The sequence below is a fragment of the Callorhinus ursinus genome, unplaced genomic scaffold, assembly GCF_003265705.2.
Source record: "Callorhinus ursinus isolate GAN/ISIS: 27379988/994484 unplaced genomic scaffold, GSC_fseal_2.0 scaffold40, whole genome shotgun sequence".
NCBI classification, from domain to species: domain Eukaryota; kingdom Metazoa; phylum Chordata; class Mammalia; order Carnivora; family Otariidae; genus Callorhinus; species Callorhinus ursinus.
Genome location: NW_027397102.1, coordinates 969,341 through 1,220,625, shown reverse-complemented (window position 1 = coordinate 1,220,625; position 251,285 = coordinate 969,341). Strand labels below are relative to the sequence as shown.

The following is a 251,285-nucleotide window of genomic DNA, read 5'->3' as shown; positions in this document are numbered from 1 at the left end:
TTGTTAAAATGTTTATGCTTCCCAGAGCAATCTAGACCTTCAATGCCATCCCGATCAAAATTCCAATGACATTTTTCAAAGTGCTGGAACAAACAATCCTAAAATTTGTATGGCATCAGAAAAAACCCCGAATCACCAAGGAAATGTTGAAAAAGAAAAACAAAGCTGGGGGCATCACGTTGCCCGATTTCAAGCTATATTACAAAGCTGTGATCACCAAGACAGCATGATACTGGCACAAAAACAGACATATAGACCAATGGAACAGAATAGAGAGCCCAGATATGGACCCTCAACTCTATGGTCAAATAATCTTTGACAAAGCGGGAAAAAACATGCAATGGAAAAAAGACAGTCTCTTCAATAAATGGTGCTGGGAAAATTGGACAGCCACATGCAGAAGAATGAAACTCGACCATTCTCTAATACCATTCTTTGTATTTTTAAAATAAATATATATAATTATAAATAAATTTATACATATATAAATATATATAAACACATATATATTTAAAGATTTTATTTATTTATTTGTGGGGGGAACAGAGAGAGCACACAAGCAGGGGGAGCAGCAGGCAGAGGGAGAAGCAGGCGCCCCACTGAGCAAGGAGCCCAATGAGGAACTCAATCCCAGGACCTTGGGATCATGACCTGTTCTGAAGGCAGACACTTAAGCGACTGAGCCACACAGATGTCCCAAATATATTTTAAAAATAGTTTTCTCAGTGATTTTTCTGAGGATTACAAGTTGCATCCTAACTTAAAATACTGTACTTTGAATTGATACTAATTTAATTACAATAATACATAGAAATTTTGTTCCACTATAGTTCATTTCCATCTCTTCTCCCTGATAACATGATTTTCTTAAAAATTGCATCTTTGTATATTATAAGCTCAAAAATACAGTTTTAAAATTTTTGTCTTAATCGGGGTTTTAAAAATCAGTTAAGAGAAAATAGGAATAAGATATATATTTATTCTCTCTAGTATATTTACCTCTGTAATTACCTTACCTGTACTCTTTATATATGTTTCATACAGATTTAATTTACTATCTGATATCATGACTTTCAGCCTGAGGACTTCCTTTAGAATTTCTTGTAAGGCAGATCTGCTAGCAATTAATTCTCTCAGTCTTTGGGTAGAAATGCCTTTTTTAAAATTTAATTTTTGAAAGATAGAATTCTTGGTTGACAGGTGTTTTGTTTTTTTTTTCTTTTTGGAACTTTAAATATGTCATCTCACTGACTTCTGGCTTCCACTGTTTCTGATGAGAGGTCAACTGCTATTCTTATTGAGATTCCTTTGTGAGTCATTTTCTCTTGTTGCTTTCCAGATTTTCTCCTTTTCGTTGTCTTTCAACTGTTTCTTTATGGTATGTCTTGGTCTGGGTCTCTTTGGGTTTATCCTAATTAAAGTTTGTTTGGCTTCTTGAAAGTGTAGGTTAATGGTTTTGTCATACTTGGGTAGTTTTCAGCCATTATTTGTCCTATGATGCATGTTAGTGTGTTTAATGGTGTGTCAGACTTCTCTGAGTCACTGTTCATTTTTCTTTATTCCTGTGTCCTTAAAATTGCATACCTCTATTGATCTCTCTTCCAGGTCACTGATTCTTTCTTCTTTCAGACTAAATTTGCTGCTGTGCCAGTCTAGTGAATTTCTTTATTCAGTTATTGTACTTTTCAACTCTAGAATTTCCATTTGGTTCTTTTTAAAAATAATTTCCATCCATCTCTTTATTGATATTCTCTATTTGGTGAGTGATTGTTGTCATACTGTCCCTTATTTTAAACATGGTTTCCTCTACTTCTCTGAATGTATTTGTTGTAGGAGATTTCTAAGAGTCTCTCCTGGGTCAACAGTGCTTATTGGTCAACCAATGTTTAGTCACAAGTGCTTAAGGACCTTGATCTTTGAACCTGGTAAATCTTCCACACTTTGCTTAGGCATTTTTTGGGTTAGGGCATGCATTCAAATTTCAGGCAGTTAATTGTTCTGCTTTGGCTTTTAATTTCTGTTTATACAGAGCCTCACCATCAGCTGGAAATAAATAGATAATTGGGGCCCTCTCTGGTCTTAATTTTAGTATAATCTTAGTTCTATACATGTACATCAATTTCCAGATCCCCAAGAATATGTCAGTCTTTTCAAAACCTTCTACAGTTGTCTTATTCCCCTGATTTTTGTTTTAAAAAAATTGGCTGGTCTCTTGCTTGTTCAACCATTATCACAGGCTCAGGCAGCTATAATATTGGCCTTTGATTTTTTGACACTGCTTACTATTTTCTTCAACAATGTCATATGGGCATGTGGGTTCTAAATCAGGTCTGCCTCTTTCAACAAGCAGCTAGGCTGATGGTCTTTGGAGGACCACTGTAATCATAGAGTTAGGCAGATTGCAGAAGAGGGAATAAGAGCAGCCTGAAGTTAACAGATAACACCATTTTACTGATGTTCAGTAGTTTTTCTTGAATATGTGCTTTTCAGTTTGTTATATGCTTCTGGTTGATGTCCAGAATTCTGAAATTGTTGTTTAAAAAACTTTACCCAGTTATCATTACTTTTAGGAGAATAAATTTTGCCAACATTCTCACTGTGCCTGAATTATACATATTGTTTTATTTTTTTAATATTTTATGCCATGAGTAGTTCCTTAAACTTATTTAATATTTCTCACATTGCCTGGTACAGTGCTGAACAGATCAGACATGCTTGAAAGGCTTTTGATCTTTTGAAAGTCATCATCTATTACACTGTTTAGTGAGGAATTGATACATATCACTGCACAAATAACTGCACAGTAGTGAAAAAATAATGTCTGAGTACTTCTGCATATTCTTCTCAATACTTTACATTATAAATTTGAAAAAGGTCTATAGGCCGTTCAATGCACAGCTTGGATTCATTGCACAGGTTTGTATGCTATGTTTGTGTCCTACTTTAGAGTTGCCAATGCACTTTCTTATCCACAGTCCCCCTGATCCTTAAGACAACTCAGTTAGTTATTCAGGCATATATCATTGTTTTATACTTGAGGAAATTTTAGACAGTTCAGTTACATAAAATTAGTGCTGGAACCAGGACTTGAAATCAGATTTTCACTAATTACAGAACTGCTAGGACAGATACACGAATTCAGTCAAGTCACAGGATACAAAATCAATGTATAGAAATCTGTTGCATTTCTATACACAAATAATGAAGCAGCAGAAATAAAAATTAAGGAATCAATGCTGTTTACAATTGCACCAAAACTCGTAAGATACCGAGGAAAAAACCTAAGTAAAGAGGTGAAAGACCTATACTCTGAAAACTATAAAACGCTGGTGAAAGAAATTGAAAAGGACACAAAGAAATGGAAAGACACAACATTCTTATGGATTAGAAGATCAAATATTGTTAAAATGTCTATACTACCTATAGCAATCTACACATTTAATGCAATCTCTATAAAAATACCAACGTTTTTCACAAAGCTAGAACAAACAATCCTAAAATTTGTACGGAACCACAAAAGACTCCAAATAGCCAAAGGAACCTTGAAAAAGAAAAACAAAGCTAGAGGCATCACAGTTCTAGAGTTCAAGTTATATTACAAAACTGTAGGGATCAAAACAGTATGGTACTGGCACAAAAATAGACGCATAGATCAATAGAACAGAATAGAAAACCCAGAAATGAATCCACAACTGTATGGTCAATTAATCTTCAACACAACAGGAAGGACTATCCAATGGGGAAGAAGACAATCGCTTCAGCCAACGGTCTTGGGAAAACTGGACAGTAACATGCAAAAGAATGAAATTGGGCCACTCTCTGACACCATACACAAAAATAAATCCAAAATGGTTGAAAGACCTAAATGTGAGAGTTGAAATCATAAAAACCCTGGAGTAGAACACAGGCAGTAACCTCTCTGACATTGGCCATAGCGACTTCTTTCTAGATATGTCTCTAGAGGCAAGGGAAATAAAAGCAAAAATAAACCATTGGGACTTCATCAAAATGAAAATCTTCTGTGCAGCAAAGGAAACAATCAACAAAACTAAAAAGCAACCTACAGAATGGGAGTAGATATTTGCAAATGACATATCTGATGAAGGGTTACTGTCCAAAATCTATAAAGAACTTATAAAACTCAACATCCCAAAAATGAATAATTCAACTTAAAAATGGACAGAAGACATGAATAGACATATTTCCAAAGAAGACATCCAATTGGCTAACAGACACATGAAAAGATGTTCAACATCACTCATCATCAGGGAAATACAAATAAAAACTATAATTGAGATATCACTTCACACATGTCAGAATGGCTAAAATCAACAACACAAGAAACAACAGGTGTTGGTGAGGCTATGGAAAAAGGGGAACCCTCCTGCACCATTGGTGGGAATGCAAACTGGTGCAGCCACTCTGGAAAACAGTATGAAGTTTCCTCAAAAAGTTAAAAATAGAACTACCCTATGATCCAGCAATTGCACTACTAGATATTTACCCAAAGATACAAAAATGCTAATTCAAATGGATACATGCACCCCAATATTTATAGCAGCATTATATACAATAGCCAAATTATGAAAACAGCCTTTGTCCATCAACTGATGGATGCATAAAAAAGATGTGGTATATATGTACAACGGAATATTATGCAGCCATAAAAGGAATGATATCTTGCCATTTGCAACAAAATGGATGGAGCTAGAATATTGTGCTAAGCAAAATAAGCCAGTCAGAGACAAACAAATAGCATATGATTTCATTCATATGTGGAATTTAAGAAACAAAACAAATAAGCAAAGGGACCAAAAAAAGAGAGAGAAGCAAACCAAGAAACAGAGTCTCAACTATGGAGAACAAACTGATGGTTACCAGAGGGGAGGTGGGTGGGGGGGTGAATAGGTGATGGGGATTAAGGAGTGCACTTGTAATGAGTAATCAGTGTTGTATCAAACTGTTGAATCTCTATATTGTACACCTTGAAACTAATATTACACTGTATGTTAACTAACTGGAATTCAAATAAAAATTAAAAAAACAACACAAACAAAAAGAATCTAATAAAATAAATTTCTGTATGCTCATAATATAGAATACAACACAGTAATTAAAAATAACCAAAAAGTTCTAGTGTCAGTACCTGTGTGAAAAGATATTTATAGAAACAAGATTTACTTTTTTAAATTTTTTTAAAGATTTTATTTATTTGACAGAGAGAGACACAGTGAGAGAGGGAACACAAGCAGGGGGAGTGGGAGAGGGAGAAGCAGGCCTCCTGTGGATCAGGGAGCCCGATTGGGGGCTCAATCCCAGGATGCTGGGATCATGACGTGAGCAGAAGGCAGACACTTAAAGACTGAGCCACCCAGGCGCCCCAAGATTTACTTTTAAATAATTCAATACACTGTGAATAGTATGGTGCTAATATTACATTAGACCCCCATTATCCACAGGTGATACCTTCTAAGACCCCCACTGGATGCCTGAAACCATGGATAGTACCAAAATTTATATACACTGCTTTTCCCTATAATAAAGTTTAGTTTATAAATTAAGCACAATAAGGTATTAGCAACAATAATGATAAAAGAAAACAATTATAACAATGTACTGCAATAAAAGTTGTATGAATGTCGTTTCTCTCTCAAAATATCTCATTGTGCTGTATCCTTCTTGTGATGACGTGAGAAGATAAAATGCCTATGTGAAGAGACGAAGTGAGGTGAATGACAGGCATTATAACATAGCATAGGCTACAACTGACCTTTTCACTATACGTCAGAAGGAGCATCATCCGCTTTCAGATTATGGTTGACCTCAGGGTAACTGGAACTGTGGAAAGCAAAACTGCAGATAAAGGGACTACTGTATATTTCCTAAGTCCTTGATAGTGATACCATTAAAATACTCCATTAAGAAAGAATTTTTTTAGAGAGGGTGGGGGAGAAGGGACAGCCTCCCAAGCAGGCTCCATGCTGGGATTCAATCTCATGCAGGGGCTCCATCTCACAACCCTCAGATCATGACCTGAACTGAAATCAAGAGTCAAACGCTCAACTGACTGAGCCACCCAAGAACCCCAAGAAATTTTTTAAAGGAAATTTTTTCTTTATTGAAGAACATTTGATATAAAATATTTTAGTGTTTTCAGATGTACATAGTGAATTGATATTTATATACATTATTATATGGTCACCACAATGAGTCTGGTTACTATCTGTCAGAATTCAAAGTTGTTACAATATTATTGACTATCTTCCCTCTGCTGTACAGTAAATCCCCCCATCTTATTTATTTTATAACTGGAAGAATGTCCTTGTTAATTCTTTTCACCTATTTCACCTTCCTCCTTCCACACCCTCCCCTCTGGCAATCATGACTATGTTCTTGGTGTTTGTGAGTCTGTTTCTGTTTGGTTTTGTTTGTTAATTTGTTTTGATTTTTAGATTCCACATATAAGTGAAACCACATGGTATTTGTCTTTCTCTAACTTATGTCAATTTTTGTATTCTCTAGTTCCATTCATATTGCAAGTGACAAAATTTTAGTCTTTTTTATGACTGAATAAAACTCCATTGTATGTATATGTGTGTGTATATATACATATATATTTTTATGTATATGTATACCATATATTCCTTATTCATTCATTTATCAATGAACACTTGGGTTGCTTACATATATTGGATATTACAAATTACGCTGCAATAAATATAGGTGTGCATATATCTTTTTGAATTAGCATTTTTGTTTTCTTTGGGTAAATACCCAGTATTGGAATTATTGGATCACCTGGTATTTCTATTTTTAATTTTTTGAGGAACCTCCATGCTGTTTTCCACAGTGGATGTACCAACTCACATTCCCACTAACAGTGCATGGTTCCTTTTTCTCCACATCCTCAACCACTTACTATTTCTGGTCTTTTAAATTTTAGCCATTCTAACAAGTGTAAAGTGATATCCCATTGTGGTTTTGATTTTCATTTCAATGCGATTTTTAAAAAATTTCTTTTTCTGAAAGATCATTATTAGTGTATAGAAACACAACCGATTTCTTCATATTGATTTTGTATCCTGAAACATATTTCCCTTATGACTTTCATGTCCTTACTGAATTTGCTTATTAGTTCTAATAGCTTTTATGGAGGAGGCTTTAGGGTATTCTACATATAGTATCATGTCATATTCAGATAATGAATTTTACTTCTTCCTTTTTAGTTTAGATGCCTTTTGGTTATTTTTCTTGCCTAATCATTGTCGTTAAAACTTTCCATACTAAGTTGAATAAAAGTGGCAAAAGTGGGCAAATTTGTCTTATTCCTGATCTCGGAAGAAAGATTTCAGCTCTTCATTATTGAGGTATGTTACCTGTGTGGGTTTGTCATATATAGCCTGTATTACATTGAGGTATGTTCCCTCTGTATATACTTACTGAGAGGGTTTTTTTTTTAATTATCAGTGGATGTTGAATTTTGTCAAGTGCTTTTTTTGCATTTATTGAGATGATCATATGATTTTTACCCTTTGCTTTGTTAATGTGGTGTATCACATTGATTGAGTTGTGAATATTGAACCATCTTTGCAAACCTGAAATAAATTTCATTTGATCATGTATGGTTCTTTTAATGTATTATTGAATTCAGCCTGCTAATATTTTGTTGAAGACTTTTACATCTATGTTCATTAGGGATATTGGGTGTGTAATTTTCTTTATTTTGTAGGGTTTTTGTTTAGGTATCAGAGTAATGCTAGCCTTGTGGAATGTGTTTGGAAGCATTCCCTTCTCTTCAATTTTTTGAATAGTTTAAGTACTAACCCTTCTTTAAATGTTTGGTAGAATTCGGTGTGCCTGAATGGTGCAGTTGGTTGAGTGTTAGACTCTTGGTTTTGGCCCAGGTCATGATCTCAGGGTCCTGGAATCACATCTGGCTCCATGCTCAGGGCGGAGTCTGCTTAGGATTCTCTCTCTTTCATCTTCTGCCCCTCCCCCTCTCAAATAAATAAATAAATCTTTAAAAAAATAAATGTTTGGTAGAATTCACCAGTGAAGCTGTCTAATCCTGGGCTTTTGTTTGTTGGGATTTTTTTTGATTAATGATTTAATTTCATTACTAAGTAATTTGTCTATTCAGATTTTTTAATTACTTCCTGATTCAGTCTTGGAAGATTATATGTTTCTAGGAATTTACCCATGTCTTCTAGGTTGAAAAGTTTGTTGGTGTGTGATTGTTCTAGGGTTGTCTTATGATCCTTTGTAGAGCTGTGGTATTGGTTGTAACTTCTCCACTTTCATTTCTGATTTTATTTATTTGGGTGCTCTCTCTTTTTTAAAGATTTTAATTATTTATTTATTTGAGAGAGAGAGTGAGAGAGCACAAGCAGGGGGAGCAGCAGAGGGAGCTACAAAGGGAGAGGGAGAAGCAGGCTCCCCACTGAGCAGGGAGCCCAATGCAGGGCTCAATCCCAGGACCCTGGATCATGACCCAAGCCAAAGGCAGGCACTCAACTAACTAAGCCACCCAGGCGTCCCTGTGTACTCTCTTTTTTTTTTTTTTTGATGAATTTAAAGGTTTATTGATTTTGTTTATCTTTTCAAAGGAGCAGCTCGTAGTTTTACTGATCTTTTCTATTTCTTTTTTAGTCTCTATTTCATGTATTTCCACTCTGATCTTTATTATTTCCTTTCTTTTTTTAATTTTGGGATTTTTGTTCTTTTTCTAGTTTCTTCAGGTATAGATTGTTTATTTTAGATTTTTATTGTTTCTTGAAATGGGCTTGTATAACTATAAACTTCCTTCTTAAAACTGCTTTATGCTCCATCCCATAGATTTTAGAATGTTATAATTCCCATTTGTCTTGAGGTACTTTTTTACTTCCTCTTTGATTTCTATGTTAACCCATTGTTTGTTTAGTAGCATGTTCTTGAGTCTTCATATGTTTGTGTTTTTTCTATTTTTCTTCTTGTAATTTTTTTTTTTTAGTTTTGTACCATTGTGGTCAGAAAAGATGCTTTATATGATTTCCTTCTTCTTAAATTTATTCAGAATTGTTTTGTGGCCTAACATGTAATATATACTGGAGAATGTTCCATATGCACTTGAGAAGAATGTGTATTCTACTGTTTTGGGATTGAATATTCTGTTATAGCTATTAAGTGCATATAGTTTATTATGTTGTGTAAGGCCACTGTTTCCTTATTAATTTTCTGTCTGGATGATCTATCCATTAATGTGAGTGTTGTGTTAAAGTCTCCTACTATTAGAGATAAAGGAGGGGGGCAAGATGGCAGCAGAGTAGGGGACCTTGTTTCATCTGGTCCCTCGAATTTAGCTGGATATCTATCAAACCATTCTGAACACACACGAATTCAACCTGATATATAATAAAATTTATCTGGATCTCTATAAGCAGAAAAAAAAACTACTTTTGCAAGGTAGGAGGTGCCGAACCTTGAATCTTCACAGGAGATATCAGAAGATAAATGGAGGGGAGAGGGAGCCTCCATAAGTTGGCCACCAGAAAGTGATATAACACCCGAAGCAAAAAATTGGGACCCTTAGAAATCTGCTCCAGTGAGAGACATCCCTTTCTGAAAAGGGCACAGGGGATGAATAGGGCAAAATTCTAGGTGGATCACTGTGGTCTCAGGATTCCAGGAGACTCAGAAAGTATGGGGGAGCCTGAACCGATAGAGTGCCCAAGCAGTGGAGCGGGGAGACTGATTATGGTCAGCAAGCCCAGAAGGCACTCTCAGTTCCGGTCACCATAAACTGCGAGCCAGGCCGGTAGGGAGATTGCTCTCTGCCTGACCACCCTGAGAAGGACCAGAAGGTGCGGGCTGCTTAACATCCTAGGGAAGATATAAAACGGCTTATGCCCAAGACAGGGCAACAGCTCTCAGAGCAGTGTGGCCCACGAAAGAACACAGGGGTGGCACCCAGCCATGACTTGGGAGCCGCGGAAGAGGGTGCATGTGTGAGCCCATGGTCGCTAGCAATTGCAAAGTCACAAAGCACAGAGATGCTGGAGGGTCCCTGTAACTCACCCGGGAGAGGTGCAGCAGGTGCAAACCATGGGATTCAGTGGTTTGGTGCACAAAGAGGCTGTGCCCACAACTGGGGAACAGCTCTCAGGGTGGTGTGACCCCTGGAAGGACACTGGCACAGCAGCCAGCCATGACCTGGGAGCTGTGGAAGAGGTTGCATGAGCGAGCCCACCACCGCTAGCAATTGCAAAGTCACAAAGCACAGAGATACTGGCTGGCCCCCAGAATTCCCCCAAGAGACTTGTAGCATGTGCAAATAGCATGAGTCTGTGGAGTTTGGTACACACAGATGTGGAGAAAGTTTAACCTGCAGGGTTTATTGAAGAAAGGGGACCGCGACCTTGTGACTCTGGGCCAGAGATTCCTGCACAGCCGTATTTGTTATGATCCTCTAAAGAGAAGCAGAAAGCTGCCTGGGAACAAAATCCACACAGACGACCAGCTCACGTTAAGCTCATCCCCCTGACAAGGGGTGGGGCAACTCTACCCAGGCATCCTTTCCGATGGCTGATTTATATTCCATTGTATATATGGACCACATCTTCTTTATCCATTCATCTGTTGAAGGGCATCTTGGCTTTTTCCACAGTTTGGTTATTGTGGACATTGCTGCTATGAACATTGATTTGTATGTGCCCCTTATTTTCACTACATCTGTATCTTTGAGGTAAATACCCAGTAGTGCAATTGCTGGGTCATAGGGTAGCTCTATTTTTAACATATTGAAGAACCTCCATACTGTTTTCCAGAGTGGCTGTACCAGCTTGCATTCCCACCAACAGTGAAAAAGATTCCCCTTTCTCCACATCCTCTCCAACATTTGTTGTTCCCTGTCTTGTCGATTTTAGCCATTCTAACTGGTGGTAGGTGGTATCTCATGGTTTTGATTTGTATTTCCCTGATGGCAAGTGATGTGGAGCATTTTTTCATGTGTCTGTTAGCCATTTGAATGTCTTCTTTGAAGAAGTGTTTGTTCATGTCTTTTGTCCATTTCTTGACTGGATTATATGGTTTTTGGGTGTTGAGTTTGAGAAGTTTTTTACAGATCTTGGATACTAGCTCTTTATCTGACATGTCATTTGCAAATATCTTCTCTCATTCCCTGGGTTGCCTCTTAGTTTTGTTGACTGTTTCCTTTGCTGTGCAAAAGCTTTTTGTCTTTTTTTCTTCATAGAACATACATGCTTTTATTTCTATGGGCTAGGTCCCCAAGAAAGGGACTGTTGGCTATTGTCAGATTATTTTCCAGAAAGTGTGATTCTAACATTTCTACCAGCAGTATCAGAGAGTACTCTGATCACATATCTCTAAAAGGAATATATCTTCTTTATTTTTTGCCAGGCTGCTGGTAAAAGGATCATTTCATTGTTATCTTAATTTGCATTTTACCTTGATGAAGTCCCAATAGTTCATTTTTACTTTTGTTTCCTTTGCCTTTAGAGGTGTGTCTTGCAAGAAGTTGCTGTGCCCAAGGTCGAAGAGGTTGCTGCCTGTGTTCTTCTCTGGGATTTTGGTGGATTCCTGTCTCACATTTAGGTCTTTCATCCATTTTGAGTTTATCTTTGTGTATGGCGGGAGAAATTGGTCCAATTTTCCCAGCATCATTTATTGAAGAGACTGTCCCTTTTCCATTGGATATTTTTTTCCTGTTTTGTCGAAGATTAGTTGACCATAGAGTTGAGGGTCCATTTCTGCACCCTCTATTCTGTTCCATTGATCTATGTGTTTGTTTTTGTGCCAATACTATACTGTCTTGATGATCACAGCTTTGTTATATAACTTGAAGTCAGACATTGTGATGCCCCCAGCTTTGGTTTTCTTTTTCAACATTCCCCTGGTTATTTGGGTTCTTTTCTGGTTCCATACAAATTTTAGGATTGTGTGTTCCAGCTCTGTGAAAAACATCAGTGGTGTTTTGATAGGGATTACATTGAATGTGTAGATTGCTCTGGGCAGCATAGACATTTTCACAATGTTTATTCTTCCAGTCTGTGAGCATGGAATGTTTTTCCATCTCTGTGTGTCTTCCTCAATTTCTTTCATAAGTGTTCTGTAGTTTCTAGTGTACAGATCTTTTACCTCTTTGGTTAGGTTTATTCCTAGGTATCTTATGGTTTTTGGTGCAGTTGTAAATGGGATGGATTCCTTAATTTCTCTTTCTTCAGTCACATTGTTAGCATGTAGAAATGCAACTGATTTTTGTGCATCAAATTTGTATCCTGCCACATTGCTGAGCTGCTGTCCCCTACCACAGGTTCTTGAATTTGTTCTGGTAATCCCTTAGGTAGATCCTAATCCTGGTTGTAGATTTCAAAGACCCAAAGTGTGATAGACTTTATTGGAAACCAGATCAAAAAGTGTGACAGATATAAACACATGGAGACTATGGCTGCTTGTAAGTTTGGGGTAGCAGAAAAAAACCAATGAAATAAATTACCACGAAACCAAAAGAAAAAATATATAACAAAAAAACAGTGTACTAAGGGAGTGTGGCAATAATGCTTTGGCCTTGAGAATCCACTTGGCACAACAACAGCTTAAGGAACTTGGCAATAGGCAGAGCAATTACATGTTTTAAATAACAAGGAACCATAACCCAGGAGACTAGTTTAGCTTTAGAAATTTCAGAAGGCAAACCAGGAGATTATCAAGAAATAAGGGTAGAGAAGGTAACACCTTAGAGTTCAAATTCAGCTTACATTAAAAGGAAAAGAAGGATGTACTCCCAAAGATATCCCTAGGCCTGGAAACATTTTGATATGAGACTAGGAAAGGGGAGAGTATATTTTCTGTTATTAAGTCAAGGAAGATAACTCAGATCTAAGAGATTTAACAGAAAAGGAAAAATATGAGAAGAACTGGAATGACCTCCCTTACCCTACCCCCTCTTGCAAAGGAACCCACATCCAGAATACTATTTAGGTGCCCTCTGAAAACTGCAAAGTGTCATTAATAAGAGCAGATTATAATCCTTTTGATGACTGATTATAAAATATTCGGAAAAAATCAAGAGAGGAAGATCATGATGAACAGTATAGGATACTTCAAGCATTATTTAGTGAGTTTCACAGTACTTGTCATTGGAGAAGCAGGGGTAGCCTGGACCAGGAGGGAAGATGTTCACGGTACTTAGGGAGTTAGGGCTCCAAGGAAAGGAGAGAAAAGATTAAATCACTAAAGTTGGATTTCAATATATATATGGGTCTGGTCTGCATTAGGTAATTGAATGATGCAAAGATACCTCCTAGAAGAAACCACCCTATCCTTCACAGGGATATACATGTGGGTAAGGAGGTTTTATTTGACCAGCAGATGATTTCTGCAGACCTGCAACTTTTTTTGTCTTTATAACTTTCGTTATAGGAGGGATTCCATAAGTATAAACCTGAAGAAGTATGTTTGGAAAACAAACGTCAAGATCACAAAACAAAAAGAAAGGAAAAAAGACAAAAGAGATTGACACAGCAATAGTGTGATCCTACACATGCTAGGGAAGACACAAGACCTTAAGAAATAAATAAGGGAAAAACAGAAGGAAGTGGAAGAATTGGAGACATATGCCACTGCTGCTAGGGAAAAAAGAAAGACAGCCAAATGAATGTTGTACTACACATTACACAAGCCCTAGAAAATTAAAAACCCTAGGGAAAACAAGGTTTCAGGAAAGAAGACAACTGAAAACATACTGGTTCTCACTGAGTGGCACAACTTTTGGAAGCATCAATAACATCAACTTCCGTTCAGGGATTTTTTTGAAGGTGATTTACTTACTGAGTTATTTGTGAGGACAAGAGGTGAACCTTTCTTTTTTTTAAAAAAAAAGATTTTATTTATTTATTTGAGAGAGAGAGAGAGAGAGACAGAGAGAGCACAAGCAGGGGGAGAGGCAGGCTCCCTGCTGAGCAAGGAGCCCGATATGGGGCTTGATCCCAGAACCTGGAGATCATGACCTGAGCCGAAGGCAGACGCTTAACCCACCCCAAGAGGTGAACCTTTCTTAAAAGGCAGGTTTTGCAGTCCTAAGGAACATGGAGCAGACAGCAATGACAGCAGCCACTGTGGCACAGAGCTAAACCCTTGAGAGTGGTCGTTAAGCAAAATGAGAGTGAAAAGGAAAGGATTACATCTCCCTCACCTCCACTCCCTCCCTCAAAGAGGACCTGGTAATATGATTGGCTCAGATCCCTTGAACCACATTTGCTAGTGTGTTTGGGTTGGTCACTATGGGTTAAAAGGTTATATACTGCAGATGACTTTCTCTTTAGTGCTTTTCTGTCATTTAGAGAAATTAAAACACTAAGCAGTCTCCTGCATGCCCAGCCATTTTGCTTTCTAGCTTCCTTCACTTGGTATTTCAGGTACTTAATAGTTCTTATCAATTCAATGGTCAATTACTAATAAGATTGAGGCTTGGCCAGAAAAAGTGAAACCATTTTTGGACCTTCAGCCTAAGTTATGTACTAAAATCCAGCTTTAACAGATAGCCCTGTACCAGAGTACTGGGCACTAACTCCAGTAATCACAAAGTAGTGTTTTAATTCCTATCTATCCTTGTCCCTTGTGTGTATGGATCCTTTATGGCTCTTATTATGGGAGACATAATGAGGTTAAGTCAAAACATGAGTATTCCTGAGTTCCTGTCTACAACACCAAATTACTATGATCAAAAACCTTATCCTAGCTTTTAGCAGTCAGGACTTTTAGCATCAGGGCTTACAGGGCTGGCCACATCCATTAGGATATGATCAAGTAACAAACTAGAAATGAGGCAAAATTTGGCCAGTCCCTAGAACTGCTGTCACTAATAAATTATTTTCTGATCTCTAGCTAAAACTTGCTGTAGAACCCTTATCATCCCTAGTGCTTTCCTTTTATGACCATTTAGTATCTCTCTCTAAAAACCCCACATCAATGAAATCCCTGTGGAAATGAAGTTAGCTTCTTACTGCTAAGCTGATCAATCAATAGGGGGTGGAGGAACAAAAAGTTGATTTCTTAGTAACTGGAAATAGCCTTTCGTTGCCATGTCTACTGTTTCATGTGGCTTCTTGCTGGGAAAATGATGGGTGATTTGTTTCTTTATATAGGCTTTCTGTACTTCCAAAATTTTTTATAATGTGTATTCACCACCTTGATAATCAGGAAACTAAAAAAAAAAAAATCTGGTAAATCGAAGGGGTTGAATTAAGAGAGAGAGAGAGAGAGAGAGAGAGAGAGAGAGAGAGGAATCTTTAGCCATAATTGCAGTCTGATCTTGGAAATCAAAGCCATAGTCCTCAGGGAAGAACTGTCAATATTGAAATTCTAGGGGCGCCTGGGTGGCTCAGTCGTTAAGTGTCTGCCTTCGGCTCAGGTCATGATCCCAGGGTCCTAGGATCAAGCCCCGCATCGGGCACCCTGCTCCATGGGAAGCCAGCTTCGCCCTCTCCCACTCCCCCTGCTTGTGCTCTCTCTCTCGCTGTGTCTCTCTCTGTCAAATAAATAAATAAAATCTTTTAAAAAATATTGAAATTCTATTATGAGGAACGATGCCTATCATAACAAATGATAAATAATATACTATTTGCATGTTTCACATTTTTAAGCCAACACATTTCTAAATTGTTTTTTTTCCCCAAAACAATTAGTTGTTATCTCAAAGTGTAAACACTCTCTGAAAGACAAAACTAATTTTTAGATTTTATCTTAGTATCCCTCAGTCTTAATTGCCCTTTCTACAGGGGAGAAGGTTATAAAAAGATTATTTTCAATTATCCTGTATGTTCTTAGGGCAAAACATGGTACTTAAAATGTTGGTGAGAGATCCCAGATACTGGTAGAGTACAAGGCCCTCATAATCTCAGGATGTGAAACAGGAATAATAACATCTTCCCATAACAGAGCAAGACTGAGTCATATTCCAAAAACAGTTTTGACATCCAGGAATAAAAAGTTGAGTTTGTTCTTATGAACATGTAACAGACTACATCTTTAGCTGATATCAGAAAGAACAATGCCCAATCTAAGTTTGGAGGTCCTTGTTAGTGTGGATAAAGAATCAGTTGGGCTACATTGCATTCCTAGAAGACAGAGTATCTGGAGTGGCCTCAGAATTCTTCAACTTGTTGTCTTTCACCAAGTAAAGATGAGGCAGCCCTCATTCTCATCATTGGAGGTAAGATGGGCTCTCTGGTTTTCATGAGGGCCTATGATATGGTCTTCCTTGACTGTTTTTTAAATCAGCTTACCAATTTTTTATGTCTATGGTTCAATGAACATTAATACATATATACACCCATGTAACTGCCACCCCAATCAAGAAATAGAATATTTCTATCACTCCAATATATTGCTTCATTCTCCTTATCCAACTCCTAGCCTCAGGAAGCCACTGATCTGTTTTTGGCCATAACTGGTTAGTTTTATCTTTTCTAGTAGGTGAAGTCATGCAGTATGTACTGTTTTATGTCTGGCTTTTTAAATTCAGCATATTTTTTTGAGATTCATCCATATTATTTTTTTCATCCATCTTGTTATATGTATTAGTATTCATGCTTTTTAAAAACAGGTTTATTGGAATATTATTTATGTACCACAAAATAAACCATGATACATTCATTTGATGGGATACTGTACAGCAACAAAAAAGGAATGAACTAGGAAGAGAGAGGATTTACCAAGTTCTTCACTCCACCATTCTGAAAGTCTAACTCCTTCCATTTCATCACTTTATATTGCTGTATATTTCATTTTTGTATGTTTATGGTGTGAGGTAGAGGTCATAGTTTGCTTTTTTCCCCATACAGAGAGCCAGTTATTCCAGTACTATTTATTAAAAAAATTATCAGTTCTCTGTTGAATTTCCTTTATTCCTATTTTAAAAAGATTTGTTTATTTATTTGAGAGAGTGAGAGAGCACAAGTGGGAGGGGCAAAGAGAGAGAGAATCTCAAGCACACTCCATATTGAGCGTGTTGCCCAATGTAGGGCTCAATCTCACAACCTGAGCTGAAACCAAGAGTCAGATGTTTAACCAACTATGCCATCCAGGTGCCCCTCCTTTGTACGTTTGTAAAAAATCAAGTGAAATAAAAAATTTGCAAATCACGTATTCAACAAAGAATATATAGATAACTTTCTAAACAGTGAGAAAACAAAGAACCCTATTTTTTAATAGACAAAAGACTTGAACAGATGTTTCATCAAAGAAAGTATACAGTTGGCAAACAAACACAAGAAAAGATGTTCAACATTAATAGCCATTGGTAAAATCTAAACTAAGAACACAGATGGGGGTGCCTGGGTAGCTCAATCAGTTAAGCATCTGACTTCAGCTCAGGTCATGATCTCAGAGTCCTGGGTTCAAGCACCATTTCTGGTTCCATGCTCAGCAGGGAGTCTGTTTCTCCCTCTCCCTTTGCCTCTCCCCCCGCTCATGCTGCCTCTCACTCTCTCTCTCTCTCAAATAAATAAAATCTTTAAAAAAAAACAAAAACAAAAAAGTACACAGAAAATGTACAAATGACTAAAAAGCATATGCAAACATTCACCACTTATCAGAGAAGTGCAAATAAAGACCATTACATATCTACCAGGTGGCTAAAATAAAAAATATTTACAATGGCAAATGCTGGTGAGAACACAGAGAATATTGATAAATGTTAAATGCTGGTGAGGATGCACCAGCTTAAGGACTCCCCCATATTGATGATGGGAATGTAAAATGATACAGCCACTCTAGAAAATATTACAAAAGTTTTAACTATTTCTTTTTTTAATTTTTTATTGTTATGTTAATCACCATACATTACATCATTAGTTCTTGATATAGTGTTCCATGATTCATTGTTTGTGCATAACACCCAGTGCTCCACGCAGAATGTGCCCTCTTTAATACCCATCACCAGGCTAACCCATCCCCCCACGCTCCTCCCCTCTAGAACCCTCGGTGTGTTTTTCAGAATATTACATAAGTTTTGTAAAACATTATATAAAGGATTACTTCCAGAATGGAGGCATGAAATGCTCCATGAGCCCTCTTCCCAGCAAAACAACCATAACTGGTGAAGATTATTTTTAAAAAAACAACCATTTAAAATCTCTGGAAATGTTCCTAAGGGTATAGAGCAAAGGAAAAGATATTTATTCAAGAAAATGTACTAAATCTTGGTAAAAGCAGTGAGAATTTAAGCTCAGTACCATAAGCTCTACTGTGGACAAGTAAATAAAAAATGATGGGGTTTGTTTCCAGGAGGGGTAGGCAACCAGCATTTCTCAATTTCCCAGATTCATGTTGCAGCTCTATTCCAACCAAGCATGATTGAAAGGATGGGGTTTCTTTCTCCCAACCAGACTTAACTAATAGTATGGAAGCTCTAACCTAGGCATGGCAGGCCAAAAACACTTGTCATCTATCACCCTCACCCCAGCTGACTTATAGGATATTTTCCACATCAAGAAAGGCAAGACAGTAGGTGACCTCTGATACAGGTCACTGGTCCCAACTCCAGCTCTGGAGCAGTAACACAGAGATTTTGTTCAAGGACAGCCATAAGAATAGAGAACTCTGAAATTCTCTTAAAGAGAACTGACTTTATTTGGAGCATGGTGTGGGGAAGTTCAAGCCAAAGGATACTCTTGAAACACTGGAGATTTTTGTGTTAAGTAACTAAGAGGCTAGTAGCTTCATGAGAACACACTAAATTAACTATAGATCAATTTACTAGAGAGACTGAGGGAAAGAGACAACTAAGAAAAGCCCTCCTGGAGTCAGAGCAAAACTCAAAGGCTGGCCTCAAAAACTACCTCTGCAAAGGGGTCCAAGTTTAATTGGATCAGACTGAGGAGCAATGTATGCCATAGTGCATTGTTAAAACAGTAGAGCAATTAGCTGGCAATTAGTGGTGCCTAACAGTGCTCTGTGTTACCAACAAAGGCAGACAGCTTAACAGAGAGATCAGAGAAAGAGACAGAAAGGAGCTCTGCACTGGGTGTTATAGGCAAACAATGAATCATGAAACACTACATCAAAAACTAATGATGTAATGTATGGTGATTAACATAACATAATAAAATAAAGTATAAAAAAAAAGAAAGAAAGGAGCTCTGCAAAACCACTGTCATTTCAGAGTGACTGCATGCATGCCCAAAACTGTGCCTTCTAAGGAATGACATTAGGGTTTGTACATGATAGGGGAAATAGGCTTCACTAAAATAGTACAACCAAAATCACTAAACAAAAACAAAAACAAAAACAAGCAAACAATGATAACAATAAACCCTGAGAGAGGGAGGGTCCATATAGAGTTGCTACAATATATTATCTAAAATATCCAGTTTAAAACAAATATATATTAGAAATGAAAAAAAAACAGGAAAGTATAACTTGTACACAGGAAAAGAGGCAGAAACTGAAACTGCCAATGAGATGGCCTTGATGTTAGATTTGGGAAACAAGGATTGCAGATTTGCTATTATAATAAATATACTCAAAGAACTAGAAGGAATTCATATCCAAAATCTATAAAGAATTTGTAAAACTCAACACCCCCAAAATGAATAATCCAATTTAAAAATGGACGGAAGACATAAATAGATATTTTTCCAAAGAAGACATACAGGTAGCCAACTGACATATGAAAAGATGCTCAACATCACTCATCATCAGGAACTGCGCTACTAAGTATTTACCCAAAGGATACAAAAATGCCGATTCAAAGGGATACACGCACCCTGATGTTTATAGCAGCAGTATCAACAATAGCCAAACTACGGGAAGAGCCCAAATATCCATCGACTGATGAATGGATAAAAAAAGATGTGGTGTATATATATACAACAGAATATTACTCAACCATTAAAAAGAATGAAGTCTCGTAATTTGCAATGACATGGAAGGAACTAGAAAGTATTATGTCAAGTGAAGTCAGTCAGTCAGTGAAAGACAAATACAATACGATTTCACTCATGTATAGAATTTAAGGAACAAAACAGATGAACATAAGGGGGGAAAGAGAGGCAAACCAGGAAACAGGCTCTTAACCATAGAGAACAAACTGAGGGTTACTGGAGGGGAGGTGTGTGGGGGAATGGGTAAAATAGGTGATGGGGATTAAGGAGTGCTCTTGTGATGAGCACCAGCTATTGTATCGAAGTGTTGAATCACTATATTATATGCCTGAAACTAATATTACACTGTTAACTAACTGGAATTTAAATAAAAACTAAAAAAAAAAAGAACTAAAGGAAACCTTGCTTAATGAATTAAAGGAAGATGATGTCTCAATACAAAGATAAAAAATTTTTTTAAATAAAAATTCTGGAGTTTAAAAGTGCAAAAATAAAAGTGAAAAATTCACTAGAGAGGCTCTAGTAGATTTAAAGACTATATTTAACTGGCAGAAGGAAGAATTAGTGAACTTGAAGATAGATTAATAGAGATTAAGCAATTTTAAGAATAAAGAGAAAAAAGAATACAGAAATGTGAATACAGTTACTTCTCCCCCGGACTCCTTGGTAGTCTGTCAGCGGGAGAACCTTGTCGCCATCCCCTCTCCTCCTCCTGCCCCAAGGAACCCTATAAGTCTCAGTCATGCGTGAGTGCATCTCCATCCACGAGGGCCAGCCTGGTGTCCAGATCGGCAACGCCTGCTGGGAGCTCTATTGCCTGGAACGCGGCATCCAGCCCGATGGCCAGATGCCAAGTGACAAGACCATCGGGGGAGGAGATGACTCCTTCAACACCTTCTTCAGTGGGACGGGCGCAGGCAAGCATGTGCCCAGGGCCGTGTTTGTAGACCTAGAACCCACGGTCATTGATGAAGTTCGCACCGGCACCTACCGGCAGCTCTTCCACCCTGAGCAGCTCATCACCGGCAAGGAGGACACTGCCAATAACTACGCCCGAGGGCACTACACCATCTGCAAGGAGATCATTGATCTTGTCTTGGACCGCATTCGGAAGCTGGCTGACCAGTGCACAGGTCTTCAGGGCTTCTTGGTTTTCCACCGCTTTGGAGGGGGAACTGGTTCCGGGAACACTTCCCTGCTGATGGAACGTCTCTCTGTCGATTATGGCAAGAAGTCCAAGCTGGAGTTCTCCATTTACCCAGCTCCCCAGGTTTCCACAGCTGTAGTTGAGCCCTACAACTCCATCCTCACTACCCACACCATCCTGGAGCACACTGATTGTGCCTTCATGGTAGACAACGAGGCCATCTATGACATCTGTCATAGAAACCTCGATATTGAACGCCCAACCTACACTAACCTTAACCGCCTTATTAGCCAGATTGTATCCTCCATCACTGCTTCCCTCAGATTTGATGAAGCCCTGAATGTTGATCTGACAGAATTCCAGACCAACCTGGTGCCCTATCCCGGCATCCACTTCCCTCTGGCCACCTATGCCCCCGTCATCTCTGCTGAGAAAGCCTACCATGAACAGCTTTCTGTAGCAGAGATCACCAACGCATGCTTTGAGCCAGCCAACCAGATGGGGAAATGTGATCCTTGCCATGGCTTGCTACCTGTTGTACTGTGGTGATGTGGTTCCCAAGGATGTCAACGCTGCCATTGCCACCATCAAGACCAAGCATACCATCCAGTTTGTGGACTGGTGCCCCACTGGCTTCAAAGTGGGCATTAATTACCAGCCTCCCACTGTGGTGCCCGGTGGAGACCTGCCAAGGTACAGCGAGCTCTGAGCATGCTGAGCAACACCACAGCCATCGTTGAGGCCTGGGCTCGCCTGGACCACAAGTTTGACCTGATGTATGCCAAGCGTACCTTTGTTCACTGGTATGTGGGGGAGGGCATAGAGGAAGGAGAGTTTTCTGAGGCCCGTGAGGACATGGCTGCCCTTGAGAAGGATTATAAGGAGGTTGGAGCAGATAGTGCTGAGGGAGAGGATGAGGATGAAGAGTATTAACCTGTCTGCTACGATTTTACACTCCGTTGTCTTGGGACTGTCTTATTTCTGTTCTAGAAGCTGTCTGTTGTGGCCCTAACTTGTCAATAAAAGTGATGTTTCTGTTTGAAAAAAAAAGAAATGTGAATACAGCCTCAGAGATGTGTACAATAACATTAAGTGCACCAACATATAAGGGAGAAAGAAAAGGAGCACAAAAAATATTCAAATAAATAATGGAGAACAGAAGGAGGATATATCCAAAATGCTGAAAGAAAAAAAATCCTGTAAATCAATAATTGTATAGCCAACAAAGCTATCTTATAAGAATGAAGGCAAAATGAAGACATTACCAAATAAGCAAAAACTGAAAGAATTGATTGTTAGCAGATCTGCTATTCAAGAAATATTAAAGGAAGATCCTCAGGTTGGCAGGAAGTGACCCCAGGCAAAATCAACTGGTCTAAATATCTCCTGTGAATATAGATATAGAAATCCTCAACAACAAAACTAGCAACCTGAATCCAGCAATATATAGAAAGTGTTATATACCACAACCAAATAGGACTTAGCCCAAGAATGCAAGTTTGTTTAAAATATAAAAATTAGTCAATGTAATATACCATATTAATAGAATGAAGGACAAAAACTACATGATCTATTCAAGAGATGTTGAAAAGCATTTGACAAAATCCAATTACTCTTTCATGATAAAAACACTCAACTAATTAGAAATGGAAGGGAGTTTCCTCAGTATGATAGAGAAGATTTACAAGAAACCCCACAGGTAACATCATATGTAATAATGAAAAAATGAAAGATGTCCTAACATCAAGAACAAGACAAAGATGCCCCTCTCATCACTTCTATACAGCACTGTACTGGAAGTTCTAGCCAGGGCAATTAGGCAAGAAAATGAAATAAAAGACATGTAGATTTAAAGAGAAGGAAAACTAAATCTGCAGATGACACAATCTTGTACATAGTAAATTCTAAAGAATTTCCAAAAAACTACAAGAGCTAATGAATGAGTTTATCAATGTACAAAAACCATTGTATTTCTCTACACATAAAACAAACATTTGAAAATGAAATTAAGAAAATTCCTGTTATAATAGCATAAAAATGAATAAAATACCTAGGAATAAATTTAACAAAGAAGTTCAAGATTTGTAAACTGAAAACTACAAAATGTTTTGGAAAGAAATTAAAGAAGACCTAAATATAGAAAGACATCCAATGTTCCTGGATGAAAAGACTTAAATATTAAGATGTCAATGCTTTCCAAGTTGAGCTACATATTCAGCACAATCTCCATCAAAATCCCTGCCTGCTTCTTTGCAGAAATTGACAGCTTCATCCTAAAATGCATGTAGATAGTCAAGAGATTCAGAATAGCCAAATTAATCTTGAAAAAAGAACAAAATTGAAAGACTCACACTTCCTAATTTCAAAACTTGCTACAAAGCTAAAGTAATCAAGATAGTGTGGCCTGAGCATACAGGTAAACATGTATCAATGGCATAGAATTGAATGTTCACATATAAACCTTCAAATTTATGGTCAGTTGATTTTTGATGAAAGGAACAGGACAATTCCATGGGGAAAAATATGTCTTTTCAACAAATAAACTGGGACTATTAGAAGTCCACATGCAAAAGAATAAAGTTGGACCCTTTGCTCAGATGATACATAAAATAAACTCAAAATGTATAAAGTACCTAGATGTAAGAGCTAAAATCCTAAAGCCTTTAGAAGAAAATATGAAGTAAATCTTTGTGGCCTTGAGTTTGACAAAAGTTTCTTAGATATAAACCAAAAGCCCAAACAACAAAAGACAAAGTAGGTAGTTTGGACTTCAAAATTAAAAACTTTTGTGCTTCAAAGGACACCATTTAGAACATGAAAAAATCCAAACAATGGGGTAAAATGTTTGCAAATCATATATCTGATAAAAAACTGTACCCAGAATATATAAAGGAACTCATAACTCAACAATAACAAGATAAATAACTCAGTTAAACAACAGGCAAATAATCTGAATAGGTATTTCTCCAAAGAAGATAAAGAGCCAAGAAGCATGTGAAAAGATGTTCAACACCTTGGTTTTCAGGGAACGGCTAATGAAAACTACAATGAGATACCACTTCCCTCTCAGTAGGATGGCTTTAAGAAAAAAAAAAAAGGACAGTTACAAGTATTGGTGAGGAGGTATAGAAATGTGAATCTTCATAATATTGTTGGTGGGAATGTAAAATGATTAGACCACTTGGGAAAACAATTTGGCAGTTCCTCAAAAAGTAAAACGTAGAAGTAACGTATGACCCAGCAATTCCAAGAGAAACTAAACATATGCCCACACAAAAATTTGTAGACAATGTACTTGGCAACATTATTCATAATTGTGAAAAAAGTAAAAACAAATAAATTGTCCATCAATTGATAAATGGATATACAATATGTGGTATACCTATATAATAGAATATTGTTCAGCCATAAAAATGCATAAAATGCTGATACATGCTACAAAATGGATGGACCTCCAAAACATTCTCCTAAGTGAAAGAATCCAGTCACAAAAGACCACATTTGATTCCATTTATATTAAATGAACAAGCAAATCTATGAAGACAGAAAGCAGATTAATGATTGCCTAGGGCTGGAAAAAGGGAATGGGGAACAAGTAGGAGGGAACATGCCAATTAGTATGAGGTTTCTTACTGGGGTGAGGAATATGTTCTAAAATTAGTGATGATGGCTACACAACATTGTGGATATACTAAAAACTACTGAACATTTTAAAAGGGTGAATTTTGTGGTATGTGAATTATATCTTAAGCTGTTAAAAACACCCATATACAGAGGGGTGCCTGAGTGGCTCAGTCTGTTAAGCATCTGCCTTCAGCTCAGGTCATGATCCCAGGGTCCTGGGACTGAGCCCCACATCAGGCTCCTTGCTCAGCGGGGAGACTGCTTCTCCCTCTCCCTCTGCCTGCCCCTCCCCCTGCTTGTGCTTGCTCTCTCTCTCTCTGTCAAATAAATAAAATCTTTAAAAAAAATACAATGAAGAGTCAATTAATCAATTATTGTAAGCTAAATAATGCTCCCTCTCCCCCAAGATGCCTACATCCTAAACCTTGAAACCTGAGAATATGTTACATTGTAACATTGTAAAAGGAGCTTTTCAGAAGTGATAAAGTTGAGGACCTTGAGCTCAGGAGATTATCCTGGATTATTTGTATGGGCCCAACATAATCACCAGGGTCCTTGAAGGAGAGATGCTCATGCATCAGAGTTGAAAGAAAGAGATGTGACAACGGAAGCCAAAGTTGAAGTGATGTGCTTTAAAGATGGAAGAAGAGACCATGCATGACCCAAGGAATGTATGTGGCCTCTAGAAGGTGGAAAAGACAAGGGAATGGAGTTCCCTTGCAGCCTCCAGAAGGAATAGTCTTGCTGACACCTTGATTTTAGTCCCATATGACTCATTTCAACCTTCTGACTTCCAAAACTGTAAGATAATAAAAATTGTGTTGTTTTAAAATTAATGGTAATTTATACAGCAGCAATATAGAAAACTAATATACCATTTCATATCCGATAGATAAGTAAATGGCTAAACAAAAATTGTTAACCATACTAAATGTTGGTGAGAATGTGGAACAACTAGAGATATCATATGTTTCTGATGGGGATATAAACTGATATAATCACTTTGGAAAAGAGTGGTAATTTCTTATAAAGGTAAAACACATCTATCATGTGATCCAGCCATTTCACTTCTAGGTATTTGCCTAAAAGAACCGAAAACTTAAGTCCTACAAAGATATATACATGAATATTCATAGCAGTGCTATTAATAACAGCCAAAAAGTAAAGACAACCCAAATGTCCATTAATAGTTATGCAGATAAACAAAATGTGCTATATCTATACAGTGGAATACTATTTAGGAATAAAAAGGAACAAACTATAAACACTACAACATGAATAAATCTCAAAATAATTCTGCTGAGTTTTTTAAAAAATACCAGGAAAAAAATAGCACTTTGCTGTTTGATTCCATAAAACTCTCAGAGAAAGAGAAATACCATATGATTTCACTCATATGTGGAATTTAAGAAATAAAACAAATGAGTACCCCTGAAACAAATAATACATTATATGTTAATAATAAGAAAAGTGGGTACAATGGTACAGTCACATTGACACATGAAATTAAACATCACACCCAGGGGTGCTGTGGAGTTGGGCCCACTCTGCCAGGCTCCTGGGTCACTTGCAGTGACTTTCCTCTCAGGCTGCTGGTCCCTCTCTGCAATCTTGGTCCATGCTACAACCATGGTAGTGTGTAAAGTGGACAGAGCCCTTCTCTTAAGTGCATCAAACCAGCTTTAGTTTGCATGGCATTTTGTATTTTGGTCTTTAAAGTCCCTCTTGCAAAGAGTTTCTTCATTCTTCAAACACTAAAAGCTTTAAGTTCAGTTATCTAAACACTAAATAGAATGACAGTGTGGAACTGGAGAGTGGGAAGCAACAACAGGAAGGCAACCACACCATTCGCTACCTTGATGTTCAAAAGACTGAATTCAGAGCACGGGAGGAGATTTGCGGATGTTAGTGTGTCATAGGGAAGGATTGGTTGTACACAGTCAGGGAAACTGTGTCATACTCTGTGGGTCCAGATGAAGGCAGAGAATATTTGTAGCTATAGTGATTTGGTTAGGCCTGCTTAGACTCTCAGCCTCAGATTCATTAAGACTATTTTCTTTCTTTTCCTTTCCTTTTCTTTCTTTCTTTCTTTTTTTTTTTTTTGGTTGCTATTTTATGGTTTCATCTACAAATATCCTCTAAATTTCACTTCTCTCCTTTCTTCCCATTCTGAAATATTACCTTTGCCTTTTTTTTTCATCTTTCCTCTTTAGAGATGCCAGTGCTAGAACTTTTGGAAACCAGGCCTCTGTCACTAAATAGTACTTGGTGACTAGCCATCCCAATGGATTTTGATACTATTTGTTCATTTGACGCAATAAACTAGGTTGGGCATCACAGTCCATTGTGAAATGTTAACTTTTTTAATTCTGGCTACTAACAACGTATATGAGGGGGTTGGGGGTGGGGGCACTTAAGTCTTGTCAAGAATCAAAAACTTTATCTAATCCAAATTGGCCTCATTATGGACTATAGAGGCCATGGCAATGTGAATGCCAGAAAGGTGAAGGAAGAATGCATAAACGCATATACACTTTGGGAAATGAACAGCACTGTTCACCTCTGTAGCTCCATTTTCGGTCCATGTAGGTGGTGTGATCCAGCTTTGAATGAAAAAGTAAATGCAGAGCGGGGAGCCTGCTTCTCCCTCTGCCTCTGTCTGCCGTTCCCCCTGCTTGTGCATGCATTCTCTCTCTTTCTCTATCTGTCAAATAAATAAATGAAATCTTAAAAAAAAAAAAAAGAAAAGAAAAAGCAAATGCACCCAAAGCCAGAAAATATCTTTGAGCAAATAGCCTAGATGAGACCCTGTATTGATGTCTATATCTTGTAATACATAACACCACATGTTCTTGAATGCCATTATGTTTAAAATTTTTTGTTATAGGGGCGCGTGGGTAGCTCAGTCGGTTAAGCGTCTGCCTTTGGCTCAGGTCATGATCCCAGGGTCCTGGGATCGAGTCCTAGGTCGGGCTCTCTGCTCAGCAGGAGCCTGCTTCTCCCTCTCCCTGCCACTCCCCCTGCTTGTACTCTCTCTGTCAAATAGATAAATAAAATCTAAAAAAAAAGAAATAAAACAAATGAACAAAGAAAAAAAGACAAAAAAACAAGACTCTTAAATACAGAGAACCAATTGGTGGTTTCCAGAGGGGAGTAGTGGGTGGAGGGGTAAAATAAAGGGGATCAAGAGTACACTTATCTTAATGAGTACTGGGTAATGTATAGAATTGTTAAATCATTATACTGTACAACTGAATCTAATATAACACTGTTTGTTAATTAAACTTCAATATAAAAGAGTGCTTTAAAGAAAGTCTCAAAAATACAAAATAATATAAAATTGTGACAGTGGTTGCCTATAGACAGGGGATGGGAGTAAGGGTTGGGAAGTGGTGAGGGTTGGGAGGGAGGAAATAAAATGTGGAATGAGGAAACTTTTTTCTTTTCCAAATTTTTATTTAAATTCTAGTTAGTTAAAATATAGTGTAATATTGATTTTAGGAGTAGAATTTAGTGATTCTTCACTTACATATAACACCCAATGCTCATCATAGCAAATGCCCTCCTTAATGCCCACTCCCCATTTAGCCCATCCCCCACCCACCTCCCTCCATCAACCCGCAGGTTGTTCTCTGTCATTAAGAGTCTCTTATGGGGCGCCTGAGTGGCTCAGTTGGTTAAACGACTGCCTTTGGCTCAGGTTATGATCCCAGAGTCCTGGGATCGAGTCCCACATTGGGCTCCCCCTTCTCTGTGGGGAGCCTGCTTCTCCCTCTGCCTCTGCCTGCCACTCCCCCTGCTTGTGCTCACTCTCTCTCTCTCTGTGTGTCAAATAAATAAAATCTTTTTTTAAAAAAAGAGTCTCTTATGGTTTGCTTCCCTCTCTCTCCTTTTTTTCCCCCTGGAATGTGGAAATTTTAAGGGAATGGATATATTGATGATCTTGATTTTGGCTTCATGGTGATACACATATGTCAAAACTTATAAAAATTTCTATATGTGTACTAATCATTATGTTAATCATTTCTCAACGAAGTATTTTTTCAAGAAACTACATAAATTAAAATGACAAATATAACATAGCTCTGTCTCTTAACCATTCTGGGGATTGTGAGAATAAACTGATTGCTTTTTATCTTGTGCCTATTGAGCAGTTAGATATACTAAGGTAACTGCCTCTGTGCACATTACCTCTTCCTCCTCCTCCTAATGTTTAGTTCTCTTTTAGGTTCAGCCTTATGTTTCTAATGTGGACTCCAAGTTCCCTAAGAAAAATTATTTGTTTTTCTGAATTTAGCGTGGAAATAAGTCTTGTAAAAAGCTTCTCAGTAATATTCTATTGATTTAGTAAGTCATTCTTTTAATGCCCCCCCTTTTAATTTACTTCTTTATTTTAAACTTTTAATTGTGGTAAAATACATATAACATAGAATTTTCCATCTTAACCATTTTAAAATGTACAGGTCAGTGACATTAACTACATTTACATTGTTTTGCTACCATCACCTCCATCCATCTCCAGAACTTTTTCATCTTGCAAAACTGAAACACTATACCCATTGAACACCAACCCCCCATTTCCCTTCCCCACAGCCCATTCTACACTAGATATCTCATATAAGTAGACTCATACAGGATTTGTCTTTTTGTGACTGGCTTATTTCACTTAGCAGAATGTTCTCAAAGTTCTATGTTGTGACATATGTCAGAATGTCCTTTTTAAAGGCTGAATAACATTCCATTGTATGTATATACCATGTTTTGTAATGGCACTTTTAAAATTTTTTTACAGCAGGGCAGATGACTTTATTTATTTATTTTTAAATTTTATTTTATTATGTTGTGTTAGTCACCATACTATACACCATTAGTTTTTGATGTAGTGATCCATGATTCATTGTAATGGATCTGGAGGGTGTTACGCTGAGCGAAATAAGTCAATCAGAGAAAGACATGTATCATATGACCTCACTGGTATGAGGAATTCTTAAGCTCAGGAAACAAACTGAGGGTTGCTGGAGTGGTGGGGGGTGGGAGGGATGAGGTGGCTGGGTGATAGACATTGGGGAGGGTATGTGCTATGGTGAGGGCTGTGAATTGTGCAGGACTGTTGAATCACAGATCTGTACCTCTGAAACAAATAATACATTATATGTTAAAAAAAAAGAAAAAGAAAAAGATAGCAGGAGGGGAAGAATGAAGGGGGGGAAATTGGAGGGGGAGACGAACCATGAGAGATGATGAACTCTGAAAAACAAACTGAGGGTTCTAGAGGAGAGGCGGGTAGGAGGATGGGTTAGCCTGATGATGGGTATTAAAGAGGGCACGTTCTGCATGGAGCACTGGGTGTTATACGCAAACAATGAATCATGGAACACTACATCAAAAACTAATGATGTAATGTATGGTGATTAACATAACACTAAAAAAAAGCTTTATTAAAAAATAAATTTAAAAAATCCAATCACTGCAAATAGTGGAGCTATGAATTTTTAGATCTCTTGACCCTGGACTCCAACGCAATGTCAAAAAACAAAGAAGCTCTGGGACGCCTGGGTGGCTCAGTCAGTTAAGCGTCTGCCTTCAGCTCGGGTCATGATCCCAGGGTCTTGGGATCAAGCCTGGCATTGGGCTCCCTGCTCAGCGGGGAGCCTGCTTCTCCCTCTGCCTGCTGCTCCCCCTGCTTGTGTGTGCTCTCTCTCTCACTCTCACTCTTTCTCTGTGTCAAATAAATAAATAAAATCTTAAATAAAATAAAATAAAATAAAATAAAGTAGTTCTATATCACTTACAGATGGTTGAAATTGAGCCCCAGGTTAGAAAAGATGACCAAAACATTGTCCTATACTTCCAAGTAGAGAAGGAGAAGATAGGGTTTTCAAATTGTTCTAGGAATCTTCCATTTTTCCTAAAAATTGGTGGAGAATACTATTTGATGAGACCAACTTGCTACTTGAACAGAAAGTACACAGTTAATCAGGCTTCTTTGTTAAGAATGATATCAACAGCTGACTGGAAAGTATGTCTTCCTTGACAGTGCACACAGTTCAAGAAGGGATGCACAAGGATGAAATACCTACTAAGTCAGCTAGATCAGCCAACTCAATCCTGGTGACAAATGGAGTGACTGATCATAGAGCAATATCATCCTCACAGCTTTTTAGGTTCCAGTCATAGTTGCACCTGTAGCACGGATCATACCATTCATTCCAAAGCTCTTATCCATTGCCACTGGCATCTTTAACTCCAGGTCTATTTAGCAGTTTCAGCCAGGAAACCTTGGTAGGAGCTACAGTTTAGAGGATATAGAGGTCATGGGTACAGAGTTTAGAGGATATAGAGGACATGGGTGCTAGAATTGAATGCAAGAGAGCTGTGGTCCTTTTAGTTCACACAGAGCCCTGCCTCTTTTACTTCTGCTTGGAAAAACTACTTTTAGGAGAAGCCTAGAATTCTGAATGCCATTAGTACCTGGGTTGACAGGGCCTAGTCCTGTCATGACAGGATTCACCGAACAAATGCTTTCCCCTTTTCATTTCCCCATAATTGCCATTGTCCCCAGGACATGCCTTTCATGTGTATACAGCAGTCTAATGAATGCTTCTAAAATTGTTTTACATCATAAGAATAAAAATAAAACTAAGTCCCTAAGTAACATTATATAAAAAAGGTGGACAACAGATGGATTAGGGAACTAAAAGTGAAAGGTAACACTACAATTTTAATAGAAGAAAATATTTAAAAAATACATTTGTGTCCTGGAGATAGAGGATGGATTAGGGAAAAAAACTTTATTCATTCATTCATTCATTCATTTATTTTTAAGTAGGCTCCATGCCCAGCATGAAGCCCAATGCAGGCCCGGCATGGGGCCTGAACTCACAACTCTGAGACCAAGACCTGAGGTGAAATCAAGAGTCAGACATTTAACTGACTGAGGTACCCAGGCACCCCAGGGAAAGAATTTTTTTATAGAAGATTTTATTTATTTATTTGTCACAGAGAGAAAGGGAGAGAGCGAGGAGCAGGGGGAGCGGCAGGCAGAGGGAGAGGGAGAAGCAGGCTCCCCGCTCAGCAAGGAGCCAAATGTGGGGCTCCATCCCAGGACCCTGGGATCACGAGCTGAGCCGAAGGGAGACACTTCTTGGACTGAGCCACCCAGGCGCCCCTGGAAAGAACTTTTTTAAAAAAAGATTTTTTTATTTTAGAGGAAGAGAGCGGGGGAAAGGGGGAGAGGGAAAGAATCTCGAGTAGACTTCCCACTGAGCATGTATCCCAACACAGGGTCCAATCTCACAACCCCAAGATCATGACCTTAGCCAAAATCAAGAGTCAGGCACTTAACTGACTGAGTCACCCAGGTGCCCTGGAAAGAACTTTTAAAACAAAATTGTAGAAGTCAAATCATAAAACAAATCTTTGATAAATTCAAATGTTAGGATTACATATTTCTATTTGACATAAAACACCATGGATAAAACTGATAGGAAGATGATAAAATTAGAGAAAATATTTTCAATCTCTGAAACCAACAATGAATATCTAAAGTATACAAGAACTCTGGCAAGTCAACAACAAAAAATCAGCAATTCCAGTAGAAAAATAGGCAAATGATATTCACAAGCAGTGTACATACAAGCAAACCCAAAAGTTTAATAAGCATACATAGAGATGCTCAAACTGATCCATAATCAGAAAAATGTAAATTAAAAAAAATGAAATATCACTTTGTACCTATTAAACTGATACAAATTAGAAAGCAGAGTCGTGCCAAGTGCTGGTAGAATGTAGATTTGTACATGCAGGTAGGAATGTAGATTTGTGCCGTCATTCTGAAGAACTAACCGGAAGCAGTTAATTAAATTTAATGCATGTCTTATACTCCAACAATTTTTTTCCTGAGTCAGTATGCCCCAAAAAATTCGAATCCCCAAATGGATTCAGGGCTATTCATTGCAGCATGGTTTGTGGTGGTAGGGTGTTGGAGATGCTAGCTGAGTAATGCAGTAGGAAAAAAAGCAATGGGCTAGATCTGCCTAGAGCAACATGGTTGGAGCTTTTAAATACAGTGCTGGGAGGAAATGAATATATAACATAATTCCATTTACATACAGGTGAAAACATAAAATAATAGGCATTTTGCAAGAATACCTATAACTTTTGTTTTTTGAGTAGGCTCCCTGCCCAGCATGGAGCCCAACGCAGGCCTGGAACTCATGACCATGAGATCAAGACCTGAGCCAAGATCAAGAATCAGACACTTAACTGACTGAGCCACCCAAGTGCCCCAAGAATACCTATAAATTAAAAGATACTCACTAAACACGTTAGAATAGTTACTTGTAGAGAACGGAGAAGTGAAACGGGAGTCCTATTCAAGAATGAAAAAGAATAAAACAATAAATGGGCATTGCCCAAGCCAATGATATTGTGAAAACAAAACACCAGAATATAAAATTACTCAGGGGGCAATAAAAGTAGCCAGTGTGCAGATTTCAAGAACTACAGAGGCCATATTTCTGACTCTTCAAAAATCTGCAAGGTAAGGAACAAAAAAACAAACAAACAAACAAAGGGAAGTGAGTGGCTCAGCCTAGAGGCTGAGCTAGTAAAGAAAACTTCTAAAGTGGTAGACCAAAACCCAACTACATTAAATGTAAATTCCCTAAATATGTCAAATTAAAAATATATATAGAGATAACTGATGCTTAGAGGTCGTTTTTAGACCACCTTCTCTTTTTCAAGGGCCCACTCTCTATAGTTCACCACACATTTTAAGATGGACTATATTTTGAAAGCTTACTTATACTCAATTTAACACTAACAGGCACTGAAAACTACCATTTCCCTAGATTCTTTTATTCATTTATTTACCAGATATGTATTTAATGCCTAGTATACAAGGGTGAGAAGGAGAGTGTAGTCACTAGATTAGAGGTTGTGAGTATATTCTATTAGGTATGGATTTTGCTGGTGGTATAGAAGTTTCACAGTACAAGGGTGTAAGTGGAGCCGTAGGCTTCTGGACAAGGAAAATTATTTTTTAATAAGTGTATTGCTCAGAAACCCTGTAATTCTCTTGACTCTTGTGCCACTTCTGATATTTTCTTTATCACAGGGTACCCCCTACATCTCCCACAAAATGCAAAGCATAGGATTTTTAGCAGATATCATTCCTAATATAAAATCTGATGTGGTTGACGGGCCCCAAACTGGATTAGGGTTTTAAATTATTTACTAATAACACTTCCCAGTTAATTTGAAAAAGGAGTAAAGCTGAGTCACATGAGACCTTACTAGTGCTTTCATCTATTACATCTTTGCTGAGAGTAGGGATCCTGCTGTCAGGATTTTGGTATGGGAAACTTACAGGGCTTGCTGATGAGCAGAGGAAATAGTAACCCAAAGTCTGCTACGTAGTACTTTGGATTTTAATAGTGACATTTTATACCTTGACAGCCCAATAAATATGTAAGAAGACAGTGGCATTAGTGTGTTCCCCAGACGCAGCCTCTAATGGCTTAGCATAATGAAGCAGTATAAATTCACGATTGGTCAATCTGCCTAGATTTCTAAACTCCCACTTCTTTAGTACCTACCTCATTGTGTAAAAACATCCTACAGGAGATTTTAGAATCAGTGATTCTCTATCAGAGGCTTTGATGAAGCAGGAGCCCTACCCAATTATCTGAGGTGTCTCTGAGAGAAAACCTGTGTCATGATTAGGCCCCAACCCATGTTCTCAGCTCCGCTAAAGCTATAATTAAGTATAAACCATAATCTGCCTTTAAAACGTCCTCCACTTTCCATGCCTTCCTTGCACAGCCATAACTATTATTAAAAAATCAAATCATCAAGGGCTCAAATTGGGTCTTTATCCTGTCTTCCCATTTCTGATATCAAATGTATAAGTTCTTAAGCTCTGCTGTCTGATTCTGAAGAGCTTGTTAGAAGCTTTTTAAATAATTTAGTGGTTTGAGAGATTTTAATACTCATTCCCTCTTGGGCACATGCTGATATCCTGAAGTACAAACTTTATACTCTTATCTCAGTTTTGATGTGGATTATGGAGTTTTGGAGATGAGAAATGAAATGTGACTGAAGACCTGCAAACCTGTCATGCTTGCCAGCTTCCCAATAGAACGAGGGCCACTTCAGCTGATTTAACACTGGCTTGTAAGAAGGAACTGAGATTGGGTACGGATAATCCATTTACCGGTTGCAGTGGTATATGGCTTTTTAGTTAAAAATTTCCAGTAAAGTGCCCAGACAGGCTAATTAGTAGAACCACAGAAGATTTGGATGAGACTCAAGATTACCCCAAAAAGGATAGTATAAGAAAACAATTGCTTGGGCTGAGGTTGACAAACTTGACTGGTATGATCCATACATCTTTACTAGTCACGTTGTACTCTTACCCTTGACAAGTATTTTCCTTTCCCAATATATGACAAAAGACCTAGAGACCTGTAGCACTTTTCAAAAAAACTCCCTTTCCCTTTTTTTTTCTCATTACTGATAAGAAGGAGGTTGGCATATTTAAATATGCATGCCCACATAGGTACATAGGCTTATATGTGTGCACATGCACAAATTCAGTTAGTCAACATTTACTGAATGCAGAATGCTATGTGGCAGGAAGTACCAGGGTAAATTTTTTTAAAAACCTAATCTCTGCCCACATGATAGTTACAGTCTAATGGACAATTTGCAATGCACAAGAAGATGAGCGAAAACTGATTACTCTAGAGGTAAAAATCTCCTTTTCTTCTAAAATATTTATTTTTCTTCTGAGGACAAAAGTTATGCATGTTTCTTGCAAACACTTTGGGAAATAATTGCCTTTAATGACAGTACCCAGAAATATATATTAACATTTAAATATATATCCTTCCAGATTTATCTTTCCTATGCTTATAAAAAATGTCTTTAAAACAAAATTAGAATCATACCGTGCATATGTGATAAACTGATTTTTCTCATTTGACAATATGTCACAAATATTTTCCATGTCATTAAACTAAAATAACCATTTAATGGTGCTATAATGCTCCATCATAAAGTGTGCCATAATTTATTAACAAACACCCTAGTTCACTACCCAACTATACACTTAAAAATGGTTAAGATGATATTAAAAAACTGTAAAAAACACCCTAATTATTGAAGAGAGGGCATTTTAATATTTTGCTATTATAAATGATTGATAATGAACAATCTTTGAGTGTTATTTTTCTGCATGTGTGTATATCTCTGACTCTTTCTTTAGGAAAAATTCCTAGAATTAGAAATGCTAAGCTAAATGGTATGAACAAAAATAGAAACATCTTTATTGCTTTTCTTTATTTTAAAAATAATTCATGCTTATATATTTTTTTAGAAAATGTCCAAAGATACGAACAAGAAAATAAAAGTTACCTTTAAGCCCACCATCCACTAGATAAACACAATTAATATTTTGGTGACTATCCAGACTTTTTTTTCTTTGCATATATTAGTATCTATATTTAAAAAGGAGGACACTCTATTTGGTAACCTGCATTTTCATATTATAACATATAAATACATTTCCATACCAATAAATATAGGCAGACATAACCATATTTCATTCCTGAGATATATTTCACTGTACAAGCATACCATACATTATGTAACAAATACTGTATTTCTGAATATTTTGACTATTTCTAGGTTTGCATTATTATTAACAATGTTTTTTAAAGATATTTATTTATTTATTTATTTATTTGAGAGAGAGAGTGTGAGCATGGGGAGTGGCAGAGAGGGAGGGAGAGGGAGAGAATCTCGAGCAAACTCCATGCTGAGCATGGGGCTCAATGGGGCTCGTCTGGGCTCCATGAGGGGCTCCACGCTGGGCTTGATGGGGGGGCTCGACATGGGGCTCCATGTGCGGCTGGATCTCACAACCCTGAGCCAAAACCAAGAGTTGGACACTTAACCAACTAAACCACCCAGGGGTCCCTACAACAATGTTTTGATGAGCAGTCTTAAATATACAGTTTTGTGCACTTATGTGATTATTTCCTCAAGATAAAGTCCTAAATGCAGAATTGCTAAGGAAAAGGTTTTGCTGTATAATGCCAAATTTTACTTCAAAAAGAGTGGATCAATATACACTTTCACAAATTGCAGGAGTTTCATTTTTATGTATATAAAATGGTTTTATTCACATGGATGTTATTATTTGTACATTTTTTATTAGTTTCAGAGGTGGAATTTAGTGATTCATCAGTTGCATATAACACCCAGTGCTCATTACATCAAGTGCCCTCCTTAATGCCCATCGTCCAGTTATCCCTTCCCCCTACACACCTCTCCTCCAGTAACCCTATTTGCTTCCTAGAGTTCAGCATCTCTTATGGTTTTCCTCCCTCTCAATTTTCATCTTATTTTATATTTCCTTCCCTTCCCTTCTGTTCATCTGTTTTATTTCTTAAATTCCACATATAAGTGAAATCATATGGTATTTGTCTTTCTCTGACTGACTTATTTTGCTTAGCATAATACCCCCTAGCTCCATCCATGTTGGTGTAAATGGCAAGATTTCATTCTTTTTGATGGCTGAGTATTATTCCACTAGACCCAGCAATTGCACTACTAGGTATTTATCTAAAGAATACAAACATAGTGATTTGAAGTGATTTGAAGGGGAACATGTACCCCAATGTTTATGGCAGCAATGTCCACAATAGTCAAAATATGGAAAGAGCCCAGATGTCCATCGACAGATGAATAGATAAAGAAGATGTGGTATATTTTTTGTACTTTTTTGTTCAAAGTTAATGAATTGTCTCAATATCACTGATTAAAAAGTAATCTATCATTCAGTTGATTTGAAATGCCATTTTTATCAGATATATATTTGGAATATTTGCATATGATTTGAGCTTTCTTCCCCCCCCCACAATCAATCTAATCTTGCATCTGACACAACTTCTTTGAAATTTTCTTAAAATAATAATATACCTTATTTGCTCCCAATTAAATTTTTCTTTAGGTGATCAAGTCTACAGAATTAATCTTTCCAGTAGTAACTGCCTATAGTGTAATTTGACAAGTGTCAACCAGCACTCTCACCTGAAAATATGTTCCCCAGTAATCTGCTATGGCTCCCCCAAAAGACCTCTTTTTTGGTTATATCAAAGTTCCCAAACAGGTTCCACATTCGAATTACTTGGAGAGGTTTATTTGTTTGCTTGTTTTAATTTTTAATTTTTTAATTTCATTTTAATTCCAGTATATTTAATATACAGTGTTATATTAGTTTCAGGTGTACAATATAGTGATTCAACAATTCCATACATCACCCAGTGCTCATTACAACAAGTGCACTCCTTAAATACAGATATCTGGACCCCACCTCAGTCCTACTGAATCAGAGTTGTCAGGGTGAGCTCCGGCACTCATGATTAGGAGGTTTGGAGGTCATTCCTCCAAGGTTTCAACAAAAAAAGGCAACAATTACCTCAAGAAGACAAAAGTTAAAACCTGTATTTATTGTCTGGAAAGAATCTCTTCCAATCCTTTTTCCTAAGCTGGAAACTGGTTATTCAATTTGAGCTAATTATCACTCTGGAATAGGCCACCAAGGAGGCTTGAGCCCTAAGAGGAAAAACTATACAACTGGCTTAATTGAGAGGAGAAGGAAGGAATATAATGCAATACTCTGGACAGGGTTTCAGGCCAGGAAGACCAATCCATAAACAAGGTTTCCCTTGTTTATGTTAATCAGCATGTTAAATGTAATCAGCTTGATCTTAGGTGATATTCAAACGAAATCCTATATTTTACTAATTATGTACTGATTTTTCTGGCTATCTTCCATTTATGGCAAATGATACTGGTTTTCCATTTATAATATTGATGCAGAATATCCTTTTAAATAAATTATTTACATTTTAAAAGGTGAGTCAATTTAAAGGAAAAAAATTACTGACAGCAAGGAATATTGTAAAACTTTTGAATATGGTTAGAAATAACTAAAGTTGCCTAAGCACTGACAACTAGATGTTTGGAAGTCTAGTTGGGGGAGCAATGTTTAAGGGACAACTCAAATAAGCTTTGTCTACCTGGCAGTTTTGCTCAGGGTCAGAGCTAATACCAACTATTATTGGTGTCTTTTAGGTTCCTCACCTCATCTTGTGTTAGCTTTTACTGGCAGCATGAGTCAAACTGTACAATTTCAACTTTACACTAATGGAAAGTGACCAGTCCAGCTACGCTTTTATCAAAGTCTGATGCTCTATTTATGATTTCAGGATTCTTGTTGAATCAAGTCCTGGACCAAAGAAGAGAGTAGGAAATTTAGTTGTGTGTCTTAGTATGATGATATTTGTGTTACTGTATAGATAGAAATCTTTTGAAAAAATAGAATCTTTTATAAAAGATTTTCTTCAAAAATGGAATGGTAACTCAAGACTCTGGCATCCAGGATCAGAAAAATGAAGATTCCTTACTCTTTGCTCTTTAAGAAACAGGCTCACCTCTGTCAAGAAGGAGAGATGTATAAGCATTCGTAATCAGGCAGATTTAAGCAATAGTTCTTCCCTTGAAAGTAAATGTGTGCTTTCCAATATGGGAATAACTGAGAGACCACTTTGGAGAAGATAGTACGCTGAGTGAAAAGGAACAGGCAGTATTCCTCTTCTCTGCTCAGCGCTCAAACCAGTGCAAGTCAGCTACCACTCAACATGAAGTGGCTGTGGCGGGTGGCGGGGGGGCATGGGCACTTCATACCTGAGAAATGGATGCATCTGCTGGTGCAGTGCTCCATGGAGAAAACAAAAGCAACCAAAATAAAAATACTCCTTTACACTCCCTATTCTGGATCATGTGAGTGTGTCTTTAATAACTCGCTTGCAGTTCTTTTTCTGTCTAAAGGTGCTGTTTTTTTCTGAAAGGTTGGTTTGTGGAGGTTTGATAGAGGGATTAAGCACATGACCAAGACTCTAAAGTCAGAGACTTGGTCTGTATCCCTGGCTCCTCCACTTACTAGCTGTATTGCTTGATAGAGTTCCTTTAAACCTTAATTTTCCCAGCTTTAATGTGGGTATAGCAATACATATTATCACAGGTTTATTGTGAATATTAAATAAGAGGATTGCTTAGTGTTCATATACAGCCTGACACATTTTAAGTGCATAATAAATATTTTATTATTTATTTATATGTGTAGGTAGTAAGGCATATTTTTAAACACCGTTCTTTTTCTCCTTGAAATATAGAGTTATGGAAGATTGATAACAATTTTCTCGCAGCTGGATTATCTTAAGTATTTAGAAGCAGATGAGCACTGACCAGGCTTTCCTGAAGTCAGAGATTTCATCCTTTTTCTAGATATTCCCAAGTGTTTTGTCCTGCCAAAAAGAAAAAAAAAGGTATTAACCTAACCAAGAAATAAGTGATTTTAGCAGATTTCTGCTATATATATAGAGCGAGGTGGGTAAAAAGGGAAAAGGAAAGAACTTTTATTTGGAAAAAAATGCCCATTCAAGATCTTTAGTATTATAAGATATATAGAACTTTTTAAGAATAACATCTCTAGCAGAGCAGGGTTTTCTATCTTTTCAATCACCTTTAAAGAAGTATTTTTTAAAATGTATTATTCACTTGAGCCCTGGTTTAGAAGCTAGGAGATCTGGGTTTAGAAGCCACATGCACTTAAAGTACAAACTTATCTCCATTAATTACATTTGTATGATCTTATGCAAATTTTGGTTTTGCTGCTTTAAGCTTCATTTTCCTCAACTATAAAATGCTCATAATATCTTTGAAGGGCATTTTGTGTGTGAGAGAGTTAAATGAGATAATGTGCATAATGTTCTTGGCACATAGTAGGGACACGGTGGAGGATAACTATTATTGTTTTAACTAAGTCCATCTTGTTTTTTTATTTTTTTATTATGTTCAATTAGCCAACGTATAGTACATCATGAGTTTTTGATGTAGTGTTCAATGATTCATTAGTTGTGTATAACACCCAGTGCTCATCAGATCATATGCCCTCCTTAATACCCATCACCCAGTTACCCCATCCCCCCACCCTCCTCCCTTCTGTAACCCTCAGTTTGTTTCCTGGAGTCCAGAGTCTGGGACTAAGTCCATCTTCTAAGCACTTCTCTGCAGATAACCTGCATCTGAATCTTTTGGAGGGTTTATTTAAAATGAAGATTACTGAATTGTACCCTAAAACGTCTGAATCAGAATCTTAAGGTGAGGCCTAGGAATCTGTATTTTAATTAAGTGCCCTTTCCATCTCTCCTTCTGGGTTTGAGATATGAAGATTTTTCTAGGAAAAACAGTCTGCACTTTGGTTTTTTTCTCAGTGAATCTTGGGGGAGAGGAGGTCTTTTGGAAGCTGGAACTTCTCAAAGTGCTAAGAAGGAAAGACCTTTCAATGGAGAGACTAAGAATGCAGGGGTGTATGCTAATATTGAATGCACGGTTTCAGAGGGCTAAATGGAAAGCGTTGAGAGGATGCAAAACAGTGGGAATGGAGATGGAAGTGGACCTAGAGCTGACCTCTACGGAGATGAAAGTTTAGGTGGGTGCTGGACCAGAGGGGCTTGAGGCTTCTTTGGTGACGGAGGAGAATAGAGATATGAAACAGGGACAAAATCATCTTGTCTCCACAGAGAAGTTGTCTGATGCCAAAGACATCAACCTAGTCTACTTTAAACATTTATTCTTCAGTTTATTTTTTTAAAATAATTAAATGACAATGTATTTAGTAAAATAGATTACTAATTGGGAGATAAGATGGGTATTTCTTCTCTAATCCAAGTCTTCTGTCTTCTCCCTGTTATATTGCAGTTAATTTCTTACAGAAAAATTACATTCTGGTTGTTTTGGCATGATTTAGAAAACTGCTTTGTGCTTTCTTATACCAGAGCATCTGAAACCTTCATGTTTGATATATAAGGTGCTTGATATTGCTTCCTCAGGCAGGTTGTTTTTATATTCCCAGAAAGCATAAAATGTAAAGAGAAACCTTTCATTAATGCTGTAAAAGACAGAAAAAAAGGCATTACACTAAATCTACTGAGTTCCCCTACTACTAATGTAATTAACCAGGCGCTCAGCACATATTTTATTTCTACTGTGTTTGAATGTTTGCAATAATACTTCCTATTTCTAGAGTATATTTTGGGGCAGGAGAACAACCCCAGTTATTAATTACATGGCATTTGTAGGAGAAACAATATCCATCACTATATACCTTTTTCAAAGAGATTACCTGAGTTATAGAGCAACCAGGTTTTCAATAGCAATACTAGTATATACATGGCATTGTGCTACTAGGAATGAAAACAATTGTAATCTTTTTACTAACCTAAGGTGAATATACAAGATTGCCATTCTTAGGTCTTTTAGGTTAAAAATACTTTCTACAGATGGTAAGGAATAAAAGGGCTTTTCTGCTTTGTGTGCTTCACTCCCTAGTCTTTCATTTATTTTTAAGTCCTCTAACATTCTATAAACACAAATTTGTGGATGACTTTCTCAAAAGTGTTGCCTAGGCCCCTACAGTGAAACCAACACATCAGCTTTAGCTTCCACATATTTTTACAAATTGACTATAGATGAAACTACATCCTGCCTCTTTTCTTCTGGATGTGAATTTTCTTAGGACAGTGATTATATCTTTTATATCTATAGCCCCAAGGCCTAGTACAATGCCATGGCACACAGTAAATATTGTTGAATGAATGACTTAATGGAATGAATGAATGAATGAATTACTGATTACCTTTCGCTTATCTCTTCCCATTCTGCTCTTCTTTTCTTCAGGGCAAACTGGAGAAAATATTTAGAATTCATTTATATCTTGAATATTATTGTGAACCCCTAAAGGAGCAAACTGAGGCAAAATGAAATCGCTAAGATGCAGACACTGGTTTTCTGGTTAAATTGATTTTGGCCAGTAGTTCTTACTCAAAAATATTAGAAAAAAAAAGCTCCTTAGACACTATGGGCAGTATCAGTTAAACTAAATAAATAAATATTTTGTGGGTGTCATTTTTTAAAAAACAAAACCAGTTGATCTTCCTAAAGATAAAGGATTTTTTAATCTTAAAATAGTAAGTATGCTCAGCATCCCTGTGTGGCACAGTCCATTGAGTGTCCAACTCTTAATCTTGGCTCCAGTCTTGATCTCATGGTTGTGAGTTCTAGCCCAGTGTCAAACCCTATGCTGGGCATGAAGCCTACTTAAAAAAAATGGTAACTATAACTACTATAAAGAAAATGCAATCTTGAGCATATGGCAGTCATAAAGATCTTTAAAAAAAACCCTTTATCAGATAATTTTAAAATGACCTTGTAAAAACTTTTGAACAACTTCCCATTGCCCTTAAGATCCAGCATGTCTAATATGAACTACAAGCTAATTCTTTGATTCATTCAAGAAATATTGATTGTCCATTATGTATTTTAGGCTCAGAAAATACAGCGGTGAAGTAGTGGGACAAAGCTTCAGTTCCCATGGAATTTAACACTGGGGATAGGACAGTGGGAAGACTAACAGGCTAGAAACATAGACATACAAACAGTAAACAACATAAATAGACAAGATAGATAAATTCCAGTGAGATGAATGCTAAGAATAAAATTACATAGAATGATTTTCTAAAGAAAATGAGATATTCTTTCAGTTCCCCATTTTCTCACCCCAGGAAATTTGTACAGATATTCCCTCTTCCAGAGCTCCTCCTTAATCTTTTTTCCCCCTCTCTAATTGTCATTCTTACTTCAGCTCAGGGCTCAGCTAAAAGTGGCATCATCTCCAGGTTAAATGTTCCTTTTATATACCCCTCCCATTGTACCCACATGTCTCCTTTGTAATGTTCATTACATTTGTAAATATTTGTTCAGTGTCTGTCTTGCCACAAGGGTAGGGTCTTCCTGTCTGTGGTCTACTGATCTATTCCCAGTGACCAGCATATAGCAGATGATCAATACATTTTGTTGAATAAAAGAACACAAGAAAGACTGGGAAAATCTTTTATTTTTTTCCTCTTGAAGGACATCACAGCAGGAAGGGGTAAAAATCAGTTGAACATCACACATATGTAAGAAGTGCATGGGAGAGAAATGCAATTAGATTGAATGGAAGCTGAATGAAAATTAGTCAGTGGTTGTTTCCTTGGATTCTAGGGTGGCACTGAATGCCATCATAGGATAAACTGTTTTGAGAAGTCACTTCTAAGATATTGGAAGTAAGCAGTTCCTTGCTTATAAAACAGCATAGAAGAATACATGGAAGAGAGGAAGACAAAAAGAAAAGAACAGAAGAAAGAAAGAGAAAGGGTATAATTAAATGATGAATAGAAAAAATAGGTGGATGTGAAGATACTTTTTTTTTTCTTTTTCAGATTCAGACAGACGTTTCTTTCAAAATGAAAATAGCCCCTTCTCCCAAAATCAAGTAATACATGCACATTGCAAAATATTCAAGACAGTGCAAAAAGAGGAAAGAAGAAAGGTGACTAATAATCATCCCTTCATATTTTATTTGCATGTATACACATCTAGACTTTTTCTATGCATATTTACACATATCTTTTTAACGTAAAAATAGAATCACACATGCTACTTTATAAACTGCTTTTTTTTCCATTAAAAACATAACCTGAACATATTTCCAGATCTAGCTACTAATTTTTAATGGCTATGTAGGAGTCCATTATGTAGATATACTGTAAAGTGTTTCACTAATATTGTTGAATAGTTCCCTGATTTTTCAGTGTTTCAATATTATAAGCCTCACTATGATTAAAATCTTTGTACATTCATTACATGCGTCTTTGCAAATGTGTTCACTTCTTTTCCTTAAATATCTGTATGTGGACTTGGTGGTCAAACAGGACATTGAGGCATTTGATATGCATTGCCAAGTCATATCAATTTGTACCAGTACCATACAGGTGTGCCTATCACAGAATCTTCATCAAAACTTAATATTATCAAATTTTTAATATTTGACATTCTAAGAGGAAAAGCAGAAATTACTGTTTTTATTTTCACGTCTGGTTACTACTGAGAATATGAATTATCATATGCTTATCAGGCAAATGTTTTCTCCTTTTTTGAATTGCTTATTTATGTCCTTAGCATAAGGGGTGTTTTATCTTTTTAAAAAATCAATTTTTAATAGTTCTTTATAGACTTGTGATATTTGTCATATATGTTTATCATATATGTAACATTTTTACCAATTTGTCATTTGTCTTTTAATTTTATTATAGACTAGTATTACCCCTTAGCTCTCATATGTCGTTGAAATTATTTTTTTCAGTTTGTCATTTCTCTAACTTCGCTAACCTTGTGTTTTGATATTCAGAAGCTTTTATTTATGAAATCTTATTTAACAGTATTTTAAATTTTGTGTCACGTTTAGAAAGTCCTTCCACGTCCCCAAGGATATAGACATAGTCACATGTAAGTGAATTTCTCCTACTTCTTTTATGATTGTAACTTTCACGTTAAGCCATGTTTGCCTCAAGAATATGTCAAGGAGTGGCTAATGTTATTACCAGAAGCTCAATATCAGGCTTAATAGCCCTTACAGGCCACTGAAGAATTCATTTTATACATTCTAGGTAAAAGTTCTGGTACATGACTACATCATATAAGACAAAAACTGAGTAGAGCCACAGCACCTAAATTATGTACACATACTGTTAAAAATGACAATATCAAGCCTGGTGGGAAGATGAGCAGGAAATATGAGAATATTATTGTAACTGCTTGGAGTCAAATACTTATATTCCAGGCTGATGATATGGCCATCACGCTGAGGGGGCGCATTCTCTCAAAAAAATATCTGATAGTCTACTATGAGCTCGCTGGTGTTATAACAATAAACAAAAAAATGAGGTTTACTGCTCTTAAGGGGTGGGGTAAACAAATAATATACTTTCAGATTAAGTATTTTAAAGAAAATTACGCAGGTAAGGGAATGGGGAAGTTGTTATTTTAGATAGCGTGATTAGGGAAGACTCCTCTGGGGAGATGACAGTTGAGGAGAGGCTGGGTTGATAAGAGTAAAGACATGAAGGAAAAATATTCTAGCCTATATAAAGTTGTAGAGGTGGGAACAAGTTTAGTTTTGTTGGAAGAATAGTAAGAAAGCGTGTAGCTGGAGTGTTACCTGGAAACAGAGAAAACAGAAAAATGGAAAAAGAAACACGGAAACACCCTAAAAACTTGGGTAAGGTTGATTTTCTAAATTAACTCTGAAAACCGGAGTGGGACGCTGTGTGGCTGGTTCCCTAACTTCCTTCAGGCATTACCATCTAAGAAAGGCCTTTTGTAACTGTCCTTTTACAAATTCCTCAACGTTATCAGATTTTCCCACCCTTTTACGATCATCGCCCCTTTCCAAGTATTTCAGAAAATTACCATCTCAGAGAGGCCATCTCTGACCAGTCTTTAAAATCGCAATTCCCGTTTGCCCCCACCGGGCACTCTCCCACCCCACCCCCTTTCCTCTGCTTTTTCTCCCTAGTATTTATCACCAAATAGATACACATAGATATATATTAATTACTGTCCCTTCCCCGAGTATGAGGAACCATGAGAAAATAGAATATAAAGAACCACGAGAACTGGGCTTTTGGTCCGTTTTAATTTCCGCTGTATTCTCAACATCTACAACAATGCTTGACATACAGTTGGCACTCAATAAATGTATGTTGAATATAAGGTAAGATGCTGTACAAACTAGTCTGACCTAATTGTGTGATCGACGTCAGGTTGGACTAATATCGCATTTCGCGCTCTCTGAGAAAGGCTTCAAGCAGTCAGATGGTGACATTCTTCAGTTTTTAAAACCGGTAAAGCTCAGGTTCCCACAGTCCTCAGAACGCGAATTTCTCGCCACAATTCAAAATGGCGGAGGAGGGTGGGGCCTGTCACATGGTGGGCGTCACAGCAGCTCTCCTTTTCCAGACCGCGGCCCGCCTTGCCGCGTCGTCGGCTGCCCCCTTCTTCCTCCCGCCGAGCCTTTTCGAGGAATCGCCTGGGATTGGCTAATAGGCTGGGAGTGGGGCTGCGGAGCCGGGACGCGGCATCATCACTTCCTGTTGTGGGCAGTCGTTTCCTGTCGCTGCTTGGTAACAATGGGGAAGATAATGGCTGCCTGAGCAACGTCTCCGAGCAGGCGCTGGGCTAGAGGCGGGTCTCAACCAGCGACTCATCGGAGGCGGGCTTGAGAGCAGCGGCAGGGGAGGCGCGCAGGAGCCTCGGCGGCGGCGGCGGCGGCGGCCGAACCGACAGAGTCGGACCCGACACTAAAACCGAGTAAGTGAAGCCTTGGGAAATCCTCTTGAGAAATGGATGGAGAGCGAGGGGAAGACAGCGGAGCCGCGGCTGCCGTGTTCTCTCAAAATGGCCTGAGTGTCGCGTCGTGGCGGACGCTCAGCACCGCCTCCGGACCCCAGGCGCTGATTGCTGCGGGGGGCTCCGTGGCGTAGTCGCCGCTGCCATTTTAGTTGGGTGTATAGTCACAGTCTCTTGAAGAAGGGGAAGGAGGTGGGTAGTACTTCCTCTCCGTGGCGGTGCGAGCTAAAGCCGGGGCCCTCCACAGCCTTAAGAATTTGGGGGAGGCGATTTTTGAGTGTTGGCCTCAGGCGTGAGAATCTTTGATCGTCTCAGGTTTTTCTCTTTGGTTCTCTGGAGGCTTCCCTCGTCTCCCCACCCCCCTTTGGTATGGCGGGCTTGGGTTTGGGAAAAGGGGAAAAAAAATCAGGCTGCTCTAAGTCAGATGCTGGGAACTCTTGGGCCTTTAGATTTCCCAGGATTTGCAAAACCCCATTTTGAGCCCTTCTCCTGGGCACTATCAATTAGGCGCCCCCTGGGGCCACGATGACATCTTCCCTGAGGATCTGGGGCAACTGTGGTTTACTCCCTTACTCGAATAACCCTGGCATATCCTTTGCCAGATATCACTGCAGGGATCCCCCGAAAAGGCAGGGAAAAGCCGTTGCGTGTTTGTTGTTTTTTCCCTGGGTAAGGGTGGGAATTGGGCCAAATGATTTTCAACTTAATTTCGGTTCAATCCGGCAACAACCCAACCCCTCCCCCCTCAAAAAGAAAAGCCTAAGGGTCTCGGCTTCTGCGGGCGGTACCTGCCACGTACGCCGTAGCTTTAGTAACTAGTATTAACCGGTTGGGCTTCTGCTTCCTGAATACTCAGTCCCTTTTTGCCTTATGCTGATTAATTTCAAGATGGAGGAGACAGCCACGTTCCTTCCCTAGACAGTTTCCCCATACTTAATTCCACAGGTTAGTCCGGGAATCTGAGGCCTAGCCATCTTGTTATTTAGGTCATTCTTTTCGTTTGGGGGCAAGAGGAAGCGTTTATATCAGGTTGTCATCCACCATTTGCAAGGTCCCACAATAATTTTTTGGTGCAAATGAAGAGCCCGCATTTCCTGAATCAGAATTAACCGCAGTCGCTTTGGATGATTGAAGGGAGGAAGAAATAAACGTACTACTAGTCGTTTCTATTACTAGAATCATTTATTTGATTCTTCGTGATTAAAGACAAAATTACTCATATCATCCTATCAGGTACATTATGTCCATCCTGGATGACTTGAGACCAGGCAGGCACAATTATAGCCCCCCAAAAATCAGTTTCTAGATTATAAAAATGAAGTACCCAGGAAGACCAATCCAAATACTTTTTAAACTATGATTTTAGGAGACTGTTAAACTGAAAAATGTTTCATTCTTTAGCCTAAACGTCCTGATGATCGTTCATACTTTAGTTCCTGCCATAGGCTACTATAATGTGCCAAATAAGTCCTTGAAAGTAACTATCAGAATCTGAAAATATTACTGGTCTGTTAAGGAAAGGCCTATTTTAAGCAAGCTTATATTAAAAGGTAGGTTGGCTTTCAGCCTTTAAAGGAAATCTTATATCTAACACAAGATTCCTGGTTTCCTCTGACCTCCATCTCCCCAAATATCCTAATAGTAATATTAAATTAGGTTGGGTTATGGGGTGTGTAACTTAAAATATATAGGATTTTTTTTTTAGGATGTGTCTATTTCATAGAAAATGTATATCTTATGAAAGAGGAAGAATAATGGATTCTTTTTTTTTCTAGAGCAGAGAGTGAAGAAAACTAAAATCCAGTTTATTGTATTACAATACTATGTCATAACAGTCAGGTAATTTATTTCTTGTTGCGTCTCCTGATGATTTTTGTGTAGAATGCATGTTTAAAAATATTTATTCTGTTTTGCAGGCCCTGTAATTGGATGGGCTTATTTGATATATGTTTGTTGGTGTTGGGCATTCTTCATGATGAGAATGGGTATTTTTTATTGGGAATTCAAAGGGTAGTGTGCCTGGATAGCTGGAACTCCGCTAGCGTTTTATCTGTGAGTCTTCCTCTTAAAATAATGTCTGAAGTTTACCAGTACCCGTATAAGACAGAAAGAACAAAATGGAAATTTGCTGCCTTAAATCATTGTTGGGGTGGGATGGGTCTAAATAAATAGCATTTAAATGTTCATTGCGTAACTAAATGAAATATCAGTAGAATATCTTACAGGAATATAATCCTACATTATTTTGTGTGGTGTTCATTTTTTTTCCTTCAAGATCCAAAAAGTCATAATTGATATGTAATACTCTGATATTAACTCCTTTCATCATCATCATTGTTAAGGTAACCACATAAGTTATTGTCTTAGCCAGGATGCTTTTAAGAGCAAAAGGGACATTATTAATAATTATGCCTGGACAACAGGTGCAAACCAGGACTGCCCCAGGCAAACTGGGATGGAGTTAGTTAGCCTAAATTCATAACTAACTTGTAGTGAATGCTTAATGTGCTTTGTCCTGTGCTTCACTTGCATGACTTTGTAATCCTCACAGCAAAGCCTCATGAGGATATTAACTATTTTACAGAGTTAACTGAGACTCAAAAGAGGTTAAGCAATTTGTCCTCAATTAAATAGCTAATAAGTGGTAGAGCCCCCATTTTAACCCAGGTCTCTCTGATCCTGAAGTCACTAAACTTTTATGCCTCTAGACTTAATTGCTCTCTAATTAGATTGCAGATGGAAAAAAGAATAAAGGTTGTAGTAAAAAAAAATCTATAGGTTATGTCATATCAAAAACTTTTGTTCCCACTTACAGAGAATCTGGTTTATGATGCAAATGAGACTTTTTTAGTAATTACTCTCTTCCCTTTTTTATGGCATGGCTTCTGTTTCAGCTATTACTGCTTGTAATATAATTTGATACACTTAATTTAAAATCAGAAATGGTTTTAAGAAATAGCTTAGTGAAGCGATATTTAGAAATGTTAGGTTGGTTGGATATATTCTTTCAGGTTAGTGAACATCGATTTCAAAAAGTATCAGTTTACATAATCCCTTGACATTCTGATAGCCAGTGTAAGAAAGCAATATTACTTCCGTGTCTATTTTTTTCTTCATTATTTTTTCCCACCCTTGAATATGGAAATTTCCCAGATAATCAAACAGTTCATTTTTCCTGTCATCAATTGAGATGTTTTTTAATATGAAAATCTTGGCAGTTTTGAATAATTCAGGCATATGTTTATGAACTTGTGGTTTTGTTTCTGAAGTATATAGTTGATCTTTTTGTTGTAGATTTTCTGACCCAAGACTTTCAATTTCATTAGTCATAATTGTACCTACATACATGTGAGACAAATATCTATAGACAGTTTGTGGTGTGTATGTAGATTTGTGGACTTTGTGCAGTAATTTCACAACTACAGATTGGGCTACTATTATAACATTTGCATGGTGATGAACATGATACTTTATGGGGGGGAGATATTTGTGTTCAATGTTTTAAACTTTCTTTAGAATGAAAAATGGTCTCTTTCCTCTTACTCTCCACTTAACTGTAGGGAAAAAGAAGTTAACTCTTAATTACAATTTTCATCTTTTTTATTGACCAAAGTTCCTGTTAGTGTCAGTTACATCTAAGGTGACTGTATTAATTTATCCAAGCAAGAACGTTTTTGAGAATGAAAGAGGGCCGTATTAATAATTACTGTGGGATAACAGGTGTAGATTGCTACTCTTCTGGACAAACGGGACATATGGTCACTTTTGTCATCATTGTAGGATGTAGGAACACTGGTTCAGGAAGCACAGTTGTCAGCATGTGTGGTTCTGTAACACAAAATTGTTTTCCTCAAATAACAAGTCATTTGTGTAGATAATATTTTCTTTTTTGGTCAAGGGATTTTAATTTTAAAATTTTGCTTCACTTATTAAGAAGTTAATTTTTGATGGAAAGCTCATGTTCTTAAATTAAGATAGTGCCTTATCGAATAACACCAAAATTGCTGGTAATCAGTGATTTTACATTAATAACAACACGTGAACATTCTGGGTTTTTGAGTCATTTTTTGACTTGTTGGGAATAATGAGAAGGCACAATTGAGTTTGTGTGGATAAGACCAAATTCTAATTTAGTAACGTAGCTCAATAATAAAAAACATGAAATGGGTAATCGAAGATTAAATTTACTGTCTAAAAGTACTTGAGTGAATAGAAATGTCATCATAATGGTTTCCTTTTTTAACTACCTTGTTCCTGTGAACTGACAGCATTTGGTTTGATCTCTGTCCTCTGATTTGTTGACGTTCTTATTAATAGTCTTTCTATTTAACTGTTTTAGAGGATTGTGATAGAACTGTTTGTGAGCTGCAAGGCAGTAGACTTCCTGCCAAGAGATTAGACACATGAGGGACGTTTCTGAATCCTTTTTTTTCTGCTGTCCTTTTCAAGTGGTAATGATAGAAGAATATAAACGAGGCTAAAGTAACACTGCCATGCAATAATATTTTATAATTTTGTATTGCTGAGATAATATCAACAGTGGTAGAAGTCTTGGTACCATCCTCTGACAGGCCAATATTGGAAATAATCAACAAATTGTATGGATGGTGACAGGTATCATGCAGTAGGTAAAGGCATTGAAACTTCAACCCTGTCCTGTTTTTAGAGAGGGATGCTTTATATTTGTTTTGAAAAAGGTAAGATAGTCAAAAAAATGGAGATAGAAGTGCGTAAGTGAAATGGTAGTGAGAAAAGCACAGCTTTTTAAGCTTGCATCCTATTCTTTAGTTTTATTTTTATTACCGTAATGTGACCTGGGTTATATTTTATTCATAGTCACAGATTCATAGAACTGGGAGGTACCTTATGGATGGTTTTAATCCAGTGCCCTTAATATTGATAAAGATCCTGAGGCACAAGAGGTTACATGAATTGACCAAATTTACATAGCTGGTTAATGTTACAGCCAAGACTAGAACCCAGTATCTCCTATTTTTTCCTTTTCACAGAACTAAATTCCATCCCTTTTACTGATAGGATTAAAAAAAATGATTTGGTTGTTAATCATCTTTTATTTGTTATAAATGCTGTAAAATTTTAATTAAACATTTTGTGTATGAAGAATTCTCAACACTTTTGGTGACTACATACACAATGGTACTTTATACCCTGACCTCAAATTTAGTGGTTCTTTGTGGTTTGACTTTTCTAAAAACTGCATGAAGTATTTTTCATTTTGGTAGTGGTATTACTGAACTATTTTCTTTATTGACAAGGATCACATGTCATTAGTTTTCATTTATTCTCTGAGGTTCTTCATGAAGCTCTGTTGCAAACAGAATGATGTTCTTTTTCAGTATGACACACTTTTATCTTGATACTATGATTTTTTTTAAGTGGCATGTTCTGCTTTAGAACACTATTGAGTTTGGAGCTTGTATGAACACAAAAGATGAAGATGCTCAGGATACTTTGGTAGTTAGTTGATATTAGGTTACCTTGATTCCTTCCTCTCACTATACCTTTTGTTTTTAACAGATTATTTATTCCAGACTTAATAGATGTGGCTTATTTTTAAATTGATATTCACACAGACATTTGAATTTCAGGATTTAGTTTTGTGAAGTCTTTTGTTTTAACAGTTTATTTTGGTGCCATAAGTCTCCTTCATTGGGTACTGTGATGCGGTATGTCTATTGAATATAATATGTGTGTACTTAGCACCAGGTCTCCAGACCCATTTGTACCGAACGATATGGTTTTTTTTTTTAAGATTTTTATTTATTTGTCAGAGAGGAAGAGAGCGCAAACCCGGGGAGCGGCAGGCAGAGGGAGAAGCAGGCTCCCCGCTGAGCAAGGAGCCGATGCGGGTCTCGATCCCAGGACCCTGCAATCATAACCTGAGCTGAGGGCAGCGGCTTAACCGGCTGAGCCACCCAGGTGTCCCCTGAATGATATGTTTTAAGTGACTTTTCACCCTAATATAACAAAATTACATTTTTTAAAGTTTGGAGTACATGGCTGAGGAGAATTAATGAAATACTTTTAACGGTGGTCAGAAACATAGTGAAGCTGCATAACTTCTAATAGATGATAATGACTATAGAAGAAATGGAGATCACTAACCGTGCTTTCAAATTTTCAAGGTGAATAAAATCTGTTTTAAATTCCCTGATTACAGAATAAACCTCAGGTTTGGTTTTCTTGCTGGCTTGTCCTCCCAGAGTTGAATTTACCTGCCACAGTCACATATTCATTGACCAAACGAGTAGTTTTTGAAATGACTGGGCAAAATTTCTAATTTGGCTGCTCATTTCCAGGAATGGATTTGGATATATTGGCACACAGTACTCTGAAAGAAGGTTAATAAAATATGCTATTTTTTGTTTGTAAAACAAAAATACTAAAACTTGACTTACTTAAAAATAAGTTTATACTGCTTATAAAAGGGGTTTTGTTGTTTTGGAAGTTTTCATACCCAGAGTGGACATGGTATAAAAAGCTCATAGTGAGGTTGAATACTTTAGACATGCCTATTGGGATTGAAGGAATGTGTTTTAAAGTCTATAGTTCTGGGATATTATTGGGAGACAGTTGTTCATTTGTGAAAAGTTGACTGGATTTAGAATTAGGAGACCTGGATTTAATTACTGGCTCTTTCCACTTACTAGCCACATGGCCTTTGGTAAATCACTTTCTCTTTCTATACTTCTTTAGGTGCAAAATAGAGGTGATACTCTTCTACTTCCTGGGATTATTGTGAGGATTAAATGAAATATAAGTGGAAGGGCTGTGTAAATACATGGTGGTGGGTATTGTTTATAACTAGGGAGAGACTTAAGTGATTTAACAATTATGTATTCTTTTAGATTGTTTTATTGGTAAGCTTTTTATAGAAATATTTAAGTTTAAAAGTGGGGGCTGATGCTAATCATATACTTAATCCAAAATTTCTGACTTATGCACATGAGTATTATACCTGAGAGTAAGATAACTGAGGAGATTGAAGATTCTCTTTTTTTATGATGATAGAGGGAGCCCAGGAGTGTGGGAGGATCCTTCTTTCCTTTTACTAGGTAAACTGGAAGTGTATTGCAGTGTCCACCATAGAGTAGACTCTAGAGACCCATTTTGGTAACATAATTCTTTATTAAGATTTGACACCAAAATGGAGAGAGCTCTGTATTTGATCATTTGAATTATGGTGTCCTGGCATCTTTGGCATGCTTTAGCCATTAAAATGTACATTCTTCACTCACCAGTGGTGATATTACATCTACCAGGGGCGGAACTTGTGATTTAAATTTACTATATTTTTCATTTTGTGCCACTTAGGTAGTAAAGGGACTGCTTAAAATAAGACCAACTTTGTGTGTGGGGGTCGGGAGGTTGGGGGTTGTCTGTGTGTAAGATTATTTTACAAGGTGTTTGAGGGCATTGCTTACATTCAGGATTTCCTTTTTTTTCCCCCCAAAATGTAATTACTTCTAGTCCAGGGGAACTCTGCAGGTGTTACAGCCATAACTCAACCCTTAAGTGTCCTCAAAGGGTAAAGGTGTCTTGTCAGTGCTGAAATCTCTTGACCCCCATTCCCAGCCTAGGGGAAATGCAGAGTAAGACAGAAAGGAGGCAAATGTAGGGGAGCAAATCAGATTTTTTTCTCCCTGTTCCCTAATCAACTACAAAAAAAAAACTGCTTTAAAAAAAAAAAAGATTTTATTTATTTATTTGACAGAGAGAGTGAGCAAGCAGGGGGAGCGGCAGGTAGGCAGAGGCAGAGGGAGAAGCAGGCTTCCCGCGGAGCAGGGAGCCCGATGCAGGGCTCCATCCCAGGATCCTGGCATCATGACCTGAGCCAAAGGCAGGCACTTAGCTGACTGAGCCACCCAGGCATCCCAACAAACTGCTTTTTTAATGGAAACCTATACCTTAGCAAAAATATCGTGTGTTCTGTTTATTGAAGCCTTGCTGGTCTGGTTGCAGTTTTGAAATAAAAAAAGTGTGTTGCAGGGATGTCGTGGGGAAATTATTTTCCTTGATTTTCTCTGGTATATGTATGAGAGGGGGCAAGGATAGCAGGATGTGATTGTGGAAGTAATAGTGATTTGGACAATCCTGTGTTGCTTTGTGAGTGTGTCTCATTAAAATGTTGAATTTAAAAATAAAATTAAACGAGGATAAAAATTCTTCTTGCATGGAATCCACTAACCCCTCAGGTCACCGGGCAAGAGCTATTTAGGGTCCAACAGTCCCTAAAATCACAGTGTCAGTAGGGTTTTGAATAGAGGTATAGTGTTTTAGCTCTAATTAGCATGTAGGAAATGACAGAAATTCTAAAAGGTCAAGAATGAATCTTGAACACTGGTGAGCATAGGAAAGAATCATCTATTCCATGTGTATTTATAGAGTATTCAACATTATTTTATTTTTGGAAAACAAAGAGGACGTAGAAGTCATGGGTTTATAGAGTGTGAACAATATATTGGGAACACCTTGAAATTCTTCCCGTATGTGCGATTTCTCTACCTTAAAATTTTTTTCAAATTGCACTGTCTAGTGGGGTAGCCACTAAGCACATGTGGCTACCTGACACTTGAAATGTCACTGGTGTAACTGTGGAACTGAACCTTTAATTTTCTTTAATTTTAACCAAGTTAAATAAAAAGTGAAGCAGTGTATATTTTCTCATTAAACACAACCTTGTTGTTTTGATAGGACTACATTTTACTTTGACCATTGAAAATTTTGTATCCAACTTGAGATGTGCCATGAATATAAAATACCACATTTCAAAGACTCACTATTTAAAAAGAAGAATGTAAAACATCTCGTTTTTTTTATATTGATAACATATTGAAATGATACTTTGGTTATGTTGGGTAAATAAGATTCATATTATTTCAAAAATATAAAAGACCACATAAGGCACAAGGTGCCACTCTTAGTGGCATAAACACTGTGTGAAGAGATGAAAAAATTGCTAGCTGAGCTAGTAATAGCTTCTTAGGAGGTAAGATTTCATTGAACCTTAAAGGGTGAGTGAAATGGGGAGAGACTGAGAAAGGGCTGAGGGAACAGGGTTGGTAGAAGTGTGAAGGTAGTAAAATACAAGGTGTGTTGGAGGGCGGGGATGGAACAACTTAAGTGGATTGGTCTTGTCAAAGTGTTAAAACAAAATTGTGGCGCTGGAATATGTACCTTCATAGGATCCTAGGCCCAGAATAGAAAACCAAGAGACTTTCCCATCCTTAATGACATTTTAGTCCAAAGGGTCTTTTGAAGTCAGTCTGTTCAAACTCCTACCTAATAAGGAATCTTCACTTAATATCCAGCCTGTGCTTGAATATTTCCAGAGAATGGGTAGCTTGCTTGCTTCAGGAGGCTGGTGGCATCTCCACTTTTGGACAATTTAATTGTTAGACCATTGGATTAAGAGAATTATCTGCTTCCATAGTTCTTCAACTAGTGGCCCTAGTTTGATTCTGTGGTTCTGCTTTCTTTCATGCTACAACTCTAAATATTTGACATTGGTAATCATGCCCAGTTTTAGTCTTGTCTTCAGGCTAGACATATCCAGGTAATTCAGCGTTTCCTTTGTGGTGTTCCTGGCTTATCATCTTGGTCACTCTAGAGCTGAACAACAGGTTGCAGTGGGTCTGTTACTACTTTTATTTGAGCACTGTGGTCTGTGAAAGCAATATGGGACTCTGTTAGGTTCCTTAACTAGGTCAAACGAGCTTTTTATTGAGTTTTTGTTAATTAAAAACTTTCAGGTCTTCGTGTGAACTGCTTTTGTCACATGAGTAGGTTTTCCCCCTACTCTGTACTCTTAATGTGGGTTATTTTAGCTTGATAGTTCTTCATAAAGTGTTCAGGAAAGCACATTTACCATCGTTTTTGTTGATTTCAGCTCATCCTCACAATCCACTGAGAATTCAGAGTATTATTTGTCATATGCATACATCTTCATTACTAACTCCCAGCTTTGAATTGCTTAGATTTGGTTAGCATGTTTTTGACATGGCTTTTTTTTAAATGCTAAAGACAGGACTGTTTGCAGGTTAACATTGCTCTATAACCTTTGAGGATGGTATTTGACAGCTGTGAATCTGTTAAACTGTATTGTCTTCAAGCTCTTTGCTACCCAGACTGTGATTCTAGGATCAGCAGCCCTTGGAGGCTTATTTAAAATGCAGGTTCTCAGGCCCCATCCCAAATCTACTGAATCAGAATCTGCATTTTAACAAGATTTCCAGTTGATTCGTTTGTATGCTGAAGTTAGAGAAGCACTGATCTAACCTCCATTTCTCTGTGATGCTAAGGATGTAAAATCTCCTCACACTCTACAGAAATCAAGCCAGACTAGTCAGCAGTGTTTTCCTCACATGTACCTATCGAAGAGGTTCTCAGCCCTAACTGCACAATAGAATTATCTGTGGAATTTTTTAAAAATACTGCTGTCTGGCCAACCCCAGAGAAAGTTTTCCAGGTGATTCTAATGTGCAAGCCAAGGTTGAGAACCATCCCTAGGTCAAGCAAATGAGGTTAATTTGGCAGTGAACCCCACTTTTGGTGAACACATTTACTTCTACATGTTTGCAATATGTCTGATAGTCTATTGCAGAATCCCCCCTAGGTTTTTTTTTTTTTTTAAGGTTTTATTTGACAGAGACACAGCGAGAGAGGGAACAAGCAGGGGGGAGTGGGAGAGGGAGTGTGGGAGAGGGGAAGCAGGCTTCCCGCTGAGCAGGGAGCCCGATGCAGGGCTCCATCCCAGGACCCTGGGATCATGACCTGAGCTGAAGGCAGACGCTTAACGACTGAGCCACCCAGGCGTTTCGCCCCCCCCCCCCAGGTTTATTGTCAGATTTTGCTGTGCTACAGTTTATAGACCACTTTATTTGAAGATTTGGTCATTTCTAAAATCTAGTCTTTTTAGCATCTCTCCTGTTCTCTGTGATTTTTCAGAGATTATCATTAGAAGTTTTGCAGTTTGGGGTCTTGATTCTCTCTTTGAGAAGTTTGTTTTTCCACTGTTTCCAGTTAGGAGGTGAATTCCTCGTTGAATAAAATAGAAACAAAACAGAAGTTGAGTGCCTCTACTTTTCTTCTCCTGTTCATATACCAGTTTCCCCACCCACTCAATACAGGACCCCTTTCTTGTTTCAGATTATGTTTTTCTTTTTTTTTCTTTCTTTTCTTTTATTATTATTATGTTTTTCAAAGCCATTTTTAAAATCTCCCATATTTTTGCAAGTTTCTGTTCCACATGGGCTTTAACCTCCCTGACACTGTTAAGACTTTGTGCCGTTCTTAAAACAGTACTTGGTGTGTGTGTTTTCTATTATCTTTGGTTTATGTTCTTCAAATGTCAGAACTTATCAGACATTTTTGTCTCCTTTGAAGATTTATGTTTTGAAAGCCTTTCAACCCTATGGAATTGTACTTTTTTATAAATTATTTTGGGGGCACCTGGGTGGCTCAGTTGGTTAAGTGTCTGACTTGATTTTGGCTCAGGTCATGATCTCAGGGTAGTGAGACTGAGCCCTGCATCAGCCTGCTTAAGTTTCTTTCTCTCCCTCCCCCCCCCCCCACAGATGCTCTCTCTCTCTCTAAAAAAAAAAAAAATTATAAATTAGTTTTAGAACCATTTACTGATCCTTCACAAGTGGACTTTGTCCTAACTTTCATGTTGTTAACTTTCAAAATATTAAGTTCTTAAGAACATTAGTGAATGTTACTGGTGGTTTTATTTGGTTTGAAGAATTATGGTTGAAGTATCTTTTTCCTTTGAGCTTTTCTGTATTGTTTTAAGTTAGCTGCTTACTGTTCCCAATACCAAATTGTATTCCTTAGCTACATATGGAAAAATTTGGCTTCCTTCTGTTTTTTTTTTTCATTGCCTGGCCTATATAACTTTAAGCTCTTGATTTCCAATCTTGTTAAGGTTTCAAGTTATAAAAAACCAGACAGGTAGAGAAGCCTCTTTGTTTTTCTTTTTTCACTATCTGAAAGAGGGTTTGTTTTTATTTTTCCCTTTAGTATTGAATTATGAACATCCAGATACTTTATATGTTATGTGTGGGATTAAATCTTAGTATACCAATATAGATTACCTCTTCCACAAATCAGATTTTCGTATTTTCATGGACTTAACTTTTATTTTTTCAGTGTGCACTTAAGGGCAACTTGGGGTTGGAAGGAAAAGAACTAGAGGCTGAAAGTTTTTGTTTGGAGTCTTGTTTTAGATTGCTTACTATGTTGTTGATCATTGGAATGGTTAATTGAGATTAATAGAAAAGCCAGGTGGTAATTTGTTCTTTTGCTGTGCTGATCAGAAAGCAAAATTGAGCATATTACATAGTTATTTAGATATAAAGAGAAGCCCAAATTTCTACAAAGTTTTTCTTGATAAAACTCAAAATGTTATAATAATAATGGATTGGTGTTTTTGTAATATAGGTCGAATAACGAGAAGAATGGCATTCTCTTTTGGAGGGATAACATTTTGCTTAATCGGGCTAAAGATACTCCTCATCAAAGTTATTTGCAGATGTTTCTCTAGTGTTACTGACTTGAAATGAGATTTTCCATATTTCATTTTTGATAATGTCTTTCACACATACAGGTACAAGAAAACCTTGGAGATATTGCAGGTTCAATTCCAGACTAATGTAATAAAGCAAATACTGCAACAAAACAAGTCAAATGAGTTTTTTGGTTTCCCAGTGCATATAAAAGTTTTGTTGATACTGTACTGTAGTCTGTTAAGTGTGCAATAGCATTATGCCTAAGAAACAACACATAGCTTAATTTAAAAAATGCCTTATTGCTAAAAAGTGCTAACCATCATCTGAGCTTTCAGCAAGTCATAATCTTTGCTGGTAGAGATTCTTGGCACGACATTGGCTGCAGCTTCAGCATCAGCACTTGCTGCTTCACCTTGCACTTTTGTGTTACAGAGATGACTTTTTTCCTTAAACTTCATGAAGCAGCCTTCAAAGTTCTCTTGTGCAGCCTCCTTACCTCTCTCAGCCTTCATAGAATTGAGAGTTAAACGGTGTTGCTCTGCATTAGGCTTTGGCTTACGGGAATGGTGGAGCTGGCTTGATCTTCTGTCCAGACGACTAAAACTGTCTCCATATCAGCAATAAGGCTGCTGAACTCTCTTATCATTCATGTATTCACTGGAGTGAATTTTAATTTTAATTTCCTTCAAGAACTTTTCCTTTGCATCCACAGTTGGGCTCTTTGGCCCAAGAGGCCTAGCTTTTGGCTTACCGTGGCTTTTGATATGGCTTCTGACATGGCTTCCTCACTAAGCTTAATCATTTCTAGCTTTTGATTTAAAGTGAGAGAGATGTGTGACTTTTCCTTTCATTTGTACATGTAGAGGCCATTGTAGGTTTATTAATTGGCCTAATTTCTTTTTTTTAAAAGATTTTATTTATTTATTTGAGAGAGAGAGAGGGCACATGAGAGGGGGGAGGGTCAGAAGGCGAAGCAGACTCCCTGCCCAGCAGGGAGCCTGATGGGACTCGATCCAGGGACTCCAGGATCATGACCTGAGCCGAAGGCAGTCACTTAACCAACTGAGCCACCCAGGCCTAATTTCAAGATTGTGTCTCAAGGGAGAGGGAAGCCCAAGAAAAGGGGGGGGAACAGGTGGTCAGCGGAGCAGTCAAAACACATACATTTATCTGCTAAGTTTGCCGGCCTGTATGGGCGTGGTGCACAGCACCCCAAAACAATTCCAACATCAACGATCCCTGATCACAGATCACCTTAACAAATACAATAATGATGAAAAGTTTCAAATATTGCAAGAATTACCAAAATGTGAGGCAGAGATAGGAAGTGAGCTAATGCTGCTAGAAAAATAGCACCAGCAGACTTGATCCATGCAGGGTTGTCACAGACCTTTCAATTCATTAAAAAACACAGTATCTGGGGTGCCTGGGTGGCTCGGTCGTTAGGCATCTGCCTTCGACTCAGGTCATGGTCCAAGGGTCCTGGGATCGAGCCCCGCATCGGGCTCCCTGCTCCGCGGGCAGCCTGCTTCTCCCTCTCCCACTCCCCCTGCTTGTGTTCCCTCTCTCACTGTGTCTCTCTCTGTCAAATGGGTAAATAAAATCTAAGAAAAAAAAACCGTATCTGCGAAGCGCAACAAAACATGGTATGCCTATATTGCTGTCTAATCAATCCACAAGCGTAAATTAATGAAGCATATTTATCCCTTAGAGAAGGCATTTACAGAATTCATTTGATATTTACCTTTTAGCATATCATTACACAGCAGAGTTACCACTTTGAATTGAAGGTTAGGTGGAAGCGCCTTAGATGGACAGTTGAATGGATTTTGAAATAAGGAAATTTTCTTTGCAGTGAGGTCCAAAAAATGCTTCTGGAACTGTGATTTGTCCTTAGAAAATAAATCTGCTACAAATTTACATGGGAACGGAGCTTTCGTTTCTTTGGTAGCATAAGAAGTGCGTGAAGCAGCTTGCCTGACACTGTGATTCCAGTGTTAGTTGTTGCTGAAATGATTTTCCTGCAGTGTAAGTTTTGCATGTAGGCGCTGTTAACAAGTAGTAGGGCAAATTAGGATATTCAGCTTCTTTTTCTGACAAAAATTCAGAGAACTGGTGATGGTTAAGGCCACAGTAATGTTCACCATTAACACTACTGGTTCAGTGATATGATAAATTTAGATAGTTTCTACAGACTACCTGCTGATGAATAATACAAGGAATTACCCATAGACTTAAAACACTAACACTTTACATTTTCACAGTCTTCAGAAATTTGTCCAACTTGTCTTTTGCTGCTGTACACATACATTTAGCACCATTTCAGTTGTAGCACATCTTAGCAGATTCCACTTCAAACTGTGCTTAGTGTTTTCTCAACTTTTTTGAAATATCACCTGTAGTTGCTCCATGCAGACTATTCATAGAGGCTACCTCTGTAGTTACTCCAAACTTCTTGAGTAATCAACACTTGACTCCATGAATAAACAACTGGATAGTAATCAGTTACATTTGTCGACTCATCAAGGCCCAAGAAAAACCACTGAAAATCATTTGCTGTCTCTTTTGTCAATTGGTTATGACATATTCCAATGTCCTCGAATTTTTGAGCAACTCTTCTCACCAAAGAGCTAATAATCTTAAACAACTTTCTCGGGACCCATTTCTTGAGCTTCTGCAATCAAGCACAGTTTAATTAACTCACCATCAATAATACAGCTTTTCTTGCTTAGCCAACAAATAAACCACCTGGAAACTTTGTGGTTGAAGCCTTGATTTTTTTTCTTGTGAGAAAATATTTGGTGATGAGATATTTTGTTTTAAATTTTCCAGTTTTTCAGACTTTAGCTTTATCTGTGAATTGGGAACTTGGTGATGAATGCTTGGTCTGATAGTATGAACGTGTATTTTCTTTTAGCACAGTTAAGTCGTGCCATTGAGTAGTAAGTCTCAGTCTTTTCCATCTCACAGCAAAATAATCCATACCCTACTCTGCCTCTGAGGGTGACATTCAGAGTGCACTTTGACTTCATTTGACATGAGAACGCACTGGTCATTTCTTAAAATGTCGCGGTATGGTGATCTGCATGGCACTTGACACGCAGTCAGGTTACATCACTGCGATTCATATGGCCCAGATCGTCCCCAGTGCAAAGCAGCGATCGGGCCCCATTCAGTCTCTCACGTCTACTTGGCCCAGCCACAGCCAACATGTAAGTGAAGGTGTACGACTGTATTCCTGTAAAACTTAGTGAACACTGAAATTTGAATTTCACGTACTTTTCATACATCACAAAACATCATCTCCCTTTTGTAAACACAATCTTTAAAAAGTGTAAAAATCCTTCTTCGCTCTCAAGGAAAAAAATAGGCACCAGGGCTGATTTTGGCCCATCGGCCATAGTTAGGCTAATTCCTGACCTACTTTTTTCCTAATATAACAGGGCCTTTTCAGGAGTTTTCTTTTATGAAATTTTATTCACATGAGGTCTTAAAATTCACTTCTTGACCTGCATTCTGGATTTTCACATAATTAAAACTTCTAGAGAACACGTGCTAACTTTGGTTTTCAAGATGGATCTCCTTTCTCTTTGTAGATAATTTTCCACTTGTTCATCAAGATGGAAAGCTCAGATTCTAACGATAAAGGAAGTGGTGATCAGTCTGCAGCACAGCGCAGAAGTCAGATGGACCGATTGGATCGGGAAGAAGCTTTCTATCAATTTGTAAATAACCTGAGTGAAGAAGATTATAGACTTATGAGGGATAACAATTTGCTAGGCACCCCAGGTATGCGATGTGTAAAGATTTAATGTAAATTGCTGGTCTTTTTTTTTATGTTTTAAAATCTATTTCTTCAGCTGTTATGAAGTATCATTTTAATACAGGGAATACAGAATGACATTTATTGCTGTACTTAATTGCCTGGTTCTGTTCACTCCTACTTGGAATTATCCTATATCACAACTTTTAGTTATGATTTATATTATGAATTTAGAGTGAGCTGAATTGAAAAAGTGGAACTGAACAATATTTTTGTCTTTAGTTAGCTTTATTTAATTTACTAGAGATAAATCTAAGTGTGGAAGAGCTAATGAGAGAACGTTAGTTCCTAGGACAGACTTTTTTTTGTCATCTTTGATTCCTAGATCACGTTCCAGTTGTAGTCCTCCAAAGCTGTCCTTGGGTAAAATTGTCGGTTCAGAACTTTGTGCTTGGTTATTCTCTTTTGCCCATTTAGGTCCCATTTGATCCTAATTAAAATTCATTATCTCTGGTCCTCCTCATTTCTATTTAATTCTAACATTTGCGTTATTGTTTAAATTTTAAAAGGTAAGGTGTTAGTTAGCATGACTCTTCAAAGAGGGAGCGCATTTTGAGCCAACAGTACCAGACTTGAATCAGAATGCCCCAGTTGGTATTCTGGCCCTGCCAGTTATTAATACAGCAGTCTCACTTAGTTTCTTTGTTTTAAAATGCAGATAATATCTACCTCACAGAGTTACAGTTCGAAAGAATGAGAAATCGTATGCAAAAGCATTTAGTACACTGGAAAGAAACTTGCATCAATTGTAATGTCATGCCCCCAAAGAATGAATTTTACCCAGGTTCCTACTCTTTGGTTTTCATCTCCATTTTTATTTGTAATTTGGCACATATTTCTAAACTATTTTCAGGTGAAAGTACTGAGGAAGAGTTGCTGAGAAGACTACAGCAAATTAAAGAGGGCCCACCACCACAAAACTCAGATGAAAACAGAGGTATATTTTGCTTTGGGGGGGATGGGTAGAGGATGAAATAGATACGGAACTCCAGGAAAGGTCAGCTAAAGATTATCCAGAAACAGTGCTAAGGAACTGTTAACAGAAAGAGAACTGGCATTTTCTTGGTATTTGGTGAGAATGTCAACATGTTGTTTTTCTGCTTCACCTTTGGGTTTGTATTAATTGAGACATAGTGAGAAATGGCCTATTTAAATGTGCTGGGTTTTTTTTCTTGAGTTTGTACCTCCGGTGAAATTTCCTCCTACCTGCTGAATTATTTCTACCTTATAAACCTGTGCATTCTCCACCAGCAGAAAGGCTGTAGTCTCTAACCTGGTGGCTCTCAATGGGTTATATCCCCACCCCACCCCCACCCATGGGACATCGGCAGTGTCTGGAGACATTTTTGGTTGTTGTCACAGCTGGGGGTTTGCTACTAGTATCTAGTGGGTGGAGGCCAGGGATTCTGCCAAACATCCTAACATCCTGAAATTCATAACAGCACAGCCCCTACAACAAAGAATTACCTGGCTCAAAATGGAAATAGTGCCACTGTTGAGAAACCCTGCTTTTAATTTTAAGTAGGATTGTAGGGAATTTGACTGTCTAACATAAGAGGCTATATAATAACAGTTTGGTTCTTGAGCATGTCATTATATGTACCGTGCTAGGTTCAGACTATTCATTTTTGGTCTGGACTCCCAGTTTCATGTTAATTTAAAATCTTGGTAATATGAAGAAGTATTAAAATACTTTTGAATCAGTAAACCCTGTGTATATTTTTGCAATGGCTACAGCAGTCTTGTATTTTAAAAGTCCGGTATTATCAAAGGCACTTAAGTCAAGATCCTAGAGGAAATGTTGTAGACTAATGAAAATGTGACAAAAATGCGATTTGAACAAAAATACTAGCCCTGTACCCTAACTGGCATTTACTTTGTTTGATTAATGTTTTGACAGAGGCCTGAAAAAATGTCTTCTGACAGTCCATAGTGGTATCCTAGGCTCTGTATATGATGCAGTTCTGAAAATAGACTTCCTCCAGATTCCCTTTTAAAAAAACTTCCTCTAAATTTCCCTAGGATTAACTTGCTCTTTCAAAATGGAATTGAAACATTCCTGCCTTTACTTGCAAATCTATGCAGTATAGTTGACAAAAATCTGTAAATGTGAAATCTGTTCAGAATCTTTGTTCTTTTTTTCTAACACAGTTTCAGAGCACTATTACATGATTGTCCTAATTTTAGTAGTTCCTTTTTTTCCCCTCTCCCCTCCCTTTTTTAAAAACAGGTGGAGACTCTTCAGATGATGTGTCTAATGGTGACTCTATAATAGACTGGCTTAACTCTGTCAGACAAACTGGAAATACAACAAGAAGTGGGCAAAGAGGAAACCAATCTTGGAGAGCAGTGAGCCGGACTAATCCAAACAGTGGTGATTTCAGATTCAGTTTAGAGATCAATGTTAACCGTAATAATGGGAGCCAAAATCCAGAGAATGAAAATGAGCCATCTGCAAGACGTTCTGGTGGAGAAAATACAGACAACAACAGCCAAAGGCAAGTGGAAAATCCACGATCTGAATCAACATCTGCAAGGCCATCCAGATCAGAACGAAATTCAACGGAAGCATTAACGGGAGAAGTCGCACCTACCAGAGGTCAGAGAAGGGCAAGAAGCAGGAGCCCAGACCATCGGAGAACCCGCGCGAGAGCTGAAAGAAGTAGGTCACCTCTGCATCCGATGAGTGAAATTCCACGAAGATCTCATCATAGTATCTCATCTCAGACTTTCGAGCATCCTTTAGTAAATGAGACGGAGGGAAGTTCTAGAACCCGGCACCATGTGACATTGAGACAGCAAATAAGTGGACCCGATTTGCTGAGTAGAGGTCTTTTTGCAGCTTCTGGAACAAGAAATGCCTCACAAGGAGCAGGTTCTTCAGACACAACCAGCAGTGGTGAATCTACAGGATCAGGACAGAGACCTCCAACCATAGTCCTTGATCTTCAAGTAAGAAGAGTCCGTCCTGGAGAATACCGGCAGAGAGATAGCATAGCTAGCAGAACTCGGTCGAGGTCTCAGACGCCAAACAATACTGTCACTTATGAAAGTGAACGAGGAGGTTTTAGGCGTACGTTTTCACGTTCCGAACGGGCAGGTGTGAGAACCTATGTCAGTACCATCAGAATTCCGATTCGTAGAATCTTAAATACCGGTTTAAGTGAGACTACATCTGTTGCAATTCAGACCATGTTAAGGCAGATAATGACAGGTTTTGGTGAGTTAAGCTACTTTATGTACAGTGATAGTGATTCCGAGCCTAGTGGCTCAGTCTCGAGTCGAAATGTGGAAAGGGCAGAGTCACGGAATGGAAGAGGGAGTTCTGGTGGTGGTAGCAGTTCTGGTTCCAGTTCGAGTTCCAGTTCCAGTTCGAGTTCCAGTTCCAGTTCTAGTTCCAGTTCCAGTCCTAGTTCCAGTTCCAGTGGTGAAAGTTCAGAGACTAGCTCAGAGGTGTTTGAAGGCAGTAATGAAGGAAGCTCATCATCAGGCTCATCAGGTGCCAGACGAGAGGGTCGACACAGGGCCCCGGTAACCTTTGATGAAAGTGGCTCTTTGCCCTTCCTTAGTCTGGCTCAGTTTTTCCTCTTAAATGAGGATGATGATGACCAACCTAGAGGACTTACCAAAGAACAGATTGACAACTTGGCCATGAGAAGTTTTGGTGAAAACGATGCATTAAAAACCTGTAGTGTTTGCATTACAGAATATACAGAAGGCAACAAACTTCGTAAACTACCTTGTTCCCATGAGTACCATGTCCACTGCATCGATCGCTGGCTATCTGAGAATTCTACTTGTCCTATTTGTCGCAGAGCAGTCCTAGCTTCTGGTAACAGAGAAAGCGTTGTGTAATTAAGTTCTGAACTCTCAGCTACGTAGCTGGTATAGTGATGGGCAAACAGGAATCACTTGCTTTATGCCCACTTTTTGAGTGGTGCTTAAATGTAAAGTAGCAACCTGAATTGAGTCATTGCTTTCTGAGTGAATCATTGTCCTTTTTCCAATTTCTGTTCCAGAATAAAAGGAAATATTTAAAAAGCAATGTTTTAGGACATAAAAATCTGATTTCAGTACCAGTAATTGATATTACTGATGATTTGTCATATACGCTTATCAGTTTCTCCTTTGTTATCTTAAAAGATTTGCCTTAGCAATGGCTCTTTATCCGTTTCACGTTGATCTTTAACGTTTCCCATGCCATAGGAGAGAAGGGCAAAGGAAATTCCCAGTTTAGACTAAGTTACAGTACATGTTTCATAAGTGATTGCTTAAAGCTCTACCATTCCCAGTTCTTAGTTGGCACAAATTCAGCTACATGCTGAATATCATTTGTTCACCTTTCAGATGAGGTGATATTGGACGTCAGTGTAAATAACACTAAGGTTAGGATCTTCTAAGTGTATAACTGTCTCCTAAGCCCATCACTGTGGCACACTGTAGAGTGAGCTTATAGTTTAATTGAGATATTTATCTTGTGGAAATATTAAAAAAGCCTATGCTTGTGTAAGTGAAAAAAATCACATTCATTTGTTTAAAAATGTAAAGCTATTTTGTAGAGGCTCAGTACTTTTCCAATGCACTGTTGTATTAATGCATTAAAAATTGTAAAGTACCATGCTTAGAAATGAAAAAAACTGCTTTTTGTGAGCCAACATAGTAAAAAAAAAAAAAAAAACAAAAAAAAACACACACCAAACAAAGTACAGAGCTGCTTTTGTAAGTGTGTAGATGTCAAGAGCAGAACATATCTAGTATTTAATGTATGTGAACAGCTACTGTGACATGCAAAGGAAAGGACAGAGTGCAGAATTGAACTGCATTGAAGATACCAATGGAAACTTGGTACTTTAACTTGGATTTAGGCAGGAAATGAAAGACGGGAGGAGTCAAGAAAACTGCTCTGAAGAATTTAAAATTTTTATGAAGACAGTAATCATACAGACGGGAACTGGTTTCATATGGTGAGGTCCTTGACACAGTATTCTGCTTGAGCTGATGAAGTAGATTAAATTTGGTAGAGTTTTGGTTAAAAACAAACAAACCACTACCACGTAGCACAAGTTACATCGATGTTTTCACAAGTCTGCTCCTCAGAAAAGGAAAAAAAAAGGTGGAGGAAAAAGACTATAAACCACTTTTAGCATAAGAATTGAAGTTGGTACAGATGTGTGTACTAATAGGAAAGTCTCAAATTTGCGTTATTTTCTAGATTTGTCATTTAAGGTACCAGTGCGCACTTGTTAATATTTCATTACCATCTAACACAGACCTAACATCTCGCATTTAAAGGCCAATTGAGGAACTAAGGGATGTTTATCCTTTGTTGAAAGTGAATCATGTTGGGTCATTGAGATTCAAATTTTAATGGTGCTGCCCATATTTGAAGATGAGGCTGCTGACTCACAATCTATGGGACACGCATTTTGTGTTGTTTCCTTAGTAATGAGATTAGGTTTGTGAACAACCCCAGTACTCTTGCCGAATTTCTCTTTTGAGGCCAGTTGGGGTTAGGATTAGTCTGACTGTGGAGGATTTGTTTGTTTATCTGGGAGAAGATAGTGTACCCAAATAGGAATTGAACACATCCTTGGTCTTTAAAGTGAAAACTACCCATGCATAGTCAGATACTCTATAAAATAAACAGGTCTGCTTCAGGAATTATCTGGCTACCTTAACTGTTATCAACTTAGCTGTAAAGGTTATTTCAAAGCTCATCCTTTCATATTTTCCTCTGGCTTTCATTCCTACCTAAGTATCAAGGAAATTAACTTGTAAATATGGTAGTTGTTTACTAAGGATATGTACTGCTCTTGCAAGGAAATAATGTCCAAACAAAGCTTCACTTATTTTTTTTAATATAAGCAGATTTCACTGTTTATGGCGCTTATGTAATACATTTTATCTTTTTAAAAAAAATTGTCCATGTAAAAGTCAGGATTCCTTTATATTTGTGAGCCTCCTTGTCTCCTTTCCTAAGGGTGTAATCTACGATTTTCAGATCTGCAGGGTAGTCCTGATTGGCTTAAAACCCATTTTCCTCTTGGTATAAAACGTCCCATTATAAGGGTGTTCATTTTAAATAGTTTAAAAACAACTGCAGCACATTCTAAGCATAAAACAAAGTTACTGACAACAGGTACCTCCCTAACCTCCCAAGATGTATTACTCATTTGTGAAGTATTAAAGTAAGAGGTAACTCATGCCGAATGCTGGTTATGAATGTAGATATTGAAGCTATTCATAAACACTGGAAATAGAATTTTAAGTTTTTAGCCTTCAGTAGAATGCACATACTGGACATGTGCATGTGGACACCTTTTTCAATAGCACTCATTTCCATTGGATTGTGTAGAATGGATACAAATATTTTAGTGGAATTTGCTACTTAATTTTTTTTTTTTTTTACAAAGTCCATGACTATACTTACTAGTGTTGTGGACATTGAAGACAAAGTCATTCGTAGGTGTCAGATGTACAATGGAGAGCAAGAGTCTTTTTTTTTTTCCCACCAGCATCCAAAACACCTATTCTCTTGAGGGAGCATTTTCTTGCAAAAGACTTTACATTTCATTTTGTATCTTTGCACTTTTTTCTTTATTACAGAAAGGTTCTGTCTTGAAGACCTAGTTTGAACTTCATGCAGTAATAGGAACAAGAAAAAACAATGTTGGGAAATACATTGTTTGAAGCATAGGGAAAAATACTGAAAACTGAGTTTCCTTGAGTATTTCAGATATTTTTAAATCACTTACTGGTATGAAGCATTTGAGGTGTTACGTTGTTTAACTACAAGCAGCTGTGACAAGGTTGAGATTTATTAATACTAAAAACAAAATTGAGCAAGTTAGGTTTAAAGTGTGCAAACTTTATCTATAGCAACACTAGAAGATGAGCCATGTTAATTTGGAATATTTACTCTCAAAAGAACACATTAGTTATACCTCAGTGGTGGTAATGGTTAATGGAGGTGGGGGTTGAGAGAAGTGTTCACATTAGTGTTGGAAGTGTAGGAAATTATCAATTGTACAGTTAACAAAGTTGTACCAGGATTTTATATGTGTGGTGTGTGTGTCTGCACACGCACACACATATGCACATCTAATCTCTATAAAAACGTGATCGTTGAGTTTACCCAAACTTTAAGATTAGGAAACTGCTTAGCTATAAGTGTTACCTCAAATAATTTCCCCCCCTTGGGAAAACATGTCCTTTCTGTGCCAAGTGTTCTCTCCTAGTGTCTGTCTCAGATTGTATTTATGAAGGGTTTTCACTTAATATGCTTTTTTTGTTTAACCACCTGCTTCCCAAATGTCTGTGACTTGAACTGGGTCAAGCATCAGTCATGACTTTCAGTCAGCTCCCAAAATACCCATGTGATAAGGGAGGTGAATATTGCAGAATGCCTCTTAAAAGGCCATTTTTACTGCTTGCTAGAATACAGTGGCACCTTGTGGTGGTTGTTGATACTTTTCTTTTAAAAACGGAGGATATTCCCCTCCACCCCTTTTTATTCTCCTTTGTTCATTTGTGAACACAAAATATTATGATCTGCCTTGAGTTTTTCAAGTTTTACCTTACTGGCTTCCCTGTCAAATGTATTATCAATATTAAGTACAGAGAAGCCATGTTTGCAGGGCACTTTTATTCTTATGAAACTGTGCTGATTGCTACTTTCTAAAGTATTCTGTACCTTAGTGATGCAAGAGATTGATAAGGCACATGTGAAAAGTGTCAGGCATTTTTTTTTCCCTTAAGTATAGTATAATTCTTCAGTATGTTTACTATTCAATAACAGTGTTGTAATTCATGGAGTTAACTAGTAAATTGTATGCTTTTGAAAAACATTTGAAAATGTAAATCAACAAAAATAATATGCTTCATTTGGAAAGTTAAAAGTACAAGGTCCGAGGAACGAGTATTTCACTTATTTTGAAATTGGATTTTTAGGAAGCAACTAAGAAAGAACTATGAGTTAAGTACTTGCCCTTTAAAAGTTTTAACATTTTGAAATTGAGTTCTTAACTGGAGCATTTCTAAAATACTATAATATTCCCAACAGGTGAGTGATCTCACTTGATTTAATAACTCCACTTTGTATTTAAAATACAGCACAGAATAGAGCTGTTATTGAAGTGTTGGAACTCTCAAGGGATAACAGTTTGTATCAGTTTTTAGGATTATTTTCATGTCTCTGTAGATGTTTTCATTCGAATTTGAAGGAAATGAACACTCTCCAACACTCTCAAATACAATTACAGTGAGATACTTGGTTTTGATTAGGATTTGTTTACTAAAGACCCGCAAGCTGCTTTATAGTCACCTGGATTGAATGATAACCTTAAATACATGCAATGGACGTGAACCCCACCATACCACTGTGCCTCATTATTTCAGGGTTCCTCTCAGTTCCTCATCTTGCAGATTTATTCCGATCCCAAGGTATGGTTGAACCAGCTGCCCAGCCTTAACTCTGTTTAGTGCCCCTCTGCTAACGTTCTTTTAACTGATTGATTTGTATGTGTTTTAACTGTCCAATGTTTGGATTTTACCTCTTGTTAGCTCCATTTGTCCCTGGTGCTGCTTTTAAAGATATAGGGCCATGTGATCAGGTATCAAGTTGAATAGGTACGCGGTTGGCCTGGTTATGTATCTGTGCCTGTTTTATCTTCTCCCAGGAAGAGCTGCTTTGGTATAGATGTTTACTTGGATTCATATATAAAGAACTGGGCAGCAATCTTAGAAAGCTTTCTGAAGCCAAAAGAACCTGAAGGGATTTGGAGGGGGGATAGTAACAAAAGCTGCCTTTATGTCTTTGAACATGAAGCACATAAATGTATGTTCTGTAAAGACTAAAGTGATTGTTATACCAGGGCTTCCTGACCTCTGGGAGAGACTTTCAAAAAAGCAGAAAGGAGCACAAAGTGAAGTGAATTTGGTCGGCTTGCTTTATCTGGTTTCTCATTTTCTTTCAATTTAAATCTGAACATAACACCCTTCTCCAATATCTATCCAGAAGACTCCTGGTTGGGAAGCCCTGTATTAAATTTTGAGAATGTACCCAGTTTCCTTTTTTTTTTTTTGTACAGTGCTTTATACCTGCTAAAAATTAACTTGTTTAATGCAAAACAAGACCTTGAAAGGTCAGTCATATTAAAGCTGGTTTGATTATTAATAGTTATCTTTTAGGAAGAAGCTTTTTCCCTATGTAAGATGTCATACTGCAGATTTAAAATATAGACTATCAATAAAATGCATGAAGTGATCATTTGTGCTTGATCATCTCTCGGGTTTTTCTTTAAAAGGGAATCTGATCTGATCAAAGTTCTGTTGCCTCCAACCAATGTCAAACAGACTTGAGTTTTAGAATCAAGTGGAATTCTCGGGCAACCTTGATTTTGATTTCCTCGCTGCTATGAGTTTGAGCAGATACTGGTTTATGGAATATAACCTCCATTTTATGTTGTGTAGTTTAATGGCTTAGTCTTTGAGTGGTAAAATAAAAAATTGAGGTGTATTCCAATACAAGAATCCTAGAAAGACTTTTGTAAATGACATTTTAAGTAGGTGCATCTTTGCTGTTACTTGTATTCTCACCATTGCCCTGCCTACTCTCTTGCTTGACCTCTATAAATACAAAAACTTGTCTAGGTGTGTAGATGTGCTCATGTAGCTTTTGTTTTCTGTCCCTATCTCCAACCTCTTACACATGTTGCTTAAACCACTAAGATGTCCTTGTTTCTTAAGTAGGTTGTCACATTCTGATACCTGGGTAAGACTTCCCCCTGGTACTGGTATTCGTTTAGCCGATGGTAAATTTTATTAGTTTCATTTCCTCTGGTGCCCACCAAGCCCTATCATTGGCATAGGAACTCAGTTCCTTGGGATAACTTTGGTGTGGTCAGCTCTTTGCCTTATGACTGTCCCTTTTAAGTGCTGTTCATGATTCTATTCTTTGAAGCTCAAGACTGCCACTGAAAAGGACATTCTTGACAACAAAGTAAGCCAATGCACAAGCATCTTGAAAGAAATTCGGTGGAAGGGACTATTGCCTGGAACAGAGGATCTGGTTAATCAGAGTGGAGTGGGGTATAAACTGTACTTTTAATGATCATTTAAAAAAATAGGAAATCTAGGGTCCAGTTTTGAGGTCTTTGAATTCAGGCAAGATTTAAATGTAAGGCATTCCAAATGGATTGCTAATATAGCTGTATTAAAAAGAGCTCTAACTTTTTCTGATTGCTGTTAGACATATCAGACACTATAAATTATTTAATTCTCAGTGACTCAGATGCGTTATTACCACCCTGTTTTATAGGTGATGCAGATGAGATACAGTCTGGTAATTTTCCCAAGGTCATATAGTAAGTGGCCACGTATTTCCAGTCATCTCTGATTCCAGAGCTTATTTTTTTTAATTTTTTAAAAGATTTTATTTATTTGTTTGACAGAGACACAGCAAGAGAGGGAACATAAGGGGGAGTGGGAGAGGGAGAAGCAGACTCCCTGCTGAGCAGGGAGCCCAATACAGGGTTCCATCCCAGGACCCCTGGGATCATGACCTGAGCCGGAGGCAGAGGCTTAGTGGCTGAGCCACCCAGGCACCCCATCCATAGCTTATTTTCATTGTACTTTCTTTGCCCTGCTCCTTTGTGGCTCCTAATTGATTTTTAAGTATTTATCCCAACCCCTAGACTAGATTGCTTATAAGGTATGATTTCTTAGAAAAAAACATGGGTTTTAGCTAGTTTGCCAAGGAAAACTTTAAGGGCAAATCTGAGGAGTAAAAGTTATATATTGTAAATTCAGTAAATCACTGTGGGCATTAACAAATAGACCTTAGTACTCTGTATATCAAGGTGTTTCATTTCCAACATTTTAGGAGGATGGAGTACATTTGGGGAATCTTTAATGTTAAGAATCATCTCAGCCCCTTGTTATATGTGCTCTTGGCCCCAGTTTTTACTCAGCTTGAAATATGAAATCACTGGAAAATACGGCAGCTTTTTTTTTAATTTTTAAAGATTTTTTATTTATTTGAGAGAGAGAGAGCATGAGAGGGGGGAGGGTCAGAGGGAGAAGCAGACTCCCCGCTGAGCAGGGAGCCTGATGTGGTACTCGATCCCGGGACTCCTGGATCATGACCTGAGCCGAAGGCAGTTGCTTAACCAACTGAGCCACCCAGGCGCCCAAGATGGCAACTTTTGAAAAGTATTCCAGCTAGCTCATTGGCATCCAGGTAAATGACCTTTGAAGTTGTCTTGGGCAGCCATAGGCATTCTAAAAATGTCGTCATTGCTCAGAAGATATTTGGAGCTTGTTTAAAATTGCTTTCAGAAACAATTGTATAAACAGAGAAGCAGCCCTATTCAGTTTCTTCACCTTATTTGCTGTATTGAGACAAGTCTTGGCTATTTCCAAGAATGACCTTTTTCTCAGTGGTTGGAGATTTGCCACCTTTAAGCATATTCAGAAGAATCTGTGCTCTAAAGGCAATCACAAGGCATTTCAAATAATAGGTGCAGTAAGTAGTATTTAGAGTAAGTAAATGGCTGGTGAGGTGAGTACTTTGAAATGATTATCACTCCTCATTCAACAGGTAAAGCACAGGAGAAAGATATAATTCCTACTCACAAGGAGCAGGCATTTCAGTGGGGAGACTTGTAAATAGTTAATAAAATAATACAAAAACCTTAAAAGATAGACATGTTATAAATATTCCATCCCCATTCAAATGATATTTGAGAGGAGCAGTGAAGAGTAATGGGATGAAAATGAGCTCATCTGAATTTAGAGTTTCATCAACTAATAGGTAATGTGTGTTGTGCTTCCGTTAAATTCTAAGCATTGTGCTGGTCTGAGATTTCTTGGTTTTGGCAGGATGGGGACCTGAAGCCTCTGAACTGCTGAGTTTATCAGTGGACAGTGTTGGTGACTGTGATGTACCTACTTTTTTAGTATATGTGCTGCTGAAGCGAGCATGATGTACCTACTTTTTAAATAAATTCACACTTGTCCCCTGTCTGCACCAAGTGTTCTAGACTAGCACTGTTCAGTAGGAGGATAACACAAGTGATATGTAATTTTAACTTTCCTAAGAAAGCAGCCACAATACAAAAGGTAAAAAGACAGGTAAAATTAATAATTTTATTTAACCCAATAAGGTCAAAATATTTTAACATGTTGAATTAGTATTAAAAAATAATTGAGATTTACATTTTTTTTTCAAATCGAGTCTTCAAAATCTGGTATATTGCACTTAGAGTATGTCTCATTTTGAATAAGGCACATTTCTAAATGTTCAATAGAAACAAGTGGCTAGCAGCTTCCATATTGGACAGTGCAGTTCTAGAATATGGGAGAGAATGGTTACAGTAAGTAGGATGCAACTGGTGATGGGTTTTAAAAGTTCACCTGTAGATATGCACATCTTATCTGCTCACCTACACCGCCCTAAAACTAAATGGGCATCATTTTTTTAATTGTGTGTCAAAACTGTAGCTTAAGAGTGTCTGGAGGCCTCTGGGTGGCTCAGTTGGTTAAACGTCCTACTCTTGGTTTCAGCTCAGGTTATGACCTCATGAGTTGTGAGATGGAACCCCCGCACTGGGCTCCACACTCAGTGGGGAGTCTGCTTGAAGATTTCCCTCCACCCCTGCCCCCACTTGCTTGCACGCGCTCTCAAAAAAATAAATCTCTTTAAAAAAAAAAAAAGTGTCTATCCAAGCTTAAAAAACTACCATCATTCTCCCCTTTTGAGGTTAATGTACTCCCTACCAAAGCTTGAAATCTAACCATTAAGAATTTGCAAAAAACCTTAGCTGGTTGAGGGCCCAATGATTAAAAATTAGGGCAGTCCACCACAACTTCAGCATTATGTAGCAGCCAATAAGTAGTGGTTGTCACATTGATTTATTGCAGGAACAAGCACTCCCAAGTTTTATGTGGATTCTCTTAGTTCAGTTATGTGAAAACAATACAAATAATTTCCAAGCAGTTGCCCTGTCATCTGAAATCACTACATTTGAATATTCTTAGCATTTGTTAGAAACCGCTAACCTGGATTTATGTTTCTACTTTAGTTAGAAAGTAAGTGATATGTTTAAATGACTTCAAGTGGAAGGGGGAAAGCTGACAGGATAGAGGCTACCAAATTATAGACTTCAGACCAAGTGAAAGCAAGTGTTTCCTAACACCAAGTCTTTCTGACGCGATTGCTGAATGTTTTGCTTTGTTCGACAACATGGAGTGAATTATTAACTCCTGTGAAAGAAGAGCCCTTGGAGTTGAGGTTTGGGGAAAAGTTGATTCATTTACGTTGGCTTTACTTGTATTTTCTGTGTGAATATAATGTAACATTTTCTGTGGCCTTTTAATTTAGGAATCTGAAAATCCATTTAGTAGTAGAGGATGGATATTGGTTTCAGTCGTGTGTGACCCAAATATGTCTCCAGCATGTGACTCTGCTTGCTTGGATGAGGCCAGAGGACCACATCACCTCACTTTTTTTCAGTATTTTGGGTGTAGCCCTTCTAGATTAAAGGTGAAAATTCAGGAAGAGTTATTCTGTTGTGTCTCTGCTCTGCCCTTTCCTGGATAAGGGAAAGAACGGAACAGTGTGAAACTCAGCACAAAGGTACAGGATTGTTTTCTAAGAAGGAGACCTACTCAGCAACTAAGCCCAAATTCTTCCCTATTGCTCTAATGAAAAGGAAACTCCCCAAGTAATTAATGCTGTCTTCTCCAGCATCTGAGTTAATCCCTTTTCTCCACATTTGGGGACTAGTAAGTAGCATCTACATTTTTAAACAGGAAAATCATTCAGCCTAATCTGCTAAATAAAAAATACACTCCAAACTTCATTTTAGTATAGATATTATCTAACAACACTTGTACAGACATGGGCACTGGCTGGGCCCTTTGTTACTTTTTAAAAGTCTGAGGTCAAAATCACCTGGAAAAAAAAGCTGGAAGAGCCCTCGTTCTTTCTTTCCATCCTACCCCAATTCCTTCAGTCCACATTACTGGACTGGTACATTTGATTTTGAATACCTTACAAGTTACCTGTCCAGAATATATTAACTAGGCCTGGCTTAGGCCTTATTTCTTGTTTAAAATGCCAACTTATAAACATGAACCTAGAAATTTGAGTGGGCTAGATTCCTGACCCTTGACATTTTTGTGGATGACAACACGTACCCATAACTGTTCCAAAGAGGTACTGTGGGACACTCGAAAGCATTCTGATTTCCAGCATCTACCCTCCACAATCACCAGCACTGTATACACACATAGGTTCTACTGAAAGGTAAACGTGAATTGCCAGCATGGCCCTGAAAGGGAAGGGGAGCTGGAGAGATGGTTATGGATTGATTAATAGATCAATAGATGTGTTGTACCTGTTTATCAGCTAGCAGGCTAGGCCTTTTCACTTTTGTCCTCATTTGATACTCATTACAGCTGGTGGGCAATCGGATATTTGCACTTTATAACTGAAAAAGAATCAGAGGCTAAGTGACATCCTCTGAGTCCCACTGCTAGTATTAAACATCCAGAATAAATTTATTGTAATCTGCATCCCAACATTTCAGGCGTAGGGGATACTGTGGTGAATAAGACAAAGGTCCTTGCATTCATGGAGCTTACCTTCTAGTAGGGAGAGGCAGGTGATACCCTTATAAATACAGATTAAAACTGTGGTTAAATGCTGGGGAGAAAATTAAAATTGTCTGATGTGATTGTGACTGAGATGGAGTAGGGTGGTCAGAGAAGACCTTTCTGAGGAGGTGACACAAGCTGATAACCTGAATGAATAGGGAGAACATTCCAGCCCCAGGAAATGAGCTCAGGTCATTATTTAGAGGGAGGAAAAGGAGCAATGTTGAAGAGAGGGGAGAAGAAATGAGTCAGGAGCCAGTCTGTGAGGGTTTTATAGTTTAGGGAAGGAGGATAGGATTTTATTCTGAGATGAGAAGCTGTTGGAGTCTCAATCATGGAAATGAAGTGTTCTGACTTAAATATCTACTAAGTGGCAGAATCAGAGCTACCAAACATCTGACTCTAGGGCTGCTGCCATGTTCCGTGGCACCACAGAGGACTCTCCCTTCCCTGCCCCTTTCCTTCCACAAGTGGAAGTGCAATGAAGCTGGGTCCACAGTACCCAGTGGAGAAGTCTCTACAGTGCTCTAAGCTTTTGACTTCTTTTTCTAGGTTTCCTTCTTTTCCTAAGAAACTTGGTTTGTGAGATTCATATAAACAGCAGGGCAGCTCTTTATGTTATTATAATCCAATTTGAATGATTTTTTTCTGCCATCACAGAAATCCTCAGTTAACGGGGACCCAGTGCAACAAATAAGATGGAACTAGCTTCTCACTGATAACTGGGCCAGCATTGCTCTGTTTTTCTTGGCTAATAACTGTAGGGGGCGGGGTTGCCCACATAATGAACCAAAGGGACAGCAGTTTTTAATTTTTTAAAGAGCCGAATACTAAAATCCTTTTCATTGGATGCCTCTAGGTGACTTGACTTGCCAGAGATTTTACTGATGGGCAAACTAAATTCAACAAACTCAGATGAATCTAGTAAATTTAACATATATTTATGGATTAGCTAATATGCCCTGGCATTTTCTGAGTGACAGTCACCCAGATCAGTTGCCTGCATCGATGCAGGTCTACATGCAAACCATCCTGAGAAAGAATTGGTAGTTGAAAAAATGGAAACTCCAGATTGGCTGCTTCTAGTTGTTTAGGGGATATGAGGCCCTAACCTAACCATGCAGTAGGGGTCCCAACCTTGGTGTCAAAGTTCATCTTTTGGATTTCAGATATAAGAGCAAAGGGCCAAAAAGGGCCAAAGGAAAGGCAGTTATGGACTACAGCATAAGAATCAGGACCAACTACATGGAAACTGGCTCCTCTTCTGCTTGTTATGGTGGCAAATATTGCTTCCCTAGTCCAGTAGGTAGGTCCATGTTGCAGTCCTACCTCATCCCTCTGCCATGCCACCACTAACTGTTGGGATGGGTCTGATGGTGATTTCATAGCCACATATCCTCTGGATCCCCAGCCCTGAGATTTTCAGGGCTGCAGGTGAGTGCACATGGAACAGACTCATTTGCAGATCCTCTCAGGCTAAGCAACAAGTTTTGGGAGGAGGCCCTGTTCAATGGGTGCGGAAACTAAGTTACTATCACTAAGTTATTATGACAAAGGACTCTGCAAATAGCATATTTGATATGGATCCTACTCCTGTGTAAGACACTTGCCTGGGAAAGTTGACTCTTGGCTTTCCCCCCCTGAAACTTCCTTCTATCTTTACTTCTTCAAAACAATCTATTCACCTGGAGATCCAACTGAATTATTAGAATTGTGTCTGGACACGGACACATGGCCCCAGGAACTTTGCTTAAGAGGCAATATAAGGTCCAGGGCCTTAACAATAGTGAGCAACAATGATTCTATTGAGCAAATGACCCATTAGAGAGGTTATTTGGAGACCTAAAGATGCAGTGAAAAGAACATAGGTTAAGAGCCCATCAGACTTAAATTCATAATGCCTCTTACAAGCAATGTGGTTTTAAATGACACTTCTGAGTCAGTTTTCCTTTTTGCAAAGCAAGGATAACGCCTACTTTGTTGAGAAGCTTAGAGATCACATAGGTAAAATCTCTAGCACTTTAAGAGACATTCTATTTAAGATATTAGTAAGATAGGAAAGCAGTACTACCCAGTGTGGAAGAGGTGGCTGAACCAGCCTCCAATGGCTGTGAAGTCTGTACATCTGATTTTGAGACATTTAAAGAACACTGAGCATGTTGTCTGGGAAACCAGCTTCAATAAATACAAATGCATCTGAACAATGTTCTTTGGATGTCCAAGAAAGCCTACTAGGTGTGTGTGAAGGAGATAGGCAGGATGACAGACACAGTTGTTCTAGAATAAGATGGGACCTGTACATTGTGAGACAGTAAAAAAAAAAAAAAAAAAAAAAAGCCCATGTAACAGATTCCTGCTTTACCAGGTAAACTAGGATTACACATTATTGCCTGTGAAACAACAAATCAAATCAATAGCTGAAGATTTGTTGCTATGGCAATTTTATTTATTTTTTTTTCTTTTTGCTCAGCATATAGCCACTGTTTAGCGTCTACAACCATAGCTAGATAGGCAAGTAATTAGATATGCCAGGTGCAAAAAAAAAAAGTAAACAAAAAAATCAGTTAAATAGGATAAATGCCAAAAGAAGCATCTTACAATGGTTCTTTTAAAACTTGCACTTGGCTCAACAAAGATTCCACACATGCTGAGTGATGCAAAAAAAAGAAAAATCTTTGACAGAGTTGGAAAATATTGAGAAGGAAAAGAAATGTGGAAAGTGTGGATCTTAGGCCCAGGGAAAGCTTTTGTCAGAGACCAGTGACTCCCAGAATCTTACCTAGAATTTTTCCTGTTTCCCTTTCTCTTATAATTTGGGGTCCTCTTCTCTAGGAACAGCAGCTTTCAGGTATCCCTTAGCAACATTTTAGACACTTTATCCAGCAGTTTGTAATTCGATCCCCAGTTCTGAGTTGAACTGAGATTTTCCTTTGTTCTTCTGAAAGGAGTGAACAGCCTGCAAAAAGATCACTGAGACAATTCATCTAGAGGGAATCCCTCTTTGTAATCTGATCCCCAGTTCTGAGTTGAACTGAGATTTTCCTTTGTTCTGAAGAGTGAACAGCCTGCAAAAAGACCGCTGAGACAATTCATCTAGAGGGAATCCCTCCTTGCATTACCCCATCCATCACACAAAGCCCTGATGCTTTCCTCAACGTGCTCAGGACAGTTAAGGCTTCAACCACCTGAGATAATTGCTCAGAGAAAAAAGGACTTGGACCCTTCATTCTTCTCTAGTTAACACTGATTTTATCCACCCCTATGGTATTGTTCCTTTATGTAAGAATTGTTTATCTTCCTATTACAGAAGAAATTTCCTCAGGGTTCTAACTATTCTCCATACCCCAACAACTCAAAAATCTGTATCTCTAGGCCTGACCTCTCCCTGGAACTTTAGTTCCCCAGTTTGCTGGACATCTCAACCTGACTATTTTACAGGTACTTTAGACTTGTGGAATAGCCTTCCCCTATTTCAGTAGGTGGCATCATGTACTGATTGGCAGTGGACTTGAACTGCTAGGCCTAACTAATGAATGGGCCATTTCTCAACAGAAAAGATCATGAAGTAGGCAAGAAGCTTCTAAGAAATCTTGAGCATGATTGAGCCAGATCCTAAGGGTTAGTGTAAAGAGGAGTAAAGATCAGAAAATCTACCTTGGCAGTGTATGGCTGCCAAAAACAAAAGGTTAAGCCATCTACAGGGGAAATGCCAGTAGGCAGGAAGACTCTTAAGGGAAATCTGACCAGCAAAAACTAGAAGAACTTTAGTATAAGAGAATGTGATGGAAGTGTGGACAAGTTGATGCTGGAAAGTATATGTGAAAATTAATGAGTTTTGAGAGGTTAGGTTTCAGGACAGTAATAAAAGTTGCAAAGTCTCAGTGCTACACTGACAGTTGTAAAACACTGGGCCAGTTACTTGTCCTTTTGGCATCTCAGTTTCCTTATTTGTAAAATAAGGGATTTGGACTATTTTTTCCCAGCTAATTAAATTTTTAAACTTTTATTTTGAAATACTGATAAATCAACAGGAAATTGGAAAGATAGTAAAGAGAGATACTATATGCCCTTCACCCAGTTTCCCCCATTGACTACATCTTAGGTAACCATAGTACATATCAAAACAAAGAAATTTGTACTGGTACAATGTGCATGTGTTGTTCTATGCCATCTTATCACATGTAGATTCATATAACCACAACTATAAAGATACAGAATTATTCCATCATGCCAAAGATCTCCCTTATGCTACCAATTTATAGTCACACCCACTCCCCCGACATTACCACCACCTCTAATGCCTGGCAATCACTAATCTCTTCTTCATCACTATAATTTTGTCATTCATAGAATGTTATATAAATGGAATCACACAGTATGTGACTTTTTAAAATTGGCTTTTTGTCATTCAGCATTATACCCTTGAGATCCATCCAGATTGTTGCATGTAGTTTGTTCCTTTTTACTGCTGAATAGTATTTTATTGTATGGATGTACCACAGTTTAACCATTAATCTATATTTTAGGACATTTTGGTTGCTTTCAGATTTGGGCTATTACAAATAATGCTGTGAACAATTGTGTAGAGATTTTGTGTGGACATAAGTTTTCATTTCTCAGGGATAAATGCCCAGGAGTGTAATTGTTGGGTCTCATGGTAAATGTATGATTAGCTTTTTAAAGAAACTGCTAACTTATTTTCTATAGTGGCTGTAACATGTTACAATCTCATAGCAATGTATGAGAGATTTATTTTCTCCACATCCTTCCAGCTTTTGACATTGTCACCATTTATTATTTTAACTGTTTTGATAAATATATAATGGTATCTCATTGTGATCATAGTTTGTATTTCCCTAATGCAAGTAATGTTGAACATCTTCTCATGTGATTATTTGCCTTACATATATCCTCTTTGGTGAAATATTTCTTTATATATTTTGCCTGTTTTCTAATTGGATTGTTTGGATTTTTTCTGTTGAGTTTAATTTATATATTCTGGCTATCAGTCTTTGTTAGATATGTGGTTTGTGTGGTTTGTAAACATTTTCTCCCAGTGTGTAGCTTGTCATTTCATCCTATTAATAGAGTCTTTTGCAGAGCAAAAGTTTTAAGTTTTGATGACATCCAATTTATTGATTAATTTTTACCCCTGTGGATTGTGCTTTTGGTGTCATGTCTAAGAAACTCCTCTCTAGGGGCACCTGGGTGGCTCAGTCGTCAGGCATCTGCCTTCGCCTCCGGTCGTGATCCCGGGGTCCTGGGATCGAGCCCCACATCGGGCTCTCTGCTCCGCGGGAAGCCTGGTTCTCCCTCTCCCACTCCCCCTGCTTGTGTTCCCTCTCTTGCTGTGCCTCTCTCTGTCAAATAAATAAATAAAATCTTAAAAAAAAGAAAGAAAGAAAAGCTCCTCTCTAAGCCCTGAGTCCTAAAGATTTTCTCCTAAAAGTGTTATAGTTTTACATTTTACATTTAAGTCTATGATCCATTTTGAGTTTTTTTTTCTTTTTTGCTTATAAATATCCAATTGCTCCAACACTATTTGTTAAAAAGATTATAATTTCTCCTTTAAATTGCTTTTGTACCTTTGTAAAAAATTAGTTGATTATACTTGTGTGGGACTATGTCAGGGGTCTCCATTCTGTTCCATTGTTCTACATACCTATCTCTCTACCAATACCACAGTCTTGATTACTGTAGCTATATAATAAGTCTTGAAATCAGAGTGATTCCTTTCACTTTATTCTTCTTGTTAAAAATTGTTTCAGTTATTCTAAGTCCTTTAGCTTTCCAGATAATTTTTAGAATAATCTTGTCCATATTTACAAAAAAAAACTTGTTAGGATTTTGATAGGAATTGAATTAAAACTCTGTATCAGTTTAGGGGAAATAGACATCATTACCATGTTGAATCTTCCAGTCCATGAACACAGCATGTCTTTCCACTTATTTAGATCTTCCTTGGTGTCTTGCACCAGCACTTTGACATTTTTAGCATACAGATCTAGTACATGATTTTTTAGGTGTATACCTAAGTATTTCGTTTTCTTTGTAATAATTATAAATGTTACTGTGTTTTCAACTTCAGTTTCTTCACGTTCATATAGTATATAGAAGTGTGTTTGATTTTTGTGTGTTGATCTTGCATAATACAATGTTGCTAAACTCACTAGTTTTATAAAGTTTTTGTAGATAACTTGGGATTTTCTATGTAGACAGTTCTGGCAGTTCTGTGAATAGAGACAGTTTTATTTCTTCCTTTCCAATCTATATACATTTTATTTCTTTTCTTTAGCTTATTGCAGTGGCTAGAATTTCCATTAGGATTTTAAATAAGAGTGGTGAGAATGGGCATCTTTGCCTTGTTCCTGATCTTAGCAGGAAAACATAGTATTTCCCCATTAAGTATGACATTAGATGTAGATGCTTTAGATGTTCTTTATGAGGCTGAAGTAGTTCCCCTCTATTACTAACTTGATGAGAGTCTTTAATCATAAATGAGTATTAGATTTTGTCAAATGCTTTTTCCGTACCAATTGATAGTATCATATGATTTTTCATCTTTAATTTGCTGATATGGTACATTACATTGATGGAATTTTGAATATTGAAACAGCCTCACATACCTGGAATAAATCTCATTTTGGCATGGGGCATAATTCTTTATACATTAATGGATTTGGTTTGCTAATATTTTTTGAGGAATTTTGCATCTATATTCATAAGGGATATTGGTCTATAATTTTCTTTTTCTTTTACTGTTGTATTGTCTTTGGCTTTAATATCAGGGTAATGCCTCATATTATCAGATGGGAAGTGTTTCTTCATCCTAAGTTTCCTGGAAGAGATTGTATAAAATTGCTGTTAATTCTTTTTTGGAAGAATGTTTGGTAAAATTTTCCAATGAGTCCATATAGGCTGTTCTTTTGGGGAAGTTTTAAATTATAAATTCAATTTTTTTAGGACTATTCGTGTAATGTATTTCCTCTTGGTTGAGTTCTTGTAGTTTGTGGATTTTGATGAATTTGTCTAATTTTTCCCTCTAGTTATTAAAGTTATGAATATAAAGTTGTTCATAGTATTCTCTTGTTATCTTTTTAATGGCTGCAGAATCTGTAATGTTATCTCCTATTTCATACAAGATATTTGGTGGTTTGGATCTTCTCTCTTTTTAATCAGTCTTATTAGAGTTTTATAAATATTACTGATTTCTTCAAAGAACTTTTGTTTCATTGATTTTTCTCTCTTGTTTTCCTATATTTGATTTCATTGATTTCTACCTTTTATTATTTCCTTCCTTCGGTTCACTTTGAGTTTATTTTGCTCTTCTTTTTCTAGTTTCTTGAGGTAGGAACTTAGATTATTGATTTGAAATAATTCCCAATCTATAATGTAAGCATTTAGTGCTATAAACTTCTTTCTCAGTACTGCTTTAGCTCTGTCCCACATATTTTGGTATTTTTCATTTTGGTTTTCATTCAGTTGCCTGTATTTTTTTAAATTGTAAGTTTATTATCAAAGATTATCTTTTTTAAAGATTTTATTTATTTATTTGAGAGAGAGAGAGCATGAGCAGGGAGAGGGGCAGACTGAGAGGGAAAGAATCTCAAGCAGACTGCATTGTGCCTGGAGCCCAAGGTGGGGTTTGATCTCACAAGCCTGAGATCATGACCTGAGCACAAACCAAGAGTCTGAGGTTTAACTGACTGAGCCATCCAGCACCCTGTTGCCTGTATTTTTTTTTTTATTTCTTTTGAGACTTCCTCTTTGATCTATGCATTGTTAAGAAGTGTGTTGTTTAATTGCCATTTTTTAAGAGACTTTGCTATTGTCTTTCTGGTTTTGATTTCTCATTTGATTCCATTATACTGAGAAAACACATATGTATGACTTCGATTATTTTAAATTTGTTAAAGTTGGTTTTATGGCTCAGGATATGGTTTATCTTGGTGTATGTCCAATGGGCGCCTGAAAAGAATGTATATTCTGCTGTTGTGAGGTAGAGTGCTCCTTAAATGTTGATTAGATCTTCCTGGTTGCTGGTGTTTTTAGTTCTATGTCCTTACTTTTTTCTGTCTAGTTTTACCATCAGTTTTTGAGATACAGTGTTGAAGTCTCCAACTATATTGTGGAATTGTCTATTTCCCCTTTGTTTTCTGTTTTTGCTTCAACTTTTTTGAAGCACTGTTTAGGATTGCTGTATGTTCCTGGTAGCCTAAACATTTTATCATTATGTTTTGTCCTTTTCTTTCTGGTAAATTTCTTTGCTATGAAGTCCACCATATCAAAAATTAATACAGCCACTCTCATCTCTTTTTATTAATGTGTATATGACATATCTTTTCCCAACCTTTTACTTTCAGCCTACCTATCATTATATATTTGAGGTAAATTTCCTGTAGACAACAAATACCGTGTCATTTTTAATCTACTCTACTAATCTTTGTAATTAATATACTTACATCATTTACATTTAATGTAATTATTGATATGTCAGGGCCTAAGTCTGACATTTTATTATTTGTTTTCTGTTTGTCTCATCTGTTCTTCATTTCTGGCTTTATTCCTGCCTTCCTGTAGGTTTTATTTTTAAGTTTTTAGAATTCTATTCTATTTATCTATAGATAAACTTTTTACATAGTTTCTTTAGTGGTTTGATATGTACATAACTAACTATAGTCTACTGGTGTTAATATTTTACCACCCTCAGTGAAGTATAGAAACCTTACCTCCTTTTTGTCTCTTCATTGTCCCCTATTTATAATATTGCCTTAAATGACTCCTCTACATACATTGAGAGCCACATCAGATATTGTTATAATGTTTGCTTCAATTGTTAAACATACTTTAGAAAACTCAAGAGGATAAGGAAAATCTGTTGTATTTACTCATATTTCTACTATTTTCATTGTACTTTCTTCTTTCCTGATGCTCCAAGATTCCTTCTTTTGTCATTTCTTTACTGTTTGTAGAACTTCTTTTAGCCATTCTTTTAGGGTAGGTCTGCTGGCAACAAATTCTCTTAGTTTTCCATTATCTGAGAATGTCTTGATTTGCTCTTTGTTCCTCAGGGATATTTTTGCTGAATATACAATTCTGAGATAATAGTTCTTTTCTTTCAGTACTTAAAAAAATTTGTAACTTCTTCCCTTCTTCCTTCTCCCCTCCATGGTTTCTGATGAGAAATCCATTATCATTCTAATTGTTTTTTCTCTATAATTAAGGTGTCATTTCTCTCTCACTGCTTTCAAGATCTTTTTTGCCATTATTTCTTTGAATACTTTCTCAGCCACCCCTTCCTTCTTTTCTCCTTCTGGGACTTTGATCACATGAATATTATTTTTTTTTCTGTTGTAGTCTCACAGTTCCCTAAGGTTCTGTTAATTTTTTTTCAGTTTATTTCCTTTCTCTTGTTTATTTTTTTTAAGTAGGCTCCACACCCAACATGAGGCTTGAACTCACAACCCTGAGATCAAGAGTCGTGTGTTCTACCTGCTAAGCCAGCCAGGCATCCCCCTTTCTCTTATTTAGACAAGATAATTTATATTGGCCTTTTTTCCAAATTCTCTGATTCTTTCCTCTTTCTTCTTCATTCTGTTGTGGAATTTATCCATTGAGCTTTTTTTTTTTTAATCTCAGCTATTCTATTTTTAGTTCCAAAACTTCCATTTGGTATCCCTTTATATCTTCTTTTTATTTGCTGAGACTTTCTAATTCTTGAATTATTTCAAGCATACTCATAAATACTCACTGAAGCATTTTTATGATGACTGCTTTAAGTTCCTTGTCAGATAGTCCTAACATCTGTGCCATCTCGTTGTTGTCATTATTTTTTTTTTACTCAAATTGATATTTTCTTGGGTCTGATATGATGACCTTGTGTCATGAATGATTTTTTTATTGAAACCTGGACATTTTTAGTAGTATGTAATGAAACTGTGGGGTTTAAAAAAAATGTGTTTTAGCAGGCCTCCTCTGACAACATGCCAGTGGAAGAAAGGTACACTACCTCGTTACTGTCAAGTTAAGGTTCCCCACTGGGCCACCACCAATACCCCAGTGTTGAGGGGCTTCTCATTACTGCTATATGGGGGTGGGAGTTCAGGTACCCCACTAGATTTCCTCTTATACCACCAGGGATGCAAGGGACAAGGATACCATGTGTTTCTGGGATGAAAGTCTGAGCTCCATACTTGGCCTACTGTGACACCACCATGGTGATGAATGGGGGAGAGGTTATTTGCTACAGCATGATGAAAGCTCTCCACTTTGCCCTTGCTGGCTGGGGTGAGGCTGGGACCAGTTTTTTCCATGGTGTTTGACTGAAGTAAAATTATTATTGTGTAGAAGTTTTCTATCTTTCTAGGCTGACCCTTTCATGATTCTTTGGCTAAAGAGGGAAAGATTTTCATTGACTTTTTATGTCAGTGCCCATTGGCATTTTTGGGTTTCTGGCTTCTCCAGCACCAAGTCTGGGATATATAAGGCAAAAAAGAAACCTAGAGCACTCACTTCAAGTGAGTCACCCCTCTGGTTCTGAGGTCTCTAGCTGGTCTGACTTCTTATCTCCACCTTTCAAAGTCTTCTTCAATTTGTTTTATGTATAATATTCAGCATTTGTATCTGTTTTCATAGGTGGGATAGGGAAAAACCAGTCCCAGAAATTTCAGTGGATTTGAGGTAACTGTGAATCCCCTAAAGGGGTCACAGAATACAGTGTGAAAATTACTGGATCTGAAGTTCTCCACTGGTTTAATCCTGACCTTCTTTGGATCTTTGATTTCCTTCTGGTATGACAGCCCTTAATTGTATTGACCAATGATTGTGAAGAAAGAACTCAGTTGTCTAGAAAAAGGGAATTAAGGTAAGTTTGTTTGTAGCCCCTATGCTCTGTCAGTATATTTAAAGGGCTCCTGAAGTTCATTAGTTACAACTATTTATAGAGCTATTGAACTAGAAGTAGCTTTGCCTAGAACTTGACTTTCCCTGAAACCTGGCTTTCCTTGATTTCCAGGCCCAGCCTGGTTGACAGGTGAGTTCTAACCTTGGAAGGACCCAGCTTGGATGCTTGAAGCTGTTCAGCCTGAAGGGAAGGCTTAGGCTAGGACTTATTGGGATCAGGGAATTTAGAGCCTACCAAACAATGTGGCACCTCCGAGTGGTGGGGGCTGCCAGATGACCAAGCTCTCCTGCAGATACAGGGAATCTCTCACCTGGGGGCAGGGGAGATGAGGAAGAAGGTAATGGCCACAATTGCTGAGAGGCATATACAGGACGAGTCCACCTCACTGAAGTATGTGGGCAGAAGTTTAGGCATGTTCTCCACTTTTCCTTTCCACAGGTGCTGCCTTAGGAGCTTCCCTGCCTTTAATTGCATGTTATTTGCTACTCTTTCCATCCCCTCTCTGAGGCTTAGCAAAGCACTGGAAGTCTAGAAAAGAGGGACATTTTGAGCTAGCTATGTTGACCACTTAGACACACAAATCCTTTCCCATAAAAGCAGGGCCTCCCAGGAACTGTTCTCCCCCCATCCAATAACCAAACCAGACAAAAGGTCCTTTGGGGGTCTGTGGGAATTAAACAAGGCCCTGGAAATTAGCCCTCAATGGTGATTATTCTATTGAATAATAAGAGAACTGAGGGAGTAAGGCATAGGAGAGTTCATTTTGGAGCTTTACCTCCATTTTGAGACACAGAGGAACCCCAAAGACAATGTTGTGTATTCCCAGGGAAAGACAGGTTAGAGACTCCTAATTACTCTTCCATACTCCCCTCCTCATCCCTCTCCCTCCATAGGAGAGGATGGTGTGGGGGTGGGGTGGGGAGGTGCACAAGGACTCTGGCTCAGCTTCTTCAGCCTTCATGCCTCCATCCTGGGGCTTTGGTGCCACTCACTGTCCAGAGTTTTCCTTGGGGGGGGGCAGAGTGGGCCTGGGGGCAAGCAGAGTTTCTGAGAAGTCAGGGGAAAGGAAAGATTCACTTACTTCCCTACTTTCTCTAAGGAAGTGTGGAAAGAGCCTTGGAGAAGGGGTTTGAAAACTGGCATTTAGTTCCCCTCTGGGCCTCACTTTCCCCATCTGCAAAACAGGTATGAGAGCAGCTGCCTCTCAGGGTTGGGGGGAGGTGTCAAATGTGATGAGGGATATGGGAGCATCTGTGAACTGTAAGTTGCCCACCCAAAGGTGAGGGCACCCTGTTATTGTTGAAGGGAGCCTCTGTGTCCGCATATGCTGCAGGGAAGACTCCTGTGTTCATGGAGCTAAAGGATGAAGGAGCTGTGTCAGTGTCCGGTGGCGGGGGGCAGGACGAATGAGGAGGCAAGGAGCTAAAAGATCTCCCCCTGACAGGAGGAAACTCTGGCCCTTGCAAGGCTTTGAGGCAGATGGAACTGCAGGGCTGGGCCTCCCAGAACACTCCACCCTAGAGGAGGGTGTATGTGGGTGTGTGTGTTGGGGGCGGGGAGTGGAGATGGTTACCCTGGCCCTCTCCTTCACTCCTACTTAGGCAAGTGGATGGAGGAAGCAAGTGGGTGGAGGAGTGTCGGATGGGGAGCAAATTGAGGAGGGGGTCTGAGTGGACCTGGTCCATTCCTGTGTCTCTGTTTAGGTTTGGGGGAGGTTTCTCAAGCCTAGGAAATCCCGCTAGCTAGTTCACCTGTGCGAACCTAGGGCAGCTGGTGGGGGCTCATCTTCACCCTGCAGAGTACCCAAGGACTGCCTGGTGAGGGAACCTACCTGAGCTGGGAGCTCCCTCCAGCGTGGTTGGCCACCCCTCCCCAGGGGTTCTGGGACAACTATTACGGGAAAGTGGTGGGATTGATGGGTGGGCCAATTCTTTGGAAGAAGCAGCCCCATTGTGCTGACTGCATGGAGGAGGCAGCCCCGCAGGCCCGGCCCAGGGTTGGAGGTTGGAAAGGAGGGTGGAGGATGGCTGCTTTGGACCAAGGGTTTCCTGGAGGCGATTCCCAGCCCCAGCTCCCGCATCTCCGAGAGCCCCTTGCCTAGAATCACTTAGATCCTTCGCCAGCTGCAGGCTGACTCCGTCTTTTGGGGCCTTGGGGCCAGATCAGGTAGGGGGAAGAGAGAAGAGGGCCGCCCATCCAGCTTGAATCACCTCCAGGACTCTGGATCAAGCGCTCCATGGGGGCAGCGACACTGCAGTCCCTGGTGGTGGTGGTACGGGCAGGGCAGTGGGGGCAGGGGATCGAGGAGGACCCAAGCCCTGGACACATAGCAGCTGCAGTCTATTCATCTGGCTCCCGGAACAGTTGGCAGGGCCTGGGGTTAGGTTCTCCCGCCTTCCTTCCCACCCCCTTCCCCTGGCCGGTCCTGATTCCCATCTGAATAGCAGGGTCAGTTGTATGTCCATGGCGGGTCTCCCAGGTTCTTACCTTTCCCAGACACGGAAGTGGATGGAGAGCCACGGAGGGGCAGGAGCTGTGCCCTTCCCCACCCAAAGTGACCGGAGGCCAGTGGCAGAACCAAGGGATGCTGCAGCCAGGGCCCCAGGGACCCCAGCCCCATCTCCATCACCAGGCACTCCCCAAGTGTGAGTGTCGGGTGGGTGGGGAGACCTGGTGGGAAGTGGTACCGGTTAGCACCCCATCCCCGGATCCCAGAGACCAGTCATTTCAAGGGCAGTATAGGGTGGGTGTGCAGTGGAAAAGGGGTAATGTTCGCCTGTCTCTAGCCTCCCATCCCTGGAGCAGGTAGGCCTGGGGCGCACGGAGGCTCTGGGCTGGGGGGCCCTCGACAGGTGCTGTCAATCCAGGCGTCCTACCGACCAGCCAAGAGTGCTGCTGGACTCAGCTCTGACACTTGTTAGATGTGAGCAATGGGCTAATTTTATCCGGCTGGGCTCTGGCTCAGCAGGAAACCAATGCTAAGGAGCACATAGTTCTTCCAGGTGGTTTTGGCCAGGAGGAGGCCAGTCGCCAGGCAGTGAGGAGGTGGAAATGCTGGGGCCTGGTCCTGGAAGGGCCCTGGTTGTTCCTGTATTGTCCCAAAGGCTCTGAGGTCAGTATGCTCTGGGCTGCTGGGATCCAGAAGAGAAAAAGGTATCTCAGATAAAAGATAGTAAAACTCCTTTTTGTGTTTTTTTTTTCTCTTAGTTCTCTCCACCTCTGCTTTCATTCTGAAATCCCCGAGTTCTAGCAGAGTGCCTGACACATAGCAGGTCCCTAGAAAATATTTATGACTTGAAAATCAGTCATGGAACTCTGCTTCTGGTGACCACTAGGGAGAGCTAAAAGGCAGGAATTGAGAGCTTTCTAAAGCAAAACCTCCTCAATCCCTGCTGGAGTTGGGTATCTAATCCCTTTCTTTGTGCCTCTGGGGTCTCCTGTACATTTCAGCCCATTAAACTTTCAGAACTTCCTTCAAGGGTTCTGGTTCAAACCAGCACCCACCCTATCTAGGCACCAGCTGTCAGACATCAAGGATTTCCTGGGGGTACCCATAATTCCTTTCAGCTGGCCTGCTCTGTTACTGTGGAGAAGTGGCAGGGAGCTTGCTGGCTCCCTCTTCAGACATGAAAAGGCCCTGGAGGAGAGCATGTGCTCATAAAAATTATGGGATTCCACGGCTTTGAAATCTAATGATCTGAGTGATCAAACACAGACTGGGGCCTTGAGGCTACTGGAGGGGCTGAGGGGGCAGAACTTGGGTGGGAGAGCCTAGGACTAGGCAACAGGACAGAGTAATTAGTCTCACTGGGAGGAGATGAGGAGGCTGGCAGCCTGGGGATGTCTGCACTGAGTCAGGGGAGAAACAACAATCATCAAGAGCTGAGTAGTAAACCACCCTCTCTCAAAGGGAACCCCCAGTCCTCTCTCTTTATCCCTCCCCTGTTCAGTGTATGGCCACAGAGAGATGGACTCTATTTGTACCTCTTGGTTTCCTGGGGGTGGAAGAGCAGTAAGTGGGACCAGCTTTCCAAGGCCAAGGCTGCATGAAAGTCTGAGTGCTTGGGAAGAGACAACACCAGAAGTATGTGTTGGTTGGGAACGAGGGTAATCGTGAAAAAAAAAAATGGGATATGCTAAAATCAAACTTTGCTCAGATTTCATTTTTGCTTGGAGCTGGTCCTTTTGACGCCCTTGTGGAAATGGGCTTGCTACATAGTTGTTAAATGAAGTAGACAAGTCATTTCCCTTATTAACTTGGTTTCCTCATCTGTAAAATAAGGGGTTTGGACTGGAAGTCAATTACCTGAATTCAAGTCTCAGCATGCTCTGTCACTGATGAACTATGTGAATCTGCTCAGTCCCTTGCTATATCTAGGCCTCAGTTTCCCCACTTAAATCAATGCAGAGGATGGACAAAGTTACTCCCAGCTTTGTCGTTGTTGTAGGTCTTTCTTCCGCATCACCAATTCCAGGGTCTGTTGCTGTCTGGCTGTGTAACCCAGCTATACCAGTTCCCTCAGGTTCTCCCATCAATAACAAGGGAGAGGATTAAAATGGATTGTTCCTAAGGTCTTTGCCCATTTTCAACATGGCATGTATGTAGCAAGGTGGTGGCCTTCATGAGGCCTCCACTTGGCCTCTGCTACTGTGTTCTCATTTTGTAAAGTGACTACTTTTCCACTTCAGAGCTCCCTAAAAATCTAATCCTGAAAAGTCCATCCAACTCTAAATCCCCTATAGATCCTTTTCCAATTTCTGCTCTTACAGAGAGTATAGACCCTGGCATAAATTTTATTTGAAATGAGATTTCAGTTTTGAAACCAAACTTCCTGCTGTTAACTAGGTTAAGACTATTTCACCCTGTAGGCAACACACATACCAAATCTACATTTTTAGATCTGTTTATTTTGTTCCAAACCTTTTGAGGATTTAAATGTCCCAGATCTCAAGCTCCCAAATTTTGTTCGTTCTCCTAGATTTAACTGTGGTGCATTAGAGGCTGCATCCTACCCTAAATATTAATACTGAGCTGCTTTCACCAACTGACATTCTCTCCAAAAGCACACAAGCTCACACATGTACATGCACATATGTGGAAGAAGTAAACTGACACCCCACTATGTTATGTGACAACTGATAGGGCAGATTTGGGACCTGTGAATGTCTTTCCTTCATCTGGAGAGAAGTGGTTGGCAGCCTGATTTTTAAGAGCTTTCTTCACCTTGAACAACAAAGGAGGCCCTGCAGACCTGCCCTCCAATGATTTGGTGGGGGAGGGACAGGAAGAATGGACACAGGGGCTTTATTGCTCCAACATTTTCAGTGGTCTCTCCTTGGAGTTACAAGACTCCTGGGGCTCAGCTTCTCCTGTCCCACTGCTGTTTAATCCAGGAGGATAGTAATTAGGCCCCTTCCTACCCACAGGGCTAAGAGCCAGTGAGTTTTCCTTTGGGAAGTTGATAAAAGCTGGACTAGGACCAATGGAGGGGGCGTAGGACTTTGGCCTTGAATGAGGCCATCATAGGCCAACCATGTCCCAGCTGCCTGTTTGTAACGGAAAATGTCATGGTTAGGGACCACTGTCTTCTTTGGAGCCTCTCACAGGTAACCTCATCCTCCTGGCCCTGGATGGCCCTGGCTTAGGGTGGTAAGTCACTGTTAGCTCCAAGTAACAGCCAAGGATGCCTGACAAGAAGGTGATGAAAGATTAGGGTAACAGGAGCACAAAGGCCCAGAATACAGAGAAAGAGACACAAAGAGGCCAAGTAAGGAGAGAGGCTGATCTCCTAAGGAGGTGAGTTGTGCTAGCTTGGACACAGCCTCGCTGGGAATGCTCTTCAGTAAGAGTGTTGCTCAGAATCTGAGCATAGGGAAGCATCTGGCACCTATTTCAGAAGGATTAAGATGGTCCAGAGCCTACTTTCCTGGCACCTTTAATGCCCACTAAGTAGTGGCTCAGGATACCTAGCGTGGGAGATATATTGGGTGGTAAAGGTTAAGATGCTTTCCTCTTCCTAAAAGAAATTGTTAAATCCTACATGTAGCTCTGCCTCTACCTTTTGGGGATCCAGGTTGGGAATGGGATTTTCCCTAAAACAGCCCCTTTCCCACCCTGACCCAGGTGGAAATATTAACCTATCATGACTAATGAGAGATGGAGAAGTTGGTCCTTTGCCAGGTCAATAATTATTGCCCCTCCCCCAACCATGCCCTCCCCCATCATCGGTCTTCCTTTGCCTGCTGAGATGAAAGGAACTTCTTCACATTTTGACAGGTGAATACACAGATGGGGAGCTGGAAGTGCCTACAGGTTAATGCACTGGCCTGGGAAACCTGTAAAAATCAGTGAGTGGAAATTTTGGTGTTTAAAGTCCCTTCCCTATGTGTTATTTGACTCTTCCAGTTTATAATTATAGCAGCTTGAGCCAAAAAGTGAGATGTGGCTCAGCCTGAGATGAGTGGAATTGATGATCATGTTAGGGGTGGGCTAGGCCAAGGTGAGGCTGATTGGCCCAAGCTCTAAGTCCCTTCTGTCTTCAAGCACCCATGCATCTATGACAGTCCTAAAAAGAAATAGAAAAAGAAGCAGTAGAGAAAAAAAAAAACAAAAACAAAGAAGGGAAGAAGGAAGCAGATTGTTAACCAACTATATGGTGGGGCGACTTACTTGTACACTTGTAAAGTGATGTCACCCATAGCTCTTGGGAAGCCACAACCCTAAGAGACTCTGAAACTAAGCAAGTCTCCTTGTCTGATTTTACCTCTCCGCCCTTTCTCTGCCCCCTTACCAATGGCTCCCAAGGATAGATGGCAAGGAACTCCTGAGCACACAGAGGCTTGGGTCTTCCCACCAGGCTCCTAGGGAAACGGTAGCACCTTTGGAAGTTGCTTTTAGTGGGTGACTAGCAAGCTGGGGCCAGGAGGTACCATCTCCAGGTATTAGAAAGTATATGGAGATGTTCCAAAGGCCAGGGAGATTCCAAGCTTTCCTAGATCCTGAGAGAAGGACCCTGGCAAATTTAAAGGCATTCACAGGGAAAATTTGGTTAATGAGTTTAACATGAGCTTTGGCTCCAAGGGGCTGGTCAGGTGGATGAACTGCTGTGTGTGCATGTTTGAGAACAAGTGTGCTGATGGCAAAAATGTAAATGCTGAGCAGGTGGGGTGAAGGGAAAGGGTTGGGGAGGAACACACAACGGCAAGGAAAATGCATTAGATTGGTTCCTCAGGGATGGGGGAACCCGGCAGCAGCTCCCCATTGGGGTCTGCATCAGGGGCCAACATCTTATCCTTGCTGGAATCCCTTTGCTCTTTCTTGAACATCCTTTGATGCATCAGAGGTACGAAGAAGAGGATTATAGCCCCAATGATGGGGGGCACACCAGCAAAGTAGAAGGCCACATGGTAGTCCCCAAAACAGTTGCGGAGGAGGCCTGAAACAGTCAAGAAAGACAAATCAAGTTCAGCTTTGCCCTCCTGCCCAAAGGTGCTCTCTGCCTCTTTCAGGGGCCATAACAATGCCTATCCAGAGAACCTTGACCTGCACTACCTTGACCCAAATGCCCCCTCAATTTAAACATTCCTAGTGAAAAAATAAATAAATAAAACCTCCGTTGCGAAGTCAGATGGCTCCTTCCTGAGGTAATGGGGATGCAGGCCCTTGGGGTTAATGCTTATTATGAAAGGGGCTAATGAAGCTTCTCTTTAAAGTTCTCCATTTTTTCACTTTCATGAAGCTACAGCTTAACTTCCATTTGCTCCTAGGTATGGAGTTAGGAGGGAACCTAGTTTAAAAGAGTTCCACAAAAGATGGCCAAGCCTTGTCTTGATTCATAGTGATATACCCTTCAACCCCCAACTTAGACTAGAGTGTTCTTGTGGAACAGTTCAGCTAAGTTCCTATTTTCTCTTTCTCTGAAGTTCCCATTTACCCTGAGAATGCAATATATATTCTTCATCCCAGTTACAGTTATGGTTGGCCCCTCTGGGTTCCTATAAGTTGCCAATACCATGAATATGGTTGGCATGGTATGCAAGAACTCCCCTGCTTGCCTTCAGAAGATAATGTGGGGTACCTCATAGGAAAGATGAGCCCAGAAATACTACCGAGGAAAGGCAAGTAAACCTTTGAGTTGCTTAGATGGTAAGCAAAGTAGAAAGAGATGTGGATTCTGGGATCCACCTCTGGGATCAGAGGCTGGGAGGAGTCTCCCCTCTCCCAGTGAGCAGTGTGGCTATTGCACAAGGGCCGGGTGGAAGCTTTTGTCACTGTCACACAGCATGACATGCCCTTGCAATGCCTTACACAGAATTGGTGTTCAAGGGATATTTGTTGAGTTAGCCCAGTTGGCCAATCTAGAGAGGCTAGCCCATGAATCAGTATTTGCAATAAATCCTAAAGAAAAGAAATGGAGTTCTCTTTTCATTGGTTTTTCTTTGTTTCCTATGTTCCTTGGGATATCAACAATGCCCATCTTGGAGAGTGGAGAAGGAAACTGGGAGTACTGAAGGACTGCGAGCCAACACTTTGCCTGCTGCCTGCTGGAAGTAAGCTTCACTGGCTCAGTCCTGGGATTTGGCTTTAATCAAATCTCTTCTACAGGCTCAGTTCAGAAGCCAATGGAGAAGGAGGGGGGATCTCTAAGCCTTAATAAAGCTGGGGTCCACTTTCTCTTCTCTTCCTGCCCAACTACCTTGCAAATAATTCCTTTCCTATAAAGAGAGAGAGAGAGAAGATACTGGACCAATAGAATGATCAAGAAGGCCAAACCCATTTCTCTCTCTACCCTCTTGGAATCAGCCAGGCTGTCTAAAATAAAACCCCACTGAAACAGAGAGAGAGCCATGAAAAGCCCATTCCCAGAAAATGAATCCATGCACATATACTGTACTTAGCCTCTTCCACCAATAGTGGTAAGGGGTTTCATGCACTCTAACAAGGCTGCTTAAATAGAAAATAAGAGTAAAAGGGACTTCAAGCAGAGTTGCTCAGGATTGCTAGGGCCCAGGGAAGACAGGACTCCCCCACTCATGCCCTCCCTGTAATATCAGCCTCACCTGCAATGGGGGGCCCAGCAATCATCGGCAGGGCCATCATGCCAAGGAGGTAGCCAATTGCCTGTGAGGCCTGCATTGGGCCCACCAGCTCAAATGCGATGGGGGCCATGATGGTGATGAAGAAGCCATCACACAGGCCCAGGAAGAGGCAGACAACGATGAGGCCCCCGAAGCCCCGGCATAGGGGAATCATCATGGACATCAGGCCCAGGAGCAGGAAGGAGATGACCTAGAGGAGCAAGGGCCTTAGGTCATGTTGTGCTTGTCAGTCAAGACCACATAGCAAATCATATCTCCTTTCTCAGGGTTTCATTTCCACCATCTATAAATTGGAATGGAGGCTGTCAACAGAGAACAGTTAGGCTAAATACTTACTTAGGTGCCTTCTAAGTCCTGCACTGAAGGATTCAAGGTTTTTAAGAGAGCTCCTGTTTAACTGTGATTCCATCAAGATTTTTTTAAAAAAATTAGGGGGTATGGCCCCTGTCCTTAAGAAGTTGTCTCTTCACTGGACTCTAAGCTAAAGGAAATTGCTGTTGTTCTGATCTTGCGTTTGGCTGTCCCAGGCATTAGGGTCGGAATCAGACCATGCTGGTGTTCTCAGATCCAAGATATGGGAGAGGAAGGGAAGAAAGTAAGGATAACTTGGATGATGATTAGATGGGGGCATGAATGGAAGTCACAGCTTCCCGAAATGAGGAAGGACCCAGTGCCCGTTTATGTGGGTGGCTCCTTTTAGAAAACACCTTGTCATGAAGGAAACCATTGGGAGGTTCACCCAGGTTCCTTATGATTTAGGACGTGGGACACACCACCATCTCAGATAGCATGGCTGTGGGGTCCTCTGGACTTAGCTGGGCACCATGCAAAGGGCAACAAAGGGGACTTTAAGGAGAACCAAGACACTAGGAGGTGTTCTAGGGAGCCTGAAGCCAGCTCAGGGGCATTGACTAGCCACTGGGCTTTCTTTGGGCTGAGCAAATTGACTCCAAAACAAAGAAACTGCCTGTCCAAAGGCTAGTTTTTCCCACTCAACAGAGAGAAGAGCAACTGGAAACACAGCTGATCTTTTGATTAAGGTCATCCGCAACCTGTGTCAGTGAGCCAGACTGAAGACCAGGGCTGTAGGAAGAGAAATAAACCCCCTCCTCCCACCCACTCTAGCCAGCAGAGCCAGGTCATCCCAGGGTCAGGGCTAAGACCTGATCTGTTTACCAAGTCCTTGACAGGACCCAGGATTTTCTAATCCTTCACACAGGCAGGGAAACTTACCCAGGAAGGGTAAATCACCACATCACCACATGGATGGGGTAGGAGGGTCAAGGCTGTTTCAAACCCTGAAGATTTTCTGTGTTGTACTGGCAGTGGGTTTGCTAGGTTGATCAGTTGGGTTTTAGAGAGGATAAGAAATGTCCTGGCTGTGCCATCTGAGGAAATCTCTTTGTTGGAAGATTCTTGAACTTTGCCTAGGCTGTTTTGGGATACCTAGGTGGAATCTAAGAATAAGGACCCTGATATCCCAGTTTCTCCTCTAGGAGATTCATGCACAACTATAAGATAAAACAAGACCCACCTATCAACCAAGTCATAATGGTATGGCAATTAAGAGTTAATACCATTATAAAACACAAAGGACCCCATTAACTGATTTCAGTCATCTGTCATTACTACCTATCGTATCTAGCTGCCCGTTAACATCCTCCATGAGGCCTTGCCAAGTTTAGAAATTAAAATACCTATTTGAACTGAGAATCAGACCTCAAGAATTGGCCCAAAGTGAGGTTGTCCTGCAGGTTGTCACCGTTTCTTTCTAACAGACTGTCCAGGAGCTTGACGCCAGATACATGTGTCTGGGTCTTTGCCAGTAGTGGGAACCACAGGGTCTAGTGGATATCTCTTCAGAATCTGAAGTTGTATACACTCCTTTCTTCTGCCAGGCCTATACTCCTACATCTGACCCAGGGAGAAAGTGAGGCAAATTCCTGTGATGGAGTATCTTGAGTAGCTCAAGAGAAAGAAATTTATCCATGTCTTGTTCTCTCTGCCTGAGACATTTGCCAGCAAGATGAGTCTGGACAAATCACTTTCCCTTTCTAGGCTTCAGTTTCTCAATTTGTAAAATGAGGGAGTTGGACTACAATTGATAGAAATATATTTTAGCTATAACATTCTAAGATTATTTTTGTATTACTCTAAGTGGTAAAACTGGGTCAAGTAAGACTGGAAAAGGGGAGAGAAGGTGTTGGGTGGGTAGGGGAAATGGTCAACAGAAGCCCTGGGCTCTAAGTCTAGTTCTGCTTCTAACTAATCAATGCCTCTACCTCCCCTGGAACTCCTTCTGCACAATAGAAAGCAAAAGCTGATTGGGCCCTATTTCTCTCCTAGGGACTGTGGTGAGAAATGAGCTATATGGCTAGGCAGGGGCTGCTGCTTTTCCTCAAAATAAAGTCCTGGCCAAATGCTAGCTTACCCTGATTTCCAGCACGGTTAGCATCTTGGAGCAAATGATAATGACAGGGAAGACCTGCAGGGGTGGCATATGGAAGAGACTGGAAAAGCCACACATTCTCCTATGCAAAAAGCTACCCAGATAAGGCACTCGCTGATATTTGCACAGGAATTCAGAATTTCATAACTGGTTTACCTCAATCACGGTCTTTTGCGTTGACTTCAGTCAAGTCATTTATCTCTGGGACATAGCTCTGCCATCCATTACTTAGCGTAAAGTGGAATATGAGAAAAGTGCTACATATGAATTCAACTTTGCCATGACTATATGAATCTTTCTGTATAATGAGAAGTTGGACTGGATGAACCATAAGGGCACCCCTAGCTCAGACAAAGCAGATTCACCAGCTTTTGCAAATTTAACACAGAGTTAAACACAACAGAAAACTTGAATCATATTCTTGTCTAAGACATCTGAGAGTATTAAGGAAAACACTTGGGTCTGTCAGAAGACAGAGAAATCCCGACTATGTCAGAGCCCCTTGGAAAGGCTTTTAGGGCTTTACCAGGAGAGTCAGAACTCAACCACCTTTTTAATGGATCATTTGTGACCACATGTTTTGAGGGGCTGCTGTTGCCCCTTCACAGGGTTCCACATTCATGTACATTCTGGTAAACCCAGCTGCAGGAGCAAAAAGCATGAACAAGGTCAGAAAGGCAATACTGATGCCAGGTAGACAAAGAGACAGCTTCAACAGTAGTCTCAAGCCAGACCAGAGCCCAATTCACACAGAAAGTGGCCTTTCTAGCATCTAGGTGGATACTGCCCACAATATGAGGCACTGTGTTACTGTCCGAAGGATTAAAATCTTTCATGGCTCTAACATTTTTTACTTCCCAAACCCTGGTCACACCTGTCAAAAGAAATTTTGATCCTCGCCTGCGAGGTGAGATAGGAAAGGCGAGAATTATTCTTATTGCACAAATGAGGAAAGTGAGGCCCATAGAGGGAAAGTAAGGTTGTGTTTTCTGGCACTTTTTTGGTGTCCATCAGGAAGATAGCATTTGAGAGCCAATGCCTGGTACAAGTGACTATGGAAGTATAAGGAGTGAATGACTTGAAACTGGACTTAGGGCCACAGAATACTACAGATGCCCAAGGCCTTCCAAGAGAGTATGGGAGAGCAAGGAGATCAGTCCTCAATGGGGACAACATCTAATTCCTGGCCTCAGTTTCCCTATTTCAGATGGAAGAGCTATTATTAATAAATGCTTTCTTTGAAAGCGTTCTTAGAGTTTCCATTTATACACTCCTCTCACTGGATCCTCACTCCATTTTGATGAAGGAGGCAGAACAAGGACGACAGTCTTCAGTTGAAAGAAGGGAAGCTGAGGCTCAGAGAATTTGATCGACTTTCCCATGTTGAACAATAAGCTCGTGTCAAAGCTGGGGCCCAGGGCACAGTAATGACATAACCTACCATTCTATCCCAAAGGCTGGGGGTTACCTAGTATCTGTGGCAGGCCCTCCCCACACTACTGTGGTCAGGGCAGGGTGGTCACACTCACCTGCAAGTAGATCTTCTTAAGTCCAGGAATGGAGTCACTGACACGGCCTGACACAAGGCGCCCAAGGCCTGAGGTAGCCCCAATACACACCAAGAGCACCCAGGTCTGCTTGATTTCCAAGAACTCCTCCTCCACATACTTCATCTGAAAAGCATAGCACCAGGACCCCCAGGGACAGGAGGAAGAAAAGGAGCTGACTGGTTAACTGTTTGCATATCCAAAACCCTCTACTGCTTACTTTCCTGGACCATGGCAAGAGCTCCCTCCCCTACAACCCCCTCCTTTGTAGCCCTAGCTCTGGAACAAGCTTTCTGGCTGCTTCTAATTGCTTAAAAGGCTTCGTATGCCTTTGCTCTTTGGATTCTGGGCTTCTGAGCAATAGCTGAGGGGAGTGGGTATCTCCAAGCCCCTTCCAAGCTCTGGCAGGACAGACTACAGACAGCCTTAAAAACTAAGAAAATCCAAGAGATCCCCCAAAATCTCCCCATTCCCTGACCCAGAACTGATAGCCTGGGGCAACAGCAGGTCACCAGGGGAGAAGATCCACCAACTTCCATATAATGCTTCCAGAAGTGTGTTTTAAGAAACACGAGGTCTATGGAAGATAATAACTGGACTACAACTGACAGTTCTGTGGAAGTAGAATTTGGGTGGATAATGGTTAAATAAAACTAAATGGATTTCTTTTACTGCTGGATTTTTGGTACCTTTAAAAGATTGCAACAATGTGAAGCTAGAAATATTGATTATGTGTCGATTCCTGAACAGATCATTTGACCACAAAGACCAGCATTCCATAGAATACACTCTTAGGAAACCCTATCCTTGGGTCATCTGGGCCAGTCTTCCATCCCAATGATGCTTATCTTCTGAAAACCTATCTAGATTTATCAGTGGGAACCCCACTGATAAAGCATGGGCTTTCCCCTAAGGAACTCTTCCCTTTTTCCATTGAGGTCTTCCCTCAGTCTGTTCTTTCTTACTCTGCATCTCTTCAAACATTGTTTGGTCTCTTTTTCCAAAGGTCCCAGCTCTGCCCTTTCACTGTCCTTCACCCCTACCCTCTGGACCTCGGGCAGACTAAGGGCAGCTTCTTGGAGGTAAGGTGGGTCCACCCTAGTATTCCTTACCAGGTGTACATAGGGAACGAAGTAGCCAAGGGCAGCAGCAGCAATCCCGAAGGCCCAGATGCGGTAGGTACGTTGGCGGAATACTCGCATGTTGAAGTACTTTCTAAGTTGAGACAGAATGCGTTGGCACAGGGTGCGGACACCTCTCTTGTTTGGGGTGTCCTGGGAACTGGGTAGGAGTGGCCGGTAGGTGAGCGAAAGCAGCGTAAGAATAAACATGAAGGTACTCAGCACCTGGAAGGTTTGGGCGAGCTTGATCTTAGCCCCCAGTGTTTTGATGAGAAGAGGAAAGGATATGGAGAAGATGCTACTCCCAGCAGACACCACACCATTGGCCAGACCCAGACGCCGTTGGAAGTAGTGGCCCAGGATGACGAGAGATGGCTGAAAGGCGAAGGAACAGCCACAACCAAAGAGAATCCCATAGGTGAAATAACGCAGGCTTAGGGAGCTGTGGGAGAAACACCAAGAGCTATTCTCAGCAGCCTGACCAGCAATCCACCTGCCCTCTCCCATCACCCTCCTGAGACCTTCATACCCCCACCATAACCCACAACCCCACTTACCACTGACCTTCAGAATAGACAAAGAACAGGACTTTCTTATCCCTATTTTGCAGATGAGGAAACAGAGTCTCAGAGAAGTAATTTACCCAGTGTAGCATAACTGGGGATCAGCAAAGCTTGGACTTGACTCTAGGTCTGCATGACTCTAGTTTGAATCATAGTACCCCATCAAAGAGAATTGCTCAAAAGAATGTCAGAACCAACCTATGCAATGGCTGGAGAAGAGGCTAGAAGGAGTAAGTCAGGGCCTTAGAACAGTTTCACCTACTGCTCACCTAGACACCATGTGTAGGCTGGTAGCCAAAGCTTTATCCCAAGTAACAACAAAGGTCTGCAGGAAGCCAAGATCCTGGAAGGTCAAGATCTTCCATGGGACTCTACTATCTTTCTCTATGCTCAGGGCCCTTCATATTTCAGAAAATGGCTGGTAGGTTCCTGAGAAACCTCATCCCCAACCCTACCCAAGGTCTGGATATCCCAAGACCCTTTACTCCAGACCTTAGATGATCTCCGTGGGGATCCTGAAGTAAGGAGTCCCTTTAACTTCCAGATCCTGGCTCCTGTTTGCTGGACATGGTATGGCTTAGCCTCCCAGAGTAGCCTGACTGCTTGATGAGAAGTGGAGCCTCAAAGAAATTGTGGGCCTGGCCAAGTAAGACAGGTTCTGGCTTAAAACTCTTAGGTCCTGCTGTGGCCATAAGCCTCTGTAACAGAAGGCAAAGTGTCAAAAGAGAAAAGGCCACGGGAAGGTCAGCTTGGCCAGCCGTCTGCCCTTAGACAATATTGGCACAACCTAGTGAAGAATTTTGTTTTCTTTTTGAAGTTTCCACATATTTTGCAATAGTTCTTATCCGACCATTTAATTAACTAATACTCTCCATGGTCAGGCCGTTGCTCTCCATAGATGGACCCAGTCCTCATACAGCAAAGGATTAGGCCTCTGCTATAGAGATGATGTGGTGTTAGCACTCATGATTCTAAGACAACTATATCACCATTGCTTTCCTTTATTTTTATTTAAATGTTTATTTAAATTCCAGTTAGTTAACATACAGTGTAATATTAGTTACAGGTGTACAATATAGTGATTCAACACTTCCATACAACACTTGGTGCTCATCCCAACAAGCGTACTCCTTAATCCCCATCACCCATTTAACCCATCCCCCAACCCACTTCTCTGGTAACCATCAGTTTGTTCTCTATAGTTAAGAGTCTGTTTTATGATTTGCCTCTCTCTTCCCGCACCCCATGTTCATCTGTTTTGTTTCTTAAATTTGACATATGACTGAAGTATTTGTCTTTCTCTGACTGACTTATTTCACTTATCATAATACTCTCTAGCCCCATCCATATTGTTGCAAATGGCAAGATTGCTTTTCATCTGCTTATATTCACTGGATATGAGCAAAAGCTTTAGTTTTAAAAGGGTTGCCTCCACTTGGAACACATAGCTTAGCCAACTGCTCCTCTTCTGTCAGATTTTTGGAGACTGGCCTGGTCTGGGGGCCTTGTGTAAGGGAGAGGAGTTAAGAAGGTCTAAGGGAGACCTTCAAGGAGAGGTCCAGCAAAGCATGGGATTTAGTTCAGAGTGCTGTCTGATAGATCTATTTCTAGCAGGGCCTCAAGACAGGAAGCCCCTGCATAGGCTTGCCAAGACTTCCCCAGCCCTGCCTACACTCTGTCCCATCTCATGCCATCTAAAAGAACTCAGAACCCTGATTCAGACAACAGGAAGGATGACTTAGAGCGCTAGCCACAAGCAGAACCATTTTTCCACTGGACATGAAGCCATCCAGAAAATTTCTTGGCTCTAAAGATATTCTTACAGAAAAGGCAAAGGGGGTGGGGAAGGGCTTAGGGGCTGGAGAACAGAATGCCTATTCCATTGTGCCTAAAGATGAGTGCCAGAAAAAAATACATCCGAGCTCCTTCCCCTCCTGTAACTGAGCTGATGTGTACTGGAAGAGAAATGGGATCCGTATGTTGCTAATTTGTTTACACTTTGCTCTGCTCTGCGTTAAAAAACAGGGCTCTGCTGTGTAGTGCTGAGACTGGAGCCACTTCTGAGGCCTAGCTCCTTCCCTCAAGGGGCCAGGCACCAGCTTGCTGAAGGCAAATGAGGCCAGCCACCAGAGGGATCCTGAAAGGGTTTGGGAGGGGGGGCTGCCATAGGAGAGCTGAGCACATTCCAAGCAGGACATGGTTTTCCCCTCCTCTGTCCCAGTTGGATGGGACCAAGCCAAGAAATCATTGTAGGCCATATCCAAGCTCTGCTGGAGGGTAGGCTGGGTAGCCAGAAATGCTCAAGTCAAAAAAAAAGCTGGCTCCCTCTCACAGGGCCCAGTTGTGGCAGAACCCAGTTATCATTTTCCACTGTGAGTGGAACCTTAGGCCTAGAGAGTATAACCATAGTCCTTCTCTGGTGAGCCAAGATCAGAAAGCAAGTCCCTGACAAGTTAGCCATGTCTCCAGGCCAGCATTGTCATACACCAGCCCAGGCAAATTGGAAGTAGGAAGTATAAAAACTTCCAAAGTGTCTTTGGCAGAAAGTCAACAGACTTCTTTAGGAGTCCCATATTCCTCAGGCCATGGTGGAAGGTTTTTATTTCTCCCCTCCCCTGCAGACATGCTTCTGCAGGGTTGGCAGAAAGAAACCAGAGAATGAACTTACAGCCTGCTTCTTGCCTGATACTGCCAAGTTTTGACAGTAGGACCAACTGGACCAGAGTTTGAGGTTAGCCTAGGCCTAGCTGGGTAGCTGGGTGCTAGGTCTAGACCCCCAGTGGGGGATGCTGCTAAACATCCCTTCTCATGCCCAAGACATGATCTTTTTTCTTTCCCAAATTATCTATACATTGGCAGCCAGAAATACCTGGAAAGGAGCCAGAAATGCTAAAAAGCCTGGGGTTCAGCTGACTTCTTTTTCAATATAAGATTCCCTCAGGAATCCTGTAAAGTAGGTGTTTCACATGCGTTCACTCCAGAAGCTCATTCCCAGGAAGGCAAGTGAGGTCATGAGTTGTGTGGCATATTGAAGGGGGAATAGAATGGCAGAGCTGGAAGAGACCTGAAAAGACTATCTGGTCTAATCCCCTCATGTTACAGATATAGAAACTGAGATAGGGGAATGGTACTCATCATTGAGTGGCTATAGCCATTTAGTGGCCAAAACTGGACTTAGGCCCAGCTTTATGAACTCCCAAGCTTAGGCTTCTCCCACCACTTTGGAAATTTGGGGTCCTTTTGGGGGATATTGTATACCAATGTGTCCTGGAGACCCTACCTAGATGAATTCCACTGGACAGTGATTCTCAGGAGCAGGGTCTTTGAGGACCCTACATGGAAAGGGCCACAGCGGATTCTGCAATGAGAAGCGTCCCCAGTTGAAGCACAGAAAGAAGCCAACCTTCAGTCTCGGGCAAATGGCTAGCAACTCCTAGCCTTACCTGGTAAAGGAGCTGGTATGGAGGCCTATGAAAGCGACAGCAGCCCCTGCAGTTGCTGTGATTCGGCAGCCCAAACGATCAGTGAATATACTCACAATGGGAGAACAGAAGAAGATCATGCCCATTGAGAGGGCTCCTACCCATGCTGCAGAGAAAAGAAGCACAAAGACAACTTAGCTTAACGTGGTACCCAGTGATGCAGCTGGTATCTCAGTTCTCCTTCTCTGGCCTTTCACAGGGGACATTGCATTGGCCTCACTGCCATCCTGCTAGTCCCTAATGGTCAGAGAAGTTAGGTGGCTTCCATAAGCACCTGTAGTGGGGCAATGTGAGAACCAGGAGTTTAGTTAATAAGCACACCTAGAACTTCAGAGCTGGGGTAGGGGGCCTTTAGAGATCAAGTCTATGACGGGATCTTCTAGCTAGTCACCACATGGCTGTACTACATTTCTCAGCTACTTTGGCTGTTTGGTATGACCATATGACTGAATTCTGACCAATAGGATGTGTGTTAAATAATATACACCACTTCCAGGCCAGGACCATAAAAAAACTCCCATGAGATTTCTGCTTTCCTGTGAGCTACAACCACAAAGTGACCTTGCAAGCCATGTATTAAGACTGGTAGAACTGCCATCAGTTCCGTCTGGGCCCCTAGATAACTACATGGAGCAAAGTTCCCTCACCAATCTGGAACCCCTTCCCTGAACATTGCATAAGAAATAAAGAAACTTCTTTTTTTAAATTTAAATTCAATTAATTCACATATAAAGTATTATTAGTTTCAGAGGTAGAGTTTAGTGATTCATCAGTTGCATATAACACCCAGTGCTCATTACATGAAGTGCCCTCCTTAATGCCCATCACCCAGTTACTCCATCCCCCCACCCACCTCCCCTCCAGCAACCATCAGTTTGTTTCCAATAATTAGGAGTCTTTCATACTTCCTGTCCTTTAAGCCACTGAATTTCTGAGGGCCATTTGTTAACAGCAGTTAAACCAACATAAACTAAAACAAAAAGATTCCTCCACTACCATTTTACTGATAAACAGGCCCAGAAATGTGAAGGGACTTACCAAAGATCACACAGCAAGTTAGTGGCAGAGCTGGGACTCAAACCCAACTCTTCTTATTCCTAGTCCAAAGTTCATTGTATTATGTCTTCTATTGGGATGAGTGAAGCTTTCCATAATTGGAGGTGTGCAAGCAGATGCTAGATATAAAACAGGGGATTCAAGAATCGGGGTCAGATTTGGACTAGCCAACATTTTAGGCCCTTCCAGGCATGCTAAGCCAGATTTATAGCCTTAAGCATGTTCTACCTGGCTTCAGGGCCAAGGAGCATGGGAGTTAATTGAGCCTTCAGGAGCTAAGGTAAAGCTTGTGTTGGCCATTGGAACAGTCCTATAAAGATATTAAGACTAAAGAGCAGGGAAGTCCACAGACAAAGGCCTCCTCGAATTGTATGAGGAAACAAGGCAGATTTAGGAGCCACCCAGAGATTTCTAAGGACACTGTGCAAGAGGTCATGTAATCCTTCATCAGAGCCTATGTTTGGCAAATCCCTGACTCCAAACTCAAATAAGAAGAGTTTATTCTGTTTATAAAGGTTCTTAACTGTCTGTAACAGTCCTCACTGGGGAGGAAGAAATTTACCATTTTACTTAGATTCTTTCAGCCCATTTCCCTTTACTTACCCCTCAGAAAGAAAGCTCATTTTTTTTTTCTTTGAAAGCTGTTATCAAGTTTCTTCTTAGGCCTCTTTTCTAGGCAAAATAATATTAGTTGCCTTAACTTTTTTCCTTAGCTTTAATTTCTAACTCTGTACTTTCAGAGCTCTCCTCTGAACATGTTCCAAGTCTTCATATCATCATCAAAAAGCATTCACTGAGTATCACCCGAGCAAGGTACCAGGACCGTTTCTGGCTCTCTTCTATCGTGGAACCCCAAGTTGCTTAGAGGATTGCAGTCTCAGTTGGGTCAAGGCTAGTCCACCATCTGTGTCTCTTATCTCAATGCCTAAGAAGTTGCTCAGATCCCCACTGGGAATCTTTGCTTTGCTGGGGCACCAACTTGAGCCCTAGCTGCCTGGCTTCAAAAGTACTGGCCTGGGACGGCAGGAAACCTGAACTTTCTCATCACAATTTTACCTCTTATCTTGCAGTTTCACCTCTTATCAGCCATGGGACCTTAAGCAAGTCACACAGCACTTCTCTAATCCTGTCCTCTTATCTGTAAAATGGGGATTAAAATTCCTGATGTGCCTTCCTCCAAGTTTTCTTTTAAATAATAATCAGATGTAATCACACTTAAGAGAGCTTTATAAATACCAATAGTCACACCATATACAAAAATTAATGCAAATGGATCATAGGCTTAAATGTAAAACTTAAAACTAAAAAACTTACAGAACAGAGTGTAGGAGAAAATCTTTCTGACCTTAAGGTAGGCAAAGATTTCACAGAAATTAACAAAAAGTATGATCCATAAAAGAAAGACACTGATACATTAGAATTTATCAAAATTTAAAATTTCTGCCTTTCATAAAATACTGTTATCAGAATGAAAAAGCAAGTCACAGGCTGGGAAAAATATTTACAACACACACATCTGATAAAAAGACTGGTATCCAGAACACAAGTGTTAGTTGACTCTCATAACTCAATAAGAATAAAGCAAGCAATCCAGTTTAAAACATGGGCAAAAGATGTGAACAGACATTTCACACATATACACACACTATGAATGACAAGCACAGGAAAATATGCTCAATATCAGTAATCATTCAAGAAATGCATATTAAAGCCACAGTGAGATACCCCTACATACCCACTAAAAAGGTTTTTAAGAAATCACAATGCCTGCTACTAGAGAGGATGGAGGGGAACTGGAAATCTCATACACTGCTGGTGGGAATGCAAAATGGTACACCAACTTTGGAAAACAGTTTGGCAGATTCTTATGAGGTTCAACGTACAATTACCACATGACCTTGAAATCCCACTCCTAGGTATTTACCCAAGATAAATGAGAACTTATGTTTACACAAAAACCTATACCTAGATGTTCATAGCAGCTTTTTTTGTTTTGCTTTAGTTCTTGTTTTTTTTTAATTTTATTTAAATTTTAGGTAGTTAACATACAGTGCAATATCGGTTTCTGGAGTAGAATTCATAATTCATCATTACATACAACATCCAGTGCTCATCATAACACATGCCCTCCTTAATCCCCATCACCCGTCTAGCCCATCCCCAACCCACCTCCGTCCGTCAACCCTCAGTTTGTTCTCTATCATTAAAAAAAGACATCCAGATGGCCAAAAAGACACATGAAAAACTGCTCAACATCACTCATCAGGGAACTCCAAATCAAAACCACGATAAGACACCATCTCACACCTGTCAGGATGGCTAAAATTAGCAACACAAGAAACAACAGGTGTTGGCAAGGATGCAGAGAAAGGGGAACCCTCTTGCACTGTTGGTGGGAACGCAAACTGGTATAGCCACTCTGGAGAACAGTACGGAAGTTCCTCAAAAAGTTAAAAATATACCTACCCTAAGATCCAGCAATTGCACTACTAGGTATTTACCCAAAGGATACAAAAATACAAATTCAAAGAGACACATGCACCCCGATGTTTATAGCAGCATTATCTACAATAGCCAAAAAATGGAGAGAGCCCAAATATCCATTGACTGATGAATGGATAAAGAAGATATGGCATATATATACAATGGAATATTACTCAGCAGCTTTTTTTTTAATAACTGCCAAAACTTGGCAATAACTCAGAATGTACTTTAACCAGTAAATGGATAAGTGGGTATACGTTAATACAATAGATTACAACTCTGCAATAAACAGGAATGACCTATTGATACCAGCAAAAACTTCAACAATTCTCAAAGTCATTACACGAAGTTAAATAAGCCAGACACAAATGATTTTATTTATATAAAATTCTGGAAAGGCAAAACTATGGGGCAGAAAAATAGATCAGCGAGTACCAGGAGGAAGGATGGGGGTGGGGAGAGGATTCATTACAGGGGAGCATGAGGGAACTTTCTGGAGTGATGAAATGTTATATATTTTAACTCTAGTATGGAGTTCATAGGACTGAGCATATAAAAAGGGTGAATATTACCATAGTAAATTATACCTCAATAAATCTGATGTTATTTAAAAAAAGGAGAGGGCAGGGAAGCAGAAAGTGCCAGTGGGAGATTTCATTTATGATGTATGTATTTTTATTCTGGAAGGATTTAAAAAAAATAGTTCTAGTGTATTGTCAAAGAGGAAAATACTACATTAAATCATCTTGCTGACATTTAATCAACTAGAACTCATGATTATTTGGCCCTTCTGAATATCTACAATACAATGAAAACTGAGGACTGGGCTTGAAGGTAACTTTTGTACAAAGAAAGTTTAAATTATATTTGATATAGCATTTTTCTGGTTAATGACATGTGTCCGTCATTATGGTATAATACAGAATATTTTCACTGCCCTAAAAATCCTGTGCTCCACCTATTCATCCTGCCTCACCCTTCCAACATCTGGCAACCACTGATCTTTTTACTGCCTTCATAGTTTTGCCTTTTCCAGAATGTTACATAGTTGGAGTCATACAGTGTGTAGTCTTTTCAGATTGGCTTCCTTCACTTAGTAATATGCATTTAAGGTTTCTCCATGCCTTTTCATGGCTCAATAGCTCATTTCATTTTTAGCAGTGAATAATATTCCATTGTCTGGCTGTACCACAGTTTATTTATCAACTCACCTACTGAACTGAAGGACATCTTGGTTGCTTCCACATTTTGACAATTATGAATAAAGCTGCTAGAAACATTTGTGTGCAAATTTTTGTGTGGACATACATATTTTATATATTTGGTTAAATACTAAGGAGCTCAATTGTTAGATCATATGTTTAATTTTGTAAGAAACTGCCAAACTGTCTTCCAAAGTGGCTGTACCATTTTCCGTTCCCACTGGCAATGAGTGAGAGTTCTTGTTGCTGCACATCCTTCTGGCATTTGGTGTTGTCAGTGTTCCAGACTTTGGCCATTCTGATAGGCATGTAGTGGTATATCATTGTTCTTTATTTTTTTAATTTTTAAATTTAAATTCAATTTAATTAACATATACTGTATTATTAGTTTCAGATGTAGAATTCAGTGATTCATCAGTTGCATACAACACTCAATGCCCATTACTTCAGGTGCCCTCCTTAATAATGCTCATCACCCAGTTACCCCATCCCTCCACCCACCTCCTCTCCAGCAGCCCTCAGTTTGTTCCCTATAGTTAAGAGTCTCTTATGGTTTGCCTCCCTCTCTGTTTTCGTCTTTTATATTTTTCCTTCCCTTCCCCTATGTTCATCTGGTTTGTTTCATAAATTCCACATATAGGTGAAATCGTATGGTATTTGTCTTTCTCTGACCGACTTATTTTGCTTAGCTTAATGCTCTCCTGTTCCATCCACATCACTGCAAATGGCAAGATTTCATTCTTTTTGATAGCTGAGTAATATTCCATTACATATATATTATATATATATTATATATATATATAAAATGATGTCCATCGACAGATAAATGGATAAAGAAGATGTGATACACACACACACACACACACACAAACACACACACACACACATACATCTGAACTCTTTCCATAATTTGGTCATTGTTCTTTTCATTTGCATTTCCTTGATGACATATGAAGTTGAGTACCTCTTTTGTATGGTTTTTTCTCATCTGTGTATTTTCTCTTTTAAGTTTCTATTTAAATCCCAGTTAGTTAACATACAGTGTAATATTAGTTTCAGGTACACAATATACTGATTCAACAATTCCATACAACACCTGGTGCTCATCACAAGTTCACTCCTTAATACCCATCACCTATTTAACCCATTCCCCCACCCACGTCTTTTTTTTTAAGATTTTATTTATTTATTTGACAAAGAGAGAGATATAGCAAGCACAAGCAGGGAGAGCAGGAGAGAGAGAATCAGGCTCCCTGCTGAGCAGGGAGCCCAACACAGGGCTAGATCCCAGGACCCTGGGATCATGACCTGAGCCAAAGGCAGATGCTTAACCAACTGAGCCACATAGGCACCCCTACATCATCTTGTAACCATCAGTTTGTTCTCTATAGTTAAGAATCTGTTTCTTGGTTTGCCTCTCTTTCTCACATATAGGTCTTTTTTTAGAGGGCAGAGCAGCAGAAGGAAAGGGAGAGAGAGAATCTTAAGTAGGCTTCATGCCCAGCATGGAGCCAGATGCAGGGCCTGAGATCATCACTTGAGCCAAAATCAAGAGTGGATGCTTAGTCGACTGAGCCACCCAGACACCCCTCACATTTAGGTCTTTAATCCATTTTGAATTTATTTTTTGCTATGGTGTAACAAAGTGGTCCAGTTTCATTCTTTTGCGTGTTACCGTCCAGTTTTCCCAACACCATTGTTGTCTTTTTACCATTGGATATTCCTGTTTTGTCAAAGATTAATTGATCATATAGTTGAGGGTTCATTTCTGGGTTTTCTATTCCATCCCATGCATCTATGTGTCTGTTTTTGCACCAGTACCATACTGTTTTGATCACTACAGCTTTGTGATATAACTTGAAGTCCGAAATTGTGATGCCCCAGCTTCACTTGTTTTTTTTTTTTTCAAGGTTGCTTTGGCTGTTTGGGGTCTTTTGTAGTTCCGTACAAATTTTAGGATTGTTTGTTCTAGCTCTGTGTAAAATGCTGGTGATATTTTGATAGGAACCGTATTAAATGTGTAGATTGCTTTGGGTAGGAAAGACATTTTAACAGTATTTGTTCTTCCAATCCATGAGCATGGAATGTCTTTCCATTTCTTGGTGTCCTTTTCAGTTTCTTTCATCCGTGTTTTATAGTTTACAGAGTACAGGTTTTTTACCTCTTTGGTTTGGTTTACTCCCATGTATCTTATTGTTTCTGGTGCAATTGTAAATGGCATTGACTTTTTAAAAAGATTTTATTTATTTATTTTTCAGAGAGAGAGAGAGAACGAGCACAGGCAGGTGGAGCAGCAGGCAGGGGAGAAGGAGAAGCAGACTCCCCGCTGATCAAGGAGCCCAATGCAGGACGCAGTCTCAGGACCCTGAGATCATGACCTGAGCTGAAGGCAGACATTTAACTGACTGAGCCACCCAAGTGTCCTGGCACAGATTTCTTTATTTCCATTTCTGCTACTTTATTTTTGGTCTATAGAAATGCAACAGATTTCTGTACACTGATTTTGTATCCTGTGACTTTATTGAATTCATTATCAGTTCTAGCAGGTTTTTGTGTAGAGTCTTTTGTGTTTTTCTATATATAGGTTCATGTCATGTGGAAATAGTGAAAGTTTTACTTCCTCCTTGCCAATTGGGATGCCTTTTATTTCTTTTTGTTGTCTGATTGCTGTGGCTAGGACTTCCAGTACTATGTTAAATAACAGTGGTGAGTACCACTCCCTCTATGTTAAATAACAGTGGTGAGAGTGGACATCCCTGTCTTCTTCCTGACCATAGAGGAAAAGCTTTCAGGTTTTCCCCATTGAGTATTATGTTACCTTTGGGCTTCTCATATATGGCCTTTATTATGTTGAGATATATATGTTCCCTCTAAACCTACTTTGTTGAGGATTTTTATCAAGAATGGATATTGTACTTTATTGAATGCCCTTTCTGCATCTATTGAAATGATCACATGGTTCTTATCCTTTCTTTTACTAATGTGGTATATCACATTGATTTGCAAATATTGAACTATTCTGGCAACCCAGGAATAAGTCCCACTTGATCATGGTGAATGATTCTTTTACTGTATTGCTGGATTCAGTTTGCCAGTATTTTATTAAGAATTTTTGCATCTGTGTTCATCAGGGATATTGACCTGTAGTTCTTTTTTTTAGTGATGTCTCTATCTGGTTTTGGTATCAGAGTAATGCTGGCTTCATAGAATGAATATGGAAGTTTTCCTTCCTTTTCTATTTTTTTTGGAATAGTTTGAGAAGAATAGATATTAACTGTTCTATAAGTGGTAGAATTTGCACATGAAGCTGTCTGGTCCCAGACTTCCATATGTTGGGAGTTTTTGATGACTGATTCAATTTCTTTGCAGACTATCAGTCTGTTCAAGTTTTCTATTTCTTCCTCTATCAGTTTTGATAGTTTATATGTTTCTAGGAATTTACCCATTTCTTCCAGGTTGTCTAATTTGTTGGTATATAGTTTTTCATAATGTTCTAATTGTTTGGATTTCTGTGGTGTTGGTTGTTCTTTCTCCTCTCTCATTTGTGGTTTTATTAATTTGGGTCCTTTCTCCTGTCTTTTTGATAAGTCTGGCTAGAGGTTTACCAATTTTATTAATATTTTCAAAGAACCAGCTTCTGGTTTCATAGTTTCTATATCATTTATTTCTGCTCTAATCATTATTATTTCCTTCCTTCTGCTGTCTTTAGGCTTCACCTGTTCTTTTACTAGCTCTTTTAGGTGTAAGGTTAGGTTGTTGCTTTGGAATTTTTCTTGCTTCTTGAGCTGGGCCTGTAATACTATATACTGCCCTCTTGGGACCACTTTTGCTGCATCCCAAAGGTTTTGGACAATTATATTTTCATTTTCATTTGCTTCCATGTATTTTTTAATTTCTTCTTTGATTTCCTAGTTGATACATTTATTGTTTAGTAGCATGTTGTTTAACCTCCCTGTATTTGTGGTCTTTCCAAATTTTTTCTTGTGATTTTCTTCTAGTTTCATAGCATTTTGGCCAGAAAAGCTGCATGGTACAACTTTAATCTTTTTGTATTTGTTGAGGCCTGTTTTGTGACCTAATATGTGTTCTATTCTGGAGAATGTCCATGTGCACTTGAAAAGAATGTGTAGGGGTGCCTGGTTGGCTCAGTCAGTTAAGTGTCTGCCTTTGGCTCAGGTCATAATCCCAGGGTCCTGGGATTGAGCCCTGCATCAGGCTCCCTGCTCAGCAGGAGCCTGCTTCTCCCTCTGCCTGCCACTCCCTCTGCTTGTGCTCTCTCTATATTATATATGTCAAATAAGTAAATAAAAACTTTAAAAATAGAAGAGAAAAGAATGTGTATTCTGCTGTTTTAGGATGGAATGTTCTGAATATATCTATTAAGTCCATTTGGTCCAGTGTGTCATTCAAAGCTGTTGTTTCCTTGTTGATTTTCTGCTTAGATGATTTGTCCATTGATGTAAGTGGGGTGTTAATGTCCCCTACTATTACTATATTATCAACTAGTTCCTTTATGTTTGTCATTAATTGTTTTATTGATTTGGGTGCTCCCATATTGTGTGCATAAATATTTACTGTTGTTAGATCTTCTTTTTGGATTGTCCCCTTTATGATCACACAGTGCCCTACTTTGTCTCTTGTTACAGTCTGTCTTTTAAAGTCCAGTTTGTCTGATATAAGTAGTGCTACTCCAGCTTTCTTTTGATATCCATTTGTATGATAAATGTTTCTCCATCCCCTCACTTTCAATCTGCAGTGTGTCTTTAGCTTTAAAATGAGTCTCTTGTTGGTAGCATACAGATGGGTCTTTTTAAATTATTATTCATTCTGACACCCTATGTCTTTTGACTGGAGTGTTTAGTCCACTTACATTCACAGTACTTACTGATAGATATGTATTTATTACCATTTTATTACTTGTTTGGTCATGTTTTCCTGAGATTTTCTCTGATCCTTTCTTGCTTTTGTTACTTTTGGTCTCTCCTTTGTGCTCAAATATTTCTTGTAGGACTGGTTTAGTGGTCACGGACTCCTTTAGTTTTTGTTCATCTGGGAAACCCTTTACTTCTCCTTCTAGTTTAAATGATAGCTTTGCTGAATAGAGTATTCTTGACTGCACATTTTTCCCATTCAGCACTTAGAATATATCAAGCCACTTTCTTCTGGTTTGCCCAGTTTCTGTTGAGAAATCCCCAGCTAGCCTCCCAGGTTTCCCCTTGTAAGTTAAGGCCTTCTTTTATCTTGATGCTTTTAAGTTTTTCTTTATCACAGTATTTTGTCAATTTAATTAAAATGTCTTGGTCTTGGTCTGCTTTTGCTGATTTTGATGAGAGTTCTCCCTGCCTCCTGGATGTGGATATCTGTTCCCTTTCCTAGATTAGGGAAGTTTTCAGCTATTATTTCTTCAAATAAATTGTCTTACCCTTTTCTCTCTCTTTTTCTTCTGAGACTCCTACAATACAAATGTTATTACATTTGAGGGAGTCATTGAGTTGCCTAAGTCTATCCTTGTGTTGCATAATTCTTCTTTCTCTCTTTTGTTCAGCTTCATTACTTTTCATTACTTTGTTTTCCAGGTCACTAATTCATTCTTCTGCTTCTTCCAGCCTGCTGTTCACTGCATCAAGCCTGTTTTCAGTCGCATTTATTGTACTCTTCATCTCTGACTGATTCTTTTTTTAACTCTTTTATCTCTTTGGTAAAGGTTTCCCTGATGTCTTCTTTCTTTTCTCAAGCACAGTGTGTATCCTTATGATTGTTGCTTTAAATTCTCCATCAGGCATGTTACTTACATCTGTTTCTGTTAGATCTCTGGCCGTGGCCTTATCTTCTTTCATTTGGGATAAATTCCTCCGTCTTTGCATTTTGTCTAAATCTCTGCCTTCTTCTTTGTGTTAGAAAAGCCAGTTATGTCTCCTGCTCCAGAAAGTAATGATCTTATGAGGAAGGGGTCATTAATGCCTAGGGCCTGGTACTTCAGGAAGTGTCTCTGGTGTGCACTGCATGTGCTGTGCTATTGTGTTTTGGCTGCTCTGTCCTCAGACGAGTCCTCTGCAGAGGTTCTCCTTGCCTGCTGTGGGCAGTGTTTGGTCCCTGGCCTGAATGTGGCAAGTTTTAACTAGGTGTCCTCTGGTCTGCTTATGAAATGAGACTGGACACCTCCTCTACCAGAACTGAGGCCCTGCAGAACTCTCTGGTCAGGAGATGTGGTGTGGGCAGGGGTTTGTGCTGGTCTGGGGAGGGGCCTGCTGCACTGGGACTGAGGCAAGCATGACTGAGAAGGGTAATCCCACCAGAGCACAGGGGTGGTGGAACTTGTATGCAAGTTTGGCAGCCAGCGTCAGTGCTATGCTGTTTCCTGGAGGTGGCTCTGTGTTTAATCTGAGGGGTGGGGGAGGGGAATGTCACCCACCAGCTCCTTTGTTTCAGGAGAGGTATTTCCGTGAATGCTGCCTCTCAGGGATGGCTCTGAGAAGAGCGAATAATCTCCCCACTGTGTACCCCAGGTACTCTTCAGATTGCTGTTTCCACACTGTCTGCCCCTGGTTGTTTGCCTGCCTTCTCTCCAGAAGCAGCACAGTGCCCTCAGGGCACTGTCTCTTGACATTGTCTTTTGCAGAAGTTAATTTTAATGAAGTCTACCTTATCAATTATTTTCTTCATGGATTGTACCTTTGGTGTTGTATCTAAAAATTCATTGCCCTACCCAAGGTCATCTAGGTTTTCTCCTATGCTATTTTCTAGGAGTTTTAGAGTTTTTTGTGTTTTATATTTAGGTCTGTGGTCTATTCTGAGTTAATTTTTGAGAAGATTGTAATGTCTGTGTCTAGATTCATTTTTTGTACATGGATATCCAGTTGTTCCAGCACCATTTGTTGAAAAAACTATCTTTGTTCTATTGTATTGCTTTTGCTTCTTTGTCTAAGTTTAGTTAGCTGTATCTATGTGGATTTATTTCTGAGCTCTCTATTCTATTCCACTGATTTCTTTGTATATTCTTTCACTGATACCACACTGTCTTGAATATTCTTGCCTTATAGTAACTCTTGAAGTTGGGTAGTGACATTCTCCAACTTTGTTCATCTCCTCTAATATTGTATTGGCTATTTGGAAATTTTGCCTCTCCATGTAAAGTTTAGATTCAGTTTGTGGATAGCCACAAAATAACTTGAATTTTTATTGGGATTGCATTGAACCTACATTATCAATCTGGGAAGAACTGATATCCTGACAATATTGACTCTTCCTATGCATAAACATGGAATATCTCTCCATGTTTTTAGTTCTTTTTAAATTTCATTCATCACAGTTTTATAGTTTTCATCATATACAATTTGTGTATATATATATATATATATACACACACATATATATATACACACATATATATTGTTAGATTTATACCTAAATATTTCATTTTGGAGGCTCTAATATAAATGGTATTCATTTTTAAAATTTCAAAATCTAATTGTTCTTTACTGGTATATAGGAAAACAATTGACTTTTGTATATTAACTTTGTATCCTGAAACCTTGCTATAATCACTCATTAGTTCCAGGAGTTTTTTGTTGATTCTTTCAGATTTTCTACATAGATGATCATGTCATCTGTGAATACAGTTTTATGTCTTCTTTCTTAATCTGTCTACCTTAATCTGTTATTCCCTTTCCTTGTTTAAATGTTACACTAGCTAGAACTTCCAGGATGATATTGAAAAAGAGTGATAAGAGAGAATAACTTTGCCTTACCTGATCTTAGTGGGAAAGCTTCAAGTCTATCATCATTAAGTATGATGTTAGCTATAGGTTTTTTAATATAGATTTTTAAAAAATCAATCTGTTTGGGTTTCTTTTAAACTGTTAAATTCTGAAATAATTATGGATTCACAGGAAAGAGCCAAAATAATCCAGAGAAGTTCCATGAACCCTTCACCCAGTTTCCCCCAATGGTTATATCTTATGTAACTATACTAAAATATCAAAACCAGGAAATTTACATTGGTACAATATATATGTATGGTTCTATATCATTTTATCACATGTGTAGATTCTTGTAACCACCATTGCAATCAAGATACATATTTATTCCATCACCACAAACATCTCCTTTGTGCTACTCCTTTACAGTCATACCCAGTCCACTTCACTACCATTCCTAGGCAGCCACTAGTTTCTTATCTTTATAGATACTATTTTAAGAAAGTTATATAAATGGACTCATAGAGTACAGACCTCTGAAGATTGGCTTTTTTCACCTAGCATAATTCCCTGGAGATACATATTTGTAGTGAGTTTCCTGTATTTGGGATATGGGTTTTTTTTCTATCCACTCTGCCAATCTCTTTCAATTGATGTATTTTGACCATTTACAATGGAAATAATCATTGATATGGTTAGGGTAATTTTATTTTTGTTTTATGTTTTTTCTTCCTCTGTTTCCCTTTTCCCTGCCTGCTTGTAGGTTCCTTTAACAGTTTTTAGAATTCCATTTTGATTTATTTATAATGCTTTTGAGTGTCTCCTTTTGTATACTTTTTTTAGTGGTTGCTCTAGCTGTTATATTATATGTATATAACTTATCAAAGTTTACTGATGTTGACATTTCACAAGTTTGAGTGGAATGTAAGAACCTAACCTTCCTTATGCCCCTTCACTCTCCCTCATTTATAATATAATTTTCTTAAATATTTATTTATATACATTGATAACCACATCAGGAATCAATATAATTTTTGCTTCAACTGTTAAAGATAATTTAGATAACACAAAGGGAGAAGAAGGTCTATTGTAATCATCCATAATTTTACCCTTCATTATTCTTTCTCCCATCTTCATGTTTCAAGGTTCCTTCTTTTATTGCTTCCTTTCTGTTTAAAGAACATCCTTTGGCCATTCATTTAGAGTAGGTCTGCTGGTGACAAAGTCTCTTAGTTTTCCTTCATCTGAGAATATCTTGATTTTGCCTTCATTCCTAAAGGAAATTTTCATTGGATATGCAATTCTGGGTTGACAGTTTGTTTTTTTTCCCCCTGCACTTTAAAAATGTACCATCTTTCTTCTGCCCTTCATGATTTCTGATGAGAAATCCACTGTCATTTTAATGTTTCCCCTTTAGTTAGGGTGTCATTTCTCTCTCCCTGTTTTCAAGATGTGTGTGTGTGTGTGTGTGTGTGTGTGTGTGTGTGTGTGTGTGTTTAGATTTCAGAAGTTTGATTATGATGTATTTTGGCATAAATTTCTTTGAGTTCATCCTCTTTGGGATTCACTCAGCTTCTTGACACAGTAGATTTGTCTTTGCCTAATTTGGGAATTTTTTCAGTCATTCCTTGAGTACTTTTTCAGCTGCATCTCCTTTCTTCTCTCCCTCCAGGACTCCTCTGATGACAGGAATGTTACATGTTTTGTTATAGCCCCACAGTTATTTAAGGCTCTGTTCATTTTTTTTCCAATTTATTTTCTCTCTGTTGTTCAGATTTGATGATTTCTATTGTTCTGTCTTCAGGTTCACTGATTCTTTCCTCTGTCCTCTCTATTCTTTCATGGAGCCTATCCAGAGAGGTTCTTATTATCATTATTTCAGTCGTTGTATGTTTTAGTTATAAAACGTCCGTTTGTTTCTTCTTTGTATCTTCTATTTGTTTGCTAAGACAGTATTTTTTATTTGTTTCAAGTAGGATTGTAATTGCTCACTGAAGCATTTTTATGATGGTTGCTTTAAAATCCTCGTCAAATAATTCCAATATCTGTGTCGTCTTGGTGTTGGTATTAGTTGATTATCTTTCTCATTGAAGTTGAGATTTCTCCAGTCTTTGGTGTGACAAGTGGTTTTCTATTCTGGACATTTTGGATATTTTAAGACTCTGGATCTATCTAAATCTTGTGTTTTAACAAGCCTGCTATGGCACTGTGCCAGTAAGGCACCACCTCATTATTGCTATATGGGGTGTAAGAGATGGGGGTGGAAGTCCAGGTTCCCTGCTTAGCCTCCATTGAGGCTGGGAAGGATGGGTGCCTTGTTACTGCTGAGCAAGGGTTGGTGTTTAAAATCCCCACTGGGCTTCCTCTGATATTTTCCTGGCTAGAAAGGGTAGGGATTGCTTATTACTATTTCCCACATTGCTTTAACTGTTACTATACTGAACAATATTAAAAGTCCTACTTTCCTGCTTGGCCTTCAATGACACCACCTTGGCACCTCTCCAGGAATGGGAGGAGAGTCAAAGGTTAAAGTCTGGAAGGGTGAAAGTCCAGGCTCCCTCCGTTGACATTATGGGGGAGGAGTAGGCCTTCTTACCACTGAAAGGGAATGAAATTCTTAGCTCTCCACTTAGTTTTCTTTGATACTACCTCAGCATGATGGGGCAGTTTGGGGCACCTTGTTACAACTGGGTGAGTGTAGAAGTCTAGGTTTCCCACTAAGCCTTTGCTGATAAAAATCAGATGGGATGAATTTTTTTCCCCCATGGTGTTTGGCTGGAGCACAGTGGTTGTTGTCTAAAAGTTTTCTGTCTTCTATGCTGCCTCTTTCCTGGTCTTTTAGCTAGAAAAAGCAGGATTTTCTAGGGGCTTGTTTATCCACTGGTATTTCTCTGTTGCTAACCTTTTCAGCTCCAGGTCTAAGATATCTGAGGCAAAAATAAAAACCATGTAATTCACTGCTCTGTTGTTCCTCAGGTCCTGAGGTCCTTAGTCCATCAGTCTCCTTCTCTCTACCTTTCAGTCTTTATATTTGCTTTATATACAGTGCCCAGAGTTTTTGGCCATGCTTCATGGGAGGAATATAGAAAAGTACCTTAATATAGTTTTTTCTAAATGCATATTATAAAAAATGAAGCCACCTATATATGTTACTCATTTATTCAACAGTTATTTAACATCCTCTCTGGCCCAGACACATGGCCATCCTATAGGCCCTGAGGTTGCTAAATGAGGGACACATGGTTCTTGCCTTCAAGGATCTCACAGTAGGATAGGGAACTTCTTTTCTTAAACAGGGCAATATAATTTATAAATCCCATGGTTCAACACTAGAGTAAAATTTCCTATTTATAGATTCTCAAACAAATCAGACATTCCAACTGACAGAAAAAATTGTTATATTAAGGGAAAGAAAGGTAATCTAATAGCTAGATTAATAACTGAAAAAGAATAGCATGATATAAGAGAAAGTATTTTAAAGGATTGTTAGAAATAAAGGTTATCGGAGGAAATTCAGTAAGAGAAAAATAATCAAGGGATGACTATATTTAAAAAAGAAGAACGAGGATGCCTGAGTGGCTCAGTCAGTCAAGCATCTGCCTTCAGCTCAGGTCATGATTCCAGGGTCCTGGGATCAAGTCCCACATAGGGCTCCTTGCTCAGCGGGGAGCCTGCTTCTCCCTCTGACTGCCGCTCCCTCTGCTTGTGCTCTCTCATTCTCTCTCTGTGACAAATAAATAAATAAAATCTTAAAAAATAAATTAATTAAAAAATAAAGAAGAACCAATAATCATCATAATGATGATGATGATTAAATGCTATTGGTTATCCTTTACCTTCCTTGAACTCAGTTCCTTTTTGACAAATACAAAGCATGGGTAAAGGTTTTCTAGAACTTTTGACAGTCCTTGGACTCAAAGCTAGGGAGTTTTTGTTGTTCCCCATATTACTCTTGCTCTCATATGAGGTAGACAAAGAGATTTCAATGAAGCAGCTGAGATCTGGGAGACTTGTGAAGCATGGAAAGTTTAAGCATACCGCATTTCTTTGTGCTTCACTTTATTGTGCTTCACAGATGCTAAGTTTTGTTTGGTGTGTGTGTGTGTGTGTGTGTGTGTGTGTGTGTGTGTGTGTTTTACACATTGGAGGTTTGTGGCAACCCTTCATTGAGCAAGTCTATTGGCATCATTTTTCCAACAGCATATGTTTACTTCATGTCTGTGTGTCACATTTTGGTAATTCTTGCAATATTTCAATTTTTTAAATTATTATTATACATGTTATGATGATTTGTGATCAGTGGTCTTTGATGTTACTTTTGTAATTGTTTTGGGGCACCACGAACTGTGTCCATATAAGATGGCAAACTTAAGAGATAAATGTTGTGTTCTTTTTTTGAAAGATTTTATTTATTTATTTGTCAGAGAGAGAGAGAGAGCACAAGCAGGGGAAATGGCAGGCAGAGGGAGAAGCAGGCTCCCTGCTGAGCAAGGAGCCTGATGCCAGGTCCCTGGGATCATGACCTGAACCAAAGGCAGATGGCTAACCTACTGAGCCACCCAGGTGCCCCTGTTGTGTGTGTTCTGACTGCTCCACCAACCAACCATTTCCCTTCTCTCTCCCTTTCCTCAGGCCTCTTTATTCCCTGAGACACAACAATATTGAAATTAAGCCAATTAATAATCCTATAATGGCTGCTAAGTATTCAAGTGAAATGAAGAGTCACATGTCTCTCCTCTTAAATCAAATGCTAGAAAGTATTATGCTTAGTGAGGAAGGCCTGTCAACAGCTGAAAGGCTGAAAGCTAGGCTTCTTGTGCCAAACAGCCAAGTTGTGAATGCAAAGGAAAGATTATTGAAGGAAACTAAAAGTTCTACTCCAGTGAACATGTGAATGATAAGAAAACAACTATTGCTGATATGAAGAAAGTTTCAGTGGTCTGGTTAAAAGATCAAACCAGCCCCAACATTCCCTTAAGCCAAAGCCTAATCCATATCAAGGCCCTAACTCTCTTTAATTCTATGAAGGCTAAGAAAGGTGAGGAATGTATAGAAGAAAAGTTTGAAGCCAGGAGAGTTTGGTTCATGAAATTGAGGAAAATAAGCCATTTGCTTAACACAAAATTGCAAGGTGAAGCACAAATGTTGATGTGTAAGCTGCAGCAGGTTATCCAGAGACTCCATCTAAGGTGGATTGATTGAAGGTGGCTACACTAAACAATAGATTCTCAATGTAGAAGATACAGCCTTCTATTGGAAGAAAATGACATCTAGGACTTTCATAGCTAGATTAAAGAAGCCAATACTTGGCCTCAAAGGACAGGCTGACTCTCTTGTTAGGGGCTTACGTAGGACTTTCAGTTGAAGCCAGTGCTCATTTACCATTTTGAAAATCCTAAGTCCTTTAAGAATTATGCAAAACCTACTCTGCTTCTGCTCTATAGGTGGAACAAAAAGCCTGGATGACAGCCCATTTGTTTACAACATGGTTTACTGAATATTTTAAGCTGACTGTTTAGACCTACTGCCCAGAAAAAAAATTCCTTTCAAAATATTATTGCTCATTGACAATTCATCTGGTCATTCAAGAGCTCTGATGGAGATGTGCAACAAAATTAATGTTTTTTATGCCTGCTAACACAATATCCATTCTGCAGCCCATGGATAATTGAGTAATTTTGACTTTCAAGTCTCATTCTTTAAGAAATCCATTTCATAAGATTATATCTCTCATCTACAGAGATTAATCTGATGATTCTGGACAAAGTAAATTGAAAACCTTCTGGAAATCAGATACTGTTCTAGATGGCAATAAGAACATTTGTGATTGATGGGAAGAAGTCAAAATATCAACATTAACAAGAGTTTGGAAGAAGTTGATTCCAAACCTCATGGATGACTTTGAGGGATTACAGACTACCAGTGGAGGAAGTAACTGCAGATACAGTGGAAAAAGAAAGAGAAATAGAATTAGAAGTGAAGCCTGAAGATGCAACTGAATTTTTGCATTCTCATAATAAAACCTGAATGGATAAAGTGCTAGGGATGACCAAAGAAAGTGGTTTCTTGACATGCAATCTACTCCTGGTGAAAATGCACTGAAGAATGTTGAAATGACAACAAAGGGCTTAGAATATTACAAAAACTTAGTTGATAAAGTAGTAGCAGGGTTTGAGAAGATTGACTCCAATTTTGAAAGAAGTTCTACTGTGGGTAAAATGCTGTCAAACAGCATTGCATGCTGCAGAGAACTCGTTTGTGAAAAGAAGAGTCAATCAATGCAGCAAACTTGATTGCTGTCCTGTTTTAAGAAATTTCCACAGCTACCCAATGATCAGCAACCACCACCCTGATCATTCAGCAGCCATCATGAAAAACTTAAATATAGCAGAGGTTGGTTAATAATGTTTAGGGAAAGACATGATCTCCATAAGATAAAAGTGCAAGGTGAAGCAGCAAGCACTGATATAGAAGTTGCAGCAAGTTATCCAAAAGATCTAGCTGAGATAGTTAATGCACTAAACAACAGATTTTCAATGTAGGCAAAATAGCCTTCTATTGGAAGAAGATACCATCTAGGAATTGTGTAGCTAAGGAGAAGTTAATGCCTGTCTTTGGAGCTTCAAAGGACAGGCTGACTCTCTTTTTAGGGGCTAATGCAGCTGGTGACTTTAAGTTGAAGCCAATGCTCATTTGCCATTTCAAAAATCCTAGGGTCCTTAACAGTTATGCTAAATCTACTTTGCCTTTGCTCTATAAATTGAAAAACAAAGCCTAGATGATAGCACATTTGTTGACAACATAGTTTATTGAATATTTGGAGCCCACTGTTGAGGCCTACTGCTCAAAAAAAAAGATTCCTTTCAAAATATTACTGCTCATTGACAATGCACCTGGTCACCCAAGACTTCTGTACATTAGAGATGTACAATGAAATTAATGTTATTTTCATGTCCTCTAACACAAAATCCATTCTGCAGCCCATGGATCAAGGAGCAATTTTGACTTTAAGTCTTCTTATTAAAAAAATACATTTCATGAGGCTATAGCTGCCATAGACAGTGATTCCTCTGATGGATCTGGGCAAAGTTACTTGAAAACCTTCTGGAAAGGATTCGTCATTCTAGATGTCATTTAGAACATTTGTGATTCATGGGAAGAAGTCAAAATACCATACTAACAAGAGTTTAGAAGTTGATTTCAACCCTCATGAATGACTTTGAGGGGTTCAAGACATCAGTGAAGGAAGTAACTGCAGATATAGTAGAAAGAACAAGAGAACTAGAATAGAAGTGGAACCTGAAAATGTGACTGAATTGCTGCAATCTCATGATAAAACTTTAATGGATAAGGAGTTATTTTGGATAAGCAAAGAAAGTGGTTTCTTTAGATGGAAACTACCCCTGGTGAAGATGCTGTGAAGACTGTTAAAATGACAACAAAGAATTTATACTATTACTAAATTACATGATAAAGCAGCAGCAGCATTTGAAGGGATTGACTCCAATTTTGAAAGACGTTCTATTGTGGGTAAAATGCTCCCACATTACAGACAAATTGTGCAAGGAAGAGCCAATCGATGTGGCAAACTTCATTGTTGTCTTATTTTAAGAAATCGCCCCTGCCACCCCAACCTTCAGTAACCACCATCCTGATCAATCAGCAGCCAACAAAATCAAGGCAAGACCCTCCACCAGTAAAAATAATACAACTCACTAAAAGCTCAGATGATGGTTAGCATTTTTTAGCAATAAAGTATTTTTAAGTTAAGGTATGTACATTTTTAGACATAATGCTATTGCACCCTTACAAGACTACAGTATAGTGTAAACATAACTTTTATATGTACTGAGAAACCAAAAACACCACTTGACTCACATTATTGTGATATTTGCTTTATTGCATAGTCTGAAACCAAACCTGCTGTATCTCTGAAGCATTCCTGTAGATTTTAACAGGTAACATAGAAGGCCATCTTTCTTTTTTTTTAAGATTTTATTTATTTATTTGACAGAGAGAGACACAATGAGAGAGGGAACAGAAGCAGGGAGAGTGGGAGAGGGAGAAGCAGGCTTCCCGCAGAACAGGGAGCCCGATGGGGGGCTCGAACCCAGGACCCTGGGATCATGACCTGAGCCGAAGGCAGACACTCAATGACTGAGCCATCCAGGTGCCCCGAGGGCCATCTTTCTAAACAGACTTGGCAAAATAAGAGGCGTCACCCCACAATTTTCCATCAGGCACAGAGCATTATCTTCAACCCACTGTAAGTGCTGAAAGTAATACACTTTCTGACTAATACACTTTCCATCCAGTACAGCGCTAACACTTTGAGGATGAACTATGTATAAATCCACCATCCACAGCTTTCATCCATTGATTCCCAAAGTTCTCTTCAACCTCAATCACTATTCTCAGCTGAGTTAAATACTTCCAGAGTTGGCCTCAAAATGTCTGTACCTGAAGTAAATACAGTGTCTGTATTCAGCAGGCATTCCCCTCCCTCTTTCCTCCTCTAGACATCCACAGCCAGCTGGGCTTCTGTTGGGCCTCAGCAGTACAAGAATAGAAACGCTGGCCTTTCCAGCTCCATCCTGGGCCTATTGGTCCTCAGGATTCCTTATGCTCAAAGTCTTTTCACTCAAGTGCCCAATTAGTGTCCTGGATCCTTACCCAGGCCCACAGGCTAATGCCTTTGATGTACTGGGAGACTTCTCAGAAAAGAACTCAAATACAAGACCAGATTCCTTATTCCTTGGCTGCCAAAAGCCAACCTTTCTGAGCTCTCTCTCTGAGTTGCAAAAGGAGGAAAGGGTACTCTAAGAGCCAAACTCTCCAAATAAATTACAGGCTTTTACAAATTCCTGTTGTTGTGGGGAACTAATGAAAGCTCAAATGAGGGAATGATGGAAAAAAGCCAAAGAAGGGGCAAAGCTGGGGAAAGGGGCAGATCAGAGAGGTGAAGGGGGATTGACATGGGGATGAGATGACTCTATTCAAGAGCCCCCAGTCCTGACAAGGTGCACAGTATGATGAAAGGATAGCAAATAGGATTAGAAGGTCATGTTTTGAGGTTTAGCTATCCAACTATTGTACCTAATGCTAAGTGGGAAAAAGTGGCACCATGAATTAGTGTCTCTGTTACCAGAAGTATTCCCCTGTTTCTGCCTCATCTCTGTCCCTCTTCAGAGTCCCCAGAATATGGTAAAGAGACTAAACCTACTTGGGACAAGTAAGGGTGGTCTTAATGGCATTGGTAGGGCATGAGTACTATGTGGGAGAGGTGGCAAGCAGCTCAGGATAGTGCTGATAGTATACTGGTACATCGTGCCAGGTGGTCAGCAAATACTAGTCAGGTGACTGAAAGTATTGTGGAACATAGTTAAGAGGAAGGAAGTGAAGGCACTTTAAGGGTCAGCTGGGGAGCTCCAGAGGGAGAGAAATGCAAAGCCCTCGTCTTCCTTGGTACTAAGATGGCAGAGCCCTGACCTCCATTCTTTCTGTGCCTGACTGGAGAGTGACCTCCAACTAAGCTTCATTTATTAACTATTTATTTAACCTTGTGCAGGACCCAGAGTTAAGTGCTAGGTAGTTATTTTTCCAGTTAATAGATGAAAATCTCTTGTTCAGGGAAGCTAATTCCAAATCGTTTTCCATTTCCTGACAAACACTTATGTTGAGAAGAGCTCTTTCTTCCACCTTTCAACTTCTCTAAGCCCATTTACTTAGGTAGCTACTCACCATCCATTCATTGTGTCTAGAATTCTATAGATTTGTAGCAAGCTTCTATTTTAAAATTCCAAAAGTGTTTTTATATTTGTCCTGGCATTTGATCCTGCCAGATTTCTTCATTAGAATGTGGTAGTGTTTTTTCTGGGTTGGCACAGCAATACTGGAAAATATTCTTTTGTAAACATTCAATATCTAAACAAATCCCATTTTTAACTTTCCATTCCACTTTGCCTCAAAACATGCCAACTTTAATGGTCTATCTACTTTTGAGTATCAAAACTTAAAAAGTCAAATAATCACTGAAAAGACAACAATAAGTTGTCTTATTACCCCCTTATTAGGTCATTTGGCCTCCTTCTCTCTGATGCTATTGTTTATTTACTTCCATGTTTGGAATCAGAAGATCTAGAGATCCAGTTTCTAATTTTATAGGTAATCAGACTCAGGCCCAGAGACTAACACTTAGAAGTACCTACATCAAATCTGAAAATGCAGTCCTTCTAGCTCTTGCCCCAGTCTTTCATGGGCGACTGGGCTCTACTTAATGGCCTATGGCCCACTGATTTGGCAACCACTGTTTTAGGAAAATAGTTATCTACACTAGCAGCCAGGGTATATTACAGATAGTTCTTGAGCCAAAACCATCAGTGCTTAGAGGAACAATGAATTGAAACAATTTCCTCAGCTTTCTCTGAGGAGGCTAGCCAGCACCTGCAGACTCAGACTGTCATTCACCTGATAGAAGGTATGAGAAAGAAGGAGGAGGCAAAGACAGACAGATAAGAAAAAGACAAGGAGAGACACACATCTAAAACAGAAAAATTGATGACAAAGGCCTTATTAGAATCGCAGGATGTTAAAAATGAAAGGGTCCTCAAGAACCATAGAGGGTGTGGGGCACCTGGCTGGCTCAGTCAGTAGAGCATGCAACTCTTGATCATGAATTCAAGCCCCACATTGGGGATGTAGCCTACTTTAAAAATATCATAGAGGGGATAACCAAGATGGTTTCATTGGTGAATTTCAGACATTTGAGGAAATAATAATACCAATTCTACACAAACCCTTATAAAAAATAGAAGAGCACTTTCTAATTCATTCTATGAGTCCAGTATTACCTAATACTAAAACCAGATAAAGACATCACAAGAAAACTATAGATGAATGTCCCTCATAAACACAGTTGCAGAACCCTTAACAACATTTTAACAAATTGAATCCGACAACATGTAGAAAGGATAAAACATGATCAAGTCGTATCTATCCCAGAAATACAAGATTAGTTCAACATCCAAAAATCAATCAATGCAGTATGCAATTATAACAAGACTACAAATTTTAGGGGCGCCTAGGTGGCTCAGTCGGTTAAGTGTCAGCCTTCAGCTCAGGTCATGATCCCAGGGTCCTGGAATTGAACCCTGCAGTGGGCTCTCTGTTCAGTGAGGGGTTTGCTTCTCCCTCTGCCTCACCCCTCCTCCAACTTGTGCTCATTCTCTCTCTTTCTCTCTCTTAAATAAATAAATAAAATCTTTTTAAAAAGACTACAAGTTCTATAAATCCAATATAATTATCTCAATAGATGCAGAAAAAACATTTGACAAAAGTATCCATTCAGTATAAAAGCTCTCAGCAAACTAATAATAAAATGCAACTTTCTCAACCTAATAAAAAGCAACTATAGAAAACCTATAGCTAACATTACATTAATTAGTGAAAAACTAAAATCTTCTGCCCTAAGATTAGGAACTAGGCAAGGATGTCTGCTACTTCTATTTAACATTGTACTGGAGGTTCTCATCAGTTCAGTAAGACAAAAAGAACTAGAAGACATACAAATTAGAAATAAGTAAAATTATCTCTATTTACACACATGATTGTTTATCTAGAAAATTCAAAATAGTACAAAAAAGCAACTAGAAATAATAAGTGAGTTAAACAAACTCACAGGATACATAGCCAACATTCAAAATCCAATTGTATTTTTATATACTAGCAATGAATAATTAGAAGTAAAATACCATTTATAATATCAGAAATTTGAAATATTTATAAATTTTATTTTATTTTATTTAAATTCAATTAGCCAACATATAGTACATCCATAGTTTTTGATGTAGTGTTCAATGATTCATTTGTTGTGTATAACACCTGGTACTCATCACATCATGTGCCCTCCTTAATGCTCATCACCCAGTTACCCTATTCCCCCACCCACCTCCCTTTCCACAACCCTCAGTTTGTTCCCCAGAGTCAAGAGTCTCTCATGGTTTGGCTTCTTCTCTGACTTCTTCCCATTCAGTTTTTCCTCCCTTCCCCTATGATCCTCTGAGCTATTTCTTATATTCCACAAATGAATGAAACCATATGATAATTGTCTTTCTCTGATTGACTTATTTCACTTAGCATAATACCCTCTAGTTCCATCCATGTTGATGTAAATGGCAGGTATTCATCTTTTCTGATGGCTGAGTAATATTCCACTGTATATATGAGTCACATCTTTTTTATCCATTCATCTGTTGAAGGACATCTCAGCTCCTTCCACAGTTTGGCTATATAAATTTGATTTTAAAATATGTGCCAGACCTCTATACTGAAAATTACAAAATGTTGATGAGAGAAATTAAGAAAGACCTAAATAAATGGAAGGATATATCTTGTTTATGGGTCAGAAGACTCATTATGTTTAAGCCATCAGTTCTTCCCAAATTATTCCATAGATACAATGCAATCCCAATCAAAATCCCAGCAAGGTTTCTTTTGTTTGTTTGTTTTTTATAAAATGTGGCAAGCTGATTCTGAAATTTATGTGTAAATGAAAAGGATATAGAATTGTGAAAATAATTTTGACAATGAAGAACAAAGTTGGTGGACTTATAGTGAGTGACCTGAATTCAAGATTTACTCAAAAGTTACAGCAATCTAGACATTATGGTATTGACAAAAGATGGATGTATAGATCAGTTGAAAAAAATAACAAGTTTAGAAATGGGCCCACACATATACGACTAGTTGATTTTCAACAAAAGTGTCACAACAATTCAATAGAGAAAGATAATATTTTTCAGCAAATGGTGCTGTGTCACCTGGATATCCACACAGAAAAGAGTGAAGTTGAACTGTGACCTCATATCATACTCTAAAATTAACTCAAAACAGATTATAGACTCCAATGTAAGACCTAAAAGTATAAAACTCCTAGAAAACATAGGAGAAAATCACAGTGACCTTGGGTGAGGCATAGACTTCTTAAATAGAACACAAAAAGTGATATAAAAAGTATAAAAAATACATAAAAAGAATAAAAAATACATAAAAATGACTTCATCAAAATTTAAAAATTTACTCTTTGAATACACTTTTAAGAGAATTAAAACACAAGCTACACACTGAAAGAAAATATCTGCCAATTATATGTCTGATAAAGGAAGACTTATATCCTCTGTGTACGTGTGTGTATTCTCAAAACTCAAAAATAAGAAAATAACCCAATTGAAAACAGGCAAAATATTTGAACTGACACTTCACCAAAGAAGATATTTAGATGGTAAACAAATACATGAAAAAATGCTTAACATCATTAGTCATAAGGGAAATACAAATTAAAGCCCAATGTGATGCCACTACACAACTATTAAAATATTTAAAATTTTAAAAACCTGACCATGGTAAGGATCTGGAAAAACTTGAACTCTTAGCTCTAGTTGCACAGCAGCTGGGAATATAAAATAGTGCAATCACTCTGGAAGGTCTTCAAATAGTTAAACATGGAGTTACAATGACCCAGCAACCCAAAAGAAATGAATGTAATAGTAAATAGTAAAAAACTAGAAAAAACCCAAGTGTCCATCAATATGTAAATGGACAAACACAGCCATACCAAAAAATGGTACTCAGCAATAAAAAGAATTTAACTATTGATTTATGAAACAACTTGGATGAATCTCAAAAGTATTGTGATATGTGAAAAAAGCCAGACTAAAAAAAGACCCACTTTTTATTCCATTTATATAAAATTCTAGGAAATGAAAACTAATCTGTAGTGATGGAAAGAAGAGCAATGGTTGCTGGTGGATAGGGAGAGGATTTTTGAGGATGATAGAAATATTCATTATCTTGAATATGGTGATGGCTTCATGATTTTATATATATATATATGTATATACTTATCAGAATGTGTACTTTATGTAATTGGCTGTTTATTGTATGCCAATTTTACCTCAAGAAAGCGGTTTAAAAATATAGTAACATTTTCCTACTTTTTAAAAGAGCTATATATCTTCACAATTGAAAAATTAGAAAACAGGAAAGTAAGGCAAAAAATATCTTCACAATTCCAATCACTTGGAGACAAGTATTTTTACCTTGATATGTATTCCTCCAGATTTATATATATAAATAAATATATAAATTGTATATTTAATTAAATATATATAAATTCATAAAAATGTATGTGAATATATGTATATATGTGTATATATACATATAGTATATATATATACATATACATTATATATAGTTATAGTTTTGTCAAAGACAGTATATATAGTACATACCACTTATGCTTTTTGAAATTTGTTCATGTCTCAGAGACCTTTCCATGTTAATAAAATTCAATACTACCTCCCCAATTGATAAAATGAAATAAAGGGAGGAAGGAAGGCAGAGAAGCAGGGAAGGAGGGAGAATGAACAATTGATACATGCAGCAACATGGATGAATCTCAAAATAATTATATTGAGTAAAAGAAGCCAGAGCCTACCAAAAAATACATACTGTATGACTCCAGCTATGTAAAACTCTTGAAAAATACAAACTAATCTATAGTGACAGAAAGCATATTAGTGGTTACCTGGGAGTGGGGAGGGGCAGGGAATGAGGTGGAAGAGAGGAATTATAGAGACATAAGGAAATTTTTGAGAGTGAGAGATACGTCCATTACTTTGATTGCAGTGATAGTTTCATGAGTGTGTACACATCAAAACTCATCAACTAACATAGCATAATAAAAATAAATAAAATAAAATAAAATAAAATAAGCTGTATGCAAAAAATTGTAAGTATTCCTGTGGTGGACAATAAGCATATTGATACTAACAAAATAGAAATAAATTTTAAAAATTTCAGTTAGTTAACATACAGTATAATATTAGTTTCAGGTAAAAAAACTCATCATTGTACACTTGAAATGTGTGTGGTTTATTGTATGTTAATTGTACCTCAATAAAGTTTTAAGAATTCATAGACGGGGAAAATGGAGTCTCAGAGAGGATACAAACTACTCAAGGAAACACAGCGGGTCCATTGCTAAGCCAGGACTAAAACCCCCTTCTTTGGACTCCTAATCTAGTACTGCTTCCACTGTACCACAATGTCTGACAGGTCTCCAATGATCTGTCCAACCACCAGGGAAGAGCAGAAGTCAGATGCTAATTTTCTACACTCTGCTTTCAGGAAGCATCAGAGCCTTTGTAGAACCAGAACAAGAAAACAAATGCCAAAAAGATGAACCCCCTTCCTGCCCTGAGCCTGAAACTGTATAAGGCCCTGCCCTCAACTTTGAGGACACTTTTGAACTTGAAGAAGGTGGCCAGTTTAGGTAACTACTTCTAGTGGGCAACCCAAGGAGACAGGTGGTCACTCTGTCTCTAGAAGTGGCTCTTCCCACACTTGCAGTCCAGCATTAGGAAGGAAACCTTGGGTATCTGGCCTGAGACAAATGACAAACTAATCAATTCAAGGAGGACTGGCTGCCAGAATCAATAAGGTTTTGATCCTCAGAGCTGAAAGAAATACTGATGTTGATTTCACAGTTAGGGGCCTCCTGCTCTGGCTTCATAAAGTGCCATAGCCAGAGGAAATCCCACTCTTGAAATTCGACCATGTTCCTGCCTCTAAACAGGAATATTCTTATAATCCCTAGCACCCCTGCTTTCCTTGTCAGAGCACAGGGATGGAGGTAGAGAAAAAAGGGCAGAGTGAAGGACTGGGAAAACATGGTCTGACCTCACTTTTCACTCTAAAATGCCTTTTCCGGGAATACTGACCCTTTCTGTTAAGTGTTTTCTGTGATAGATGGGGAAAATGAAGGAAAGAGCAGAGGAAGGAAATCAAAAGTTCTTGGAGGCCAGAGGATATTGCAGTGGTTGGCAATTGGCAGAGAGAAATTTCCTTAAGCTTCAGCTTGATCATTCTGGAAGCAGGTTGGGACCTATACCACCACAGGAAGGTTCTGGGATGGATTAGTCTTTCTAAAATGTATAGGTTAAAAGTGTAAGCTCTGCAGTCAGAAAGACATGGGCTTGAGAACAAGATCTTCTACTTGCTGTTTGACCTAGAGCAACTTATTTCACATCTCTAAGCCTCAGTTTCCTCATCTGAAAAATGGATACTATAAAAGTACTAACTAAATGTTTGTTTTGTGAAGATTAAATAAGGTCACATAAGAGACCTGGAATGTAGAAATTAAATATTGTCCTGGGGAATGCAGATGAGGACCGTCACTCCTCTCAAGCTGCTACTGAAGGAAACCCTACACCCACCGACATGCACCCCTCCTTAACTAGCCCAGTTTTGTTGAATGACCATTATGCAACAATATGTCTTTGTGTGCAGAAGTTAGTAGTTGTTCAGAGCAGTGAGTTCTCATGGTACCCCATAGGTTCCAACACACCCCAAAACCTGACCAGGAAGGCTGACCATTGGCAACTAGAGCCAGACCTCTAGTAGGGCAAATGTGAAGTTCAGTCTGGGTCTGGGCTGGGCACTGGCTACTTATCTGATAGGTGCCTCTACAGTAGGGGTGGCAGAGGGATGGAGATCAAGGTTTCAAATCCCCTTTTCTAATTTAGTCTGCCAGGAGGAGCAAATCATCATGAATGCACGATGGGTCAGTGGGAGGAGAAGGCAATAGACACTTATGCCAGCACTGAGCAAGCCAGAGCCCATAGACTCAAACCTCTTGGCAGCAAGGGGGAAGGTCCCAACACCTTTGTCTTTTATTTCAATCCCACCTCACCTTTTAAGAGTCCTTTTATCTTCCAAAGCCCTTTTCCAGCACTTACCTCATTAGATTCTCACAGCAACTGTGTAAGATAGGTTAGCAAATGTCCTCCCCTAGGTCTTCCTTTTCTTCAGAGTAGTAGTTGTAGTAATAACTGACATACTATGTTAAATTCTTTATGTATATTACCTATATTATCTCATTTAATCCTTATAACAATCTCACAAAGTAAATACAATTAGTGTCCGCATTTACATTCCCTCAAATAAGTAAACAAACCAAGAGGGATTTGGTGATTGGACTAGGTCACAGCTAGTAAGTGGTAGAGCTGGGACTCCAACCCAGGTTTGTCTGACATTAAAGCCCTTGCTCTTGGCTACTACACACCCATTTTGCAAAGGAAGAAAATGAAGCCAGAGAGAGAGCTTGAGTGGCTTGCCTTAGGATGCAAAGCAAGCTAGTACCAGAAGGGGGCCTAACTTTGGGCCTCTGACCCTCAGTCTAGTGTTCTTTCCCTTATTTCCATCACTGGCATGACTTCCCACCCATTACTACTATACTCCAAGTGCCCTGTGGTCACCATGCACTTGGAATGCCAGAGATCAGATAAACATGCTGTCTTCCAGCAAGTCCAGAATTTAATCTTTCATTATTTATGATACCTGCTCTATAGGTGAGGTAACCAAGGTGCAAAGAAGGCAAACAGCTTACCCCAGCTTCCCTGCTGTACCAGGAGCAGAGAAATTCCTCAAAGTTCTTAACTCTCAAGTCTGGGCTTGTTTCACTTGAATACCTATGCATGTGCCCACAGGCAGCAAAGAAAAGCACTGTGGGTCAAAAGAAAATCAAACAAAAGAAACCCAGTGTACTCCCTGTCTTTTAAATATTGGGTTGGTGGAACCCTCAGGCAGGACAGGGACAAAGGTGCTCAGAAAGAAGTGAGGTGGCTGAAAAGAAGGTCAGGGGCCTGTAGGGATAGGACAAGATAATTTGGGTAGAAGCATATAGAAGGCAATGTCGGGGTCTTGAAGGCACAGTGTGTCTTTTTGTAGAAGCTATCTAGTGTCCCTGAAGGGAGTGAGGAGAGAGCAGGAATACAAGCAGAGTTGTAAACACATTTCTACCCTCATTGGTGTTCAGCCATTAAACCAACACTGACTAATAACCTGTCAGGATTTTGGCCCGAAACCAGGGGCTAAGGTGGCTATGGAGCAATGCAAAGCCAAAGGTCTGGACAGTCCAAGCAGGAGGCTAACACACATGTAAAGGGAGACTGTCCAGTGATCCCAAATGCCAGTTTGGGGACCACCTAGGTAATTCAAGGGCACTACCAAGTTTGGAGAGTTCTGGATTGGTTCAACTAGTATCGTACATTGTCAGGGTCCATTGTGGGATGTAGGGAAAGCAGGAGGAAGAGGTCAGAAGGACCAGTAGGCAGAACTCTCATTCAGAAAAGGTCTCCAGTAAAGACCCTATTAATACAGTAATTATCTTGTGAATGGTTTATGTTGCATTTTATATGAGTGATGTGTGTTAAAGTGTTTAGTTGTTAAAGTACCACAATTTCTGATAGCATATTTTGACTTTTTTTTTTCATTTTAAAATACCCAGAAAGCCTCACAAAACAGATGTGTCCTGAGCCTTTCTCCAACTTTGAGTGTGGAGAATTTTGAATGACAGGGTCATGAAAAGGACCTGGATCTTTAGGTACTGGAGAGTCCACACATGGTTCAAGTGGAATGTTAGAAAGATAACTGTGGTTATTGTGCCCATAAGGCGTGAAGGCAGGATTAGAAGCCACCACTGAGGAGACTTGTGTCCAAGTTTTTTAGGGAGGGTAGGAGAGAGCCTGGATTGGGGACCTGCCAATGGGAGCAGACTTAAATTTGAACCACATACACAACAGTTTGGAATAACAACACTTAGTGCTCATCTAAATGAATATCCTCATTTTATGCATGGGGAAACTGAGGCCCAGAGAGATTAAAGTGTATCACCCAAAATCAGTAATCTGTAAGTGCCAAAGGCTAAAGTAATGCATGATATTTTTCTAGTACAGGAAGACTTGAGATACTAAAAAGAGACAAGACTCTTCCTGGAGAGGGGGGAAGAGAGACCTGAGAAGGACTCTGAAACTTTAAGTATGTAACTGCATCTCAGATAGTACTTGGACACAGGACCTGAAGATGTTCCTTGGACCCTCCCTCCCTGGAGGATGGACAAGATTTCGGGAAAACTTCAAAGAAAGTGACTAAGGCGTTACCCTCAGGTCTAAGGCTGGAGTGTATAGAAGACACCAAGGGCTCTTTCCATGCAGTGGGCCAGGGGCTGGTCTGAGCTCTGGCTAAGGATACCTGCCTGGTGGGTTTTGGTGGAGCAGCAGGTATCAGTAAAAGCCAGGCTGTCCAGCTCCTATTGCAGCCTATTCCATTCTTTTATGCGGGTGGCATTCCCCAAGGGGCAAGGTTGGGGCAGGGTGAACAAGCTAGCAAACACCAAGGTGAAGAAGAGCAGGAGCTGTTTGTTGAGACATGTACTTTTTGGAGGAGGAGGCCCCCATGCCAAGACAAACTCCTTCAGAAATAAATCTTGTACACAAAAGACTAATTATGGGTTTGGAGTTTAAGGTTTAGTAGAAGAGAATTGTCTCTGTCCAGGACGAACTTCTGCAATCTTCAGTGCCAGGCTGCAGAAGGGGAACATGAGAGGGCAGAATGGGAAGTGGGTGTCTCCGGTACCCCTCAGCAGTCTCCTCTGGCTAGGAAGTGATATTTGTCTAGGGGGAGATAGTTCTACAAAGTTGGTTTCCTGGGAACTAAACCCAAAGGGAGCTGAAGCAGAGATAAGGCCCACCACAGATGACAGCAGCAGCATTGGGTTCTTGCCCCTTGCCCTCCTTGTTCACGGGGCTACAGCCGCACCCTTTCCAACCACCCTACTCAACTGGCTTGTGCTATTGTCATCAGCTGCCCCTAAAAGTGTTCTTCTCCATTAGGCCTGGGGATCGTATCCCTCTGCCCCCTCCTACACTGAGCTGCTTGCTCTCTGCTTTGTTTTCCCAGCTCAGGTTAATACACCTCCCAAAGGGCATAAGTTGAAGTCAAACATCTGTTCCGTACATAGCCCCAGGCCTCTCTTGTGAGAGTTTGGTCTGGAGACACTAAACAATAGTCTTGACAATTGAGTGCACAGCCCTAGCCTCATCAATTACCTTCTATATACATTCAGTCAAGTAACAAAACACCTTTTAATTAATTTTCTCACACTGTAAAATGAAGGTAATAGTACTCATAAAGTTATTGTAAAGATAATATAAAATAATGCATACAAAGTAAAATTAATAGCATTTAAAGAGGGGGAGAACATAATTTATCATCCAAATCATGCCAATCTATACAGGGAATTTTACTTCCAATAATTAAAGTGGGACAATATTCATAAACTGGGATGTCCAGTTATTCAATTTATAAAGTTTACCTATTATTAAGAAACCTGAGTTTCAGTTCTGGAATTGATTGCCATGGAGCTTTGAGTAAATGACTTCCCTTCTCTGAAACTCAGTCTATCTGAGAAATAGACTACATAAGGTAACAAGGGATAGGCTCAGAATTACACTGAGGTTGATAATTGTTTCTTAGAGATCCATCAGAATTGTGCATTCTATTCCATAACATAACTCCGCAATAAGCACTGCATTAAATTACTAATAACTGGGTGAAATAGAGGTTTACAGCATTCTGATACCTGGGACGAGGGCAAGTGCTCTGTGTTATCTAGGCCTTGGATCCAAGCTCTTAGTAAGAAGTGGCTGGATATCACCACACCTGTGCTTCTCTATGATTCAAAGTCTGACATGGGTGGAACTGAGTATGGGAGAGAGAAGGAATGTGAAGCCCTGGGCCCCAAAGGATTGGAGGCTCACTGTTTTCCATGGGCACAGGTCCCACACCAGGGACAGTGGCAAAGAGAGAGCACGTACACATGGATGGAGAGGCCCAAGGGACAAGAGGGCCCTTCCTTTTCTGTACCAAGAAAACATACAGCTTCTTAATAGCTCAGGACTTACAAAACAGCCTGGAAACAAAAAGACTCAGAAAGCAAACAAGGCATTTCTTTACCTTCTTCCACAAAAGTTTCACTTAAACCTCTCTACATGTCACTGAACTCCATAAATATAGAATCCACAAGACACTTTCCATACCTTCCCTCTCCCCTCCTTGCTTCTTGTGTCACTTCCCACCACACACATAGCAGAAAAGCAGCAAGGATGGAGAAAAGGGGCAGCCTTGCTCAGTGCCCTTGCTCAGTGCCTTTTATATTAATTGTGAAGATCAATGGAAGCTAAATCACAAGCACAGGTTTGAAGAACTAAGTGGTTTGGCCCTCAGAAGGAGTGGGGATAATTTTTTTTCAGAATAATTTAACTTTTGACATTTTTTGAGTCCCACACTGCACATCACCACAACCAGCAAGAGAAAGGAGGCCAAGTTCATATGCAACTTCTGCTCAGAAGAGCCACTGAAGACTCAACAGTGAGCTTTGGGGTCCCAACTCATTACTTTGAGAACCCCAGCCTGAAGAAGAGGAGCTTCACCTCTCCTCCAAGCCCCAGAAGTTGCCCAGTTCTTACTGAGATAACAAAAGTGCCTGAGGGTCATCCACATCCTTGACTGTGCCTGCCTGACCTTAAGAAGGGAAGTCAATTGCTCCCCATGGCTACCTTCCCAACCAACCAGAACTGACTCCTCTAGAAATGGGCACAGCCAGAACAGTGCCTGTAGCTCTTGAGCCTCTGAGATGGGCTCTGCTGGGTTCTCACAGGCCCCGGCTTCCTTTAATCTGAGAGTAGTTCTCAGGGTTGAAATCTCCTCTTGAGCACTTGCCTGCCTACCTATGTTGCAAACTCTGAGAGGGAGGGACCACATCCCACTTGTTTACAGTTTGATTCCCAGTAACTTAGTCACTATTTGTTGAATAAATGAAATAGCTGGGAGATTCAGTAGCTCCTGGTGGGGCAGTCAAGTTAGAGTCCCAGCTCAGGTACTTGGTAGTCAGTGATGTTTGCGATCTCTTGTCCTGTGGTGTGTGTGTGTGTGTGTGTGTGTGCGCGCATTCCCCCCAGGAGAAACCAGGAGCTCCCTGATGGTGGGTTTCACAAACTGGTTTTAGTTTATGCTACAACTCTGGGGACTGGCTCTCCTCCTCACCATCCCTACCCCTCACCAGGAAAGATTCCTTCCTGAGGAGGTCCCCAGCTCTTCCCCACTCCAAACTCCTCCCTGTCCTAGCACTTTGTGACCTTGGGCAACTCCCTGTTTCCTTGTCCAGAAATGGGGAAGTTTGGCTACATGGAGGGCAAGGAGATGATCAGTGTCACAATTGTTCATCTCCTTGATGTCTGAACACTGCTGCCTCCTGAACACCTCTGGGGTTGGGTGTAGGGACTGCAGAGCTCCAGGCCCCACTCTCCCACCATTGTGACTTGAGTTATGCATTCCATTCCATGAAAATGCCTGTTGCCCACCCAGGTACTTCTGGGACAATGAACATGCTTATCCAGACCTGGGCCTTGGCCAGAGGAGCCAAGGCTCAGAGACAGTAGGAAACAGGCAGGGAGACCCTTCTGACTGTAAAGATAATTAAGAACGGTAACCATTTACCAAGGAATGTTTTGGGTCTCCCTTTCCTGGAGATCATAGAAATGTGGAGACTTGTGGGCCCCTAGAGATCATCTGGTCCAAACCCTTCATTGTATAGATAAGGAAATGAAGACCCACAGGGAGGAAATTGCCTGCCCAGGGTCACCGAGCAGCAAAATGAAAGAGCAGAGACCCAGACCTGCCATCAGGGTTCCCCAGCCAGAGCAGACTTCATTGCTCCAAGCTGAGAGGGCTCCTTCAACCACATGACAGCCCAGTCGATTCTCTGGAGTGTCTTTGCTACACAGATGAGGACTCCCTGATGCTTTCAGAGGGTAAATGGTCTATAAGAGGAAGGGGTGAGGCCAAAGGCGCCTGTCCTCCGGATGCCTGGGCCCAGGATGCTCCCTGCACACTCCCTTGACTCCTCTGAGGACAAGAGAGAACACTTACACTCTGCAGTGTCTGGTGGCTGCTCCTTCCTGGGGTCTAGGATCTCTCCTCCCAAAGACTCACCTGTATTTCCAGCACACCTACCCTCCAGAAGGCCCCTGACTCAGGCAATCAGTCAGTAAGCCCCCCCTTGGGGGAGCACCTTCCAAATGTTTCCGGGTGAGTCTCAGTTGGGGCAGGTCACCAATATCCAGAGCCAAGGCCTTTGCATTCAGGGAGCTTCTGAGTGAGTGGGAGACTGAGACACATGCACCCAAAGGCAGATACTTGGGAGGAAAGAAATGGACCAGAGCAGTCAGAGGAGGTGGGATTGCATGGGTCTTTCACAGATGCTGGGTAAGACCTGGGCTAAGAGGTGGTCAGGGGAGGCCTTCCCTGACTCTTTCCTAAAGCCTTCTCTTACTCTTTGGAGGCAGGACAGGTGGGAGTGGCAGAGTATGGTTGGCAGGACACATACAATTAGGAGTTTGGACTCCTGACATGAGTTACTAGCCTGGCCCAGTGCCTCATTAGCTGGGTGACCTTGAGCTCTTCATTTTGCCACTTTGAGTTTCAGTCTCCTCATCTTAAGATTTGGGAACTAATGCCTCACACAGCTCAAGGCAGAGCTCATAGGAAGTCTAGGAAGAGCCCGTGGATCGATGGTTTCCAGGGTAATTTCAGTTCCTTGTTATGTTGGAATATTGTGGGGACCCACTTGGAACCCTAGAGTTGCTATAAAGATTATTTTAAGCTGCAGACACTTGAGAGTCAACAGATAACAGGGGAAAAATCCTTCCCGGAGCTTCCCTTATCTGACTAAAAGCAGCAACTTCTGGGAAATGAGACGGTCATAAATTCCTTCTCAGGCCATCTACTCCCAGAGGTAGACTGTGAATAAAATCTACCCCAAATCTCTTCTCCAGGAGAGTTTTGTGGTCCTGAAGGAGACAGAAAGACCACTCACACCTGTAGAGACAAACATTATCACAAACTTTCCTATCAACTGTTGGTTCTCCTGAAAACCCATTTATCTTTCCAAAAAGGTATTTGTTTTCCAGCAAGTGCCCTTCTCCCCCAGCCCTCACCTAGTAAGATGGTATATAAGCACCAGACTCCAATCACCCCTCTGAGTTATGATCACTCAGTTTTGCCATGTATATGGAGATTGCACATGTAAATAAACTCTGGTTTTTCCCTTTCTGTTAGTCTGTGTTTTATCAGTTTAATTTACACACCTCAGTTACTGAGCTTAGGAGAGTAGGGGAAAAGTTTTTCCTCCCCTACAATATTCAGAACGTGGAGTCTATAGATCAATGTGTAGATTTTATTTCAATCCTGACCCAAATAAACTGTTAAAAAAAACCAGACCAACCCTTCATGATATTGATGAGACATTTGAAGTTTGAACCCTGACTGGGTATTTGATGACATTATGGGATTATTGTTAATTACTTTAAAATAACATTGTAGTTATGTTAAAAAGAGAATTCTAATGTTCCAGAGCTGCATACAGAATACTTACAGACACAATGATGTGACAATCTGGCTAGGAGTTAATAATTGTTGATGCTGGGTGGTGAGCACAGGGGGGCTCATTATGCTATTCTACTTGTGTGTAGGCTTGAAATTTTCCATAACAAAAGATTTTCAATATGAAATAGAAAAGGGTGGATCAGGGAGGTATTTATCCAAATGTGGCTTTTTATCATAGAGCACAGCAATTGCAAATTTAAGAAAATGTGTAATTTGTGAGCACCAGCGGCAGTGCTGGCAGAGGCTTAGGACTAGAGACAGAGATTTTGCCCCTCGTTTCAGCCCCCTCATTAGGCAGCATCTGCGCTGCTCTTCTCAGCCTGTGGCAGTCTGGTTGCCAGGCAATGGAAGCCAGAAGTCCTTTCTTGGGAGAGAGAAAGGGGGAAAGGGAGGGAGAGAAACAAGAAGAGGGGGGAAGGTAGAAAGAAGTTGCCCAGGGGAAGGCTTGTCCCTGCCTAGGGGCCTGGCTCAGGGTGAGAGTTGGGGATGGGGGTCCCCTGTTAGATGCCAGTTTCCCACAGCCCCCGCTTTCCATGGTTTATTTCTAGGGGGCAGCCCCGTTGCCAGAGCTTGAGGCCCTAGAGAAGGGATAGAGGAATGCATGCATGTGCACCTCCTGGGAAGTCCAGTGAGATCTGAGATTAAGATACCAGTTAGCCCCCACTCACAGAGTCAGAATTCTGATCAGCCCCCTCCTGGGGGACACTCCTGAACTCCTATTAAGTTAAAACATTCTAGGAAAGCAGCTCGTCAAATGGAAAATCTGCACTGATGATCACCCTGAGCTGAGGCCATCCCAAAAAGCAGGAGGGTAGAAGGCTTCTTCTTTGTGGTGGAGACCCTTGTCCTCACTGTCTTCTGGGGAGGGGCAGCGGAAGCCTTCTGTGCTGCACAGTGGCCTGGCAGTCTCAGGGATGCTGACTGTGTTGGGGAGCCTTGTGCTCTGGCATTGGTTCAGACCCAGCTGACACTGAAATGTTGTGTGGATCTGAGCCCATCTGACTCTCAGTTTTCTGACCTCCAGAAGTGGGGAGTTGTCATGTATGGTCCCTTACCTCCCTTCAAACTCAGGCGGGCTGGGATTACAATGCACAGCCCCTGACACCCAGGGCAGGAATTGCTCTCACCCAGAGTGAAAGGTGGCCACTCCCACCCACCAGGCCAGCCTGGAGGAACCTACATAGCCAGTGATCTCTGTCACTGGTCACTGGAAGGTGAGGACACTTCCTGGAGCCACCCCACGGTGATCAGGAGCTGTCTTCTGCTGGGCTGGGAGGTGGGATTCAGAGAGGCTCCAGGCAGGAAGAATGGGTGGGGGGGGGGGGTGAGGTCAAGGCAGCTGCCCCAGAGATCAGCCTTTCAAGACCTGGCATCTGAGAAAGGAAGGGTGTCTGTACTCAATGAGAAAAACATCAGGGAGGCCAGCAGTCAGGAGCTGAGCAAGAGCAGGGCCCAGACAACCCCCTCTTTCTGCAGCATCTTTGTGGCTTCTGGTTGCTAGGAGCCTGCTTTTCTGTTGCTAAGCAACTGGAGCCTGGTGGATTAAAACCAATTTCCTGAGCTCACTGCAGGGGGAGGGAGCGAAAGTGCAATGCAGATGCCCTGGAGAAGCTCATCCTTGCCTCTAAGCTTTGCTGGGAGATGTGGGTGGTGGGTGAAGGGAAGGTGAGGCACAACTTTGAGCTGATCTCTAGGGAGAAGGGGGGTGGGGGTGGAAGGAATAGGGAGAGGACTATGCACCAGGTACTCACTCTAAAGACTAAAAGAAGAGAGTGAGACTGGCAATTAAAATGCCAATTAGAGCACTAATGAATGCTAATGCTGCTCCTTTTTGAAGCCTCAGGAAAAGGCTGTTAGTCCCCGGGGTGCTTCTGAATCACCTGACCAGGCCAGACAGGACTGGGCAGGGTTTGTCTTCCAAAGATGGGAGGATCAGAGCATTTTAGGGTCCATGGGCCCCCAAGGGTCCTGGGGTCCAACTTCTTGCTGAATGCCAGAGACCCCCCCACACATGGCCTTCTGCTCTCTGCTTAGATAATAACCTCAGGATGACGGGGGCTTATGTCTTCCTGGGGTAGCCCTTTCTGTACCTTGTCCTTAGAAAATGCTTTGTCCCTAGAAGCCCAGGTCAGTCTCACTGTGGCTCTTTCCCTCAAGGGCTAAATGAGCTAATCCAATCCACCTTGCTGAAGGGATCTGTAGTGTCTCTCTTTTGTGAGCCCCAAACCCCACCTCCTGCCACTTCTTGAGGGACAGACTTGGTGGAAGACTTACCATGACTGGTGCCCTCTGGTCTCCCACCCCCAGTCTGACCTTTAGTCTCCTTAAGGGGTGGGCCACTAGGACAGACAAATTTACAAAGAGGTCCTGGATCCAATTCCTACCCCAGAATCCAGGCAAGCTTTTTCCACCCCCTGCTCAGGTGGAGACCTCCTGGCCCAGGGCAGAGTCTTGGGTCAGAGGGATATAAGTCACTTTGGGGAGTGTTTATAAACCTAACAGAGAGAGTTCCAGTTTTGGAATGGAGGTATGATGAGCTCTGTAGTCCCATTTTCTACTGAAAGAACCATAGCTGGTGAAATTTATTAAATTTATTAAATGTTGTCCTTATGTCATACAGCAAATGAAGCAATATTTATTTAGAAACTAGTAAATCAAGGTAAGAACAGCGAAAGTCTATGGCATTTGAACCATGACTTGCTCCTGTCCCTACCCGCCTCCAGCTCAGTGTGATTAAACCTCTATTCTGGGTGGGTGTGGCCAATAACAGGGAGTTCCACCTTCTAGTACTGAGCTACAGTTTGATCCCTGGAAGGGTAGGATGCTAGGATCTCAACCTTACCTTCTAGTCCTGTGTTGTAGAAGCTTTATTCTAGACTGCTGGGGCCAAGAGGACTGGAAAGCCTTTCTACCACCTAGCTTCTTCTAGTGTGGCAGGCCAAAAATACTGTCTCTGTTTACCTCTGCCTCAGCTCACTGATAGGGTGGAGCTTCCATGCTAGGTTAAGACAAGATGAGAAAAGCAGTAACTATCATTGTTTCTAGCACCTTGCTCACAAGCAGGGGTGTCACTCTGGGGGGTGTGCGCTGCTATCCCTACCTCCAGCTCAAGTGCAGTGAAGCAGAAATTTTGCCCAGAGGAAAGACAGGTTTTTAAGAATGGAGAGCACCTCAGTTCTCCCTAAATGAACTACCATTACGTGGAAAAGTTCTTCCCTGAGGGTATTGTCAGAAACAATCAAGCTCTTCGTGGTGAGTAATTAAGAGGGAACTGGGAACTCCATGATTCTAGTAGCAACTGTAGATTGGTAGACCAGCTAGAAATTTAACAACAACAACAACAACAAACAACAAAGATCTGAGAAGTACTATTCTAGGGTTTAAGCAAGCTTCAAAGACTGATAACACCCTGCCTCTGCAACAGAGTACAAGATAATTGGATCAGGTTGAGGAACAATTTATGCCCATGGGCATCATTAAAAACACAATAGTGGAATTAAATAGCAATTAGTGTAGGCTAATAGCTGGGTGTGATACCACTAGAGACAGATTTGCCAGAGGCTAAACAGGGATCTCAGTGAAAGAACCAGAAAGCCCAGCTAAAACCACAGCGGTAGTAATGCTGTGTATAAATGCTGTGTATATGTCCAAAGCTGTAACGTCTGAGTAGCAACATAAAGGCCATATACTGCAGGGCATAGACTTCACCAAACAAGTACAGGAAAGTCAGTAACAGTATCCAGAGTTGCTACAATATATTATCTGAAATTTCCAGTTTTCAACAAAAAATTATGAAACATGCAAAGAAACAGGAAAGTGTGACTCATAAACAGAGGGAAAAAGCAAGCAATAGAAACTGTCTTGAGGAGGCCAGATGTTGGACTTAGAAGACAAAGCACCTATTACAAATATGTTCAAAGAACTAAAGGAAATCATGCTTAAAGAATTAAAAGAATGTATAATAACAATGTCTCATCACATCGAGAATATCAGTAAAGAGAATGAAATTTTTAAAAAGAACTAAATGGAAATTCTGGAGTTGAAAAGCACAATAAGTAAAATAAAAAATTCAAAAGAGAAGCTCAATGCAGTTTTGAGGTGGCAGAAGAAAAAAATCAGCAAACTTGAAGGTAGATTAATACATATTATGCAATTTGAAAAAAGATTGAGAACATAAAATGAAGAAAATGAACAGAGTCTCAGGGAAATGTGGGACACCATTAAAACATCGATATACATGCAATGAGATTTCAGGAAGAGAAGAGAAAGAGGGACAGAAAAAAATATTCAGAAATAATGAAAGCTCCTCAAATTTGAAGGAAACATTAATCTACAATCTAAGAAGCTCTACAAATAACAAATAGGTTAAATACAAGGAGAAACATCCCAGACACACCACGGTCAAGATGTAGAATGCCAAAAACAAAGGCAAATCTTGAATGCAGCAAGAGAAAAAAAAATGACTCATCATGAAGAAAAACTTCAGTACGATAAATGGCTGACTTCTACTAAAAAGAATAGAGGCTGGAAAGCAGTGGGATGACATATTCAAAGTGGTGAAAGGAAAAAATTGTCAAACAAAAATATCTTCTATGAAATGTCCAAAATCCACAGTGACAGAAAGTAGATTACTGGTCAGCAGAGGCAGGGGGATGGGGAGCTAGGGGAGAGACAGCTGCTAAATACATTCTTTTGGGAGTAATAAAAATGTTCTGGAGTTAGATAATGGTAATGGTTGGAAAACATTAAAAATATACAAAAAACACCAAACTGTACACTTTAAAAGGGTGAATGTTATTGTAGGTGAATTTTATCTCAAGAAAAAAATTTAAAAATAAAGATCTCAAGTCAGTAACCTAACTTTTTAGCTAAAGAAACTAGAAATATAAGACCAAACTGAACCCAAATTAAGTAGAAGAATGGCCATAATTAGGACTAGAAGAGATATAAATAAAATAGACAATAAAAAACAATGGAGAAAATCAATAAAACCTCAAATTGATTATTTAAAAATATCTACAAAACTGACAACCTTTAGCTAGATTGACCAAAAAAAAAAAGAAAAGAAAAAAAGATTCAAATTAGTAAAATTAAGAATAAAGCTGGGATATCTACAACTTCACAGAAATAAAAGGAGCACAAGAGAATACTATCAACAACTATATGCCACTAACTTAGATAACTTAGATGAAATGGACAAATTTCTACAAAACCACAAACTACCAAAATTGATGCAAGAAGAAACAGAAAATCTGAATAGAGATATGGCAAGAAATTGAATTAGTAATTAAGACACTCCTCCCCTTCTCAAAAAAATCCCTTTACTGATGAATGAATTGTACCAAACATTTAAAAAATAATTAATACCAATATTCACAAACGCTCCCAGGAATCTGCTGGGTTTGGAGACTCCAAAGGGGGTCATGTGCCAGGGGAGATAGAAACACTCGGTCACAGGCTGGGTGAGCATGGAGTGTGGCTGGAGACCAGGGAGACATGAGTGATTGACTGCTTTTCTATGAGGGCTCACTGAGGAGTGGGGCCCCGAGCTTTCAGCTCCTCTGGGACGAGAGACTGGGAGGCCGCCATTTTCACTCTCAGCCTCCAAAGCTGTACAGAAAGCTTTCAGGGAACAAAAGCTACCGAGAGCAAACCACAGCAGATTACTTATCCTGGCCCCTGGCAAAGGCAGTGCAATTCCGCCTCAGGCAAAGACATTTGAGAATCACTGCAACAGGCCCCTCCCCGAGAAGATCAGCAAGAGCATTCAGCCAAGACCAAGTTTATTGATCAATGAGAATGGCAAAACCCCAGCACTAGGGGAATACAGCAAATAGAATTTATGGCTCTTCTCCCCATGATTCTTTTGTCTTTCAAAATTAATTTTTTGAATTTTCATTATTTTTTTCTTTTTCTAGTTTTTAGTTGAATTTTTCTTCTTTCCTTTTTCAACAAACATCTTATCAATTCCTTTTTTAAAATCTTTCTTAATTTTCATTTTTTACAGTCATATTCTATCCCTTCATTGTATTTAACCTTATTTTTTGTATATAAGTTTTCCTTTCTTTAAAATTTGGGGATACAGTTTCTTCTAACAGACCAAAATATACCCTAGATCTAGTGTGACATTGTCCTAGTCTCCCGCCTGATGACATTCTCTCTTTTTATAAATTTTTTTTGTTCTTTATTCAACCAACTTTTTATCTTCCCAATTCCTTTTTAAAAATCTTTTTAAATTTTCATGTTTACAGTCATATTCCATCCCTTCATCGTATTTACCCTTATTTTTGTATATATATATATATATATATATATATATATATGAATTTTTCTTTCTTTAAAATTTTGGGAGGCAGTTTCTTCTAACAGACCAAAATACACCCAAAATCTAGTGTGTGGCTCTGTTGTATTCACCAGCATGATCATATTCTTTTTTTTCCCTTTTCCTCCTTGGTTTGGGTCTCTTCTGATTTGTTTAGTGTATATTTTTCTGGGGTTGTTTTTACCCTTTTAGCATTTTGTTCTCTCATTCATCTATTCTCCTCTGGACAAAATGAAAACACGGAAAAACTCACCTCCAAAAAAAAAAAGACCAAGATGCAGTACTGACTGCCAGGGACCTAATCAATACAGGCATTAGTAAGATGTCGGACCTAGAGTTCAGAATGACAATTATAAAGATACTAGCTGGGCTTGAAATAAGCATGGAAGATACTAGAGAATCCCTTTCTGGAGAAATAAGAGAACTAAAATCTAACCAAGTCGAAATCAAAAAGGCTATTAATGAAGTGCAATAAAAAAATGGAGCCTCTAACTGCTAGGATAAATGAGGCAGAAGAGAGAATTAGTGATCTAGAAGACCAAATGATGGTGAATAAGGAAACTGAGAAAAAGAGAGATAAACAACTACTGGATCACGAGGGGAGAATTCAAGAGATAAGTGATACCATAAGATGAAACAATATTAGAATAATTGTTTCCCAGAAGAAGAAGAAAGAGAGGGGCAGAAGGTATATTGGAACAAATTATAGCAGAGAACTTCCCTAATTTGGGGAAGGAAACAGTCTTCAAAATCCAGGAGGCACAGAGAACCCCCCTCAAAATCAATAAAAATAGGTCAATACCCCAATATCTAGTAATAAAACTTACAAGTCTCAGAGACAAAGAGAAAATCCTGAAAGCAGCTCAGGACAAGAGGTCTGTAAACTACAATGGTAGAAATATTAGATTGGCAACAGACTTCTCCACAGAGACCTGGCAGGCCAGAAAGGACTGACATGATATATTCAGAGTACTGAATTTTCTCATTCTTGGCATGCAGCCAAGAATACTATATCCAGCTAGGATATCATTGAAAATAGGAGAGATAAAAAAAAAAAAAAAAACTTCCAGGACAAACAAAAACAAAAAGAATTTGTGAACACCAAGCCAGCCCTACAAGAAATATTGAAAGGGGTCCTTTAAGCAAAGAAAGAGCCTAAAAGTAACATAGACCAGAAAGGAACAGAGACAATATATAGTAACAGTCAACTTACAGGCAATACAGCAGCACTAAATTCATATCTTTCAATAGTTACCCTGAATGTAAATGGGCTAAATGCCCCAATCAAAAGACAGAGGGTATCAGATCGGATAAAACAAACAAACAAAAGACCCAGTGATATGCTATCTGCAAGAGATTTTAGACCCTCCAGATTTAAAGTAAGGGAGTGGAAAACCATTTACCATGCGAATGGACATCAAAAGAAAGCTGGGGTGGCAATCCTTATATCAGACAAATTAGACTTTCAACCAAAGACTATACTAAGAGATGAGGAAGGGCACTACATCATACTTAAAGGGTCTATCCAACAAGAAGATCTAACAATTTTAAATATCTATGCCCCTAACATGGGAGCAGCCAATTACATAAGCCAATTAATAACAAAATCAAAGAAAGACATCAACAATAATACAATAACAGTAGGGGACATTAACACCCCCCTCACTGAAATGGACAGATCATCTAAGCAAAAGATCAACAAGGAAATAAAGGCTTTAAGATACACACTGGATCAGATGGACTTCACAGATATATTCAGAACATTCCACCCCAAAGCAACAGAATACACATTCTTCTCGAGTGCCCATGGAACATTCTCCAGAATAGATCACATCCTGGGTCACAAATCAGGTCTCAACCAGTACCAAAAGATTGGGATCATTCCCTGCATATTTTTGGAACACAATGCTTTGAAACTAGAACTCATCACAAGAGGAAAGTTGGTAAGAACTCAAATACATGGAGACTAAAGAGCATCCTACTCAAGAATGAATGGGTCACCAGGAAATTAAAGAAGAATTTAAAAAATTCATGGAAACAAATGAAAATGAAAACACAACTGTTCAAAATCTTTGGGATGCAGCAAAGGTGGTCCTAAGAGGACAGTATATAGCAATACAAGCCTTTGTCAAAAAACAAGAAAGGTCTCAAATACACTACCTAACCCTACAACTACAGGAGCTGGAGAAAGAACAGCAAATAAAGCCTAAACCCAGCAAGAGAAGAGAAATAATAAAGATCAGAGCAGAAATCAAAGAAATAGGAACCAAAAGAACAGTAGAACAGATCAACGAAACTAGGAGCTGGTTCTTTGAAAGAATTAATAAGATTGATAAACCCCTGGCCAGACTTATCAAAAAGAAAAGAGAAATGACCCAAATAAATAAAATCATGAATGAAAGAGGAGAGATCACAACCAACACCAAAGAAATACAAACAATTATAAGAACATATTATGATCCCCAAGACAGCATGGTACTGGCACAAAAACAGACATATAGACCAATAGAACAGAATAAAGAACCCAGATATGGACCCTCAACGCTATGGTCAAATAATCTTCGACAAAGCAGGAAAAAATATGCAATGGAAAAAAGTCTCTTCAATAAATGGTGCTGGGAAAATTGGACAGCCACATGCAGAAGAATGAAACTCAACCATTCTCTAACACCATACACAAAGATAAACTCAAAGTGGATGAAAGACCTCAATGTGAAACAGGAATTCATCAAAATCCTAGAGGAGAACATAGGCCGTAACCTCTTTGACATCGCCCACAGCAACTTCTTTCAAGATACATCTCCAAAAGCTAGTGAAACAAAAGCAAAAGTGAACTTTTGGGACTTCATCAAGATCAAAAGCTTCTGCACAGCAAGGGAAACAGTCAACAAAACAAAGAGGCAACCCACAGAATGGGAGAAGATATGTGCAAATGACACTACAGATAAAGGGCTGGTAACCAAGATCTATAAAGAACTTCTCAAGCTCAACACCCAAAAAACAAATAATCAAGTCAAAAGGTGGGCAGAAGATATGAAAAGACGCTTCTCTGAAGAAGACATACAAATGGCTCCCAGACACATGAAAAAACATTCATCATCATTAGTCATCAGGGAAATCCAAATCAAAACCACATTGAGATACCTACCACCTTATACCAGTTAGAATGGCAAAAATTGACAGGGCAAGAAACAACAAATGTTGGAGAGGTTGTGGCGAAAGGGGAACCCTCTTACACTGTTGGTGGGAATGCAAGTTGGTACAGCCACTTTGGAAGACAGTGTGGATGTTCCTCAAAAATTTAAAAATAGAGCTACCCTATGACCCAGAAATTGCAGTCCTGGGTATTTACCCCAAAGACACAGATGTAGTGAAAAGAAGGGCCATATGCACCCCAATACTCATAGCAGCAATGTCTGCAATAGCCAAACTGTGGAAAGAGCCGAGATGCCCTTCAACAGATGAATGGATAAAGAAGATGTGGTCCATATATACAATGGAATATGACTCAGCCATCAGAAAGGATGAATACCTAACTTTTACATCAACATGGTTGGGACTGGAGGAGATTATGCTAAGTGAAATAAGTTAAGCAGAGAAAGTCAATTATCATATGGTTTCACTTACTGGTGGAACATAAGGAATAGCATGGAGGATACTAGGAGAAGGAAGGGAAAAATTGGGGGGGCGGAATTGGAGGGAGAGATGAACCATGAGAGATTATGGACTCTGAGAAACAAACAGGGTTTTAGAGGGGAGGGGGGAGGGGGGATTGGTTAGCCCGGTGATGGGTATTAAGGAGGGCACGTACTGCATGGAGCACCAGGTGTTATACGAAAATAATGGATTGTGGATCACCACATCAAAAACTAATGATGTATTGTATGGTGACTAACATAACATAATAAAATTTAAAAAAAAATAAAAAAATAATGATTAGAGCAGAAATAAATGATATAGAAACTAAGAAAACAATAGAACAGATCAATGAAACCAGGAGCTGGTTCTTTGAAAAAATTAACAAAATTGATAAACATCTAGCCAGACTTATCAAAAAGAAAGGAGAAAGGACCTAAATTAATAAAATCACAAATGAGAGGAGAAAGAACAACCAATACCACAGAAATCCAAACAGTTATAAGAAAATATTATGAAAAATTATATGTCAATAAATTAGACAACCTGGAAGAAATGGATAAATTCCAAGAAACATATAAACTACTGAAACTGAAAGAGGAAGGAATAGAAAACTTGAACAGACTGATAGTCTGCAAAGAAATTGAATCAGTCATCAAAGACTCCCAACATACAGAAATCCAGGATCTGATGGCTCATGTGTGAATTCCACCAAACACTTAAAGAAGAATTAATAGCTATTCTTCTCAAACTATTCCAGAAAGTAGAAAAGGAAGAACTTCCAAATTCATTCTATGAGATCAGCATTACCTTGATTCAAAAACTGGACAAAGACCCCACTAAAAAATGAGAACTACAGGTCAATATCCCTGATGAACATGGATGCCAAAATTCTCAATAAAATACTAGCAATTCGAATGCTACAATACATTAAAAAAATCATTACCATGATGAAGTGGGATTTATTCCCTTCCACCCTTAGAAGGGTGGTTCAATATTCACAAGTCAATCAACATGTACACCATATTAATAAAAGAAAGGATAAGAACCATGTGATCATTTCAATAGATGCAAAAAAGCATTTGACAACGTATAACATCCATTCATGATAAAAACCCTCAACAAAGTAGGGTCATAGGGACATACCTCAACATAATAAAGGCTATCTAGAAAAACTCACAGCTAATATCCTCAGTGGGGAAAAGCTGAAAGCTTTTCCTCTATAATCAGGATCAAGACAAGGATGTCCACTCTCACCACTGTTATTTAACATAGTTCTGGAAGTCCTAACCACAGAAATCAGACAACAAAAAGAAATAAAAGGCATCCAAATTGACAAGGAAGAAGTAAAACTACTTGCAAATGACATGATCTCATATATAGAAAACCTGAAAGACTCTACCAAAAAACTGCTAGAACTGATACAAGAATTCAGTAAAGCCTCAGGACACAAAATCAATGTACAGAATTTTTTTGTTGCACTCTTATACACCAATAACAAAGCATCAGAGAGAGAAATTAAGGAATCAATCCCATTTACAATTACACCAAAAACAATAAGATAGCTAGGCATAAACCTACCGAAAGAGGCGAAAGACCTGTACTCTGAAAACTATAAAACACTGATGAAAGAAATTGAAGATGACACAAAGAAATGTAAAGACATTCCATGCACATGGATTGGAAGAACAATATTATTAAAATGTCTATAGTACCCAAAACAATCTACACATTTAAAGCAATCCTATCAAAATACCAAAAGCATTTTTCATGGAACTAGAACAAAAAATCCTAAAATCTGTATGGAATGCAAAAGACCTTGAATAGCCAAAGCAATCTTGAAAAAGAAAAGCAAAGCTGGAAATAACACAATTCCAGACTTCAAGATATATTACAAAGATGTAGTGATCAAGACAGTATGGTACTGGCACAAAATTGGACACATACATCAACGGAACAGAATAGAAAACCCAGAAATGAACCCACAAATATATGGTCAATTAATCTTCAACAAAACAAGAAGAAATATCCAATGAGAAAAAGACAGTCTCCTCAACAAATGGTGTTGGGAAAACTGGAGAGCAACATGCCAAAGAATGAAATCGGACCACTTTCTTACACCATACACAAAAATAAATTCAAAATGGATTAAAGACCTAAATGTAAGACAGGAAACCATAAAAATCCTAGAGGAGAACACAGGCAATAACTCTGCCATTGGCCATAGCAGCTTCTTACTAGATCCATCTCCTGAGGCGAGGGAAACAAAAGCAAAAATAAACCATTGGTACTTCATCAAGATAAAAAGCTTCTGCACAGTGAAGGAAACAATCAACATCAGCAAAATTAAAAGGCAACCTAAGTAATGGGAGAAGATAGTTGCAAATGACACATCTGATGAAAGGTTAGTATCCAAAATATATAAAGAACTTAGAAAACTCAACACCCAAAAAAATAATCCAGTTAAAAAAATGGGCAGTGGGCGCCTGGGTGGCTCAGCTGGTTAAGCAACTGCCTTCGGCTCAGGTCATGATCCTGGAGTCCCGGGATCGAGTCCCACATCGGGCTCCCTGCTCAGCGGGGAGTCTGCTTCTCCCTCTGACCCTCTTCCCTCTGGTGCTCTCTATCTCTCATTCTCTCTCTCTCTCAAATAAAATAAATAAAATCTTTAAAAAAATAAAAATAAATAAATAAATAAATAATTAAAAAATGGGCAGAAATCATGAATAGACATTTTTTCAAAGAAGACATACAGATGGCTAGCAGACACATGAAAAAATGCTCAACATCACTCGTCAGGGAAATACAAATGAAAACTACAATATCACCTCACACCTGCCAGAATGGCTAAAATGAACAACACAGGAAACAATAGATGTTGGCAAGAATGCAAAGAAAGGGGAACCCTCTTACACTGTCGGCAGGAATGCAACCTGGTGCGCCCACTCTGGAAAACAGCATGGAAGCTCCTCAAAAAGTTAAAAATAAAACTACCCTATGATCCAGCAATTGTACTCCTAAGTATTTACCCAAAGAATTCAAAAATTCTGATTTGAAAGGATACATGCACTCTGATATTTATAGCAGTATTATCAACAATAGCCAAATTATGGAAACAACCCAAATGCTCATTGACTGATGAATGGATAAAGAAGATCTAGTGTGTGTGTGTGTGTGTGTGTGTGTGTGTATGTGTGTGTTTAGTGGACTATTAGTCATAAAAAAATGAAATCTTTCCTTTCGCAACAACATGAATGGAGCTAGAGAGTATTATGTTGTGAAATAAGTCAGTCAGAGAAAGACAAATACCATATGATTTCACTTAAAAGTGGACTTTAAGAAACAAAACAGATGAACATGGGGGAAAAAAGAGAGGCAAACCATAAAACAGACTCTTAACTATAGAGAACAAACTAAGGGTTGCTGGATCTGAGGTGGGCAGGGGGATGGGTTAAATGGGTGATGGGTATTAAGGAGGGCACATGTTGTGATGAGCACTGGGTGTTATAAGTGATGAATCACTAAATTCTACACCTGAAACTAATGTTACATTTTATGTTAATTAACTGGAATTTAAACAAAAACTTGGGAAAAAACGAAGCCTAAAAATTTCCTGTAATTAATAAGCAATTATAAAATAGAGCAAGATTGCAGGGCACAAGGTTAATAATCAAAAGTCAATCACTTTCTTATATGCCAAAATTAACAAATGAAATTGAAACTAAAACACAATACCATTTACTTTATCACCCCTCAAAATGAAATACTTAGGTATAAATGTAAACAAATATGTACAAGATCTATATAAGGAAAACTACAAAACTCTGATGAAAGAAATAAAAGAATTATATAAATGGAGAGTTATTCCATGTTCATAGATGGGAATGCTCAATATCGTCAAGACATCAGTTCTTCCAACTTGATCAATGCAATTTCAATTAAAACCCCAGCAAGTTATTTTGTGGTTATTGACAAAATGACTCTTAAGTTTATATGGAGAGGCAAAAGACCACAAATAGCTAACATAATATGAAAGAGAATACCCCAACTACCAAGTAAAGTTTGGAAGAACTATATGTGACAAAAGGTGCTGTTAAGCCCTCTTACTTGAGGACTCGTTATTGTTTAGCTTGAGAACAAGTATATAATAGGTTGTATCTGCTTGGCTATATAGAAGAGCAAGATTCATTTTTGTCCTTGCACTCTCTTAGTGGATTACCTATGGTGCAGGCATCATAATCTGGTTTAATGCTTAATCCATAATAACATTACTTTATCTTTTAAAAACAATATTGATGGAGAATGAAGTTGGAGGACTGACACTACCCAACTTCAAGGCTTACTTACTATAAAACTACAGTAATCACGATGGTGTAGCATTGGTGAAAGAACATACAAATAGATCAGTAGAGCCCAGAAATAGGTCCACATAAATATAGTCAACTGATCTTTGGCAAAGAAGCAGAGAAAATATAATGGAGCAAAGATAGTCTTTTCAACAAATGATGCTAGAACAACTGGACATCCATATGCAAAAAAAGAAAATGAATCTAGTCACAGACCTTACATTCTTCACAAAAATTAACTCAAAAATAATCATAGACCTAAATGCAAAATACAAAACTCTTAAACTTCTAAAAAATAATGTAGAAGTTTGGTTGATCTCAGGTATGGTAATGACTTTTTAGATATGATCCATTAAAGAAAGAATTGATAAACTATACTTCATTAAAATTAAAAAGTTCTACTCTGCAAAAGACACTGTCACAAGAATGAGAAAACAAGTCACAGACTGGGAGAAAATATTTGCAGAAGACATATCTGATAAAGGACAGTTCCTAATCCACAATATATAAAAAACTTTTAAAACTCAACAATAAGGAAATAAACAAGCCAATTAAAAAATGGGTAAAAGATCTTAACAGACACCTCACCAAAGAAAATATACAGATGGCAAATACGCATATGAAATGATGTTCCACATCATGTGTCATTAGGGAATTGCAAATAAAAGCAACAATGAAATACCACTACACCCCTATAAAAATGGCCAAAATTCAAAACACTGACAACACCAAATGCTGGTGAGGATGTGGAGCAACAAGAATTCTCATTCACTATTGATGGGAATGCAAAATGGTATGGCCACTTTGGAAGACAATTTAGCAGTTTCCTACAAAACTACATAATCTAACCTTATGATCCCCCAATTATGTTCCTTGTATTTGGCCAAATGAGTCCAAAAACCTATGCCCACACAAAAATTTGCACACAATTGTTTATAACAGCTTTATTCATAATTGCCTAAATTTAGAAGCAACCAAGATGTCCTTCAGTAGGTGAGTGGATAAATTGTGGGTACATTCAGAAAATGGAATATTAAACAGCACTAAAAAGAAATGAGCTATCAAGACAGGAAAAGACATGCTACTAAGTGAAATGCACATTACTAAGTGAAAGAAGCCAATCTGAAAAGGCTACATACCATATAATTTCGACTATATGACATTCTGGAAAAGGCAAAACTATGGAGACAGTAAAATGATCAGGTTACCAGGGGTTCAGGGGAAGGGAGAGGGGAATAGGTACAAAGCACAGAGGATTTTTAGGACCGTGAAACTATTCTGTAAAACAATATAAGGGGGAATATTATAATGGGGGAGTTTGACATTTATCAGAACTCATAGAATGTACAACATGAAGAGTGAGCCTAATGCAAAATATGGACTTTGGGTGATAATGTGTCAGTGTAGGTTCACTGATTGTTCCTTGAAATGTATCACTCTGGGATGTTCATAGTAGGGGAGGCTGTGCATATGGTTGAGCAGGAAAAATATGAGAAATTTCTGTATCTTCCACTCAATTTTGCCGTGAACCTAAAAAGAGTTTTTTATTTAAAGTCAAAATATTTGACTAAATATTTCTCCAAAGAAGATATATGGATGGCCAATAAGGATATGAAAAGATGCCCAACATCATTTGGGAACTGCAAATCAAAATAAAAATGAGATGCCACTTCACACCCACTAGGATGGCTATAATAATAATAATTTTAAAAAGGAACTAAAAATAAAATTTAAAAAATAATTAAAAAGGAATAACAAATGTTGATGAGGATGTGGATAGATGGACATCATCATGCATTGCTGGTGGGAATGTAAAATGGTTCAGTTGCTTTGGAAAACATTTTGGCAGTTCCTTAAAATGTTAAACATAGAGTTACCATTTAATCCAACCATTGTACTCCTAGGCATATGCCCAAGACAAATGAAAACATTTGTCTACAAAAAAATAAAAACCAAACCAAACAAACAAAAAACTTGAATACAAATGTTCATAGCCAAAAAGTACATAAACTGATGAATGGATAAACAGAATGTGGTATATCCATACAATGGAATATTATTTTGCCATAAAAAGTAATAAATTACTAATACATGCTACAACATAGAAGAACCTTAAAAACATCTTGCTAAGTGAAATAAGCCAGTCAAAGAAAAAGACCACATATTCCATTTATATGAAATGTCTAGAACATGTAAAGACATGCAGACCAAAATTAGATTAGTGTTGCCTAGAGCTGGAATGGGCGAATGAGAAAATTCGGGGGTGAGACCTAAAGGGTATAGGTTCGTTTTTGGGAGATTACAGTGCTGTAAAATTGATTGTGGTGATGGTTGCATGATTCTGTAAATATACTAAAAAAACATTGAATTGTGTACTTTATTTTTTTAAGATTTTATTTATTTATTTATTGACAGAGAGAGAGACAGCGAGAGAGGAAACACAAGCAGGGGGAGTGGGAGAGGGAGAAGCAGGCCTCCCGTGGAGCAGGGAGCCCGATGTGGGGCTCCATCCCAGGACCCTGGGATCATGACCTGAGCTGAAGGCAGATGCTTAACGACTGAGCCACCCAGGCGCCCCTGAATTGTGTACTTCAAATGGGCTGATTGTATGGCACATGAATTTTGTCTCAAGCTGTTATTTTTAAAAAACCTTAGCAAAACAAAAGGTAATCTTTGGGTTGAGCCATGAAGAATAATCAAATAATCACAAAGTAAAGGAAGGTATTGGGACACGTGGGAAGCTCAGCCAGTTAAACAGCTGCCTTTGGCTCAGGTCATGATCCTAAGGTCCTGGGATCAAGTCCCACATCGGGCTTTTTGCTCAGCAGGGAGCCTGCTCCTCCTTCTGCCTGCCACTCTCCTGCTTGTGCTCACTCTCTCTCTCTCATTAAAAAAAAATTAAGAAAGGTATTTTAAGCTAATGGAAAAGCATGAACAAAATATTAATAATATGGTGCAAAATACGAATGATATGGTATGAATGAAGAAGGTATGTGTGGGTGGTTTAGCTATGTGTTGGGTGGAAGATGAGGCTAAGAAAGTAACCTGGGAACTTGAATGGTAAACTCAAGAGTTTGGATCTAATCTCATGAAGTTAAATGAGGATTCATGAGTGGATTCTGTGCTGGGGACTGACAAAATCAGATTTCCATTTTACAGGAACATGCTTTGATAACAATCAGTCTGTAGAATATATGAAAGGAGGCAAGAATACCAGCTAGGTTTTTGCAAACTGTGTTGCCTGCAAAGGTTATCACTGGGGGCTTTCTCAATTGTCTTGTCTGAGCTGCATCCCTGAGGACTTGCCCTAAGCCTCATTCCCACAGGGTCTTGCTTATACAGGTTTTTATTTTTGGAAAATTAAATGTGCATAGTCTTCAAGCTCCAAAATAATCATTCAGAAGTGGCATTTTTGTTTCTGAGAGATAACTTGGTCCCAGCGCCAGAAGTTTACCAGGTAAACTGCAAACCAACCATAGAGGTGTCCAGGTTATGGGTGTTGACCTGCTTTCTGCATGCCCCCCACACGCATAACTTGGGCTATCCGCTTTGTTTTAGAAACTTCCCCTCTACCCTTAGCCCTAGACTCTAGTTCCCAGCTGCTAATCTGCTATGTGGCCTAAATTAAGTCCCCTACTCTTCTGCATCCTTGTTTCTCTCTATATCATGAGGAGTTCTGAAAAGAATTTCTCTAAGGGTCCTTATCACTTTCCAGCTTAGCTCTTTTTAAATGGAATTAAGCCTGAGTGAGCCGAGAAGGGATAGAGATAAAGAAGTGCAGGAAGACAGGGAAAGGGGGTAAGCCCTAAGAGGTCCTTAGACCTCTATCTCTGTTTGGGAGCTACCTGGGTATATGGTGACCTAGTTCAGCCTGAGAAAGGTGGGAACTGTCCCCAAATCAAACATGCTCCATGCTCCTTCAACCAAACATCTGCTCCTAGGAGTGTTCCACTTTCTTTTTTTTTTTTCCACTTTCAAATCCAAAATGTACTTCATATTTTCCAATGTTCTCTGTGTCTCCAAATCTCCGGAAAGCATATTGTTCTGGGTTAAGATAGGAATCCATAGGAAGCATACCCTTTATTGAGAACCTGAACAGTCCACTGAACAATGGCAGACAGACCAAAAGGGCCTTTGAGTTCAGGCCTGGCAAAACTGTAGTGAGGATCCTTGACATGGCCTCTTGTGCTTATCTTTAAGAGGTTTCTGGGTTCCTACCCATACTTCACAGACACCTTACAACTGAGGAGAAATAACCCAGAGAAGGCCTACCAATCCACAAAGGAGCCATGGTTTAGAAGGCTGATATGGGTCACAGAAACTCTAGGAATCCAGGTTTAGAGAAAGAGCAGGCAAAGGGAGCTGGGATTGATTCCCTGGGGCACCCATAGGGCTATGGGAGCTTAGTGAGCATCTATTCCAGGAGCTTCTAATTGAGAGTGGTGGAAGTAGTAAAAAGGAAGTGGAAGGAGAGAAGTCTTTGAATAAATCCAAAGCTCTCAAATAAAGTTTAAATTGATCCAGGATAAAGTGCTATGTAGTACATGCTCACTAAATTGGAAAGTTTCTTTCTTTTTGGCTATAACAGTCATTATCTTTACTGGTCAGTTCTGATTAGCAGTTATGACATCGACTAATAAGATGAGGAAACGAATTTTCATGTAATCAATGTATTTATTGGTAAACAAAATCTTGAGAACTATATGACCCAGGAGGGGAAATATTTTAAAGGGTGAATAATTTGGGAACTGCTGACAGAATCCAAACATTTAATTTTACTCATGAGGAAACTGAGACCCAAGGTACAGTAGTAATTTGTCTGAAGTTACATAGTGAGTCTGGTTCTGTCAGATCTGGAGCCCAGGTCTCTTAAGCACCAGCCAGAACTTTGTTTCATCTACTCCACTCCACTCTACTCCAGGACTGCCTATTCCCCACAATAAAGTAGGTACTCAGGAAAGATTTGTTGAATTGAACGAAACCCATCAGTTTTGCCAGGAAAGTGTCTGGCTTGATTGTTTCCATGGACTGAAAGTGATCTGTGTTGGCAGAATTGGGCCAAAAAATCTAGAACCTGGGCCAAAAAGTCTAAAACCTCTCTAAGGCCACATCACTAAGTATTGAGTATTATGACAAAACCATGGGCTTCTGGATCATGTTAACCTATGGCAACTGTAACTTAGATTAGGACAACATCATGGTCTCAACCCAAACCACAAGTTCCAAAACTCCAAGACCCCTTTAACCAGGTGAGTGTTTTATTGTACCCCTAATGTCACTGAACTGGCACTCAGAGTGGCTATGGCTGGGGTGGAGCTCGGTAAAGTAATTCAGGGAAGAGCTACTTTGTTCTCACTAGGCACAACAGGTCAATTTCTCTGTGGCAAAAAAAAGGCACAAAGAATGAGTCCTAGAAGAAGCATGGGTCTGCAGCAGACCCCAGAAAAAATACATTCAAGTGAGAGGAACTGCAAGTGGGGAGTCAGGGAAAGGGGTGGAGAATGCTGTCACCTCAGTGGCTTTTTCATAGCTTCTGAGGAGCCAGGTCTAGAGAAAGCTCATAAAGAGAATGAAAGTAGAAAGTTCACACCAGCCCTAAACACCCAGGCTCTGAAGCATTGATGAGAGAGTATGGAGTTGACATCCACCGCCCATCCGGACTCCTGGAACCCTGGAGTGGAGCTTGTACCCTTCTTCTTAGGTTGGAGCTTGTACCCTTCTTCCTAGGTTTCCCTCAATGGCATTGCCTGCTGAGTTTGCAGTTCTCTTGATTCCCTTCTCATCTCTCCTTGGAGGTGGTATTGACCGGCCCTCTCCCACCACATAAGGACATCATGTTCTTCCTGATCTAGGAGAGCAAAGCAGTCCACATTCCCTGGAGTCTGGGAGGGCCGGAGAGGGGAAGTTCTAATGTTTGTAAGCAGATCAGTCAGTCGCCTGGGCAGCCCCAGGGGCTCCTGGTCCAGATATCCTTCACCACCTTCCCTTCAGTCCCCTCCTCATCTTTGTCCTATCTCCTCACATGGTCTTTGACTGCTTTGTTCATTGCCCAAACACTTGCAGCAAGCCAAGAACAATGCACTCCATCTCCCTGGAATTGTCACTCAAATATGGGGGTTGGCTGGGGAAGAAAACTGCAGTGTGCTCCTCACTAGGCCTTTCTCCAGCCCTTTCCTGTCTGGCAGTGGGGACTGTCCTGGTGCTCAAACGCTATCTCCAATCTACAGGATGGGCTGAGTGCTACCCCCAGCCTTCTTGGTGGCCCAGCACAGTGAAATACTATTCAAGATGACCTGAGTGGCCTCAAGGCCCAGGGGAAGAGTCTGAAGGGTGCAAGGGCAGCAAGAACCTGTGGAGTTGCAGCAGCTGATGAGTCAATCCTTTCTGAAGAATTTTGCTCTTGTCTTTCTCTGCAGTAATTCATTATCAAGGGGACATGAAAGGACTCCAGAATCCAGGGCAAAGATTTGGTGCTTGGATTCCCCATTCCAGGCCACTCACACTGTGGCAAAATCTCCTTATGCCACACTGTCTCCTGGCCTGAGAGTCACTGTTGGTTTCCAAAGAGTCCCATAGGGCCATTTTAAATTTTATTAAGGAAATATAAACTAAGATAACATAAGAATGAAATAAAAGTATGGCCATTTCCTTGGGGAGGAATGGAAGGAAGACATGAGATAGATCTCATATCCTGTCCTATTAACAGATGCAAATCATGCAATTCATCTCCAAACCCCTTTCCTGAAACAACAGCTGCTGGCCATGAGCCAGCCCAGCCCTGAAGGCCAGTTTCCTCTGTGTTTCCATATTCTCTGGCTCAATGGCAGAGCAACAGGTCTGCAACTATTTTAGGATTCTGTCCCCTGTTCCATTCATGTATTTCTAGTCTCTCCTATCTGAGTGAAGACCCTAAGCTTTGTCTAGGCCAGTGGATTTAAAAAGAAATTAATACTGTCTTTATTTGGTATTATAGTTATTGGTTTGTTTTACTAAATGTAAAATATTTACAAAGGCTTTGGCTCTCAATTCCCCCAAGAAATCTTTTTATACAAAAGTCTTAAGTTTTTCAACCGAAATTCTTCCTGCATGGGTTTTCAGAAACCCATTCCCAATGCTTGGGGAAGTGCTACTGTAGGGTCAACAATATGTAATAACATCAAAAGGATGTAAAACATCAACAACAACAAAAATGCCAAAAATAACTTGAGCACAAAAGAGAACACAAATGCAACATTTGCCAAGTCAGTTTCTGCTAAAAACATTCTGAAAATGGAAGTCATCAATTATATTAAAAAGTACTTGTAAATGACTTATACATAAATGTTCATAACAGCTTTATTTATAAGTCTAAAACTGGATACAACCAAAATATCCATGAAAGAATAAACAAACTGTGTTATATTCATATAATGGAGTTCTACTTGGCAATAAAGAGTAACAAAATATCGACATACACTTTATTTTGAATCTCAAAATAATTTTGCTAAGTGGAAGAATCTCTAAACAAAAAGAGTACTGTATGACTCCATTATTTATTTACTTTTAAATTTTTATTTGAAGTATAGTTGACATATTAAATTAGTTTCAGGTATACAATATGGTGATGCAACAATCATATATATTACAAAATGCTCACCACAATAAGTATATTACAATATTATTGACTATGTTCCCTATCCTATACCTTTCATCCCCATGATTTATTTATTTTAAAACTGGAAGTTTATACCTCTTAATCCCCTTCACCATTTTGCCCATCATTCCATCCCCTTTCCCTTTGGCAACCACCAGTATAATTCAATTTATATAAAATTCTAAAAAATGCCAACTAATATATAGTGACAGAAAGGAGATCAGTGGTTGTCTGGGGATGGTGGTGGAAGGAGAGATGTACTGAACAAAGCCATGATGAAACTTTTGAGGGTAATATGTTTATTAACTATATTATTGCAATGACTTCATGGATATATACATGTACCAAAAATTTACCAAGTTATACACTTTAAATATGTGCAGTTTATTGTACATCAATTATACCTTCATAAGCTGTAAAAAAGTAATTAGATTTAGAGCAAAAAAATTATAGCAAATGCTGTTGGGCTAACTCAATATCCATTTTAATTCTCTTCTCTATTTCTGTCACCATTACAGAAGCTACAAACACTAAATGCTTACTTTTCCAGACCCACAGCTAGAAGTTTGAAAGTTTAAAAATATTTCTAAATCTATGGAAACCCTTTTCCTTTCCAATTGCAATCTTACACTGGAGCACATTATATAAATCATATAAAAGGAGGGCTGCACTGGTGTTATGGGGATGGCTGTCAGGATACTGGAACCTCCACTGATGTTTTTTCTTATTTACTTTCTCTTCATTTATGCTCTCATTCCGCTGTAGTCCCTGAGGGGTACTAAATAATCTCTGGAGTTGTACAGATCTTCTCTTTCCCAGGATACCTACTTACTCACTCTCTGTCCTAAAACATGATAGAGTCTAATCCTTGCACTTTGATAGGTGGAGAAATTGAGGCATGAAGAGGTGAAAGTACCTGCACGTGGTCTCATAGACAGAAGCAGAAGTTGGTAGTCCAAGTATTTGAGAAGTACTAAGACAGATCCCTGTGTTGGTGCCTGTGGGTGGTATTTTTGAAAGGCTTTTGTTTTGATGGGATTTTCTCTTCAGTTTCTTTAAAAGTGTCTTGTACCCTTAACGAATTCCTGCTACACTAGTCCCAAGCACAACTACTTCTCTGTCCCCTGCTTAGTTCTGTTTCTATTTGGTCAGGGTCTTTCAGGCCCATTCTCAATAGATCTGCAGCAGGCTCACTCGGTGGTAAAGTTGTGACATGCTGGGATAAGAACACCAAATTAGAACCAAAAGCTCTGAGTGAAACACTGGCAGTCAGGAGGCTACACAAGAAAACAAGTACCTCAGTACAAGTACCACCTCAAATGAACAGAACTTCAAGCCCCCAGAGAGCCTGGGAACCAGAAAGTAAAAACAATCTTGATTCCCAATCATTTTCTGGATGCCTACAAGGGGCTCCACCCAAATTCAGAGGGGCAGCTCCAGACCCTCTTCAAAGATACTGGGTCAACAGAGGTGGGGTTTCCTCCACTAGGGGTAAGAGGAGACAGGAAGAGGGAATTCAGGGGGGAGGGGCAGCTATAAAAGGAGCTGACCTGGGCTGGGCTGAAGGGCTCAGGAAGAGACACTCCACCGAGGGTAAGAGAGAAGGAAGGCCACTGCAGGGGACAAGGTAAGATTTAGAGAAATCAGGAGCTTGGAACAAAGCATCCTGGCCTCTCCAGAAAAAGCTGGAAATGAGATTAAGGCTGAATCTCTCCTAGGAGGAGATGGAAATGATTAAGTTTAAAATTTCTGGGGTGGTTTCTGGCAACATAAAGCTGAGAGCTAGAATGCCTTTCAATCTTATAATTTCTTTAATTTGGTGATGATACCAGAGCCACAGACCCTATGTTCCCTACATCTGTACCTGACATTTAGTGGTTGACCCATCCCAGGCCAAGCAGCAAGGTAAAGATTGTAACTCCAAAAGCAGCCTTCTTGCAAAAGTAGGTCACCATGTGTGTTGCCTAGCACTGCACGCGAGGAAACAGCCAAGCAAAGCTGGAAACAAGCTGTAAGAAGGAGATGTCTTCCCCCCCACCTCTGTCACACAAACACACACACACACACACACACACACACACACACACACACACACACACTCCTTTTCCAACACATTGTTGCCTTTAGAACTTAACACCACGACTTGGATAAGAAAAGACTGAAGAAACAGAAAAAAAAAGTGGAAGTCACAAAAAATAACTGAGGCCCAGAAAGAGAAGGACATAGAGGTGTAAAGACTTGTCCAAGGTAACATAATTTTTCAGTGGCAAACCTGGAGCTATAATTCTCCGACTCCAAATCAAAAATGGAGATCAAGATGAAATGAGTGCTTCTTAGGCAATACTATAGCTATACTAAAGAAAGATCTTCCTACAAAATCTTGCCATTTGTGACAAATGGATGGACCTTTAAGGTATTATGCTGAAGTGAAATAAGTCAGACAGAAAAAGATAAATACCATATAATCTCACTTATATGTGGAATCTTAAAAAAATGAACAAAAAAATCCAGCTCATGAATATAGAGAACAGATTGGGGGTTGCCTGAGGTGGAGGTGGGCAAAATGGGTGAAATGGGTTAAAAGGTAATTTTTAAATTACCATTTATAAAATGAATTATGGGGATATAATACACAGCATGGTGGCTATAGTTAATAATACTGTCTTGCATAGGAAAGTATCTAAGAGAGTAGATATTGAATTCTCTTAATAAGAAAAAAATTGTAACTATGTATGGTGACGGATGTTGACTGGACTTATTATGGTGATCATTTTGCAGTGTAGTAAATCATTACATTGTACACATGAAACTAATATAATGTTATATGAATTATACCTCAGTAAGAAAAGAAAGATCCTCTTCCATACAAAGACATATAAGACACTGAGTTAGAACACTGAAAAAAAAAGAAAACTATCTGAAATATCGATTTGGAATAAAGCAAGGCAATAAACTTGGATCACTCACAAAGTATCTGCAAACCGTAAGGATTCTTCTCTAATGTTTAGAAACATGCTGTTTTCTAAGGATAGCCCATGGCTTCTTATTACACAGGATCCTGGGTATAGGTCCAGAATCCAGGCCAATGCATTTGATTTCACATTGTTCAGAACTTGTGTTAGTCTGGGGCCTCCAAGGATTAGACAATAAAATGGGATTAAATGTGCAAAGATTTATTAAGGAAAATGAAAGTAAATGCGGAAGGAGCCTGGGAAGATTAGGAGAGCTGTGAAACTATAATGTAAGTCTGCCCCTGAACAAAAGAAGGAGGAAGGGAAGGTTGGGTGAAAGTGTCCTAGTCTGCCCTGCACTCTAAGGAAGGCTTGGCAAGGCCAACAGGGATTGATGAAGACAAGGTCACTTGGCAGTCAGAGGATTTCTGTGTCTCCCAGGAATGAGCTTACTTTAATATCACTGCCTTGTAGCAGGTGCCTCAGTGAAAATGCTGGAATGGATTTCAGAGCAAGGCAGCCAAGGCCCTTGGTCAATTGTGCTCTTTGTAGTTGGAGGTCTGCAAGGCACACTGTCTTGGGTGCTATAGAACACCACTTTTAACTTCTACTATATCCCTTCTTTGCCCAGCTGCAGGTGCTTTCTCCATACCCATAGGCCAGCTGGGGCCTTGAGTCTCTAGAGAGAGAGAATAGGAAATGACAGAGAGCAGAGAGCCTCTGCCTAAAGCACAGGAGTCAGACCTACCTTGAGCTGTGGCTCTTTCCTTCCATGGCCCTGCCCTGTGTCATGAGCTGACATGTTCATACCACCCATGCTAGGTGTCAATCAAAACCACTCCATTTCACTCATATGTGGAATTTAAAGGAAAAAAAAACAGATGAACATAGGGGAAGGGAATGAAAAATAAAATAAGATGAAAACAGACAGGAAGGTAAACCATAAGAGACTCCTAACTATAGGAAACAAAGGGCTGCTGGAGGGGAGGTGGGTGGGGGGATGGGGTAACTGGGTGATGGGCATTAAGGAGAGCACTTGAAGTAATGAGCACTGGGTGTTGTATGCAACTGATGAATCACTAAATTCTGCCTCTGAAACTAATAATACAGTATATGTTAATTAATATACAGACCTTTTATTGCTTCAGATACCCCTTATCCCTTCTTTCTCTAGACTCCTAATCACACAAGCCTAGAGAACACAGAGCAAAACAGAATGGCCAAGGAGGTGGGATGAGAGTTGGACAGTGTCACATGCAACTGTTTTCTTTCAACAGGGGGTATGACTACTGGAACCAAGAGAGGGAAAGATTAGGAAACTAACATTTTGTTAACCTCCCCATGCCAGTATGCCTAACCTGAATTATTCCATATATGAGAAAACTGGAGATACATGTAAGCCACTTGCCTACTGTCACACAGCTGTAAGAGGCAGAGCCCTTAAACTCACAATGAACCTGAACCCCAGTCAGGGGGCACACAAACTTTGCCCTTCAGCAAGTTTTTCCTCTTCTAGAACCCCAGAGACAGGCAGAGGTACAGCTCTCTCTGCAAGCTGCTTCTACTGGAGGCCACCACTAATCTGCATTTCTGTCTGCTGACTGCCATGCTGTTCAACTCAGCTTCAACCCCTCAGAGGCCAGTGCCTCAGTGTCTCTTTCCCAGAATACCTCTCAGCTTCTGGCCTTGACAGGAGGCAGGGGAAACTCTAGATTAAAACCAGAATCAGGGCTCGGTTACAGACAGAGGCCAGAGCAGAGGTCTATAAATGGCTTGAAACAATCCAGGAAGGGCTCTGGTGTGGCAGGGATTGGAGCCTAGCTGGGCTTTCTCAGTACCCCAGTCCACTCACCACCCACTGCAGTAAACAGAATATGCTATCCTCCAACAACAATAGCCCAAAAGGATTTCTTTATTACTCTAGCTTTGATTTTACATTTTAAAAGCTCACAAAACAACAGTCCAGGAGATTTAACAAGCACATTCCTGGACACTGAGTCATAGGTAGGAGGAGGTAGAGGAGGGAGCAGATATCTGACTAAGGAAGGGCATTAAAAGACCACAACATAGCAAAGTGCCTATGTTGCCAAACAATTACTGATAATCCCTTCCTACCTGATTACTTGAAGATGGGTGTATGTAGTGTGTTCCAGAAGATGTTTTGTCAATTTAGTATCACTAATGTTTAGTTTCACTACTGGAATATTTCAGTGAATTTTAATTTTCTGAAAAAAGAAAGACCACTTGGTGGTGCAGGAAAAGATACACATCTCTACCTTCTCATCCCCAGGCAAGTCAAACTTACACATAACTATGGGCCCAGAGCTAGCAAGACAACAGGCAAAGAGCTGAACATGCATCAGGGGTCCAAGTGCCTAGTGTCTCTCCTCCCTGTTCTGGACTAACCCCCTAGAAGTCTGGTGTTTAAGAAGCAGGCTCTATGTATGAGAACTGTAAGCAGATGAAGTGGTAGCTGGAGGATGGGTCTAGATAGCACAAGTCCCTTGGAGGGAGCCAGAGACAAGATATGCCTTATGTATGGAGGTCTTCAAAAAAAGTCAAAGCCTGGGGCAAAATGTTTGTGGGCTTCGCACTGGAGGCAGGCAGTCTCTTCAGAGGCATTTGTGATAGGTAAAGAAAGAATAAGAAAAAAAAAGAAAGAAAGAATAAGAAGGCTAGAGTTAAAATACTTCTGACCTAGGATGAGTGAGGGGTAAGGTGAAGACAAGAGGGTCAGTGGGGCTCAGGACAGCATCAGTGACTCTGAAACTCAGACTCCCAGACTCCTAGGACCTCCATATACCAGAGCTCAGGGGTTTGTTGCGGGGCTTAGTGGCTGGGAAGCCTGCTTTGTTGGGAGTCTGTCCTTTAGATCTCACATATATGAGGCTCGGGGGCACCCAACTGGCTCAGTCAGTACAGCATGCAGCTCTTAATCTTGGGGTTGTAAATTCAAGCCCCACGTTGGGTGTAGAGATTACTTAAAAACATATGAGGCTTGTTTTCTCTGGAGTAGTATTTGTTTTATTTTATCTCGATGGCATATTAGAATCACCTCGGGAGCTTCTTAAAACACTGCCTAACCCCCTAGAGTTGCTGATTCAATTGGTCTGAGGTAGGGCCAGTACATCAGTATTTTTTAAGCTCCTCAGGGGATTTTGATGGGCTGCTGAGATTGAGAATCACTGCTCTGGAGGAAGTCCATAGTCTCAGTCAGATGCCAGCTTAGGTGACAGGAGTTAGTGGAGGTAGAGAGGAAGTAGCAAGACATAGATGCTATGGGAAACACACAATGGCCTATATGAGCCAGGAGATGTATGTCAGGGCCCTGTTTCTGCCACTGCTTCACTTTGTGACCCTGGTCAATTCCCCATCTCCCTCTGAGCCTCCCATCTCCCCCAGTACAACAAGGTAGTTGGACTTCATGACCTCTAAGAATCTTTCTGACTTCTTCAACATTCTAGAAATTTACCAGGTAGGAGAAAAGAGTGGGGTTGGTGGGGAGAAGAGTGGATATTTGTGCTGCTGCATGGTATGCAGGGGGTGCAAAAGAACACAGCTAACCCAATCCACTGAGAAGGGCCAGTTTCAGGGAACTGCCTATCCAGAGCCCAAATTGAAAGGCATGGAAACTGTCCTTAGATCCTCCTCAACTGTGAGCCCACTGGGCACGAACAGTGCCCAAATGCAGGATCCCACTGGTGCCATTACACATGTTTATTAATATTATTTATGGTAGTGCTAGTAATAGTAGTAGTAGTAGTAGTAGTAATTATCTTAATTTGACATCCAGTTTTCCCATTTCATAATAATGACAGATCAAATGTGTCCATAGTAGCATCCCAAGGAGCTGAAACTACTTCAACTCTACGCTCTTCCTCATTCCTATTTATCTCCCCATGGGAGATAAAGGCCTAGGGAGCTGAGGTAGAAGCGTACATATTTCAAGTAATCCATATTTCAAGTCACTGTTTTCCAAGTTTAATCCTAGCCAAGATTCTCAGCACACACACTGGACTCTAAGTATGGATGACTTCCCAGTTGGGAAGGACTTATAGACCATCAAAATACCCTGGGAACTTTTAAAAATACTGATGTACTGGCCTTACTCCAGAATAATCCAAATCCTAACTTCCCTTTTCTGAACCTCCTTTCCCAACCAGTACCCTCATGCCCCTTGGCAGTTTCTTCATCCATTTCTTACCTCTCTTCTATAGCTCTACCCATGAATTACAGAACACAATCAATTAAATAACAATTTCACCATGCAACAACTGGAAGTTCCTTGGGAAAGATATTTTGCTTCCTCTTTCTCCTTAGTCCCCTACAGCTTAACACAGAACTGAGTAGACACTGCACACCTTTCACAAGAGGCCAGTTGGCTCATCTGATAAAGTTGCCAGAGCTGATCAATCAAGGGTTGTAAGAACTCAGTGAAGTAGCCAAATATTCATGGATTTTGAGAGTAGGTATTTTGGAACACAGGTCCAAAGCCTTGAATTGCCACTACAGAATCACGTCCTCCCTCTCCCACACAGTATAATGCTCTTCATACCACAGAACTACTCTAGCCTGCTCCTCACATGACTGTAATGCCCTGGTGTCTCCTCTTCAAGTTCATTCTCCTCCTGACCTAGGTCCTCTATATCAAAAGTATAATGTAGAAGGAGCAATATTCCACCTCTTCCACCACTTCTTACCCCACTTGGTCCCCCTCTGCCTGGAATAGCTCAATAGATTCTTATCAAGGCCAATCCTATCCTATTCCCTCCTCATTGCTTACTTATCACCATTAGCAAGCCTTCCCTACTCCCCCAGCCAGAAGAACTTTTAAATTTCCAGGGGCCTTTAGCTCCCCTCTCTCATGGCCCTTAGCATTTTCTACTCTACTTCATAGTTAATCTCCCATAACCCTAAGACTGTTCACTTGTTGTATGACCATCAACAAGTCACTTAACCTCTCAAACTTTAGTTACTCATCTGTAAAATGGATATGACAATCCCTGCTTTAACTTCCTCCCAGATCAAATGAGATAAAATATGTGAAAGCATATAGTATATAATCATAATGATAGCTAACATTTATTGAGTACTTTATATCGACCAGACACCATTCTAAGTACTTCATATATATCAATTCACTTAAACAAGCAAGCAACCCTATGTAATGCACACAATTATTAACCTGACTTTGAGAAAACTGAGACACACAGAAAGATTAAGTAATTTGCAGAAGGACACACAGCTAGTAAATTATAGAACTGGATATGAACCCAAGAAGTCTGGTTTTGGAGTTCCCACTTGTATGACTCAGTTATACACCTCCAATGCAGGAAGTTTATATATATAATGTAATATTATGTAATAACATATTATGTAATTCTTATGTAATATAAGAAAATATAATATAAATATTTTTATATAATATTGTATAAGGCAATATATAGCAAATGTAACAAAAATGTAGAAATTCAGAGGAGAGATAAATGTGATTTAAGATGTTGAATAAAGCATCATGGAAAATGTAGTGACTTAAATTGGGTCATGAAAGAAGGATTAGAAAAGGAGAGCATCATAATATGAGGGCTTAGTGTAGTCAAAAGCCCAGAGGCAGAAGTATGTCTGGGATGCAGGGAGATAAACAATGAGGATACTGGCTTGGATTGAGTGGGAGCCTCATGGTAGTCAGACAGAAAAAGGTTAGATGACCAATAAAAGGAATGGTCTGGAAAAAAATATAACATGCTGAGCAAGAGCTATGTGAGGTTTAATTACAGTTCTTTCTGATCCAATTAAACCAAATTTATTTCATTGTTTTTAAAGATTTTCTTTTTAAATAATCTCTACACCCAACATGGGGCTTGAACTCACAACCCTGAGATTGAGTTGCATGTTCTACTGACTAAGCCAGCCAGACACCCATAAATCAAATTTAAATATGTATGAAGATGGTCATGGATGGGACATGTAAGTAGATTTAAAAAATGTGAGTCAAGGTGAAAGGTAAACTACAACAGAGATAAATAAATGACAGTTACTGTACTTGAACTAAAAAGCAGCCTGTACAGAGGTGGTTCAAGATGAAGGCATAGGAAGATCTGAATTCACTTCCTTCCACAGAGACAACAAATATACAGCTATATTATGGAATAATTTCCTCTGAAAAGAACCTGGTAACTAGCTGAACACCTGCTCCACAACAAAGAATAAAAGAGCCACAGTGAGACACTGCAACTCCTTCAGGACAGGGAGAGATAGCTGTTTTACATAATACACAGACAAACACAGAGAGTCAACCAAAATGAAGGAAAAGAGGAACATGTTCCAAATAAGAACAAGATAAAATTCCAGAAAAAACCTTAATGAGTGGTGCCTGGGTGGCTCAGTCGTTAAGTGTCTGCCTTCAGCTCAGGTCATGATCCAGGGTCCTGGGATCAAGCCCTGCATCAGGGTCCCTGCTCCACAGGAAGCCTGCTTCTCCTTCTCCCACTCCCCACGCTTGTGTTCCCTCTCTCACTGTCTCACTCTCTGTCAAATAAATAAAATATATTTTTTTAATTTTTTAAAAACCTTAATGAAATGAAGGTAAGTACTTTACCTCATAAGGGTTTCAAATAGCAGTCATAAAGATGCTCACTGAACTTGGAAGAAGAGCGGATGAACACATCAAGAACTTAAGGAAAAGACAGAAAATATTAGAAAGTACCAAACAGAACTCATAAAGCTGAAGAATACAATAACTGAGCTAAAAAATATACTAGAGGTAATCAACAGCAGACTAGAAGATACAGGAGAACAGATCAGTGACATGCAAGACAGAGTAGTAGAAGTCACCCAAACAGAACAGTGAAAAGAAAAAAAAAAAGATTTTTTAAGACTGAGGATAGCTTAAGGGATCTGTGGGACAAAGTGAAGTATACTAACATTGGCATTATAGGGGTCCCAGAAGGAAAAGAGGGAGAGAGAAAAGGGCAGAACATTTATCTGAAGAAATAATGGTTGAAAAATTCCCTAACCTGGTGACAGAACCAGAAAACCAGGTCTAGGAAGCACAGGGAGTCCCAAACAAGATGAACCCAAAGAGATCCACACCAAAATACATTATAATTGAAATGTCAAAAGTTAAAGATAAAGAGTGAACCTTAAAAACAGTAAGAGAAAAATAACTAGTTACATACAAGGTAAACAACATAAGATTATAAGCTAATTTTTCAGCAGAAACTTTGCAGGTTAGAAGGGAGTAGCATACTTTATCCAAAATGCTGAAAGGGAAAAATTTCCAATCAAGAATACTCTACCTGGCAAAGTTAACAATCAGAATTTAAGGAAAAATAAAGATTTTCTCAGACAAGCAAAACCTAAGGGAATTTATCACCACTAAACTGTCCTTACAGTAATTGTTTAAGGGACTTCTTTAAGCCAAACGTTCATAAATAGAAAAAAGAAAATACATGTAAAGAAAAATTTCATTGATAAAGGCAAATATATTGCAAAGGTAGTGAATAAACCATTTCTAAACCTACTATGAAGATTAACAGATGAAAGTAGTATAATCAACTATACAATAGTTAGGTAAGAGATACACAAAATTAAAAGATGTAAAAATATGACATCCAAAATGTAAGATGCAGGGCTGGAGGGTTTAGTATTTTTAGAATACAATTGAACTTAAGTAACTATCAAGTTAAAATAGACTGCTGTATATAAAGTTTATTATAGGGGAGCCTGGGTGGCTCAGTCAGTTAAGTGTCTGCCTTCAGTTCAGATCATGATCCCAGGGTCCTGGGATCGAACCCCATATCAGGATCCCTGCTCAGTGGGAGTCCGCTTCTCCCTCTCCCTCTGCCTCTCCCCCGAGCTTGTGCTCAATCTCTCTTGTTCACTCTCTTTCTCAAATAAATAAATAAAATATTTTTTAAAAATTAAAAGTCTGGGGCGCCTGGGTGGCTCAGTCATTAAGCGTCTGCCTTCGGCTTGGGTCATGATCCCAGGGTCCTAGGATCAAGCCCCACATTGGGCTCCCTGCTCTGCGGGAAGCCTGCTTCTCCCTCTCCCACTCCCCCTGCTTGTGTTCCCTCTCTCTCTGTGTCTCTTTCTGTCAAATAAATAAAATTTAAAAAAATTAAAAGTTATTATATATGAACCACATGATAACCACAAACTCAAAACCTATACTAGATAAACAAGACACAATGAGAAAAGAATATAAACATAACACCAAAGAAAGTTATCAAACCACAAGAGAAGAGAGCAAGAGAAGAAGAAAGGAAGAGAGAAGGACTATAAGAACAACCAGAAAACAATTAACAAAATGGTAATAAGTACATACCTACCAATAATTACCTTAAATGTAAATGGACTAAATTCTACAATCAAAAGACATAGGGCTGGATGGATTTTAAAAAAGACCCATCCATATGATGCCTACAAGAGACTCAGTTCAGATCTAAAGACACACACAAACTGAAAATTAATGGATGGGAAAAGATATTCCAGGCAAACTGAAACAAACAGAAAGCTGGGGTAGCAATACTTATATCAAAGAAGATAAAAGTTTAAAATGCAACAAAAGACAAAGAAAGGCATTATATAATGATAAAGGGGTCAATTCAACAAGAGGATATAATGTTTGTAAATATTTATGCACCCAACATAGGAGCACACAAGTATATAAAGCAAATATCAACTGACATAAAAAGGGAGAAATTGACAAAAATATAATAATAGTAGGGACTTTTAATACTCCACTTATATCAGTAGATAGATCATCCAGACGGAAAATAAAGAAACACCATCCTTAAATGACACATTAGACCAGATGGACTTAATATTTACAGAACATTCCATCATAAAACAGCAGAATACACATTCTTTTCAAGTGCACATGGACCATTTACCAAAATAGATCACATATGAGGCCACAAAACAAGTCTCAATAAACTTATGAAAATTTAAATTACATCAAGAATCTTTTCCATGTAGAGGAATGGGCAAAATGGGCAAAGGGGAGTGAGAGACACATGTTTCCAGTTATGGAAGGAATAAATCACAGGGATAAAATGTATATCATAGGGAATATAGTCAATGGAATTGTAATAGCATTGTATGGGGACAACTGGTAGCTACACTTATGGTGAGTATACCACAACATATAAAGTTTTCAAATCACTGCAATGTGCACTTGAAATTAATGTAACACTGTGTGTCAACTATAATAAAAAAAGAAAAGATTACTAATATTTCTAAAGCCCTTTATGTAACTTTCCCTTAAGAAAAATAATTTTTCCAACCACAATGGTATGAAACTATAAATCAATTACAAGAAGAAAATTGGAAAAAAAAACCCACAAACACTTGGAGGTTAAACAATATGCTACTAGAAAACAAATTAGTCAAAAGAGAAACAAAAAAAAATACCTTGAGACAAATGAAAATGGAAATACAACATTCCTACATCTATGGGATGCAGCAAAGGCAATTCTAAGAGGGAAGTTCATAGCAATACAGGCCTACCTCAAGAAACAAGAGAGAAGGTGTAGGGGAAGATGGTGGAGTAGGAGGACCCTGAGCTCACCCCATCTCATATTTACAACTAGATATCATCCATGTCCAAGTCAATAAACCAGAGAGCAATCTGAAGACTGACAGAACGAACTCCACAACTAAATATAGAGAAAAAGCTGCATCTGAAAGGTTAGGAAGGTCAGAAAGGTGGAGATAGGCTGCCTGCAGAAGGGAGGAAGCTGCACATGGAGAGGGGAGAGAAGTGGGCCCTCACACCAGGCAGCTCACACAGGGAAGACTAATTCCCATAATGTTTGAGTTTAAAAACCAAAGGAGTTGAATTCCATGAGTTTATAAAACCAGTGGGACTTGGAACCTAGAACTTCAAAAGTCAGCTGATTGAGCACTGGGCAAGCTGGGAAGGCCAGTGAGACCTGGGTCACCACCCTAAATGAGACAGCAGCCTGCAGGGAGAGGCAACATAACAACAGCAGTTTATATAATGCCAGGGTCAAATGGGAGACAGATCCGTTCATACTGATTTCAGAGCATGTTGGGAGACTTCTTTGAAAATGAGGGAGCTGGCAGGTGTCATTTTCTTCCCCCAACCACAGCATAAACATAGAACCACCTGTGGAGGTGGGGCTGCACAGACAGTTGTAGCCTTGACCAACGGCTCAGGGAAGATTTTGTTAAAGCTGCATGTGTGCCCCACCCAGCCACAGCACATCCAGACATACACATTCAGCCACCACTACACGCCACACCACATGCTAGGTGCAAGCTGCCACTGCATATTGCACCCAGCCACCATGATGCATCCAGCCATGTGCCCCTAAGCAACCATCAGGGGCTGGGCTCAGCCATTATTGCACCACACAGGCCTCAAGTGCTGCAGCAGTTTGGGGGACCCAGCATAGGACTAGTAGCCCAGTGTATTGTTTGCTAAAATTGATGCCTTGCTCCCAATTTCCCCAGCAGGCTGGCCCCCTCAGAGCTCGCCTGCCCTGGGTCCCAATAACACCACAGAGAGCAATAACAGCCCACAACAGGCAGAGAGACAGTGCAAATGACTGCAGTGAAAGGAAAAGTGATTCAGATACAACAATAGGGCATAAGAAATACACATACGATAGATACTCCCCTAAAGTGCCAGTTTCTGGTGAACAGAGGACACTGCACTGCAGGGCACTCCAGGAACTCCTCTTCATGGATTCACTACTTTCAAGAGCAGAAGACATAACTGACTTTCCTAACAAAAAGAAACAGATACATGGAGGCAGACAAAATGAGGAGACAGAGAAATTTATCCCAAATGAAAAACACAACAAGGCCACAGCCACAGATCTAAGTGAAACAGATATAAGTAACAGGCCTGATACAGAATTTAAAGCAATGATCATAAGGATACTCACTGAACTTGAGAAAAGAGTGGAAGATGAGTGAGACCCCTATCACAGAGACAAGGAAAAACAAAGTATAGATTAAGAGCTCAATAAATGAAATCAGAAACATGCCTGATGGAATGAATATTAGGCTGGAAGAAGCAGAGGAATGAATCAGTGTCCTAGAAGTTGGAGTAATGAAAAATAATCAACCTGAACAAAAGAGAGAAAAAAGAATTAAACAAAACAGGAATAGACTTAGGGAACCCAGTTATTCCATCAAATGTATTGACATTCATATTATAGGAGTCCCAGAAGAAGAGAGAGAAAAAGGAGCAGACAATTTATTTGAAGAAATAATAGATGAGAACTTCCTTAATCTGGGGAAGGAAACAGAAAACCAGATTCAAGAGGCACAGAGAACCCCCATCAAAATCAACAAAAGCATACACACACCAAGACATGTTGTAATTAAATTTGCAAAATATAATGATAAGAAAAAATCTTAAAAGCAGCAAGACAAAAGGAGTCAGTAACTTACAAGGGAACACCCAAAAGGCTAGCAGGAAATTTTTCAATGGAAGCTTAGCAGCCAGAAGGGAGTGGTACGATATATTCAAAGTGCTAAATGGAAAAAATCTTCAGCCAAGAATACTTTAACCAGCAAAGCTATCATTCAGAATACAAGGAGAGATAAGGAGTTTCCCAGACAAACAAAACTAAAGGAGTTCATGACCACTAAACCAGCCCTGTAAGAAATATTAAAGGGGACTCTTTGAATGGAAAGGAGAGATCAAAAGTAAAGTAGGAAACACAAAATCAGTGAAAATGAATATTTCAGTAAAAAATCAGTCAAAGAACTCACAAAATAAAAGGATATAAAATATGGCAACATATGCCTAAAGGTGGGAAGGAGAGGAGAAAAGAATGGGTTAAAACTTAAATGACCATCAACTTAATATAGACTGATATATGCAGAAGAAGTTATATACAAACCTAATGGTAACCACATATCAAAAACCACTAATAAACATGCAAAGAATAAAGAAAAAGGAGTCCAAATATATCAGCAAAGAAAATCACCAAACCATAAAAGAGAGAAAGAAAAGAAAGGATCAGGATTGCCTGGGTGGCTCAGTCAGTTAAGCATCTGCCTTCAGCCCAGGTGGTGATCCCAGAGTCCTGGGATTGAGCCCCACATCAGGCTCTCTGTTCAGCAGGGAGCCTGCTTCTCCCTCTCCCTCTGCCTGCTGCTCCCTCTGCTTGTGCTCTCTCTCTCTGAAATAAAACAAATAAAATCTTAAAAAAAAAAGAAAAGAAAGGATCAGAGGAAAACTAGTAATAAAATGGCAATAAATACATATCTATCCATAATTACTTTGAATATAAATGGACTAAATGCTCCAATCAAAAGACATAGGGTGACATAATGGATTAAAAAAAAAAACTAAGACCCACATATATGCTCCCTACAGTAGAATCATTTTTTAAATTTTATTTAAATTCAATTAATTAACATACACTGTATTATTCATTTCAGAAGTAGAGTTTAATGATTCATCAGCTGCAAATATCACCCAGTACTCATTAATTACATCAAGTGTCCTCCTTAATGCCCATCACCCAATCATTTTATACTGAAAGACTGAAAGTGAGGGAACAGAGAAACGTTTATCATGCAAATTGATGTCCAAAGAAAGCCAGAGTAGCAATATTTATATTGGACAAAACAGACTTTAAAACAAAGACTCTAACAAGAGACAAAGAAGGACATTATATAATCATAAAGGGGACAATCCAAAAGATCTAAAAATTGTAAATATCTTTGCACTCAACAAGTTTGAGTGCAAAACATAAACACCCAAAACATAAAACAGTTAAACAACCATAAAGGAGCTAATCAATAATAATACAATAATAGTAGGGGACTTTAACACCCTATTTACATCAATGGACTGATCATCTAAACAGAAAATAAACAAGGAAACAATGGCTTTGAATGACACACTAGACCAGATGGATTTAACAGAGATATTCAGAACATTTCATCCTAAAACTGCAGAATATACATTCTTTTCAAGTACACATGGAAAATTCTCCAGAATAGACCACATATTAGCCCACAAAACCAGCCTCAACAAATTCAGTAAGATTGAAGTCATACCATGCAGCTTTTCTGACCACGACACTGTGAAACCAGAATTCAACCACAAGAAAAAATCTGGAAAGACCACAAATACATGGAGGTTAAATAACATGCTACTATGAATGGGTCAACCAGGAAATAAAAGAAGAAATTTTAAAAGTACACGGAAACAAATGAAAATGAAAACACAATGGTCCCAAACATCTGTGATACAGCAAAATCTGTTTTAAAACAGAAGTATATAGCAAAACAGACCTACCTCAAGAAACAAGAAAAATCTCAAATAAATAAGCTAACCTTACACCTAAAGAAGCTAGAAAAATAACAACAAACAAAACCTAAAGCCAGCAGAAAGAAAGAAATAATAAAGATTAGAGCAGAAATAAATGATACAGGAACTAAAAAAAAAACATAGATCAGTGAAATGAGAAGCTGGTTCCTTGAAAAAAATTAATAAAATTGATAAATCTCTAGCCAGACTTATCAAGAAAAAAAGAGAAAGTACTCAAATCAATAAATTCAAAAAAGAGAGAGGAGAAATAACAACTGACACCACAGAAATACAAACAGTTGTAAGAGAGTATTATGAAAAAATATATGCCAACAAATTGGACAACCTGGAAGAAATGGATAAATTCCTAGAAACATATAAACTACCAAATCTGAAACAGGAAGAAATAGAAAATTTGCACAGACCAATAACCTGCAAAGAAATTGAATCAGTAATCAAAAAACTCCAAACAAACAAAAATCCATGACCAGATGGCTTCGTGGGTGAATTCTAGCAAACATTTAAAGAAGAGTTAGTATCTATTCTTCTCGAACTATTGAAAAAAAAAAAAAAGAAAAGAAAAGAAAGGAAAACTTCTTTTTTTAATTTAAATTCAATTAGCCAACATATAACTTCTAAATTCATTCTGAGTCCAGCATTACACTGATACCATAACCAAATGGAGACACCACTAAAAAAGAGAACTACAGGCCAATATCCCTGATGAACATGGACACAAAATTGTTAATAAAATACTAACAAACCAAATCCAACAGTACATTAAAAGATTCATTCACCAGGATCAAGTGGGACTTATTCTTGGTCTGCAAGTGTAGTTCAATATTCACAAATCAATCAACATGATACCTCACATCAATAAGAGAAAGGATAAGAATCATGTGATCATTTCAATAGATGCAGAAAAAAGCATTTGACAAAGTACAACATCCATTCATTATAAAAATCCTTAACAATGTAAGTTTAGAGGGGACATACCTCAACACAACAAAAGTCATTTATGAAAAACCCACAGCTAACATGATCCTCAAAGGGGCAAAACCTGAGGCTTGGTCCTCTAAGGTCAGGACCAAAACAAGGACGTCCACTCTCACCACTTCTATTCAGATGTCCTAGCCACAGTAATCAAACAACAAAAAGAAATAAAATGCATCCAAATCAGCAAGTAAAAAGTAAAACTTTCCACGGTTGCAGATGACAAATCTTTTCTTTTTTTTCCATGTAATTGCTTTCATTTTTTTTCTTTTCAAATTTTTATTTAAATTTTAGTTATTATACAGTGCAACATTGGTTTCAGGAGTAGAATTCAGTAGTTCATTACTTATAAACAACACCCAGTGCTCATAATAAGTGTCCTCCTTAATACCCATCACCCACCTAGCCCACCCCACCCACCTCCCTCCAACAACCTTCAGTTTGTTCTCTATCAAGGGTCAAACCATAAGAGACTCTTAATCTCAGGAAACAAACTGAGGGTTGCTGGAGTGGAGGGGCATGGGAGGGATGGGTGGCTGGGTGGTGGACATTGGGGAAGGCATGTGCTATGGTAGCACTGTGAATTGTGTAAGACTGATAAATCACAGACCTGTACTCCTGAAACAAATAATACATTGTATGTTAATAAAAAGAAAAAAAAGTTTCTTATGGTTTGCTTCACTCTCTTTTATTTTTACCTCTTTCTCTATGTTCATGTTTTGTTTCTTAAATTCCACATATGAGTGAAATCATATGGTATTTGTCTTTCTCTGACTGGTTTATTTTACTATATATAGAAAAGCCAAAAGACCACCAAAATACTGCTAGAAGTGATAAACGAATTCAGTAAAGTCACAGGATTCAAAATCAATGTAGAGAAATCTGTTGCATTTCTATTCACCAATAATGAAGCAGCAGAAAGAGAAATTGAGAAAACAATCCCATTTGCAATTGCACCCAAAATAATAAGGTATCTAGGAATAAACCTAACCAAAGAGGTGAAAGACTTGTATTCTGAAAACTATAAAACACTGATGAACGAAATTGAAGATGACACAAACAAATAGAAAGACATTCCATGCTCATGGATTGGAATAACAGATATTTTTAAAATGTCTATACCACCCAAAGCAATCTACACTTTTAAAGCAATCTTATCAAAATACCAACAGCATTTTTCACAGAACTGGAATAAGCAATTCTAAAATTTGTATGGAACCACAGAAGACCCCGAATAGCCAAAGTAATCTTGAAAAAGAAAAGCAAAGCTGGAGACAACACAATTCCAGACTTCAAGATATATTACAAAGCTATAGCGATCAAAACAGTATGGTTCTGGCACAGAAATAGACACATAGATCAATGAAACAGAATAGAGAGTCCAGAAATAAACCTACAACTATATGGTCAATTAATCTTTATCAAAGCTGGAAAGAATATCCAATGGGAAAAAGTCTCTTCAACAAATGGTGTTGGGAAAACTGGATGGCAACATGCAAAAGAATGAAACTGGGCCACTTTCTTACACCATACACAAAAATAAATTCAGAATGGATGACAGTCCTAAATGTCAGACCCGAAACCATAAAAATTCTGGAAGAGAACACAGGCAGTAACCTCTTTGACATCTGACATAGCAACTTTTTTTCTAGATATGTCTCCTGAGCCAAGGTGAACAAAAGCAAAAGTAAACTATTGGGACTACATGAAAATAAAAAGCTTCTGCACAGCAAAGGAAACAATGAACAAAACTAAAAGGCACCCTATGGAATGGGAGAAATTTGCAAATGACATATCCCAAAAAGAGCTAGTATCCAAAATATATAAAGAACTTATACAACTCAACATCCATAAAACAAATAATCCAATTAAAAAATGGGCAGAAGACATGAGCAGGCACTTCTCCAAAGAAGACATACAGATGGCCAACAGACACATGAAAAGATGTTCATCATCACTTACCACTGGGGAAATGCAAATCAAAACTACAATGAGATATCATCTTATACTTGTCAGAATGGCTAAAATCAACAACACAAGAAACAGATGTTGGTGAGGGATGTGGAGAAAAAGGAACACTTGTGCACTGTTGTTGGTAATACAAAATGGTGTAGCCACTGGGGAAAACAGTATGGAGATTCCTCAAAAAGTTAAAAATAGAACTATCCCATGATCCAGCAATCACACTACTGGGTATTTACCCAAAGAATACAAGAACACTAATTCAAAGGGATATATACACCCCTATGTTTATAGCAGCATTATTTACAATTGCCAAGGTATGGAGATAGCTCAAGAGTCCATCAATTGATAAATAGATAAATAAAATGTGGTGTATATATATAGAATGGAATATTATTTAGCCATAAAGATGAATGAAATCTTGCCATTTGCATCAACATGGATGGAACTAGAGAGTATAATGCTAAGTGAAATAAGTCAGAGAAAAACAAATACCATATGATTTCACTCATATGTAGAATTTAAGAAACAAATGAGCTAAAGGGAAGAAAAAGGGATAGAGAGAAAGACAAACAAGGAAACAGACTCTTAATCATAGAGAACAAACTGACCATTACCAGATGGGAGGAGAGGGGGTTGCATTAAATAGGTGATGGGCATTGAGGAGTGAACTTGTGATAAGCACTGGGTAATGTATGGAATTGTTGGATCTCTATATTGTACACCTAAAATTAATTTGACACTGTATGTTAACTAACTGGAAGTAAGAGAAAAACTTAAAAAAAAGAAAGGAGAATTGGTCATAGGAATCTGCAGTTTAAGAGAAGAGAATATAAATACAATGATAGTCATCAAAAGAAAGAAGCAAGAAAAATCTCAAATAAAGAACCCAATTTTACACTTAAAGGAAGTAGAAAAAGAAGAACAAATCTCAATGTTAATAGAAGAAAGGAAATAAAGATCAAAGTGGAAATAATATAGACTAAAAAAATAGAAAAAACTCAATAAGAGTATGAGCTGGTTCCTTGAAAAATAAATAAAATTGACAAAACTTTAGGTAGTCACCAAGAAAAAGAGAGCCCAAATAAAATCAGAATTAAAACAGAAGTTACAACTGATACCACAAAAATACAAATGATTATAAGAGATTACCATGAACAATTATATACCAACAAATTGGACAACTTAGAAGAAATTAATAAATTCCTAGAAACACACAATCTTGCAAGAGTGAATCATGAAGAAATAGAAAATCTGACTAGACCCAGTAATGAGACTGAATCAGTAATCAAACCTTCCAACAAAAGTCCAGGACCAGATGGCTTTGCTGGTGAATTTTACCCAACATTCAAAGATTTAATATCATTTCTTCTCAAACTATTCCAAACAATTCAAGAGGAGATTATCCTTCCAAATTCATTTTATGAGGCCAGCATTACCTTGATACCAAAACCAGGCAAAGACACCACACAAAAAGGACAATATAGGCCAATATCCCTAATAAACAAATGCAAAAATCCTTAACATGATATTAGCAAACCAAATTCAAAAACGCATTAAAAGGATCATTCACTACATTCAAATGGGATTTACTTCAGGTATGCAAGGATGGTTCAATAGCCACAAATCAACATGATACACTATATTAAAAAATGAAAGGTAGAAATCATATGATCATCTCAATAAATGTAGAAAAGCATCGACAAAATTCAATATCCTTGTATGATAAAAGCTCTCAACAAAGCAGGTATAGAGGGAAAGTACCTCAACCTAATAAAGGTCATATATGAAAAATCCACAGCTAACATCATACTTAGTGGTGAAAAGCTGAAAGCTTTTCCTCTAAGATAGGAAGAAGACAAGGATGCTCACTCTTGCCATTTTTATTCAACATTGTATTGGAAGTTCCAGCCATGGTAACTGTGCAAGAAAGAGATAAAAGGCATCCAAATTCAAATGAAGGAAGTAAAACTGTCACTACTTGCAGATGACATATTACATATGGAAAATGCTGAAGACTCTATCAAAAAAACTTAGAATTAATAAGTGAATTCAGTGAAGTTGAAGGATACAAAATTAGCATACAGAAATCTGCTGCATTTCTATGCACTAATAACAAATTATCAGAGAAATTAATGAGGAGCCTGGGTGGCTCAGTTGTTAAGCATCTGCCTTTGGCTCAGGTCATGATCCCAGGGTCCTGGGATTGAGCTCCACGTCAGGCTCCCTGCTCAGCAGGAAGACTGCTTCTCCCTCTTCCACTTCCCCTGCTTGTGTTCCCTCTCTCACTGTCTCTCTTTCTGTTAAACAAATAAATAAAATCTTTTAAAAAAGAAAGAGAAATTAAGAAAACAATCCCATTCACAATTGCATGAAAAAGAATAAAATACCAAGGAATAAATTTAACCAAGAAAGTGAAAGACCTGTACTCTGAAAACTATAAGACGTTGATGAAGGAAATTGAACAAGACACAAATACATGGAAATATATACCATTCTCATGAATTGTAGAATTAATATTGTTAAGATGTCCATACTACCCAAAGCAATCTACAGATTCAATGCAATCCTTATCAAAACACCAATAGCATTTTTCATAGAACTACGACAATTAATCCTAAAATTTGTATGGAACACCAAAAGACCCCCAAAATCCAAAGCAATCTTGAAAAAGAACAAAGCTGGAGGTATCACACTCCCAGATTTCACGTATACTACAAAGCTATAATAATCAAAATGGTATGGTACTGGCACAAAAATAGACACATAGATCAAAGGAACAGGGTAGACAGCCCAGAAATATACCCACCCCTACCTGGCCAATTAATTAATCTATGACAAAGGAGGCAATAATATACAATGGGGAAAAGACACTCCCTTCAATAAATGACGTTGGGAAAACTGGACAGCTACATGCAAAAAAAAATGAAACTGGACCAATATCTTACACCATATACAAAAATTAACTCAAAATGGATTAAAGAGTTGAATGTAAGACCTGAAGCCATGAAACTCCTGGAAGAAAGCATAGGAAGTAGGCTCCCTGACATCAGTCTTAATGATATTTTTTTGGACCTGATTCCACTGGCAAGGGCAACAAAAACAAAAATAAACAAATGGAACTACATCAAACTAAAAAGCTTTTGCACAACAAAGGAAACTATTCACAAAATGGAAAAGCAATGTACTGAATGGGAGAAAATATTTGCAAATCATATATATGATAAGGGGCTAATAATCAAAATACATAAAGAACACATACAACTCAATAGTTTAAAACAATCCAATTTAAAAATGGGCAGAAGATCTGAATAGATATTTCTCCAAAGAAGAAATACAAATAGCCAATAGGCACATGAAAAGATGCTCAACATCATTCATCATTAGGGAAATGCAAATCAAAATAACAATGAGATATCACTTCACACCTGTCAGAACAGCTATTATCAAAAAACAAGAAATAATAAATGTTACCAAAAATGTGGAGAAAAGGGAACTCTCATATACCGTTGGTGGAAACATTAATTGGTGCAGCCATTATGGAAACCAGTATAGACGTCTTTCAAAAAATTAAAAATAGAACTACTATATGATACAGCTTTTCCACTACTGGGTATTTACCCAAAGAAAATGAAAATACTGGGGCGCCTGGGTGGCTCAGTTGGTTAAGCGACTGCCTTCGGCTCAGGTCATGATCCTGGAGTCCCGGGATCAAGTCCCGCATCGGGCTCCCTGCTGCTCAGCAGGGAGTCTGCTTCTCCCTCTGATCCTCCCCCCCTCATGTGCTCTCTCTCTCTCTCTCTCTCATTCTCGCTCTCTCAAATAAATAAATAAAATCTTAAAAAAAAAGAAAATGAAAATACTAACTGAAAAAGGTATATGCACTCCTAAGTTCATTACAGCATTATTTACAATAGCCAAGATACAGAGGCAACCCAAGTGACCATCAATACATGAATGGATAAAGAAGATGGATACAAACAATGGAATATTACTTAGCCATAAAAATGAATGAAATATGGCCATTTGCAACAACATGAATGGACATGAAGTGTACTGTGCTAAATGAAACAAGTCAGACAGAAAAAGACAAAACCGAAAACAAAACAAATGAAAAAATGAGACAAAATCAGACTTATAGATACAGAGAACAGACTGATATTTGCCAGAGAAGAGGGAGGCTGGGAAGGTGGGTAAAATGGTTGAAGGGGATCAAGAGATATAAACTTCCAGTTATAAAATAAATAAGACCTGGAAATGTAATGTACAGCATGGGGAATATAGACAATAATATTGTATTAATTTTGTATAGTGACAGATGGTAACTAGACTCACTATGGTGATCCTTTCATAGTGTATATAAATGTCAAATCACTATGCTGTACATTGAAAACTAATATAGCATTATATGTTAATTATAATTCAATAAAATAAAAAGCAATCTGCACAACTGTATAATAAAGAAGCTGTGACTTAATAAAGACATGTATGAAAGATATCTAGGGGTTTTAGGCAACATTGAGTTCAATAGGTATCCAAGTGGTAATGTGCTGTCTTGTTGGAAATCTTGAACTGAGTTGTATAAAATGTACTGGTCAGAACAAAGGAAGAGACAGTTGTGCTTTCCTTTGCCCTGGGCAGACAACACCTGGAAGGTTGTTGTGGTTCTGGGGCCCCACACTTTTTTTAAAGTGGAATTTTTAAATTTAACTTTAATTCCAGTATATTTAACATAGTGTTATATTAGTGTCAGGTGTACAATATAGTGATTCAATAATTCCACACATCACCCAGTGCTCATCATGACAAATGCACTCTGTAATCCCCACCACTTATTTCACCCATCCCCCCACCCACCTTCCTTCCAGTAACCATCAGTTTGTTCTCTACAATTAAGAGTCTGTTTCTTAGTACAAGGGGGAGCCCATAATTTCTCAATAAGAAGGGTATAAAGCAAGCAATTTGTTGGAAAGAGGTGACTAGAGATTTGTCTTGATGATTACTTGCATAGCAGGTACATGAGTTTTGCTTAGATTATTGGTTTATTAGTCATGGCTTTGGGGGAATGCTAAAGTTCCCCAAGCTACCTTTGTTGCTATCACTGGTAATAAAGGGTGGACATTCCTGATAGACCATAGTGCCCTGTTCCAAAACAAAGACCATCCCATTATCCCTAGGAGTTTGGGGCAGGAGGTGGGGAGGAGGAGGGAGGGAGAATTGTTAGGAGAAGGGTTAGGCAGAGGAGAAATCCCCAGAGCAAAACTGCCAAATAGAAGAGTTCCTCACAACAGGATGAAGCAAGGCCTTTCCAGTCAGAGAAACCACAGGCTGCTGGCACTGAGCCTGTGCCAGCAGGTGACCTAGTTAGAGGAGTGTGTGGCTGAGGGAGTCAATGTGCTAAAAAGCCCCACAGATGTTGCAAGCAGGCAACAGAGAATGAAGAGGGGATCCTAAAAAGTAGAGTTAGCTATATCCTCAGGCACGCACATCCAGTAGGAAAAGCGTTTTCTTTTTCTCCTGGCTGCCTTCAAGAAGCTAAAATATCCAGAGTGCAGTGGAGCCAGGCTGCAGTGAGATATTGCCCAGCTGAGGCCCACTGAAGCTAGCGCAGTAGGGCATGAACATATGCAAATTGCTTTGGAGGTCATATCTTGAACCTGGGGTAATACATATTTCCCAAGAGTGAACTCAAGATCCGAGATGAATAGGGCACCATGAAGTCAGGGAATGAACATCACCCATTAGGTGACCCCTCCCTGACCCTACAGCTTTGCTCTTGAATTATTACCATTCGATCACTACTGAAAGGCTCTGAGTCTAACCTCCTCATTGTGCTGGCAGGGAAACTGAGACTTAGAGGGGTGAGGGCCTACTCCACAGTCACACAGTGAGTGAACACAACAATGGTAAGGCTAAAACTCAGGTCTAATGATAGTCAGTGCTCCCTTCCACAGCTTGGCACTGAGCCTTCTCAATGCACAAAAATGCAAACCACAGGTCAGCCCTGCCTTGCCTCCCTCCAGCCATCTTTCCATTCTACTTCCTACGCTGGCCCTGAAAAACAGCAAGCCAATGTGGTGGGCAGCCCTGCAGACCTCGGCAGGGTGAAACAGTGCTATGAGAATGATAAGCACAGTTTAAGATGTGGACATGAAGGAACAACTCCCAGAGGTTGTTTCAATGCTGGGTAATTGACGTTTTAAGCATTTTTCAAAGCATGTTATTATCCTTGCACTTAAGGTTGCCATTGGCAATAATGTGATGGGAATAAAGCCAAAATTCCCCAAGATAAACAAACAGACAATTAGCCCAGCCCGAGCTTCAGGTAACCTGCTGCCACTAGACATTCTGTCTCCCTCAGCACAAGAATTGGGTTCCTGGGTCCCACATAGCTCTGGACAGATCTCTGGTTGCACAAAAAATTGAAACTTTACAGCCAACCCTGCTTTTTGAAAGAAGGGGGTTCTGTGTCTCCAGCTCCAACCCTCTATCTCTGGAAAAATGGAAGTACAGGGGATAAGAATGTGCACCTGCCCAGCAAGTTGGCAGCCTGGCTTCAAGGATTAAGCTCAAGGACATAGAGGCCTCAGAGATAGATCTGACATGGTTCTACCATCAAAGTACTCAGTTCTGGAGACATGGAAAGATAAATAATGGCAGGATGAGGGAAAGTAATGTGGATGTTCTATGTAAAGAGAGGATGTTGAGAACCGAAGTAGAAAGGCTCTGCCCTTATTTTTCTATCTGTCCACTTTGCTGCAGGCCACTGCCCCTCTGAGCCTCAGTTCCTCACCCCCCCAAAAAAATCAAAGGATTCAACTAAGCAGTTCTCAAAATGGGCCTATTATCAGAATCACCTGAAGAGAGTATTTAAAATACAGATTCTGAAGCTCTACCTCAGAAACTCTGGTTTAGAAAGCTTATCATGGGCTGCAAAGAAGCTGTATTTTTTAACTTTTTATTTAAATTCCATTTACTTAACATACAGTGTAATATTAGTTTTAGGTACATGATATAGTGACTCAACACTTCCATGCAACACCCAGTGTTCATCATGATAAGTGACATCCTTAATCCCCATCACCTACTTAACCCATCCTCCCACCCAACTCCCCTGGGGTAACCATCCATTCCCTGTAGTTAAGAGTCTGTTTCTTGGTTTACCTCTCTCTCTTCTTGTTCCCTTTGCTTGTTTGTTTTGTTTCTTAAATTCCACATAGGAGTGAAATCATATGGTATTTGTCTTTCTCTGACTGACTTATTTTGCTTCATATTATACTCTATAGCTCTATCTACGTCATTGCAATGGCAAGATTTCATTCTTTATGGCTGAGTAATATTCCATATATCACATAAAGAGATGTGTGTGTGTGTGTGTGTGTGTGTGTGTGTGTGTGTGTGTTTAAGCTGTATTTTTAACACACTCCCTAGATGATTTTAATGGTCAGCCTTGGTTGGGAACCACTGGACTAGATGACCACTGAGGACCTTCTAGCTCTGATCTTCTATGAATCTAAGTCAGGTTTGGACCAAATACTTTATCATAATTATCAATATCACCATCCAGAAAGCCATTATCATGACTTTCACATTCACATGACTCAGGTTTAGGCGTTTCACACAGGGAGTTTGTGGGCCTCTCTGAAAACTCCCAAAGATTGAAATTGACCATGTGTTCAGGCCCAAAGGACATACCTTTGGTCATTTGAACATTGGATCTTTTATTTGAATAAGTAAGTCAATAAGTTAAAAACCTTATTTAGGAAGAGAAGGGCAAAAGCCTATTGAGGGGTGGCAAAGGAAGAAGTATTCAATTACGTGTTGGGGCAGGACCGGGTGGGGAGGAATGCATTCTCTGTTGCAGTTAGGTAACTCTGTCATTCTGTCATCCTCATCTTCACCCAGGCCCTGGGCCAAAATCTGAACTTCTGACAATAAGAAAATAGACAGAGACCTTCATCATTCTGGCATGACTGGAGGCAAGAGGCTGAATCCAAACACTTAGGGAGAACTGTATCCATAACAATATCTTAGAATTCTCAAAGTTGAGAAGTTCTCTATTCTAGATTAATTTTCTTCTGCTGCAAATTTATTTCTACCAGTACTCTGATCTTTGTATGAGAGGTAAGCAAGCTTAAATTACCAATCCCTGGATAATTATGTGTCAGAATCCACTCGAATGTGGGATGCAGTCTGCTTGGTCCCTCCAAAGGTATCACTGAGCTGGCAAGAGAGGAGCCTGTTCCCCTGCCAGACTTTCTCATGAGGGGGGAAGAAGGCAGGGAATTGACTTAGGTTGAGTCTGGAAACTGGTGTGGGGGAGGGGGAGGCCAAGCTGCCCAGGGAAGAACAAGGCAGATGTCCAGGATATTTACACTGTCCAGCTGCACGAATGCAGACAAGGCAGACCATGCTCTGGGAATTCCAGACTCAGCAGAGGATGGGTGAGAGTGTGGCTCTGCTCTGAAACTCAGAAACCTGATTGGTCCCAGGGGAAAGAGGGGATGGAATCTTGGTCCTCACAATTAAAAATCAGAGTCCATAGATAAGGCAAGGATATGGGAGAGTCATTTGTCAGGAGCAAATTGAAGTTTGAAGATTCCTATGGGATTTCTTAAGTAGAAGGAGCATGATCAGCAGTCAAAGGAAAAGCCTAAAACTCTAACCTTGCTTGTTAAAAAGAATGATTTGGAAAACAAATCCAAACACATCACACCTTTAAAACAGTCTAGCAAATAAGACATAAGAAGTCAGCAGTGGATTCTGGCTTTGACTAGTATGCCCAGAATGAGAGGCATGAAACACTTGGGGCGTTTTGCACACAATGCATTAACCTGTCCCCAAACATGTCCATGTTCAGATAACTCCCCATTCTCCTTCACCTTCACCTTCCCTGATCTTGATGCTTTCTGAATTCCTTTTCTGTACTGCCTCCCTCTTCAAACCTTGCTGTCCTGAGAGTGTGAGGCCCTCATTTCCTTCAGTACACATTTATTAAGCACTTACTATATAGTGCATATCTCTCCTTATAAATCACTGTGTTCAACTGTATGTCTGTTCATACAGACATAAGACATGAGACTTAGTTCTCTGTCTCCCCTTGATCCTTAATTCATAGCACCTAGCAAAATGTGATATATGTAGAGAAATAAAATAAGTCTTCTTGCAAGAATTCAAGCCAAATAAAGAAGGAGATGAAAAGATAGTACACAGTCTCTTTTTGGTACACTACCTAATTTTTATTAGGTTTGCTGCCTGGTTTTATTTAATTCCTGGAGATTGATGGTTATCTTAATAGCTAATCCAGAATTCTCACCTCTCATATGCTTCCAGATGAGCTTCCTACCTACATCAACACACATACACACACCACTTAGAAACTGTCACTTGTTATCAATGTGCCCTTCACTTCTTTGAGCTTCAGTTTTCTCATCTGCAATAACGGGCTAGTAATAACATTCTGAGACAAGCCTCATCTTTCCAAATAGATCCTTCCTACTGGTTGCATTGACTTGAGATTGCCACTGCTTCTGCCAGTGAGATGAGAAAGGCTTTCTGTGCAAAAAAGCCCAGCTAAGTTTGTCCGCGGGAGAAGAAAGAGGACCCTGTGGGAACCTTGCGATTTTTCACCACAGATATAGAGATTCCAGAAGCAGATGACTACCTAGTCTTCAGAGCAAACACTGGAGGTGAAACAGGACATTAGCCAGGCTGGGTACACTTGAATTATCATGTATGTGAAAAGGCAGTCAGGGAATAGGGAGTATTAACAATAGCAACTCCTCCTGTATGAAGAGCGCTTTAGAGCTCACCAAGTATTTCCAGATTATTCTCTCATTTGAGCCTCAAAACAAGCAACAGAATTGTCCTAGATGTTTTTGCATGGTTTTATTTTTCATTTAAATCCTGAGTCAAACCTTAAAACGGTCCAGTTTTTGCTTGTTTTACAAATGAGGGAACTGAAGTTCAGGGCAGTAAAGTATCTTGACCAAAGTCACACAGGGAGATAGTGGTAAAATTGGCAGATAATGGTAGAATCCATGTTTTCTCATTCTTGGTGGAGTGCTCCTTCACCTGTGCCGAATAACAAGGGTAGAGGAGTGAGGGGGGGCAGGATACGGTGCCAGGACAGCAAGGTTTGAAGAGGGAAGCCGTATAGAAAAGGAATTCAGAAAGCATAGAGATCAGGGAAGGTGAAGGAGAATGGGGAGTTATCTGAACCACAGCCCCTCCCCCGAAGTAATTTCCCAAGTGCTGCTCAGGGTTCTCCTAGGGAAACTCTCTTCCCCAGATGTTGGCTACATAGGCTCACCTCAGACCCTGGCCACTGGGCACATCTGGGACCACTGGCACAGTAGTCCTCTGAGGGGGTAGATCAATACCACCCCCACCAGGTAAGGTACCAGACTTTGACTAAACACTTAGTGAGCCAATCAGCCTTCCTCTGATTGAGGTTCAGAAAGGGATATAAAATTCATCAGCAGCTTCCAAGAGGGAAAGGTTTGATGGAGTAGGTAGGGAATGAAATATTCATCTCAGCCCAAGGAGGACTTTGGACAATGCAGAATCAAGGTTCACTGTCTACAATTCCTGGCTATACCATGCACCCAGAGAAGCACACACACAAACATGGGTACAATCACCTCAGGCATGGAAGCAGCTTCCCTGGTCCCTTTCTGTAGGATTTTCTCATTTGCCAAATTAAGGAGATATTTCCTGTTTTTTGTTTTGGTTTTGATTTGTTTTGTTTTGTTTTGTTTTATAGAGGCAAAGAGTTACAAGGTCCAGGCCTAGAGCCCAGAGAAGCTTCTAGAAGTTATTACAAAAAGCACCTCACCTGGTACCTGGGGCCAGGAGTGGGGAGCTGAGTCAGAGTCCCAGGCCAACTCAGACTGAGCTTATTGGGGAGGCCTACTCTTCCTCTGTACACATAAAGAGAGCCTAGTGGGAAGAGGAGCATGATAGGTTCCACAGTCAAGTGACTCAAGGCTGCCTGAGTTAATGGGGAAGGGTTACCATAGAGTTGCTGACCTCTAGAATGTCAAAGCTGGAAGCAGCATTAGGAATCATCTAGACAGGATATCTGATAGCCATGGAGGCCATGGAGGAGCAAAGGGGAGACACCTTAGGCTTGGTAATTAAAAAGCTATACTAGTTCTATACTAGCACTTGACCTTGGATAAGTTACCTAACATTTCTAATCAATATATATATCTGTAAAAAAGGGATGAGTATCCCCCCATAGGGCTATTTGGAGGATTAAGTGAGATAATCCATGGAAAAAAGCATAGTGTCTGGCATGCAGTGGGCTCTCAATATTTCTTTTAAATATAAATGGCTTTAGTACCATTAATCAAGCAGAGTTGTAGTTAAATTCTGACTCCCCCATTTCTAGCTGTTTAACTTCGAGAGGCCACTTTACCCCTTGGTGTATCTTAATGGGACTAATCTCACTTCACAGGGCTGTTGTGAGGGTTCACATGTAAAAGTGAGCATGGTGCTAGGCACACAGTAAAATGCTCAATAAACATTGGCTGAATGTGAATGGGCACATCACTAGGACATGAAACTTGGATTATTTTCTCAGAGTTGTGCTTTAGCACCCCATACTCTTTTGCCTCATCCATGTGACTGGTCAGACAAATGGATATAGCCTAAACAGAGCCTTGAGTGAGCAGAATTTGTTCAGATGAGGACTGAACCACAGTATGGGATTTTTTACTTCATTAGCACTGGGCAAATACATAGCTTGCACTTGCTCACTTGCACGGCTAACTCCTTAACCACAGATATAACAGACCAAGGCTCATAAGGTAGTCTCCCATCCTGCTCTCAGAGGCACAAATTCCCATTCCAACAGCTAACCCTAACACTCCTGGGAACTCTCTAGCCATTTTCCTTGCCCAAAGCCCAAAGCGATGAGGGCAGAAACAGAAAAGTCAAGGATTGGTGGAGAGAGACTTTCCTCTTATTGCTCAGTCTGGAAATACTTTCAGCTTACATCTGGCCTGCATCCTGTAAAAGCCTTTAGTGGATCTTTACTGTCAAGGATTGTCTATAAGGCAAACCTCATATGTAAGTTGTATATGTGTATGTGTGTGCTGCTGGTGGTGGCAAAAGGCGGGGGCAGGGATGTTGAATGATGTTCAAAGCACAGAAATTTTCCATTACCTGACAGGATGTTTCAGGGGGTCAGGCCTAGGAGAACTGTCCAGCTATCAAATCTCCCTGAGATCAAATCGAGACTTTACAGGAACCTCAAGCTTACTCTTTTTTATCATTAAAGATTTTATTTATTTATTTTTGAGAGAGAGAGCATGCAGAGGGAGAGAGAGAATCTCAAGCAGACTCCGTGCAGAGCATGGAGCCCTGCTCCATCTCATGACCCTGAGATCATGACCTGAGCTAAAATCAAGAGTTGAACACTCAACCGACTGAGCGACAAAAGGCGCCTCTCAAGCTTACTTTTAAGCAGCTTCTTCCCACACTTGCCAAGCACTGGTTTTCAGAAACCCTAAAGAAATAGCTGGGCTTTTACTCCAATGCATGGATTGACAGTTAACTCCCAATCAGAATTATTGTGACTATTGCTAGTCTACCCTCAACCACTGCCAAGCAAATAGTAAAAGTAGGTCTCATTACACATGCCTCAGTTTCCTCACATGCAAAATGAGCTGGTGGTTTATGCAATTGCTCTCTAGAAATTAAGGACTCCACAACTAAATGAACTAGGGAGTCAGCCTCTGCCCTACATATGCTCATGTGTGTGTGCACACACACATACAGTCATTTATCCTCATGACATCCACATTCATACACTCATATGTCCATACACTCATATATGCCCATAGTTACACACAGTTACATATACTCACATTTCTACTCACATTCATACATACTTTCAGAACTTTGACACAAACATATACATGCAATGCACAAAACTGCATACACACAAGCACACATACACACATAGTTTCTCCTCTTATGAAGCTGACCAGGAAATAAAGATACTTGGGAAGGAATTCCATTATATATTCATGGACAACAACAAGAAAAGGATTTAATATTCAGAGTAAGCAATCCCCAGTCTCAAGGCTGAATCTCCCTGCCCTGATCCCCACTACCCAACCCCCCCCCACACATTTTTTAAGTCGTCTTGTGAGGAATGCTTACAGTTTGCCCCTTCCTGGTAAGCTGAAGCAATAAAGCCTAAACCTAAATGAAAATACATCTTAGTTTGCCTCGGACAATCCTAATTTATGCCTGTTGTCCCAGCATAATTTTAATAGTGTCTCTTTTCACTTTCAAAAGTGTCCCAGTTTGGATAATAAAAAGTATCTGGTAGCCCTACTTAAACCTTTCCTCACCCTGGGTCATGACTGGGCCACCTGGGATGGCCCAGGCCTACTGTCTTCCTGGGAAAACATTTTGTTCTTTAACCATGCTTAACTCTTCAATTCTATCACTAGAGATTCTTTTTAGTGTTCCAACCTTGCATTAAACGAAACAATTTACTAGTCCATGTCCCAGTGATTAAGGGGAGGCTGGAGCACTTTGCCATTCTAGTTGGCCTCATGGTGGGCACTAACCCTCCTCCTTTTGTTCTCACCCCATTTAATTCTCCAGCTAAATTCTTTCTGCTTATAATCCTGGACACCCTAACGTTTTTTCTCCTTTTCCTCCTCTTCATCCTTTCCAAAACATTAGGCTCTGATGACCCAGACTCTCTCTGAAGCAAATTACACTCCATGCCATCATCACCCATCTTACCTTAGACTCAGAGACCCTCGAAATAAAAAGGAGTGGTAGAAGGAAAGTGAAAGAGGGAAAGGGAGAGGGAAAGGAAAAAAGGGAGGGAGAGAGTCAATCTCATTTAGGCCCTGTGACTAATTTTCATTAGGCCTGCTACCTAATTTCTTTTAGCCTCAGGGCATGGGAGCTAGTGACTATTTTTGTGGCTGGATTAACTGTGTTTTTAAAAAAATCTGAAAACGCTGTCAGCTCTTTGCAAACATGGCTATAAATATATTGTGCAGAATAGATTCATAATGCTATTCACAGAGCAATTGGACAAGGATCCATGTTCTCCAGACATGTGGATACAACATACTGCAGCTTGAATTTTGGCAGCAGCTGTGTTAATCTGCAAACAAAAGAAGCAGGGAAGAGGCCCCAATAAGAGCAAAAGGGACATTATTTGTGTGAAGTGAGGGGATTTACACACATGGCCTTTCTTAGACCCTGAGAAAACTGAATAGTCTAGGGAGAAGCTGGAGGGTATGATGTGCTCACCTGTACAGCTATGGAGCTGTACATATATGTACATATGCACATACATATATACATATATATACATCTGCCTATGTGGGGGTATATGTGTGAGAGACAGGAAAGGGGGCTATCCATGTAGATAAATGTGTATGTGTATGCCTATGGGTGTGTGTGCTTTTAGTTATCTGTCATGAGTTCAAGCTTAAGGTCAGATTTTGTGTATAGTTTTATACACACGAGTGGTTGGTTATACATATGTGCATCATTGGTGATGCCTCAATCCAGCCATAGATGCATGAGAACATATGCAAATCTATAGATTAATTTATATACCTGGCAGCCATGATAATAATTTATATATGTCTCAAACCAGTTTTCAAAATATTGTCACTTCCATCCTCTCATTTGAAACTCATCACAAGACTGTGAGATAGAGATTATTATTTCCTCCCCCCATTTTGCAGATAAAGAAAGTGAGGCTGAGAAAGGCCAAGTGACTTGACCAAGGTTGTAGATTAGGTAAACCATAAATCCAGGACTCTAACACTGTTCTAGCTGATGTCAGATCCTGTGCCTGAGTCTATACCACACAGCACAGAAAAAAATGAGGAAAAGAGACTTGAACTCTGGGGTCTATTTTATGATCTCCCATTCCAAGGGCACCTTTTCTATTAGTGCTAAAACAAATTCCATGGAAAAAAAAAAGAGGGCCCCAGGGCAAGTGCTATTCTCTGTTGAGCCATGGTCTGGAGAATAGTCTGCAGGTTGCTAGTCTTGCCTAAAGACACTAGCCAAGTCCACTGATGGGACAAAGATGAGCCATGGCCTTTTTGAGCATGTTAACTGGTGATAGAGCATGTTCACTGGTGATACTCTAGAGCCCACTGGGGGTACTTTCTGAAGTTAAGAGCTAGGACAGTATGTTTGTTCCCTCTCTATTCTCTGCTTTGCCAATCTGTCTTTCTCTTCCTAAAAGCCACAGGCTCCCAACATCTGGTCTGACCGGTTCTACCTGAGTCTTCCATGTTTGAGACATCCTGTGAGGAGGGCAGGGAGCATAGGTCTAGCTAGGTCTGAATGTGAATAGTGCCATCCCAGGGCAAAGCAGCAAATAAGTCCATCTGAGGTTCTGCTAACCTCCCTTACACTGACCACTAGGTCCTTCCAGCTATTTGGCCTGTAGATCTAAGGAAAACTTGCTTTTGGCTAGTTTTTCCATAGGCAAAATCTAGGTCAAGGCAAAAAAAAAAAAAAAAACACAACATAAAACACTGTCTCTTGGAACATATACTATCCTGTTGTTTACCATTTGGATGGTTAGAACCTGGTCAAGAGCAATGGAGATAATGATAATGATTCCAAGGTTTCAGGATCACTGATTTGAAGGCCTTGAAGACAGGGCTCAGGGAAGGAGGAATGGTCTCCTAATCATTTCAAGGCAGGTGGTCTTCACCATTCCCCTGCTCTGCTATGACTCTGCTCAGCCATTCCAAATGGGCACCAGAATTTTAACTTGCTAATGTTTAGAGATTCTTCTGTGGGCCCCTAGTGGGACTTCCAGGCATTTGTCCTCCCCTCCCCTTAGCCCCAAAAGATAAACCCTCCTTCCAAGTAACAGGATGGGAGGTCCCAACTGGCAAGGAGGTCACAGGGCTTGGCAGGATCTTGGCAAGTTGTTAGGAGGTGGGATGCAGAGCACCCTGTTGTGGATGGGGTTATTCAGGTTTCAAAACTGTTGTATGTGGATGTGCAGACCACTCACATTCATTGGTTCCTCCAGAATTCAGGGAGGAGCTTATAGGTTGATGTGGCCAGTGCAAGATTACCCAACATGTAGGCAAAGTTATGAGTTTAGGGCACCAGTGAAGCAGGGCCACCCCAAATGAGAAAAGCATAGATTTAATGAATTGCTTCAGAAGCTGACAGTTAAAAAAAATAGTGCTTAGGGCCCCTAAAGATCTTAATCTGGTCCTGAGCATGACCAACATCAGAGTAGCCCAGATGGTTCCTGGATAAAGTAAGTTTACCCCCAGAATTCCTCACTGAGTAATGCAAAGCTCCCTTGGGCTCACCTGGGATTACACTAGCCTACTAGTGAGATAATAAGAATAGCAAATGCTTATACAGCACTTACCATGTGCCAGACACTGTTCCAAGCTATATATAACTCATTTAACAGCCCTATATGGTAAGTACTCTTATTATCCTCCTCTTACAAATGAGGACGTAGCAGCACAGAGAGGTTAAGTGGCCTGCCTAGGGATGCAGCTAAGTGGTGGAGCCAGGACTTACTCAAGCAGTTTGGCTCCAGAGTTAGTGCTTACTCAAGAAGGCTCCATGAAAGGAGAATTCTCAGTGGTACTTCACCCATAGGAAACAAACCCCATTTTAAAAAATAAAGCCAAGATCTTAGGAAAGTGATCATAAATTGGAGAATATTCAGGAAAGATTTCCAGGCATGTTGACTCAGCGTATCATAATCTGTCCCACCAAATCTCAGCTTCGCATTGAGGTACTTACTCACTTGTGCACACATGTTCTCTCTTTGCCTCTTTTGGATAGAATTCTCCAAAGAGACAGGATGGAGACCACAGGATAGCTACCCTTTCCAAAGCTCATCTCTTCTCAAATCTGGGAAGAATTGTTTTCCATTTTCATCAGAGAAGTTGTTCTCTTACTCACTATCTCACCATTCCCCGTCACCCAAACATTTTTGGTTTATAAAAGCCAATGGTTTTAAGCACTAAGTCTCTGGGATGTCCAGTCTTCTCATTGCATTAGTGGAAAAATTGTGGCCAAGAAAAGGGAAGGGTCTCCTGATTGCCAATCCAGTGCCTTTCTTGATCCCAGCCAACAAGACTTAGCAAGGCCCAGATCCTTCCTTCCATGACCCTCATTTCCATCTCCCTTAACTTTTTGACTCCCAATTGTTTATTTTTCATCATACCATATTTCTTCTTATCCATACACTTAAACTTCAAGCTGCTATCAAATTTAGGGACAGCTCTATTCCAACTTTCAGGGAGCTCCTACATATCTATCCCCATGGAACATGAAATGGGGACACCCAGGTTCTAGTCTCAGCTCTGCTAAACATTAAGTGTCTGACCTTAGGCCACTCACTTGCCCTCAGTCTGCTCTCCATTTTCTGAAACTATAAAACAGGAATATAAGTCTCTACATAGTCCTTCCCTGTTGTGAACTTTTCCCTAGCTAAATACAAACCACATTGAGTTTCCATTTTCCAGAACCCCTCAACATAGCACTTGTTGTGATCAAAGATGTTGGCACATGATGAGATTCAACTGAGTATTTTATTTCATAACTGTCTCTGTCGCAAGGATAAACATCAACTAAGATATAAACTACAATGTGCTACACACAGAAGGGATTGTTACCACTCAGTAGCTTTCCACTGTCCTGGGGCTCACAGCATCTGGATGTCTGTTTGGGACTCAGGGTAAGGGGCTGAGAGCTGTTGCCATTTCTGCTCTCACGTCCTTTATCCCTCCCCTCGGACCTCAGAAAGAGTGCCTGGGCTGCTGACATGGAAGAGCAGGTGGTGTAGGTTGGGCAGGCTATGCCACAAGCCATTTGCAGGCACCTCATTCCGTGGCCCAATGCCCAGATATCCTCCCACCCTGTGCCCTTCTCTCCAAATGTGCTCAGTATCTTCCTCTCCTCCTGCCCCTCCACTCCACCCCGCCTGCTGGGTTAGGGCCTAATGGGGAACAGTGACTCACTGGACTCTCAGAGGGCAAAGACCCAGACTTTGAGCAACAATCAGACTGTCCAATTCTCAACCTTCATCCTGCCACTGCCCAATTCATAGGCTCTTCTTCACTTAGCTAAATCCCATTTTGAGTTACAGCTCTCCTAGCAAACTGTCCTTGATTCCTCACACTCATATCTCCCTTTCCACATCACCACAAAAAAATTGCATTCAATTATATATATATATATATATATTTACTACTTAGCAATAATCCGCAGTTGTTTGGTATGTTATATCTTTGCAAAGAAATTATAAACTTCTTGAGGGACTTTTCCTTCTCAGGCTCATCCAAAGTCTAGCCTTGCACACAAAAAAACACTTATTGACCTGAATTGAACCAACGTTAATTGAATTGAGTAGAGGGTATGGGGAAGGTTTGTGAGCAGGGAGAAAACTAACATGTATTGGACATTTAGTATGTACCTGGCTATATGCTAGATATTTTGTATGCCTCATCTTAATCTCCATAGCAATAATGAAAGATGTTATTATTATCCCTATTTTATGCATGAGAAAACTCAGACTTTAAGAAATTAACAACTTTGTCAAAGCCAGCCATGTGGTAATTAATTTAATCAAGCTTTAGTGCCTATTAGCAAAGTGTTGATTAAATAAAATATGATATATCCATTTAATAGAATACTGTGCAATTACAAAAAAAGAGTGAGGACTTTATGGATTTAATGTGCAATAATATCCAAGATATATTTTGAAGTATAAAAGGCAAGGTGGAGGATAAAATGAGGTATGAGTTACCATTTGTATTTTAAAAACAGAGTGCACACACACACACACACACACACACACACAATTGCTTGTACGTATACAGAATATCTCTGGAAGGACATACCAACAACACTGGTGGCCTCTAGGGAGGGGAACAGGGTACTGGGCGAGAGGGGTTAGAGAGAGACTTTACAGTGTTGCACCTCTTGAATTTTGTCTCATATTAAATAAATAAAATCACATTTATTAAAACACAATACAATCTCTTTCCACAGAGTAGTGCCTGGGGATTGACTTTGGAAAATTTCAGGGAGGGAAGGGGGCAGTATGCCAGTGAATTGGACTGGGGACCTCCCAGGGTACCAAAAGCCCCATCCTTTGCACCCATTTCCCAATCCCTCTTACAAACTAATCTGCACTATAATCATCTGACTATAATGTTGATTGAGGTCACATCTTTCCAGATCTCAGTTCTCTACCTATAAAATGGGAACCAGATGGGGTAGGATAAGATGGTCTCCAAAATGCCTTCCAGCTCAGACGTTTAAATAACCAAAAATCAAAAGGATGAATCCTACTATATTTAAAATCTTGGTCTCAAAGAAGGGCTTGGAGATTTTGTTTTGCTGTTTCCAACAAAGAAGAGAAACATTTCCATTCAGGTTTGCCTACTAGATAGTCTTAATGGAGCTTCCCTAAGCGGTCACTGAAATGCTTGTTCAAAACTGCTATTGCAGTCTTCCTCCAAGCCTCTGGCCTTCTGTGGCCTCTGTTCTCCAGGGCTATCCTGTTTAGAACACAAGGAAATTGGCCCACTCCAAAACTGAATACAAAAGAGCAAGGCCCCTTCTATGCTTAATGTCCCCTGGCCCAGACCTTCTGACCCTAAATATCCCTTTCCTTCTTCCTCACTACCTGCAAGAGAACAGAAGCTCTGTGATAGACCCTCGGGAGGAAGTGACGCCTTAACTTCACCCACCACTCACCCCCCCAATCCTTAGCAATTCCTACTAAAAAGCTCAGCCCTTGACTTGTAAGGAGGTTTGTGAGCTCCTGCCAAGAGCTGTAAATATTTTAACATGCCTTGTTTCCTTGAATGTATATGACCTGGGATCAGGCCCCTCCTTTCTCTGGGCTCCTAGAGAACTGAGGAACAAAGAAAACACAGCCAGTCCTTAGCTACAGGACACCCAGGTCAAATTGCAGAATAATACAGAGGGGATATGAGGAAGAGATTGAGTGGGGAGGTAGAATGTGAGAAGGAGGGTTGATTCCCCTTCCAGAAACATTTAAAGAAAGGTATAGCAACTCATTTTCTAGGGGCTGGGACAGAGTCCTGGAAATAAGAATAATACCAACCCCTTCACAGTTTACAAAGATCTTATGTATACATAATCTCACTGGATACTTCATAGTCCTATAAAATATTGTTAATTCCATTGTGCAGATGAGAACACTGAAGACTTGGAAGTTTATATAACGTGTTCAAGGCTAAACAATTAAGAAGAGACCATTTCTATGGGATCATGACTCTGGGTAGAGTTAGATGAGTAGTTAGAGGAGTATGTCATACATCACAAGACTGTCAGACTTCTGTCTACTAAACCATTTCCAGGCCATCTTTTTTATGCCTTAGTCATAAGGATGCCCTGAGGCTACAGGAATGGAAAACTTGGCTGCAGTCTTCTTGGTAGCTGCCTCTTCCCATCCTTACTATGTATTAGGTGATATATAAAAGCAGGAATTCTGGACTCAGATTCTCTGTGTTCAAATCCTGGCTCTGCCATTATTTCCTATATGAGCTTAAGCAAGTTACTTAACTTCTGTGCCTCTTTTTATCTACAAAATGGAGAAAATAATGGTACCTATTTCATAGTGTTACTGAGAATTAAAATGAGTTGGTACATGTAAAGAATTTAATTTTGGAGGACATTAGGAGAAGGAAGGGAAAAATGAAGGGGGGGAAATCAGAGGGAGAGATGAACCATGAGAGACTATGGACTCTGAGAAACAAACTGAGGGTTTTAGAGGGGAGGGAGAGGGGGGATAGGTTAGCCCAGTGATGGGTATTAAGGAGGGCATGTACTGCATGGAGCACTGGGTGTTTTTTTATTTTTTTTATTATTATGTTATGTTAATCACCATACATTACATCATTAGTTTTTGATGTAGTGTTCCATGATTCATTGTTTGAGTATAACACCCAGTGCTCCATGCAGAACATGCCCTCTTTATTACCCAACACCAGCCTAACCCATCCTCCTACCCCCTCCCCTCTAGAACCCTCAGTTTGTTTTTCAGAGTCCATCGTCTCTCATGGTTCATCTCCCTCTCCGATTTCCCCACCTTCATTCTTCCCCTCCTGCTATCTTCTTCTTCTTCTTCTTCTTCTTCTTCTTCTTCTTCTTCTTCTTCTTCTTCTTCTTCTTCTTCTTCTTCTTCTTCTTTTTTAACATATAATGTATTATTTGTTTCAGAGGTACAGATCTGTGATTCAACAATCTTGCACAATTCACAGCACTCACCATAGCACATACCCTCCGCAATGTCTATCACCCAGCCACCCCATCCCTCTCACCCCTCACCACTCCAGCAACACTTAGTTTCTTTCCTTAGATTAAGAATTCCTCATATCAGTGAGGTCATATGATACATCTCTTTCTCTGACTGACTTAGTTCACTCAGCATAACACCCTCCAGTTCCATCCACGTCATTGCACATGGCAAGATTTCATTCCTTTTGATGACTGCATAATATTCCATTGTATATATATACCACATCTTCTTTATCCATTCATCTGTCGATGGACATCTTTGCTCTTTCCACAGTTTGGCTATTGTGGACATTGCTGCTATAAACATCAGGGTGCACGTACCCCTTCAGATCCCTACATTTGTATCTTTGAGGTAAATACCCAGTAGGGAGCACTGGGTGTTATATGAAAACAATGAATCGTGGATCACCACATCAAAAACTAATGATGTGTTGTATGGCGACTAACATAACATAATAAAATAAAATTTTTAAAAATAATTTAATATAATGCTGGCACAGATTTAATTGCAAAATGCTAAATAAATGTTAATAATAATAATAATAATAATAAGTAGCAGGGAGGGCTTATAGTGAGTCATCTCCATACTTTTACCCAGTCCCCTTGGGATCAGTGGCAACCCCACATGAAGGGCATGGGTGGTGAACAGAAGAGCTCTTTTCTTTGTGAGAAGCTCAGTGACCTGAACAAGTGACTGAATCTGTGATCTCCACCTCATAGGTGCTGTGTTCTAAGCAACTATGCTAACTGGCCCAGACAGACATCACATGCCCAGCTATACATACAAACGTACACACAGGTCTGGATGTATGGGTGCATGTACATACCCTTTCAGCCTGGATAAGAGGGTGGGTAGGGAGATCCACAGGATAAGCTGAGCAAAAAGACTGTGTAAGGACTGCTTGTCTAGCAACATTTCCTTTCCGCTTTTCCCTTCAGCTATGCAGAAGCAGGGAAACAACTAACCTGGGAACTTTACTTCCACTCTTTCTACCCTCACTGACAGCACTTTTGACTCTAGTTAGGACTTGGGTGTCTGCCTCCTCCCTTCTCTGACTCCTCTACAATCAATTCTGTAGTATTTTTTTGGCAAGAAGAGAGATGATGAGACTCAAAATAGAATGAAGACTTCTGTTCTATCCAGAGCCACTGAAGCTACTGAAAACCAATCTGAAATCTCTGGAGGTCCAGTTGGCACAGAACAAGGAAAGTAAGGACTTGAAGAGAAAGGTGTGCAACTGACCAGGACATTTGTTGAATACAATTGGGTAAGACCTGCTACAATACTATTTCCTTGGCTGGGGTCCCAGGGTTATGAAAAGAGAGGGTGTGGAAATGACAAAAACAGGTTCATAGCAGCTATCTTACGGCAAAAATCCAGAGGTGATGACTTCCACACTCTTGAATGCTATATAAACAGTCACCTTTCCCCCAGAAAGTGGAGAGTAAGAGAGGGAAGAAAGGGGAAAAAGGAAGAGATTCCTCTGTGGGATGTGTAGAAATGGGTCAAGGTACAGGCTGGAGTTGGGCCTGTACAATATCTTAAACTCCAGTTGTTCCTTTAATTGAGCAAGAGAAAGAGAAAGAAGAGAGATAACAATACTGTGAGGAAAGGAGATGACATATCTAGCAAAGGTGATACAAATACATTATGAAAATGGGAGGAGCCAGGAAAATATGGTTAGGAGAGCCAATTTCATCCCTTCTTCTCCTTTCAACCCCAGAAGCTGGAGCAAAGTAAAAGATAAAGGTAGGCAAGACTACCAGAGTGAAGAGGCATATACTTCCTCAAGCCACCCAAACAGGCCACATTCAACACCCACAAATAGGTGCCAAGTGATTTCACATTAGTAACCACAGCATCCACCTGCAAGGTAGGTAATTAAATGTCCTTAGGCTTAGTGCTCTGTCATTTCAATGCTCATCCCATTACTGAGAGGGATGCAGGATAAGGGGACGGATGGAAGCAGAAAGAAACTTATAATGTTTCCACGCTCCAGTGTTGGGGAATTACAAAGGGGTCCAGGCCAAGATGTACAGACCAGGCTGGCCATATCCTCTCCATCACCCTCACCTAACAAGTTTTTCATTCCAGGCCCTTTGTGCTAGTCTGCCATAGCCCCTATAGAAGCCTCTATTATGTTAAACCTGATTCCATAAACAGATGGGAAAAAACTTCTTTCCTAATCCATGGCTTCAGGTGAGGTGTATGGTGTGTGTGTGTGTGTGTGTGTGTGTGTGTGTGTGTGTGTGTGTGTGTTATGAATAAAACCTTTTCTCTAAGGTTTGCTCATTGAATCCCAAGTGAGACAGTTCCTTTAAAGGCAAGAAAGTTCACTCTATCTTTTACACAACCTGAAAAGAGTAAATGATTATTTATTTTCAAAAGGCAACAAAACAAAAAGATGCTGGTGGTAAAGGCAGTACACCCTCTTGGGAAACTGGTCTATTCCAAAGGTCAAGATGGCATCCTTTACATATTTCTGCAAATGTTGATAATCCAGGTGTTTGTTTACTCTTCATGGCACTGGAGGAAATGTTTCCAATGACAAGCAAGTATAAATTTAGGGGAAAATGAGAGAGAGCTCTATGCCTGCTTCTCCAGTAGCCACACTCTCAGCTAAGCCCTGAGTGAAGCTGAAGTTGACCAGGGATTGTGGATACCCAATAGGACCTCCTCTAAGACTGAAACAGCAGTTCTCCCACACCCATCCACAGTGGGACCCAGGAAGCAGTTCTAACCCAGTTATAAAGTTGCCCTGTCTGAAGCTCCCTGAAGAAAACCACTGTCACATTTAGGAATCTTGGTTTACTCTTCTTTCCTGAAGTAACAGCAAACCAAGGTCATAGTAACTATGCATTTCTGAGAAGTAAGAATGAGCTGTGGGAAATTAAGTTTCAGGAGAAGGGCCCAAACTGAGGCTTAAGGAAATGCTTATAGTTTAATGCTTTTTAGGAATAGGCTCAAATGCTGGGAAACAGTAGCATACAGACCCACTCTGCTAGCCTGCAACCAGCCAAGTTGAGGGAATTTTCTTGGGGGCCCAGTTCCATACTGAGCAGGGCATTCTGGGAGAAGCAGTTGTATATCCAGAGTTGCCCTTACACACTGGGCAAAAAGGAATGGATCTTTCCAACCACAATGGTATATATAAGCAGCCCTATAATCTCTAAATACATATGACATGGAAAAATAATATCTATGTGTTTTTTTTCATTGTTCCCCCAATCTCTTCCCAACCTGTCTACATCTTCATTCAGGCAGATTAACAAATTTCCATTTTGTCTGAATGAGTCAAAATGTACGCCAAGTGAATAGTAAAGAATAAAATATCACATAAATCTAGAAGGATAGAATGGCAGAGCTATAAAGTTCATCTAGTCAAACCCTCTCATTTTTCAGATAGATAAACTAAAGTACAGAGAGGTAAAGTACCTGCTCAAAGTCACAGAGCAAGTCAGGGGCACAAGTTGTCTAACTCCTAGTCACTGTCTTGCTGGTATTACTGAGATCACCAGCCTTTTGGGGTCCAGATTTATATTTAGAATGAGCATTTGAGGTCACTGGACAGTGAGCCAGGGATCCAACCTCAACCAGCTACTCCAGCTACAAGCATCCCCCTGGTTGGCTTCCAAATACCCCAACCTCTCCTCCTCATCCCTTCCAGTATGAGTCAAGGTCCTAGTTTGGGATCCAGTTTGGTTGGAAAGAAGGCAGAAGAGTTACTTGAAAGATGCCTGACCAATGGCCCTGTGGCCCAAAGCTCCATTGTAGGCTCTAAACCAACCTGATCAAGTTTATCTGGACAGTAGACAAAAGCTTTCAGCCAAAGGCAAGACCCTGGCAGATTTGCTCAAAAAATACCTGCTTCCTAAACGCAGCAATTTAGTGGTCAGCCCAGTGAGACATGAACCAAGCAGTGAAAGGCCCTAAGATGGGGAAAAGAAATATAGCCTAACCTGCCTTTGACCCAACCCATCCTTGGGACTCTCTGTCTAAATACATAGTGTATCATTTTCCCCATGCCTAGAAAATTCTGTCTCCATTTGAGTGATCCATGAGTCTGAACTATCTTGTACCCAGTAACAGATTTTCCTGACTATTGTCCCCTTCCCTGGGTGGTGAGAGCCCGAATCCCTATCCTCCAACCTGGGAGCCTACAAGGGCCATGCTTATAAACTACCCAATAAAAGATGCCTCCCATCATATTTTATGGCTCAGTGTTGGACTGTTAGTCAAGGTGTAAAGTGCAGAGTAATGGGTTTTCTCTGGAGCACATTTTAAAAGACCTAAGCTTAGAGCCAATGTTAACAACTCTGGCTTGGTCTACCTTGTCCCCTGGATCCCCAACCCTAAGCCTTCCCTAGTTCCAACCCACTTAGGGTTCCAATAATGACCTGGGGCCCACAACCAATGCTATCTTGTTCCTCTTTACCCTCTTTCCTCCAAAAGTCAACTTTCCCTGGGTCCTATGCCTGGGAGGAATGGCAGGCAAAATGTTCCTGAGATAGAGGCAACTGACCAAGGTCTGGTTTTGGGGGGAAAGGAAAAGATCAGGAGAGAAATGAGCCTATACTTTTTGCAGAGCTACAAGGAAAACTCAACCAGGAAGCCATGATATACTTTCCACCAGATTGCCTGGCCGCCCTGTCCTTTCTGCTGCTTGGTCCTGGCAGGGGGACTCCCAAATTTCCCACAAGCTCTGAAAAAAGTATAGGCTCATTTCTCTCTTGATCTTTTCCTTTTCCCCCTAAACCAGACCTTGGTCACTTGCCTCCATCTCAGGAATCTTTTGCCCGCTATTCATCTCAGGCATAGGACCAAGGGAAAGTTGGCTTCCCTTCAAAAACAGGTGAAGAGAAGGCACAAGATATACTGTTAGTGCCACCACAGAACTCTACACATCACAGAATCCACAAAAACTATACATTGCATGCTCTAGAATGGCCTGAATTCCATGTCCTTTCTACTCTCCATGGCTTTTCCCCGTGCCCAGAGACCCCTCTGATGTGGAGTTAGCCCCCAAACAACAAAACTACCTTTCTCTGGGGCTGCCTCATAACAGTTACAATTATCTGCAGAACCTTAGATTCATAAAGTCATTCAGTGGCAGCTTTAGAACTGTAAAGATATTAGGCCTAGCCAAAGAGAATCTGGGGTGTAGGATGCCTCCAAACATTAAATTCACAGATTTTTAGAGATGAAAGGCATGTCAGACATTAATAGAAATGGACAATGCACCACATTAATAGAAATGTATAATGCACCAACCTCTGTGATTATGGGGGTATATGTTCCATGTTCCCCAGAATGGTTATTAGGCAAATGCTGGCTGATAAACATTTTAGCAAGCTTCTACTTCTATCCTTTTGAGACACCAGTGCTGTGGCACAAGTTGCTGGGATATTTTGAGTAAACTGTAGAAAGCATCTGGAGGCAGAGACACATTTGGAATCTCAGGATCTGAATGGTTACTTGGGAAAGCTGAGGGGACCAAGAAAGGTAGTGCTAAGGATGAGATTTTTCTAGGAGCTCAGGAATGTGGTGGGATATTCTTGACCTTTTCAAAATAAAAACTGAGGTGTTCCCAAGAGCATCCAGTATCAAAAATAACTTTCATGAATTCAAGATGCACCACAACAAGGACCCAAGCCAAAGTATTCTGAGACCCTAGGGACATACCAAATTCCTTTCTGTCCCTTCCTGACCTATACTCACCATAATTTAAACCAGTAAACCCAGCCCTTCAATGGACCTAGTCTGTGTCAGAGTACACACCAGCCACACCTCTGCACAGCCTACTGCCGCCCCCCCCCCTTTCCCAGCTGCACTGTGAGGTCTTGACCGGAAAGTCCCAGCCAGCCCTCCCCCTGAGTCCCCTATGATCACCTACTTTGAAGTTTGTTCCCCAGCAGTAAACCTCTTCCTGGTAAAGTAGTGGTTTTTCCAAGTTTTATTACATACTCTGAAGGGCCCAGCTCTAGGCCTGCTCACACCACATGAATGCCAGGACCTAGCTTCAGCCCATCCCCCACTACCTCCCATGAAGTTCCACCCAGACTTTGCCACTGACTCTGAAGGCCAACAACCTGCCTTCAACCACAGGGCAATGCTCAGCAGGTGCCCTCCTAGGTAACCTAGGCAACAGCCAGAGGCCCTACCCTGGCTGCCTTCCCAAGGGCCCCTGAACTGCATCAAAGCAAGGAAAAGGTAGTCCCAAGGGTGAGTATGGCAGTGACGTTACTCCCAGTTGTTCTACACAGTCCAGGGACCCCTACCCTTGGTCATCAGTGTGGCCTGGGCAATTTCCGCCCTGGACAGCTACTGAGGCACACTCTAATTTTCAAGTGGGACCCACACATTGTGGTGCCAATGGGTCATAAGAGGCACCAAGAGGTACCCCAAATCCTCTTCTTCAAAGGTAGCCCATGAAACGGCAAACTTTAAAAAGGAGGTTCCTTGGTTCAGAGGAGCTGTAGGAGTGGCTGTTCAAGGGCCCAGGGAATCCACAGGTGGATGCCCTAGAATTCAAGGTTTCTATGTTCAATAAATAATCCGGAGGCCCCCACAGAAGGCAGCAGAAGTACTTGTTGGGGTGGTGAGATGAGGGAACCCTTTAGCCCCAGGGCAACACTATGAAAAGCCATGTATTCTGAGCTGCGAACTTTCAGCCAGTGACAGCAGAGCTGTCCTGAGGAGCCACAGGAGCAAGCCTTCAGGGAGAAGGCATCCCAAGTCCCTCGCTCCCTCCCTAGACTCCTCATCAGAACTGCCAAGGGGAATTGCCATTGGCTCTCTGAGAAAACAGGATAGCTCCTCTGACTTCAGAGCCTATGGGCAGATTCAATGCGAAGAGAAGGCAAGGTTGCAGTCTTGCGGCCAGAGGCCTAGAGAGTGAAGGCTATGCCCTGCAGCCCTGCCTGTCTTAGGGAAGAAGACCAAGTCAGCCCCACACAAAAGTGGGAGAGGTGGAGGCCGGCACTCTGGCTGAGGCCAGACGAGGCATCCCACAGATAGTGGAGAGGCTCCAGACGAGGCATCCCACAGATAGTGGAGAGGCTCCAGACGAGGCATCCCACAGATAGTGGAAAGGCTCGGCGCCGGGGAGGGAAGGCTCAGGTTGGGGGAGGCGTGGATTGAGTCTCAGGGCCCAGCCTGCCAGCTGCCTTACACTCCTCTGGCAGGAGACCTCGGAGACCGCCTCCCTGCTTGCTTTGGGGTTCAGCTCAGAGGGCACAGAGATCTGCTCGCTCCCTCAGAGTGGTAGAGGCCGGCCTGGCCTGGCTGGGTCATAACCACCGCAAGCAAAGAGACGCGCGCCCACCCCACTCGCACTCCCTCCCTTCCCCTCTCTTTCTCCAACAGACACACACGCCGGCCTTGTGTTTGACTCTTCGCTCAGTCACCAGGATTCTTAAAGTGTTTTTGACAGAAAACACCTCCGCTCCCTGTACAGGAACAGGGGCTGCTGCGGAGATCCGCAGTACGGTATTTCTCTCAAAGCCCTCCCAGCCTCCCAACTCTCTCCTCTCTCCATGACTTCGCACCGCCTCCAAAAAAAATCTGCAAATATTTCCCCCCACTACACATGATCAGCATACTTAAAAAAAAAAACAAAAAACCCAAAAGGTGCGTCTGGATTTGTACCAGGGCTAAAAAGTTCATTCCTTGCCTGTGATCAATGAATATCCCAGGTCCCACCCAAGGGACGTCTTGCGCCTAGTCTCCATAGGTAAGGGTGCCCTGAGCCCCGCAACCCGCGCCTTAGCAGCGCCGTGGGCAAGGGACAAGGGGGAGGAGTCGAAGCAGAAAGCTGAAGGGGCGCCTCCGACCGAGAGGTCAGGAGTCGGCGGCAGTGGGAGCCGAGGACACCCTTGCCCAGTATGCCAGGAGGGGCGCGCGGGGCCACTCACCTGCTTGGAACTCCACTTGGCGATTTTTCTCTCTTTCCTCCTGCAGCAGCATGGAGTAGAGGATCCCAAAAGAGTTCTGGATGCCAAAGATGGAGCCGTTGCACCAGGTGGCAGCGAAGACCACCATCCAGCCGAAGCCACCTTCGGGGGGCTGAAAGCCGCGCGCGGTGCCGCGGGTCTCCACGGTGGGCGTGGACTTGGATTCATGCACTGGCTCGGGCTCAAATTCCAACTCCGGCAAGGGTGCAGGGTCCGGTAGGGGCTGGGGCTCCGGCTGCGGCTCGGGTGGGGGCACTGGCACCGGCTCCGGCTCGGGCTCTGGCTCGGGGCTGCCCACCCACTCCTGCTGTTCCTGGTCTGCTTCCCGCCAGGGCCCCTTGGCTTCCTTGCTCGCCAGGCTTTGCAGCGCCATCTCGGCAGGGGGACTGTGGCTGCTCCGGCGGGAGGAGCCGCTGTGTGGCTGGTACTTGTTTCTGCCGCTTCTGCTGCCGCTGCTGCCGCTGCCGCCGCTGCCGCCGCCGCTCCGAGCACTGCTGCCGCCGCTGCCTCCTCCTCCCGGCTCCGCGCCCCAGCTGGCCCGCCTGTCCCGCGACAGACGGTCCCTAGAGTCCTCTCCTCCTCCTCCCACGTCCAACCCCCCTTCTGCTCTCCCCATGTCATCTCTCTCCTCCCCCTCCTCTTCTCCCCCCCACCTCTTCCTCCCTCAACAGGCAGCCGCTACAGCCTTGCTCTTCTCCCTAGCCCTTCCTGCTCCCCATACTCGCCTACCTACCCTAGCCACTGCTCCCTACCTCAACTTCCTTTCCAAACTACTGAATGCTGTCCTCCTTATCCAGATACCCAGTAGAGGGAGAGTTTAAATGGTTTTTCCATAAACTATCCTGCTCCCCCTCCCTTCTTCTCCCCACGGGTTCCAAACAGGCATTGATCACCCCAGAATTTCCAGGGAAGACCCCACTGTCCTTTTCTCCCACTCTCTTCTTCCTCACAAGCAGCCTGGAACTGAGGTGGTCCCGAGGACCCCAGGACAAAAGTTGGACTGTGAGAGACCCCACCCTGCCCTCAGGAATCTCTTTGTCCCCCACTTGGGCTTGCGGAGAGCGACCTGGAGGGGAAAACCCAGACTTCGGACAGAAGGTGGGCACAATCTTCTAGAGCCGGGGGCTCAGCCTCCCACGGTCCTGCGCAACCCCCACCCCCACCCCCACCCCCAATCTCTCCCCCTTCGCCCCCGCCCTTCCCGGCAAATCCCTGGCGGGGCGCGAAGGGGAGGAGAAAGCCCGGCAGCGAGGCCCGCCCCTCCGGGCAGTCAATCAGGGTTTTGTTTGCGCCAACCTGGAGCCCAGAGGAGCGGTAGAGGGCCGGGTCTGGTCCGGGGGCTGGGCCAGGAAGGGAGGGAGGTGCAGTGACACCGGAGGGGGCCGGGCCCAGGCGGGCCCGGAGCCCAAGCTCAGCTTAGGCTCCTCCCGGCTCTCTGTCCTGCAGTGGGGAACTAGGAGTCGACGCCAGGTCAAGCAGCCCGTTGGGCAAGGGCCGATCTTCCCGCCCTCCGGACTCCGCTGAGCCTCTTGCGGAGGGTGTCTTTCCACCGCCCCCTTCCGCCCACCTCAGGCTTAGAGACGTGAGAGTCTCGCTGAATGTCCCAGACTAAGGCCCCAGGCCCGCGAGGATAAGGGAGATTTTGCTCCCCAGACAGCGCACGGGTCCCAGGAGGTGGGATGGGTGATCTGCCCTGTGGGCGGCCCGGCTCCCTGCCGGAGTGCGCTGCTGCGACCAGCCTCAGCCCTGGGGACCCGCCCCACGATCCCGGGAAGTTCTGCCTCCCCTGAGGGCCCACGCATCTAATGCACTAATCATGAGGTCGCGGTGTGGTTACTAAGCTACTCCTCTCTCCACCAGCAGGCGGGAGAGCGCCAGGCTGTTTCTACCCGGCATCTCATTAACCTTCTTCCCGGGTGAAGACTGTATGGCCGGTGAAAATGCAGCTCAGGGCTCTGCCAGATGCCCACGAACACAGAGTTACTAAGCACGTAAGAGCGGGCTGAATAGAGGGTTTTCGAGGAGCTTGCCTGTCTTGAAAGGAATCCGTCTAAATTCACAAATCACGGGGGCTATACCAGTCAGCAGAGCAGGCATTGATTGAGCGAATAAGAGCGCCTTTACTGCCACCTTTTTAGTCAAGGGTCTCACCTACTTTTTCCAAGCACAAAACCTGAGGCTCAACGAAGTCAAGGCATTTTTTAGCCTAAGGTCATAGGACAAGTCAAGTACAAGCTGGAATTCAAGGCAGGTCTCCATACATCAAAGCCTCACACATTTCCTAAGCTTCACCACAGCAGGCTAGGGCTTGGCACTTTGGGAGAGGGACAAAGGAAGGAAGACAGGATTTGGCTGAGAAATCACAGTAGGCTTCTGGGAGAGGTTGTGGCCTAGATGGGCCTTGAATGTTGAGAAGGATTTTAACAGTCTGGGGGTAGGGTGGGGTGTCCCTGCCTAAAAGAGACAAAGCACAGAGGCATAGAAGGCCTCTACTCATGGAAAAGAGGTAAGTGAAAGTTAATCAGGCCAAAGAGTTAATATTTATGTTACCTCTTCCAGGAAACATTTACATTTTAATAAAAATCCACAATGCTTTAGCCATGAGTGACAAATCATGCACATAATGGGCACTAGGGCTTAAGATTTGCCTTTTAGTCAGGGGTCTCACCATACACATGACCAACTATTGCCCCAGGGGACACTAGCCTTGGTTTCCATTTGCAGGGAACCTGAATAAAACCCTGAAAAAAGGTTGTTTCCAATCCCACAACTAAGACTAGACCTGGAGTCATGCAGCTCATCTTATACCCTACTGTCTAAATTCTGTTTCCTCGTTGTTTAAATGGGTTTTTAGATCACCAGAGTGGGGGGTGAGGGTGGATAATAACACTCACTGAGAATCTCCTATGAACCTAGCACTATGTTAGCCCTCTACATACATGCTCTTATATAATCATAACAACCCTATAAGGTCGGGATGGCTTTGTGCCTATATTATAACTGAGGAAACAGGGACTCTAAGAGGTTAAGTCAGTTGCTTAAGTCTACAAAGCCAGTAAGAGGTAGCACAGGAATTTTTGCTTATTTGTGTGAGCTTCAAAGTATATGTCCCTCCCAGAAGACAGGATCCTGTAACCACCATCCCACTATTCTAGGAACACATGCAATATCTACCATTTCAATCCTTTTTAATGGCTAGAGTACTGGTATGAGAAGATCTGGGTTCTAATCTTGATTCTACCATTGCATACCTGTGTGGTTCTAAGCACATCGTTTTCCCTTTTTGAGCTTCAGTTTCTTTATTGCAGAATGGAGCTAATACCTACTTCACAGTTATTAAATGGCATGCTGAGAAGTATAGGCTTTATTTTGGATATACAAGGGAGCCACTGAAGATTTTTGAGTAGGAGACTAACATCAAATCTACATTTTAGAAAGAAAACTGTGGTGACCGCGTAGAGAGATACTGTGGCTTGGACAGATAAGAGGTAAGGAAACCAAGCAGGTTAAAAAAATGTTGATAATATGAAATAGGGCAGTGACTGTGAGGATAAAGAAAAAAGGATGACTCTGTGAACCACTGTTATAAAAGAGTTGACAGATTTGGGTACTGAGGGAAAAAGAAGAAACAAAGATGATGCTGACATTTGTTGCTTGAGTGAAGGAAAAAGTGGTACTAGTGTTAACAAAGATTGGGAATTAGGAGCCAAATCAGGTCTGACATGCCTGTGACTTCCATTCTTTTTCTAAATAATCCTATCAATTACAGCTCTAAAATGCAACTTTAATCATGATATTTCTCCGGGCGCCTGGGTGGCTCAGTTGTTAAGTGTCTGCCTTCGGCTTAGGTCATGATCCCAGGGTCCTGGGATGGAGCCCCGCATCAGGCTCCCTGCTCAGCAGGAAGCCTGCTTCTCCCTCTCCCCTTCCCCCTGCTTGTGTTCCCTCTCTCGCTGTGTCTCTCTCTGTCAAATAAATAAATAAAATCTTTTTCAAAAAGAGCATTAATCATGATATTTCTCCGCTCTAAAAACTTCCAATGATTCTCCATTTGAATCTTAAGTTTAAATTCCTCAGCCAGGCATAAAAGGTCCTTTATGGTTTGGGACCAGCCTTATTCACTCAGCAAATATTTACTAAGAGCCTCTGTCTGCCAGGCTCTATACTAAATATCAAAGACACACACAAAAAAAACCTGGTGCCTGTTTCTGAGGATCTTATATTCAACCTGTCTAGCACCATTCTCCGTCATTTTGTTCCCCTCTTTTCTTCCATTCATGCCAGGCTCCAAACACGCTGGATTACCTACCATTTCATGACTTATGGGCACCTGCTGATTTCTCAGCCCTCTCCACTGATTCTTCCCACTGTTCTCCAGTTGAAATTTTATGCCTTTCCTGAATCTCCAGAGTCAGTTCCACAAAGCAAACAGGAGGGTTAGTGCTGAATTGAGGAGGCATGTCTCTTGCCTTTCTTATGCCATTCAGCCATTCATTTCACAAATAGTTATTTTGAGCAACTATTGTGTGCCAGTCACTATGTCAGGTGCTGGAAACATACAATGGTCCTTGTCCTGGTGGAGTTTACATTATAGTGGGAACTATTAATAATTATAATTACCATTTATTGAACTTGACTCCACTAGACTGGATAAAGACATTTTGAGATTGAGGAAAAGGGAAAGGAAGGATGTAAAGGATGAGACAAAGTTGAGAATGAGGTGGTAGAGGTAGGGCTGGTGTCTCAAGATGAATGAATTTTTCTACAAATTTCTAAGTCAGACTTAGTCAACAAACATCATCAATAGCAAAAAAAAAAAAAAACTCTTTAGAAAGCACCTACTATGTATAGATCTGTTCAGCTTGGCTCATGCTCATGACAAGTAAGTAAGGTGTGGCCCCTGTAAGCCCTTTAAATTATTTTACTTGTCTGACTGTGGACTTTAGGAAACTCTAGTGGAGGTCTCTGGTTTATACTGCAGCTGAATGAATGTGCTTTCTTTCTGGCCCTGACAGAAATAATCCCACAGTGGAATCATTCCAATTGTTTATGCCCTTGATTACTCATACTAGTGGGTGAAGCAAAGCAGTGGTTCCCTGACTTGGTCGCACATCCAAATCACCTAAAGACTTTTTATAACAGTACTGCCTCCTGGGTCCCAATCCACACTTGCTGAACCAGAATACCTGAGGGTGGGAGCCAGGAATTCATAGTTTTAACAAGTCTCCCAGTAATATAGATGCACTGCCAGATTTCAAATCCACTACCCAAAACAATAATAACCCAAAATTTTGATCTCAAAGACTAGAATAATTTCTGTAAAATTTCTCCCAGAACTTTTGGGACCAACATAAGGATATCAATTTTTAATGTTGCCGTGTGAGGACATGTGTCATTACTAGCATATCATTAATGAAATGATATTTTAACATTGAAATAATGAAAATTTAGAAAGGCCATAGTCTTTTACTAAGAAGTCTTTCTCAAGAAAAGTCAGTGGGCAACAATTTTTCTCATGTGTCAACAAACTGATGAAAATGTCAGACTGTCATGGATCTGCAGATTAGTGCTTGGGATTCACTGGACCATACAACCTTTGAAAGCCCTGCGATCCTTGACATTCTCTATTTTAGGCCAAAGGTACTTCCTTGCTTTGAGCCTCTTCTATGCTCAAATAGAACTTTTCTGGCTAGAGTAGAATTCAGTAGTTCATTCTCATTATCCCCCTGCTCTGTGCCTAACTCATCCTAACTACTTGAGAATGGATGATGTACTGAGACCTTTCTCGAGAAGGTGAGTACATATTTTTTTCTCCTTTACTCGCTTTCTTTATTCATCTCTATGAGGGTAACTTAACAGTCCTGATGATACAGCACCACCCTTGAATCCAAGAGCCAAGTGAGGTTGATTGTGAAAATGACACAGAGTGTTCTAGTAGTGGCAAAAGTAGTCCAAAAGCAGAGAAGACTTAGGTTTTATTGTTCATAATCGGAAACAGTACTGATGGGAACCCATATTACTGGGAAACAAATTTGAATATTGACACATTCTTATGGCCAAAGTGGAGGCATGGAAAGGAAAAGATATTGGATGTAGTCTGATTTCAGCTTAAGCCAACAGGCTATTCATAATAATACGTGCATTAAAAACAAATCAATTGGCCATATGCATGGATCCTGCTTCCTGAATGCCAAGGAAGCAATTCTCCTCCATAATTGGTCTATTATTAGAGCAAGCTTAGAAGGGAAAAGATGACAGAAGCAGCAAAGCATTATAAAAAAGAATGAGATAAGAAATACTTAACCCTCTGAGGGTCAAAAGAGAACAGCAAACTTGAAGTGAGAGAAAGGATGAAATGGACTGGTTTCTTGACTATATCCAAGGGAAAAATGGAACGGGGTTTTAATTTTTTTTAATTTTTTAAAAGATTTTATTTATTTATTTGACAGAGAGAGACACAGTGAGAGAGGGGACGCAAGCAGGGGGAGTGGGAGAGGGAGAAGCAGGCCTCCTGTGGAGCAGGGAGCCCGATGTGGGGCTCGATCCTAGGACCCTGGGATTATGACCTGAGCCGAAGGCAGACGATTAACTATCTGAGCCACCCAGGCGCCCTGGAATGGGGTTTTTAAGCCTTTTATTAATTTATTCATTTTTTATTCATTCAAGAGGTATTTACTGAGAGCCTACTATATGCTAAATATTGTGCTAAACCCTGGTTGAAAATGTCCTATCCTGAGAAGTGGAACGGGCTGGAACAGAGGTGTCTGAGGTGTCTGGTTGCAATGCAGTGTAAAGAATGGGTCTTGCCTGGGGGCACCTGGGTGGCTCAGTGGGTTAAGCATCTACCTTCAGCTCAGGTCATGATCCCGGAGTCCTGGGATTGAGACCCACATGGGAGTCTGCTTTTCCGTCTCCCTTTGCTTCTCTCTCTCCCTGTCAAATAAACTAAAAAAAAAAAAAAAAAGAATGGGTCTTGCCTGTGTTGCATCTCAGTTTCCTTTCATAGACTGTGACTTCACTGAACATAGGGTCAGCATTATTTATTTTTGTATCCTTAGTTAAATTTAACATGATACCTGATACAAAGAAGTTGCAATCAATCAATCAATCAATCAATTTTGTTACTTCATCTAACAAAACCCATACACATTAAGGATGAGGCTCATCTTTCCGGTTTGTTGTGAGGATTAGAAATAAAATATGGGAAGCACCTAGCATAGTACCTGGTATGTAGTAGGCACTCAATAAATGTTAGCATGTAGTACTACATGGTCAATTAATGTTAACAGGAAGATGTTTTGAAGATTCTCTTCACTGAGAAAAGAAGAAAACAATTTAGTATGTTCTTTGGCATTGGTGTAGTTCCAAAATCTAGAAAAAACACAAAATGTCAGAGCTGGAAGGGACCTTCCACAAAGTCCAAACTCCTCATTTAACAGATGGGAAAACTGAAGCCTAAAGAAGAAAAAGGACTTATTTAAGGTGCCATCTAATTTATCTAAGCTTTTCCTTCTAGTTACCCCAAATCCTGGTGGAAGGCAATATGAGATATATATATATATAGTAGGTGCATCATTTTACAATCGGCACAGAATAAGATTATTAAATCATTTGCCCAAAGACCTATGATTCACACTGTGGCTGTCTGGGTCCAGAGTCTATGATTTTAACCACTACACTTTTCTATCACAGAACTTATAAAATTATATTAAAATTACCCATTTAACATGTCTCCCCACTAGAACCTAAGCTCTCTGAGGGAATAACACTGTCTGACTTCCACTGTGGATAGATATTAGTTCACTTAACAAATATTTACTGAGCAACTATTATACACTAGGACTTTCTAGGCCTAAAAAGCAGGCCATATCTTTAAGCCAGATTATCTAGCTCTGTGGTACTGTTGATGTTCATTTCCCTTTTGCTATATCCTTCCCTTTATTATTGTCTTGTTGAACATTTTAGCTTAGTCACATCTGTTCTATAGAGCAAACAGTTCTGTACCCATGCTTGAGCTAGGTTGTTAAAGGAGAATAATTAGTGAGAAGCTTCAGGGGGAACGTGCAATATTAGAGATGTGATGAGAACTGGGAGTTCCCTACAACATGGATAGGCTTCTTTCAGTAAAGGCTTTTTAGGAATTACATGGGATAGGTGTTTTGTTTTGTTCAATTTAGGAAGTGCTCTGGTCTTATAATATCTTTTGCCTGCCTCCTCCCATTGGCCTTCTAAGAATTCACAGTGTAGCTGGAGAGATAAGTCATATATATCTAGTAAGATAATTCCCCCAAGCATCAAGTCAGTAGTAGAAACACTAACTGCTGAAGAGACCATAGGACAGCAAGGTGAGGGGGACTTGGTGGGGTGGGGCAGGGTGGGGTTCAGTGTAGCAGAGGGAGGCTAGGAGTAGACATTGTGTGCCTACATTCTCAGATTTTGTCTGGCCCATCTCTTTGGGGGTGATTTCTCAGACTCCAAGATAGCTACTGACCTAGGGCCTTTAGGAACCCCAAGGACCTTGCACAGAAAATTTCTAGAGAGTAAGAGACAGAAAAATGAAACAGTGGTGGGCCTTAAGGTCAGAACCAGGTATAAGCAACTGAGTTAGAGAGTGACTGGTATGGTCTGGCCCAGGGGCCAAGTTTCAAGTCCAACTTGCTGACCCTGCAGATAAACAAAGCTAGTTAAAGGGCAGGAAAATATTATTCAAATGGAGCAAGGGTAAGGGTGCAAGGGGCAGGGGGCAAGGGAGTTGGGTGGAGGGTAAGAACAAAGAAGAGGCAGTTTATTTTTCTCCTTCAGTACATATTTACAGAGTTCCTTCTATGCCTGACTAAACTGTTTTCTAGGGCCTTTTTTTGGATGAGGGAAGGGACAAGGAGGAGGAGTGTATTTTGTTAAAACTTTCTGAGACCTGGAGATGTTAATCTACTTGCCCAAAGAAATGCTGTGAGTGGACCAGAACCCTTGTCTCTTAGCTCCTAACCACAGGACATTTCTCCATGCCACACTACCTCCTATTATGTCATTCAACTCCTTAAAAACCTGAGAAGGTTCCTTACTGCCTAAAGAATAAAGTCCAGGGGTGCCTGGGTGCTCAGTCGTCAAGCGTCTGCCTTTGGTTCAGGTCATGATCCCAGGGTCCTGGGATTGAGCCCCGTGTTGGGCTCCCTGCTCAGTGGGAGCCTGCTTCTCACTCTCTTCCCCACTTGTGCTCTCTCTCTCGCTATCTCTGTCACTATCTGTTTCTCTCTTAAATAAATAAATAAAATCTTAAAAAAAAAGAAGAAGAAGAAAGTCCAAACTCCGGGGCTGCCACATTGGGGCCCTCATTATGCAGGTCCTGTTAAACTCTCCATTGGTTCCTGAGCCACTTCCCACAATGGGATTTAAACCCAAACAGCATAAAGCTCTTTCCTGCCTTACTGGCCCCAAATGCCCATGTCTCTTTTTTGGCAACTTCTTCCTCCCCAAATTGAAATTATTTTACCATTAACGCCTACATACCCACCACTGGATTCTACCATTAACATTTTTACTGTATTTGCTTTAACACATATTTGTCCATCTAACTCTCCATTGACCTATACCAATCCATCTTATTTTTAATGCATTTTGAAATAAACTGAAGACATCAGCACACATTTCCCCCAATGCAGAAATATTTGTAAATACATGCAGAAGCACGTATATTACTAGCTAGATTTCAATTTTCTTGCATTTTTTTCTTTTTTTTAATTTTATTTATTTATTTGACAGAGAGACACAGCGAGAGCAGGAACACAAGCAGGGGGAGTGGGAGAGGGAGAAGCAGGCTTCCCGCCGAGCAGGGAGCCCGACGTGGGACTCGATCCCAGGACCCCGGGATCATGACCCGAGCCGAAGGCAGACGCTTAACGACTGAGCCACCCAGGCGCCCACATTTTTTTCTTTTGAAGTAAAATTTACATACAGTGGAATACATAAATCTTAAAGGAACATTTGCTGTGTTTTGACAAATGCATATGCCTCTATAACCCACTGCTTTATCAAGATATAGAGCATTACCGTCACCCCCAGAAACTTCCCTCAAGTTCCTTCTCAGTCAAACCTCCACCTCATTAGTTGTGTCTTTTCTAGGGATTCATATAAATGGAATAATATAGTATGTAACCTCTTGAGTATGGTGTCTTTCACAGCATAATGCTTTTGAGATTTAGCCATGCTGTGCTGGGAAATATTGCATTGTTTCTGTATTGTATTCACCAGTTGATGGGTAGCTAGGTTGTTTCTAGTTTGGGACTATTATGAATAAAGCTATAATGAACATTTGTACACAAGTCTTTTCATGGATATATTTTCATTTCTTTTGGGTAGATACCTGTAAGTGGAACTGTTAGGTGCTACAAACATTGGGGTGCAGCTGCCCCTTTGGATTGATACATTTGCATCTTTGGGGTAAATACCTAGTAGTGCAATTGCTGGGTCATAGGATAGTTCTATTTTTAACTTTTTGAGGAACCTCCCTACTGTTCTCCAGGGTGGCTGCACCAGTTTGCATTCCCACCAACAGTGTAAGAGTGTTCTCGCCAACACCTGTTGTTTCTTGTGTTGTTGATTTTAGCCATTCTGATAGGTATAAGGTGATATCTCATTGTAGTTTTGATTTGCATTTCCCTGATGGTAAGTGATGATGAACATTCTTCCATGTGTCTGTTGGCCATTTGTATGTCTTCTTTGGAAAAATGTCTATTCATGTCTTCTGCCCATTTTTTAATTTGATTATTCATTTTTAGGGTGTTGAGTATTCTAAGTTCTTTATATATTTTGGATACTAATAGAATGTCAGTTTAATGGAGGGATGTATTTCTATCTCCAGTATTTAGAAGAGTGCCTAACACATAGGAGATGTTTAATAATTGGATGTCAAGTGAATAATAAAGAAGTCAACAAAGTGGCCTAAGCCTCCACCTTCTAGTCCATACTGCCCTGATGTTTAAAATGTTGTATTAGTGGCTGCTTCTTTCAAGTTATGTTCTTTAAAAATACCAGTCCCCAAAGAAAAGTGACTCACTCAAACTTTCACATGTACATTTTGATTGGCTCATCGCAAAGCAACTTCATGTCCAATATCCTCTTTGATCTATCCAGCAGTTTTCTAAGGTAGGCAGGTCAGGGATTATCATGTTCATTTTGCAAAGGGGAATTGAGACTCAGAAAAGTGAATTTTTTTTTTATTCCAAGTTACTCAACTAATAAATGAAAAAGCCAAGATTTGAACACAGGTTTTCTTATATCCATACAGAAATTTTCCCACTGTAAATGAATTTATCAGATTGGTGAAGGTGGGGGTACTTGAAGGCCCTGGGAATACGAATGGAGTGAGAAAGAACCAGAGAGAAAACTACAAGGGAGAAGAGCCCTGAAGGGAGAGGCAGGGAAAGATAGTTAAGAACAAGTCCGGTGCTGTCTGCCCCTCTCCCTACTCATTGCCTCAGGAGTCCCAGTTTTAGCAGGAAGGCCAAGCCTGGTACCTACATCAGTGGAGCTCCCTCAGAGTGAACACTTCCCTGCCTGAGAAGAAGCCAATCCAGGGAATACTTGTGAAGGAAACAATAGTTCAGATCTTCTTCCTATTAGAAGATTTAGTTTTAGGGGTTTGGAAATTTGGGGAGGCAGAGATGGTGGTAAAAGTAGCCCTCAGAGTCCTGCAGCCAATTGACAACAAAATCCCTATGTTCATATTTCTGGGGAGGAACCACATGTGTGAAGGAGGTGGGAGTGGGGCCCAGCTTCCCATCCAACTAGGGAAAGCCAAATGGAGCTACCAGAATCAGATGATAATAAACTGTTAGAACCCCATTTCTAGCATTTCCTTTTTGAAGTGCCTCATGAACAAGTTTGGGCAGGGGAGGAGGTTGGTAAGAGCCATAGATCAGAGCTCAATACTCTTGGGGTTGAGTTTCTAGCCACATTCAGTTTGTTCATTCCCATTTGGAAGGTAAGTTCTGTGTTTGCACATGAGATGAAGGAACAGGGGGAAGGAAGAGACATTGGTGACAAATGTCAATGGTAAAAAAGAAAGAAAGCAAAGGATTCCATGGCCATGGCCTTTGTCGGGCAATAGGTTGCCAACCTTAGTCTTTGAAGAGTATTTAACTCCTATCAATCCCCATGATTGAGAGAAGAGAAAATTGAGCCTCTGTACTAGGGCTGCTGAGTTTGCATAGGACAAGGCTTGTGTCCACTCTCTTCTTTCCCCACTCACATCAAGCCTTCCTCTGCCTTTGCAGCACCCTGTGCTCCCCATCCCAGCTCTCTAATCAGCTGTTTACTGAGCTGTTTCACCCACTAGAATGTGAGCTCCTTTTTATGTACTCAGGCACATGTACCCCACATTTGCCTTGGCCCTCCTGAGCTACAGTTTCTATACCAATCCTGATTCAGTAATCCAATAGTTTTTTTTCTTCTCCTTCCCTTCTTTTCTTTCTTTCCTTCCTTCCTATAGGAGATTCTGGATGGTGGAGAGGCTTCCTAATGCCCTTGGAATCTGGTACAGTGAAAGTAACAAAGGACTAGGAATCAATAGACTTGGGTTTAAGTCCCAGTTCTGTCACTGAGTGACCTTGGGTGAGTCCCTTACCCTTTCTGGGTCTTTTACTGTCTTCACCTGACAACAGAATGAACCAAGATGAGTACTTTCCCAACTGTGCTTTTGGTGCCAGATAGTATCATTTCCCAAAGTGTAATACAAGGGAATGAGACAATTTTAGGTGTTACCAGAAACAAATTTTAAATTTCAATAGCTGTGTTATGTGTTTTAATATGAATTAGAAAAAAATATGCCTAGAGAATTAAAATCTATACTACATAGAATGAGACTGAATTTATTTAAGAAAAAAGTGAGTCAATTTAAAGAAACAAATATTATCACACTGGCTGGTAGATATGGTAAAAATAATATAGGTGCTCTGGGTAGAACTGAAAGTTGGATAACACTACCCTAGAATTCTAAGGCATCTCTTCAGGCCAGGGTTGAACGCAAGGCCCCTCACTGGCAACCATCACCACTACCATTTAACCAAAAGAGTTGCACCTTTAATTTGAAGAAATAAGAAACAAGAAAACAAAAATAAAACCTAAGCCTTGGCCCAGGTAATCCCCAAGAGTCCCCCAGTGCTGACATCCAAAGACTAAATCCCAACAGCCAGATTTGAGTGTTCTCCTCGCCTGAGGGGTAATTTGATGGCTATGTCTAAATCAGGTGATTTGAAAAGCTGCCCACTTCCCTGCAGTGTACTGCAAGCTCCAGGGGAAGTTATAGGAAAAAATGTGGAAGCTGCCATTCAAAATTAGCCTTGGGGGCAGGAAGGGGTGGGGGGGTAATAGTCTCTAAAGTCCAGCTGCCCCCTACTGGCTGTAGACATCAATGTGTATGGTCAGAGAGTTCTTTTTGACCTGGATTAATATTCATTCCAAGCAGCCAGTTCCAGAGCACAGTGGTTTTCAACAAATCTCAGAGAGGGGAGTGGGTTGGGATGGGGATGAACCTGAGAATTCTTCATAGCTCTGGCTTTTATACCTGATCAGGCTGTATACCTTCTTCAGCCCAAAAACAGAATGATAGAAAAGGGCTCAATAAATTCTTGGCCTACCCCAAAATTCAGATGAGTTTGCTTGACTCCCAAGTTCCTCTCAAGAAGTGACTATTAGTGGTTGACCAGACTCATCTTTCCATCCTTACATGTAGTCTCAGAATCAGCTTCTCAGTAACAGAACCACTTGCTACTTAAGCAGCATCAAGAGAGGTTTGGGAAGGATTCAACACCTCATTCCGTAATTCTCATCAGTCCTCACACATCCATGATATTGACAACTGGCGTTTTCTCAAATTTATGCAATATGCTTTGCACACACAACTTGAAGAAAACTTCCCTAATCCCTTCCTCCAACTAGTCCCCTCTACCACCATTAAAAAAAATATATATCTATTTGCCATTAAAAAAGTGCCCTTGGGGTGCACATAGCATTCATAACTGTTTATATTGGCAAGCATAATGTTTGAAAAATTAGGGTATATGAGTCACTGAAAATGATGGAGCAGAGAACGCCAGGTATACAACCCTCCCAAAAAGCAACTAATGAGCTAGAAAAAAAAAAAAAACCTATCTGATTCAGCTTTGGAAAAACTCCGGAATCCAGTCAAAAACGTACAACAAGAGGGAACTTAAAACACCAAAGATTTGGTGAAGAAAGAAAGTGTTGCTTTGTGGTAAGAGATTGCTGTGGTGTTCAATCATTCACTTACCATCCTACATACCTCAAATCAGCAGCAGCTGTGAGGAGAGTAGCTGGCACAACTGGTGCGAGTTGCTGGTGCCAGAGGGAGCAATATGGGCCTTACTCTTAAAGAATTGTGTTATGGGTCTCAACCTGACTAGAGGCTCCCTCAAGAACTGGCATAAAGGTTTCTCTTTGCTATTTCTGAGTCAGAAATCACAGGGCCAGGTGGCTTGCAGGGAGGCCATTGTCACAAGCATTTAAAGACATAGATATTGGCCACAGCAGCCTGAGGCAAGGGACAACATTTGATACAAGCAATAGATAGACGCTTGGAAAGGAAGAGGCTGGACAGGAGATATATGTGGAAATAAGAAATTTAAAAAGGTTTTATGTATACTAGGGAATAAAGAAATCCATGTGCATAACCAGGACAAGACACATGTGCATAACCAGGACAAGACACATGCTTGCAAAGGCTTGAGGAGACCCAAGCTTTCACTTCTGGCTGGTCTTCATCCTTGACAGGAAAAAAAAGCTAAGGCAGAGTTATAAGTGACCTAGCTAAGCATTGAAAAAGCGCCCCAACACAAAACCAATAGGCAGAGATCAGAAGAGTATTTTTTTGCATTTCTTTCTTCTTCCCTCCCTCCCTCCCTCCCTCCCTTTCTCCCTCCCTTCCTTACTTCTTTTCTTCTTTTCTTTTCTTTCTTTCTTTCTTTCTTTCTTTCTTTCTTTCTTTCTTTCTTTCTTTCTTTCTTTCTTTCTTTCTTTCTTTCTTTCTTTCTTTCTTTTTGCATTTCTTGGCTCCAGGCATTTAAAGTAACTCTGTCAAAACACCAGCTGACCACTAAGCTAACAGAACACAGACTTCAATGGCCACACACAACAAAGAATACAGATGTCATAAAAATAGTTTAGAAAAGTCACTAAATAAGGAAACAACAACCCATAATAGGCAGCATGGAGAAAAAAAGCCCTGGGGAGGAAGGAGAATCTGGTTTCCAGAGTTGTCATGTTAGAATACTCAAAATATCCAGCTTTCAATAAAAAAAAATTATGAGGCATGCAAAGAAACAAGAAAATATGGTCCATTCACAGGAAGAAAAATAGAAATTATAAAGAAGCCCAGGCATTTGACTTATTAGATAAAGACTTTAAATCTATGGTGTTAGTATGCTCAAAGAGATATAGAATACCATTAACAAAAAACTAAAGGAAGATGGGAGACTGATATTTAAGCAAATAGAGAATATCAATAGAGAGAGAGAGAAATTGTAAAAAAGAAACCAAATAGAAATTCTAGAACTGAAAAGTACAATTGAGATTAAAAATTTACAAAAGACATTAACAACAAATTTAAGCAGGCAGAAGAATCAGTGAACTTGATGATAGGTCAGTTGAGATTATCTAGTCTGGGGAGTAGAAAGAAAAAAATGAAGAAAAATGAATAAAGGCCAAGAAACCTGTGGTATAACATCAAGAGTGCTAATAGGCACATAATGGGATTCCCATAAGGAAAGGAGAGACAGGGGGCAGAAAGAATATTTTAAAAAATAATGACCATAACCTTCCTAAATTTGAGGAAAGACACGAATCTGTACATCCAACAAGCCAACTCAAAGTAGGATAAACTTAAAGAGATCCACTCTGAAACACATTACATTTAAAGTGTCCAAAACTAAAAGGAAAAAATCAGTAAGAGAGAAGTGATTGAACATATACAAGGGATCCTCAATAAGATTAACAACCAATTTCTCACCAGAAACCCATGGAGGCCAGAAGGCAGTGAGATGACATATCTGAAGTGCTGAAAGAAAAAAAAAAATCAAGCAAAAATTCTATACCCAGAAAAACTAACCTTCAAAAATGAAAGAAAGAGGTGCATGGGTAGCTCAGTCAGTTCAGTGTTCAACTCTTGATATCGGCTAAAGTCATGATCTCAGGGTCATGTGATGGAGCCCCATGTCAGGCTTTATGTTGGGCATGAAACCTGCCTAACATTCTCTCTCTCCCTCTCCCTCTTTCCCTCCCCCACTCTCACTTTATCTTGCTCTCTCTCAAAAAAAAAAAAAGAAGAAGAAGGAAAGACTTTCGCTTTCTAGTACAGCATGTAAAGAACTTGGGAATGATCACTCATCCTAACAACAAGTAAAAAACTGAACAAATTAAAAATCAACAACTCTTTGTAGATATATCAGAGAATTGAGGATACAGGGCAAACTGACACCCCCAATATTGGAGACATAAACAGGCAGATAAAGAATTACATTTACCAGAACAGAAACTCAAAGCAGAAACTTCCATGGAAACCAGTGTCAGCATAGGAAAACCTAAACTGAAATTGATAAATTGCCAGAGGCTCAGTGTGGACAAGTTTGTGAGTTAAAAACTCTAAGGGGCCTCGTAATAGAGGTGCCCCAAAACTCTTGTGATATTTACTTCCAGGAGCCCTACCAGGCTCTCACAATGAAGATTGGAGAAAAATCTCCTTGTGCTTCTAGCAGGGAAATGGAAAAGGGAGCCATTTTGAAATATGCCCATCTGTTCTTCACAATGAGGGCTGTGCTCCAAACTATTTTGCCCCAGTGTACCCTGCTGGTATTTTACCAGAGCCTATCCAACCTGAAGGAAGGGAAATATCCAACTCCACACACTGATCTTCCTGACCCACATAAGGGGAAGAAAAAACTAAGAAGCACTTTTGAAGGTCACAACCCAGAAACACAGGCTTACTAAAAGACTGAGACCTAATTACAGGTCCACAGAATGTTTCCCTTCCCCTTATACCTTACTATTGTATTGATAAAAGCCAATTTACCCCAGTTCCTTTTACCTAGTACATCATGTCTAGTTTTCAAAAAAAAATTACAAGGCATCCTGAAAGGCAAAAAACAAACAAACAAAAAAAACCCTCAATTTTTTAATATGGGAATACCAGAAAGAGAAGAGAGAAAGGAATAGAAGAAATACCTGAAGCAATGATGACTGAGAATTTCATAACATTCACATCAGACACTAAATCAAACATCCAGAAATCTCAGAGAGCAACAAGCAAGATAAATGCCAAAAAAAGTACAACTAGGCATATTGCATTCAAACTGCAGAAAATCAAAGGGAAAAAATTTTTGAAAGAAGCCAGAGGGGAAAAAAGGGCCTTACCTATAAAAGGGCAAGGATAAGAACTACATCAGACTTCTATTCAGAAACTATGCAAACAAGAAGAAAGTGTCCTGAGATAAAGTATTGAGAGAAATCCATCAGCTTAGAAATATGTCTCCAGTGAAATTATCCCTCAAAAATAAAAGAAATAAAGACTTTCTCAGACAAAAAAAAAATCGAGGGGATTTATTGCCAGTAGACCATTGTTGGAAGAAATGTTAAAAGAAGTTCTCCAGAAAGAAGGAAAATGATATAAGTCAGAAACTTGGATCTACAAAAACAAAGGAGGAGGGGTGCCTGGCTGGTTCATTTGGTGTAGAATGCAACTCTTGATCTTGGAGTTACAAGTTCGAGTCCCACATTGGGTGTACAGATTACTTAAAAAAATTAAATCTTAAAAAAAGGAAGAGTGTTAGAGAAGGCATAAGTGATGGTATAATAAAAACATTTTTCTTATTAATTTATCTAATATATAAAAATTTATTCAAAATAATAGCAACAATGTGCTCAATGATTATACCTTATACATAAGTGAAATGAAATGACAGTAATGACACAAAAGACAGAAGGAAGGAATTAGGAATACTTTGTTATAAGATACTTGCACTACCCAAAAAGTGGCATAGTATTATTTGAATGTGAACTTGGATTCATTGTAAATGTATATTGTAAACTATGGAAAAGCACCAAAAACTTATTTTTAACATAAATAATTGACATACTAGGAAAAGAGACAAAACAGAGTCATATAAAATGCTCAATTAAAACCAGCAAAAGCAGAAAAAAAGGTGGAAAGAGTGAAAGAAAAAGGAGAAACAAAGAATAAGGACAATGAATAAAAACAGTAACTAATATGGTAGATGTTAACACTATATCAATAATCACTTAAATCATCATGTCAAATGTCTAACTATACTAATTAAAAGAGAGACTGTCAGCATAAATTTAAAAAACAAGACTCAACTATATGTTGTCTTAAAAAAACTATTTTAAATATAAAAGCACCAATAAATTTAAAATTTAATTCATCTAAATTAAAGAGAGAAAAAATAAATGACATGCTAACACTCAGGGAAAAAAAAGCTGGGGTAGCTACTTAATCTCAGACAAAACAGATCAAGGAACATCATTAAGGATAAAAAGGGGCATTACATAATGATAAATGAGTCAATTCTCCAAGAAGATGCAGGAATTCTTAATGTGTATGCACCTAACAACAGAGCATCAAAATACATGAGACAAAAACTGATAGAATCACAAGAAGAAATAGATGAATTCACTATTATACTTGGAAATATTAACACCCCTCTATCAGTAATGGAAAGATTCAACAGGTAGAAAATCAGTAAGGCAAACAAATGGGTCTAATTGACATCTATAGACTATTTCATCTAACTGTATCAGAATAATCATTCTTCTCAAGCTCACAGGGAACATTCGCCAAGGTGGACCACATTCTGGACCATAAACCCGCATTAATGAACTTAAAAAAATAGAAATCATATAATATCTGTGCTCAAACCACAATGGAATAAACCTAAAAATCAATTACAGAAAGATGAAAAATACCATATTTAAAAACACTTCTAAATAACATATGAGTCAAAGAAGAATTTTCAGGAGAAATTTTTAAATATTTTGAAGACAATGAAATACAACTTACCAATTTTTTAAGATACAGTGGAAGCAGTGCTTAGAAAGAAATTTTAACACTGAATGCATATCTAGAAAAAAGATCTAAAATCAATAATCTAAACTTTCACCTTACTAGAAAAATAAGAAAAAATTAAGTTCAAAGTAAACAAGAAAAGAAATAATACAAAAAAATAGAGCATAAGTCAATGAAATTGGAAACAAATCAATGGAGATAATCAACAGAACCAAAAGCTAGATCTTTGAAAAGATCCACAAAATTTATAAGACTCTAGCCAGCTAACTAAGAAAAAAAGAAGACACAAATTACTAATGTCAGAAATGAAATACAGGAAATCACTACAGATTCTATGGACATTAAAAGAATACTAAAAGAATATTATGACCAATTCTATGCCACAAATTTGATAACCTAGATGAGATAGACCAGGTCTTTGAAAGAGACTCTCTACCAAGACTCAAACAAGAATAAATAGACAATCTGAATATGTATATATTTATTAAAGAATTTGAATCAATAATTAATAACCATCTAAAACAGAAAGCACCAGCCCCAAATGGGTTTCCTGGTGAATTCTACCAAACATCTAAGTAAGAAATTATACCAATTCTTACAATCTCTTCCAAAAAATAAAAGCAGAGTGAACAGTTCCTAACTCATTCTGAGGCCAGCACTAACATAATACCAAAACCAGGCAGAAAAAATACAAGAAAAGAAAACTCCTAAATATATAAAGCAAACTCTGGCAGAATTGAAGGGAGAAATACAATAGTAGTAGGAGACTTTAATAACCCACTTTCAGCAATGTATTAAAAAAAACCCAAATGGTAATATAGGTGATCCCAGCCTCACCATCCCCCAACAAAGATCTATAATTAGACAGCTATCCACAAACAAAAACAGTCTGGGAGAGCCTAGAATCCACTTAAGAAATTTTAGCAACACAATGGAAACAAACAAATAAAACTACCATAATTGCAATAAGAATGGAAGGAAGACGACTTCATTTTGTGTGCATCATCTCACCTTCCAGGCCAGCATTGCTCAGTGCCAACAGGGAACTTTCCAGCTAAAGTTCTCCTTACCAGGATAAAAGGTATAGGGTGAGCAATCAGCCTGCCCAGCCTTTTAAGGCAACACACAAAGGTCCTGCTTTGATTTCACCTCACCCAGACCAGCAAAGCTCAGATGTATAGAGATGGCTAGGAACAGGGAAGAAAATCAGGGGCTACTAATAGCTACCACACAGCAAGAGCTTGGTGGATTGCAGAGACAAGTTCTGCAGACAAACTCAGCAGATTTCACCACTGGTGAAACCACCAGCCAGTACAGATACCATAGCCTCCCTGCATATTTCACTGGCTTTTGCCCCACAAGTATTCATGATTGCAAATGCCAGCCACCCGAGTCTCTCCCTGCAACTTCCCCCCATCCTGAGCAAAAACATAATGGCACTGGCAGCCAACTCAGGCCTCTGGCTGCATGGATGCAAAATGCCAGCCTAAACACACACACCCCATCCCTACCACTGTGTGCATGTTCAGGGATAGCCACTCTAGCTGTGCATCTACATAACACACCCCCAACATGATGCATGTCATCAGCCTCCACTACAGTGCACATGCCTGGGGGGAGAGTGAATAGTCACAGGAAAACACAGTGACAGAAGGGTTTCCATAGCTGCTTATGGGACCAGATTAGGTCCTGTCTTCTGTCACTGGCCAGCACCACCACACCTGTAGCTACCACCTCCAGCTGTATACATGGATGCCACCAGCCTAATGCCTGTTGTCAGACTCCACTGCAGTACACCTGCTCAAAAGGCAAGTGTGCCGCCTCAGGAGAGCACACTGACAGCTAGGGCCACCACATCTACCAATGAATATGTAGTTGGCCCCCAACACTACATGAGCATCTGCAACCAGTCTTTGCCACTACACGGATACCCACAACTGGCCCCTGCAGCTGAGAGTGTGCACACCACCAGCTCTGACCCCACTGCTGCCTGTCCTTGTCCCTAGCCACTGGAACTGAAGGTACCACTGAGGACCCCCAACAGCGCTTGGAGCCACTGGGGACCCCCCCACACAGTATTTGCCAAGGACCACTCAGTTGTTGATGGTATGGACCCCAATGGCCTGAGCTGAAGACACATCACACACCCCTGGATCTGGTGCCTCAACAAGCCCCTGAACTTGGTGCCCTGCACCACTAGACATGGAATCCCAGCACACTCCGGAATGCCCCCCACCTGCACATGAAAGACTTACATTACTGAAGTCAGTCCATAAAGTCTGGAAGAGATAACTGCTTCTTCAAATATGCAGACACCTATGCAAGTCTAAGGGGATCAAGGAGAATCAGGAAACATGACTCCAAGGAATACAGTAAACTTTCATTAACTGGCCACAAAAAAATGGAAATCAAGGAATTTCACAATAAATAATTCAAAATAGTTGTTCCAAAGATGCTCAGAGAGCTAGAGAGCAAGAGGATACTGATAAACAACTTAATGGTATCCAGAAAACATACAAGTACAAAATGAGAAGTTCAGTAAAAAGCATGAGAAATTCAACAGAGAGACAGAAAACATAAAAAAGACCTAACCAGAAATTTTAAAACTGAAGAATACAATGAGTGACCTAAAGAATTTAATAGAGAACTTCAATAGTAGTCTTGACCAAACAGAACAAAAAATCAGTGAGTTAGAAGACAAATTAATTGAAATTATCCAATCATAGGAGCAAAAAGAAAAAAATTAATGAAAATAAATGAAAAAAAAACCCTATGGGACTTATAGGACACTATCAAGAGAAATAATGTATGCAACACTGGAGTATCAGAAGTAGAAAAGTAGAAGGAAAAAGGGGTAGAAAAGTCATTTAAAGAAATACTGACTGAGCACTTCTCAAACCTGGGGAGAGATCTGGATAAAGTTTATGAAGCTAATGGGTCACCCCAAATTGATCTTCACCAAAACACATAAAACTAAAATCAAAGCCAAAATTTTAAAAACAGCAAGAGAAAAAAAATTATCTCCTATGATGGAATCATCATAATGCTATCAGTAGATTTCTCAGTGGAGAACATGCAGACCAGAAGAGAATGGGTTGATGTATTCAAAGGGCTGAAATAAACTGCCAACCAAGAATACTCTACACATCAAAGTTGTCCTTCAGAAATTAAAGTAGAAAGGTTAGAAGGAGTATTTCAAGGCCACAGGGGAAGGGAGGGAAAACTGATGGGAAGAAATCAGAGAGGGAGACAAACCATGAAAGACTCTTGACTCTGGGAAACAAACTGAGGGTTGTGGAAGGGAGGGGGGTAGGGTAACTGGGTGATGGGTATTTAGGAGGGTACACATGGTGATGAGCACTGGGTGTTATACACAACTGTGAATCATTGAACACTACATCAAAAATTAATGATGTACTATATGTTGGCTAACTGAACATAATAAAAAAATTTTTAAAATTAAAAAATAAAAGTAATGCCACACTGTTTTCCAAAGTGGCTAAAAACAAAAACAAAAAACAACAAACAAAAAGAAAGTGAGGGGATGAAGAAACATTTATCATGCAAATGGATGTCAAAACAAAGCTAGAGTGGCAATATTTATATTTGACAAACTGGATGTTAAAACAAAGACTGTAATAAGACACAAAGTAGGGAACCAAGTAATAATAAAGGGAACAATTCAACAAGAAGATCTAACAGTTGTAAATATTTATGCCCCTAAAATGGAAGCCCCAAAAGCAATTAATGACAAACATAAAGGAACTAATTGATAATAATACAATAATAGTGGGGGTCTTTAACACCCCACTTATATCAATAGACAGATGATCTAAACAGAAAATCAACGAGGAAACAATGGCTTTGAATGACACACTGAACTAGATGGACTTAACCAACATTCAAAACATTTCATCCTAAAACAGAAGAATACGCATTCATTTCAAGGGCACATGGGACATTCTCCAGAATAGATCACATATTAGGTCACAAAACAGGCCTCAACAGATAAAAAAGATTGAGGTCATACCATGCACATTTTCTGGCCAAAATGCTATGAAACTAGAAGATAACCACAAGAAAAAAATCTGGAAAGACCACAAATACATGGAAGTTAAACAACATGCTACTAAACAATGAATGGGTCAACCATGAAATCAAAGCTACTAAACAGTGAATGGGTCAACCATGAAATCAAAGAAGAAATTTAAAAATACATAGAAACAGGGCCACCTGGGTGGCTCAGTTGGTTAAGTGTCTGCCTTCAACTCAGGTCATGGTCCCAGGGTCATGGGATTGAGCCCCACATCAAGCTCCCTCCTCAGCAGGGGAGTCTGCTTCTCCATCTCCCTCTGGCCCTGATCATGTGCTCTCTCTCACTCTCTCTCTCTCAAATAAATAAACAAAATCTTTTAAAAAATACATGGAAACAAATGAAAATGAAAACACAGTGGTAGAAAACCTTTGGGATGCAGTAAAATTGGCTATAAAAGAAGGAAGTATATAGCAATACAGGCCTACTTCAAGAAGCAAGAAAAAAAATTCCAATAAAAAAACCAACCTTACACCTAAAGGAACTAGGAAAAGAACAACAAATCAAGCCTAAAGTCAGCAGAAGGAAGAAAATAATAATGATTAGAGCAGAAATAAATGATATGAAAACTAAAATAACCCTATAGAACAGATCAATGAAGCCAGGAGCTGGTACTTTGAAAAAAATCAATAAAATTGATAAACCTCTAGCCAGACTTATTAAAAGGAAAAGAGGACCCAAATAAATAAAATCACATTAGAAAGGAGAAAGAACAAACAACACCACAGAAATCCAAACAATTATAAGAGAATATAATGAAAAACTATATGCCAACAAATTGGACAACCTGGAAGAAATGGATGAATTCCTAGAAATATACAAACTACCAAAAGTGGAAGAGGAAGAAAGAGAAAACTTGAACAGACCAATAACAACCAAAATAATTGAATTAGTAATCAAAAATCTTCCAACAAACAAAAGTCCAGGGCCAGATGGCTTCACAGGGGAATTCTACGAAACATTTAAAGAATAGTTAATACCTTTTCTTCTCAAACTATTCCAAAAAATAGAAAAGGAAGGAAAACCTTCAAATTTATTCTATGAAGCCAGTATTACCCTGATACCAAAACCAGATAGTCTCCACTAAAAAAGAGAAGTGCAGGCCAACATCCCTGATGAACACAGATGCAAAGTTCTCAATATAATACAAGCAAATCAAATCCAACAACACTTTAAAAGAATTATTCACCACAATCAACTGGGATTTATTCCTGTGTTGCAAGAGTGGTTCAATATTTGCAAATCAATCAACATGATACACCACATTAAAAAAAAAAGGATAGGAACCATATGATCCTCTCAATAGATGCAGAAAAAGCATTTGACAAAGTGCAACATCCATTCATAATAAAAACTCTCAACAAAGTAGGGTTAGAGGGACCATACCTCAACATAATAAAGGCCTTATATGAAAAACCCACAGTTAATATCATCCTCAATGGGAAAGAACTGAGAGCTTTTCCTCTATGGTCAGGAACAAGATAGGGAAGTTCACTGTCACCACTTTCATTCAACATAGTACTGCAAGTCCTAGCCCCAACAATCAGACAAAAAAAGAAATAAAGGGCATCCAAATCAGCAGTGAAGAGGTAAAACTTACACTGTTTGCAGATGACATAATCCCACACATAGAAAACCCAAAACACTCCACCAAAACCTGTTAAAACTGATAAATAAGTTCAGTAAAATCACAAGGTACAAAATCAATGTACAGAAATCTGCTGCATTTCTATACACCAATACTGAAGCAGCAGAAAGAGCAATTAAGGAATCAACCCCATTTACAATTGCACCAAAAACCATAACATACTTACTAGTAAACCCAAAGAGGTGAAAGACTTGTGCTCTGAAAACTGTAAAATGCTCATGAAAGAAATTGAAGATAGCAAAAACAAATGGAAAGACATTCCATGCTCATCGATTGGAAGAACAAATACTGTTAAAATATCTATACTACCCAAAGCAAAGTACACATTTAATGCAATCCTTATCAAAATACCAATAGCATTTTTCACAAAGCTAGAACAAACCATCATAAAATTTGTATGGAACCACAAAAGACCCTGAATAGCCAAAGCAATCTTGAAAAAGCAAAGCAAAACTGGAGGCATCATAATTCTGAACTTCAAGTTATATTACAAAGCTGAAGTGATCAAGACAGTATGGTCCTGGCACAGAAATAGACACATAGATCAATGGAACAGAATAGAAAACCCAGAAACGAACCCACAACTATATGGTCAATCAATCTTCAACAAAGCAGGAAAGAATATTCAATGGGAAAAAGACAGTCTCATCAATAAATGGTGTTGGAAAAACTGGACAGCAACATGCAAAAGAATAAAACTGTACCACTTTCTTATACCATACACAAAAATAAATTCAAAGTCACTTGAAGTCTTAAATGTGAGTCCTGAAACCATAAAAATCCTAGAAGAGAACACAGACGATAACCTCTTAGACATCAGCCATACTAGCTTCTTTATAGATATGTCTCCTGAGGCAAGGAAAACAAAAGCAAAAATAAACTACTGGGACTACATTAAGATAAAATCTTCTACACTGTGAAAGAAATAATCATCAAAATTAAAAGGCAACCTACAGAATGGAAGAAAATATTTACTAATGACATATCTGAGAAAGGGTTAGTATCCAAAATATATAAAGAACTCAGAAAATTCAGCACCCAAAAAACAAATAATCTGATTTAAAATGTGCAGAAAACATGAACAAATATTTTTCCAAATAAGATATACAGATGACTAACAGACCCATGAAAAGATGCTCAATATCACTCATCATCAGGGAAATGCAAATCAAAACTACAGTGAGATTATCACTTCACACCTTTCAGAATGACTAAAATCAACAACACAAGAAGCAACAGGTGTTGGTGAGGATGTAGTGTAAATGCACTCTTGGTGTAAATGCAAACTGGTGCAGTTTCTCAGGAAAACAATATGGAGGTTCCTCAAAATGTTAAAAGTAGGGGCGTCTGGGTGGCTCCGTCGTTAAGCGTCTCCCTTCGGCTCAGGTCCTGGGATCAAGCCCCGCATCGAGCTCCCTGCTCCTCGAGAAGCCGGCTTCTCTGTCTCCCACTCCCCCTGCTTGTGTTCCCTCTCTTTCTGTCTCTCTCTCTGTCAAATAAATAAAATCTTTTTAAAAATGTTAAAAGTAGAACTATCTTACAATCCAGAAATTGCACTACAGATTCAAATACAAATACTAATTCAAAGGGTTACATGCACCCCAATGTTTATAGCAGCATTATCTACAATAACCAAGATATGGAAGCAGCCCATGTGTCCATCAACTGATAAATGAATAAGGAAGATGTGGTATATATGTGTGTGTGTGTGTGTGTGTGTATACGTATGTGTGTATGTATATATGTATATATATATAGGAATATTTGGAATATTAGCCATAAAGAAGAAAGAAATCTTGCCATTTGTAACAACATGGATGGAGCCTGAGAGTATTATGTGAAGCAAAATAATTCACTTAGAGAAAGACAAATACCATATGATTTCACTCATATGTGGAATTTAAGAAACAAAACAAATGAGCAAAGGAAAAAGAGAGAGAAAGAGAGAGAGGCAAACCAAGAAACAAATTCTTAAAACTGTAGAGAACAAACTGATGGTTACAAGAAGGGAGGTGGGTGGGGGGAATGGGTGAAATGTGTCATGGGGATTAAGGAATGAATTTGTTGTGATGGGCACCAGGTGTTGTATGGAAATGTTGAATCACTATATTGTACACCTGAAACTAATAATAACTATGTTAACTAACTGGAATTTAAATAAAAACAAAACAAAACCAAAAAAATCAACCAAGACTGAATCATGAAGAAATAGAAAATGTGAATGATCAGTAACAAGTGAGGCAATTGAATTAGTAATCAAACACCTGCCAATACAGAAAATCCCAGGATTAGATGGTTTCACTGATGAATTCTGGCAAACATTTAAAGCAGAATTAATGCCAAGTCAAACTCTTCCCAAAAATTGAAGGAGAAAAAGGAGGGGGGGGGGAAATTCCCAAACTATTTTAGAAAGCCATCATTACCTTAACACCTGTGAGGTAATAGAAACATATATTGGTGTCTGCCTCTGGTTCTTGATACGGAGCTCTGAAACCCTTGTAATTTCCTAAGTGATAAGAGCACGAGGAACATATTTTGTTCTAATATTTGGTCTTTGACCCCAATTCCTGACACAGGGCTCCTGAAACCCTTTAATTTCCAGGGTAATAGGAGTATCTTTTGTTCTAATGAGGCAACTCTGAATGGGCTGCTGGAGGACTCCTGGGTGAGGGCTGATCACTGGAGAGACCAAGCTGATTAGAAGCTCAGAATTTTCACCTCCCCTATTCTTGTGAGATGAGAGAAGGGCTGAAAATGAAGTTAATGATCAATCATGCCTATGTGATGAAGCCTCCACAAAATCCCAAAAGTACAGGGTTCCAACATCTTTCAGGTTGGTGAACACATGGTGGTGCTGGGAGAGTGGCATGCCCTTTCTCCATACCTTGACTTATATATCTCTTCTCTTTGGCTGTTCCTGGGTTATATCCTTTTACAATAAACTGATGATCTATTAAGTAAAGTGCTTCTCTGAGTTCTGTGAGCCACTCTAGCAAATTAGTCAAACCCAAGGAAAGGGTCATTGGAAGCCCCAATCTGTAATATGTTGGTTAGAAGCACAGGTGATAACCTGGGCTTGCAAATGGCATTTGAAGTTGAGGAGTGGGGAGGGGAGTCTTGTAGGACTGAACCTTTAATCAGTGGAATCTAATGCCATCTCCAAGTAAATAGTGTCAGAATTGAGTTGAATTCTTGGACTCCTTACTGGTGCCTAAGAATTTCTTGGTGGTGTAGGGAAATACCTCTACACATTTGGTGACCAGAAGTGAAGTGTTTTGTGTTAGTAATAAAGGTGACTCACAGGAAAGACTGTAGGGAAGAGCTAGGTTTTTCCTTATACAGAGGTAGAAACAGGTTTTTCCATTCTTACAACATTGAAGCCAGATAAAGATACTACAAGAAAAGAAAATTATGGACCAATATCCCTGACTAATATGGATGAAATTTTTTTTTCAAAAAAGTACTAGTGGGGTGCCTGGTGGCTCAGTCAGTTAAGCGTCTGTCTTTGGCTCAGGTCATGATCCCAGGGTCCTGGGATTGAGTCCTATGTTGCGTTCCCTGCTCAGTGGAGAGCCTGCTTCTCCCTCTCCCTCTGCCCCTCACCCCACTTGTTCTCTCTCTCTTTATCTCAAATAAATAAATAAAATCTAAAAAAAAATACTAGCGATCTGAATTCAACAGTACATTAAAAGGGTCATACACCATGATCAGGTGGGATTTATCCCTGGGATGCAGGATGGTTCAACATATGCAAATCAATAAATGTGATACACCACATTAATAGAATGAAAATTAAAAACATGTGAGCATCTCAATAGACGCAGAAAAAATTACAAAATTTAACATCCTTTTATGATACAGACCCTCAACAAACTATAGAAGAAACAGGTCTCAACAAAATAAAGGCCATATATGACAAACCCAAAGCCAGCTTCATACTCAATGGTGAAAGGTTGAAAGCTTTTCCTCTAAGATCAGGAACAAGATAAGCATGTCTACTCTCACCACCCTTATTCAACATAGTACTGGAAATCTTAAACAGAATGACTAGGCAAAAAGAAAAACTAAAAGGAGTCCAAATAAGAAAGGTAGAATTAAATTGTCTTTGTTTACAGATAACATGATTTTTTAAAAGGTTTATTTGTTTAAGAGAGAGCATGTGAGCAGAGGGAGGGGCAGAGGGAAAGGAGAGAATCTCCAGCAGACTCCTCACTGAGCACAGAGCCTGATGGTGAGGATCCATGCAGGGCTCGATCCCAGAAGCCTGAGATCATGACCTGAACTGAAATCAAGAGTCAGCCACTTAACCAACTGAGCCACCTAGGTGCCCCCAGATGGTATGATTTTATATATAGAAAATCCTAAAGACCTCACCAAAACACTGATAGAACTAATCAGTTAATTTAGTGAAGTTGTAGGATAAAAATCAGCATACAGAAATCAATTGTTTTTATACACTAACAAAACATCTGGGAAAAAATGATGAAAACAATCCCATTCATAATAGGATCCAAAACAATAAAATATTTAGGAATAAATTTATCAAGAAGGTGAAAGATCTATACACTGAAAACTATAATACTTTAATAAACTGAAGAAAACACAAATAAATGAAAAGATAACCCATATTTATGGGTCAGAAGTTTCAAAGCCATCTATAGATTCAATGAAATCCCTATCAAAATTCCAATATCATTTTTTGCAGAAATAAAAAAAAAATTCTGGGGCGCCTGGGTGGCTCAGTCGTTAAGCGTCTGCCTTCGGCTCAGGTCATGATCCCAGGGTCCTGAGATCAAGCCCCGCACCGGGCTCCCCGCTCCGCGGGAAGCCTGCTTCTCCTTCTCCCACTCCCCCTGCTTGTGTTCCTGCTTTTGCTATCTTTCTCTCTCTGTCAAATAAATAAATAAAATCTTTAAAAAAAAAAAGAAAAAAAATCCTAAAATTTACATGGAGCCACAAAAGATTCCAAATAGCCAAAATAATCCTGAGAAAGCAGGACAAAACTAGAGGCATCACATTTCATGATTTCAAACTATACTATACAAATATAATAATCAAAACAGTATAGTACTGGCATAAAAATAGACACAGACCAATGGAACAAAATTGAGAGCCCCAAAATAAACCCTCACATATACAACCACCTAATATTTGACAAGAGAGCCTAAAATATTCAATAGGAAAAGGATAGCCTCTTCAATAAATGGTGCTGGGAAAACTAGATAACCATATGTAGAAGAATTAAATTGGACACCCATCTTACACTACTCACAAAATTAACTCAAAATGGCTCAAAGACTTAGACATAAGAGCATCTCCAGGCTAAGACACCAAAAAACATAAAAAACAAAAGCAAAAATAAGTGGGACTGCATCAAACTAAAATCTTCTGCACAATAAAGGAAATAATCAACAAAATGAAAAGTCAACCTATGGAAAAGGAGAAAATATTTGCAAATCATGCATCTGAAAAGAGGTTACTATCCAAAATATATAAAGAGTTCATTCAACTCAATAACAAAATAAAACAACCTGATTACAAAATGGAGAGAGGAACTGAATAGATATTTTTCCAAAGAAAACATACAAATGGCCAACATATACATGAAAATGTGCTCAATATCATTAATCATCAGGGAAATGCAAATCAAAACCACATTGAGATATCTTATACCTGTTAGAATGGCTATTATTGAAAACACAAGAGATAAGAAATGCTGACTAGTACGTAGAGAAAATGGAACCCTTGTGCACTGTTGGTGGGAATGTAAATCAGTGCAGCCACTATAGAAAACAGCATGGAGGTTCCTCAAAAAAATAAAAATAGAACTACCAAATGATCAAGAAATCTCACTTCTGGGTATATATCCAAAGGAAATGAAATTAAGATCTCAAAGAGATATCTGCACTCCCATGTTCATTACAGCATTATTCACAACAGCCAAAATATGGAAACAATCTAAGTGTCTGCCTACAGATGAATGGATAAAGAAAATGTGATATATTGAATTCCACACAATAGAATATTATTAGGCCATTTGTGATAACATGGATGGACCCTGAGGGCATTATGCTAAGTGAAATAAGTCAGACAGAGAAAGACAATTACTGTGATCACACTCATATGGGGAATCTAAAAACATTGGACTCATAGAAAAAGATAGTACAGTAGCAATTACCAGGGGCTAAGGGGTGAGAAAAATAGAGAGATATTGGACAAAGAGTTGCTAGCAAGTACAGTTTTAATGCTTTAACCAGACAAAAATAACAAAATGGTAATTATGTGAGATGTAACTAACCTGTAATACTTGAAAGTATTAGAATGTTTTATATCATGGTAAAAAAATAATATAAAATTTACCATCTTAACCATTTTAAAGTGCACAATTCAGTAGTGTTAACCATATTCACATTGTCATGCAAGTTCTCTAGAACATTTTCATCTTGAAAACCTGAAACTCTTTACCCATTGAACAACTCTCCATTTCTTGTTCTCCCAGCTCCCAGCAACCACCATTCTAGTTTTTGTTTACATTAGATTGACCACTTTAGATACCTCACATAAGTGGAATCATACAATATTTGTCTTTTTTAATGTCCTCAAGATTCATCCATATTGCAGCATGTGACAGGATTTCCTTCTTTTTAAGGCTGAGTGATACTCTATTTTATGTATATATCACATTTTGTTTATCTATTCATCCACTGATGGACATTTAGGTTGCTTCCACTTCTTGACTATGAATATGGGTGTAAAATATCCCTCTGTGATCCTGTTTTCAGTTCTTGTGGATATGTACCCAGAACTGGAATTGCTGAATCATCTGGTAATTCTTTTTTTTTTTTAATTTTAGGGGAATTTCCATACTGTTTCCATAGTGGCTGCACGTTCCCTCCAACTGTGCACAAGGATGCACATATGCTTTAGGGCCATTTGTATATCTTCTTTGGAGAAATGTCTATCAAGTCCTTTGCCCATTTTTAAACTGGGTTGTTTGGGTGGTTTTTGTTGTTGAGTTGTAGGTGTTCTTTATATATTCTGGATATTAACCCCTCATCAGATATATGATTCATAAATATTTTCTCCTATTCCATAGATTGCTTTTTCACGCTGTTGATTACTTTCCTTGATGCTCAGAAGTTTTTACATTTGATATACAAATGGCCAGTAAGCACATGAAAAAGTGCTCAACATCAGTAATCATTAATACAAACCAAAACTACAATGAGATACCACCTCACACCCATTAAGATTGTTACTATCAAAAAAAAACCAGAAAATAACAAGTGTGGGTGAGGAATTGGAGAAATTGTAACCTTTGTGTATTGTTGGTGGGACTATAAAATGATGTAGCTGCTTTGGAATAAAAGAAAAAGAATTATCATATAATCCAACAATCACATTTCTGGGTATATATGTAAAAAAATTGAAAGCAGTATCTTTTTTAGAAAAAGATTTTATTTATTTATTTGCGAGTGAATGAGAGAGAGAAAGTGAGTAAGCACAAGCAGGGGGAGGGAGAGGGAGAAGCAGACTCCCCATTGAGCAGGGAGCCCAACACAGGGCTCAACCCCAGGACCCTGGGATCATGGTCTGAGCCGAAGGCAGATGCTTAACCAACTGAGCCACCCAGGCACCCTGAAATCAGGATTTGAGTTCATTTTTGCATATGTTGTTAGGCAAGGGCCCAACTTCATTCTTTTGCATGTGGATATCTAGTTTTCCCAGCACCATTTGTTGAAGACACTGTATGATGAGTGGTTTTTTATTAAAAATATTTTCATATTATGTTATGTAACTTGAAAGTTGCTAAGAGAGATCTAAATGTTCTCACCACAACAAAGAAATGGTAATTATGTGAGGTGATGGAAGTATTAACTAACCATACTGTGGTAATCATTTCACAATAAATATAAGTGTATCCAATCATCACATTGTATACCTTAAACTTGCACAATTTTATATGTCAATTATATCTCAATAAAACTGGGGAAAAAAGAAAACTTCATAGATTTTCACAAAAAAATCATGATCTATAAAAGAAGAAACTTGATAAATTGTACTTCATCCAAATTGAAAACTTTCGCTCTATGCAAAATCCTGTTGAGAAGTTGAAAAGACAAGATGCAGATTGGGAAAATATGTTTGCAAACCACAAATCCAACAAAGGACTAGTATCTAGAATATATAAAGAACTCAACAGTAATAAAGCTAATAGCCCAATTAGAAGATGCACAAAAGACATGAAGAGATAATTTATCAAAAAAGATATATAGATAGTGAATTAGCACATGAAATATATTCAACATTACTAGCCACCAGAAAAATGCAAATTAAGACTACAATGAAATATCACTATACACATATCACAATGAGTGAAGCAAGTCTCAACAAATTTTTTAATGGACACATATTTTGCTTACTATTTCCTCAATAGTAATTTTTATTTATTTTATTTTATTTTATATTTTTGATGTTTCTGCCTGATGTTTATTTGGCTCTTTCAGAAATCTGACAAACTTAGTCTTTCAGTTCTTTTAGAGAGTTGGGGAGGAGGGAGAGAATGTTAAGCAGTCTCCATGCCCAGTGCAAACCCAATGCAAGGCTCAATCTCACAACCCTGAGATCATGACCTGACCCCAAATCAAGAGTTGAATGCTAACCAACTGAGCCACCCAGGCTCCCCTGTCTCAATAAATTTTAAAAGATTCAAGTCATACAAAGTACATTCTCTGACCAAAATGGAATTAAATTAGAAATCAATAACAGGGGGCGCCTGGGTGGCTCAGTCGCCGGGCATCTGCCTTCAGCTCGGGTCATGATCCAGGGGTCCTGGGATTGAGCCCAGCGTAGGGCTCCCTGCTCAGAGGGAAGCCTGCTTCTCCCTCTCCCACTCCCCTTGCTTGTGTTCCCTCTCTTGCTGTCTCTGTCTCTCTGTCAAATAAATAAATAAAATCTTTTTAAAAAAAGAAATCAATAATAGAAGATTTCTAGAAAATCCACAAATATTTGGCAACTAAATAACATACTTCTAAGTAACTCAAAGATCAAAGAAGTCAAAAGGGAAATTAGAATGTATTGTATACTAAATGAAAACAAAAACAAAACTTGTGGGATGCCACTAAAGCAGGTTTTCTTGGGGGAAATTTTATAGCACTAAAGGTCTATCTTAGAAAAGAAGAATGACCTCCAATGCAATAACCTCAATTTCCACCTTAAGAAACTAGAAAGAAAGAGAGCAAATTAAATCTAAAGTAAGTGAATGAAAGATATAATAAGGATTAAGTGTAAAAATCAGTGAAACAATAAACAGTAGAACAATAGAGAAATCAGTGAAAGAAAAAGGTGTTTCTTGTTGAGAACATGAATATAATTGATAGAATTTTGGCCAGACTTACTAGGAAAAATAGGAAAAGATACAAATCACTAATATCAGGAATGAGACTGATGATGTCACTAAAGATTCTGCAAGTATTGAAAGGATAAAAAGGGAATATTATGAATAACTTTATGACAATGGATTCAACAATTTAGATGAACTAGACAAATTCCAGGGCACTTGGGTGGCTCAGTTGGTTGAGCATTTGGCTCAGGTCAAGATCTGAGGGTGGGATCCAGCCCCACACTGAGCGTGTAGCCTGCTTGAGATTCTTTCCTCCCTCCCTCTCCCTCCCCCTCTGCTCCTCCCACCTTTCATGCATGTGCTCTCTCTCTCAAATAAATAAATAAATAAAACACAAACAAATAAAATCCTTTTAAAAAGAGATTCCTTGAAAGACACAAATAATTAAAGCTCTTTGTTTCACTGTGATCTCATCTGGAACTTGAGATCTCTTCAAAGCTCACTAGTTGTTGGCAGAATTCATTTCTTCGCAGTTGTAAAACTGGGATTTTAGTTTCTTGCTGGCTCTTGGTTGGAGGTGACTCTCAGCTCCTAGAGGCTAACCTCACATCTTAGCCATATTGCCTCTCATAACATGGTACCTTATTTCTTCAAAACCAGCAGAATATCTGTCTCCAGCTCTGCTAAGACAGAATATCATCATAAGAGTGACTATCCCATCACCTTTGCAATGTAATATAAACTAATCAAGGTAGTGAATGTCACATCATATTTACAAGTCTCTCCCACACGTAAGGGAAGGGGATTATACAGAATATGTATACCAGGAAGAAGACTCTTGGGGATCATCTTAGAATTCTGCCTACTACAATCAATCGGGAAGAAATACATAAACTGAATAGCCCCATATCCAATTTTAAAAATCAAACTTGTAGTTAATAACCTTCTTGCAAAGAAAAGTCCATTCAGGCTAGATGGTTTCACTGAAGAATTATTCCAATAATTTGAGAAAAAATAATGCGAATCCTACACAAATGTCAAGAAAATTTTAAATGAGGTAATATTGAACCCTAATGTAAACTATGGGCTTTAATTAAGAGTAATGTATCAAAGGGTGCCTGGCTGCTCAGTTGGTAGAGCATGTGACTCTTGATCTCAGGGTCATGAGTTTGAGCTCCACGTTGGGAGTAGAGTTCACTTTTTTAAAAAATAGTAATAAATTCAAAGGGATACATGTGCCCCAAATCTTTATAGCAACATTATCTACAATAGCCAAATTATGGAAACAGCCCAAATGTCCACTGACTGATAAATGGATAAAGAAGATGAGGTGTATACTATCTTGGCCATCATGATGACTTATAGTTAAAAACCAACAAAAACAGCTTTTAAAACAACTTGGGATAAATTAGAAGACATTACACATCCACCACAAAATATAAATAGCTTAAATTTGTATCTTTTCTATCAGCAGGTACCAGTTGTAAATAAGAATGAACTAAGGGCCAAAATGCAAAACCAAAAATGAAGCAGCTATGTGTAGTTAATAATTTCTATTTTAAACTATAACTGAACATTGTGGCTTCATATGTATTATTTTACACTGTACTCTTCCCATAAAGTCCCATGGTTTGGACTTTAATAAAAGAAATTTCATAATTTTTAATATCGCAAAATGAGAATGAACAGTATATTATAGAAAGCAGTATACTAACTGAAGAGAATGCTTATATATTAAGGTACAGCTTTAAACCTTTCTCTCTAATGCCTTCACTGTCAAATAATTAAAACTTTTAAAAGCATAGGATTGTAGTAAGCATGCTGGACTGAGAGGTAACATTGAAGCAGAGCAGGTAGTGATGCTGTCATACGTGTTTAGCAGTGTTTATGCCACAAAAGTGCAATATTAGACCAGCTAGCTAGTAATTCCAAAGAGCAAAGCAGGATTTGATTAACTAAGTGCACATTAGTCTTTAAGTTACTCCTATTGTCCTTGGCTTGGATGCAATGCCATGCAGATTTATGTGGCTGCTATTTTTATTTACTTTTATTAACATCTTGAATGGAGAACCAAACATTCTCTCTTCACCTTACCAACAATAGCCCTTTAACTGCAGTAGGAAAAAAGAAAAACCAAAAAACCATTTTGTGTGAAAATTGGTGACAACTGGCACTAAAGATCAGAAAAATAGTTTGTTTATATTTGATGCCTTAAAGATGCTGTCTGCTCAAAGCTCTGAAAGACTTTAAGATATAAAGTAATACTACAACACTACTGAATTTTCATAGAATTGTTACATTTTATAATAAAACACAACTGTTTAATCTCAAAAAAAAGATGTGGTGTATATAAATACAATGGAATATTACTCAGCCATAAAGAAGAACGAAATCTTGTCATTTGTGATGACGTGCGTGAAGCTAGAGAATATTATGCTAAGTGAAATAAGTTAAAGACAAATACCATATGCTCTAACTCATGTGGAATTTAAGAAACAAAACAAATAAGCATAGAGAAAGAAATAGAGAGGCAAACCAAGAAACAGACCCTTTTTTCTTTTCTCTTCCAAAATTTATTTATTTATTTATTTATTTATTTATTTATTTATTTATTTATTTTTATTATGTTCAATTAGCCAGCATATAGAACATCATTAGTTTTTGACGTAGTGTTCAGTGGTTCATTAGTTGCATATAACACGCAGTGCTCATC

General features: G+C 39.7%; 2 protein-coding genes, 1 long non-coding RNA gene and 1 pseudogene across 4 annotated transcripts; 3 read left to right on the top strand and 1 right to left on the bottom strand.

Annotated features, from left to right (window-relative positions):
- Positions 1-20,568: 20,568 nt before the first annotated feature.
- Positions 20,569-22,009, top strand: LOC112833576 (tubulin alpha-1C chain pseudogene; annotated as a pseudogene).
- Positions 22,010-46,770: 24,761 nt separating this feature from the next.
- Positions 46,771-82,702, top strand: RLIM (ring finger protein, LIM domain interacting). Of its 2 annotated transcripts, none has more exons than XM_025884883.2 (4): positions 46,771-46,974; positions 63,140-63,332; positions 64,220-64,303; positions 65,597-82,702. In XM_025884883.2, exons 2-4 carry the CDS (start codon positions 63,164-63,166, stop codon positions 67,219-67,221), a joined length of 1,878 nt encoding a protein of 625 aa, XP_025740668.1. In that variant the 5' UTR covers positions 46,771-46,974; positions 63,140-63,163; the 3' UTR covers positions 67,222-82,702. The 2 variants fall into 2 exon arrangements, with proteins under 2 accessions (XP_025740668.1, XP_073736988.1); XM_073880887.1 differs by lacking the exon at positions 46,771-46,974 and adding an exon at positions 48,789-48,852.
- A 13,440-nt stretch (positions 82,703-96,142) lies between these two features.
- SLC16A2 (solute carrier family 16 member 2) lies at positions 96,143-215,056 on the bottom strand. The gene is made up of 6 exons (XM_025885083.2): positions 214,360-215,056; positions 107,150-107,294; positions 103,135-103,585; positions 102,005-102,148; positions 97,988-98,216; positions 96,143-96,363 (listed from the first exon to the last, which is right to left on the bottom strand). Exons 1-6 carry the CDS (start codon positions 215,012-215,014, stop codon positions 96,143-96,145), a joined length of 1,845 nt encoding a protein of 614 aa, XP_025740868.2. The 5' UTR covers positions 215,015-215,056.
- A 316-nt stretch (positions 215,057-215,372) lies between these two features.
- On the top strand, positions 215,373-227,022 carry LOC141370612 (uncharacterized). The gene is made up of 3 exons (XR_012374795.1): positions 215,373-215,496; positions 216,262-216,389; positions 226,886-227,022. It is a non-coding gene; the product is annotated as an uncharacterized lncRNA (long non-coding RNA).
- The last annotated feature ends 24,263 nt before the right edge of the window (positions 227,023-251,285 follow it).

Bases quoted from the DNA above. Each gene is read 5' to 3' on its own strand.
- RLIM (XM_025884883.2), top strand. From the start codon at position 63,164: ATGGAAAGCTCAGATTCTAACGATAAAGGAAGTGGTGATCAGTCTGCA. The intron at 63,333-64,219 runs GTATGCGATGTG...AACTATTTTCAG, and splicing joins CAATTTGCTAGGCACCCCAG to GTGAAAGTACTGAGGAAGAG. The intron at 64,304-65,596 runs GTATATTTTGCT...TTTTAAAAACAG, and splicing joins AAACTCAGATGAAAACAGAG to GTGGAGACTCTTCAGATGAT.
- SLC16A2 (XM_025885083.2), bottom strand. From the start codon at position 215,014: ATGGGGAGAGCAGAAGGGGGGTTGGACGTGGGAGGAGGAGGAGAGGAC. The intron at 107,295-214,359 runs GTGAGTGGCCCC...TTTTCTCTGCAG, and splicing joins CCAAGTGGAGTTCCAAGCAG to CATGGGTAGGAGCCCTCTCA. The intron at 98,217-102,004 runs GTGAGTGTGACC...TTGCTCCTCTAG, and splicing joins TTAAGAAGATCTACTTGCAG to GTCATCTCCTTCCTGCTCCT.